Raw genomic sequence first — 288358 nt, 5'->3', positions numbered from 1 at the left:
CTGAAGCGGCAGCATGTGAAAACGTGTTCAGAGCCGCTTGAACGACGGGCCACCGTGAGAGAGAGAGCGCGAGAGAGAGAGAGAGGGAGAGGGGAATCTCTCTCTCTCGGTTTGCGAGAGCGCTCTCCTGCCATTTCCGGCTCTTTCCGTGTGATAGCGGCAATGGCTTCCCTTTGGCGGAGAGGACGGGAGGACGGAAGTGTGAACGGAGAAGAAAGGGGAAATGGGAACATGAAGAGAATGAAAGGGCATCGTCAAAGGGAGGTGGTGGAGCAGATAGAGCAGAGGGAAGAAAGACCGGGGAAGATGGGACGGAGGTCTGTGTGTTTGTGAGTCCCGGCAGCTCAGAAGGTTTTGCGCAGGCAAGACAAACACCGGTCGAGTCTGCATACACAGGAGGATGAAGGAGATGGTGGCAAGGTTCCAGGCACTGAGATGTTATTCTCTCTACATATGCGCTTAAGTCATGTTTATGTCAATTTGAGGATGCTTTAAACAAAACAGCAAGAACATTCTTTAATGTCGCATTGGTACGGAACAAAGTTAGTGTGGCAGCTTCGTTATCATTTCAAGCAGATGCGCGCTCTGTACTACGAGGTGCTAGTTTGTGCTCTGCAGCTGTACGTGAGCTAAGTAGACAACATCAAACCTGCATGCTGTTAACCAGTCATCCTGGGGATGGGACATAAACACGCAGACGAGCAGGCAGAGCAAACATGGCGGCCGGTCACGACACACGGGCACCCCACAGCATGCCTCCATGTTGCCACTCACTTACTCACCTGATAGGGAAAGGGGGGGTTTTACCTTTACCAGTCATGCCTCGCAGCACAGACGCGACTCAATTTGTCTCGTCTGCCTGTGGTGTTTTGTTGTTGTTTTGTTTGGGTTGACAGATGTTCACAAATACTTCCCTGACAGGCCGGTAAAACCACTAGAGTGAGCGACTTCTCCCTTTTCTCCCTTTTCTCCCCGTGAGCGTAAAGCAAGTTTGACATTCTGGTCGCCAGCCCCATCACTTACAGCGGTGATGGCGTTCAGAGCCGTGTCAGCGCCGATGCTGAGGTCTGAGCCCGGCACATTGTTGGAGACGGTGGCCGGGACCATGACCATGGGCACGCAGAACTCGTCATATTTCCCGCGCGCCGTTAACAATTCCAGCAGTGACAGGAAGGCCTGCAGGGCAGAGCCAAGGGCTTTAGTGTTTGCGGAAGGGGGGGGCGTTTGCAGGGTGGTCTGGATGAGAGGTGCTAACTTGCCACAAGGGAGGGGGGGGGGAGACAAAAGTGGGTGGTGCCAAGGGGAGGAGCCAAGTCTATCACAACGGACAGCAGCGAAACAGACAGGTACCACTCTAACATCATCTCTCTCTCTCTCTCTCTCTCTCTCTCTCTCTCACACACACACACACACACACACACACATCCATTCCTACACATGAAACTCATTTACTTGCATATATCACAGGAAAATAAAGCTGGTGAGCATCTAAACGGGAGTGTGTGAAATGGCTGGAGAAAAAAAAAAAGCAGGTGCTCTGTGTTTCCAATTAAAACCAAATCATCATGTTATTTATATACCAGTTACATCAGTGAACCAGCTGTATGCTACAATTCAAAGAAGCAGGATTATGCACACCACTATGCAAGGAGCCAGATGGTGATGCGCCGACATAAAAAGGGAGAAGACTGATGGAGAGGATCAACATCAGTGTTCACTGTCATATATACTGTACACATGGACATCTGACGATATCATCAGCAACGCTTCAGCGGTTACTTTGTCATCTTTAAGTGGGTGAGCATGCTCGTAATGTTGCTGATTATGAAAGATAGCATTAGCGCTGCTAACTTGCATTTTCAAAAAGTTAAGAGGTATAAATGAGAATGTAGCCTCGTTAGCAAACTTCAGGGACAAGGAAAGAAAGTTTTAGACGTACCTCAAATCCACCAACAATTAGCAGAGCGTTAATGTTGTGCTCTCGCATCTGCTCGGCAATTTTATCAACGTGCTTTGCAGGAAGTGTTCTGGAGGGAAGGAAAGAACAAACCTTGTTTCTTTATGAGGTAGGAACAGTTTCTGTGCATGTAAAAAACATTTCAACAGTTCCAGGATATACATAGCTGTGAATGTGGCCCTTTACCTTTTGGTTCCCAACAGAGAGCCACCTTGTCCCGTCCATCCTCCGACATCAGCCCATTTAACCTCCTTAATCTGAGGGGACAAGCCAACAAGGGGAATCTTACGCCATCCCATTTGAAATACTTCCTTCCTTCCTTCAGCATTTCCAATCTATGCCTAAGATTATTTCATATTGTTGTTGGTCCGTTTACCACACACCGTAATACACCTAGAACCTCCTGTATTATCCTGTATCATGTGTCGTTCTGGGGTCTCGGTGCAGAGGCCTGTTAGAAGGAGAGTTCATTCCTCCTGGCTACACTCTCTCATATACAACAGAGGATCTGGAGCGGGGAAAACACAGAGGTGTGTTGCAGAGAGTCCCAGAGCGCTGAGGTATAGAAACCCATTACTCCCGCTGGTCTAATCTTCTTAGGGTCAGTCGGCGCAGCCTGATTTCAGCTGGCCAGGGCACACACAGGATGTTTAACTAAGCGGGATATTGGGGACATTTCAATGAAGATAAATGATCAGGTCGTTTGCTGAACGCTGTTCTTTAAAGGAGGATTCATGTTTTTCTTTTAAGCGGGAAAAGGTCAGCGGAGGATAAGGGAGAGGAGTGGGAAACCAGTTCTACCGGTCACGGAGGATAAAAGCAGCGTCTCAAATTACAGTACAGCCTGGCTCCACTTAAAGACTCATATCTACTGTCTTTACCTCTCATTCAAAAGTTACGACTTCCTCTATAGTTAGATCAGGTGAGAATCATCCCACTGACTAAAAGGTGTTTTACAGTCTGTGTAGTCGGTTGCCCTCTATCGATATATTGTGGTATTGCATTGATTCTGACTGAGCAGGCCAGAGGAGGTGTGGGAAATAGGTTTACAATAATCTGGACAGATTATTCCCCGCTGGCTCTCCCTGATTATTATTCAGTCAGGGAGCGAACAGTGATTGTGTACTTTCTCCGCCAATGCTCTTCGAGTTGTTGATTAAAATATGAGTAGTACACACAATATTTGATCATAACATTAAATCTCCTTCATGTGATGACTTCCCTGCGGGATTTTTAATCAGAAGGAGTGAGACTGCAAAGTGGTGTACGCAGGCAGCAGCACAGCACACGCACCAGTGTGTCAGTGATGTAGTACCCACCTGTCCTTTGGAGAACCCCTCAAACCCATCGCTGACGGCAAACATCTTGTGCCCCTCAGAGATGCCCACCCTGACGGCCGAGCGCACGGCGGCATTCATGCCCGCTGAAGGGGCGCCGACGTTCAGCACCGCCACGTTGAAGTTGCTCTGAGGGAAAGAAAACACACGCGAAAAACAAAGAGAGAGAGTTGTTGTTGTTGGAGGACAGTTGATCAAGCTCTGCAGAGTGAATCAATAAGAGGTTTCCGGCCCTGGTCCCGGCGCCACGCTGTGCCTACAGTGGTCAGGGGGGGGGGGGGGGCCCTGAGGCGAGCTCCACAGCTCCACTTCACTGATCTTCGGTTTGAGCTGTCCTCCCCCCTGGCAGGGCTGAACTAGCCATCCCTTAGCGGGAGAGCCAGGTGTCATTTGATAACAATGCACGACAGACCAGCACTGAGTCACCTGGGCCTCATGTGAAGCATGGTACAGTAACTATCGGCTACACAGCTAGAAGAAGGTTAAAACTGGTTGATATTATTAGCTGGTCGCCTTTATTGCCATATCTGGTGGATAGCAGCATGTCTAGCATTATTAGATGCACCTGTTGTCAGAGAAATGCTCACATTGTTTGGCCAAACAGGAATAATCATTGCATGAGATGGGTTTTTTGCCAAGGACACCTCTAGGAATAGCAGCAGCACAGCGCATCATGACAGCAGTAGCCGAGTCATTATTTGTAGGACAGTTATACAAAATGAAACATCTCAGTGGCTTGGGGAGGCCGATTCAACTCTCTTAAAACAACCTGCACTACAGGCATGGTTTGGGACTGCTACTGTACATGTGAAAAAATGAATTATAAAGCAACTCCTTCTCAGTGTGTGTCAGTGTGTGTGTGTACCGTATATATTGTCTGACTTGTGTTCGGAAAACAGAGCTGACAAGACTGACACCGTCGAGATTTCGGGAGGTGACTTACAACTGGCAGTTCGGATTCTGGTTTACGATGAGCCAGCAGTTTGTACGTCTTCAGGTTGTTTTCAAAACTCCTGCAGTAAAACATGTGCAACAATATTGTTAAAACAGCAGCGTGAGACATTTTCAGCACCACCTACACGAGCATGCACAAAACAGGCTGAAATACTGAGGGTTGAAATTTCTGCATCGCTATTTCTAACGAGGGTTGACTGTATCCCTGTGTATAAACAACAGACTGTAAGTCTGCTAAGTAGCACCATGACCCACTTTATGTTCTCCGTACTACACCTGTCTACAGTAAGCAACATCAAACTAATGTCGTGATCTTGAGTGAAGTGGTGGCTTTGGTGTATCAGAGTGGTGCCAGCGGGCCGTCAGTCATACCTGCCCCGGAGCTTAACGGCCTCCTCAAACCGCTTCCCATCCATGGCCCTCTGGACCTCTTGAGTCTGAGGGAAGAGAGGAGTACTTTCACTGTCTGAAGTCAGTACTATTTCATACAGAGTACTCCGTGTACAAAAGCAGAGGCCCTTTGTGTAATTTAAATCAGCTGAGATTAAATATCTGTAGGCATTCATTTCTATCTTAAAGAGACAGAACACAAGAAAAACTGTCATCATCTGTTCCAGCTCAAAACACATAACATATGTAAACGTATATTGACCCACATTTCTTGAACTACTTCACAAAATCTGAAAACAATAGAAAAGCCTTCCCTTTAGTTCTGTTTGAACCTGAACATGGTGTGCGAGCACAGCATCAAAGCCTCTTTGTGCATTGCTATTACATCACCACCCAGCGGGGCAGTCATCGCCAACGCTGCCAAATGCTTCAGATAATCATGAACCCGACACAACTGCCTCTCAAACAATAAAACTCTCTTGTGAACATTCGTGCCACTTCAGGCCCAATGGGCTGGCATCATTACTTCATGCTCCTCCAACCTGTCCCCCTTGACTCGGCCTCTCTGAGTCCGGGCCGAGTCATTTCCCAGTGTTTGTGTTTGCTTTGCAGCTTCCCCTCTCTCTTCAGCTTCCGTACTTTTGTAAATACGTGCTCGAGTGTGTGAGTGTGTGTGTATTGAACGTGTGATATGTTTCCAGCCCGGTTTCGGTGCCTACCATCTGTACACACTCCATCAGAGGCAGGCGCACCGACTGGTTCCCACACAGAGAGACCACACAGGCTGGCGTGTTAGCTGTGGTCTCCAGAAGTGCAAGGACGGCCTCCACACCCATCCGACTGGCCTGTGGGAGCAAACACACACACACACACACAGGTATCATCACACCTAATCTGTTTTTCCTGTAAACACATCATGGTTTATTTACAGACACCGTCTTCCCTAAATCCAGTGATTTCTTTTTTTTTTTTCACACTGGACACAAAATTCTCCATCATAACTTTTCCTCTGCCTCACTTTTTTACCCGGTTTGTGGTAAACATGACGAGACTGGTCCCTCGCTGTTTGTGATGCAGTGCTACATGTGCTGAGCCATAAATCTGATAATGTGCTTAACCTAAAACCTGGGGCTATGTCTCCTCAGACGCACACAGGATTAAACAGGAACTGCTCTTGGCAGCTGGACTGTTCCTACCAAAACACCGCAACTAGAGCAAACAGCAAACATGTACAATAGGGTAAAAGTGTTGACACATACATAGAGAACTTATATTAGAAAATAGTACAACTTGTAAAAGGGCTACCATGTAAATTGTCATGAAATAAAGGCAGATTAATCCCATCTGACAAATAGTATGGTTCTATAATCTTGGTATAATAAACTAATGATTAGTCGATAAAATATCAGAAGATGACATATTCCTGTTAAAACTTCCCAAAGCATACGGTGATCTATTTAGAAAGCATGTTTTATTCCACCAATAGTCCAAATATTATAAATAATAACAACTTCATAATATTCAGTTTGCAAAGCATCAAGTCCTGATATGTCAGAAGCTACAACCAGCACATGAAAAATGACTAAAATGATGACTGGATGATCATAAAGTGGTAGACCTACCAGGATGCGGTCAAAAGCAGAGGGGGTCCCTCCTCTCTGCACATGCCCCAGGATGGTCACTCGCGTGTCGAAGCCCAAGCATTTGACGACGAGCTAGAGTATACAGTGTGCAGGTTTTAGCAAATACTGTGGCAAAATACTTGAGTATTACTCGAACAAGAAATACTACTGTAAATAGTAACAAGGCTCATGTGAAGTGATACAAATGTATCTCATGCATATTAGTAATACGGCGAAATGTGAAATGCTGTCTAGAATAGGACTACGCTGTGAAACATTCATAATTACAGGAACAGGCACGTCACACACTGAAACACAAACACGGTAGAAAAGCTGAAGAGAAGGGGAAACAGCAAAGCACAAGCAAGCCATTCAAATTTTTCAGTCATGTTTGCGTGGGAGCTCTTAGCTTATACCGAGCACAACAGAAGATCCCAAATGCGGGAGGGTGCTCAATAGAATGGGGACAGTCAGGTGCTGTACAAGAAAACAAAAAATGCTCGAAAATGTTCGCCTTCAAACAAAGAACGGTTAGTGCGAGCTAATCTACAGTACAAAACATATCTAATGAAAAAAGACATATTGACTTCCCAAATGTGTGAGGTTTAGTGAGGCTATCCGCAGCAGTAGTAGTAGTATGGTGACAGCCATCTTACCAAACTAGCAGGTGTGTCTGACAGAGCACTCCAGAAACACAGCGACAGAGTCAAAGCCACACCAGGGCAGCAGTACAGTAGTAGAGGTCACACAGGAGGCAGTCCAAGCGGGCAGTTGCCACACTTTTGTGTTTGTTTTTTTACACACAGCTCTGTACTTACATCCTTGATATTGTCAGTGGTAATGGGCCTGTTGCTACGATCAATTGCCCCTTCGGCTACAATTATGATATTCAGCCTTTTCATCCCTGCTCGGTTCTACAGGGAGGGGGTGGTGGAGAAACAACATGACAGAAAAACTGAGACTGTGGCTGCGACATGGGCTTTCAGAAGCACGGGGGCCGGACGACGGTGACAGCCGGGGGGGGCAAGAGATATTATTCCCAGATGAAAGATTGCCGTGGCAGCTTGCGTTTGCACTTTGTAATCGGCAATATCCTGCCACGGTTGCTGCTGGCCATCACTGCGTTATTGTGGACTTAGCACGCAGCATCATGATTCTCTCATTAGGAGCAAGATGGATGTGTTTTTTCTTCCCCCACTCACACGAGGAGCAGTTAGATATTCTGATGCCAATGATCATGGCAGGCAAACTGCAAGCAAACCATAATAAAGAGCATTTCGGCTATTTGTGGATGTCTATCAGTCGGGTCTCCGTGCTTCTGGTTTCCCCTTTCTTTGCACTCAGGTACTCACATCCTTGACTATACCAGACGTTATTGGCTTCCCATGCCTGTCAATGGCTCCCTCTGCAACTATGATAATGTTCAGCCTTGTGCCCCTGGAGCGGGTCTGAATCATAGAACAATGGTTTCCAAAGCAGAAATAAACACAGTGAGACACCAGACGACTGGCACCAAACACTTTGCTTCACATCAGTCTTCTCTGATAAAAAAAAGACAAATTGTGCAGATTAATATCAGCATCGTCATGGAAAACAAGATAACAAGGGAGCATTATATAGCAATCAACACCGGTAGATAAAGGTTGGGGAACAAATAAGATCGTGTTACCGCGGACAGTTTTTCACACATCGTGTCCTCCCAGCCGTCCTCTGGAGGCATCTCAGGTATCAAAACCCAGTCTGCTCCACAAGCCAGGGCGCTCACCAAGGCCAGGTAGCTAGAGGGAAACACACAGAGACAGACCGCTGTGAATATAAGCAGAGGAGATAACGCCTCCGCCTCAGGTACTATGTTTTTGTTTATCAAACGCTTTCTTACCCACAATGTCTGCCCATGACCTCCAACACAAATGTTCTCTGGTGACTGAAAGATCAGAGCAGAAAAAAAGACTTAGCAGTGCATTTGAATGTATGTCAAGTAGTTCAACATACATATTAAAGCTCGGGCAATAGGATGCTCGCAGTAGTTACAATATTTAGGACTTTAAATCGGCTCAAACTTTTACTTGCCAGATTATTTTGTACCACCAATCACTACATACAACAGATATGAATAAATGAACAGATGTAGTTGCTCTATCTCCCCCTCACCTCTGTGCAGTTGTCATAATTGCGTCCACCACTTCGATGATCCTGTGCAGAGCGGAGTCGGTGCCGATTGTCATGTCGGTCCCACAGAAGTCGTTGTCAATGGAGCCGACCATCCCCACGATGTGCAGGGCCGAATACTTCTGGACGGCATCGGCCTCGATCGAGCCTGAGAGGATCAGAACGTTAGGGTGGAACCGGTGGTGTGTTTCTACCGTCGTTCAGGTTAAGCTCACAGCTTGTTGTCAAAATATAACGGCGCAATGGGAACTGCTGAGCTCAGGGGAAAACCTAGTTATTTAAGTCCACTTTAAGTAAAAGTGAGAGCATCTTAACAAATGTTAATGATGAGCATCTGCTAGCTTGAAGAAAGACCGCACATATTTCGACTTACAGCAGAGACCGACCGTAGGTGTATAAACAGTTGGAACTTCTTAGAAGATGGCATGAGATGGAGCATTGTGTGCAAATCACACAAAATGAAGAGGCGGGGTTTCATATAGAAAGCTTTTTTCACAACAGCCAGAATAATAATGGATAAAAAACCCGGAGTGACGGTATGAGGGCAAAGCAAAGAGGGGGTTGGTCTTTCCTCGGTACCTTGCTCCACCAACTCCGTCAGCAGCCCGTTCCATTCCTCCCGGAAGAGGTTGGCCCCCGTCAGACTGCCATCTCCACCGATCACGCACAGGTTGGTGATGCCTTGCTGCACCAGGTTGTGGGCGGCCTTCAGGCGTCCCTCGTGGCTGCGGAACTCCTTACAGCGGGCGCTGCCGATAACGGTCCCACCCTGATGACGAGAAGTGGGGGCATCTCTTCAGCTCTGATACTCTTTGATCCGTGTACTTGCTGCGTTATGGTGCTCGGTGCAACACACACACACACCGGCTGCTGGGATGTTCGGGGATGACCATAAAACAACCTTATCTTGCAGCTACATGACTTGCAATTTCCTCTTGAATGCCCTGCTCTCTGTGAGCAAATACTTACTTCGCCGTCAAACAGAAGTCCACATATGAGAGAGCTGCTTCTGGAGCCCGTACAGTAATTGTATTCGATGCTGCTTGTGATAATTACTCACCACTTGTAGCATGCTGGAGACACTTTCCCATGAGGCTTCCTCTATGTTCTCCCCACCGTCCACCATACCCTGATAACCCTGATAAGAAAAAAAAAAAAGATGAGGCTTCTTAGGAAATAAACACAAGAGATGGCCAAACAGATAATCCAAACAACTAACAGCTGGAGTGATGTGGACTCATCATTATGTCATCATCACTCAGAATTAAATAAATATTAATAGCTAATGCAGCACCATAGAAAAGTACAAATTTATTAATTGGGAATCTAAAGTGAATATATGTGGTTTAAAGTGTGTCCGTCACCACACACAGAGTACCGTGGTACCTGAGTGGGAGGGGAGTTTCACACATCTGCTAAAGTCTCAAGTCAGTTATGTAACAACACTCCGAGCGAGGGGGTCCATGACATACACGGATGTGCGGGGACCACAGACAGGATGAGCGAGCAGAGCACGGGCCCTAGCCAAAGCTCCTCTGACATTGCTGTGTGAAAACAAACGTCCCTGAGTCCACAGATGGAGACCAGGATGCTAGCATTGTCAATGTGCAACCAAAGCTTATCCTGTCATGAAATGCATTGATCTGAAACACTCGTCACTGCTTCAGATATTGCTTTAAATTAGTTGCTAGAAATATAGATTTTGTCATACCTCTGCTCTGTTTTTAAAAGGTTGAATAATTACACATTGTACTTCATGTGTTGTACATAAACGATATGTAAGAGAACATTTAAAGTGTGTAGGTGAAGTTATATTTCTCTACGTCGGGCCCACTTCTATAGCATACAGTGAACTATGAGCAGTGGCAGAAAGGGCCTTTCACAATGATCATCACAAAGTATGGGCTCACCTCATGAATGAAATAAACTTTTGCTCCCACATATAACCCCATTCGAACCACGGCACGTACAGCAGCATTCATCCCTGGAAAAAAAAGATAGAGTATCAAAAAGGAATCCTAAAAATTAAACAACTTTGTACAACACTGCAGGGATGAGCAGAGTCAAGAGTTAAGCTTAAAGGAGGGAAAAACACACATGTCAACTGTAGCAAATCATTGTAAAATCCTGATTTGCACGGCTGTTTAACAGTTGCTGCATGGATTTATAGTTCATCTCCGTCACAAAGAACTGCAGCAGTACAACTTTAATTCCCCTTCTCAGCATTTATGTCCCTTAAATGTGAAAGACCGTGTGTGTCAGCGTATTTAGGTGCAGCTAAGCTGTTTATACTGTTATCTTGGGTCACACTTCTTTCTCTCTCACTACAGCACAGCACACTGCCATTTTTGGTCAGACTGTTTCCCAGCTCCTCCTACACAGCCTCTCAGTTATTTGTGGTTAGCCCAAGTGAACTCTGCAAACCAATAAGGCGGTGCTCTGTGACTTGAATGTCAATGACAGGTTCGCTTAGACACTGACAGTGGGAATGCTGGGTAATGCTTTACCCACAGCAGGCCACCAGGAACTTGGCTGACTGCGGGAGGTGTAAACAACAGAAGGGCCGAGTTCCCTTTTTCTGCACAAACCAGTGAAAACCGCAGATCTGAACGCCTGCCAAGCAGTGCTGTTACTAAGCAACACAAAGGTTTAAGGCCAGTGGGGCAGCGGAGACGACAGCAATGAAGGTGAAAGGACAGTCAACTGTATATGGTGACTATACTGGGGCGTAACAACTCTTCAAAAATGTATTTTCTCCTACATTCCTACCGTCACAGAACCAACAAAGCACCCGTAACAATTAGAGAGGGACCACACTGTCCAGTGCAACAGCCCATGACCTACTGGCTCATTACATAACTATGTTCAACTGAACCGCCTGGTCTAATCACAGTCAGGAAGCAGACAGGGAAAGAGTGCGAGAGAGATCTGAGATGAAATGTAAAGATTATGCAAGAAAGGTATCTTTTCTGTTTCTGGTCGAGCTCAGAGGTCTTCATCAAAGGGACCTCCCGTTCTGCATAACTGACACTTCTTCTTGCAGTGAGTGAAAGGACCAAGCCAAGTCTACACAATGCCCTCTGACACTGACATTCAGTTCCTGTCATGCACGGCGCTGCCTCATTCGCTTTGCTCTGGGGCCAGCTCCATGCGTTTTTTTGTTACGTGTTCGTGCTAAGGGCGAATTCTAACAATAAAGCCACCCACCCAAGATCGACTCATTTCTCCAGAGCCAGGGAGAGCTAGAATGCACCAAACTTGGCTGGCGATTGTTGTAAAGTGCAGAAAACTGCACTGCTGTTTTTGTCGAAAATGAATAAAGTTAAGGGCGGGCTAAATCAACATCTCCAGGTTGACCTCCCTGCAGGTATTTTTCTTCAAGGACCTTTAGACAGGTCACAGTAGGCAGATCACAGGTGTAAATAACAAATGATTTATGGCTGAATTCCATTTAGCTGCTTTGGTTCGTACTGTGCACGCTTGGCTCGCGGTCATGACTTACCGGGACACTTGAACAGGACAGAGCCATCGTTATTATTATTAGTGACACCTGTGCTTTTCCTACTATGACACATCAAAATGTCTGCTGCGAAAAAGCACTCCAATATCTAGGCAGTCAAAGTAGTTGTAGGTCAACTATCCAACATAACAGGTGGTTTTCCATAGTTTAACAGTCACATCAATACAATAACAACATTTATTCTTTTTTATTTTAGACAACCCACTTTATGATTGATTTATGTCGATGTCTTCGGTGTTTAACTACGTTAGATATCTAAAAGTCTGTGTTCTGAAGGGTTTAATTAAGTTTAATCCATTACATAATCATAAGCATAAGAGGCAGCTCTTATGTAATAACATGTATGCCTTCAAATAAATTCCTATCACGACTTGAACTGAAAAGCTATATTGCTTCTCAAGTTTTAAGAGCAATGTTGTGTTTAATACACTACAGTTTAAGGCCTAAATAATAGCACTGAATCACTATAGAAATGCAGTGCTCTACATCGTGCTGATAGATGTGTGACCACTGTTGCAGACACATGACGAGCGAGCCTGTGAGCACGTGACCAGGGTTTCCTCCAGGGCGCATGCGCCGTTGGGAGAGACGTAGCCGATATTAAGGCTATGCAGCTCATCACATACACAGGATACAGGCATTCCGCCGCTGACCCTCAATGTAGCTGCTAGCTAACCACAGATTCAAGTCTCATCTCACTCATAATCTAACGTTAACGTTACATGTTGAGAATGTTATTTTAAGCTTCGACCCCCCCCCCCCCCCCGTGTCACATCTCAAACCAGCACCACCCGCAATGCAGTGACCGGCACCTTTATGGCGTTCTGATTCATCCAAGTTTATTTGGCTTGAGTAAATAAAATTATGACATTAACTCGTTAGTTATATTGCAATGGTCTGTGAATAGGAAAAGACGGCACGGCTCGACCTTGACGGCTCTCTTAACTGCCCGCCTGCGGTGCTGCGAGCGACAAACATGTCCCCAAATCCACGGCAGAGGGTGATGCCGTTAGCCTCCATGGGGTTAGCAGGATGTGTCGTGTTAGCATGCTAACCGGCGGGCTTTCAGAGTGAATGGACCATCGTTGGTCGTTACTATTTCCTCACTTTGCATTGTACATGAAACAATGCTTTTTACAGAAACGCCTCGCTGACAGTGCAGCATCACACAGTTGAAGGAGTGTATTTTCGCCCTCTACGGGTCCACACTGACACGATGATACATATCTGTGTCATTTGAAACTTGTCACTCAACCGTTTACCTTGAGCATCCCCTCCGCTCGTGAGCACCGCGATGGCTTTCCCCGCTCCCGACAGGTTCTCAAAGAATATCTTCTTGCTTTGTGGCTGCGCCATTTTCACAGCGGTTCCGTGAGTATCCCGGTCCGACCGGCAAAAACAATACAAATGGACCGCAACAGTATACAAATGTGCTAAAATGATGAAGGGTAACACTCGTCCGCCCCCTGCCTCTCTCTACCTATTGATGCCCGCTGTGCTGTCCTTCTCCCTGTTCCGCATCTATTCGTTGATTTGCATAGGCTGACCGGGGGAAGAGTGATTGACATTGCTGTGAGCCAACCAGATCTCGGTTTAAGAAGCCTTCTTTAGATTTAAAACCAATGGGAGGAAACGTAGATGAATGTAGGCGGGGCAGAGAGTAGAAGGATGCCAATCTCAGGGATTTTGTTGAGGAGGTAAACACACCTGAACTAAATTACTCTAGACTTAAGTAGTACACAATAGGTTTACTGGAAGCAGGCCACATCACATTGCAAGAAGTTAAATGGAACAGTTCCACACAGAAACTGTATTACAATGGAGTGTGCACGTTGTTATCAATTATTTACCCATCCCCTTTTACCAGCTGGAGTAGAGTATCACAGCCTGCATAAACCTAAAGGTTTACCATTGATCCATGTAAAAAGTGTGTAATGCAGTGGTGTATAAAGTACCCAAAAGCCATACTTGAGTAAAAGTAAAGATACCTTACTGGAAAATGACTCCAGTAAAAGTAAAAGTCACCTATGAGAATACTACTTGAGTAAAGGTCTTAAAGTATCTGATATTTATTGTACTTAAGTATCAAAAGTGATTTTCTGATATTACATGTACTTAAGTATTGAAAGTAAAAGTACAAGTAAATGCTGTTAATAAAAAAGCAAAGGGTCAGAATTTTGAGAATTATGAAGTGTATTCTTTTAAGTGCTGTGGCACCATGACCAAGGACATGAGCTGTGTTGACAATAATTGGGTTGGCTGTGATCCATCCAGGAGCAACAATGTTCAACATAATATATTGTACATAAGTATACTTTTGCATCTACTATGACCTTATCATCATAATTCTCCGAAAAGCAATATGACACTATGAAGGAGTTGTAACAGTGCGTTTATAAGTATCCTCATTAGACTAGAGGATGTAGAGGGCAAATGCATAATAGTATGTTCAGCAAAACATATCCACTTGATGCATCAGGTCAGTGTTTAGAGAAAGGACACCTGCCTTGTAAACTCCTGTGGGCCTGATTTGAACACAACGGGCAAAGGTTTTGCTCAAGCTGAATCTGCAATTGGGCGACTGCTACCATCATAACTCCATCTGATCATCCACAACATGACTCAAATATCAAAACATGATCAATAATAAAGCAGCACCGAAAGTAACAACTCAGTCATTACTTGAAACTGAAAAATGTCCTGTTCATCTTCAAAAGACAATTCTATTAGAATGTAAAGAAGTTACATTGTATTAGAATGTAAAGAAGTTACATTATATTAGAATGTAAAGAAGTTACATTGTATTAGAATGTAAAGAAGTTACATTATATTAGAATGTAAAGAAGTTACATTGTATTAGAATGTAAAGAAGTTAAATTGTATTAGAATGTAAAGAAGTTACATTGTATTAGAATGTAAATAAGTTACATTGTATTAGAATGTAAATAAGTTACATTGTATTAGAATGTATGCTTTACATTCGAATGGAATGTAAAGAAGTTACATTGTATTGGAATGCAACTTCTTTACATTCTATTAGAATGTAAAGAAGCTACACACACGCTAATCACTTTAAAAGAGTGATTATAGCTGATTTAACTTACAGACATGAGATTGATCTTCTCATGTCGTTCTTTATACAATGATATAAATTCATACCAGTTTTGTTGATATCTTACGAAAGTTACTCCTCATTTTTCGTGCAAAAGTCCAGCAACATGAGTCTGTTTTGGCTTGTTACATGCATACTGTCTTTTCAAAATAAACTTCCATCTTCACAGGAAACAACTAAGGTTTAGGCGATGAAACTACTTAGTTAGGTTGAGGAAAAGATCGTGGTTTGCGTTAAAATATCTACGGAAGTGGCGTTTCTTAAGTACGGAAGTCACGTCACAAATAAATCAACATTGGCTTCTCGTTTCACACACGGCACAAACTGCGGCCTCCTGGAGGAAACACCAGTGTTTGTTTGACCCATCCACCTCTCCTCATCCCACCCGTCCTGTGTGGAATTATACTCATGTTGTCGCCCGCTAGCTTATAGCATGTAGCATCCTGGCCATCACTGGGAATCAAAACACCGCGGCTTTGAGAGCACTTGTTTGCAATTGTGCATTAACGTGATTAACCAATGATTTAACTTGCTGCTAGGACCACTGATCCACCAAACCTGCTTGCTTGCAGTCTGTGTTCCACCACAGTCCCCGACGCTGCTCTCATGATTCATTTTGTTTCTAAAGATAGATTTGATTTTGTAGCGAGTAACGAAGGTTTCAGGGGAAATGTATCGGAGTAAAAGTATCAGTTTTCTTTGCAAAATGTAGTGAAGTAAAAGTAAAAGTCAACAGAAATATAAATAGTAAAGTGAAGTACAGATATCCAAAAAAACGACTTAAATACAGTAACGAAGTATTTCTACTTCGTTACTATACACCACTGGTTACTCAATATAATTTACCTTGAACATGTTGACCAGTAGTATTTTAAAACGTTTGTTTTACATGTCTGTATCTCTGTGTTTCTACTGTGGGATGTTTATTCTTTTCTCTCTTTTTCCTTTTCGTTTGCTGATGCTGTGTCCACGAGTATCAGAGGGTGTATCCTCTTCACATATCTTATTCCAGTCTGTAGCATAGATGTCGTTTGAAAAAAACTGCTGGACTCTTTTCTGATATCAAAATTTAATATTTGTTCTGTTCCTTATCATTTGAGGGTCACAATTCACCAACTTCTGCTGAGAAGTGCGTCACTGAGGGCTTTTCATACATGAGTGATGTGAAGGGGTCTCATTACAATGAGGCTGATAAAGCCTTTGTCTGAATATGAATTCCACTTTCCCAAAAGCTCAGGCAGACAACCATTCATTGTTGTTGGTGCATGAACAGATCTGCTGTGGTCTTAGTTTGGCCGTATGGCCTTAGTGTACAATACATGCTCTCAAGATCCCTGCTGACAAACATGCAATAACTTGAATATCTGTATTCAATTAAGATATTATCTCCCTGTCGCCATCCAGCGGCAGGGAGAACAAACTACAGGCACAAAGTCATTCAACTTGAGCGCCAAAGCTGCGAGCAGCAACACCACAGGTCAAGCATTCAGCCCGTTCTGAACCTGGCATGTTGTAAACAGGGCGCTCCACCAGTCAATTAGATTCATGGTAAAAACATTCAGTGTTTCTTTAGACTCATAATTAGGAAAATCAAGTCATTTCAAAGTCATCCTTTTGAATGCATTGTCATATAAAAAAAATCTGCTGATGAAAACTGTAAAAGATTTGTAAAGTTGCTGTAGCGTTGTTTTCACACTGTACCTGCAGTAAATAGATCGGTGTAGAGCTGTCTCACACGGGAAGCCAAGCCTTAGTCTGTGCCTGTTCCACCGTGTTAACCTCATCCCAGAGGCCTGCCATGGAAATGACACCGAATGTGAAGAGGTTGGTTGAATAAGCCGCATCGAAGGGAGAACAATGTGTTCACGTCTGCGGCTCTGGTGTTGTTGAGATTTAATGGTGCGTTGAGAGACCATCAGCAGCAAAAGGGTGTAAATGTGACATCTGAGTTGAGACGCTGCGGCAGCCTGCAGGTATAGAGCTGTAGACTCTGTGAAAGGATGTGTTTTTAAGAGTGTTGCTGTATCAGTTTATGTAAAATGCACATTGAACATACGCATAATTTGTAAAGGGAGCGCTCCCACGGGAAACTAAACCTCACATTCTTCATGTAAAATGATTACAAAACCATAAAAACATGTACACAAATGTGTGTTGTCAAGCACATGACAGCTGCTAATGACTTTTGAATTTATAAGCCTGAACCAACATGAGATTCTAAATAATGCTTTTAAGCCAATTGCTAATTGACTTTTTTTCATTCAAAGAAGTTATTGTTGAATTCATTTTTTTGACTGAGAATGATGTCCTTAACATGTAGAAGAAGCCATCAATCACCGCACCCATTCAGTGCAGGCGGGGATTAAGCGATATTATTTGCAGCCGACCAAGACCGATGGAAGTATTTGGTCATAAACAACGAAATAAACTTAGATGTTTGACTTGATGATGATGACGCAAGGGGAAGAGTCGGGGATCAACATAGTTATAACAATTCATTCTAAGGGCATCATGAATTTCATGGCAGTCCATCGATCGTTGTCGAGATCTCATTGTGGCACGAGAAAAATCTTTCCTCTTGGGACCATTATGTCTGTTCTGTATTTCATTTTCATGGCAATCCATCCAATAGTTGTTGAGATATTTCAGGCCTGACCACAAATATGTCAACCTCACTGTGGCTCAAGGAAAAAGGTAGGGATCACCGAGGTCAGTAGACTTTACCCTCAGAGGACCATGAATGTATGTACGAAATTCAATTTTCATGGCAATCCATTCAATAGTTATCGAGATATTTCAGGCTTAACCACAAATGTGTCAACCTCATTGAGGCACGAGGAAAAGTCAGGGGATCCTCAAAGTCAGTAGAGTTTATCCTCTGGGGACCAAGGAATGTCTGTACAATATTTCATTTTCATAGCAATTGATCCAACAGTTTATTATTCATTTATTTTATTTATTTAAAAGGGACCATGTACAGTTTAAACATAAATGTCTACATTCGATGCACTGTACCAGATTGTAGCTTGAGCTAATTTGCATCTGCAGTCCCTTGGCAGGTCAAACAAGGACAAGACAACAACACAGTAAAAGGAAAAGACACAATACAGAGATATACCACAAAAAACATACAAGACACCCAATACAACGCTACACACAAATAGCACATCAAAGATGAGTGTTTGGCAATAAAACCAAGTCATAAAAGACCACAAGAATTGAGGTCAGTGTGTGCAGTGTTGTGCAGTTTTTAAAAGACTTTTCAAGTTGGCTTTAAAAGTGCTACTAGTGCTGCAGCTCCTCACAACTTCAGGCAGGCTGTTCCACTGGTGTGTTGCTTTTACAGAGAAGGCTGATTGACCAGAAGTAGTGCGGCGAAATGGTGTTGTACAGTCTCGTGTGGAGGATATTGTTGTTGACGATACTTCAGTCTGGACCAAAGTGAACTGACCAAGATTACCAACCATGGAGCATAGGGAAGAGAATACCCCCATCATTCTGTATGAAACTGAACAATGCTTATCAGCTGATAGGTGATACCCAATACTATATGCCAACAGCAGAAATACCAATACAACATTCAATCCGAATACATTATGAGGCATTAGTGAACCCCACAAGGCTGATTGTACAGTGACCTTTCCCTCCCAGCAGAAGTCACTCATGGCATTATCTCAAATCCCAGCGGTCTTCTGTCCCTTAACGGTGGACCTCATCTCTGTCAAATTACATTTCCTGCTTGCAATTTTACACCAAACAGCTCATCCCTTATTGCATTGCTCAGTTGATAGCAGTGTCCTAGGGGAAATCAGGTCCCAATTTGAGCAGGTTTGCGCAATATAGGCTCACATTGATTGTTTGCTTATTGGCTGGAGGTTGTCACTCCGATTGGCCCTTTCTGTTGGGATACATTTCAGCAGATGTTGTGTCCTGAAGGGAGGGAGCTCAATCCGTCTTCATCCCAGGAGTTGAACTGCTGCCTCATGGCTGAACTGCATAGTTAATGTAAATTAATTGCAAAGTCTAAGCGCTCATCAATTGAAAAACGGAAGCGCGTTAATGATATCAATGATAAACTGTTGTGGTTTATTGAAGAATATTGCTCGTGCACAATAAAGTTAGTTTCTCATTGTGAGTGCATGTTTTTTTTCGGCTCCATTGTCTATGATCTCATAAGGTGGCAGGACAAAAAGCTGCTCAGGGTTCTTCAGCTTTGGGCGTCAGATGGCTCAAAATTCCATAACTGTTCCGCCATATTTAATTATCATTTTAAAAAACAGCCATTTTCGTGCCAGGCTTAGTCTTATGTTTTGTTCCTCAGCAACACATTTCAACACAGAGTTGTTCCCTCACCTCGTCTCTTTGGACAGAATACGTCTCAATACTGGTGGCGTATGTTGTGACGTGTTTCATGACCCGCAAATACAATACAATATTCAAACATGCATTTTCCGATTCCCATCCGCTTTTTGCCTGTAGTCTCACTGCGACCACGGAAGAAAAAGTCTGCCACCAACATGTGGCCGGCTTGGTTTTTGTGTATTCCTATCCTGAACTAACTACAATGTAATGTTTACACACAATTTACATTCATTCTTAAAGTGATATCAGGTTGGTGCAGAGCTGTCTGTCAGGATACCTTTTGGGAAATAGACCTGTCCCACAAATTCTACATGAATGCCTAAAAAAGCTGGATGTCTGGGTGTATTTGTTTGTAAAATCGCTACACACTGAACTCATTCAATGAATCACATGAACACATTTGGTGCTTCTATACCTCACCACTTCTCCCCCTTTACCTTAATGTTTGCACTTTTAATGATATGTAGTAAATAACCAAACCGCAATCTGCAATTTTAAAGCGTTACCCGAAACAATTATACTAACTACAATTATTGCACCCCACACAAAGCACTGTAAGCATTTCTGTAACCCTTTGCACTCATTTGCACAACCCCCGTTTGTGTGTCTCATATTCTCCAGTTTAGATTACAGTTTATTTCTGTCTTGCACATTAAAGTGGGATCGTGTAAAGTACACAGTGGACGGACTCTGCGAGGTAATGGTGTGTAAAAAGTAGGGAGCCGTGAACAATATCCTCCACGAACAGAATATCATTGTGCCTGCCGTGCGTGTCTGCTGACGTGCTGCATCATTCCGGCTGATACATGAGGCTCATTAAAACAGTGTACGTGGAGATGCTCGGTGGCAGACTCTGTTATACAGCTGAAGATAAATGCTGCACATGTGCATTTAACCACTCTGATAAATAAAAAAAAAGCATTAATTATGTTTTATGTTTTCTATCTTTAACTGGCAGATTAAATTGAGAGTATTGTTACCAATTGACAAAACAACACCTTCTCTGAGGGTTAATAGAGGTCACATTTGGTGTCAGGGACATGTATTTTCAACAGCAACTAACAGTGGAGAACAAAAGGAAAAAAAGATGAGAAAAGTAAGAAAGCGAATACAAAGAGATGGTTTACAATGTCAGGTAATGGCATAAAGGTTGCGAACTGATTTATTTTCCTCCCTGATTGCTACGTGGGAACAAATGAGTGAGCTGCCAATCTGCTGAGCTGATTCCGTGGACCCTCAGGTTGCTGATTAATGAAATGTGGGAGGACAAAAAGACGACTGTGAGCCATGCCGTAGCCTACCCACAATCCTTCACTGCGTCTTCTGATTGGGCTAATCACCCCATTGTCCCTCAGCACTTTGAGTCTGGGGGGGTTGTAACGGTATGAGGAGAAGACTGACTGAAGGAAAAACTGCATTTCCTTTATTTTGTTGTATTTTTTCCCTCCGCCATCTCCTCTTTCTCCCATATCAAATCCTGCACCATTACCTCCAGTTTCTCCATAACGCCTCATGTGTCATCCATCCAGCTCACTTTAATGGCAGCCTCATAATTATTTAGATGATTATGTGTTGCAAGCCATTTAGCATGCTCAATGACACATGTTTAATTTATTTGCCGCTGCAGCTTCTCATGGAGGAGCGGAGGAAAGGAGCCGGAGACGGGTGGTGGTGGTGGTTTCTGCTGGTGCTGTGGTGGTTGCTGGCAGTGGAGCAAATCAGAGCTGAAATAGTTTGATAAATTGCAGCTGTTGATATCATATGCAATGCCACATGAAAGAGCTAATGTGATACAAATAAGGTGTGCTTTGTGTGGCACTGCGAGGCAACGTTTGCTCGGGCTAATGGCGTGTGTCTTGGTTGACCAGTGAACCCGCATAACGCACTGCACCATTGAGCAAGCCATTAGGACAAGATAATGGGCCAGGCTGCCGGATGCAGCCTCGTTTCCTTCAAGGAAAGATGCACGGCATGTGCAGATTATTTCTTTTATTTGTACAATATCAGCAGTATTTTCATTCCATGGGTGTAGAGCTCAGGTTCATTTAAAAAGAGAATTATTAGGCAATCAAAACATGAGAATTTGGGGAATACAAGGAGGAAAGTATGTGAAAAGGCATAAAGGCTTTGAGTTCATTTTATACCCAGACTCCTGCATTGCTGTCAGGTGACCACCAGAGAGTAGCATAACCTCATTGATGGCACTGATTCGCTCTAATAAGCGTGTTTTTTTTTCTTAAAAGATGCTAAATGTTTTTGACAGGCGTGAGGCTTTTACATGTTTAATAATCTGTGTATTCTGTGCAAAACCTGAGTAGAAACTTAATTAGAAGAATGAGAATGGGGGAAATGGGGGAAATAAATAATCCAAATATCCCAATGTTGGATGCCAACCAAGTTCCTGAATGCAACTTACACAAGTGTGATGTGGAAACATAACACCTCTGGTCCAAAAACACTGACAATGGAGAAGTAGGGGACATCTTGTGTCCAGCATTTTAACGTCTGAAATGTACCTTTTTTTTACTCTTGAATTTCTTTTAATCATTTTAACAAGGTACCTTATCATTTTGGGGGAAAAAAACATATCAGACATCATTTTTCTACATTTTAAAATATTTAGGGGGGGGGGGGGTCTTTAATTCCAGGAGGGCGTCACTGTCGGTCGGTGCAGATTCAGCACAGCTTGCAGACACGACGTCGGGCGCAGTGCGCTGCAGCTGGGTCTTGACGCGTGCTGAAGTCTGTCACTGCTCACCCAGACCGCTCTGTCATCCTCCAGCATCTGCCGCGACTTCTTGTTTGGAGAAGCTTCTGGAACAATCACAGTTCTCTGCTTGTCAGCACCAGGTGTTCCTGTCTGCTTCCCTACAACGCGTCACTCTGTCCCTCTCTCACACTCACACACACACACACACACACACACACACACACAAACACATTTAACGACGTATATTCCAGATGTGGAAAGTGTTGTTGTTGGGGTTTTTTCCACAGCTGGCATTTATAAAAAAAAAACTAGGTTCAAGTTCCAAAGTTTATATAATTCCAAAAAATGCAATCCAACTCTCGAAATATTCAAACCAGCAGATACAGCCATCTGCTTTTGGGGTTCAACACTGACCCAGAAAACGCTGAGAACATTTATCAATACTGCAGTGAGCCTTTTGTGTTTGTGTGGCTGATTGTATAAAATGTGTGTGTGTGTGTGTGTGTGTGTGTGTGTGTGTGTATATATATATATATATATATATATATATATATATATATATATATATATATATATATATATATATATATATATATATAATATAGAAACTATAAGCTCATTTCATTTTTGCCTACTTTGTGCTGATGCTGCATGAAAGTGAAGAAAAGAGGAAAAAAGTCATACGGACGTTGCTGCATTCGCTTTTTACTGCTTTAAAATGTGGCTTATAATTCACTTTGTTTATTTTTTTTTCTCAAAATATGACAGGAAACAACTCATGACAATAATTCTAATACTGCAACATGAACATTATTATTCCACCCAGCTGTGTGTAAAGGCTGTGTTGTGTTGTGTGAGCAGCAGAGGTTTCCAGCTGGACTTGATGTCACGTGCTCAGCTATAATAGTGATGATTTTATCACGTGTCACTGTTTGTGTATATGCTTTATTTGCGTCATAATCATCCCCATGTTTTTATTAGGTTTGTCCATAAAGCACTTCTGTTCCCAGCAGCTACACTTTTAGACGTGGTAGCACACTTAGCAGCATGTATATGTATTAGATGTAGACCTTTTCCACAGCAAACGTTTTGACTCATAGCACAGTTGGAACTAACACTGTTAAGTGTGATGATGTGAAATTCCTGCTGTGTGCCTGATGCACATTTAGAGTACAGTGCAGAATCTCCCATCAATATGGTTATTATATTACTAATGCAAAATCTCATGTTGGATGCAGTGTATACAGTCATAACTGTGGACCACTCAAACACAGTACATGTCACTACATGTCATTCACCCGCTCACACCCGTTCATACACTGCTGGCTGGCAGGGGTTGCCATGCAAGGGGCCACCTGCCTATTAGGACTATCTAATATTCACACACATTCACACACCGTATGCACAGCTTTGGGAGCAATTTGGGGTTGAATGTCTTCAAGGGACAGTGTGTAAGTTGTCGTAGCATCCAGTGGTTTGTGGCAGATTGCCAACCAACTTAATACCCTTCAGCTCAGCCCCAAAGCGTGTCGAAGAACTGTGACAAAGTCACTTCATGAAGTCATTCATATCTCACTGGAAACAAATGTAAAATGGCAATAAAATAAACAACATTTTTTTCTGAGTGAACTTTATAAAGAACTAGAAAATGCATTTCCTGCTGAAAATGCGTTGGAATGCTGAAAGCTGAAATTAATTGTGAAAAAATTGCTGAAAATTAAGAAATGGGAGACTATCTGTCTGAAAAATGTTGAAGCCCGAAAGCATTTAAACTGCACTGCTGAAAAACCTTGTTGAAATGTCTAACTATGGTGTCTGTAGCTGAAAGTATGAGGAAGAAGAAGGCTTTGAAAGTTGAAGAAGTATAACAGGATTTGAAGATTTTCTCCATAGAGATCCCATTCAAAAGAAAATTGCAAAAAGCTGAATTCAAAAATTTTAAAGATTACAAATATGAAAAGTCAAAGCACCCCTCTCCTGAAAGAGCTGAACATTTTGATATTTGAACAATTTCTGTAGCTTAAACAAATTTCAGAAGTAGTGATATTTGTAGTAATAGTTGTAGAAGTTGTAGTTGAAGTAGAAGTATTATTAGTCGTAGAAGTATTTGTAGCATTAGAATAAGTAGTAGTAGTAGCAGTAGTGATATTTGTAATAGTAGGAGTAGAAGTCATAGTTGTAGTAGAAGTATCATTAGTCGTAGAAGTATTAGTATTTAGAAGAAGTATTAGTATTTAGAAGAAGTAGTAGCCTAGTATCAGTAGTAGTAGTAATAGCTGTAGTAGTGGTCGTAGTATTTAATATAACAGTAGTGGTAGTAAAAGTAATGGCAGTATTTGAAGTAGCAGTAGTAGTCGTACTAGTAGCAGTCGTACTAATAGCTGTAGTATTAGTACTGGTAGTAGCATGAATAGCAGTTGTAGTATAAGTAATAGTATTAGTGGTAGTAATAGCAGTAGTGGTAGTAATAATATTGATGGTAGCAGTAATAGCACTAGTAATAGTAGCAACAGCAAAAGTTGTAGTAGAAGTAGTAGCAGCAGTAGTAGTAGTAATACTAGAAATATTAGCAGTAGTAGTAGTTGTCGCAGTATTTGTAAGAGCATTCATTTTTTCAACAAAAAAGCCTAATTTTGAGTTTAATGTTTACATACAGTTAATCCATGGGGCTTTTATTTTGAAAGGGTGGGGCTGGGTGGGGGAGGGTGGGGGAGGGGAGACATAATCATAATGTTTGACACAGATAAACAGAGGTTATTAAATGACAGGCTTCATCACAAGCAGTTCAGTTAGAATTCACTCTCTGGGGCTTTTATTTTGAAATGGGGTGTGGGGTGTGGGGGAGAAGGGGAGAGGAGACAGAATCATAATGTTCGATAAACACAAACCGGTTATTAAATGACAGGCTCATCACAAGCATTTCAGTTGGGATTCATTCTGTGGGCTTTTATTTTTTAAATGGTGTGTGTGTGGGGGGGGGGGGGTGTGGAGGAGGGGGGAAATACCTCTAAAGATCCCTAAGACCTGAATGACTGTATGAGAGACACAGAGAGAGAGGGAGAGGAGTGTATGTGTGTGTGTGTCTGTGAGTCTGTGTGTTTATCAACATCACTAATTGGCTCAAACACCTGTGTGCCTGAAGCCATTTGAAAATATTCTGAAAAAATAAAAAGCTTAATAATTCAAAAGGTTTAAAGGTTAGAAATATAAAAAGTCATAGCACCCCTCTGGTGAAAGAGCTAAATGCATTCCAACAATAAAGATTCGAAGAACAATAGTTGGAATGCTTAACAGCATTCCAACAATGAAGAACACAGACACCCGTCAGTATCAGTCATTCCTCCTGTCCTCTGTCCTCCTGACTGCTTTGTCTCAGCCAGTAGAGACGTTTACAAAAAACAGCTTTTGGTCGATCGTTCATGTTGTGCTTTGCGGCGGTGGTCACTTTCTTTTACATGTTCACAGATGTATTGATAAAGTATTAGCTTTTTACTCGCAAATATTGCATTGCAACAAGTTGCAGTCAACTCGAGTATCCTTCACTTATCTTGGTTCACTGCACCAGAGAGGCCAATCTGCTCGCGCTTCGTGTTTGTGTGTAGTTGGAGGAACTCAGCCCAACAGAGAGATCAGAACAGATGCGTGCTGCCGCGTGATAATAAATTACATCAAAACATTCAACAGCAACAGTAACGCCGGGGCTTGTCAATACTACGATTTTTTATTATTTAGCACCAGGGCCTGTTTAATACTGGGTTTCTGAACGCATCGCTACCTTTCAGATAACTCTATGCAAGACGACCCGCTCCCTACGTAGATATAAATTACTTTTTCACCGTTGGAAACATAGCTACTTTGCAAGTTCAGGTCATTTCTTTTTTTTTTTACTTAATTTACCCAATGAAACTTCCAACAGCTTAAGGAAGTTCTGTTTTTGAGTGGTATCTAGAGCAAACACGCCCTGGCTACCAAGGGGCGGAGACTAGTCCAAGCTGAAATAGTCTGTAGTTCTTCTTTGCTTCCAACTACGTCACTGTCACGACAAATGACAGCGCTGAGAGCAGGAAGCACAGCAGATCTTGCCGCCGCAAACTCAGCTCTCTGGGTCAATACAGCACGCACTGAGGAATATATTGTTTCAATCGACTACATTGACCATCGACACTGATTGGACACCAACATGAAAGGTGGTGAGTTTTCCCTAAACACTAATGAGATGCAGTTATACATTTACATTTTTAATTTTGGATTATTTTCATTGGACAAGAGGACAATTCCATTTGCTTACCTCACATCCATGAAACCACTCTTTTGTTCAATGATGCTGGTTTGAAACTTTGACACAGGAGAAAAGGCGATGAATAAGAAAAGAGAAGAGCCAAAGAGATCGGCTCAGATTCAAACACAACAATGCATTCTGTGGGGGGCCGCTACAGGCTCCCGTTTCCCTTCAAGGTGAATTTACTGTGTAAAGCAAACAAGTTTCCCCTCCTTTTTGACATTTCAGTGTCAACAACAGGAAAAAGAGAAAGAAAGACCAACAATGTTAGTATTCTTCCGCTCCAGTTTTGGCTTCCAAACCCTCTGTAGATATTTTTAACCTGCTTTTGTAAACAGTAACTATTGTTTTTTTGTTTTTCACCCAGTATCTAAAATGGGATACAGTGGAGTCGCATCTCTTCCTCATATTAATTAATGATTAAATAATGATTTATAAGTTCCCTCACCTGACTGCTTATGGAGTTGCTGATTGAGAGACTTCAATCAGCAGCTAGGTCTGCAATCAACACCTGATTACAACATGCAAACATACAGTCGTCCTTCTGCTCCCTTCCCCATCCTAAAATCATCTCTCCATTTATTTCAATTCATCGGTTAATGGTGTCAAGGTCAGCAAATGTGCTGCCATCGCATCCCCTCTTTATTCAGACTCCAGCATCGCTCCATCACTCCCGTCAGCCAACACATTAAACCAAGTTAGAGACTGATAATCGCAGCTGATAAGCTTGATGTTTTTTCTCAGCAATTGATTGGCCGGTCAGAGAGCAGGGAGGTCTCAGATAAACTGACACCACAGACAAGACCGCCTCCCAGTTTCCCCCTCGCGCCTGACGCGGGTCTGATGTGTGTGTCACTGCGAACAACAAAAAGATGCACGCGGCGGGGCAAGCTACAGAACCACAGAAATATGTGGCACAAAGTCAGATTCTGGGACATGCAAATGAGCGACGTCGGATTTCGTGTCGAATCCCAAAGAAAGACTTGACTGGTTCTGAGGGGAAAAAGGCTCCTAAATTCAGTGGCAAGTTGAGAGCACAAAGCGTGATTGAAAAGTCCTCAAAGAAGCAGGGGAAGCGTGGGCGCGGAAAGGAATGTGACACCTTTTGCAATTGGCTCTGTACCTTTTGACAAAATATTGCTTGTTCACATCGGTTACAAAGAATGTGGTATATCAAATATGAGCAGTCATCCAAGAGAAAGCACTCATGAGCGGGAGTTCTGTCTTGAGCATGAAAGGCCGCGCACACCGTGAAAACCGCCTTAATTACGTCCCATTGAATACAGCGTGAAGGAGTAGTTTGACATAGGCTTATTCATTTTGTTGTGTTGTCTGCATGTTAAGAGTGAAGCCTGAGCCAGGAGAGAAATAGGTTAGCTTAGCATAAAGGCTAAAAGACTGGGGTAACGGCTTGCCTGGCTTTGTTCCAAAGCTCAGTAATTAACACATTACATGTTTTGCTGAAACCTTAATGAGTGTTAATTTGTCAAACTTTGGAGTTGCTGGTAGGCAGTCGGGTTAGCTGTCCCCCCCCCCCCCCGCTTCTATTCTTTATGCTAAGCTAAGCTAATTGCCTGCTCACTCCACACCAGAGAAAACAAATCAGATCCTCCCCCCCCCCATTTTTTTTAACACATTATTATTCCTTAAATACGATATGATTCTAAAAAATTGTATCAGCATTGTTGTGAGTTAATTTAAATGTGTGTGAGACTTGTTGCATCACGATGCAGATGGAAGAGTTAGTACTTTTTTTACAATCATTTTCGCTAAACCAAATTCCCATACCAACCGTTGCCATGAGGAAGCAAAGAGGCACATCGGATGAAAAGGCCAACAAGCCAAAAACACCCGACCGTCAATACCCGTCGATTAATAAAGTTCCTGCCGTTCCGCCGCAAAAATCAGGGCATATATCAGGGACAAAGTTGTATCCAGCAGTAGCCTATATGTACTGCGAGTGTCATTGCAGGACTTTAGGAAAACAGACTTAACAACGTGAACATCTGTGACTTTACCAGAGAATTTGATAAAAAATGCTGCATGTAGCATCCAGCAGAACCGTAATGGTGCTGCGCCATGTATCTTCATGTGTCTGTTCTTTAAATCACAGCAAACTGCTGCCATTTGTTTCATGTGATTGGCTAATATCTGTATATCAGCAACACAGCACATTCTTTTCTGTGTTTTTAGGGGTTTACGCATGACGCTCCCCGTCCTGACTCAGGAACCGGAGACGGGTCATTGTAATTTTACCCCTTAAAAGGATTATAGGGAAATACCGATTACCTGACAGAGGGGAATGAGACCACGGCCAGTGTTAGTGGGTTTTTTCCAAATCTGAATTGACAGGGCGGAGGTGGGTGGTTAAGTTCAATCCACTATTGCTGATGAGCAGACTGATTTCTATTAACCTGCAGCCTGCGGATCAAACTGACTTTTCCATGCTGCTGCTGCTGCTTCTGAGAGAGAGGGAGAGAGAGGGAGAGAGAGGGAGAGAGGGGGGGGGGGGAAGAGACTCTGCCACCAAACTTTTATGACACAGAAAGTCTGCTTAATGGGCTGGAAGATTCTCCCCCATTTAGCCCTGTGCGGAAATAAAAGGAAGCTGGTCGGTGCTCAGGAAAAATGGTTACTTCCAGTTAAGTCCCCCAGTGAATTGGAAATTAGGAAATTATAAGCAGAGCAATCAATCACGGACGAGTATGCGCTCCGGCGCACAACACCCTCGTATTCTCCAAGATGGGTTTGGTGAGGACGTAGAGTGACGTCAAAACTTCAGCGGAGCAATTATCAGAGGTGCATTACTGCCCGTCCCATTAGTTCAACCCCGCCTGGTGGAGCATGTGCCGACTTCCCGTGGGCTCACAGCAGACGGATGAAACAGAGGCCTAAGCGAGCTGCCATTGTGGTTATTTTAAGCACCGAGACAAACCCAATATGTCATAAAAGCAAAGCAATCTCAGTGTCATCCTTCACATTATGTCCCAAATGTCCCCAAAAAGCGACATTTGTGTTGATTCCTGTTGTGTCCAACAAGACATGAAGCCTACCGGCTACAAAAACAAAACAAGACCAACATCCAGTGTTAAGAAAGAGTGGCGTTTTGTCTCCCGGCTGCCCCTCCACCCACCTACGTTTGACAGCCTGAGCCCCAGCACACGAGCAGAACAGAGCCAGCAGCAGCAGCACTGCGGGATCAGGAGAGGCAGCAGAACCGGGGCTGATGGGGGAAATCTGCCAGCCACAGTGCGTAGCTCTGGGAGGGTTGGAGGGTAGATTACTGATGTGAAGCCATCGTGACAAACAAGATGGAAATTGTCATCGTACACAATCAAACGCTTCTCACGGCTGACAGTCAGAGATGTTTGATTGATAGTGAGAGTGAGTCAGAGAGGATCAGAGCGGAATTGTTGAGTTTAAAGCTGCAACATGGAACTTTTCTGTGATTAAAGCAGATCAGAGACAACAACAGTGGAGGGAAGCAGATAAACAAAGAGCATGCAAAGACCACATGAGCATTGTTTTTGGTTTATTTTTCTTTACATCTACTTCTTCCTCTCAGGTGAGATCATATGTAAACTATAGAAAGGCGTTTATTTCTTGTCTGTTGCAACATTCATCACCCTCTAAAAAGGGATGTTTCGTAGCCAGGAGATTCGATTTGAAAATCCAAATTTAGGTGGCAGAGGTTGGGTGGAGCCATTTTTGAACCAAGGTTTGTAAAAACAACAGTCGAGGCTGCCCCCAGTGGGTTAGGGAGGCAAGTGGATACTGCCTTTCAACATGGTGAGCATCATTTTCATCATCACCAAAATAAACAGCCAACACTTAAAAATGCCCTGCAGGGTTTCTCACCACTAGGAGTGCTATGGAGTAACATTTGAACAAGTGGGTCCGTATTGACTTTGAATTGTCCACAAGTATGCAACACGCGGTTCCTGCTATCAGTTCCGCCAACAAAGGCAACGAAGAAGAGGACTGTAAGCTTCACAGCATGGATGTAAACAACATTCAAATGCGAAAAACTGCTTTGAAAATGGTTCATAAGGAAGGAAAGGCATTTCACACCATGTTTCTTTTCAAACTTACTTTGAATGAGTTTAGTGAAGAGTGATATCAGTATTTCTAGTCACACGTGTTTACAAGTTCTGAAATGGGTCTGAAAACGAAAGCAACACATTTTGAATTACCTTAAAATTCACAAATGCAGGTATTTAAATGGAGTAAATGATAAGAGCAATTGATTATCTGAATTCCTGTTGTTTTAATGTTTTAATGTCCTGTTTGCACAGCATATGTTCCACAACATGGATATAGATGATCCTGATAACTTGCTATGACTCGAGTCAGAGCAATAACAGGACTAACATCAGATGATGAGGTGTTGCAGGTCTCCTCCACAGCGATGTGGGAAATGTCTGCTTCGGCTGAGACTCCATGCTCCACTTCTTCTCCACCCATGCGTGCCGCTGCGCTAACGGGGTTGCAAGGCCGAATGTAAGAGCACACGATTCCTCACAGACTATTTCAGCCTTGTGGGCTCTTAGTTCTTCAGTGATTCGATTCCCATCGTTGCCCATCACACTTTTGAGGTCTCTTGGACTAAATTACGGTCAGTGTAAGACACCAGTAAACCATCCAGTCTTTATGTTTGTGCAGCATCCTCTGTCAGGACCTGATGAATCGTTCCCCGGAAGTAGTTTACGAATTCATGGTTTTGGTAAGAAGAAAAAGAGTGTTCATGTTGTGAAATGGGCCCTGTGATGAAGAAAATAGGCCATGTGATGAAAGGTGTGGGCAAAGACGAAATCCTATATAAATTGTCTGAATGGGGAGGAAGATGAGAGGTGAGGAAGACACAGAGGGAGTAATGGCCAGAGAGCTGAGAGATGTCTGGGCCGGCTATAAGATCAGAGAGAGAGAGAAAGCGAGAGTGTGTGTGTGTGTGTGTGTGTGTGTGTGTGTGTGTGTGTGTGTGTGTGTGTGTGTGTGTGTGTGTGTGTGTGTGTGTGTGTGTGTGACAGAGAGCTGCAGCCTGCACAGGGAGCTGCAGCGCTGCGTGCTGATCATTCATGATGGCACCTCAGAGGCCATCCTGTAAGGAAGAAAAATTAAAACTATTAAAGGCTCGCTGGGCTGTGTTGGCTTTGGTGTGTCAGCAATTATTAGCCTGGGACAGCAGTCTTTAGGTCCTCAGATATAGGAGAGTGGGAGACTGTGGCAGAGCAGGAAAGGACACCGTGATCTCCCGTTATAGTCGCTGCCATGATCTGTGCTGTAGAACTTTCTGCACAGTAGCAGAAAGCAGTGGCGCTGAGTGGTTTATCAATTGATTTTTATTTTTTTTGAGTGGTTATGTGGCCTTGAAGTTGTAGTAATCAAAAAAATATTTCGGTGTTTATGTTTCTCTCTTCTTCTGGCTCCATCTTTGGAGTTAAGCAGCCAAGGACGCCGTGGTGTGTCTGCACTGCCGTAGTGATTCGTCTTGTGATCTCCAAGCTCGGGAATTTGACTGTAGTTCATTTTCTTGTCTCGATTTTTTGGGAATTCCTGGAGTTGTTTGACTCTACCCTTCCTACTGAGTTGCTTTTTAGTATGGTAATGCCTCACACAACATTCTACATTCTGAATGTCAGCAGGCAGGTGTGGAGTCCTCCTCGCTCCCCCACCTTCTTCCTCACCTGACCCGCCAGATGGTTTGCTGCCATCTGAGAAGCCGTCATTGGAAACTGTCTGGAAAGGGGCAAGCACTTTCAAAAAAACACTTGGCAGGACATTGGATTGACCATCTGTCAATACAACTCATGGCGAAGCCAGTCAGGAGAAGCACGGAAAACCTATTTTCCAATGAGAAAAGCCTTTCTTCTGATATAACTGATGCTGATGCAGCATTTACGCTAACCTTTTAAGGAGCCGCCATTGTTGTTTAGAACAAACAGTTGCCTCTCTGTGTCGTCTCACATAACACACTTAAACTAAGGCCATAGCTGCCAGTAGCGTCCTCCTGTCTTCCCGGACACAAACCCATTACTTGATCCCACAACTATCCCGTGATCTTGTGACTTCACGACACAACCCTCTTGTCCATCACAATGTCCATGTGCAGGTCATTTTGAGGGAAACAACGTCCATTCTCCAGTTCCTCCTTTCAACGGCGTTGCAGCACTTCTTGTCCGTTTTTCTCCTGACGCCTGTTAATGCGTCACAATGTGCCCTGAGGAACACATGAGAGAGCGAGAGAGACCTGTGAGGCCACCAACAACCACATACTCCTGGTCCTCACCCCCCCCCCCCCCCCCCAACAAAAACAAATCTAAATCTTTTGGAAAAAAGACCTCTAGAAAAACAGAGAACAGACACACATGCGTTTGTACAGAAAAGACCAACATACATTACTCATGCTTATCAACCTTGTTCTTCAACATCCTTTTTTGGAGCGCAGACAAACCACTGTTGGAGCTTTTTCATTCGTTTGATGATTTTTCTGTCATTAATTGTTATTTTTGTATTTCTTTTTGTTGACACTAGGGGCACTGAGCACCAGGCCTGGCACTTGTCCAGGTGAAGGGATGTAGGTATAGGTGTGTCGATGTCATGTGATGCACCAGGAAGGGGCATGTTTTGTTGTCACTTGAGCAAGAGAGAGACTGCACGAGGAAAATCAACCTAAACCGCAAATGTCGACTGCACATTGGACTTCTTGTGTTACAATCTGACTGAAATGATGCATCTGTGGCCCTGTGATGTAAGTTTTGATTTTGAACAAAACAAACAAACTGGTTTAAGACAGTCTTGGTCATCTGAAAGTGTGTCGTGCAACAACAAAATGGCTAAGTTGGCAGGACACACATTGATTTATATGAACATGTTGCAGATGATTACTGATCAGCTTTTCATCGTCAATAACATTTTTTAAAAAGTCTGTGGCGACATGCATTATAAATCATATAAATGAAGGTCACGGTGTCCATTAATGCATAGCCTGCTGGTCATATTCACATTCTGCATTGTCAAGCTACTACCTCCTGGTGGATATGGTGTCCTTGCATTTGCAGCCCCTGCTGGAAGACAGATCCTCGATGGACTAACCCTCATTACTCATTACAGTGCTTGAGGACGCGGGGGACCACCTGCGACACTTATAAATGACTTGCTAGTGTAGTTTTCCGCGGGCAGAGCTGTTGCATTGGCCTGACCAGATGGCCTGTGATCGACTCTCGTGTGGTACGGTGCACATGCAGCGCGTCCAATCGCCCATGGGCCCAGTTTGCTTTTCACACGCGTTCTGAGGTGACTCTTTCTGGAATTAGTATTTATACCAACAGATCAATAAGCGAGAACACATGTCTATCTGTCATAATTTGCATTCGGCCTCATTAAGAGCTCATACTAACTGTGAATTATGAAGTCACATACTGTATCTACAGTTTTACAGTCTCATTTATAACATTAAACTGTTTGTTAAGAAGCAGAAGAAACTTAAGTTTTTGCCCTTAAAACAGTCCCTTGTTCTCATTTTTCACAGATTCTCTCAATCCTCATCTTTTTCGGAAATTTGTATTCTCGGAATGGAAAACAAAGCGCAACACGAATGGCCACGCCAGTGACGGTAATCCATGAGTGGGAAGGTGATGCAAGAGGTCACCGAATGTAAACGCTGCTGTTATTCGGGTAGTGTTAATCCCTCGAGCATGGCGACTGAGCATGCATCAATCACAGCCGTGTGTGTCCAGAGGTGAGCCAACAGGCATTAACCTTGAACCAGAAGTCAAAGTCTGGCTGCTCCACCCCCCCACCCCCCACGGCCTCATCATAGACCACCACCATGTCCACTCGCAGAAATACAAGCTGGAACTTAGCCAAAGCTAACGTGTAGCTCTGTGCTGGTTAATGTGAAGATGAAGATTTTGCCTGTTTTGAAAGTCACTGGAAAATCACAGTGCAGTTGCTAGCATAAGTGGCTGCATGCTTGCTGTATCATCACGACCCACTACTTAAAAGTCTCATCATTTTGACTTTCTCCTTTTTCTAAATGGCCCATTCATTGGTAAGAAACTAACTTTGAGCAATGAAAGGCCAATATTCTCCTGTCAGTGCCACGCACACGATTTAAGAGCCGTGGTGACCGAGCCTTTGAGGCAGTGGCCCCGAGGCTCTGGAATGCTCTGCCTGCAACTCTGCGCCTCGCAGATACTGTGGATACTTTTAAAAGCCAGCTCAAAACCCACCTGTTTAGGCTGGCGTTTGTGTAAAAGTAAACCCATGTCCTAGACCTGCTCTTAAAATATGTTTTACATTTTTATTTAATTTTTATTTTATTTTAATTTTATTCTTTAACATTTTTTATTCACTCTGTGTATATAATTTATTGACCCTAGGGTCACATTGTGTTTTTTATGCTTTTAAATGTCTGCTCTGTTAAGCACTTTGTGATAGTACTGTCTGTGAAAAGCGCTATATAAATAAAATTCATTCATTCAAATTCAATATTCACCTTCCTTTTGGTCTCAACCGACTCCAGAGAAAAAGATATCTGGCTCTTTAGTTGCTAATGTTTAACCTCTATAGCCAGCTAGTGGCTAACTTTGGAAGAGGGGTCGACGAGAGCTGTGTGAATGAACCAAACAGTCAAATCTGTGGTTCTAAAAGCCACAGCAATGAGCCAAAGCAGACTCTTAATCTACCAAGCCCATTTTCAGCATGTTTAATGTCACTCAAGTGGCTGCAATCAGTTGGCATTCAGTGAATTAGTCAATGAGATGCACCTGGCGCATTAACAATAACAACAAGCTAAAAACTAAGAAGAAACGTGAACCAAATTGGCTGACTTGAATACGGATACGTAAGAAGCAAAACATTAAAGTGGTGGCTAAAAGTATGTTTCCCCACAGGCTTGATGCAAATAGGCAGACTAAAAGAAGACGGCGTGTACTGGAGATCTTTCATTTTCGAAACTAGCCATGCTAGTCGGTTAGCTAACTAGTCACGGCTTCATGGGACTAGTGGATTGAATGGAGCCATCAATGTTGTTGATTAAACCTGTTCTTTTCGTGAAGACCAAATGACTGCTGTGAAAAAGCTTTATTTGGTGTATTTCAGTCGGCCGAGCGGTTTTGCGGCGCAAGTCACTTGTTTAGCTAGTCAGTTGACCCTTGGCTAAGTCCCGCCCCGAAACACAGTACGGCCAATCATAGCGTAGTTTCAGACAGCTTTAATCCAGGGTCGGACAACTAACCGCTTCTGCTCCGTAGACTGTCATGCAATCGTTTTCTACATTGGCGGATTGGCAACTGGGGGGGCGGGGCTTAGCGAAGGGTCAATTAAACATCCAGTTCGCCATGTTAAAATTGTTGACTTTGTATGATAAGAACTGTTTCTGTTAATGTATAATGATTGGTCCTTTCCAAGTAGCAATAGCTACATCGCTTTAAAAATATTCCATGTTTCAGAGATCATGGAAGACTCGAGGATTGTTTGACCATTTTGTCTGGTAGATTACATTTTACATGCCTCGTGGCTATTTTAGAAAAGACTAAAGTGACTTTATAGCTTAGATCTAATCATGCTTCCTCAGCAAGCAGCATCAGATAGGCTCCTCCGCCTTATCAGTGTAGGCAGGCAGAGGAATCATTTCAAGCATCTACGGCCAGAAGGGAGGAAAAGGAGTAATTCATGTCTGTAATAGCAGTGGTACAACAATTAGAGAAAAAAGGTCTAAGAAATGGGATGGAGGGAAAAAAACACATAACAAAAGTGTACCTCGGGGCTTTTGAGATTGGAAAAAAAAGAAGGAAGAGGAAATGAAGAAACAATCACAGACTTTTAGAAAATTTCAAGAGCAGATGACGACGATAAGCCTGTTAAGCACAGTTTGATTCCTCGGATTGTCAAACGGCTTTTGATTTCCTGCTAAGTTATATAAATGGCACTCATAGGGAGAACATCAAAATGCAATAACTCCTTTTGAGATGAATGTTATTAGATGTTCATAAGAACGGGAGTTCCTTTCATCCGGCAACAAAAGCAATACAGCTGAAAAAAAAAAAGACGTCTGCGTTTGCATTAATATCCCATCAATTAGCATAAACCTGAACCTCTCTGACATTGTCCAGACTGTTGCTTTAGTGTTCATACCTTTCATTGCCAAGTATTTTAACAGGCAGTGAAGGACAAATTATGTTGTAATGCATTTGATGAAAGGGTCGACCATTGGTGCATCAAATACAAGATTTTTGAGGAATACCTGAAATATAACACGCAGAAATATGATACTAGCCAGATAACGTCTAACCCATCTGTGCATATGGTTTAAGAAAATAGTAAATAATCCACTCGTTCAATGAATTTATTGAGGTTGTAGTCCAATGTATATTTGTTTACATACCCTGATTATGTTACCTTGATGCAGCTAATCCCTTATTTTAACTTCCTTTAAAACTACTTCAGTGTTGACGCGGCTAAGGGTGCAGAGAATACTGCGGCAGGAATCGGAGCTGTCTAATAAGGTGCCGAGAACGATTTGCCACTTTGAAATGCTAAACGGGACGGAGGTGCAAATTTGCCTGGAAATGCCTGGCGCATGTAATTAAAGGCCCCAATGAATTCCAATAATCAAATGGGCCATCTTCTGAGAAAACTATTACAGGAGGATTATTAGTGTAGCAGGTTTCGCTAATCACTCACTGACAGGCCGGCTCGGTGCCAGCAGCCCCGTCTGTCTGGGGTGTTGCTGTCACACCCACACACACATATTATACATACACACACTTGGACGCTCATGTGGAATCACAGTCATGCAACCCTCCCCCCTCCCCTGTATGTATGCATGTTGACAGACTGGTACACACACACAAGCAGAGACAGTCAAGTCAGTCCTATTGATGTCAACCTTTTTGCTCTCAGTTATCATGTGCACACAGGCAGGCTTCATATTGAATCAGTGGGACAGGGTTAAATAAAACTGGAAGGCTTTCACTTTCAATCTCATCCAGCCTCCAACTTACAAGCTTCGACCGGGAGATTCAGGAGATAGAGGGGGCTTTGGATGTCAACACACGGGGGGGGGACGTATATGGGCATTTATTCTGCACTCTGTGGAAACTGAGCTCAGAAAAACCAGTCTGCTTGTTTTGTGCGGCGTCCACACGGCTGGAATTCAAATCATAACGGCGTTCTAGAATGAGGATGCAGAAGGCCGATAATGTGGCGCCCACTCTGATCCATGTTCTGTGCGGCGGTGAAGTATTTACTGCACCAGATTCAACCACAAGCAGGCTTATATGCTCAATTTGTTAGCTGTCAGCCCTCTGCAGCACCGCAAGACCGCGGTGAAATGAATCAGTGACATTAAAAAACAGAGCAAAATGCGACCCAATGTGTTTATTGATTAATAAACGGTCAAAGGATTCCATTTCCCAGATATACTGTCTCTGCCTGCCGCCGCTCCTTTTTTTTTTTGCTGCTGAAGAGGCTTTTTCCCCCAGGACAAATGTGTTTCAGCTGAGCTGATCCAATCCCTTCGCCATTGTTTTTATGTACTTCTGTTTAGCGCTCCCCCGAGCTCCACTGACTACCTGTCTGTTTAGAAGCCTATAAACATAAATCAGACTTGTTAGAGACTTTTTCATAAATTCCTCGCTACGGAGAAAAGCCGCTTCAACAGATGGATGAAACACCACCACGGTTTCTTTTCTTCTTTTTTTTATACTCTTTTCTGAAATGAATTTCTGTCCTCGCAGCGTTCAGAACATTATTGGTATCATTAAAGCCCTGATGAAAGTCTGTGGTAGTAAGCCAAGAGTCATAGCACCAAGCTATTGCATTATGTCCATATCACTAGTTTTAGAGTACTGGATCAGATCAGGACCATAACTTGTATATATTGACATTCTGGGGAGACTGAACAATTTATAATTCATACAACAAAGCCCAGAGGGCCTATTCTCCATCCTATGAGTATCTGCTGATAGAGGGTGGCGAACAGTAAACACAGCCGTTCTGTCATGCATTGACAATCTCCATATGCAATGCTGATTCCCGCTACTTCAACTGTAAAGGCCACTCAAATAGATAACAACGTCGTCTCTGACCTTGATCTTTTTTTTTTTATATCAATATTTCCATCTCGGGGGCAAGTTTCATTTCAACCAAAATTGTATTTGTTGGTCATCGTATCTGTGTATTCTGTCCCTCACCGGTCTTTTTGCTCGGAGGTTTGACCTTTTGTAGTCCACCGGTAGAGAATCTATGTCACCTCTGGCGCTCCCATTTGTCCCCTCACTGCACTTCAGTGGGAACGATAATTACGCTTCAGACGAAGCTCCGTTCATTGTGTCGGCTAATGTTTAAAGCTCTCTCTCTCCCGATCCCCCCCTCCTCTCCCTCTGTCTCTCTCAGAGCACAATGGGAGGGTCAATGGATCCCCGCTCACCTCTTATTTAAAGATTCATGTTTATCTAATGCAAAATCAATAGCTCAGCACCAGGGAGAAGTTAGGGCTCCACTAACAATCATTGAGAGCTACTTAACAGCACATCTGCCTGTGCCGTAGTAGGCCATAAAGGAGAGGGATCGGCCCCTGTACTGGCCCTCAACAGCGCTGGAGTCTTGCGTCCAGAGACAATGGCGGTTCAGCTCAGCTGCATTCATCCCTGTATCTCCCTTTATATCTGACAATACTTTATAATACTTAAACCCAGTGGCGGCTGGTGGAACATTTTCTAGGTAGGGCCATCCTATCAATTTCAGCAAACATCTCAGTGTGATTTAATGCAAACAAATGAAAGTATCAAACACGCATTACTACTTTGCAGTTAAATATTTAACATTTATTCCAACTCGAAAAAAAGCAGTAAATAAAAAATAACAAACGTACTTATTTGAACCCAAACCCTGATATTTTCCTGAACCTAACATTTGGTTTCAGTTTCAATTCACAACGTTGACCATGCGCTAAAGACCTTTCCACAATGTTGGCCTATGCCTAGTCTCCAACGGTCATTTATGTCATTTTGGGTCATTGACAAACGACATGTCGTTAAGGTATGAGGACGCTTTTAATAAAGACTCGCTCACTTGCACGAAAGGAAAGAGACTCAGTTTGGATTGTTGCCACAACTGAAATGTTTACTTTAGATGCTGGTAATGTATATTTCTAAGTCCTTGTTATCCTTATTTTTGTGCCAAATAAATAGAATGTTTTGGTTTTACAAAGTATAAATATGATGAAATGAGGGGTTGTCGGTAGGCTGCTTGATAACACTTGGGTTAGAAGCCAAACAATTTAAGCAATACGACAGATTTCCCGGGAATTTTGTCTTTTTATTAATACAGAATTCAGGCGGCCGATAGAAGCAGAAACCTGGTGTTGGCATTGGTGTTATTTGTTTACACGAATTATAACATTTCTCCAAACTGTGGCAGTTATTTTTATGTCAAGATAAAGCACCGTGAATTCAGAATTGAGAACAGTTTTTGATGATCTGAAGCACTGACAGAAGGGCTGTGTGCTCCATTAAAAGTTTAAAAGTCCATAATTGACAAACTATGATGATACCTCGATCCCGTCTCTTCATCATGCAAAACTCTCCCCTGAGATAGCGATGTAATATCCCCCAGACCTGTAGAGACACCTCTACCTTATTTCCTGGTTCCTTGCACTTTGAATAGATCAGCACTTAGGAATCTGCCTCAGTGGCTCTGCTCGGGGGCGTGTATCATTTGGCCCCAAAATTCACTTTTCCCCACCAGTAAGCACTATCTGCCTCGCACCGCCGCGAACCCCGACAAAGACCTTGCCATCTGTCAGTGTCGTTCGCTGCAAAGTGGCTGCGATTAATTGAAAAACAATGGCGGGGCCAAGTGGGAGGGTCAAAGCAATATGCATTGTGGCCTCGCCGAGTCACCTCCTCATTTCCTCATTGTCGAGAAAACGCCTCCTCCTGACATTAGCCGCAGAGATGTCGGAACGCTCGGTGCCTGTTTGCGTCAACGTCCTCCCCTCTGCTGGCAGCGGGGATTATCAGGCGGACAGATCCAAGAGACTCTATCCGTCTCTGTCCATGTCAGCGTAGCAGCGTGCTAATCGATGCTGAGGGGGATAACATGGAGTTGATCCCGGAGGACGGGAGGCTTCTTCTTCGACAGAACTCTGCCTGAGTTATGACCACCCAGAAGAAGTGGCGAGCGTGATGGACAGCGAAGCGCAGCGGTGAGAATGAAAGATACACAGGAGGTTAACGGTGAATGTGAGTGCCCAGCAGGACACGATACCTCTGTGCCGCAGCAGCCCCACCACGCTATTTCTAATCCTGAACGAGTTTCACGAGAGCACCCCAATCTCCAAGTTTCTTAGTTACCGCCCTGCCCGAACATTTCCTCCATGGGATTTCTTTTTTCTCGCCTTTGCATCCTCAGCAGATCGAATCATCCTGCACACATGCTTTCAGGGTTGACGGAGCAGCTTCTCGCCCTCAGTAACCAGGTGAAGTGGCCCTGTCTATATGCAGACTTGCAGCTCGACACGTCTGCTTACAGTCATCGAGTCCATTTTGCTTACACCGCATGACGCATTAAAGAGACGGAGCGTCTCCATCACTGCCGGGCCTGAGCTGGTCGTCTTCATGTCACCCGCCAGACTTCAGAATCCATCTTTCACTGATAGATAGCTGGTGCACCAAGGTGAAGGAAAACTCTCTATACTTAAACGGGAGGCCCATTATTATTATATTTCTTTCGGGTTTGTATATCATTTTGTATCTTCCCAGTAGTGTAGTAGTACGGAGATAAAACGCTATTTTCCCAAGCCATCTTAAGAACATTGTGTTATCTCATTACAGATGTGACAACTTTTCATCGTTTACCACTTGTACAGTACTTACTACAGCTGCTGCGCTAACCGTATAAGCTGGTAAGCTATCAGGAAATCACTCTGCTGCTTTGGCCCGAATTGGAAGGCGGGCCGCGGATTTGTGTGATTGTATGGAAATGTCATGGTTACTTACATTACATGTAAATAATATGCAATATGAATTGCGATTATTTTAGATTCATAATAGAGATCTCTGATTTGTGAATGATTGTGCCTTAACAAAGCTCATATGCCAGTGCGATCAAAGGCTAACCACTCTTAAATTGTCATGGGAACTTAAATTATTTATTACATTGCCGAATTAACTTTTGTAGGATACGTAACTTACATATGTATTTTAACCTCAAACCACAATGTTTTCCGAAACCTAACAAAGTATTACAGTTTGACTTCTCAACGTTAACCATGTTTAAAACTGTAACCATAGTGGAGCGTCATAGTTTGAGACGTCGGGACGCGTGTGCGTTAAAAAGCAACACATGGGAGTTCTGACTGAACGTCTGACTGAACGTCCGTGAGAACGGGTTGGTTTCCAAATATACTGCCGATGCTTTCATATTCAACGTCAGGCCTTTTTTAGACTAACATCAAATCCACCAGATATTCAACACAATGAGATACATTATGGCACCGATGTCGCTGTGGTCACCTGAAAAATGAAACGAGGCAGAATAAAAAATGTTCCAGTGAGTAGCCCCAGGTTTTCATCATATCCTCCGAATCAATCTTCCATTACATTTTGAGAATTCAGCATGTCGCAGCGTTTGAAAATGAGATCATCAGCAGTTATGTCGACGTACCGAGGAGATCACAGCAGGTAGATTGGCAAATCAATAACTTCTATTCTGGAAATTAAGTGTAAATCATATCCATGAAAAAGCAATAATAGAGCCCCAGCAGCAGCGTTGGCATTCGAAAAGATTTTATTTCTGCACTTCAGGAAACAACGAAAGAATAACGGACAGCCTCTCGTCTATATGTGAGATTTAAAACGTCTTTTCTTCCTCCTGACTTGACCTATGTTCTTCCAGGGTAATAGCAGGTACAGACCTCCAGGCGCTCAGGGTTTAACTGGAAACGAACCAAACTTGGAACTAAACTAATTGAAAAGAAAGTTTAGTTTAACCAAGGCCTGCAACGCGTATAAATATAACACAGCTCTTTGCTCTCTCATGTCCTCTGTTTTTAAAAATATCCCAGGGTAACGCATTGAACGACATCTTTAACTTCAATTCATTGCCCACCATGAAAGGGTTTTTAATATATTTCTGCTGCTGTGTAATTAACATTAAAATGATTCATCTGATACTCGTCAGATTGCCGACAACCAGTGGTTATGTTAGGCACTGTTCTAAAAAAGATGGCAGAGGGGCTCAATTACCTCCGCCTGAACAAAGCCACTGTCTCTAGTGCTTGATGCGTGCCCTAATACCACATGATTTGATTATTCTGCACAAGCAAACACATGCAAATTGCATTTCATTCTGAAGTTGTACATTTCTAAGGGTGTTGATTAAGTGTAGGAATATGTCAGAGATATCCTGTGCCAGGTATGAATGTGGAATTCAAATCAAACACATGGAAAGAAAAGTTCAAAATCATTTCTTATCTACGGTGTCGAAAGAAAAACACTCTGGCAAAGGCTGAAAGTGCGTCCAGCCGAACTGGCTTTCTTTGTAATTTTCCCCTTAAAATAAAACTAAAGAAAGGCAGCGGGGGTTAACCTTGGAGGCCCTTTTACAAAGTGAAGGGAGATAAAACATGGGCCGACCTGGTTGTTCACTCTGCCATCCAAGCCTTTGTTTTTCTCACAGTGTGGATGGCCATCTGTCAACCTTACCTAGAGAGAGGCAATGATTTTTGCTCGCCTGAGTGAACACCCAGCAAAGCAATATTTCACATGTTAGTGCTGAAAAAAGACCCGTCTCAGGGGATTTTTGCTTACTGGAGTGATGTGGCGGTGTACATCAAGAGTGATAGTAATGCCTCTGTGATGGAGCGGGAGCTGCAGCGGGTCTGGATAACTAGGAGCACCAAACTGTCTCTGGAATAAAGGGGAACCCCTCTTTAAATTAAGGATTCTAATACGTTTTTTTTCCATGGCTCAGGGAAGTTCAATCATTATTTGTGTACATGAGCTGCTCTCTTTCAAAGCCAGAAACCAGAGAAGTAAGTCTCGGAACAAGTGATGATTTTGTGGACCTGCAGAATGTATTTTTTATCCCCAAATGAGCTTTAGGCTGTTGCAGAAAATGCACTTGAATATTCAAAACATTCCCCTATAGGTGCTCTCAGTGTCCTCTATAACACTGTTTTCCCAATCTTTTTTTCTGGGGACCCACTTTAAAAAAAATGACAAACCATCACTCCCTAATTTTGTTTTATGTTAAAGGAACAGTGTGTAGCATTTAGGGGGATCGATTGGCAGAAATGGACTGTAATATTAATAAGTATGTTTTCTTTCATGTTTAAAATCACCTGGAAATAAGAATTGTTGTGTTTTTGTTACCTTAGGATGATCCATTCTTATCTAAAACTAAGCAGGTCCATGTTTCTATAGTAACGATTCACATGTTCTCACTGGCCAACGTAGTTCTCCTCAAAGTTTGGCACACAGGAGTTTTCAGTTTGTTGCAATTTGCAACCTAACCGCTAGATGCTACCAAATCTAACACACTGCACCTTTAAATACTTAATAAACGAGAGCAAAGAAATGCATTTAGGCAGAGTTAACAGGCGATCTAATTTCCTCTCATTGGTTAAACAACATAGACTTGATATGGTGGAGTCAAAAGACTCTTGTATTCAGTAAAACAAGCTGAATTTATGCTCGCCTTTCATATTAGATTAAATGTTATCAGTAAAATCTCCCGTGGGTCCCACAACCCGTCTTTCCCAGTTCATTGTCTATGGAGCAGTTTACGTGACGATATCACGAGTTTTAGCATTCTAGTATTTTGGATTTAGAGAGTTGTTCATATTAACTTGTGTTTTTGGACTGCATTAGATCAAAGGAATAACTAAATAAATGAGGCATTTCATATTTGTAAAAGTAATTGATATGCAGTGAATATTAACCAATCAGATTATATTTCTGTAGGGATGTCAGTCCACCACTTTGGTGCAGACTGAAATATCTCGACAACTATGGGATGGATTGGCATGTGGACATCCATGGTGCTCAGATGTTGACGCCTATTCTGACTTTTTTTTACAGTTATGCTCGGCAGTACATTTCCTAAGGCAGTCCTTTAACTTTAACCAAACTTTATTTATTTAGCAAACTGGCACATTTTAAAACATTTTGGAGTTTGGTATCCAAACTTTTTCTTTTATCATTTGTGTCATCAATTCAGTATGTTGGGGAGTGAATTCTCGATAGTACTGTTCAACCTGGAGAGGCTGCAAAAGTGAGAGCAGAGGTTTCTAATATCTCGCCCCACTGTGCATGAAGTCAACATTAGCCCAGTCTCCTCCTGCATCTCTGCCGCTCTCCTTTCATGACTTGAAGTAAACTGCAAGGGGAATGAGATCTATAATGCCATTTAAAAGAACGCAGGTATATTGTTCCACAGTGTTTACATGTGGCGGAAATGGGACTTTTTTTTCAGAGAAAGTGAGAAGTCCTCAAAGTGACCAATGACACCGACCAAAACAACGTGTCAGTCCGTCCCGGCCATTAGCTTTGAAGGGTGTCATTTATCAGATCTCAACTTCTTTTCAAGGTCGCCGTCTACAGCGGGGCTATAATTCAACTATCATCTAATTAAGGAGGCCAATGATCATTTGAACGGAGTAATGAAGTATATAAAATGCCCACGTCAGACCTTATTAGTGCCAAGCAGGACGCTTTTTAGAAGTGATGAGCCATTATCCCAAAGGATACAACGAAATGAACAACAGATTAGCATCTCAAAGGAAACATAATGTGCAAATCGGTTGATAATTATTGTGATATCTCTGAAAAGAAATAACGCCACCGATTCAGTCACGCAAACGAACCAGTTGGTGGAATCGGTAGCCTTTCGGTTCGGCATTTTTCAGTGTTGGATAGTGAATCTCGCTAATGTGCTTAGAGATGAGCTGCAATTAGGATACGTTTTGTAAATACATGCTACTGAACCAAGTTTTTATTTGATCAATATTTTAGCACAGAAATAAAGAAGAAGAAGAGGTCAGTGGTGTGTCGTGGCTTGTGTGTGGAAGGAGGTGTGCTCCTCGAAACCAGCGCGAGCTGATGGAAGCTTGCGGTTGTCGGAGCTTTTCAAATTGTTTCGATTCAGCAGCCGTCGCTTCCACAGGCATGTAATTGTGTTGCCGTCATACATTCCCTCTCCCCTGTATGAAGCCTTGGATTCCAGGCCTTTATCTAATTTATGCATCTTGTGAAAGCACAAGTCTGAATTTGTTGGCGCTGGGCTAATGGCATTCATTAACCTTCGCAACAGTGAAATGTTTGATTGGAATATGGCATTTCGCCCCTCAAAGGGATGTTTCCTAACCTTTGCAATTCAAATTCTTCAAATAAGTCATTAAATGATATTTTACTTCAAATGTCCGGTTTATGTATGGTAATAACTATACCTCATCATGCTTAACGCACACACACACACACACACACACACACACACACACACACACACACACACACACACACACACAGGCAGTGAGACGGACACAGAAAGACAGGGGGGATGTATTTAAAGGGGGGGGGGGGGTCACACACGCAGGAAGTTACTTCATGATGACAGACAGTTTGCAACTTACGCTCACTGGGCTGTGTTTGAATATTAGGGCTTGATTAGAAACAATGCATCTGGAGACATAATTGTGTCTTATCATTAGGCTGATCTCTGACTAATTATAGCCTATAATTAATGAGCTGTGATTATGAGACTAATTATGAAGTCCAAGTTAGTTTGCATGATGTTAAAACATTCAGGAAGTAAATTAAAGAAGTTGACTTTGGTGACTTTTTAAAGCAACGGAACGCATCTGTTTCCTGTCTATCGCTGAGGGATTGATCACCATCCGGGCCGAACCCTTCGTGGAGCTGATGGAGCTTGCTTGCTTTACATGTGATGCGCTTTGCATCCAGGTTTTTGGATCCCCATTAGTTGTCACCTTGGGACCAGCGAGTCTTTCTGGACCCATTAAAAAATAAAAAATAAATAAAAAAAATGTTTGGAATAAACTCAAGAAAGAATGGCTACTTGGCATGAGCTCGGATACAGTTGGAGTGCAGGGATAATTATGTTGAAAACTATGTGAAAACAGTTACTGAACAATGAAAAGCATTGGGGTTCGATTTCTAGACACTGCATTTATCCCCAGTTGGGATTAAATTAAATGAAGACATGCTGGGGGAAACAAAACGTTTCACACGGTTACACATGTAAGAATGCAGTGCAACCAGCAGGTCTGAAAGGTGAAGCCAATGCAGAAGTGCCTGAAACGTGCTTTCTTTCTACTGGCCAACAGGGGGCGACTCCTCCGGTTGCAAAAAGAAGTCCAATTGTATAGAAGTCTATGAGAAAATGACTCTACTTCTCTCTTGATGTATTACCTGAGTAAACATTGTAAACATGAGTTAATGGTCTCAATCTCTAGTTTCAACTCTTCTTTCAATACAGCATGATGTTCATTTGGTAAATTATGGTTTCATTTAGAGTAAAAAATACCATTGAGTAGGTGAATTTTGTGCATTTGTGGAACCGGGCATTAAAACTGATAAAATAGATGCCAATAATAATAGATGGAAACTGGGTCCGTCACAACAATTTACCCCTTTTACGTTACACATTGTTCCATTGTTCATATAGAAATACTGATCAGGGCAGCTTTGAGAACATGGTTTGAATAAATGTACTTGTTCTTTCATACATAGTGAACAAATGCTGCGAAATACCTGGTGAAGGCACTTTCACACCGTAAGGTATCGCTGTAGCTGCTGCAGCTTTAAAGCTATGACTATAGGTGGGTTTTTACTGAGAGTCATAAGCTCGTCTTGGCCCATTCTCCCAAGAAGCAGTCACCTCCTCTATTAGGCTCCTGACCGGTGTGACGAGAAAGTGTTTCATTCAAGGGCGTTTTGGTCACGCAGAGATCCTTGCCAGCATCCCGAGCGGCCGATTACCTCCAAAGTTATCCAAAAATGTCGGACTCCGCAAAATGATTTTTCCAGACAGCCGACTGGCCCCGGTTCGCTGACGTCACTCCACAGATTTCGCGTGATAATACGCTTCGACACAGTGGCCGATCACATTCACCTGACCTCGCTGCACCAGCTAACTCGGGAGAAGAGAGGAGGAGAGCGTTTCCGCTTATCCGTCCCATTTGGTGGTGGAAGAGGAGAGATTCTCCGACCCTCACTCCCAGTGCGGCGGCTCCTGTTGCCTTTGAACCTCTCGTTTTCTTCTCAGGCCACGGATAGAATCTCCAGGAGCTACTGGAATCGTGCACGCAGGCCCTCCGAATACAATTAGCCGTTATGAACTGAAGAAACGTGTGAACTCTCTGGAGGATGCGACAGGATTCATCCTCCCGGTTTGGCACAATGTTGTCACTGTCTTGTTGTTTCCTGGCACTAATTGCATTTGTCATTGACTGCTGACTAAATCCGGCAGTTGCGACACTCTAATGAGATGCTGATTAGGGATTCTGAAATTCACTCACTACTGATTTGGTGTTATTTTAGCAGAAGAAAAACGAGGACAATTTTCTCTAATGCCACTTGTTAAGGTAATTACTCTATAATTGCCTTATCAAGGTGTCATAGAAGAGTTAAGGCAAAAAAAAATATCACTACCCTTCAGGGGCACTTTGTTACTCTCCATTTATCCTATCTGTTAAATGCAGTCCCTTCGCACCAGCAATACTTTCACAGATGGAATCAGTAAAAGTGTTTGTGTGGCATCTGTGAACATTACTTTGCCCGCATCCATGGGCAACACACATGGTGGCACAAAAACAAGGCCCGTATGCTTGTAAATAGAATGACAACCCAACAAGGATCACATTTTAAACCAAATCCACGAGACACATTTCAAATTGGAACCCTGCGTGATTTAATTAATCTCGTTTCATTGAGACTGTTGCAATCGTTCAAAAACTTTATAAAAAGTACAAAAAATGAATAAAAATAGTCTCCTGAGGATGTGCTATTGAAGCGCCCGTGCCTCCTGCGGAGCTCGCTATTGGTTTATCTTGCACTTTGTCATTTTTCAGTGATTGGAAACAAACAGCAGAGATGAACAAATAGTGCGGCCTATCGGAATCCACCCCCGGCATCTTAAAGACTAACAGGTCTCTGTACCAGTGCAGCAAACTACTTTGAATCAAGTTGAATGCCGCCTCATCAGCAATCACTTCAAAACAGGAAACTTTTTTTTCTACCCGAAACATGTTTTAAAGGCGGCAGTGACGCTGGAATATTTTTCCAAATGCAAAAGAAGAAAAAAAGTCGTGATTAGGAAGAAAAGCTCAGACAATAACCTGCTGATTGTGACCATAGCTGCTCACTCCATCGGGTAGGAACGCAACCTTCTGCAGAAAGATCATTCTTCTGGAATGCTACAGTATGTATTATGTATTTTCTTCCATATCACTCCACGCACAGCTCGGCTTTCTGAATTGTTGCAATGATTGATGGCAACGTCGGACTGAGCACAAAAAGAATTCGCAATCACTCACCCTATTTTTGAATTACCGGTACTGTACTGCGAGCTATTATTCAGCGGTATCCGTTCCAAAAGAGGCTTTATTGTTGGTCTTGACACAGGTCACGTGTTTCCTTTTCACTGCCTGATAGTCTTTGCTTTTATGTGGAGAGACGGAAATGAAGAAGTCAAAAATAATAGTCCAGGGAGCAGAACGACATCATTTGTCGGTGTCTCCCAAAACCGTTACAAATTGTGGAAGATGCCGGGATTCTTAAAGGAGGACCTCAACATTTTTGGAAATACACTTATTTGCCCTGTTATGAAGCTAGGTTACATTAAGTTATATCTTGTCTGCTTAATCTGTAATACAAAGACAAAAAAACTGTAACAACAACAACAACCTGTGGTTTTACCATGGGTTATCTTGCTATTTCTTGGCCTGGCGCAGTGACTTCCTCGAGTCTTGTCACCAGGCAACCGGTGGAGACTCCAAACTAAAAAACAAAATGAAACCTGTTGATTAGAGAGCTTTGCCGGTGCTGGTAGGCTTTTTTCCCCCTATTTTGCACTTGGATAGATTCTGGCTTAGTTATTTCACCATGCTTCTCGTCAAGTTTGAGTGCCAACGAACAGCGATGCCCTGTCTGTGTCTTTTCCAACACGCTGCCGTGTCACGGGACTGTTTTGACTGACCCGTCCAACTGGTGCGGACTCTCACAGTAACTACAGCAGAACCGCTTGGCACAGCTCCCGTCAGGGGCCTGATTTTGCCCTCGGACCTGTCTAGCCTACTTTCACAAGAGCAAAGCCCGTCTGTCAGATTGTGTTACCGTTGAATGATGGTTTTTCTGTTTTTATGCCGCAATATTGGAGGAACAATTTTTCTCTCGTACTTAAAGGACCTCTTGATGTGACGGGACCAAACAAGGGGTGCATTTGACTTGCAGCGCCCAGTCCATGCTCATTTATGCAGCCTAACCTCTATTTCTCTCAACTATAAATACACCCCCCCCCCCACCCTCCAAAGAAAAAGAGGCTTCCTAATGGAGTAATTTACACACACACTGCCAAAGCCATTGACAGGACTCTCTCCTGGCAAATGTCAGGCATTTAGCAAATCAATGACATGAGTTATGAAGAAGAGCCAGGGCCTTCGCTGCCTCTCCATTCTTCTCAATAACAAAAGAGGATGTGCATTAAAAACTAGCATTGATGGGTTGTTGGGAGTTGCAGTCAATGAGCTCTTCGGAGTAAAATTAAAAGGCTCTTAGGGTGAAATAGTTTTCTCTGGTCATCCGTCATGTTGCGAAGGGTCTTTTTCATCGTGATTAATTAGGAAGTAAAAGGGTAAAAGGAGGAGAAGGGGGGAGGGGGGGGTAGAAACCCAGTTGTTATAAAATCCTAGTGTACTTATCCTGCCCAGTTGTGAGTTAATGACACCAGCTTTCGCCTTGACTAAGTGTTATTGCTGCAGTCCATAATTCCATCTTCAAAATGGCCAAGGGAGTGGATCTTCCTTATAGTAATTGAGTATTGATTTGAAAATAAACAGCAGCGAGACTCCCACCCAACTGACAGACCCATCTTTCGAAATGGAATCGACAATAAATGGGCCCCTGGTTGGAGGGAAAGTTATGGATCAGGATGATACAGTCAAGCGCGCCTCTCCCCCCTGCGATCTCTCTCCCAATATATATTGGATTTCAGATAACCCATTTACGAGCCCTGTCATCTAAAACCTATAGTTTTGAGCAGGTGGATGATAAGGTAAGGGCCGGGACTTTGGACGGATCTTTGCCGCTTACACTTCCGCGGCCCCCGGATGTATTTATTTAACGCGTGTATCACACGGGGAAAATAGTATGTGCGACAAAACTGAGAGGAAGTGGCAACCTGACTGAAATGAAACGAGATCCCGAGGCAGTGTTTAAGCAAATGTTTGATGTCAAACACAATGTATGCTCTCATAAATGCAAAGTACATCTGTCTAGCCCAGAGGCAAATACCTTTATCTGAGTGTGAGAGAGGGGGGAGAGAGTGGTAACGGTTCATCAGCTCAGTGAATCGACATAATACGAGGAGTCTAACACTTATGTCAGGGCGGCCGTTAACCTCTGCGTAATCACTGTTGAACTGCGTTCGCGTGCCCAACACTTCCCCCTCCGGGAGCCCGCGCTCCGTGCTAACGACATACAAATGTGCTATTCATTTTCATTAGCCTCCACTTCACTTTTGATTCAGGGGGGGAACAGCAGAGCTGTATGGCGGTGGTGGTGGTGGTGGTGATGGGGGGTCAACGCGAAGGAGTAACGCGGTGCTCTGCCAAATGACCTCTAGGTTGCTATCAGATTCACAGAGAGATACGGGGGGGGCAGGTCATTTCACAGGCTGCCCTCGGAGGGCCAGAGGTGACATCACAACTTGCCATTGTATCGTCATCCACACCTGCCTAATGACTCCCGATTATCATCCACATGCCAATGCTTCATTTGTTATCAGTGCCGACCGGCGTCGGGAGCATTGCGGACCGTTATCTATATTTATCTTGTCAATTATTGATTGCCTTTTCCCCGCCGCGCGTCATTATTAATTTGATGTGCTGTGTCAAACTCACTGTTAATCATATTTAAACAGATACGGGGAGATACAAATCAATTTTCCATTATCCTTGAGGGGTATTATGATTATTTTTTTATTCACAGCCATCCGGCACTGCGGAGGGGACTTGAGAGATCGGCTATGCACGACTGAGCACATCCAGAGTAAATAACCATCTAATTTGAGTTTAATGGGAAAGCAGTAAAAAGATGGCAGTGGTGTCTTGAGTTTTTTCTCAAGGCAAGATTATACAATATAATGTGGTTTTTCAGATGTTTCACCGAGGTGGTATTTACCCAGGGCTTATCACATTATGAGTGCTGCTTCTGTATCCCTGTTACAGACAATCATGATGCAGATGTACCTGTTATCTCCAGCATCAACACTCACTCCAACAGGCTTTGTAATGTGGCAATTATAGCTAATATTGCAGCAGCACATACAGAGGAGAGAAAAAGATCCAAAACAAGTTCAGTTTAGCTCTTTTTCTTTTTTTTCTTGGAACAGAAGCAGGACAGAAAGACAAGAAGCCTAAAGAGCTATTACCCAGTGGAAGGTAATGGCGCGAGGCGCAGGAGGATACAAATAGCTGAGGAAGGGCACTTCACCCGGATAATGGGGTTGAAGGATTCTGGCATTGGCGAGATTCATGTACAGACAAGGCTCTTTTGATGCAGTGACATTGGAGAGCCCATAAAAGCCGTAGTATAAAACACAGAGGCGTTACTCCAAGCTAATAGGATCCCCAGCTTTTCAGAGGCAGATTTAGCATAGCCTGACATGGGAGACACAGAAACACTAATTGGATACACCTACCTGGTTTCAATAAATGAGCACAAGGGGATCCATCAGAGGGGATGGAGAGTTCAGACGGGGTGGTGTTGCGACTGTGAAGAAACGGTGGGCGTAGCACCGAGCTGGCTGCGCGCATCGGCAGAAGATTTCAACTTTGAGAAGAAGAAAAAATTCAAAAAAAGGCGTTGAACCAACATTGATGGAACATTTTAAAAAATCATTCGGGTAAAGCTTTAATGGCTGGGTTTCTTCACACTTTTCAGTTTTTGTGTATTGCAGAGTGCATGTAGTAAACAAATTGTACAGTGTAAAGAAGTAGTATAATGTGCAAGTACAACATAAATATTGAAGTAATAAGTATCACTATCTGGCCACTAAGTGGTGAAAGGTGAGCCTCTGAGGCATTGAAACACATACTCTGCAGCGGTATCTAAAATGATATGATACCACAGCTGTTAGATCTCTTGGATTAAATAAGGGGTATTTATAGGATTCAAAGCGGTTCAGGGACTAAAATGTACTCCCAGCAAAGGTCCAAACCTCATAATGTCTGAATTGTGTACTATGGCCTCCCTATAGGGTATATTATATCAAATATAATCAACAACGGGCATTTGCATGTAATTTCATCCGAATGTATTGTCAATTTTCAAAGTAGGACAAAGTAGTTTGACACATTGAACTTGTATAGACTATAAATACCGGTAGCTGTCTTTACCATGAATGAAATGAGTCAATGAACCTAAGACGTACATTTCAAGTTTTATTTTACACTTTTCTACGGCCTTTCCTGCAGAGAGAAATGGGCCTGTGACTGCCCAGCCAGTAGTCTGAATCTTGACTTGAATGGAGTAAGTTGACATTCTCATGCTCATGCATGGGTGTTTCTATGTTAGGCTGGATCGGTACTTGGTTTAAATAATGAGCTGTAAGTCCATCTGAACATGGTCACGGTGTGTGGTGCTACTTTGGTGAGACCAGGGGAAAACAGTCTCAGACTTAGTCTGTAGCCATAAGTAGCAGGTCAGTTGCTTCATGCTCCATGGTGTCATATCTCTTACACTGTTGTTCTCTCGAGCCAACTGTCTACGCGCAGTAAACCATCAACTTTATTGGCACAATTAAGTGACGCTATTGCAATAGAAAGCTGATTAGCTGCGCCCGAGGTATATAAATGTGATGGTCTGGGAAAGAACAGTGCTCGGTGAAGATTTTTATTTATTCTCATTCATTTATCAGCAATTGGTCCCGATAGAATCGTCTCCCTCTCCGTGTTGCTCCGTAATTGCTAACTTTGTCGAGTAGTGTGTTCTTTGAGCTTTCTTATTGAAAACGGCTGCTGCTGCTGGAAATGACACGGAGACACAATGAGAGTGGCAAGAGTGAAACAAAATAGTGTAGTTTCTCCGACCTAGTTCTCCATTGACCACTAAAGGATTATATACCAATACCTCAGATAAAACATGCGATTTTCCAGGTGGTGTGTACGATGAGCATGATTGATATAGGGAACCTACAAATCAGACCAGACCAGATTTTTGACCTGGTTGATTCAAAATCATACAGTACAAGATGCTCAGAGTAATGAACCTCACAGGAAAACATGAGCTCACTCAAAATCCAATACAAATGCAAGAAGACTTGTGATTTAAGTGGCTCTCAGAGTGGATTCCTTGATGTTTAAAGCCCTGTCTCAAAGCTCTCTGTAGTCTTGTACGAATGATACAGATACATTTTACTTGCCACACAGGGGACTGAGGTTTGATTCTCCCCTCCTGCATCCAGCCAGACACTATTTAGCGATGTTGTCAGAAAAGCTCTTTAGACGGACTAATCTTTGGCTCGCTGGCAGCTGTGTCCTCTTCCAAAATTAAAAGAAATTCCCCGAGACCAGCTTCTCCTCAGGCCCAGATCAATATGGCCCTGATAAGCCAGGACACCTTCCAGGAGCTGCAGGGCACAAGGAAGGGCTCTGCAATATCATGATTTGGGCTTTAATTACTTGGCACATGCAGCTAACTCCAACGCTTGCATAGATGTGTGTCTTTGTGTGTCTTTGTGTGTCTTTGTGTGTGTGTGTGTGTGTGTGTGTGTGTGTGTGTGTGTGTGTGTGTGGCAAAACCTTTTAATGCATGTTCATTTCAATATTATTTGAAACATAGCGGAAAAATTCAATTCTTGAACATGGGTCTGTTGTACTGACGACACAAACAGTTGAATTTTTTAACAACCATACCAACCAACCAAAAAAAACACCCACCAAACAACTGAAGAACAACTACACAACCAAACATCCAACCAACCAAACAACCAACCAACCAACCAAATTCCAACCAAGAAACCCCAAAACTCTTCCGGTAATCCATCCATCGGTAGCTACCCCGCTGAGTTGCTACCACATTGAACTGTGATTGGTACTGCTGTTCCAGAGCTATGAGACCAGTGATATGACTGGACTAGAGTATAGAGAGGTGTGGATGATGTCAATAAAGAAGACAAAAGCAGTCTAGCCCGGGCCTGCAACCAACCAACCACAAAAAACAACCAAGAACCAAAGAAATCAACCAAAACACAAACCAAACAAGCAAAGATCAAGCAAAAACCAAACCAACCAGAAACCAAATAAACAACCAGAACAAACCAACAAACCCAAGATCGTGATGGTGTCAAATGGCCACCACATGTGCAAACACACACACACACACACAATGTTATGATGTTGACAGTCTTCAGTACATACTGGAGTGTATGTTTTTCTAAGGGCCTGAGTGAGGACTTTACTTGTCCTCCTGAGCCCCGGCATACATGATCCTTCTCTGTAGACACATATTTAATTTGTTATCTCCCCCGCACGCAGCAGGCCTCTAGGAATGGGAAATAAATGACACAGAGGGGAGTGGGCCCGTCACTCTGCCAGCCCACAGGCCCTCACATAAATAGCTTTTAACATGGGGATCAATAATGTTAAGTTGTGATTAAATCGATTATTACATTTAAAATTAGCCACCCCGGGGGCTAACACATGTTTCTGGAATAACCAGAGGAGAGCTGTTGCGCTTTCTTAGTCTTTAAACGAGAGCGAGCAGATTTGTCTTTTTGTAAATGTTTGGAATATGCCTGTTATTTGTTTCAAAGGTAAATCATACAGCCTAAAGCAAACATTTTGCAATGAAGTGGGAAAAAAGGAGACCCAAGGATTCAATATGTCTCTGCCAGTTCATAACCTGTTTAGGTCTTGATGATCAAACCTTTGTTGTTGACCTTGTAAATACTTGTCAAGTGTCCGTTTCTGCTTTTCTCTGCCCGGAGCCGATCCCAGCTGACATTGGGCGAGAGGCATCAGTAAATCAGAGACGCTTTTAGAGACAGACAACCATTCACACTCACATTCTCTCCTATGGGCAGTTTAGAGTCGCAAATTAAGCCTAACCTGCTCGTCTTTGGACCGAAGCCGGAAGGGCCCCGAGGAAACCAACGCTGACAAGCGTGTGACCTTTGGAAAGCTGACAATAAATATATTCCAGGAGAGATTTAAAACTGTATTAAGATTCCATTGTATTTGATTGTAATCCAATAATATAATAAACATTATTCTGAAATGGATCATTCTGCATCATCAGTATATTTGGTGCTGTAAGTATATTTTGATGCTAATACTTCTTCCACCACTGTAGACCTCCACCCGCTCCCTGGGTGAGGTGTCCACAGCTTGAGTTAAGACTGTCAGTGTTGTCAATGTTCCCTCCAATCCTGGAGTTGCCCATCAACTTCAAGAGGAAGATTTGTCCGACCCATAGACTGTATAGAAGAAATGGACGCAGGCACCATTTGGGTGAGCTTTTTGACTCCGACTGGATTTTCAGTGTGCACCTGAACGTGATTGTAAAATGTGTGGAGTATTTCAAAATGAAGATAGTTCCCTTCTCAAGGGTCCGTAGTTTATTCTCACCTGGATATTTGAAAAGCATTATATGGAATATAATGTCTCAGGATCCAGGAAATCCTTAAAGAATTTGTGTTCATTAAAATATTAGCTCATAAAACCATTGGTGGTATTGCTGCAGCTTATTGACATCTTGACCCCCAACGTATCTGTTTGTAACCTCAGCTAGTGGGAGCTTTATCGCAACATTTGACACATTTGGGTGCGTCTTTGCTACCAGGGCCTCAAGCTTGTCGCAAGATCTCAGGTGAGGTAGCCATGCTTTTATGTTTCCTTTGAAAACCTATGATTTAAAACTTTATTATTATGTGTTCTTAATGTGTGACATTGTTGATGCTTGTTTTCCTCACACTCGCATGCTTTTACATGTTTTGCACAAGCAGACTTGACTTATCACATCACACAGGTTGTTTTCATTGAAGCCCTTTGTGCTTTTGTTTTACCAATAGACCCCGAGTAAAACATGGCTCCATTCTTTAAAACGCAAACCAAATTAGTTTTACAAGGCTAATCCATTTCTGACGGCTCTGCTTATTCTTCCAGCATAATAAGACCGCAAATTGTGTGTGTGTGTATGTGTGTGTGTGTGTGTGTTTGAGAGAGAGTGAGAGAGAGAGCTTCTACTCCACAGCCTTTGCCAAATCCAATTGACTTCACACAGGAGTTCATTTATTAAATCTCTAATAGGCCTTTTTATTATGTATGCTTATAAAGATGCTAATAGAGATGTAAAGAAGTCTAATTCTGCTTTCTTAGAAAGCTCATGAATCTTCATAACTTTGCTATTTCAAAGAAAACCTGTTCCAATGGAGTCGGATGTTTTATCCACAAGAAAATGTTCATTCGGTTTAATTAACTAAATATGATTTATCTTTCGTCCCCGTATTCCAACATACCCATTATAAAGACGCAGTATTGTTTTAGCAGCAGAATTAATAATAAAGGTAATGAAAGAAATGCTGGAGTTGTGGTTTCTCGTGTTTTCACAGGTGTAAAAAAAAGGTAAAAAAAAGAAGTATGGCGGTGCTACACTGAGGCTTACCACAAGTGATACTTTACTAACTGATCAAACTTCCTCTCAAAAGTTCTCAAATGGACCAATACGGCTCAAATATCATGTGTGCTGGAAATGGAGGAGAGGTGGTTTGGCATAATGGGACGTTTTCATAGAGGAGACTTGGTGTGCCGTTAAGTGGCAGATCGAGTTTTTACACTTGGCCGGAGCATATCGGTAACAGCTCCAGGAGCAGCAGTGTATTGACTCCAGTCAAGGAGATGGAGGAGGGAAAGAGGGAACATTCTTGTCTGCAGTTTGAAGAGGGTGATGCCCATCTCTGGAAGAGTGCAGGTCTACAGGGAGGAGTATCTGCCATGGACCAGATGTCCCAGTCACAGAGGCTGAGGGTGCAGTCACACCTCCCATTTTTCTCTCTTTTTCTTCCAGGGGGGGCAGGTGGAGGATGTTGGGTATAGGTGGAGTAATATAATACTCCCGTGCATTCGTAGGTTTATTCAAGTTTACAGGTTAAAACAACAGCATTGCACAGATTTCACACTGAGCGGCAGCTGCAGGATGTGTCAGAATGTTTTAAAATAGATGGTTTATTCGACTCCTTTATTTTCAGTCTACAAACTGCAGCAGAACCACAGATGTTGCCTTTTTTATATATCACACAATGCTTGATCTTTGTCATAATCTTCCGCCTACATAACCCACAATGCAACCTGAGCACTGACCCTTCAGATTCGGGTGTGCTGTGCTAGTAGCGGCTAATGTAGCCTCGAGGCCGCTATAGCCACATCCAGAGAGGAGGGGCGGAGCAACAGTGGTCCTTCCAAGTCCACACAAACCGAGTCTTCAGCCCCAAACCGACTGAACCTCTTGTACACGTGTACAGGTGTGGCATCACCTGAGGACATTGATGTTATATGTTAGGAAGTTGACTTGCAGCCTTATGAACAAGGAGGTAAGTAAGTTGCTGGACACAATCCAGTTTGTGAGTTGTTGTGCCTTGTTGGTGAGAAACCACAACAATGAATCAATGCATGAATATGATCTGGAACGTCTCATGCTGTTAATGTCTTCCTGTGTTTTGCTTTAGCGTGGTTGCTGCCTTTAGTCCGTGTCCATACATTTGCCATGCCGGTTGGGTTTTGGTTCCTTCAGTGCAGCTCTTTAGCTTTGCCATCTCTCTGCATCTATGAACCAACAGGTCTTTTATGTCGCTGTTTAAGTACTTTTGTTTTTCTTCCCTCTTGTGTGGCAAGATCATCTCACTGCAAACTGTGTTTACAGAGCCCGGGGACATTGTACCAACTGTTTCTTGTGTATTTTATTTCAATCAGTTCTTGAGATCAGTCAGAGTAGATAGGGTCAACGCGGACAAAGCTTATTTCTCTGTTTTCCGGTTTCACTCTATTCCCAGTGTGTATGCTAAGCTAAACTAGCCGTCTATGGCTGTAGCTTCATATTTAACACTCGGCTCAGGGAAACCCTTTTCAACTTTTGTATGTTCTCTAAAGGCAGAGCAGAACTGAGTCAATATTAACAACTAACAAAGTTGGGTATTCCCTCCAATCCAGTTGTGCGCTGCGTTGAACAAAAGCTCATTTCCTCTCTCTTGTCTGCAAAGTGCTCAAAGGTCTGAAGACTCCAGTAATCCCTCTTCAAGTTTTTTAGAGGTTTGAAAAGCATAAATTAGTTCATTCAACTTTTTTCACCCCTAACCCCCCCCCCCCCCCCCCCCCAAAAAAACTGCAAACATTACAGTCAGCACTTCATCTCGGGGTCTTACGCACACCGTCCAGAAGTGCAGCCATTTGCACTTTTTATAAGCTTTATCCCCACCTAGTTATTCTAAGATCTGCTGCTAAATTTGTCCCTCATTCCCACTCCCTAAGCTTAAGCCGTCAGCCCAGTAATACAGCTTCAAGAGCACATCTCCTGCCGGCTTATTTATTTATATACGCGTCTGCCTTTGGTTAAGGCCGCCATACTTCCAGGGTGCAGCGCGGTGTGAGACGCGGAAGCAGAAATCTCGGGTTACTCTAATAGTATTCTAATACTAATAGATATTATAATAGTAAAGGATGGGAATACATCTTTTTGATTACAATACATTAATTATCCCAAAGCAAAGACAATCATTTGAAATTCAAATTCTACGGTTTCAATGGTTTCAACACATAATATCATGCTGTCTGACTTCTGACGCTCTTGAATCTCACACAGCTTCGTATTAGTCCCATTTTTGTGTGATGTCCCACTTTTTCTCAGACAAAAACAAATCTCCACCTCGAAGTGGAACAAGGCTTCGCTCGCATCGTTCATGCTGTTCGATATTTTGGATGAGCAAAATATTTATGCAGGAATCCAATGGTTCCTGCGAGAGCTAACACACTTTTTCTTTGCGCACACGTATGAGAGCGTGTAATACTTTCCCTTATCTTCGCACCTCGAACACAGCTTTATCTTCCCCTGACATGCAGAGCTGGAGCGCTTTCTACATGACTCCTGTAGACGGCTGTGTTTTCTGTGTTTCACATCTCATGCTGTTATTCCCGCTGTCAAAAAAAACCCAAAACAGTGAGGTGATATTTGGGAAACTGCAGGCTGCGAGGTGGAGCACCAGACTCCTCCAGAGCGGAGTCAGCAAGAGGGAGGGACGTCATGATGTGTCAGCCAGCATCACATCACGTTTGGCTCCCAGCGAGGAGAAGGTCTCCGGACAAATCAGTTTATATAATAGACAGGATGAAAAACAGTCAGATGCAGTCTGTACACTTGGACACAATGGGGGCCGTGCATGCGTGATGCTTTCACTGGTGATGAAGCCGTTGGAGTATGCAATGAAAAATTGACTTGGAGAGATTTAAAACATGCTACATATATGTGATTAATACTGTTGCAGACAGTATAATTGTACACATTTTGTCAAAATGTTAGAGTTCAAAGGGAAGGGAGGTTTAATTCTGCCCCTTAGGGCGAAGGGTGTAATGAAATGAGATTGAATGGGAAGGGATCAGAGGGAACAGAGGGTCAAATAGGGATCGATGAGGCCTGGAGGTGAGGTAGGAACCTATGGAGTGAGACTCACGGAGGGGTCATGTCTCAATGAAGCTTTATGGCCCCCCCTCGTGAGAAAAGGGGGGTTAGGTATGGTAGGCACAGGAAATTGAGTTAGAGTGAGGCATGGTCTTTGTCCCAGATTTATGTCAATCTATGTCTAGAATAGATAATAAGAACATCCTAGAAAGTGTGCTTCACAAAAAATAGGGACAAAAAATACAGGGAAACATGCAAAGAACTGAAGGTGCTTTACATGAAGAATTAACATTTCTTCCTCTTATTGTTTTACATTTCTGTAAGTCAAGTTAACAATTGTACGATGCTCAAACAAACTGTATTGCTTGGGGGGATGTTTTGACACAGGCAATGTCAGGACCTACTAGGGCACTGACTCCACCCAGCAGGGGGGCGCTGGTTTCTGCCTCACCTGCGAGTGAGAAAAAAGAAAAATCGTCGCTGCTGAACATAATTGAGCTTTTAGCTATTCGACTCAGGAGTCGGCGGCGGAGACAAAGCTGAAAGAAGACTGCGCCTAAACTCACAAACACGCTCTAAAATGAAGGTTTCTCCGTATTAGTTAGTGTAAATTAAGCAAGTGTTTGCTGACAAGTTCGCCATATCAACTATATCTATTGGGTTACTGAATATGGCGCAACACCTGCGCCCCCCCGTGCCTCACGCGCGACAACGTTCCTCTTTCACCGCTGAGGGAAACGCTGTCCCACTTCACCAGGTAGGCTAACTCGTTGCTGCTCACGCTTAAGTGCATGTTTGTGATGGTTCATGTCATGTGGATATTATACGTCAGTAGCTACTACACGTATGTTAGTAGCTACTGACTGCTAACGGTTTGCAAACACATCATTTCAAGTTGGGCTCCTCCTCCATGGTCGCTGGAGCAATCACGTACAGCTGCTGCTTCAGCTACTTTTCATATAGTATTTCATAAGCAGACTTTTCTGACTGGGAAGTGATTATTCTCAACCTCTGTAGTTTCTAGGTTGGTGTGTCTTTGCAGGGAGTGGAGCGATCGGAGCCTAGATGCCATATCACAATATCAACTCCCATGTTTGCATTAGAGCTAGACTAATAAAGGAATATATTGGTTATTGCAGGTATTTTGGTATTGATGTGTATGTTGGGTGGTAAATAATGAGAAATATCAGCAGAGAAGTGCCTAAGATATGTATTTTCTCGATTCATTGTTCATTGTATAAGGTATTCAGTTGATTGTCATAAAGGAGTGAAGAAACTAGAAAATATTCCCATTGAAGAAGCTTTATTTAGAGAATTGTGACTTTTTTTGTAAAATGTACTCAAACTGATTGATCGATTATCAAAATAGTTGGCGATTAATGTCATAGTTGCCAACTAAGTTTGTAAACTTGTCATATTTAGGCCTGAAGCACATTTTTATTGATGATTAATCTGCCAAATATTTTCTCAATGAATCATTTGGTCGGTAAAACTTTAGAAAACAGTGAAACATACTGTTCACGGTTTCCTAAAGCCGAGTGATGTCATGTCATTGGTGTTGTTTTGTCTGAGCAGTGGAACAAAATCCAAAGATATTCTGTTTACCATCACACAAAATGGAGAAAATGAACAAAATCTCGGTCCAATCATACGAAAAGAGTCTACAGATGTTTCACACGTGCTCTCAATGAACGGTTTATCCTCTACACCGCCTTGACTTTTGAAATGCTATTGCTACAAAATAGTTAACGTGTGTTGCACAATCACAATCAATCACAGTTATATTTAAAGGAAATGACAATTGACTAAATGCATATAGTATGTTTACCATTTACAGCACACAATGTGCTGTAACAGACTGCACATGGGGGGGGGCACTACCTGAACACAACAAAAGTGACTTTTCAGACTGATTTTTTCGGAAATGTTACCTTTCATTTTCGATTTAACGGTGTAATTAAAATGTTTTCTCATCGAGCATTTTCTCATTTTTATCTCGCCGCACCGCGCTCGCATTTTTGTTTTCCATTTGTCTTCCGCACAAAAACCGCAAATTAAAGATCTTTGGATACAGCAATCATCGATAGAGAGTGGGCCTATAAACAGGGACTAACACAAATGAATGATGATGGGTCTTTTTGAGTGCGGCGCTCTCGCATGACATGAATCAATCAGCGGACAAAAAAAACTGGCTCGCCAACAATGAGTCCAATTGAGCTGAGCTGTGATTATGATTCAGTGAGCAGCAACGTTGAGCCCCGGAGAACTGATCAGGCTCTCTTCGGGGAGCTTTTTTTTTGCCTCTCGGGTCCCAGAATCAGCCAGTTGTATCGCTGATGATGCTAGAAGTGCCACTCAGTGGGACAACTTTCAAGTGATTGAGGGGTGCAATGAGATTTTTGTTTAATCAGGAGCCAGGTGCAGATAACAGAGGCCATTAATGATTGGAAGTTGATTACAAGTCATTTCTGCGGAGCGCGGCGGGACGCTTCACAGTTCAATCAAGAACAAAAAGTTAATGGGTGCAGCTTCACATTTGTTTCGGCATTAATATCTGGGTTATTGTTTGTTTTGAGCTCGTTTTCAGAAATATCGACACCGCGGCTCATCTCTTCATTCCAGTTTGGAACCTAAGCAAATAATGGCCATAAAGATTTGACTCTGACTAAATTGGGAGAAAAACTAAAAGTACCATTCACATATCGCTGCTGTTCACCCTCGACTGTCTATAGGTGTAAAAGGTCAGTGTGGAGTACTTCCTCAAACCCAGCAGGAATGACCTGCTAGCTCAGGATTTGAGTCATCACTCACGATTCCTTGCGTCGTATTTAGAAGAAATGCATCATTTAATAATAACAATCAGTGGAACATCCCGAGGAAGCGATAGGCGGGACGGCAGCGAACCAAGAAGAGGCAGATTGGTGCGTGTTAAGCAGCCCCTCCCTACTCAGTTATTCAAACATCAGGATGCAATTTGTCTATAATACCCAATCAGGTATGGTTATGCTAGATTGAAATAGAGTCAACAATTTCCATTTTTCTTTTAAAAAAGGCCATAGATTTATTTAAAGTCTCAATTTGAATAATTTGTTAAAAAAAAATACTGGCCACTAAAACTCGGCCTTCCAATGAGAATGTTTTACTGCTGTATATTCAGCGTGGCTTTAGTTTCCCAATCCGATATTCAGCTGTTTTCCATGTTTAGTGTCCTGATTCACGCGATGCATTGTGGCATTATGTTAACGGGTTCACATTATTAGCACTTTCCCCCGTTGCTGAGGCTGCCGAGCCCCCGTGCTCTAAGGGCTGAATGTAATCATTCTCCAACCGATATGAAATAATGAAGTATGAAGGGTAATTGTCAAACAAGTGGCCTCCTGAGAGTTCTTACAAGATTGTACCTGACATGTGCGATGTGTACGAGGCGTCGCGTCGGCGCGCCCAGACGCGTTCGCTCGCAAACACTTGGCGGATTAAACCCTATTAATGCAAACTCAAAGCCCAAGTGACATCTCCAGCAGCGTAATGAGAAATTTAGTAGGAATCTGAGGCTGATTATCAACTGCAAATTTGCTGTAATACCAGTAATCAGAGGCGATGGTACAGTGGAGAGAGAGAGAGAGAGAGAGCCTGAGCACTAATTAAACGGTATACCTGCAACTTGTTTCCTGTCATCCTCTTAACATGACAATGCCGCCAAGGCCCTGCGCATACTTCATTTCTGGTTCTGATTTAATGGATTCCTTTTGCTGTTGAGTTCATCTACTTATGACGTTAAATGACAAATGAACAAACATGAGGCCACAGCATGTTTCTGCTTTTTGTATTTTGTATTTCAGCAGTGTGGAATCTTTGACACCCGCTCACCTTTTTGCAAATAAGTGTTCCAATGTCAGACAAACTAAAATGATAATCATCTCATGATATTCTTGTCTGCCCAGGTGTCGGAGGGTTAATCGCAAAATTAACTTATCATCTTCCTGGATGGAGTGATTAAGCGGCGCGGGACAGACTCCTCGCATAATTGAGGGGTGAGTAATGAGGATGAGGCAGGGAGGGAGGGAGGGAGGGAGACGGCGGTAAAGATCACAGGTTGGTAATTAGCGGACGGGACACTCAATGGAGCCCGGAGGAGAAATGTTGCCGTGCCGCTCGTGGCACAGTTCTATCGCCGTGATGTAGGAGCGCCGCTGCAGTGAGAGGATGGCCTCTCTGCAGGCTAATTCTGTTTCCACGCCCCGCTCCTAACAAACTACCTCCGTGTGGCTAAACCAGGCCAGAGGAGAGTGATTCAATGCACGGAAATAGATCGGATGCAAAACGAGCCACACGCCAGTGGTACTGTGTTTACTTCAAGTTTTTACTCGTTACAGAGAAACTAGTTCTCAAAGTATTTAAAAAAAAAAATTTAATAAGAGAGTGGTCTTCTTTCTGATTGAATAATGATAATAATATCTTTGCTAACAGCTAACAAAGGATGCATTGACTTATTCAAATCATGCAAAAACAAAAGAGTGATCCTTCTCAATCAACTTCAAGATGAATAAATAAAACCAGGGGCGTTTCTAAGATTCAAAGAAAGGGGGGGCTTAGCCCCAAGGGGAGAGGCAATTTTGTTTGGGGCCCATTTGGGGCCGCGGATATCCATTGTTTCAGACAGTTCATAGATTCATTCAGAAAATAGATTCAATCAGAAATAGTGTGATTTTGCTCTGTAGTTTTGCTTGCATTCAGTGTATGATAACACAAGAGACCGAATTTCAGGGTCATAGTGAAATTTAACAACAGAAATATGAACTTTTCTCAAATAAAGAGAGAGAAATAATTTTCCTGCTTGTAAAGGAAAGACGGATAAACTAGCTTTCATATCCGCGTCACTCCCAAATCCTAATTCCTAAAGGGACCGCACACAATGGATGGAGAATGGACCTGACAGTGTCAACTTTATATCGTGTAGTATGATGATAGGCTATTGGATTGTAATTTGAAGGGGGAGAAAACATACAAACTAGAACGCACGCATGTGAGAAACAACAGTTTAATTTAATGACATCATCATCATGACATTTTAATTTTTTAATTTTTTAAAGCCAACAATGCCAAATTATTTGGGGGGGCTGAAGAACATTTTAGGGGGGCTTCAGCTGCATGTTACATGTCGCATCACAATAGGTCGCTGAGAAATCCCATCACGGGCGTTTGATTAAAAACAACACGAAGAAAAGAGGAACATGAAATCTTTTGACACACGACACAAGTTTCTCATTATACTTGTAGACTGCTGTTTAGCTCTTACCCGAGTGTAACGAACCGGCATTTACATAATGCGAAATGATTTGTTAGTCTAAAGTCGAGGCATTTAAATGAAGCAGATAGGGGGGGGGTAGCTGTGTCAGTATCAGACCGTCGGAGCTCGGCGTACATCCATAAATGTCGATGTCCGCCGCAGCCCTCGGTGCTCATATTGGTTTTAATGTGCGGGACTGTATCACCGGAGGTAACTCTTTGGGACCATTATGTCTCCCAAAAGGGACGGCATCCGTCTCCTCTGCATTTTCTGCATGGCGAGCGCATGAATACAGAATCAATACGGAGAATAGCAATCATGAGAAAACCGCTGGAGCGTTTGGCGAAAAGTGCGGCACGCCAAGCGGCACTCGCTGTTTAACGGGAACATACACGGCCTGCTTAGGCCCCTTTTTGCTCAATTTATCGACTGCTGCAGGAAATCAACAGTGGCAAGCAGCTTAGCGGCTCTCTCTTCCCATAATAGACTCCATTCATACACGGCCTTTTATTCTGCCAGGTGACAAATGGACATAATGTCTGCCAGCCTGCCTCTGAATTTATTTGATTCTTTTTTCTTTATTTCATTTAAAAAAAATTGTATCCCTTCCTCCTTGTCCTCCCTTCACTTGTGATGCTCACTGATATATCTTGACGCTCTGACGTATCCAGAGTAAATTCACTCTGCTTCTGCTGCTGTTTGTAACCTTCAGACTGCCACGAACGATCTGTGTATGCACGCCACAAACAGCCGGTGTCATCCTTGGGAACACAGAAAAGAGGCAGGAAAAGGGGTAAAAGGGCTTGAAGGCGATAAAACAATGGAGAAACACACACACACACACACACACACACACACACACAGACAGTATGTTGAGAAAAGTTAAGCGAGAAACTTATTTTCTCTAAAGGTCCTATAAATAATCTGAATTTACTTAATATTAATAGAGTAGAAGTGTGTGTGCTGGTGATGAAGTCCATGCACTGCATCATCATTTCCAAAGCCACAGATGGTAAACTGGAAACTGGAAAATTGTTAATATAAATCAGATGGCAATTTGTCTCGAGCTACAACAGCCAGTAAATGCATCTCCTCAGAGTGACATCATCTTATTACATACAAACAAATATGTTTACTGCTTTTCAAAAGTTTCGCAAAACACCATCAAACACCCAGTTCTTGTTTACTCATTTAAAAAAAAAAAAAAGAGGTGGGGGGGGGGGGTGGGGGTTAGAGTCTGAATGATCATAATTCCACATGAAGATGCAGAGCATTAATAATGAGAACATTTTACTCCGGATGTAAATAAATATTTCAGCCTCAGAAGCTCCGTGTCGGTGATCTATCACACCCCCACTCCCTCCCCCCCCCCCCCCCCCCCCACCCCCCACCCCGAAGATGGGACGCTCCCTGCAGGAAGATAATTCACCGGTTGTGGATCCTGAGCAGCCGATGATCTATACAGTCCTAGAAAAAAAGGTTATTTATTGCTTTCATAATTAAATTTGGTATCTTGGTGGAGAGGGGCTGTCAGGGTATGATTAATCAAGTCCCTGCCCGGGGCTGGACAGGGCCGAGTAGCAGGTGTGTGTTCGCTCACTCCGACACTGAAACGCCGCCGCAAACATGGCGCTCGGCTTCCTGCAGGTTTGTGGAAAAGGAAAAGCCTCGAAAGATGCCACAGCCGGGGTCAGTCGGATCCAGAAGACGCTGTTTGGATTGCACAGGCATTTATTCAGCCGCGTGTAGTCGGACTGAAACAATTAGTCGATTCATCCATTCTCTGACATTTGGTGGGACAAAAAAATAATTGAGAAAATAGTCGGCTAATTGATGATGAACATTATCTTCGGTTGCAGTCCTATTGTGGAAGCATTGTTGTTGTTTTTTTAAAAATATGAATCACAATTAATCACCAACCAGTGCCTTCGTGTACAAGCCTGCTGTCCACCCCCACAGTACTGGAAGGTAGGATACAAAATATCTGTGCGAAACGGACTCTCATTGTATTTTGCAAAAATGTTGGTAAAAATACTGTTCGGGATTCTTATATGCGTGTTTTGTTCTTTTTTTTTGCAGACACCTTGTTTATACGAGAGGTAGGCCGATATAACAACGATAGTTTAGAGCAGGAAAAAGTTGATATCCGATTGATGGTCCGATACCTGAGCCGGTAGCGTTGTGTTCTATATTCAAGAGTGTTGTGGGGAGAAATGGACTGAAAACTGGTCAGATATGACAGCTGTTCTGAGGGCCATCTTTCTCAACCTACTGCCAGAATAGAGTCATGAAGTAGAGAATTACTTCTCATCTAAATGATCAATATACAGTATATATATATATATATATATATATATATATATATATATATATTGCCCTCTCGGATCTCTCCAATACACAAATACCTTTCCAAGTCTGTGTTTTGTCACCCAAGATGGATGGGTTTCAGAATAATAGACATTTCCATGTATTGATTAAATGCTGCCAATTCAACGACACCAGACACAGAGTGATTGATGGCGGCGTTCTTGTTGTCGTCAAGGAGCATTATAACCACAATAACGTGGCAAATGAATATGAATGGGAGCGGCGGGAGGATTAAGTAATTCCACTGTGAGAGGTGGCAGAGGTCCCGCGGTGGCCACCGCTGCATTAGCTGTGATGCTTAAAGACCCGAGTCTCCATTTCAGCAGTGTGGAGAGCGGATGAACTGACTGTAGGACAACAGAAAGTCAATATCCTTGTTGAGCACAAAATGAACACGCTGTTTAATCCTGTGTCCACAACAACAGTCTGCTCCATCACATTGCTTCACCCGAGCCGCCGCTCAGCTTACCTTTCCACTGCTAGCCTTAGGCGGCACAAGCAGAAAGTGTGTGTGTGTGTGTGTGTGTGTGTGTGTGTGTGTGTGTGTGTGTGTGTGTGTGAGAGAGAGATCAGGAGCTGTAGGGATTACGCTGTGCAAAAAGCCGTTCCCAGACTTGTTTTGAAAGGGCTCAAATTGGCAGAAGTAGTGGAAAACGTGAAGGCTCCATTCCCTCCCTAATGAGTCGGTGCGATGATCGTCTTCTCACTTCCCTGACAAATGCGATTTAAAGTAGGGATTAGCGAGGTTTTGACAATCTCTGGTAAAAAGAAAGCGGGACAAACTGAGTCCTATCGAGCTCCGTGCTGAGTGCTTGTTAATTGGCGGTGGTATAGTGTGGGACCTGAGCTAAGCAGGGTGCTTTAAGGTCTTTCATCTTTTTCCTGGATGCTGCAGTCAGCGCCTTGACCGGAGTGTTCAAAGTACAGATTCTTTTCATTCCTCCAGTAATGCCATGCAGGTTCAGTGCATGGTTGATCAGCGTGGAGCGCTGCAGGTTTATATTTACATGCCACCTGGATTGTGAGAAGTCGTTGGCTTGTATACTTTGTGGTAGTAGATGGAATATTAACAGAAACATCCAGCTGAAACATCGCTGTTGTGTAATAAGTTATGTTGTAGACATGAATTTCATATGTACTCCGTTTGTGGCAGGCCAATCGGGGGGTAAGGAATTCCTTCATCAGCACGTATGCTGAGGTTTGTTTCTAGAAAAAAACATACTTACAGGAGGTTAGTGTGCTATGCTGACGGTTAGCATTAGCTGAAGGACATATTTTACCTCAATCTAATGCAGGAGGAGTTCTATTTTCTTAAATTGATATGCAAATAAAAATGTACTGCAAGATGACAGCCTTGTTCATTTATGTTTATTAATCGTTAACCTGGGCAACTTCTGTCTCTATTATTTGAAGTGGTGGAGGAAGCATTCAGATCCTTTACTCGGGCAAAAGTACCCATACCACACTGTGAAAGTACTCCATCACAATCGATTGCTTGAGTTTCCATTGACTATTTGCCAAATTATTTTTGCGCCCCCTCTTGTAGCTCCATATCTCCTATATAGACAATTTCCCAAATAATTTCATGCTGCGACAAAAGTAATCCTCATGGTTTCATCCATACTTTAGCTCTTTGTGCTCCGGTAATGACTCCTCGTGTTCACTTTGATAAATCCCATCTTCCTTTGCTGTATCCTGTTACTACTTGTTGCTACTGTCTATATTTAGTACGCGCGCTTTATTTGCCACCGCAACAGCTCGGTTTCCCCACAGGCCTCATTACGGTTTCATCCCACACTATCCCGTCCGATATACAGTCGGTCTCTATTTCCAGCCTCGCGTCCCGTTAGTACACCGGGGGTTGCTTTCTCTCTCTTTTTTTGTATCCCTCTGACCTCCTCACCTGGCTGCTGGCCTGTGGGCTGCCAGCCTCAGATGGTTAATTATCTCTTGTCTGAGCCGGCGATCGCCTCCCCAGGGGCCCCCGGCAGCACAACGGCCATCAGAGGCAGCCTATTGAACTTCCCCCCCCCCCCCCCCCAAGCCCACCAGGGGTGTCCAACCACCTGGCTAATAACGATTCATGCAGCTGCCAATCCGGCTGAGCCGCGCCATCAATATTCCCGTCTGCAGAATAACATCAATTAAGAGACGGGGATCTGAGCATTGAGACGCAGGACAAATATCATCCGCTGCGTTTGATGTCCAAAATGGCGTGGACGGAGAGCGAGAAGACACTCTACTGTACTGTATGTCTGTGAAATATAAGGCTACAGACACGCATGACACACAGGGAATATTTCCCAAAATATCAAACTAGTCACTAACCAGGGTGACAGCGGGTGCTTCTGTAGTTGCTGGATTATTTGAAAAGAATGAAAGTAGCTCAAACAACACTGCATGCTGGGATTAACGGTGCATGAACAGTTGGTGAGCAGAGAATTCTGGATATAATTGATGGATATATGGTGAAAATATTTAGCTCAAATACATGGCAGCTTTTCGCCTCCTTCCACTCTGAGCGGTAGTAGTGTCTGCAAACATCGCCAAATCGATACAAATATTAACATTGTATGAAATGAACACTTGTAATAATGTCCACTTTTCTATAATTAGTTGGTATTTCTTTGATAACCATTCAGTTATAAATCAGTTTGAAAGAACACATTTGCAACATGACGGGTGGTAAAGATGGAGTACTTCAGGGTTGATGGTGGCACACAAAGTAAAAGGTCAGTAGCCTTTTACGAAACGCCATGCTGGAATATTGTCAAACGTCTTGTTACTATTTTGAAGAAGAAAGAAATGAACTCGATAAGTTGCAAGCGGATGCTGTTTAAAATTCATTGCACATGCTGCCCCTGACTCTCAACACGCCCTCCCTGGGTGGCGTGTTGAGAGTCGGAGGCCGTCTTAATCATGCCGAACAGTGGGGAATGCCTCGGAGCCCCTCTCTCCGTTAATGGCGACATCAGTGAGAACAGGGGCATGTGAGGGGGAGGGGCAGGCTGAAAGACCCCAGACCCTACAGTGTGAGCCGGGGTTATTATCTGCAATTACCCTGATTACTGAGCCCTTCATTTGAATGACTAAGGTGAAATTCATTTATCCCCAGTATTACCGCCAAACTGAGTCAGAGATGTTCATTAAGCAGGCAGTGAACAAGGCCTGAATGTAATCTGCTGGGTAAGAAACACAGGACCGTACGAGTGTGATCGTAGACGCTAAAGTCAATGTTATTGGCAATAAAACTCGTTCATTTCACCGTATTTGATGACCGAGCGTTGCTTCCCCCTCCTTGTGCTCTGTGAAAAACTATTTTACCAAAACACAGCGCAGCCTCATTGCATTTAATATAAGCACTTTCATCGCCCTAGTTATGCCATCTGTGAAAGTCAAATTGCCAAATACATAGTTATTGCTAATTCTCCCAGCGTCCTGAGACAAATATTGCTGCTCGGGAGCTCCGTATCTAGTGATCAATCACGTCACCTCTCTGAACCCGCTCCGCCATTTATTAAGTGCTGAACAAATGGGCCGGAGCAGGCGAGCGGCTGTTCCCAGGGCCAGGGAATGTAAATCTAAGCAGAGTAACAAATTAGTCAAACTTTGCTCTCTTTTTATTTTTTTTCTTGTTCGCATACAAAAATTTGCTGGTGGCAATGCAAAGCAACCAGAGGTAGACATTAAACTTGCAGTGGTTCTAAGATAAATCTGTATTTGTTGGCAGACGGCCAGAAGTCGTTGCCATCGATGTATTATGTGCTGTTAAAAAAAGTGTGCTCGACAGTAATTGTTTTCCTCCAGTTTTAGCTCCAGTTTATTTAATTTTTTTCTCATCTAATTATGACAAAGCTCAATAACTCCAACAGACATTATTTTTGCATTGCATAGCGTAGAAAAACCCACCATTTCCCGACACATTATCATTTGTTTTGAGAAGAGGAAGAACAAGCAGATCCATATTGATCCTCTGGATTAAAATGCACCCACACACTGTGACCCGGTTCCAGCCGGGCTGTGTGTATTCAGATGTTGTGGTCGTGTTTGGATTCCATTCACACCTGCCAACAGCATCCGACGGCAATAACCAGATGAGACTGAACTCTCCACTCTTGCAGTGAGTATACCGTGGATATTTGATAATTCAACCAAACCCAGGGATCACATTCAATGATGGCAATACCCGTTAGTTAATTAGTTGTGTTCTCAATTTGAACGTACTTCCGAGGGATACTGGACTGAAACATATCTCCTAAAAGTTACGTTCCCGTTCAACGAGACAGCATTGTGAATTATGTTTTTGACGTATGACAAATAAGTTTCAAATGAGTCCATGAAAGTCTGCATGTGGAGGTCTGGGTGGTGGATGGGTAGTAACACACAGGGCTTTCACACAGGAGACTGCTGTTTTTGATTCCTGTGTGCACAAAGTACTTCCACTTGTGGCAAATCGTTTTTTTTGCCTCGACGTAACCAAACGGTTGTCTTTAGGGGTTTAACGGTACGCGTATTCGTATTGAACCGTTCGGTACGAGGCTCACGGTTCGGTACGCATGACGAACCGAATACGTTTGATTAAAAAACATTATTTTTTTTCAAAAAAAGTTAAAAAACCTTTATTTAACCAGGTAGTCCCATTGAGATTAAAAATCTCTTTTCCAAGATGTAAGTAACAATACAAGATGTAAGCAAGATGTAAATAACAATACTACATAACATTCAGGAGCAGTTTTTGTTTTTTATGCTTATGTGTTGCTAAGAAGACACCCCAGAAGATGGGTCACTCAGGTATAGTTCCATCATTGTTCAAAGTCAAAGAATAACTTCATGATGTTAGTTGTGATGAATAAATATATTTTAAAATCAAGTACATTTCTCTGGCATTTATAGTTTTCTACTGTACCGAAACATACCGTAAAGTTGTCTTGTTGCCTAAACCAAACTTTTTACTTCATACTTTTGTTGCGTTTTTGTTTTGTTTCATTGTCGTAGTCATTTTAGGCCAAACCATGATGTTTAACACCAAATCTAACAACGTAGTTTTGTAGCATTTTTGTTTTGTTCTTTAATCACACGTTTGTTTCGGGATACTGTCGTTGGGTTCCTCCCAGGAGAGTGAAACACGCTGTAATTCTGTGAAATTAAGTCAATTATGAATAAACTACATTATTTCTGCCACAAATATTCACTCATCATTTCACCATTTTGAGTTGAAGTCGACTTTCTCAGTCCGGACACACTACACCAACAGCAATTGCCGTTATTATTTTCTCAGTTACCAGTCAGACATAGTTCAGGAACAAAGACATCGGTGCAAATTGTGGGCAGACTGAGCCGGCCTCTGTTGCAAATCCCCCCCCCAGGCTACTCGTCATGGATGGAAATGGCAACTCTTTCAACATGAATAGCAGCCTCATACCGGCGCTCCGACCCGGTCGTGACCTTCCCGGTATCTTCTGCAAACAGACGTCCGCCTGAAAATGGCAACATGTTTGAAATCCATCCGCCAGATTTCCTCCGTGCCATATGAGAAGAGACGATTTCTTTTTTTTCTTTCTTTCTTCTTCTCCCCTCAGTGTTAACTCTCCCAAAAACCTCACCTTTTATCTGGTCACTTAAAATTCATAAAGTGTGACTCGATGATTACTTTAACACACACTGCCTTTGACCTCCTGTCGCTTAATTATCATAATGCGGCGCAGAGGAGAAACGAGCCGCCGCCTCCGCTTTTGTGCCGCTGTAATTGCATTCTTAATTTTGGGAGGTGAGGAATACTGATACGGCAGCTCGGGCCTGATATCACAGGAGTTACATTGTTGAGGTGGGAGGGGCTCTGCTGAGAAACAGTGGCAGAGGTGCGGCCCGGCGTCGACGGTCCACCTTAAACGGCAATAACTTGGCACATATACCGGTAACTTAAACAATTTGGCAAAAGGAGGCAAAGGTTTACCATGGAAAAATTAATCTTTGGAGAAACCACATTGATTGAACCTGAAAATCTGCAAATTTCTTAGGACTGAAGCATTCAATTTGCCCGAGTAGCTACATATGTCAGTATGATTTACCCCGAACAGGAACATTCCTGTCTTTTCAGCTTTCTACGTCAGTAACAACTTTACTTTTTTGGATGTCCTCTGGAGACTCCGTTAAAGCAACAGCCATGAAAGGAAGCCAGAAACCAAGACTCTGAGTCAGCCACGATAACGGCGCAGTTAGGCAAACGCCAATGTGTCAAAGTGCAGGTATCCGGCCATAAACCAGTAAAGATATTTCAGTCTGCACCAAAGTGATAGAGTGACTGACGGACAAATATTGCCATCCCTACACCCACGGGGCTAGAGTGGTTAAAAACACATCCAGACATTGTGAAGACTTAGTTGTTGCTTCCTGTGCTGTAACACTAGCAGGTGCAATGCCTTTCCACAGGTCTCTTTTTTAAAGGTGTGTTTTCCCAGCATATCTGAGGCCTCGAACTGGTGCCTGTCGGACAGCACAGCTCCCAGCAAGCATCAGTAAATCCCATACAACCTCGTCAAGGTCGAGCTTTTGAAGATAACAAGATTCTGTTGTGATTGTAACAACATAGATAAGAAATATACATTTTATAATCAAATATTGATTTTTTTTTTTTCTCAATCTTCTTTTCCAGTGTGTGACATCAGATTGACTTTGCAGGATTGGCAAAGACTCATTTTTGTACGACTAGGAAACAGTTGGAGCAATGCTAGAGTCGACTAACATATTTGATTGATAATAATGAATAATAATAGTTTCCACTCATCACTTTTAAACTTTGCCACCCAGCAGGCAGCAAGTGGTTTGTTTTCTCACTGAATCAAGCTGCTTCGCAATCTGTGAAATGCATATTGATCGACCGGGACATTATCTTAATGTCAAAATGTATTTGTTAAAGGTCTTTTGGGAGGTATTTAACAAACGTGTGTGTGTGATGGTGTTCAACTTGGATTGATTCGGTGTGATCACGGCGATACTTCTCTATGCTCACAATTACGGGATGTCTCTTTTGGTCTGCCGGGCCATTTTTAATCACACATATTGACTCTTTTTTTGGCATTTCGGATATTATAATGGCTTTCGGGTGCATCGGTGCATGCGTTAGTTTATTCACTGTTCTGTCAGACACTCCCACCAAGCAACAGCCACCTTTAAATACACCTGCGTCCTTTGAACTAACAAGCACTTCATGCTTTTCATTTGAATGAATTCAAACAGGAGCCGTTTAGCCTCGTAGCAAATGGAGCCCTCATGGAAATTTGCAAAGCTCTTCAAAGAGAGAAGTAGGCTTCAGCTGTCTCCCCAAAACTGTGTGTATCGCTTTAAGTGCTTTGATCAGCTCCTACTGTTATCAGATAGTAACGGTGTCTATAAGTAGATGATGAGTAGGAGGTAGGTGCACACATGTAATATCTTATTGTATATTAAAGTTTTAAAGCTGTCAAAAGTGAGGAGAGAAAAAAAAAACAGGTGCTCCGAGCGCTTCGCTCCCATAACCAGGCGGCACTGGGGGAATGGTAATGCGGCCTCCCCGGGTAGACGTGGTTTATGTAGAAACAAGTCTGTAATCAAGCACCAGGACAGGCTCTAATTACTCATCTCCATACTTTCTCCCAGAGATCACTGCTCATGAATTACAGGCTTCATGGTGACCCGCCCCTTTCAGGGGCAGTCCTCGCTCTGACAGCGCTCACACACACACACACTCACTCTCTCTCTCTCTCTCTCTGTCACTCACTCACTCACTCACTCACTCACTCACTCACTCACTCACTCACTCACACGCTGCATACAATATCACTCTTAAGTTGTATACACTGTATAAATAGAGTAGAAAAACTGGCGGGTGGAGGGTAAACCTGTCAAAGCTCAGTATTTTTCCACAATGTTAATTTACTAATTCAGCCTGAAATGATGCAAAAAGCATTCAAGAGGAAGTCGAATTGTGGGTGTTGAGGTCCATTTGAGGGACAACAGCTGTGAAGAACTCTGTGTTCTGTAAGTTATTTGGTGGAGGAGTGAGGAGGTTCCAGTCTTTCTCCGGATCTAGAGACATTACTTTTTATCAACAAAGGTTTTTCAAAGTTTTCCAGAGTGAAGTGCACTTCTTAAGATCTTCAACACTGATTTCTGTTGTATTTCAACCCTCAATTGAGTTGATATTCATCTAAGTTGCATCAGCAAAGGTTTTCGAGGAATGTTCATGCTGAACGTACTTTATATTTGCAATGTAATTCATTTGTTCTTCTTCTCAATTGATGATAACTACAGAGATAAGAAAAGAGTGGAAATGTCACCCCAAAATAACTGCAACCTGGAAGCTTAAATAGATCCACTTAGCAACTACAACCTTTTCCAATAACGCTTCTACCGGCCCAAAAATATAAAAAAGCTCGAGAGGTTTCCTGCACCAGCACATCCCAAAAACAATCAAATATCCTCTCACATATAAGCAATGTGACATAATCATCTCAGCAATTTTCAATCACATGAACCGGACTCACATAGTTTAGCTATTGGCATGTCCTTTTGCTTTTCTCTGACATGATTAGGGATGTTTTAAAGTTCTTGTTTGTTACATTTGATAGAGTAGTTAATTGCCCTTTTTTCTGACCGAACTGAATTTGCGCAAAAACACTTTGTTGGGTAAAAGGCATTTTGTTTTGTGACGTTATAAGTGCAACAGGGCTTAACAGCCGTGCCGGCTCCGTGGCCCAGAAAAGCGTTGAGGTCCGGGCGCAAAGCTCATGATCGGAGCCTTTGTGGTCCCGGTGAACAGCTGATTTGGCGCCAAGCAGACATATGGCATGATGTCGTTTCTGACCCGTCTTCAGTCAATTTCTCCCATCAGAGGTTATCTCTGAAATGTAACTCAACACTATTAGCTCTTTGTCCGTGATGCAAGACGGGCGGTCGGGCAGGAAAATAAATCATTCCCCTGTTACTTTAACTGACTCACTCACTCACTACGGCAACGACGTAGTGAGCCGGTAGCTCCCGTTAATTCTGCTACAATTTAGTCTTTATTTCTTGTCTTTTTGTCTTTAATACTGAAGCACTCATGAAATGTGCCTCAGTTACCGTTGTGAACTGCCAACGGCTCAGTCACATACGGCTAGCTTTAAATCGAAATGTATTCGTCCTGCAGTCTAACACACGACTGCAGCCGGAAAACATTGTGCCATATGTTCAATTCAATCAGACATGAATACTACTGTGTTGTTTCAGTATCTAGGCAAACATCTTATCACATGTAAATGTTTGTGCAGACATAAATCTGGAAATGTCAGCTGTTGGTAGAAAAACACACACACACACACACACACACACACACACACACACACACACACACACACACAGCGAGCCCTCCCCTCACTCCCCTCGCTGAGATTGATTTACCTTTGTGTCCCAGGCTGGTCGTTATCACGGGCCTCTCAGACAGGCCTGCTATGATAGCTCAGGGAAAGTGGGACAGAGGTGGCAGCAGGCGCATGATGGAGAAGAGCTTCTTATCACCGATGGAGAGATCAATCATTCTTACACGGAGAGAAAGAGAGGGGGAGAGAAAGAGGGAGAAAGCAGTGTTGCTTTCGTCTCTTTCCAAGGTAAACAGCTCCACTCACTGTAAGATGCTTTTATAGCTTCGTGTGTTTTAGCAAAAACTTAGCGCTTATGTTTAAAGTGACTTTTACTGGATCACGGTTAGTCCGTAAGAAGGATCTATGTCGTCTATAAAATGAGTAACTAAATACAGGAAGAGATGCAAGCAGGGTAATCTTTGCATATCGGAGGACTAGAGTTGGGTGGATTTCCGTTTTTTGCCGGTCCAAACTTGCGCCTTTTTGAATTCATGCAAGCCGGCTGAACCGGCATTTTGTCGTTGTGACACGTTCTGGCAAATTAACAACTGGCTTACATCAGCAAAAGTGAAGTGTGCTTTGTTACTTTGTACTAACTCTAGGGGAAATAGAGACGGTGTGCAATCGGTAAATGATTTGATTCACACTGCTTGGTAGTGTATCATAGTCTTTTAGTCAGTGCACGGCAGAACAGACTGTATACAGACAAGCAGGCAATTCAAGTGTATTCATGAGTTTAAAAACAGTAGATCAATGGATCGCTATTGGCTTAAAACAAAACCCATCAACATGCAATCCTTTCTTTACTCTGTAACTCAGCCTGATAGAGATTATGATCAACTTTTCTATCAGATACATATTTAATTACAATTTAAGAAAAGACATGTATTGGATCAGACTCCGCATCGCCAGATACCCAGTACTAAAGGACGAAAGAAAGCTGGATCCCTCGTGAGAAGAAACATGTGTTCACTTGGTTTTAAATGGAGCACTGCTCTCAAGACATTTCACAACTACTTATGAACTGAAACAAGTTCAATTTTAACTGGAATATCTGTACATCATATGAAATAATTAAGAAATAAGAAAAGAAAGAACTGAGTTTAGATTCTGTCCAATTAAGGGCACTAGAAGTTTACGAGAGTCTCCTGCAGTGACGCAATAGACAATGCTGGACAGTGATCAGCACCCTGGACAGCGCTCCTCACTGCATCCATCATTATTCCCAGCAGTGTGTACAGTCTAGATGCTTTAGTTAAACATGTAAAGATGGAAACCGGGTCACATACTGTATATGATTCAATTGCAGCCTTTTGCAGTTATGCACAGGGGAGTGCTGTCTCTGAAGACGAGGAGCTCCCTGTGGGCTAAGATGGAGCAGCAGCAGTAGATCACGAAGCGCTACCCTCCTGTGCAGATGTTGACGATGCGTGTGAGACGTACAGCCTTTCCTCTTCCGTTTATATACCTCACATATTTGAGTAGGTAGTAAAGTTGTGCCTGCACGTCTGCGTTCCTTTTCCCGCGCAACACATCTTCAATTCAATTTTTCGCAAACAATTTCCGAAACGGACCCATCAAGACTCTTAATATGACGAGCATTAACCTCATCTCGTAATTCTTTTTTTTTTTCCCTTTCTGTAGTGTAAATCAGACTGTGATTAAGACAGCGTTTCTCCCCTCTTAACCTGTCACACGCAGTGCTTTGCCTAGCCAGAAAAATAGCTGTCAGATAATCGTATTTAATAGCCCGCCCGGCCCCTCATTCCACAAAGCCTTTCTGTCTGAAATAACTGCAATCTGAGAGCACTTGGGGGGCCTTTAACTGTGGCGCAGCGGAGGCACAAGTATCCTCACTCGGCCTTAATGACCATTAAATCTATATCATGCGTGGACCTGGTAATTTTCCCCGATTTCGCCGTGACGTAGCATATAATGCCACACAAAATCCCAGCTTTGTTGCAGTTATTCATGTCCAAAGTGAAAGTGTTATTGATCCTGTAATAGTGGATGGCCTAACTATAATTACGGCTCTTTGATTGCAGGGGAGAAGGGAAGAGTACATTGACAGAACATCGTATTACTTCCATCATTTCTTCTAGAGCGTATCGGAGCGATATTTAGCAATACAGCCTCTCCCGTGAGTTTGAATTATCGCCTGTAAGTTGCTCTAAAATGTAATTATCAAGCACTTCTCCCCCTTGAATGTTAAAACTCCACAGAGCGCTTTTGTTATTTGTTGCCAGCATGCTTTGTTAGTTTGGTGCAGTTGACTCACTTCCACCTACCTAATGCTGGCAAACTGTGAAGGCCCACTAGTGACACATTTGAAGCTCCATAATGAAGAGGCAGATGGCCTGCGCTGATGACCGTGATGTTTCGTATGATACCTCATCTGCAGCCTCTTCTCGCAGGATTTTCAGAGGAAGACTTTTTAGATTCAGACGCTGTTGGTAAGGAGTTCCCGACAGTGGCGGCTGGTCAATAGAGGGCCATGGGGCATGGCCCCACCATGAGCCACACAAAAAAATATATATATTAAAAAACAAATTATAATAATCATAAATTATACAAATTGTCAATTTTTGTGTTTTTGAACGATGGAATGTACCCAGTAATGTGTGTAAAATATGATATCTGCGCAAAATATATGCTTTTCCTGCTCGTCCTCTCCTCCTGTGTGCTCTCTGCTCGTGCTCTCTGTCTGTGTGCACGCGCAGCTTGGGGGGCCTGATCGTTTTGGCCCAAAAGAGACGGGTCTATGAAGCAGTTTAGCCAATTGCTGATTCAAGATATAAATGAGTGACATACAATTTAGCCAATCAGCGCCCTCAAATAGATTCAGCTGTGGGCCAGAACGATCAGGCCCCCCTCGCTGCGCGTTCTCGTCAGGAGAAGTCTCTACACGCGAGCGCCCGTGCGAGCACTCCTCCTCCAAGACCCGTTTGAGAGGAGAACTTTGGCGGAGATTCTGCAGCCAAAGAGCTGATATCAGATCAGCCTGACCTCACAATCAGACAGCAGACTCGCGGGAAAGGGAAGCAGTACATGCGAAGCTTCTGTACTAGCTGTACACCAGACCGGTTTGGCTAGCTGGATGACGTCATGCTAATCATTTATTTAGCTTTTTAAAACAACGGGGACGGATCCAGCACGGACAGTTACGGGAGTGAGGGATGAGGAGGTAAGGAAACATGAGAACACCAGGGTAGGGAGTGAGGGATGAGGAGGTAAGGAAACATGAGAACACCAGGACACACATGGAGAACTCTGTCAAGCTACATATTTGGCAAAGTGAACATCTTTTCTTCTACATAGTTGTCCTCAGTCTCATCTGCTTAACTTGGTCATGGAGGCATCAACATGTAATAGAGATTTTAATTAACAGTGAAAACTCATCATAGCTTAATTTAACATCAGTATTCATAATTACACTTCATGTTTACTTCTCCTGATCTTTACCTCCTATAACAAGGTCCATAGGGGCATCTCAATAAATGAACATGTTATATTATATTATATAAGTGTTATTTACTGATTGTTTTCGTGTTGGAATAAATGTTAAATATTGAACTGCCAAGTAGTAATGCGTGTTTGATACTTTAATTTGTTTGCATTAAATCAAACTGGGATATTTGCTGAAATTGATAAGATGGCCCTACCTAGAACATTTTCCACCAGCCGCCACTGGTTCCCGAGCAACTTTAATTACCACAAACAGTCAAGATCACATAGAGCAAGTATCCCTCACCAGTCTCGAAGTTTAATTATGGATAATAACAATTTGGCTCTTATTTCCATAGTCTGTCCCGTAATTTCAGTTATGATAACATTATACTTACCAGATTGTTGAAGTCCAACAGGCCGAGAAACAAAGATTGTCAGACAACAATACAGGTCAAGTCAATTGTATGGTCCAGCTAAGCTTGATATGAAACTGAGTGTACTTTGATCTTATGTATAATAATAATAATAATATATATATATATTTTAAATTGCTTTATAAATACATTTCATGATAAAATACATATCTACATATTTTTTACAATAATAACACATGTGACAAAGATATGTAACAGAGGCAGGATATTATACAGTTTAACATCGACTTTAGGGTTTTTTCCCACGACCATTGCCTGAAAGAAAGAAAGCAAAATATTATTTACCTTATTTGTGTGTACTCGTTTTATTTCGGTCTTTTTTTCTGTCGCGCTAGCTTCATCCCTATCTTTCACTGAGGGCGTAGATTAGCTGGTTTACAGGTTAAATGGTGGTTACATTTCTTGTCTCGAGCTGTATTTTCCCAAGGCGACAGCTCATCATCTAGACGTTTTGAACCACTGGATTTTTCTTGCGTACAGCTGTGTTTTACTTCTCATACCAGTCATTCCCTTAATTGTGAGTAGCAGTACAAATGCTGTGATGACACCATATTTGAATTACTGAAGCAACACTTTCTAGAGTGATTCTTCAATCTATGTTTTTATAGCTGTGCAAATTGGACAGCACATGCACCGACATATTAAATCAGCCAACCTCTATTCTGAATCTGTTTTAGCGATGCTGCACTCCCACATCTCAGCAAATAAACCATGTTTGTTTTACCGATAGCAATGAAGGCAAACATTTTAAAAAATATCACCAGAAATGAATTTGACTTTATATTTCATACTAACCTTGCAATGTCCACGTTTGTGACGGCATCTGTGAATAAGAATGAGCACTTGTCAACTGCCCAGTCATTGTTCCTCAAAGAGAAACAACTTCAGCTCGCTCTCTGCTGCCTCTTCAGATCTTCCTCCGGACGAGTGCAACCGGCTTATTGTCCAATATTGTTTCTCACTCTCTGTGCCGCCCAGATGTTTATGCCGTCTACAAACATTACTGCGCTATCTGAGTTGGAGCCAAATGTGGAAGGACACGATGCCCGAGGGTGATTTTGTTTAACTTTGAAAGGTTCTTTGGTTTGTGTTAGATTTGCTGGGAGCCCCGCAGCACCGGATCATCTAGCCCGGTCTCCCGAGTGGGTAGCAGCCAACAGAGCCTGGGCGACGCGCGTGGGTAGAGAGGAAAAAGATAACCCCACCAGGGACTAAACGACAGTCCTCATTTAGACAGCGCGAGACAGGCCAGCCATTTAACAACACAGAAACACAAAACTCCATTAGATAATCTTTTTTTTTCTCTCAAAGTCTCATTGTCTCTCGGGAGGCTAATGTTGTTCTCTAACCAGAAGAGAATGAGTTAGATGTATCTCATGAATCAAATTAGAGCACCTTTAATCCTCTAAAGTGGGGCTCTCGGGAGGGGTGGGGTTGCAGATGAGGAAGCACAAACTAAAGAGGTAGATGACAGACGAGGGGGAAAAAAAGAAAAAGCTCTACACCGAACCAGGTAGAAGACAAGATAAGTCTGCAGCGCTGGGGTGCTGCACTGCGAGCTGTCAATCTGCACAGCTGGATGTTGCCTCTTCCCCACGGTGTTATGGGTAAAGAGAGCGTAGATACGGCTGCTTCTTTCCTTCCCTCATCCATCCCTCCTAATCCAGCCTAAGCACTTAACCAAAGAGGTGCGGTGGAGATCACCTGGGTCTGTGGGGGATCAAAGCCGCTTCAGCGAAAAATAAGAGAAGTCTTGAAGAGGGAAAAGCTGATGTAACAAGAAGAGGTCGATTAACAAGACTTGACAGATGCAAAAAGAGAAAAAAAAAAGTTTCCTGGAATACGGCAGAAATCTTCACACAAGCACACATCAAGAACAAAAGCATTGTTTGTCCAAAACGAAAAGAGCGGATGCACCAGCCCAGAGCCCCCCCCAGTCATATTTCAAACCGCACAGAGTAATGTATTTTGACAAGTAAATTGCTTGCCTCTTTGCTGATGGCAAATCACTTACATAATGAATTCTTAGTAACAGCTGCCGAAATAATGCATACCTCAGAGTGACATGGACGGGGGAGTTATTACCAACAGAGGACACACATTTGTGATCTTTCCTGAAACAGTGGCGGATCTGCCGCCAATGAATCGATGGCCACACCGAAGGCTGTGGGGAAACAAGACTAGTCTGCAGCAACGCTGGATTCTCTAGTTATTCCAGTTTTGACCTGATAATGACACAAGTTGAAAAGTCAGGGGATAACCAAAATGATTAGCTTTCATTCTGAAGGGAATTTGAATTTGTGCACCAAATGATATGGTAGTCTGTCCAATAGTTGTCCAGATATCTTACAAAAACATACAAATGTCAACCTTATGGTGGCCCCAGAGAAACAGCCAGGCCATCACCAAAATCACAATGATTCGTCGTCGAGAAACCATGATTGCCTTGAGAACGTGAAGCGGTAGATGGTGCTCAAGGAAAACTCAAGGGATCGACAAAGTTGGTAGGATTCATCCTCTTGGGACCGTGCATTTCTGGATAAAATTCTCTGGCAATCCTTGCAGTAGTTTGTTAGATATTTCTGTCCAGATCATATTTAACCAACCAACATTGCCACCAATAGAGCCACGCCGCCAGCTTGGCTAAATCTGAATTATATTTAATCACATCTGAAGGTTAATGACTACAGCAGATCTATAACGTCCGTACAAATGAAATGTGCACAAAGAAGAATGACGTGAAGAAGCAAACAAACACAAACCAGACAGGAAAGGACATTTATTCACAAGTGTTTGGCACATCATAGCAAAGGTTGTCTACCATTGAGTTGTGCAGCAGAGCAACGTCTGACTGACAAGCCTCAGGTGTTGGCAGCTCTGATAGGAAAGGTAGTACTGATAATGCAGCTGATTAGACTCTGATCATTATCTACAGTACAGCTTATGATGGTCAAAATCGATGGCAGGAAAAGAGAAGCTAGCCCCGTGAAAGGATTAAATGTCTCACACCGAACGATAAAGTCTCACTTATCAGCCACTGTTTTTTGGTGAACTTTGAGAGTTTGCTGTTTTTGAAGCTGTAATGCATGAGGCGTCTTCCCGGACAAAACTTTTCCCTCTTCATCCCATTCAAATTGAAAATTGAGTCGGGGCATTGTTTTGAGGGCTGACGAAAACACACAACCGCGCATCAGCCTACTCCTCCATCACCGTCCCCTCCATCACCGTCCCCTCCATCCGGCAGGCTCGTAACAGTGTGCGGATGTGTCCAATTTTGAAGAGGAAGACATTCGACACGGCATCAAAGACTCCTCGGAACAGAAGGAGGGGAGTGAGGTGGCAAATTGCGGGATATTAGCCAACATGAAACAAGAGGGAACCCCGGACTCGGAATTGGCTCATTTTGATATTATGTGGATGATGGCGCTGTTTTGTCGCACCATCAACATTCGTTACGGAGTCACCCCGCACCTTTAAGAATGCACTCGACAAAACTTCGGGTTGTTTGCTTTGATCTGCTTTTTGTGCTGGCGTGTTTCAAAGAGAACACAACCCATGGACTGTGTGGCTTTGAAAAGGATTTCTAACTGCTGTTTTGTGTTTGAAGTATGCGCGGTAGAGTTTGGGTCACCATTATCCACTCATGGCCCCCCATTTACATGATTTAATTCTCGATGAATAAAATGAAAGGGAAGAGCAATTAGTGGGTAGAACGGCCATCCTTTGCAAGAGGCATATTTATACAAAACATTACCTCTAATCTTCAGTTAAATAGTAATGATTTACACTGTGGCGCAATTTGCACAATATCACCGAATGGTGTTTTCACTTTTATGTGAACTACTTTATATCCTATAATTCAGTAGATACCAAAAATCAATCCAACGCAGCACGGGGTTAATCTTCAATTTAAGCAAAACGGCTTCCCACTTCCTCCGAGAACCAGCACATTGTGGCCGGTCACTAAAGTTTAAGGCTTAAGGGAATGAAGTTTCTACTCTTCAGTCTTTAATATTGTTGGGTGTCCCAGTCTGCCCCCTTGTTCAATTTCCCTGTGTAAGCATTACAGAAGAGGCTAAAAGGCTCAAAGATTTGGAGCATGCTGACGCCACATATTCTGTCAGTAACATTCTTAGTGGGGGGGCGGAAATGGGAATAAAGCAGGACACCACCGGTTATCTCCTTGAATTGACAACAGAAACCATTTACTGCGAGGAGCTGTTTAGTAAAAAAAAAAGCAAAACCTGAAGGATCCTTGAGCGGTCACATCGAAGTATACAGAGGTTTATATCGAATCGTGAGACTGTGTGGTCATTGAGAGCATCTGTGCCGATTGGATGTTACCATACCAGTGTTCTTCAACCAAAACAGGGCTGAACGTAGCAATTCTTGGGTCCCCTCTCCAATTTAGCTTTGGGCCTGTATGAATGAATTCATACATCCTATAAAGTTGTTGTGGGTTTAGCAGAAGGCCCTTAGAATCTTCACCCAACTGGTGGCGTCATATGTTCCTAAAGCTCAGACAAAGCTTAAGCTAGGAGAAAGCTAGTTAGCCTAGCTTACAGCAAATGTAGTTGGTGTTGTAGTCTTGGCTGAAGCCAAATAGAGAAGAATATTGAGTCATGATGCAAAACCATGTGAGGGAGCGTTTCTGGATTCAACACCATCGATGGGGAACAAGCGTGGACAGAGATAAGTTACAGTATTGTTAGCTTTGGCATCACAAAAGAATGTAATGAGACTGATTTTCTTTAATGTTATTTGACATTAGGCCACATGGGTTGTTGGTTGGTTTGAAAACATTTTGAACTAGATTTCTTTTGAAAACATCACAGCCCTAGTATAAGCTATAGCTTGGCTGCTTACCCTCAAAGGTGATAAATGTCATGGTCCTTGCAATTGAATGATTCATTCTGTAATAGCAAAGTGATTTCTTATTGACGTCTTCTTTTATAATGGTGCATGCTGTAGATCATGTGCAGCTCCCGCTGCACCCGGTTCTGAGAGAAAGTTGTCATAGCCGGTGTGAACCTCGTCTTTCTCCCACCAGCCTGAACATCCGTCTCCATCCCAGTGAACAGGAGGCCATTCCTCAGGTGGAGCCGCCTGGCTAGTGGGAACACAGAGGAGGCTCATTAAAAGTGATCCTCTTGTCCGGTGCAGCCTGATCACTTTCAGCCCCACGATCCGCTAGAGTTCCCTTTGAGGAGGTGGCTCTAATCTCGGGCCTGAAACATGTGTCGCGGTCAACCCGGGTTACCCCGCTAATGAGGAAGAGGCCGGGAGGAAGTTCACCGCCGCTTAAGCCGGGAAGTCAGAGAGCTTTTGGCCGACTGAAGGCAACACGAAAGAGTGTTTGAATGTTGAGTGAGAGGAACTCTGCACTTCTTGAAAAAGTGTTGGAAGTAGAAGTAGTCGTAGCGTTTTGATGGTTTTGATATTGGCGGGGGCATAGAAAGTCAGCAGGCCTGGTATTCAATATCTCAATTCAAATGCAAGAGACAATGTAGGAGAAGTAATGGAGACAGCGGTTTATTTTGGTCTTCTTTTTCCAAATGGAGCAACAGAAGATATGTCCACATGCAACTTATATTTTCAATTGCACTAGAGACCTACGCAGTTCGCTACAATAGCTAATCCAGGTAGCTAATTCCTATGAAATGCAATCTATTGGTTTTGTGTACATGGACACAAATTGTCTGTTTTTATTCATGTCGCTCAGGACGAAAATCATGCAAACAGAAAGTCAGTTAGAATCCTTTTTTGTGGTGGACACATATTAAATGCATCCACATGACGAAGCAACAGTCGGAGCAAGTGACGTCGTATTTATTTTCCAAAAAGACCACTTATGGTTGGCGGGAGGGGTCAGGTGTATAGCTCCAACAAACTTTGAAAAGGACTTTCAACCACAAGACGGGTGCTCAACCCCGCGTCGTGGTTTTATGGTTAACTTTGGTTTTAAAAGTAATGTCGCAATAAGTAGTAATTTCGTGACTGTTTCAGAAACTGCAGTGAGACTGTGTTGTGGCCTACATACGTGATATTGTGCTAAAAGGCTAAAGCCGACTCAACGTTTCAGCATCCTCAGTGATCCATCTACAACACATGGAAGTACAGAACCAGCGTTGTTCTCGTGTTGTAGCGTAAAGCTAGTTGATTCTGTATTGATAGGAATACCTTTATCTCTTCAAATTTAGAAAGTGCACAATATGTCGCCATTTCCTCCGGGACCGAGTTCGTGCAAGGCGTACACTATAAAACGCAGATCGGCAGAGATCTTTTCCAGACGTGGTTTGTGTGTGAGTAATTGCAGAATTGCGGCAGTGTATGGTTGATTGCGTGCAGCGTAATGTCTCAGGGAGACATCAATTATGGTTTCAATGTATGTTTTAAATCTCCTTTACTTTTTACTACTGAATTTTATTTCTTACACGGTTTCTTGAATTGTTTTTAAATCTCCTTTTCTTTTGCCTTATGTTTTGATGCTTTTAATGGTTTTATGTGAAGCACTTTGAATTACCTTGTTGTTGAAATGTGCTATACAAATAAACTTGCCTTGCCTTTAAGATCAAACCGTTTAGTTTGACCAATATGACGTTATCTCAGGCAACATTGACATTGAAAAACACCAGCATTTCCCTTTAAATTTGGATTCAAGTTGATGCCTTTGCGTTCGATGGGACGGCTAAAAAGTGGGCGGGCGTAGAATGTAGCACGATAAGGAGCTCCAGAGGACTGTGGTTCCACACACGCCTCCCTCGGTGCAGATTGATTGTTGGATGGATGTCATGATAGTATTGGTTAAAACTGGTTGGTACTAGATTACATAAGAATGTGTCATATTTAGTTTTACATTGCTTTTTGACATAAAAATACTAAGAAATTGATTATTTTGTAGATTATTTGCATTTATTGTTAAAAAGGGATGTCACATAAAAGGGTAAGAAAATTTCATTTCATTTCAACTTCAAGTAAAAACAGCTGGTTATTGCTTTGATAGAAAATAAAAAAAAATCAACTTTATACTCTATTTTTCAGTTTAAAACTAAACAAATCTGAAAAATGGCGTGTAACTGAGTTTTTCCATAGCCATTAACTTTGTGTGTTACATCTGTATCTGCTGCCTACATGCACTCCTGCCATGATCCATATTTATTTTATTCTGTACCTGCGAGACGGCTTCAGGGCTTCCCTTTGTCTTATCTCCGCTCCCCGAAGAACCAAGACAGACACTGCCTCCTGTCCTCAGCGTTAGCGGTGCTGTGTGTACAAAGAGGCGGTGCAGCACAAGTCACATCCCCCAGAGGAAGGGGGGGGGGGGACTGTGAGTAAAAAGAGGGAAACCAGGGATTAAAGCACAGGGTAATGATGTGGGGGGGGGGGGGGGGCGTAAGGAGTGGAGCATGATAGGAAGTGAAAACACACGGGCTCTCTGTCGCAGCGAGAACAGACATGCATAAATACACCGCCTTTCATCGCTTCCATAGGGAACAAGCCCACTCGCGCGCCCTTCTATATGGGGACCACACACGGGTGCTGCGCTCCGGGAGAACACGGCAAACGTCAAAAACACTTTAAACAACCAACAGCGATCCCGCGCAAAGCATGATCTCTGAAAATCGAGAGCGGGGAGATGATCAGACGAGAGTATTTCTTGCTTACAAAAGATGCACAAAGGAAACAAATGGAGAGGGTGAATCTTTAGAGGTATGTGCAGGAAGAAAAATGACGGGTGAGCTAAAATACATCTAAAGGAGACGTTTCTATCGCTGAAGTAAAAGCAAGTGAAGTGAATGCTCACCAGTCAAATTAGCGAAGTGTCGCAGCGCCGCTTCAAACCGACTCCTTCCTCGCCTAAATGTCTTAACAAGGACAACACCGGCCTGCGCAGCTTTGCACTTTGATTAAAGCTAAGTGAGCGCTCGCTGTAATCCCCCAATCCGTTTTAGTCTCGCTGGGATTTAGGTGAGACTGATTTCCTCTCAGCGGCGAGATTTGCGGCTTGCTCGCTCTTTGTTCGGGATGACATCTCAATGTTTATTCAGTCGTTCGTCGTGCTCCTGGCTTTTTTTTTTAATAATCTGCCTGAATCACCCGAAAGTTAAACGCGGAGCTATAACACCGGTGGAGCTGGATTCTACACGGCATGATACAGTTGTCTTAACACATGAAATGAAAAGAATACATAAACAAAAGCATGCACTGTGTGTTGTTGTTTCTGGCAGTATGTGACCCCTTTTGACTCACTCACCAGACATAAGCGTATACGGCAATGCACTAACAGCACACACACACTTTTTTTTCCCTCCCTGCAGAAACATCTTGTTAATTACTCCGTAGCGCTAACATGACAGGGAGGCTAACAGTGCCTTTGGAAGGTTCAGAGATGGCCAAGCAGAGCTGTTTATTGGCTCAGACGTGTGATTTATGATGCCTCGTTGGGAGGACTAAATCATCTCCGTGTGTGTGTGTCTCCACGGGAGAGCAGCTGAGGGGACAGTTGATTGAAGTCTTAAAGTGTTTGGCGGGAATAACCAAGCTTGACTCCTCGACATCATTCTAAACGGCGACCGTTTTTTTTTTTCTCTTTTGCCGTGCGCCCGCGAGGAACCGTGATTAATTGGGACACGTGCAACTAACAAACGAGGGATTCGTTTTCCCAGCAGGTTCAACAGCGTGAGCGGGTCCCCCCAGAACCCGAACCCTGCAGCGTCTCACTGCCCCCCCCCTCACAGGAACAGGTCAGTGAGGAGAGATTCGCACCAGTGGAAACATCACACGGTGACTCTTGGAATCCCTCACGGTATCTGACTTAAGTCTTGCGTGACGTGGAAAGTAAATAAAGACGGGCCTAATGAACGGGACTGTGGCACACTGGGTAGTCATTTACTCCTCTCTGTGTCAGTCTATGGCAGCCTCTGTGTAGTAGAGTACATTGAGGCCTATGTGGGCCAAAGGGGAATGAAGCTATTAAGAAGAAGTTTGATGAAAAAAGAAAACAACTTTTGTTTTTCTTATTGAACAAATTAAGCACCAAATGAAAGCCACTCAATGATTTCAGTCTGCTGCAGACATTCTCTCTTCTCATCGTATCCGTAGTCGCTCAGATTTTTTGGAAGCACGTCACATCTCTAAGTTGTGAAATCATAAAACATGTAATAACTGATGAACTTAACTTTTTTCAGTTATTAGCAGCATAACTTATACGTTATAATTAGGGTTGGGTACCGAAACTCGGTGCCAATATGGCACCGGTTCCTATACGTCCGGTATCTACCGGACCGAAACGCAACGCAGATTTCGGTGCTTCCTTTCGGTGCCTGAGCCGATTGAAATACTTTTTTTAGACTACTCTGATGACTCCGTCCTGGCAGCAGGACTCGGTCCTCCGCTCCTCACTCATAGTATTATTACAACGGGGTATTTAGCGCTGTCGCTCATGAGCACAACACAGGCACGCGAAAGCTTCTTCTTTGAGGAGTACTGGCAGTTGGAAAACGACGAAATGGCGCATTACCGCCACCAACTGGTAAAATTAAATAAGTCATGAGACGTGTCGTGTTTTGCCAGAGAAGGAAAACATGCTCATATTTCTGCAAAATAATTGCTGAAGTTTGAAGCTGTAGTGTGTGTACAGAGTGTGTGTGTGTTTTGTATTTATTTATATTTATTTAAGTATACTGTAAACTGTTAACAGTTAACATATTGTTCATAGTTAAAAAGTTTGAAGCTGTAGTTTGAAGCCAAGTGTTTTGTATTAATTTATATTTATAGTATACTTTAAACAGTTAATATATTGTTCAATTTGAAGAAAAAAGTATCGGTTCAGGCACCGTTTCGGCACCGGTATCGTTTTAAAAGTGTTGGCTCGCATGTGTGAACCTTGTATTACTTTGTATATTTTGGATAATGGTTTAATATTGCTAATATTGCTGATATTGCCGAAGTGAGCGAGTGGACCGTTGCCACGTTACTCTCGGCAGCGTCATATTGGGCCATTCTTCTTGGCAGAAATTATGAAATTTAACTGAGCTGAGGACAGTTTGTCAAGATTGGGTAAGGGATGAATAATTTAGGGCCTAATGATTAATTCAGTGGCGAAACGCCCCGCTGAAATATAGCGTCCCTGAAGGTAACTTTAGCCCTCAAGAAAGATGGATGTGGGGGTTTGTCACGCGTTTTTCTAAGGGAAATTTCATCTCGTCACAACATAAATCTTTTCTGGCATGGTGGGGGGGGGGTACAATAAGTTCATCATGAATATGTCTACATCGTGCACAATCATAGCTCAATTGTCGACGCTCCCGAGACGCGACATGCAAATGACTTCCCTGAAGTTGGGAATGGTCCCCCGTTTAATCCCGTTGTTGACGCGGACTTTGAAGCCACTTCGAGGATGAGCTTACAGGGTTTGCTGTGCGTTAATAACTCGTGCTGTCAGTTATACGTATAGCTTACTGAGGAACTTCCAAAACATATTGAACAGTTGCAGGATTACAGCATTAAACGGTCTAAACTGTCTGTGTGTGTGTGTGTGGCAGGAATTAGACAGCACGACAGGCAGAGAGTGCAAGCAGCTTTGCTTTCTCTGATAAATATAGATAGCACTGAGGGCAACGCCGTATTGCTTTACACAGTGAAAAACACAACCTGAATCAATTTCACAATTAGCCAGTTCAGTGTTTTAATTCAAAAACAACAGTCGCCTTTGAAGAAATCAATTTCAACTGAAGAGTCAAAAAGAGAGAATTCCCCTGCCAGTGTACCATCCCTCCGCTCTGTCAATTCAAAGACATGCATGGAGATGCTTTTGGGCCTTTCTTTGGTCTTCACACAGTACTCTATTAAACAACATTTAAAAACCGCCTCTGTAGTGTTTTAGGGACTATTTATTTCTTGCCTTTATGTGGGAACCGACGGTGTAGAGAGACCAAAAACATGAGGTCCACGGTAAGTTCTATTGTTGTCTCTCAGCAGTACTAATGTTGTTCTCTGTGAACTGCAAAACATGATGCGGCTCCGATTTATTTTAATCAACATCCTCGCAAAAACTTTTACTGTTGAATGTATGCAAATTTACTGCCAAGATGTTTCTTTAATTCCCTTTTTACATTTTGTTTTGGGCCATTCTAGACCTTTATTTGCATGTTGATGGTAGAACAATGAAAGGAAAGGAGAGTAGAGAGAAATGGCGAATGACCAACACAAACCCGTAGGTCACCTCTGCAAACATTTTCTGAATGTTCATATTAAACGTATGTGTAAAATATTCATTGTCAACTAAAATAAGCTACATTTATATATTTAGTCAATTAAATTACTTGATTAACTTCAGAATTGGGGACCAAGCATTGATATATTATCCCAATATAATGGTGATATTCACGATGATGTTTTTGGTCTCTACCTACACCTGAGGGAAATATCTGGCTCTTCAGTGGCAAAATGCTCGACAGCTAGCTGACTGTGTACTGTGTACTGTGTGCTGCGGTGGGTTTTTTGAGCTTTTTCGCTGAAAACGGCTGCCTGTCGCATCTGGAAAAACACGACGAGGGCGATGAAAGTGAACCAAAACGGTAAAGTTTTGCAGAACAATGAGCTGAAAGAGGCCATAAACCTCCGTAGAGCTGAGGGGAAGTGCAGAGTCTGTGATAATGTCTTTGTGGCTTCATCACTAGTCACAAACTCAAACAATATTGAATATAGCAGCTTTAAATTGTGGTTTTGGCTAAATTCAGAACCATTGTTTTGGCTGTTTTATAAATATTTATTTCACGACTAGAAATAAATTCAACATGTCTGATTTCAGTGTAGTTTATATGGGGAGTCTGGTACCTGCACTGTATTGTCTCTGACAGGGCTTTACCACAGTTATTGATCTGCCAGCTTCAATTACCCCCCCCCCCCGCTCCTGAGAAACCACATCCACTCTCTCCATCGGCGTACGCCTGTGCATTCTGTCAGCCCCCGAGAAAAAACCTCCTCCACCCGTGTTTCACGCACGTCCAACGACAGCCGTGTTGAATCCTCACTCCATTTCTTCAGGCGCCCCACGATCGCCTTTGTCCATTTTTTTTGACTTAGGGGGATCCAGTATCGGCGGCTCACCTCTGTATGTGGTTTAGTGAGGCGGTTGAAGGGGGGCTTGAAACTTCAAAACAGGCGGTATCTGACGCAGCGATAAACCCCGCCTGATGAAAGTCTGGAGCTTGAGAGAAGACGAGGCGATGAGCTTAACTTTGGGGGGGGGGGGGGATTTAGCCGCTCCGTCTCTATTCCCAGTAACTGGGAAGTTAGGACACTTCCTGGAAAACGTTGACACTCGGGTGAATAAAGTGATGTAGAAACTGAAGCAAGACGTGTTCAAACAGAAGCAGCACATGGCTGCTGAGTGATTGTACATTCGTCGGAACCTCATTAGAATGACACGTGGAGACAAACCTCAGCAAAGTGTGCAGCTTGAGAGAGGTATTGAGTCTGCTGTGACTGTCCCAGACACGTGTAAAATGTTTTCTACCAACATCTACCGTTCACTCGGAGGAGCCACAAAAAGCGGTTCATTCCTCCGGCTCCATCAGAAACGAGTGCGGTGGACAAAACAAACCTTCGATGTCTTTTGAGACGTGAACACCGGCCGTTCTCCGTCCCCGTCCGAAGCACTGAAGAGACGCGTCTCCTCCAAGGATGCACGCCACCATTGATTTTCAATGTTTACACCATTAAAAGAAAGAATGAGAAGGGGGTGCTTTAAATCCCTTTTTCATCCAGAGGACAGAGGTCACAATATATTTCCATGCAGAGAATTCCTGGCTTTGTGCTGTGTGCCAGCACCAGCAGCCACGGGCCCATCTGCGAAGAATGAAAGCCATTTAGTTACGAGGGAACTCAAGGTTTGCAGGTGCATTCATTCAGCCGAAGGTCTGCGTGGTTTGAACACAGCGCTGTGAAGTAAGCAAACACTTTTGTGAATTAGACTTTGCAAACAAAATACTTTAAAATAACTTTTTAAGCGACATGAAGACGCACTTCAAAACCTATTGAATCCGACGCATTAATTAAAAGGCGCTATTTGTGGCACTAATGCGGATAAATGGCATTGTGCAGCCTCATTGGTCTCTCTTACTGTATTCTTCGCCATGCCCCTCGCTGCCGCAGTAATGTTGGATTTAGAAAGCGGCATGGGACGCGCTCAAAATGGCAAAGCGCTGTTCTTTAAGTGCAAACAGAAGTAGCAACATCTTCTCAGCAGAAGGTGATGGGATTCGTGGGAAACATCTTCATTTTGAGAAACTCTAGCGAAAATACATCTCACGTATTGTGTCATTTCTTTACGGGCCCTTGTGTGTTTTATTAGGTTTTGAAATTGACACTTTGTGGTGAAAGTGTATGCATTTAGCACCTTTTTAAAAAAGTGTCCCCGACAACTGCCAGTGTCACGCATTAAAACTAAAATGTGACATTCTAAATGGGGCCCTATAGCAGGAGATGGATATTCAGCAGTAAATTCGTTTTACCGGGTCACCGCTGCTCAGATCATCAGTTTGTCACGGCCCACTGGTCCCCTGGGGGCCTTTTGACTCTGGCCTCACAAGAGCCCCACAGAGAACCTCTCTGTCACTCATCAAGGCACAATCCTCTGATTGGATCAAAGATTGATTACACCCTATCACGCGGCGCCATCATTGGAGGACAGGAAGACGTGCACCGCGGGTCAATGGGGCCTTGTAATCAGCGCCAATGCAGCGGTGACTCCGCGGCGATGGGGGAAAAAATCACTGCGCTGCCGAGTATCGGAGTTTCAGCCCCAAATCAGAATCTGCCGTGTCCTCGGCGAATACAAAGTTAATTGCCGAGCGAGGATTCGGTCAGTAAAAGCTTTCAGTGATTCCCAGTGAGCCTTTGATTCATCTCTAAACATCCCGTAACCTTAATCCTTATTAATCTTCAGACATTATGTTTTATGTGCAAAAATCACAAGCTCGATGCTCATTCGGTCGGCAACGCAGTGATATCATTCGACCACTTAGTCTCATCTCCGCGAGGGCAAAGTGGTTAATGTCTCCCGTGACTAGATCGTGTCAACGCGATCACTTTAACATCGTGAAATAGAATCGGCGGAAGGACATTTTTAACAATGAGATCTCCGCAGCCATCTGTTGGCGTGATGAAACGTCCGTCGCCGGCCGAAGATCTGGATGACCCCTTTGCCTTGCATGCGGCATATGCCTGAGTTGAAAGGCGCAACCTTTTCCAGTGCCGCCGACCATCAGCGAGCTCATAATCACCAAAACCTCATCTGTTGCGTTCATAAATCCTGGATTCTCGAGGATTTGCAAAACAGAGCAAGCCATATGCTGCCATTCCGCACGCGGGCGGTCTCATGAACAAAGACAGGGGGAAAATTAACCAATGGTTTCGCCGGTTTGGATTTGTAAGACCTGCAAATATCACAGGGAGAACAACAACACATTTAGCCTTTCATTTAGCCTCTCTGTTTTTTATTCCGCAAGGTATTAGAGGTTGGAGACGGAGCAGCGAGACTCGCCGTGCCCGAGCCACCGACTCTCACCGCATCGTGAGATGAACGCACTCGGCTCCGATAGCCGAGCGACGCGAGCGGAGCCACATTGTTGCTTCCTGTGCGTCCTGCCACGAGCACAACTGTGACTCTGTAATACTTCAAACGCCTACGAGGCTTTAAAGTGCTAATCGCTGGATATTAGGGATGTAGTAAAGTGTGTGTGTGTGTGTGTGTGAGAGGACTGGATGCTGGCTGAGATGCTGTTGCACCAAAGCAGAGGCAGTTTCAAGGATTACTGTCGGGGTGGAAAAGAGGCAATTCATCTCTGTCTTGAAAAAAAAGGGATGCAGCTTCAAGGCCTTTTAGGAATCTTTTTTGAAAACGATAAGCTTCTGTTGACACATTTTTCCGACGTGAATATGTGGCGGATATCCAAACACGCATGTGTGAGTGTGCAATTACGGGGTTTTTTAAATCAGGTTTAGTGCCCATTCTTTTTTTTCTTTTTTCTAAATCAGACGAGTTTGTTTGATTTTTGTCTCGTTCATTTTCAATTACAGCCAGCTCCCGAGCGGCTCACGCGTCCGGGCCGCTATCAGTTGGGACAGGATGTTTGATCAGAACTAAGCTCGGCTGACATTTGAATTTTTTTTTTTCTTTTATTTTTTTCTGTCACTTGCGTCCCACGCTCTGTTGTCAGGTTCAAACCAGAAGAGCTCATAATGACTGCATGAGGTGTACAACGAACGTATTGCCAGGAAATATGGCCGAGGTTTTGACAGTTTGGCCAGTTTTGACTGCCTGACACCAATGAGCAAAACAAAATCCCAATGTAGCTGTACATCAACCCCCCCCCCCCCCCCCCTCCCCCCCACCCCCCACCCCCGCCTGCTATTCAGCCTGATCAGACCTGGCATCTTTACCTTCAGGAGCTCCACGACGGTTTTTCTCCATCTGTCCGTGCAGATATAACTCCATATATCTGCCTGAAAGCATAAACTGCAAGAGGAGCAAACATGAAAATATGAAGTGGGAGCTCAGGTTGATCTTGTGTGATTAAGGATAAAACAAATGAGCAGCAACAACACGTGTTCTTTCAATTGCGCTTCAATTTGAATTCCCCTCTGACTATACACCACTAATTCCCTTTTCGTCAGTGGTGTATAAAGTACCCAAAAGCCATACTTGAGTAAAAGTAAAGATACCTTACTGGAAAATGACTCTGGTAAAAGTCACCTATTAGAATACTACTTGAGTAAAAGTCTGATTCTATCTGATAGCCATATCTGATATGTATTGCACTTAAGTATCAAAAGTAATTTTCTTATATTACATGTACTTAAGTATTGAAAGTAAAAGTACAAGTAAATGCTGTTAATAAAAAAGCAAAGGGTCAGAATTTTGAGAATTATGAAGTTTATTCTTTTAAGTGCTGTGGCACCATGACCAAGGACATGAGCTGTGTTGACAATAATTGGGTTGGCTGTGATCCATCCAGGAGCAACAATGTTCAACATAATATATTGTACATAAGTATACTTTTGCATCTACTATGAACTTATCGTCATAATTCTCCGAAAAGCAATATGACACTATGAAGGAGTTGTAACAGTGCGTTTATAAGTATGCTCATTCCGACTAGAGGATGTAGAGGACAAATGCATAATATTATGTTCAGCAAAAAATATCCACTTGATGCATCAGGTCAGTGTTTTGAGAAAGGACACCTGCCTTGTAAACTCCTATGGGCCTGATTTGAACACAACAGGCAAAGGTTTTGCTCAAGCTGAATCTGCAATTTGGCGACTGCTACCATCATAACTCCATCTGATCATCCACAACATGACTCAAATATCAAAACATGATCAATACTAAAGCAGCACCGAAAGGAACAACCCAGTCATTACTGGGTTGTTCATGTCCTGTTCATCTTCAAAAGAAGTTGGTTTTCAGAATTGTGAGAATTCATTCTCGCTCTTCTTGGGCTGAAGACTAGTCCTGCGATGCTAAATAGCCTTTCACAGACCGCTGAGGCAGGTAGAGGTGTGTTCAGCATCACAGACCGCTTGCGCACTACTGCGAAGGATTTCCCTAATGCTAACGCTAATGCTAACGCTAATGCTAATGCTGCGCTCTCGCGGCTCCTGTCAATCCTATGGTGTGGTGGCTAGCTAACGTTAAGTTAGCTAACGTTCGCCAACTAGTGCTGCAATGATTATAGCTAAGATGACTCAATTCAACAAAATCTCACAACTGTCAACACTTCCTCAGCTCACTAACTTGCTAGCGATCCACGGGTGTTGGTCTTCGTCACCACCGTAGATTGTTGCGGGAGTAGCAGGTGCTTCCATTTCTGCTTCCGTCATGAAATCAGTCATCGTAGAGTGGAATTATACTAATGTAGTATACTAATGTAGCATCCTGGGCATCACTGGGAATCAAAACACCGCGGATTTGAGAGCACTTGTTTGCAATTGTGCATTAACGTGATTAACCAATGATTTAACTTGCTGCTAGGACCACTGATCCACCAAACCTGCTTGCTTGCAGTCTGTGTTCCACCACAGTCCCCGATGTTGGTCTTATGATTCATTTTTTTTCGAAAGATAGATTTGATTTTGTAGCGAGTAACGAAGGTTTCAGGGGAAATGTATCGGAGTAAAAGTATCAGTTTTCTTTGCAAAATGTAGTGAAGTAAAAGTAAAAGTCAACAGAAATATAAATAGTAAAGTACAGATATCCAAAAAAACGACTTAAGTACAGTAACGAAGTATTTACTTCGTTACTATACACCACTGCTTTTCGTGGAAGAAAGTATCGTATATTTATTGTTTATTCTGACCAAAAAAGTACAGTACATATACATCCTTAGTGTTTAAACATATATATATATATATATATATATATATATATATTACGTACTGACTTCTCAACATTTCTTTGTTATTTCAGTGGAACAAGGTGTCTGAATCCTGCATTGTGAAGGAGAACTATTTTGAGAAATCTCTCCTTTGCTAAACATAGTTCTAATTTACTTTTTTTTCCAATTCTATTCTCTCCTTTCTCCTTTCCTGTCTTTCACTGATAAGCCACCCCCCACCACAGAGCACAATGACTCCATTGTGCCAAATCACAGAGCTGATAATGTTACGTGACATTAAGGGCAATGATGTTACTTCCCATTCAGAGAGACGTTTTGATTTGGAATGTAGACTCACAAAGAGCGGCAATATATTCAACGCTCTCAGGAATTAAAAAATCCAATATTTAATACAATCACTATCGATCTGCACAATTCTGGAGTATGTCAGGAGAAGCTTGCTCTCCAGATAGGCAGCGACGAACTAGTCCAGCGGCTTTATTGTGGAGATAGACGTTAATGATGATCTTATTAACCCGCGCGTTTACAGTCGCACATTGCAAGTCGCCACATGGCGCCTTTTTGCCACCAATCTATCCGCAGCAGCGTGAAAAAACCTGACAATTCCCAATGTCATTCAGCTCCTCTGAAGTAAGAAGTCAATTGTTTTTCCGCTCTTTTTATGTATAATAATATTCATATTCCCCTGAACGCTGACCTGCGGGGGGGAGAAATGGGGCCATTTCAGAGCTGTCAGTACAACGTCTTTATCTCCGCTCTCCAAATGTTGGGGTCAGCCGAGACTTGACGCGCGGCAGACAATCCTCCCAAAGACCCTAATGTGATTAATGGGTGTCACTTAAGAGGGGGCGGGGTTGAGGGAGAATGGAAGAAGTCATCCAAATTAGATTGTTGCAGAGGAAAAGGTACATCGGCACCACTTCATCAGCGGGGGAAAGCGAGGATTGAGCCTGGCCGGCTGTGTGCGCGCCGTAAAAAAACCAAACTGTTCAATGTCACTTTCAAAGTTTTTAAACACGGCAATGCGGAACCTTGAAACGCCGATAACGGGGAACGAGTTTTCGACCAGCAATTACAGCGCTCTGTGTTGGTAATGTCTGCCAGGTACATTAAGGAATAGTTTGCTCAAATACCTGACACCCACTCAAAAGAAAAAATGCTTTCTCTGGTGTAATTCCAATTTTGCAATATTGCCTCCATTTGCACTTTGCCACTGGTGGGAAGTGCCACGTGCATATTTAAAAAAAAAAAAAAAATGAAAAAAAGCCACAGTTTGCCGTCACAGATGTCCTTGCTTGTCGTCCTCTTCTATTCCGCCGGCATTAGCAGCCGCTGGAAAGCGAACAGTTTGAAAAGAAATGAGGAAGACGGCCAAAAGCCCACTTCACACCTGCTGTGAAACATTTGGTTATCTCGTTACTAGATGTTCTCAGATCGTGTTCACAGCTGGACCCGGATTCCTCACTCGTTTGCAAGAAAAAAAACACATGTCACTTCCTCTCTCCCCTCGTGTTGACATCACTTGGAACCTATTTAGATTTTTCTTGCTGCAACGACATCCTTTAAAAAATGTTTGAAGTATACTGCTGATTAAACATTCCTGCCACCTGTTTGATGCATCTGTGTGCAAATGCTGATTGTTGCTCATGTAGATCTTAGATGTGGATCGTGGAGATAAAGATGTTGTCGTCGTGATCAAATATACCAGATTCTTGCACCTGAATTATGTTTTTTTTTAATCTTAGGTTGTTAACGTGCGGCGGTCTTGTGTGGAGACTTAACTGGAGACTGACGGTTTGTGACCCTTGTGGTTTCATATGTTCCGTGTTATTTATGTTGCATGAGAGCATCATGACATGATTGTTAACCGTGATGGGGATGCTTTGTGTGCATGTGCGCCCTCAACTCAAGACGCGTGGTAGATTGTAAGTTAAATAAAAGATATAATAATACAAGATGACATCTACGTCCTGAAACTAGAAGGAAAGTGATCTATTCCCTAAACCAGAATCTATAGCGGTCAGTCGTCTCAGTGCTGTTTTCAGTGTGTTGAAAACTTCAGTACTTTGTAAAAGGCCCTGAAAAGCTGTGGACGGAAAGACTGAGTTTCTCTGGAAAAAAAATGAAAAGAACTTCCAAATTTACTAACTCAAAAAAGTATTTTTTGCTTGTTTTGAGGGGCTTTATTTCTGACATTGAAGACTGTCTAAATCCTGCTCCGACCTTCCACTGACTCTCTCGTGGATATTACAGAAAACACAGAGGGACACTGGACAAAATAAGACAGCAAACCAGCTCGGAATATTTTCTTAATACTGAGCTATTCATCTGTAGAACACATCTATCATGCAAATATCCATCTCAATTGTTTTACTAATCTTAATCATGGCCTAAAGTTGTAGAACGTAGGAAGATGATGAATACATGTTGAATAATTCAGGGTTTTTGCAGGGTTGACTCATATTCCAATGCCTTTTTAAACACCACATAGACATAACAAGAGACAGTAAAATATAATGGGATGAAACAATTATAAATACGTCTATTATAGCCCGATTGACGCTGGGTTGTGGAGAGGCAGGACAGCTTTCTGTTCAGTCTGCTCAAAAAGAAGTGTGAATGTTAACCCATGCTCTCTCTCAACCGTGAGGAAAGAAAATACGGTTATTTACAGCATGTTGATGAGAGAGCAACAGGTGCATTACCATGGAGACAGTCGTATATTAAATATTCAAATCATGAAAACAGCAGGAAACCATTCAAATCTGGAAATGAAGAGCGCTGCGAGAGGCATGTAGAACCACGATTTCCTTCTTTGCATTTTCGTCAAATGTAAAGAAGGAAAAAAAGAGTGCCCGAGCAGCGTGCTGATTGGCCTCCTTATCTTAGATTGCAGGTGTCTGATTTGACGATGTGAAGGAAGAGGAGTTGTTGCTATGTGTTTACTGTAATCTCAATTTAAATCGAACTCTTTAATCCATCGATGCCCAGTGTCACATTCCACAACTTCTAGTTGAATCCAGACGTTTTCTCAAATCTACATTTCATTTTGAGGTTATAATAACACACAGGCGGTGTTAGTTCATGACCAGTTCATGGAATTATACGTATATTTAATGGCACAATTATTTTCATATATCTGGTGATTCCTCATCATGCCATGCCCGGAGGATTCATGAATGAAATATGGGACAAAACAAACTACTTGAAGGCATCTTCGACTCTCAGACATTTGACTATTTCCTGACAAATGTAGCGTTCATAACCAAAACATTTAATCGTTTCATCAAAAATAATAAAAACACAAGTAGCAAGTTTCTCGCAGAGCCTAAACTCCACAGCCATGCCATGAATGTGATTACCGCGTGTGACCTTGTAAATCCATTCTGACTGCCATTGACCGTTGTCCTACAGCAACTTAAACACACGCGTGGCCCTAATTTGTTTTGGGAAGCGCCGTTTAAATGAATTGTGTTGACAATTCGGTCTCGTATCTCCCGAACTTGAAATGTGAAATGCACTTTGCTGCTTCTGCCGCAAACTTTTGCAGAATTTGCCGTGCGGTGCGTTTCCACAAACTTTCCTTCAAAGCAATGAGCGCATGCGTTGCGTTTGAAGCATGCAGAGATGTATGAGTGTTGATACTAGAGATGATCACGGTTCGAGTCCAAGCCCTTTGTGCCACTTAGCATCCATCCAACAACCACTGACCTTGCTGTGTGTGTGTGTGTGTGTGCCTCTAACCTGTACCTCTGCCCCACCCAGCCTGTTTGCTGTTATCTTTGTAGCCCCCCCCCCCCCTGCTAGCACACCTTCATTACTGCCCCAGATAGTGGCATTGGCAACTTGTCACTCGTATTGATTTCTCTTAAACTGCAATTTACATGGATATTTGTGGGCGTCCTGAGGGCAGACTGCAGCCTGGCGGACAGCCCCGCCACCTTTTTCTCTCTCTCCCCCCCTCTCTCTCCCTTCTCTACTTCCTCTCCCCCTCGGGCCGGGAGGAAATGTTTCCACCCGACGACAGAGCCTCAAAGTGACTTTTCACTCTGACATCAGCAGATGGGTCATTTAAGTTTTTTCTTTCTTTTCTGCAGATGCATTGTTTTTCTTTTTTGGACATCAACCTAAAAAAAAGGGTGAGTGCTGGCGAGGGCAACGACAGCATTTACATTATTATTATTTTGATCTGTCTTTTATTCAATAACCGCACATGCAGGAAGCACAGAGTTCAATTGTCTGAAACATCGAAGCAGCTTCAGAAAGAAAGTCGAACAAATCCGCTTTTTTTTTGTTTGTTGTTGTTCACTGTTCAGGCCCTGAACGTGTCCGGCCAGGAGAACGAAACAACAACCTCCAGCCTGGAAAGCCACAAATGATTTCTGAAAGCCTCGACTCTGCACTTTCACGCAAAAAAAAACAAATGCCACAAGCATCAAACTTTGTCAGAGTTTCTGCCTCCTGTGCTGAAGGTCACCTGAACACCCCCCCCCCCCCCCTACCCACCACCACACACACACAAACACACACAGGATTTTCAAAATAAAAGGCTAATTTAGTCATATACTTATATGCTATATAGTGTCCTACCAAAGCTTGTAAACTGAACAGAAGTTGTCTCAAACTGTAGATCAAAGATGCATTTGATGAGAGTTTGTGCGAATTGAGCATTATGCATCTGAGAGTAATCTCCCTTTGTGGACTTGTTGGTGACTTTAGAACAGAGAGAGGGGGAATTTATTTTAGATCTGTAATCCTGCAATGAAATTACAAAAATCCCAAATCTCAGTGAACAAACAAGGAGAGGGAAGAGGAGGAGGAGGAGGAAGACTCATCCGTTCTTCACTCCACATCTTGTTTTTTCAAATTTGTGGTGAGTCTGCAGCAGGTTGGCGTGTACGGTTTGTATCCAGCAGGAATAACCATGTTTAAGTCCCTCATGCTGCAAAACCTCCGACCTGCTGAAGTGCCCTTGAGCTGCAGGATCCCCATCAGGCTGACCTCTGACCCCCCCTCCCCTGCGAAGGGCGGGAAGAGAACAGACTTCCCCTGCAGTGAGAAGAATAAAAAAAAAAGTAGGAGGACTTCAGTGAAAATGTAAAGAAAAAAACATTTAAAAAAAGCAGCGGGTGAAGAAGGTGTGCGAGTTGGTGGGTGTCGCCGGTGATGTCACACCTCCCAGACAGCCACGATTGGACCCTAATTAGAAAGCTCGGCAGCAAATAGATGGGCGTCCCGCATGATTGAATCCAAAGTGGCTGATGCCCAAATTCATGTAGAGGCGGCGGCAGTAGACCGGGGCGCCGGTATCCGTGACTGCTGAGAGCTGCGAACAGTCTCTCCGCGAGCGGGGAGGCGAGCAGGAGTTCTTTTTTTCCATAGGTGATACAAGGAACAGCGACACGCTCTCATCTGGTTTTGAGGGATAACAACAACAAAAAAGAGAGACAGAGAGAGAGAGAGAGAGAAACATAAGGAGGGACGAAAATATAGTCCGAGTCTCTACGTCAAAACCACTGGGACGCTGCGTTATCTGAGAGCAACGGGAGGCTGACGCGAGACAAGTACAAAGGAGAGAGTCGAGCCGCGCCGAGTCCCAAGTTACCGCTGCGCTCCGCTCCGGACGCTGCGCCGATGGCATCCGTACTTGGGAACAGCAGCAGCCGCGCGTCGGGGGCTCAGAGCGGACAGGTGAAATGCAAGCTGAAGAGGAGGCGGAGGAGGCGATCCAAGAGAAAAGGTACAACTTCACAGCACTTGTTCGCTTTTTACTGTGTCGGTGTTTTTCTTCTTTTTCTTTTCGATCCCGGTGTGAGAGCAGAGGTCGTGCGCACCTTGGCGGGGCATCGGAGCGCGCGGCAGCCCGCTTCTACTTCAGCCTCCGCGTGCAGCACGCTCCGCGGCGGCTCGAGCCCTCTGGAGAAATGCTGGAAACCACGAACGTGGACTAACGATTTTCTGATTGCCGTCGGCTTTAAATGACGCATTGTTTTATTGCCCGCCTTTCAAAGTTTAGTTGCTGCTGTGTTTATTGTCCTTTAAAAAAACAAAGAAGCTTTTATTGTCTCGAACATCAACGACGAAATTAAACGAGTCATCAGCTTAAATACAAGTTTGCACGCGTGCTAGTGATTGAGATCGGCTTGTTTTTGTTCTGATTTTAAATCCGGATGCATCGTTGTCCCCGAACCCGTTTGACTCATTTCTTTCACAATTTCACGATTTTCAAGATTACTAAGCCATTTTCTATTCGTGACTTCAAATATTCCAAATATTAAATAAAGGATGAGCCATGTGCACTGTAATAAAACTGCATGATTTAAAATTTTTTTTTTAAAAGAAATCACTTCTCATCCTGTCCCTTTTTATACTAACATCCTCAAACTCGTGATACTCCTGATAATATCTCAGCTGCTTTCTTTTACTGTTGTCTCACATCAATGAGACATCATGTTTTCCTCATTAGAGGCTGAAACACTTCGAGCCCTGCTGTGCTTCATCCAACAACACTTAAAAAGTCTGAGAAACAGTTCCGGGGCCTTCAGCAGGGAGAAAGCTCTGTCGTTAGTTATGCAGTACTTAAGAATAATATTTAATTTCCTGTTTCATTTTACGTGTTTTATTTCTGAATCAGAACCCCCCCCCCCCCCCCCCTAACTGCTGCAGAAGCGTTCCTAATGAAGGAGTGTGTGTCGAGTCCGTGTGCTTAAAAACTTGCAGACGAGCCGCACTGCAGAACAATTAATTGTATCTGCAATCAAAATGTAAAAGCATGACTAAAACATAACCAGGGTGCAACATTTGCTCTGCAGCCGCACCGAGACGGATGCCGATCCCCTGTGTGTGTGTGTGTGTGTGTGTGTGTGTGTGTGTGTGTGTGTGTGTGTGTGGGGGTGTGTGTGTGTTTTTTTCTTACCCTGCAACCTGCATGAAGGTGTTCCGTTTCTCTGCCTATAACAGCTACTCATGCTGCCAGGAAACCCAAAAACCAACTAATAATTTACAGCACTTTGACCGCCTCGTTTTGAGATTTCTCCTTTTTTTTTGTCTGTTATAAAATAGTCCCGATCTACTCCTGTTCACTGCTGAAACGCGTACCTGCGATTGCAGTCATTTTACGCCAACGTATTCGATATTGTGCCCCACAGTGAGAAAATGACATTTACAAAATGATTAGCAAGGACGTTATTTGGATATGTCAGTTAAAGCGTTTTTTGGCTACTTTACAGCAAGTCACCAAAAAAGCTGCTTTGCTCTGGCACAGGCCACAAACACTCACAGAAATATCTTTCTTTTCCCCCCCCCCCCCCCTTCCACAAAGAAAGCAGAGAGGAACTAAATAAAGAAAGCAATGATACATTTATTTTTCATCAATTCATATCCATAAAGAGACGAGAGCACCGCTGCACGCGTCGTCCATGCTCGATTGTACTGACGCGCCACATTGCGGAATATGGATGAGCGCTCGGAGCGCGTCGACACTTCCCGACCTGCCCATTGAACGCACAACGAGCCCCCATAAACACTTTGCACTTGTCATCAAACTGCAAACAGACAACCGCACCTCATTTCCATAGCCTCTTGATTTTTAATAGCCCAAGTAATTGAGACAAGGGAGACAATACATAAAATATGGCGCCGAGGCAAATGTATTTACATAATGGAAACGGCAGAATTGGTTCCACAACATTAGGCATTGCATATGAGTAGCACGCGAACGTGCGCGCATTAGCCGGCAGGCCTTTTCGCAGCGTGTTTCCCCCGAACGGCTAATTTATCAGCGCCGCTGATTCGTTCTGATAACATGGGACATTGGGGGGGGGTTCAGGGGCCACCCCTAAATGAACTGTGTCTTTGGGAAGTGCTGAGGGGCCGCTGACTCCTCCGAAAGCTGCAGGAGGTGGACTCACAGGCTGAAACATTCAGACACATCTCCTCTTTCCTGTTTGAATGTGTGTGTGTTTGTGTGTTTATGGAGGAGAAATACAGATTTCACAAATGTTTCATGATTGAAGGATTTTCTTCGAACTTGACCACAAATCAAGCAAAGCTGAGCATTCTTTTTTTATTACATTTTTTTAATCCTCATCTTCCTTCATCTCAAGTGCCTACTGATCATCCTCATCTCGAGATTCCACACAATTCATCGACCTCAACGCAAAATAAAAAGGCACAGAGGGATTATTGCGTGACATTTCCCTCGGAAAAAAGCTGCAGATTATTTGTAGATGGGCTCGCTAAAACCTGTGTGTGTATTCAAAAGGTTGTAAGCAGATTCCTCCCCGAAACTTGTATTCATTTTTTTTCCCCTCCTCCAAACTCCTCCTGGGCAATCGTACGTCTGTAGAGTGCAAAACAAATCAGCACAGAACAAAGATTACGAGGCCCAGAATTCCTCGAATTCACACACTTTACTAAATTCCTCATCTGTTTTTTTTCTTTAAGCTCTTCACTCTTCACCGGCGCTGCCTCGCATTGTTCGGACGGACAGCTCGCTCTGCGTTTGTTTGCTCTCCCGTGTTGGTTTGACCCGTGTCCCCCACCGCTCCTACAAAGGACCCTCCGACATGATGTTGATCTGCCCCTTAATTAATCACAGCCTCGTGATTTATGGTCACGTCCCTTAAGGATGTCGGCGACACAAATGGAATGCCTTTTTTTTTTGTGTGCGACAGTCCAGTGATGTACAGGAACATGTGGGTGAACGTCCACTGTCTGTAAAGTCTATCATCGGTGTATAACGTGACCTTTTTTCTTCTTCTTCTTCTCTGCTACCTTTTTAAACTGTGGCATATGTGAGACTTCTTCCTTGTCTTTTATCCACAATGCATTTGTTTTTTCATTTTTCATGAACAAAAATAAGCAGAGCAGAGATTTATAGAGCAACATTATTTTTTTTACAACCACACTTATCATCCCGTTCCCTCTGCGTTACAGTACGGTATATCAGCCTATCATCGAGAGCGCCGAGGGGGGAAACGTGAAAAACGCAACGAGTGCAACATAATTTATCTAGCAATTACGGGTTCACGCCCTCGTCCCCTGCGAGGGGGCGGCACCGGGGTAGAGTGCGGGCTGTCGGGGGGGGGGGTTGGTGGTGATTGAAGTTGGGGAAGAGGGTCACCGGCATCCCAGGCTCCCGTTTCAGAGAGGGCAGGTTGCGGGGGGGGGGGGGGGGGGTCAGCGTGGCAGACAAGTCGATTCGGCGTCGAGCCCCTCGTTGCTCTGAGAGGGAGAGGGAGCACTGGTTGTCACCGGCATCCCTCCACAGGACGGTCACGCAGGACGCGTCGAGCTGAGGGCAAAGGTCGGGAGGGAGAGGCGAGGCCGAGGTAGGCTGAACCTCAGTCAGGATTTTCACTGTTTTCTACTAACGATTCCAAAATCTGTGTCGGTTTGACCAGCGAGGTATGTGTCTGCATCTGCATCTTTCTTCGTAGTTGCTGCATGTGACACTTTGTAATGGAATGAGGAATGTCGAAAACACCGTGACCGTGTATTTTTTTGTCAGCCTTTTAGAGGAACGTGACATTTAAAGCGGCTGTGTAAGCAGTATTTAAAAACTAATGCTGTGTACAAAATACCTACCTCACTGTCTGTTAGATAACCGGATACATTGTGGTCACATGGTGTCCGTACAGACAGCTGGACAGGACAAATGAGATTGTTTTTGATTGATAATTCGGTCTCTTGCAGTCTGTTTCTGCTCGAACCCTCTTACGGCTCACAAATATTGCTTAAAGTGTCCTCTCGACCTCATGAGATCAATCTTTTGTCGCCGAGTTTGTCATTGTGATGAAGTTGCTTTAAAGTCCCTTTGTTGATACCGTTTTGTCAACCTCCGAAAAGTAATATTGCAGTCGGAAAGTTGTTTGAGCAGCAACAGAATTTCAAAGAGAAGATGGGTCTCTTTCACATACAGTACCATTTCCACGACAGCTGTCTGCCAGAGCCTGAATAACTGCGCCGATAAAAAGCTATATACATGAGTCATAAAAGAAGTGTGCTCAGAGCTGGATAATGCTGCAAGGAGAGCTCATTGAAAACGAGTCGCACTCGAGCTACAATGGTGTAAGCACTCTGTTGTTCATTGTGGAGGAGGCTGATCTGTGTCTGGCTGTTATTTTCATTGAGAATCTCGCTGCAAAGCCAGTGTAGCAGTACCTATAAACCTGCAGGCGTGCACTGTAACAGTACAGTATACTCTCTGCACACAATGTCACCCGGCCTGTGTGTAGTGGGAGGGAGACGGAGATGCATTTCACAAATGTAGAGTCTGGTTTTATCCCCCCCCCCCCGAACTCTTCTGTCACACTAGTTTGTGGTTGTGCTGATAACTGCATTTAGAGCTGCGACAAGAAGAAGAAGAAGAAGAAAAAAAGAACGCCGCTGGCATTTATGAGGTTAATGAAGGTCAGCGCCGACAGGAAGCGGCGTGGCGCTCCTCCGCGTGCGCGCACATGGCTTTGTGCATTTACAGGCGCTCCCTGATTAAGGCTAGCGGTGGAGGAGTTGGCGGTTTAGGACACGCCGTCCTCTAACTGACTGAACGTTTAGCTGAGGGAGAGAAGAAGGAAAAAAGGAAAAAGGTTATTACTACTGACTGTGCTCTCTTGAGGACAGCTGATAAAATGACCATGGAAAAAAAGAAAAGGGAAAAGCACAACTTTAGGACATTAGCATAATTAGTAATTATCTCGTAATAGTCCCTCTTGGCTTTTTTGGAGCTCGGCAGTGAGAAATTGTACTTAAAGTTCAGGCACGGAAAAACAAATCTGGAAGGCCAAAATGTCTCTGACACACCCGTGAGCCGCCTCAGTCAGGTCGTGGAGAAAGTGAATCACAAGGATATAAAAAGAAAAGCACAGATGCAGGTTTTAAAAATTCAGAAGGTGACACTTAAGTGAATTGGCCTTTTGTTTGACGACACCCACAGTTGCAGAGATAAGGGTATTACTCACATCACAAACAACTTGTTGCGCTCGTTGCCGTGACGACCAAACGCGAGACATTTAATTGCGTTTGTCACATGCTGCGGCCCCATCGTCCAACAACAGCTTTCAAAACATCAACTACTTAAGGGGGGACCTTTGAGAACTGCCACACCGCAATGTAGTTCAGCTAACGTATGTGTGAGTGCAGAGGGAATTTAGGTGTGTGTGTGTGTGTGTGCATGTGCGAGCACAGGTTTACCTGGGTGTGTGTTTTGCAACAGCTTTAACTGTTTTGTGAATTCGTCCTCCGGGTTTATCTTCTTTGTTCATTAACAGTCAGCAACTTTTTTTTTTTTTTTGCTGCTGACCTCTTATTTTGAAAGAAGGGCTGCAAGTGCATTCTTGCAGCCCTTTTCATTTATCAAGTCATTTTCATTTATCAATGAATCTGATGATTATTTTTGTGATTATTCCATTCATCATGTGGTCTAGAAATGTCAGAAATAATTAGAAATACCCCCACAATTTTATTTCTGACCAACAGTCTCTAAAACATTCGGTTAACAATAATGTAAGAACCTGCATTCTTCAATTTTGTTTGTATTTTTTGATTGGAAAGTGACTGATTTTTAAACTTTGAATCAATGTCTTCCTCCCATCCCTCAATCACACGGTGCATGTCTTTGAGTTGTCAGCGGTTCAATCAAGCAATGGTTTCCCCTTCCGAACGTGTTGCAGTTTTAGGGGGGAAATTCTTCATTTTTGTCTTTGTTTTTTAATGAAGGTATTCAACAAAAAAGATGCAATAGAAAAGCTATATAAATCTCAATTGTTGATGGACCAAATTTATAGAAATGTATGTGCATCTTCACTGCTGTCTAATCTACGACATTCAATTCCCTGAATTTTGTCGGCAGTCTTCCTCTCAGGCTGCATTAAGGTCCCAACAAAAAGGTAGGGCAGCCCTTATGGAGCATGAGAGTAGAAACCTGCAGCAGACGTTGTACTTCTGGACTAGAAAGAGGACTTCGTTTGTATGAATCAACGCAGAATGTCAAATCTAAAAGTATTATTTCAAAAGGAGGACATGTCGTCCTGTCCCCATGTGAAATTACGCCCCTGGTTACTTCCAGGTGTAAAAGGAAATCTGCTTATCATGGCTGGCTTTGCATCATGGCAGCCAGCTCCAAACAGAAACACAGTATCTGCACATTGCTGTTGATTCAAGGGAGCCGAATATATACATCTTTTTTGTAACTATTTAAGCATGCTGTCCGGACATCTAATCTGAAGTGTTGCAAACAGTGTGGAAGTCGTCACCCCCCTCCTCCTCCTCCTCCTCCTCCTCCTCCTCCTCCTCCTCCTCCTCCTCCTCCTCCTCCTCCTCCTCCTCCTCCTCCTCCTCCTCCTCCTCCTCCTCCTCCTCCTCCTCCTCCTCCACCACCACACACATCATGGTGGAAAAACATTTCTCCAGTTTATGATCCTAATTAGCTCTAACGGTGCCATCATCCCTGAGTCATCATGCCTGGAGAGAGGCCAGATCATTTGACGGTCCGCAGTTTCACACTTTCTTCATCTCTCTCCTCTCTCTCTTTCTCTTCCTCTCGGTTCCTCTCTCTCTCTCCGCTTTCATTCTCTCCCCGTCTCTGGTTTTCTGCAGCGTGCACACACACACAAACACACACACACAGACACACTGTTGTTGTCCTCCGGCTCACTCGCTCGCTCGTGCGTATTCACGGAACGGTGGTAGCTGCTACTGTGAAAAGGGACATATTTCATGAGTGGAAAACAGCTGAAGAAGGTGTAAGAATTTCAGCACAAAAAAAAAAAGCTTATTTTTTCTTTTGCTGTTTCCCAAACTCCGTCCCCAAAACATAGCGAGTCGGTCGTGAAATGTGTTCGGCTGCCATTTGCGTGCATTTGGAAACTTCCAAGTCACAAAGATATTAGAAGCCCCGTCACAGCGTCTGATCAGTTGGCGGACTCCGCCCCGCTGACTCCGGGTGACTTAAAGCTTCGCGCCGTGCCTCGGGGCACATGACGGCACAAGTGGCCCGTCTGCCGTGCTGACACAGCAAAGTTAACACCGATACCCCGCCTCATATGAAATAATGAAATTGGATGAAGCAGCTTAACCGCGCACCGTCCCTTCTCTCACCATCAGACTGGCTGCCTATTTGAGATAACGTTAATGAAGGGGACCGTAGCCAAGAATAGACACGTCTTATTGCTGGAGGAGGTGTGGGGGGGCGGGGGCGCTAACAGCATTTATTTCCATTAATAAGATGGAGTGCTTCGCGAGAGGGCCTCTCCTGAGGGCTCTCCCCGGAGGTCTGAGAGTCCTACACCTTGACGACCTCAGGAGTTCATTTCAGCGAGCGGGCGCATGGAGACACACTGCGGCGCGTCGTCTCTCGAAGAAGCTCGTCTTAACCTTGACGTGGCTCCACACTACTTGGGCCGAGGTGGACATTCAATCACCGTAATCACTGCTGTCCATCCTTAATACATCTTTTTTTAGGTCATTAATATGAATCTGAAGCTGGTACCTTTGCTCTGGCAGCACTGTAGTATGTTTTTTTTCTCGGAGTACAAGCCCCCGTTTTGGTACCTTACTTTTGTTGGCCGGAAGGTTCTTAAGTGTCATTACTACTGTACTGCTGTAGGTGGTAAGCTATTTAGCCTGCCATGCTACTGCTAGCAGCTTATGTTAGAGACATAGACTGTATGTGAAGTGGATGTAGTCACCGACTACGCTTCCTATTTCGGAACCAGAAGTGAAACAAGAGGGTGGAGTTAAGTGCACTTGAATGTTTTTAGACGACCAAATCTGTTACAATTAACTTGCTTGAACTGAAAACACACTGGTTGATCTTGTAAGTATGGCACAAGGTAGCCTATTTTACATTAAAATGGACGATCATTTACTAAATGAACATCATGCTGTATTGAAGAAGACTTGAAACTAGAGATTGAGACCATAAACTCATGTTTACAATGTTTACTGAGGTAAATAAAGTTATAAGTAGGGTCATTTTCTCACAGACTTCAATACAATCAAACTTCTTTTTGCAACCAGAGGAGTCGCCCCCTACTGGCCATTAGAAGGAATGCCTGTTTAAGGAACTTCAGCATTGCGTTCACGTTTGAATCCTTTTTAAAAATTATTTATAAAATTGTGCTCTTGTGTTATTTGGTTTTAAACCAGCTAGAAATACAGACACAATCCCCAGACCTTTATATACTGTATACGGAGAATTGCTCTTACTGCAGCTCTTTGCACATCGGTCCGGCATGTGGAACAAATGCCAAACTGTGATTGGCCAATCACTGTTCGGAGAAGGGGTTTAGAAAACATTCACTTGTGTCTTTGTCTACTTGGCAATAACCTCCGTGACGATGACAAGTGGTAAGCATGGATGATAAGTGGTAAGCATTATGGGTAGCAATGCATTATCTCTGTGCAGTAAAGAGGGCAGCGTCGTGAACTCCATCACGATACCTGTGTACAGAATGCTTTCTGTGCACTGGTATTTTCACCTCTCTTTGTTTGTGGGGTCAACACAGATCTTAAGTATGTAAATAGATCTGTGACGCCGGTTGATTCTCGGTGAAAGGTAAATACATCCAGCGCATATGAGATGTGTGTGGCTGATGGAATTGCCTAATGGCAGATTAGTGCATTGATAATGATGAGCATCCTGGCTGCTTCATTACTCTGCTCACATGCGAGCGTTAAATAACAGACCCCCCCCCCCTCCCCTCCCTCCTCTTCCCCCTACAGTAAATCCTCTCTCATCCACCGATTCCAGCATCCTTTAGGGGCTCCTTCTAGGAGAGACCGACGGGCTTATCTGGCAAATCCTTTAAAGGGTATTTGTAAAAAAATTCCTTGCCTGCATTAACTCCGTCTGATGTTCTGCGTATCACCACGGAGTCTGCCGGCAACGGGCGAGTCTGAGTCTTCTATACCTCTGGGCCGATCCGCGTGATATGTGGAGTACTGTTTTCCAAGTTTCTTAACAGTCACACAGCGTGGTGTTTATCTCTCCCTTCCCCACTCCCCCCTTCCCCCCTTTCGCCTATCCTGATTTTGATTTGTACAGCTTGAAGTGGTGGAGCGTAATAGATGTGTTTGCATTCGGCGAAAAACCCGAGAGTTCCAGTCACTCATCCGTCGCCTTTGATAGGCCAGAGCCTATTTGGCCTCGCCCAGATAAGGCCTGGGTACACACAGAGTCGGATACAGTTGAATTGTTTGTACAGACATGGTGCTTTGACACTGGTCTGCTTGGACTGGCTTTGGCACGGTGGAGAGTTTCATCCCCGACACCCCCCTCCTCTCTACCTCACCGACAATCCCACAGTGGCACTTTGGGGCTGGAGCGGTCGGTGAAGGGTGAAGGGTGCGCGGGACCCGGGGCTACGAATGTTGCCTTGCGTAGAGGACAAAGACAGAGGATGCCTCTGGGTCCAAAGAGTCCCCGGCACGCTGGCACAGAAACTACATGACCACCGTTCCAGATTTAGACTCGAGGTATGCTGTGTAGGTCCCCATACGAGGCATTTCTCCGGTAAAAAACATCCTCGATTTCAGTGTCGGGGGGGCGGGGGGGGGGGAAGAAAAAAAGAAAAAGAAACCTGCCACACATATGAAGGGAAGCAGACTTATCAGCTGCTCAAACAGATTCGCCTCAGTTCATCTCGCATCTGTCAACTTTCATTTCTCTGAGTAATGATGGGAAATAGTTCAACACAAACCACTTCAAATGTCAGACCTGCGAGGGATGTAAACAAATATGATGACATTATTTGGAATGCGCACAGAAAACGTGTGCTAAACTGTTAGAGCAGTTAGAGCCACTTTGTATAGTTGTGGTCCTCTAAACACGGGGAGGTTTCGTATTGAGACATTAAACAAGGCTCATCCTCAATAACTTCCAATTAGTTATTGTCTAATTCTCCAGCACGTTTGTTGGGCTCAATGATGATGGAGTTGTTACTTTGACCTCATGATCTATTTTATTGAAGCCAAATTTTGACAATTTCACACAAATGTCTTCACATTAAAATGTGCTCAGAGGAAATGTTCACTACCTGCTGAGCACCGAAGCTCAAAGTCAGATCAGGTTTTGCTATTTAACTTAATAAGGTACATGGTTGAGTATTTATATACTGTATGTATGAGTAGTATACATGACGGTAGAGAACACGTTAGCACGGAAAATGACGCAATGTACTCGACACTTAACAAGTCTGAGTGTAAGATCTGCCCTTATCTGGTGAGAGTCCAAAATTCAGGTATAGAGCCATATATATATATATATATATATATATATATATTTTTGAAGGCTATAAAGGGAAACAAACGGCTGGAGAGCCAGGTACAGTATTTCATAAAAACTATGACATTACACTAAAAGACTAAAGTTGAACTGGTCACCATTACAGACGATACTGAAGTAGAATGTAACGGGAGGAGTAGCCGCAGGGTTTTGTACTGCTGCACGTACACTGTGTGTGTGTGTGTGTGTAACACTGAGTTAAACGTATCATTAACTTCAAATTAGGGTTAGTGCTTTCCAAAATCCACATAATTTCCTAAATGTCCAGAAACAATAACGTAAAATCAGACTAATCATCTGTTGCACCGTTCGCAGCAATGCCAGGTCTTCCGTCGGGGAGACGGCAGCCCGGCGCTGAGCTGGAATCTGCACCGCGGTAAAACCCAGCGAGGCCCGTTGAACTGACGACGGAGAGAGCAGCAACCGGCTTTATTGATAACAGCCCCCGACGACAGCGATGCTAATCCCCCTGCTATTCCTGCTGACTGCTGACTATTCTCCGCTCCGCTCCCCCCCCCCCCCCTATTAGCGTGATGGAGCTTCATTTTCATTTGAATGGATCATCAGGTGGAAGAAAAGCACATTGAGCTTTCAAAAATTGCAGCGGATTAGATCAATTGTGGAATTCAGATGTCTGCTGTAAGTTCCATATTTACAGGAGGAAGTTCACTTCTTTGAGCCAAAATAGAGTTTTGGCAAGCGGCTGTCACCCTAGAGCCCCCTCACAAAGAAAGAATAGCGGCCAAGGTGACAAGCGGTTCAGGAGGGAAGAAGACCCCGCTCATTCATCAAAAATACTTTTGAATCGTTGCAAAATCATTTCTACAGATATCTGTACAAAACTCTTTCTTTTTACAAGCGTGCTTTTCTTCTTGATTGACACTCTTTAAGCCAATCAGACATGTTGTTTTCTTTCCTGTCAAAGCATCAGTACTTCAGAAGTGAAATTACAACCTTATAGATGGATGGAAATGTGCGGATGAGCTGCCAATGCGACACTGAAAGCAAGACTCCATCTTGAGTTTGCTGAACTTTGCCGTGTCTCCAGCCTAGTTGCCTTTTTTAATGACGTAATCTGCCATTTTCTTAATGAATTCCCCCATTTTTCGATGACCGGAGAGTCTTCTATGGAAGATCCGACATCTTTACAAAGTAGTTGTCAAATGGTTCCTATCGTAACCTCATCACTGTACAGAACTGTAAACGTCCACAGCAGCAACACGTAGTGCGCTGAATGTACTGTGATCAGTGTGTGCTGTAAGACAGATATGTGCTGTCAGTTGACCCTGAGTTTGTACTGGCTCCCTCTGGCACAGTTTGAGTTTGTACAGTCGTGGCCTGCTGTTGAACAGGCAGAGAGTGTAAACAAGGCTCAGCCCCGGCTCTCACTCGCTCTCTCTCTCGCTCTCTCTTGCTCTCGCTCTCTCTCGCTCTCGCTCTCTCTCGCTCTCGCTCTCCCTCTGTGTGTGTGTAGTTTGTCATAGCGGTGACTTCAGGGCTATCTAAATAGCAGCAAGCGGGTGTGTTCATTATCACATTCATCCTTACCAGGGTGAGAGATGGATGGCCGACCGGTCCGCCGGGTCATGAGTTATCACCCACCAGGGGCTGCCGGTTCATATAAAGGTCAAAGGGCTATTTGTCTTCGGGCAAGTATGCCTGTCTTTTTAGGCCTTCTGCCGCACACACACACACACACACGCACACACACACACACGCTCCCACTCATAGCCTCTTAACTGAGGACTCCAATTCCTGCATGCATTTATTCGTTTGCTTTATTTTTAATGTGGCCATGTTTGAGCTATTTCACTCATCCTGTAGCTGTTTGATAATTTTTCAGTTGTTGTGTACTTAATGCACTCAGCGTTTTGTGGCATTTAAGGTGTTCCTAATCCAGCATTAAAAATAATAATGTTTTGCTTGACGATACTCGATCAAGTGTTTTCAAGGACATTTTTCATGTTTTTTGAAATTTGCCGTCTTGCCGAGAGTACAGTGTGAAGATCATCACCACCAATGTTTGTACGCTAAATGCACACATGCTGTATGCACATGTGGGCTATTAGCTTAGCTTAGCATGAAGACTGGAAGCATAGGAAAACAGTTAGCCTTGCTCCGCCTAAAGTAAGTATAAAAACCTACCAGCTCTGTTTAATTTGACAAATTTGACCAACAAAATACATTATATTTTGTTTGATAAAGTCACTGGACCAGAAAAAGGGTATTACCGGTACAACTCATAACATGTAAAGAATATAACATGTCATTTTGAGTTTGAGAAATACGCTCATATTCACTAACGTGACAGGATTGATACCAGTCTCACACCTGTTCAGTCAATATACAGCATCCAGTTAGCTTAGCTTAGCATAAATACCAGAAACAGAAGTTTGTTTTTTAAGCAGACGAGATATGAACGTGTCAATTAGTGATCATTGGAGGTGTTGGTAGGCGGATTGTGTTGCTTTGTGTTCCCCCAGTTTAAAGCCTCCTTGATAGGCTAAGCTAAGTGAAATCGGTAATCTTTTTGTTTCACTCTTGGCAAGAAAGAGCAATTCCAACATGGTTGTGTTGAGCTTCCTTAATCCTCCTTATTGTGCTTTATCAGTCATTTATGCAGATGATGTCACTGTTGTCATATTAACAATCCTGTGCCATTTCCACCATATGAGCTTATACTATAATATTCAAGGTTTTGATTTAAAAAAAAAAAACTTCACTTCTCGGGCAAAGCTAAAGTAAAAGACCCCAATACTAAAGGGAAGGAGGCTGCCACTTCCTCCATCAACAGGCTCTTCTGTCGTCACTGCGACAGCTCTGTTGTACATGATAGTTGTCCGGGCGATGACACGGTGTCAATACAGAGAGCGGGAAGAGGAGGAGCACTGGCAGATGTAAATAAACTGGTCAACTATATTAATACAAGCTAAACGTCATCACACTGTCAAACCCCACTCGTTCACAGCGAGCACCATTGGTTCTTTTATGGTTTCTGCACCACCCTTCAACCGTTAATAGCAAACGCATTAGTATCTCAATGTGGAAACCTCAGAGCGCAGAGCTGTAATGTGTAATAAGGAAAACAATGATGTTTTTTGTTTTTTTTCAAACACCGTTATGAAGTGCTTTACCACAACTTAAATGCACTGATGAAAATGTGAAGGAGCACAACGTCGACACATAAACAGATTAGCTTTCAGCATCAGCCACAGACATCCTGAGTCGGAGCAGTGTTACGTAATGAGTCAGAGGGCATATGGATCGGCCCTTTGTAAGAACTGGAGAATGCATTATCATTAGTCTGGCTACAGTAAAGGGCCAGCCAGCCCTGAATGGTGAACAGATTCATTGTCTTTCATTTCCACTCATTAGACTCCTTTAATGAAGACCGGTTTGCTCCGAGCAAGAATGTACCTTTTGTAACGGGAGACACTTAACTCAGCCACCAACATCACCTGCTCCGATAAGATAAAGTAACATGAAACTTTAATGATCGCTGAGGGGAAATCGCCAGTGTTGCGGCTTGTAACGAAGGCTATGTTTTAAAGAAAAGTAGGATTATCATGTGAATAGAGCCGAGTGGGGAGTAATAAATGAGCCCACACCAGCAGACTGAACATTAAACATGATGAGATAAATCCAATCACTAAACATGGTTAATTATTACATTGACATGGTGGGTAAGCACAACACCATAAAACACCAAATTAAGAAATATGCTTTGTCTGCTCTGAAAACTTTAGATCTTTAAGAAGGAGTCATAATCGGACTTTTCTCCCGGCCTTGGTCAAAAAGGAGCTGCACCTCCCAGACTCGAGTCGTCCACACACCTGCTTGTCGCCGTCCGGCTTTCATTGCCAACGCGGTTATCCGATCCTCATTGGCTGCGCGCGCTCGGCCAAACTGCAGCCGTGCCCGTGATCGCGCTCTAAGCAGGTGCCGAGACGCGCCGCTCCTCCATCACAATGCGGATCTGCGCCGAGAGATCCATTTTTTTATTTTGTCTCCTGCCTGAGATAAATGAACAGATGTCGATTGACTTCCCCTTCCTGTGCAACCGTGAGCCGTGTTTCCACCTGACAGCCAGGGCGTCATACCTGAGAGGCTGTTTGAGACGAACGCGTGTTATAATCAGCACCTTTTTCTTTTAATTGGACTGACGATTGGAAGGAGACTCCGTCGGCGGTTGCTATGACATGTTTTACTTTTCTTGCCTCTTTGCTAAGCTAATCGACAGATTGCTTTTGCGATAGATGAGGTGAGATGGGAGGCCTGTGTCATAATCGCACTCGCACACGTGCGGACATACACACACACACATCTAAACAATATCTCACCCCCCCGCCCTCCAGCGCTTTCACAGCCATCTATGTTCACCAGCTGGTTATTGTTGCTAAAAATACGCTTATAAAACTGTAGCCTGGCACCATCACACCCTAATGACGGGAGTCAAGTGGCGCGCGGCTGATATGCCCTCACAAGCCATTTAATTAAACTTGAGAAAATGGGAGCCGGCATTGTTGTGCTCTAAGCCCTCCCTCCACCTCGCCCCACACACACACACACCCCTTCTCTCCCATTGCAAGTCGTTATGAACTAATATGCCGTCTTTATTGCCATCATCTCAGTGATCATGATAGTTCTCACGTAGTGATGATGTGATATTATCTGCCCCGTTCAGTCCGTATTCACTGTTATGTGGGGAAGGAAAACACCAGCGTACTATTCAAACAGAAGGTTAACGACTGTTCTGATGTAATCAGCTGTCAACCAAGCTCCTCCTATAAAGCACCTCTGTTGGATTCATGCCACGGCACAAAGAAGTGATTTACTGTGATATAGAACACAGGTGTTTTGGGCTTTAGGGTCATTTTTTATTTCTTCTGTTTTAGCTGTCTTTGCATAATGGTATTCTTCATTGCTGTCTAATACTTTGGCCTGTGATAACCAGTTGTATTTTAAGTATTCGTGAGCAATTAGTAATGGTCAGGGATGCCCCTCAAAACCAGGTTCTGAGCGGGAACCGGTTCTAAATTAGTGAAACCCGGAGTATTGATGATGTTCCGGAGTTAACAGGTCTGCTATCGGCACTTTAGAAGTGACTCCGGCTCAGTACAGCGTGAGACACACATCATGGCAGGGAAAACAAAACCATCGAAAGTGTGTTTACTCCAGTCGATGCTGAGAACTCTGCTTGTCACAAATGCAATAAACCAAAGTAAGGGAGGTAACACCAGTGGTTTCTATCGGCTTATTAGCCTAGAATAGGCTAATAAATGAAAGCTAATCGCTTAGCTAATTGTTCAGATGCTAATGCAAGAGATTCTCAGAAAACTAATAATGTAAATTGTACAAAGAACCCTCTAACCTGGTGCACTATTCAGAATATTTAGCTTACATTAAGAATTATGCTCAAAGCAGTTACACACCACTGTTTGTATGTGTATATACATATTTCATATTAGCGTGCAAACATCAGCATCTACCTCAACACACTCCTGTGCCCAAGTATAGCCTCACAGAGCTGCTAGCATCGCTGTAGATGTTAAATGAGTTGGAATAAATGATCTCTGGTGTCTGATCAGCACTTAATATTGGGTTTTGGGGAATTGTTTGGCCACATGTTGCTGTTGTTTTACACTGCATTTCCCATAAACCCCCTCACTTTCTATCTCATACAGAAGTGCCCCCCCCCCCCCCCCCCCCCCCCTCCTCTCTGTACTTCGGTGCGGTTGTCAAACATTTCAGATTCCTCTGAACTTGAAGGACAGCACCTTCTTTCTGTAGTGCTGGCTTGTTTGCAGTAGTTATTAAAATACATTCTAGTAATTGTGCTATAATGTGCCTGGGGTGCTCAGTATAGCACCTTTTTAAGTAGGTTCCATGGCGGGAAAACACGCTTGTTTTGTCAAAGCTGGCCTACACTGCATCCTGGTTTAAGTTCTAATAGCACTGCATACCCATAAGGGATCTCTGCTGTCCCACCTCCTTCAGAGGGAGGTCACAGGTCAGCGCCTGCTCCAGAACAACAGCTCCAGACCTGGTAGTGATTCAGTGTCCTGTTCAAGGACGCTTGCCAACACACAGTGGAGCTCTGATTTCTCTCCTCTCCACCAGAAATGCCAGAAAGCCCACAAATGTCCCATAAAGCCAAGCCATTGTCTTTACAGTCCCACCTGCCTTTCAAGTGGTTACCCATCCATGTCTGTGAGCGTGTACTCTGCACCACGGCTGGGTTCCCCGGCCTGCGCTGCCTCCGTGTCGGGGGCTCCTGCGAAGAAAGCACAAAAAGGGTCCAGAGAGGGTCCGGGAGGAAAGTAGAGCAGTGTCGGACGGGATGATGGATGGTAAACGAAGGTGATTCACAGAGAACTGTGTGTGTGTTCAAGTGTGTAGAAGACCGTGAGACAGAGGAGAGGAAATGAGCTCATGGCAGTTTGTGTGTGTGTGTCTACCGCTGACACTCGGGACCGCTGCCAGGCCCAGTGTTCCCCAACGCAGAGGTCAGCGGCAGGCATCGCACCCCAGCAAACCCGCGGGTCAACGTGGCAAGCGCATGCAAGCGATCCAGCACAGGTGTGAGGGAAAGAAATGGAGGGGGGGGGGGGGGTAAAAGATGGGATGGAGGGCGGATGATTGAGCAGAGGATGAGAACAGGGGTTAAGCACCGAGATGATGAGCTCTCCAGGTTCGGAGAGGGAACAGTTTGATGGATGAAGAGGAGGACTGGAGGACAGGAAGTGAGTTGGACTGCACAGCAAAAGGGGTGTTTTTTGTGTTTTTGTAAGGCGGCTCGGACGGGGCTCGCCTTCGGTGTGCTCAACTTTTCAGTGTTCACGAAGACTGCAGTCACAACAGAGAGGGTGAGCGGCCGCAGCCTGTGTGCTTCTCAAGGTCCATTGAGTGCAATTACACAGAACAATAGAGACAGCGCAGCGCTAGTTGACGGTGCTAAACACCGCTCCTCTCTTGACACAAGAGACCTCAACTGACTCCTTTTGTTCTTGCCCTGTTGTCGGCGCCGCGGGGCCAAGAAAGGAGGAGGATGGCGGGATAATGTTTGGCTTATTTGAGGCCAATTGCTGGTTTCGCCAGAGCGTCGGATGAGAGAGGAGGAGGGGATGTCAAAGAGATGTGAGTGTCTAGTGATTATTAGCAGGTTGGGAGGGGGCGATGGAGGGAGAAGAAGAAAGCTTCTCCTCGCTGGGTCTCAGTTTGGACATAAACAAGGCACAATCGCCACCACATGCGCTCTGCCCGGCTGGCGGTTGGGTCTTTGGCGATGCCTGTGGTCCCCTCGCGAAAAGTCCGCTGCCGCTGTGACCGCGTGAAACACTGAGCTCAGTAGGTTTAAAAAAGAACAAAATCAAGGGATGACAGACACATATGCCTGTCACGATAACTTTTGTTGGACAATATGTCCCCAAAATTTTTTTGTTTAAGACATTTAAAGATAATTTTATGCCACTGAAATAATGATAATATGATGGCATACTACAGCCTTTAAAAGAACAATGAACATAATTCCTAAAACGTTAAAATATCCAAATTAAATAAAACCACCAAAACAAAATGGACAAAATGTTTGGTCCCCTCCAGAGCTTGATTGACAGCCTTCCCACCAGCCTAACTAAACCAATTCACCAGTTTAGTGTCCTCATGATCAATAAGGAGTCACCGCCTTCATTATAATTCAAAGCAAAATATAGTCCTACACCGCACTGTGTACAGAACTGACACCGCCTTGCCCCTTCACAACGATCTAAGTAAGCTGTTATATCGGTAAACACCTTGCCGCTCGTGTCAGGCGTGTGCTCCACTTCCGAAAGAGAGAGGGTATGTCTGCTCTTTGTAACAACACAAAGTGCTGTCTGCAGCATATGCCATATTTTTAATTCAACAAGGGCGTTTTGGAAGCCTTGTAGCGTGCCACACGATAGCAGCTCGACGTGGCGTTCCCCCGACGCTGACAGAGAAATCAAACGTAAAAATGGAGCACCGGAGCGAGCGCGCAGCGATACAGAACAGATGTTCGCAGAAATGTTGACTTTTTGTTTGGCCCTTATCTTTGACGCTGCCATCCTCCGGTAAAGTGAGTGACGGAAGAGGGGAGGGTGAAGAGAGAGGGGGAGGGAGGGGGGAGGAGATGAGTGAAGGGAAACAACAAGGAGTAAGCGGGAAAAGCGGGATTGTTGGTGGAACTAAGTGGAGGGAGTGTTGGCAGGTGGGGTGTTCGACGGCTGGAAAGTGGGACAGCCGCACAGCTGTGTTTTGGCGTCAAGGGACCCCCCTAGATTGGTGTCACTTTATTTCATTGTCAGGGAGAAGAAAGGGAGGGAAACACTAGAGACGATGCAGTGCACAGAGAGAGAGTAGAAGGATTGGGGTGAGGAAGGAAATGAAAGTCAAAAAAAAAGAGACAGGCCCTGGAGCAGCTGCTCCTGTATTACCTGATGGTGTAGAAGGAAGGGGGGGGGGGGGTCAGGTAAACAGAGGCACCTCCCTCTTCACACTGAGACCTGGTTCAATTGCAGGGTGACCTGGCGAGTGCGACCCGTCATTTAGAACCGGGAGAGAGGCAAACAACATTTCCCATGATTCAGCTGCTGCTGTGTGTAAGGCACCGCTGACATCTTTAAGATCAGCTCAACGCTTTTTCTGGGCACCTCACAATAAATAGCCCTTTTGAGTTATATTGCATTTGCCGGGATCTGGAAGAATTTACGATCGGACCGGTATTTCACCCGTGCCGGGCGATAAAATTCCTGTGGCTGAAGTCACCATTGGGGGGGGGGGGGGGGGTCAGGCTCTTTTTGTGTTCGCTACTTCATGTTTATTTTGCTATCTGTCCAGATGAAGTGTCTGAGTAATGCCCCCCGAAGTCAGATGGTAAGGATAGCAGGGGTCATCGCTCCTGCAGCCTTTGCAGGACAATCTCACCTTCGCAGTCTTCGTCGAATCATGTTCTTCAGTCGGAGAGAAAACAGGCGTTGCGGGTCGACGTCTTATCACTCCAACGGCCACTAAAAGTCGCAGATAGAGGGAGTAAATGCGGTGTCATTGTGGCCGTGATTGCGTGCCGCAGCACTTGGGGGGGGGGGGGGGGGGGACAGTCGCACCGGCTCCAAGAGACTTGGACAAAGTGTGATGGCGAGCCTGATTCACCCCACCAGCCTCTCTGTGCGCAGATATATGGGACAGCTGAGGTGAAGACGGATAAACTAGACCCGAGGCAGAGGGAGAAAACCCCCTCAGAGGGATGTCATCCCCGGATCTTTCATCTTAAATCACCACCCTCGTTTAGCACAGTCAGATCGCCTGCAAGACGCCTTTACAGCCCATTCCAGATGTGCTGCTTAAGTTCATCAAAGACATAAAAGAAAGTCCTTCTGTCATCAAATAAAAAGAGAAGTAGGCAGAAAAAGCAAAAACAACGACAGATGAATGTGGAAAAACAGCCAACCCTGTCATTTTTCCCTTTGGTTTCTTGCACACTGCTGGTAAACGGCGCGTGAACAAGCGGGCTGCAATTTTGAACGCAGCTTTATTTTCCGCCATTTATTTCAGCCCAAAATGGGTCCTGATGGAGTCATCAGCCCCCACTCACCGGCTAATGGTTTAATTATGTCCATCTGGAGGAGGCTGGGAATGGGAAGCTCGCCGTACTCTCCAGTCACTCCTTAGGTAATTTGTCTTCCCCGGCGCCCACTGACTGGTGCACCGATGCCGCCGAGAAGCGGCGAAGCATTCCGGTGGGGGATCAGCCTCCTGCCTCCCCGAAAAACGCCCACCCTTCCTCACTTCCTCTACCTCCGTGGCATACAGTGAGAAGCCACACGCTGCGTTGTGCAGCGTGATCCCTGACCTGACCGAGACCTAAAAGCAAGTTAGCGCTCCAATTATGTGTCTGGAGATAAAGTCCTCTTTGCCTTAGCCGTGGATATTTTTAATTTTAGGCTTAAATGGGATTATTGGTATCTATTGCAGAATGAAGTGATAATCGCCAACATTTCCATATAAATGAATGAACCTTTTTGCTACTCTCAATAGCCAGCTAATGCTACACAGCAGTGATCCAACTTGTTGCTGTTAGAGAACAATACACAATTTGCTGTTATTGACAACACTATCAGATGGGACGTTACCAGTAAAATAAATCCCATAGTAGCAGCAGTGGTTGATTGTGAACATGGCTCTAGTGGTATAAGCGGGTGGGTAGACGCCACCTTATCTCAGCTACGCTGTTGTGGTCCCTCAAGCTAACGCCAATCAAATACAATCTGTAATATGTTGTTTTAAAGGATTTTTACACTGTAATATAACCAAATAACAAAAGTGACCGATGTGGAAATGGTTTGTTATGGGTTGCGGCATGATGGTCACTTCCTGGTCACAATGTTTCAACAGAATTTAAAACAAATGCTCTTAGAATTTGCAGTAAATAAAAGAGAGCCTATGTTTTACCCACTAATAATTGTAAAGCATATGTAAACACTATTTTAGTAAGTAAATGGCAAGTAAATGATACAAATGTACATGCTTTTACGCTTGAGAACAGCCCTGATCATGGAACGGTAGTGAAAGAACTGTGTAGTTAGTATTGGCACCAGTGGCCACCAAAACTGAACTGGCAAAGAAAGTATAAAAACAAAGAAATAGAGTCAATACGTTTTCCTCATTAATTTGCACCTCAAAGACTGAAAAACCACAGTGTGTGACGCAAAAAGTGACCCCAAAATCACAAATGGAAATACAGTTCACCCCCTTGTAAACCACAGTGAGCATACCAACAACCTCTGCTACTACCACTTTAAAATACTTCCTCTGCCTGGGAACGTGACCCTCATGTCTCTGTCATGCAGCCGTCTGGATCAAGTGCTGTTGGATCACATTTCATGGCTGATTTGTACATAACGATGCTGTCTGGTCTAAGAAGTTCGTTGAGCTGGATGGCTTTGTTGGTTTGCGGGGCGAACATCATTACTTAGTCTGGGTATTGTTACGAGCAGACTAAGCTGTATTCCCCTGCCAGGAAGATGACATTGAATTACTTGTAGAGGAATTGGGTCAACAATGAGCGTCAGCGGCAACAGTGCGCTTGTGTGCGCTGAGAGTCGGCCTGTCTGGATGCGCCTCGGTTCAATTTATTACATGTACTTTCATAAAAAAGAGGAAAGTCACTGTTGCTGTTGTATAAGGTCGTGATGGCTGTCTTTCTTTCCCTGATTTTGTGATGCCTCATCTCGGCTGCAGATTCTGGGTCAGAGCGTCTTGTTTGGATGGTTCATTTTAACCGCCAGGTGTTATTGCTGCCATCATTCCAGCAATACGTGCAGAAAACGGCTCATTCCTTTTGCAAGGTGATTTAACATTTGGATAGAGGCCCGTTCTGCACAGATGACCTAGTTACCTTTTTACTCCTGAGAGCGCACACACTTCGATCTGAAGGTCGCAATGATGCATGGACATAATATGCTGTTAGGGCATAAAAGTAAAATGCTATGGTTATAGGCCCCTGTGAATGAAAGGGGAAGTGAATGCTTTTACTTTACCATCCTTATATCTTGTTCTCAGTAAAAAGCCTTTTTTTTTCTGTGTGTTGACTCTGCGGAGGTCGCCTCTGACAGAGCACTTGCTGGCTCGCATAAATGCGGAGGGTTTATCGTTAGCAGATAGCTTTTTCCGCTAATAGACAAGAGCAAGGGCGCCGTTCCAGCTCGTCAGCTGTTCTCACCTACGCCGGTGCCTCAAAGAGAGAGAGTCCTCCGTCTGACATCGCCGCCGATCAAAGGAGGGAAAAAAACCCGCTGTCTACCTGCAGTCTGAGCAGTCGTTTATTCTGTCCCTTCTTTCAGCCACATTTCCATGTCTCGATCAGGCCCGTTCAGCCAGTCCTAGTCACCTGACTGCCACTTCCAGCCTCTCCTTCCTGCCCTGTAGGAACCCCTTTTCCGCCATTTGTACTTTCACATTCCCAGATTGTCTAGTTTGCATCCGCCCTAGCTTACCAGCCTTCGTTCTGCCTGCCTGAACTACCGCCCGATACACGGTTTGATGGTTCTCTGGGTGCCTCTTTTTGGAAGAGTTTGCCTGTTCTGACTTGCCCTGTTTCAAAGCCAAAATATTAGCGATCAGTGACTTCAGTCAAACAATAATATAAGTCTTCCAAGCCTTCAGTGTTCCAAAAAAGAAAAAGAAACTAGAAACCACCAAGCTCAGGTCTAGTGCTCCCTCCCAGCCTGTCCCGGGGTGAAGGTTTTTGGGGAGATAAGGTACACGGAGGAAGACAGAGGTGAGGAGGGAAAGGTTGGGGGCGGGAGTAGAAGCACTGCAAGATGGCAGCCACGGGGGAACGATATCGGCCTCAATTATGATGGGCAGTGGAGCGCTGCTCAGGAGCAGATGAGTTGAGAGTCGGGCCCGGCGGAACAGTCAGCGGCTGATAGCTGATAATCCCCCGGATGAACCGGGACGAACCGGTCACAGATGGAGCCGTCCCACGGTCAGGTGTGACGCCAACTGCTGGTGGTGCCGCATCGGGATGCGCAGCATGTGATGAGAGTTTGGAGAAGATTCTTTGTGGGATGAAGTAGAACAGGTGTATTCAATTAAAATTCAATTCATGCAAAGGTCCGGAACGTCTCAATAATGTCTAACTTGCGCTATGATTTAGTGCCATATGTATTGCAGTTCAATATATAGTTCCTAGCAGTAGTATCAACCTATGTATGTAGTCAATAACTGACTGTTCAATAAAAATACTGAAAGTTTCATTGAATGATATCCCTGCAATATTTATTGTCAGTTTTCAAATTCAACTGGATAAATTATAATAGCAATACATACTCGAATGATAAATAAATTATTTTTCTCGTAGTGACGCTTCACATTACCACTTTTAATAATCGTCACGTTCTCTGAACATATGAGACTTACTGGTTTTGACCTGACGTGGGAAGAATTAATATATAAGAGTCGGTCTGTTCTTTCCACTGTTCTCTTTTTGGAGAATGTCATGTGAAACAACTTCTGACTCACGTACTTCACTAACGGTTGGTGCTCTCGCCCGTCTCTCCCGTGTGTATACTCACTCAAGTCGGGAAACTTATCTGAATACACCTATTTGATTGGCTGAGCAGCATCAGGTGATGTGATTTACAACTCATGTAATTGGTCGGTGTGTTTCCTGAACCGCAAAGGCTGGAAAAGCTGCGCCGGTTAAAATAGAAGCGCTCCGTCAAAATGTAATAATTCTCAGTTATCTATCGGTTGTAGGTCCAGGGTCCGGATACAACGGCGGCTGGGTCCGCCTGTTAGTGACCCCTGAGGTAGAAGGTGACGTGAAGTGGGTAATGTTGTGATATGGCTGTTGTAGCTGAGTAGTGAGTAGGAAAAAGTTTGATCGGTGCATCCCTAGTTGTAAAAAAAACAAAAGTTATGTTAACATTCAGAGCTTTTCATCAATTGAGCATCATGTGTATCCTTCAGGTGGATTACCTTCCTCATAAAATAATGGTTAAGCCGATTATTTCAAATGATGCATTGTTTACATCTGTGTTTTTTTGCAAGCAGTTGTCTTCTTCACTGCCTTCGTTGGCGCATTGCTACGTTTGTTGATGAGTCACCGCCACCAACTGTCGACCAGTGGAATAGCGTGAAACCGACGACAGGATGTGTATTGCGTTGCCCCTCGTTCTGGCCTTCTGTTGTAGAATACTGCCACACAGAGAGTGATCACTCAACGACCGGCCGTCTGTCCTCATTTGCATCATATGCCTCAATTCAGGCTGTTTGCCAGGCTCCAATCTATTGACCTCACAGGATAGTTTCCATGAAATGGACCGTTTGTCATTGGAGCTTCTCATTTTGTGCCCGTTACCAACAGAATTTAAACTCAATACATTTTTGAAGGAAGCCATCGCAGAGCCGAGCAAACAAAAACAACCAACTTTTGACACCAGTTATTTCTGCCTCTGTTGACGTCACTGCCATCGTACCGCGTTGCCACCTTCTGTCGGTTGAACTGAAGGAGACCCAGGTGATAGCTAGTAGTCTGCCACCAGGAAAGAAAGGAGGCTGCGGCAGAAACTGGCCCTGTTGATGCGTGTTTGCATCCATGGGCGGGAGACACTCTGGGATGGACTGACACAGGACTCCATGTTTCCATTCGTAGGAAACTGATTCCTCTTTTTGGCCCTTCTATTGCCTTTGAACAGAACTTGGGTCTCATTATTACAGATAGACTAAATCACAGATGAGGTGTACGACAGAAGCAACAAGCTTTTATTTGTCACACCGCCAATACTAACAACAATAAGAGGTGTCCATTGATGTGTTTTGTTTTGCGGGACATGAATCACAAAGCTGTACTTCAGAGAAAAGTCAAGTACCACACATCGACAGAAAAATGTCATTTGTGAGAGGTACTTGTGATAAAAAAACGTTTCAACGCCTCTTCGAACTGTTGTACCCCTGATGAAGCGAAAAAGAGTTGTTTTGAATTTAGTACAAGGTGAATCTTGGAGGCGATAAAGGTCTGAATAATCATAAGTCTGCGTATCATCAATGTATCCTCTCTCACAGGTGCTTATTTTCTGCTCGCTAGTAGGATCAACGTATCAGTTTTGTCTCTTTTTTTTCTGGGCCTTGCACATAATCAGGTACAGTGGTGAAAAACTTAATTTGTTTTTACAAAAATTAGACAGCAGCTGTTTAGTCACAATAATGTCTAATTTGTGATTTGGAAGTGTGAAAATCATTGTTCCATTGACGTTTTAAATCAGGGTTTAGTTGAGTAAATATGAAAAACCTCGGGGAGGGTCTTTCTTTTTTAGAAGTCAAGCACTTTCATCCACTCCCTTTCATTAACAGTGAAGGCCGATGTAAATGCAAGTCAATGGAAATATTTGTCAGCTGGAAAAAATGTATTTATCTGCAAATAGTCTGTCATTTATACGGACATTAAACATATTTATTCCAACCTGGTTGTCATTTTAACTGCCAAGAGTTTTTTTTTTCTTCAAAATAACATGCTTCAATATATTCCACTCCCTCTGCCCCTCTAAGCATTAGCAGCAACATCGACCTGTGCAACAAAATGACAGTGGTGTCTGAACTCCGGTAAACAGACAGTACACAGATCCAGCTGTGAGTCTCCATTAAGGGACGCGGAGAACCAAGAAACCTGCGTGACAACGCGGAGTCCAATGCAAACATTCGGTTTCCGGGGACTTCCTCCCTGCGTGTGTGTGTTTGTGTGTGTGTGTGTATCATCATCATCATCATCACAGAGAGCCGCGGCGCCTCATCGGAACACAGATGCGCCCTGATTAAGGGCGAGCACCGCAATGACAGAACTGCATTAGTGTGATGTATGTGTTGTTAGCCAGCGAGCAGCTAATTCCAAATTTAACACCTGATTCGCACAATGCAGTCACACCTGAGTGTGAGCCAAGATTTACTACCCTTGTCAGACCACTGATGGCTTTTATAAGTAATTTTTCAGAGTCCCGGATTCATTCTCTCTCGGCGTCGCTGATAATGAATTATGATTCTGGGTCAGGATTCAGCTTAAAAGCAAAATTATAGTCATTTGGAAACTGGGTTGCTGTCAGATAGTCACTTCGCTGGAGGGGAAGCCGCCCCCCCCACCCCCACCGCCACTACCCGTGAGGTTTCTTGAAAGGCGGAAACCACTGTTTGAAAAGACAAATTCATCTTCATTTCGGCAGATGCAGAATGAAGTGGGCCTGATTTTTGCAACTACTTTTGTGCATGGATAAGTGTGGGCCAAACCTGGAATGCAGAAGCGATATTGGGCTTTCCTGTACCTTTTGTTTCGAACAGTTTCCTCACATAATCAGCGTGGATAGAACATCTAATGCTGCGCTAACGGGCATCGCTGAGCCTTCCCTGTTTAATGCTTATTTCCAGTGACTCATAACGACAGCGCGTGCGGTCCTGATGATGGAAAAACAAGGGTGCTGCTCATGTCGGGCACCGCAGGCTTTTGTCTACGACAGGTTGTGTGATTTTGAACAGGTGTATGTGCTGCATGGTCCCATCTGGCCTTGTTATATTTCCCAACCTGCTATTTGTCCCGTTTTATACCTCTCGCAGGGAAAGAGCCATGTGCTGGTGTGTGTGTGTGTGTGTGTGTTAGTGGTGTTGTTCCAGGTCAAGCTGGTCCTGTATAATCATGGTTGTGTCAGCAGCCAGCCCACTCATCACTGCACAAGGATACCAGCCTCTGACATTGACCCCCCCACCCCCTCCCTGCTTCTCAACACACACACACACACACACACACACACACATAGACAAACACAAACACACTTCCAGGGTTATTATACTGTGTGTGGGTGTGTAGGTGTGTTATTTAATGGACCACAGTGCGTTGGAGCAAGGGTGACTTTGTTCAAGAATTGTGGACACACAAAGAAGCGGCGTATGAGCTTAGATGCTGAACTCGACACATTCGCGGTTGGGGTCTTCCACCAGTTGGTGTCAGTACCGCAGCCACATTGGTTCATTTACTTTCTTGTGGGCCGGAGATTCAGCGTGGTGCCCAGCGGGGGATTCCTAACTAGGGGTACTCACACCCCATGGGGTATGATGTGAACAGAATGTGGGGTAGCTCTAGATAGAAGTTATCTATCTCAACTGAGCACCTTTGAATATGTCCACACATTTGTGTTAAGAAGAAAAATCGACATCCATATCGGATTACACATTGATACAAACTATTCTGATCTCTAGAATTGTCACAGTAATCAGTAGGCTTGAGGTTGTACTGTGTAGTCAGAGTGGCAGGACATTTAAAATGCATGGTGGCCACCTGAGAAGTCAAAAGGATTAGCTCAATGTAACGGACAAACATTTCAAATAGTTGGTTAAAAGTAGTTGATAAATGGTTGAAGTAATAGCTAATTGGAAATGTTTGTTTGCTGCTGTGGATGTGTGCTTGTTGGTGTGTGTGTGTGTGTTGGGTTCCAATCGAGTCCCCTAAAAGTCATCATATTCGTCTGCCTGTTTTTGTCAGTGAAGCTGTTTCCCTGCGAGAGAGAGAGAGAGAGAGAGAGAGAGAGAGAGAGAGAGAGAGAGAGAGAGAGAGAGAGAGAGAGAGAGAGAGAGAGAGAGAGAGAGAGAGAGAGAGAGAGAGAGAGAGAGAGAGAGAGAGAGAGAGAGAGAGAGAGAGAGAGAGAGAGAAAAAATAAATTTGCCTGAGGACAGCAGTCATGCTCCATTAATTAGCGCAGCAACCTGCTGACTTTCAAAGTGGCGGTGGCAAAATAGTCTGTAAGACCCCAGAACCGGCTGTCGGTCCTCGGTCTTCGTTACCACTCGTATTGCTGTTGTTGCGTTGACGTGGGTGCATTTTCTACATACGTGTATCATGCGTGTGAACATCTGTGTGTACTCTGTGCTCAACATACATGATCTCTCAGCTGAGCACCTGGAAACAACTGGCTTTCCTTTTCCTAGAGAATCCCATCAGGTTGGAAAATGCAATCATAACAACGTGGCAGCTAAATTGTGTAATGTTTTTTTTTTTCTCTTGAGAGGGGGGGGGGGTGAAATAAACAGATCTCTGGTGCATGCAGACGCAGGAGACTGTTAAATACTTGCCACATTTACATTTCAAATTCGGCGAAGGATGCCAGCGATGGGAGAGGCTCCTAAAGTGAAATGCTAGTTTTCTCCGGTATCTTTCTAAACTGATGACTGAGGCCCAAACATGAGGGTCAGCTCTCGACTCAATGGTGTTGTGAAGTGCTGCAGCACCCCCACCCCAGGGGGCTGAAGCCTTCTATATTCTCTCATATTACACAGCACCCCTTCTGGTCCCTACCACCAGTGATGAATATATGTTTACCCTTTTTAAAGAATTTATATATATATATATATATGTGTGTGTGTGTATATATATATATATGTATATATATATATATATTTTAAGCAGTGCTAGTTTACTGTTTCGCCGTTTAAATGGCAGACGGTGACGTTCTACTGGGCGGGAAGTCAAGTCTGTCCCAATTAAAACTTCGCTTTTGCAAAAAATCCAAATTCCAAAATACTTGCCTCTTCTTCGAGTGGGCAAATTTCTAAAGAAGAAGTTTGTTCATGTCACACCAGAGCACAAAAGAATGGAGTTTTTGGTAAACTCAGAATACTGTGATCTGTGATTCTAAAGTAGGCCTAGAAATATGGAAATGAGGCAAACGTTTGAATACTCAGATGTGTTTACTTCATTAGTGCAGAAACAGTGATGTACAATCATACTTGAGTTATTTATATGTGTGTGTGTATATATATATATATATATATATATATATATATATATATATATATATATATATATATATATATATATATGTATATATATATGTATATCTATATATCTATCTATATATATATATATATATGTGTATGTATGTATATGTATATCTATATATCTATCTATATCTCTATATCTCTATATCTATATATAGATATAGATATAGATATAGATATATAATGACACTCGTGCTCACAGTGGACACTGCTCAGCCAATGCCGCGAAGTCTTACTTTTAGGTTGAGGCTCTGTAATGATTATTTTGATTTATCAGTTATTGTTTGTTGAATGTATCAATTGCTCAGCCTATAAATTGTCTTTTATGTCCAAAAGATCCAAAAACCAAACATAGCCTATTTCATTTCCACCAGCATAAAACAAGGGAAAAACCCTCACATTTTAGAGGTTGAAAGCAGCTCATTGTTGGTGTTGTGGCTTTAAAAACGGCCTCAACAATCGGTCATTTCATTTCTTTAATCAATTCATTGACTAATTGTTTCCGCACTTCAAATTTGTTTTCACCGTTTGCAGCGCTGCGTCCTCTCTCTCTCTGTCGACGTCAAAGAGTCTCTGTTGATTTCTCTGTCTGCTCAGCCACGGTCGGCCATCACTTTCTAACGCTATCTGCCCTGTCATCCCTTTTGTCTGATGCTAAACAACGCAACGTTACTGCTGCTGGGTCTGTTGAACGCATCCCCTTCCTGTCTGTGAGGAGACGTTTTCTCCACCTGAGCGACAGCATGTCGGGGAAAAAAGCTTTAAAGCCGGCTATGGTTTGAAGAAGCGACAGGCGGTAACGAAAAGGGATATTTTCTCTTCATAGATTTTTAGATGATCGCTTTAAGTGTTCTCAGGCTGTAAATATAAAAAATATAAGCATTGTGTGTAGTGGCTCCATGAGAGCTGGTGTTTGGCCGCTGTCTGCTGTCATCAGTGTCATCTCTTCGGTGAGTGGCGCTGACAGTTGAGCTGGCCTGGATGCTGTCACATGTCCTTGTCAGTCCACTCAGAGTTAGGGGAAGCACCTCGCTATTGTCAGCTTCTATTACCTCTGCACACACACACACACACACACACACACACACACACTGTGCCCCCCGTCCGTGCCATGCACAATACAGTAAATGCTTCAAATACACACACATATAAATCTCAGACTCTCCTCTGGCTGCGTGCCAATGGTGCTATAGCTCCTTCGAGTTTTGCTTCCCACACAACACATGCACACATATACTGTGTGTGTGTGTGTGTGGGGATGACAGGGCAGATAGCGTTAGAAAGTGTGTATATATACACACACACACACACACACACTTCCAGGGGGACCTTGTGACCTCCCCTGTCTGCCCCCGTCCATGTTAGGTGTCAGCCCTCCCATGCCATCGCGCCTTGAGCTGTGGCTCCCTCAGGGCCGCGATCAGAACCGTCGTACCGGCCCAGCAGGAAAAGTCTCTGCTGCCGCTCATTTACCACCTGCCTCGAAAAAACAGCAGCACCAGTAGCCTCCACGTAAAATCGTCTTTATTTTATTTATTTATTTTTGAACACGGAGCAATGAGAGGCCCTGGGAGGGAGAGAGAGAGAGGATGCTGTGCCTGGAAGTGCGATTGAAGCAACCAGGGGGTGTGCCCGCTTGTCGCCTGTGCTCATTTCAAGACGTTTTGGCATCCAGCGTTACGGCAGCAGAGATCGGGCATCTCCTCTGGTGGAGTATAGAATGTTGCCTTGTGTCACGCTGACAGCGGCGTTGTCACATGCAGACTCAGGAGAAGTCTCTCAGGCTGTCCAGTGTTACACGTGTCCCGCCAGTCATCAGATTGGAGCGTTGAGGGTTATCTTTTTATTTTTGCAGCTTTAAATCCAAATGGTTTTCAGTTGTTGTTGTTTTTTGGGGGGGGGAGGGGTCTGGTTTATGTTACAGTTCAGTGTTTTCTCATTTTGAACAGTCACAACTTGTGCGCATTGTGTTTACGACGTGTGGATGGAGTGTGCGTTATCACGGTGTGGGGATCTACAAAGCCTGGCATCCAATTTCTACACGCTTATACCTAACACACACACACACACACACACTTTTGTATTTCTATTCACGTTTTCTCTTTTTCCAATCCAATAACTTTTCTGGTATGCCTGTGTATTTGAGCACTGGTCCATAACTTTTGTATTCTCAGTGCTCAATGGGAAATGTTTTGAGTTATAGCGCTGTAGATTTTGATGATCCAGATTTAATGACTTGGTGAAGGTATCTTTTTATACCACATGCTTTAATACAAAGACATTAATTATACTGTTATGGTTTGAGTGAAGCCTCTTTCTCGCTGAAGTGTGCACGGGGCTGTAGTGGCAACAATTCTCCGTTTATGGAGAGATTATTTTTCTTTTTCTTTTTGTGAGTCGAACCAAAAATACAAAAGTGTTGGTGATGTCGCTTTACACTGTCACACATGACATTTTATGTGGGTCATCAACAGGTGAGAGTGCTAACTTTTTAGCTTTAGCCTCATTCCTTTAGCACAGGGGTTCTTAACCTTTTTGACCTCGGGGCCCGACTTTTCAAGTACAAAGTGTCCCGGGGCCCACTCTGACTATATGCATCAAAAGTGTCAGACAACCTGTAGGTCATACAGAAACAGAGCAGTGGGCCTTTGGAGTCAGTAAAAATTTAAGATTTTTGTCCGCATAAAATTAAAAAGTATCTTTCAGTATAAATAACTGCCGGTGGCTGTATCTGTACAGGTAAAGGACAGTATAGGGCTGTAACTACACTATCAGTGAACAACTGGCTCACATTTGAAGAATTGGACAAAGTATGACCATTCTACAGTGTTTCTTCCATGAAGAGATCCAGGCGGAGCTCTAAAAGGACATTTGGAGACCCAAATGGACACATGGTAACCACATGATATTCTGACACACTAAAGGTGTTTCTCCATTTATATTTTGATATTATATTATTTTCCTTTTATTTTTAGCCTTTGCAAATTGCAAAAACTATGTATATATGGTCGAAGACGTGGTGTGTGAGTAGCGGACTTGCTGTGCTTAATGCCTGCGACCGAGCGCACGAACGAGAATGAGAATAGCTCAGTTACGCAAACGTTGGTTGACGGCTTATGGAAGAGGATAAGGTTTGTACTATAAGTACTAGCGTTTTCTGAAGGCAGTAGCTCCATGGTAACATCTGCTAGCACATTGTTGGGTCTGTAATGTGTCTTTTTCCGTCGAAATGCTGCAAGATACGACTTGCAGCGGTTATGGCGACTTTGGACAGTGTGTGTGTGGGCTCCTTTTGTGGAGAAACCATAAGAAATGAAAGAAAATCGATGATTTCTTTGCAAAGATGAGTATTTTGGGCATGCTGGGATACCAAACACGGACATGTTTCGTGACGTATTTGCGCAAACAAGCCGTAGGAACGGAAGGGGAGGGGATCGAGGACGCCGGTGTTGAACAGGCAAAACCCTTGTTAAATAAATGAGATGATAGAATGTGATGATCACAAAGACATTTATTATCATGTGTATGTAAACCTGCATACACAACAAGAAGCCCAACAGACTTTCCCACGAGCGTTGGATGTTTCGTCGCTTGGTGTCGCTTTATTGTTGAAGGCTTCAGTGCTTCGTTTGATAGCATTAGCCCACATTCCACACACTGAGCCCTCGGCTCTGCCTCGTTGCCTCCGTTCACAAAGCCGTAATTAAGAAAGTCAGGGTTGTACTTGAGCACACATTTAGACTTTTGGGGGGTATGGCACCACTGTCTTCTTCATTTTTTCTTTTTAATAACTTATCCATAACTTTCGCTACAGGCTAGCGGCTAGCTGAGTGTCTTCTTCTGCTTATTGCAGCTTGTTAAACAACTGACTGACGCATTACCGCCACCAGGTGGTGGGAAGCTATATTGTAACTGAGCGTCTCATGGATAACAGTAATATCTCTGGTGTCTTCAATTGATAACCTATGCGGTCCCGCGGCCCACAGGTGCAAAACTGAAAGTTTTTCGCGGCCCTCTAGGTGGCGCTCGCGGCCCAATTGTGGGCCGCGGCCCTATGGTTAAGAATCACTGCTTTAGCACACAGCATGTATGTAGCCATCAAATGTGTATTTTACACCCTTAAGACATTTAAGCTGAATACGCGAGCAAGCTACACCTGAAAAAACACAAATTACCAGTGGTGTGTTCACAGTGCTGCGTGATTTCATGCAAATACACAATATGATGCAAATATGTGTCCGATCTGCTTCCTGTTGTCATCAGAAATGGAGTAATACATATATTGTAGCCGTCTGTGGGCCCCCAGAGCACTACGATAGTACGTCATATTTATACAGAGACCGGATGTATAAACTATAGGCCGTTTATGTAATAAACAATAGCGTTGCTGCCGTATCTATACTTTTTGATGTTATTTTGAGTGTTGATGGAGCAGCTATAATGTTAGCATAGCTTAGCACCGATCAATCCAAACTCCATTCAGAAAACAAGCATTTTAAAAGTTGTTTGCTTGTCATTCTGCGGACACAAAGCGTGAATTCAGACTTTTTACAAATCTGCATCATCATGTCGTTATTTCGTCAAACTTTTGGTCCATTTCCTGAAATTCAATCTGTTATATTGGGTTCAGGCCGCTGTACTTAACCCGATTAATGCAGCCAAACAGGACAGCGTTTTGGTTACTTCAATATATTTGGGTCTTCCACAGCATGTGCAAAGCAGCAGCGGTGGTTATTTATTCCATGGTTGATGAGACGTTGTCGGTATCTACACGGAGGTAGCGAATGGACTCATTTCCACTCAATCTCTCAATATTGCAAACACATTGTTGCTTGAGATGGATGGATGGAAGCGTCTGGAAATTAGGACGGAAATCTATTTGCTGTGCATAAACAACTGCTGGAGCGATGTTTGTCCCTATCTGTCCATTACAACCTTCACAGGGACGTCCTTCATGCCGTTGCTGCAGGTATAATTGACCTGTCACGGCTCTGTTTGCCATTAGTTGTGGCGACGGAATATGTCCAGACACATTTCCGTGCATCACTCCGGCAGACGACATGAAATATGGAGAACATTAGCAGCAACGAACGAATGATAACTTGTCTAATCTGCTACTAGACTCTGAAGTATATTGTTGAATCAAAATCTCTCTCTCCGACTCCTGTACTTCCAGATCTGACGCCTGTTTGTTTAGCTCTCAGTTGGCCGTTCAACACATGCAAGTCAAAGCCAAATCCAATTAATCGTAACATTTATCCATCTGATGAAAACATCAAGCAAACATCACCAGAGATCTTGTTTGCGAGGAAACATCTAAACAAAGAATCCACGATTCTGGCTAATAATATCTTCATCTGGTAGTATCTCATCAGCCATCCCTTCACTTAATCATCGTTGATGTAGCCGATAAAATACAGTTTTGATGATTTGATAACAAGTGATATCAGATCCCGGGAGAGAGAAACTCCTGTCGAGGAGAGATGTTCGGGGGAGGGGAAAAAAGAAAAAGAAGAAATACCCCTCAGAGCGACACCACAATAATTAGCATAGCGGGAGAGATAATCATAGCGCCTTAATGTCTGCTGAATGCTATTTATCAGCAGCATTACCCATCGTGCCCTGGCTTTTTCTTCAGTTATCTCCCCGACGCGGGATGATGATGAGCCTCCCCTCTTGATCCCGAGCCATGTGTGCTTCTTATACGACATTAGATTTAACGAATTTAAGTTTTATCCTGTGTTTTTCTGCGCCACCTGTGTGTTCTCCCACACACATAAACACACTCAGAGGTCCATAGTATCTCGCAGTAGCAGGCAGGCATCGCTTCCTAATCTGGATAAGTGGCCCGGCGCTGCTGCACGTGTTGATCTGTTCTCCCACAATGCATGTCTCTGGATGGGTTTAATGGGCCGCTGGTTGCCTGGAGGTTGGAGTAACATGGGAGATTTGTGACCTGAAGGGGATCTAAACTGAAACAATGAGAGAGGGGATTTTTTGTTTTTGTGGAACTACCCTCCCTCAATGTTTGCTTGTTTGCTTAATTTAGTGTTTTCCGACAGTGCAACCTCAGAGGACCCATGTGGACAGGTTCTATTCCATTTAAATGTCAGTTTTCCAAAGTATAAGGAAAAATATGATGCGGTGCGATTTATTTCTTTTTGACAAAAAAAAAGCCCTCGTACTGAAAACGTGAGCTGTCTTCTAGTTTTGCTGATTTCTGGTCTAACGAGGCCACTGTCACTGGAAAACTTGACATCCTTTTCCATAATAGATTTCTCCCCCGCCCGTCATTGCCTGTCAGTAAGTAGAAAGAAGTCCTTGTTCTTTGATTTCCAGTGACTGACACCAAAACCTGGCATTCAGTGAAATATTGTGTGATATCAGACTCCATTGCGGCGATGTTTGAAGTATCTCAACATGATGTCATGTTCTCTGTTTGACCCAATATCCACACAGGAATACGCAACACAAAATAAAAGAGAGAAAAGAGAACTGCCACCGTTGAATGTCGGGCTTTGGTGTGGAATGAACAGGTTGAAAGACATCAGGCTCGACGTATGAAGATGTGAGAGATGGATGGATGGATGGATTGATGAATCAATGCAGATGTGATGAATATGTGCAGGATTTGGATACTCAGGGGAATTGATTCCCTGCACCTCAAAGGAGAGACCGAGCGAGTGGTGTGCGTTTTGTTTACTACTCATAGAGGCTGACGGAGACTGATGTTTTTCATGCTCACTGGGGATGCTTCATGGTCCTAAGAGGCTGAATCTAAAATATTTTGGTGATTCCCCTGACTTTTCATCTAGCACCAACAAGCTTTCTGTTTCTGGGTTTGATTGTTGTGAAATTGGAAAGTTATTCAAGATCCGTGTTGTAGCGTTGTAGCGTTGCTTTCGTGCTAACACTGACCGTTATACGTTTCCAGTGGGGTGTGTTCAAATGCAGAAGACCCAAAAAAATACCCAAATGCTATCTTAATGTTGGAAGCAGCAATTATATTCCACGAGCGATCAGTTAGTGGTGGTCTATTAACTCTGTTACATTATCTCATTACTCTTGTGAATACATGCACACAAATGTCGTAGCTGGAAACACTCACTGATTCATATTTATTTTTAGCTTCAAAGGTCACATGGCACCGTTCAGTTGAGTCTTCTTCATGACCTGTTTTACCTCTCGCTCTGCTTTCATTAGCCCCCCCCCCCCCCCCCCCCCATCTCGCTCTCCTGCAGTGCATCTGGGACCGATCCACCTCTGCACATCATTTATCACGATGAACATTGCTCATTGCTCCCGGCGCAAATATGTTTATTGTTGTCATTCACTCATAGGCCATTTATTTAATGTGTTTTCTCTCCCCTCCCCCCCTCTCCCCCCCTCCCTTCGCCCTCTCCACGGCTCTGTTCATTGTGAGGGAGCGAGTGCATTGTGGGGAAATCAAACACGTATTTAATGATAATGGCCTGATGTGTGAGCGAATGGGGGGGGGGGGGGGGGGAGATTGGAATAGAACAGCGTGCTGGAAAATCAGATCCCAACATCTCCAAGGTGCACACATAATAGGAAGTAAAAAAGAATGCCTTCGCGCCTCAGCTGTTGTGAATTCTCCCTTTTGTCAGCCGGGGCCCGGCCATCTCTGCCATTGTTCCGCTTTTTAGAGTACGAATTAGATTTTTCTTTTCTTTCTTCTCCTTCTTCTTCTGTGGGTTTTCTCCCCGTGTCGGCGGCTGACTTCCCCTCGCTCACCAACGGGCAGACTTAATTAGGATGTTTCTGAGTGATTTATTCACAAAAGGACACTGGCTGTACCTCTGACCAATTCATTTAGAATCGAAGAGGACAATGCCTTCCACAAATTGCCAATGGCATGTAGGGGGGGGGGGGGGGGAATAGAGAGCGATCAAGCCGCTGGGCATTGAATTCGAATTCAGTCTTCAGATGAACTGTAGCCCTGTTGGTTTGCATCCTATTGGTTTTTGCAATGTGTTGTGATCACTCCAATGACGTCTGAGGGTTGTGGGTAAAACTACAAATGACTGGACCGGCAACAGGGACAAAGGCAAGGCCGCTGACATTTCAGACCTGTCATTTCCCTCTACACGCTTCATATAATACACACCGTAAAAGGATTGAGACGCTGCATGCATTTGTGTGTGTGTGTGAGTGCATACTCATTCCCTAAGATGACATATTGCCCTTTACCTCAACACACTGCAAATACTCAATCATGCTAACCAAGTTAATGCAAGTTATTACGGCGTTTTGCAGCTATCCTCAAAGGGAAAAGGTCAGCGTTTTAATGGCTTTGCTCTCCTCAGTAATCGCCTTTTTAAGTTATAGCCGCACAAAAAAAAACAACTAAATGAAAAGACGCCGGCCCGCGCGTGGGGTCAAATCTACGGCGCTCCATTTCAATAAGCGACGTGCCATTAGCCTCGCCCTCCGCTGTGAGCCCCGTGGAACCGGGTAATCCACTGACTCACTCTGCTGCCCATCAGCGAGCGCTAGGGGGGGGGATTTTCCCCGTTAAACTCTAATTTTCATCACCATTATCTCGCCGTGACTCTTTTCCACCATATGGCTGATGAGCTAGGATAATTGTGAGTGGGGGGAGGGGGTTCAAGTTCATATGGATATTATAGTTTGCTTTCATCATTACGGTACAAATGCTCCAATTTAAATCACTGTGAAACGGGTAACGGCTCCTTCGGGAAACAAAAGCACTTCATGTTCAGTCTTCAGCTGCTGAGTGACAGTAAGATGGTCCACAACTAATATATCCAGAAAAGCTTGACATTTTGGGGAATGCACTTATTCGCTTTCTTGAACAAAAAGCTTGAATGAAATGTAACCCTGGGAGTTTATTTTAACGGCATGCCTCTACTTGCGAGATTGAAAAGTGAACATGTGGAGTGCGGATGCAGTTTGCCTTCCTTCATTCCCTCACCGAAGAGTCTGGGTAAGACTAATTGCCCCAAATCTGCATTCGAGGCTCAGAAAAAAAGCCGAACTAATAGGAGTAAATAGACTCAGACGAGTCCTCTGAATGTAGGAAAAGTGCTCCGCTGCTCCCCTCCTGCCTCCGTAAAAACCCTCCCTGATTGGTTTACGGATGCACGCTCGCACCGATAATCAGCACAAATCCATGCGGAGAATTTCACAAAGTCCACAAGTGTGCCCTTCAGGGAGAGGAGAGGGGAGCGATGGAGGGGCCAAGTCGATGTTGTTTCCACACCAGCCGGCGCGCGTCACGTCCTAATCCTTCCCCCTGGAACCCAGGCAGCGTTAAACTAGCTGGAATGAGTGCCATGCAGGGAGTAAATGGAGGGAGACGACCATCCACAATGGCCCCGGAAAGTGGCTTCTCTTGTAAACGGGAGGATTAGAGGGAAAGAAATCCTCCTCTCCTTGCGTAGGCGTGCCCACAGAGACAAAGCCCAGTGTTTACACTCTTTCTCTGTACCTGTAGTCCGAGCGCACTGCGTGATCACCCGAGCGCCAAAGGAGTTAGAACCTATTCACTCCTTCCTTTCCTATAGACGGAACTCCTGTCAGCAACAAGGAAGTGCTCCATGCTCGCCGAAGTAGTCTGAGTGCAGGCGCTCCAACAGTTGGTTTGATATTGGTCATGAGTATTGGTTAAAGAGTCTTTGTTTTCCTTCCTCCTGCACCTTGTGCTGACTCGTAATCCCAGCACATGATGGTGTCTTATTAACTCTTTATAGTGTGCTCATTAAGTAGAGTAGACACCCTCGAGGTCTCTTTAGCTCAGTTTATACTCGTCCTGGTGAAGCCTGCTTTGCTGCCCCCATTTGTCCAACTCCCATCCCCCCCTCCTGTCACTTTCCCACTCCTGTCAGTTTGACTGTTTACAGTATTTGTACTTTTATACTCCCTGTCCTCTTCTGTCTTTTTTTAAATGAGTGGCATACAAGTGAGGTATGGCTGGAGTCCACCTGAGCTGGGGGGGGGAGTCATTGTTGTGTGTCTGTTCCTATATTGTGATCCATTTCGAGATCCATACAGCTAATTAACTCTTTGTTTTGAGGCCCTGCATTTAATTATGCTAATGTATTGCTGGAAAAGGTGTGGGCCGAGAGCCATGGGTGGGATTGTGGCTCTTGTTATTTGTCTGCGACTGGACGCCGGGCATCCGCTTTTCTCGCCCCTTTCACATTTCCCGCCCGACAAACGGCCACGAGGCCCCATTCTCAAATTGAAAATGTCAGACACGCAGCAAACCGCTTCCCAATCAAAACAACGCCTTGGTATTTTGAACGCGGGCGTCTAATCAGTGATGCTCGTCAGCAATTGTCTAAAAGATTGTTCGTAGAGTTCGTAGAGTTACAAAAGTATCGCGAAGCGTCGGAAACATATGTTCATTAATAACAAGTCTTTGGTGTAAATATAGAAGCTAATCAGACAAACCTCGCCTTATGAGGTAATCAGGAGAGATGTCGTGCGTGTGTGTGTGTGTGTGCGCGCGCGATCGGGCTCCCAGGTAATTATAGCAGACAGCTGCCATGGCATCCTGGATCAGTCCCACCTCAACAAGCCGCAGACACACACCTTAACGCACACACACACAAAATAGGTCCCACATCAACATGGCGTCATTATTAGCGGGCCGATGCCCAGATTTGTATCGTTTTACGCAGCGCCTCAGACAAGCTGTGTCTGCGCCGCATCCAGGGTCGATGAGACGCACCTGCCCACGGAGCCGAGCAGAAGGAGCCGTCGAGATAGCGCGGAGACGATGATTTTTCCGATCTCGGGTGCGGACGCCGTTATTGCTAAACAATCGCCCTGCCTCGTGTACAGTGCAGGAGATGGGGACGGAGGCTGGAAGCCCCTCATCTTCCCACACCTGATCTTTCTCTCGATGCACCCTGATCTGTCAAAACACACCCCTCCACCCGTCTTTACTCCCTGCTGTCTGGCTCCCCTCTTCTTCTTTTTTTTTCCAGTCGGTGCTGTGTTCGCCAGGCTCGGTGCGGTTTCATGCCTGCATGCATCATGGACCCGCTAACAAATTACATAGAGTAGCCACTCTGCTTCCCCTCTCACTCAGCTGTCAAGTGGAGCCACTGAAGCATTTTCCCTCTTCTCCTTCTCCCATCCCTCCCTCCCTCCCTCCCTCCCACTATCCAGTCTTCTCCTTCCCGCCAAGCTTCTTCGCCTGCTCACCCTCATGCCCCCCCTCCCCCCACACCCCGCCCATTTGCTATATCTGTACACCCATCAGGGACGCAGAAGAGATCTCCCTCCCCTTCATCATTCCCCTTCATTCATCCATCCGTCTCTCCATCCGTCTCCCATCACTTCATCTCTCCCTCTTCTCAGCTCCCCCCCCCCCCCCTGCCCCACACACAAACACACACACACACTGAAGATAGCAAGCATCTCTACGTTTTTAAGAGCCATCGATAGATGTTGTCCAGTCGACTTTGAAGTAATTCCAGATTTAAAAGAATACACCATACAACTTAAATTCAAAGTCCCTTTTACTTGCCGGGGGGCGGCTACACATTTTGATGAATAAATAATATTATTAAAAAAAAGAAGAAAAAGTCAATTAGACACAATATGGACATGCTACACATGGTTAGATTCTGTAAGATTCAATTGTTTTATTTACAATTTACTTCCATTATCTTTTATGAATTAGATATTCGTAACAAATAGAAGAGATGTGTCAAATGGAGGGTTACATTTCCCAGCATTGCAAAACACCAACAAGAAAAGAAATAGAATTGGGCCTGTAGCAGCATACTCGTGGTAAAAACACTGAATTCAGCATGTTCTGAGTCATTAGGCACAACAAGCTGCCCTGACTCACAAATAAATAATATAGACTCTCCAGCCAAATCCTCCTTTAATAGGCAATGAGAATTCAGCTCTCGTACAACACTTTCTGGAACATGTGGTAAAACTACACATACAGTGATAAAGTGCACGGTTACGTCGACACAAGATTCTGTGGCACATAGCATTTCACTTCTAACCTCCCCGCTTTCCTCAGTGACTCCATGACTTTAGCTTTGGTTTGGTTGTAGAGTATCGTGTCTGTTAAAAATGTCGAGATGAATGTTGTATCTCGCTTCCAAAATGTGCATCATAACGCAAAAGCTCTGATTCTCAATGAAAGAGTAAGTGCGCAAGTCCTTGGGGAAAAAAGTTGCACTCTACTTCGTGCTTCGCGTCGCCTTTTCCCGACTTGTTGGCTATGCTCGTTTTTCTCACCTCGCTTGCTACAAAGTGTCTCAGAGCTAGATCAAATAAATGATTCGTAAGCAATTAAAGGCCTCTCCCAAATATAGGCATGTTGAGTACAGCGATTGAAGCAAATACCTCGGCTGCTAATTGCGATTTTTCGGTAGTTCACTCAATTTTGAACTGCTTGCTCCCAAAGGCGACACGATGACGAAAATACATAACAACGCTGCGCCTCATAAAAGAGTAGAAGCAGCTTGATACGGTGGAAAGAAGACCTACTCTTACTCTGCCGTCGTAATAACCTTTTTCCTGCCTCGCTGGCGGCGCGGGGCGAGTAAGCACCTTCGTTATCGAGCACTCACTCAGATGTAATAACAGAACTTGTGATGAGACCAGAAATGTCTTGAGGTTCCGTACAAATCCGGTGTGTTGAAAAGGTCCTGCACGCTTGGTGCACCCTTTTGCATGATTTGGCCGGAAACATGGGTTTGTTTTTCCTCTCTTCAGTCAGATCAGTGACACATCCCACATCAATCCTTCATTTACAATTTAATCATCAGTGTTTAATTCAGTAACATTTCAGTGTAATACATCTTTAAATAACACAGATTAGGGTTATTTATCAAGTGCTATGATACCAGATACAGTAAGACATTCACAAGCATTGATGCTGCTTTGGGATTTTACTACTTTTTACTGCTACTCTACTCGTAGCCACACATATATGTCACCATAAGTCAGCCAGCTCACAAATTGGATCATATCTGTCTTGCTTTGCCCGCACTGGATGCAAAGCTGGTTCGGTCTGAAGGCTTTTACACACCGGGGCATGTTTTTTGTGCGATACATTTGTACGTCAATGTATTTTTTCCAACTGTTGTTTTTGTCATGAGCACTTTCATACGGAATATGAATATTATGCAGAGGAAAAAAAGCAAATTGTTTTTTGTGCACTATATTGTGTAACAACTGGGAGGCTGAGTGGTTGGAAGTCAGCACATTTTATTACTCCTTTCAACCTTGACACGGCAGCACACTTCTTCCGTTGTTACCTTTCACAATAAAAGCCAGACAGACCAAAAGTGGTCTGAAACCACTTTACTCCTGTTGCTTTAATATAAAAGGGAAAACAGAGGCCAGAGAACAGTCCAATTACAATTGTATACATCTTTTTGTCACTTCAGCTTACAGGGACAACACCTCGTAAATGAATACTTCCAAAAATGGCTTACAGACATGGTTACATACTCAAACCAATTCCAGCAGCAGTTTGAGCAGCTCACTGGGCTTATTTCAAATAGCAACCTGGCTCTCCTAAGATGCATTCATCAAGTGTAAATGGAGTATAGGACAAAAACAGCTAATCAACAATGAAAAAAGTGTTTTTTTTCCACTTGCCTCTTTAAGTATGTCCATTGATTGTTCCTAATTATGGGCCAATAATGGGCTACTTAGCAGCTGATGTTCCATTTGATGAGCTGTTCGGGGAGTTGTCCTGCGACGGCGCCGACATGTGGGCAGTGAGCCCGACAGCTGGATGTCTAACCTGCCACTCAGACATCGGCGCTAAACACAGTGAGCTCTGCCAGTCTACTTCCTCTGCAGCAGGGGAGCGTGACACGGCTGTGATTAATAGGCGGACGGTGGAGCCCTGACCTCTGAAGGTCGCCAGGTTGTTTCCTGTCTGACTAGCCACACAAGCACACACACACACACACACACTTATTCATAACCATATACAAGAGCACACACGCTGTCCAACGCACCGCTGCCTCCGCACCAATTCCAGCGAGACAATATTCTGTGTATTTACTGGCCACTGAAGAGCTTTGAATATTTGTGAGTGTCGGGTTTACTGGAGTGATAAGAAGCCTTGGCTTTCATTAGCATGTCACGGCGTCGTAACCCCCCGCAAAACGACTTGTGACCAAGTCGAGATCATGAATAACTCCCGTGAGGGTACTTGGAACCAAAGCTGCTAGTTGTTTTTACAGATGGTCGATAATTGGTGCATACCCACATCCTCTTCTGTTGAGAGAAGATGAGGAAGACGAAGGCCGCACTTCTTTTTTCTCCCGTAAGTCAAAGCCTAATGGTGCAGCCATCTGGTCTGAGTCATCATACCTAATGTTCGGTGTGCTCGAGTACAAGTTCACACAAACCGAAAAAATAGCTTTTGTAGTTGTAATTTCGCCCCAGAGTCCAATTGTTTTTGCAAGATTCAGTTACATTTTGTTGCTGTGCTTTTCGTTTAAATTTAAGTACATTTTGTCATCTATTCATGTGGCAACACTTCAATAAGAAAATATTCAAAGTTGAATGAATATTGATGAATTTGATATAACACAACATTGCACTAGTTTGTTATCAAATAAAGTGCTTCAATACAGTTGTAAAACAAAGGTTTTCATCCTTTTGTAAAATAAAGTACTGTTAAATGTAGCTGTTAGAGATTTATTCAGCTTTTCCACCCCATCCCCTGGTCTTCCCTCACCAGTGTGCCACCAGTTGGGCTCTCTTTGGCGGTAGCTCCTCGACAGGTCCAGATATTTAGTCTGCTAGATATCTGTTGTGTCTGTGAATAGTCCAGGTGTGAGGAATGCAGTGTGTTAGGCAGCGAGTTATCAGGCCGAGGGATACAGTCACGAAGATGGCAGCTAAATACAGCCTGAGGGGCCCCGCCAACGCGGTGGCCCTGAGGGATCGTGCACTGCAGTTCACGTTTGCGCACCAGTACCTCTCAGTGCCACAAGCACAGTGAGAGCATGGCATTTGTTTTACAGCTTTACATCATAATATCTACTGCTGAGCAACCGGTGTGGACTGTGACGAGTGCATTGTATTTGAAACTTAACCTCTCAACCCTAATCTTCTGTTATAAAGCAATCCACCAGGTCACCCCGTAATTTAAAGGTTGCCACTGTCCTTCAGCTTGGTGTTCTTTTCTGCGCTCTTCTTGCCTTCTCTCTTATTTATTTTGTACCTTGTCAAGCTGGAGACACCACTGTCGGGGTCTGATGTATATGGTCACTGTTATCGTAGCGTGTCTGCTGATGTACAGACTAAAACCCACTAGACTCGCTGCACGGCGCTCGGTAGCTTTAGCATCCGATCACTAGAATGCTCAGCAACTAGCTAGCTAGTAACGATAAACAATACAATCATGTCCATGCGTAATTGCTGGTGCCTCTCAGGCAGTCAGTAACTTTGACGCAACTCATGTTGTCATTGTTTAGCATTATTACTAACTCAAATCCAATTAGCAAGCTCGCTATTTAGCATGGTAGCTAATCAAAGCTAATGATATGGCCATTTCTGCATAGAAGCAACCCTACCCTACATGTAAAAGACTTGTCAAAGGATCGGTTCATGTGAATAACCCTGCCTATTCTGATGCACACTGTAGAACCCAGTACGGAACCATGACGAGATGAGTTCATTCTTTACAGTTTTCGACTTCACTGCTAAATGAAGAGCAGGAGTGATTCAAATGTTCCATATCGCACCGTTAAAGCAAGCTCAGAGGTGTTAAGTGGGAACTGTTGACTGTTAAGTGACTGACGTGCAACTCCGTGAGTTCCCAGAAGACCCGGCTTCTCCAGCAACACACTCCATACAAACAAAATATGTGCGGCGCTGACGGGCCCAGAATCTCTCCCAAAAATTGCCCGGTGTTCCCTTTTGTCCCAAGATGGCCGAGCCTGTTCTGTACGGAGCCGCAGCTGCAGGTAGTAATTACTGATAAGGCCGTGGAAAGTGGGGACGAATGCACTGTATAATCAGAGAGCCCGTCGACAGTGGGAGCCCTTCACAATGGCTTGTAATTAACAAGATAATTGGTGAGAGATGGCAAAGATTTCTTCAGTTCCTCCTTATGCGCATGTCATTTTGCCACGGAGTTCTTTATGACTTCTGTTTTTTTCCTCCGTGACGGTTGAGCCACTAATGATACCGTGTCCGACGGTGCGACTTGCCTGTGTTGTGGATACAAAACTGAGCATGTGCGGCCATGAGAGAGGGAGGGAGGCCGCAAGTGTGGCGTGCACCTGTGCACCTTCGTGAGATCCAAATATTTGTACTGTGGAGTAATCTGGAGCCATCTTCTAGTACAAGTGGTATTTTCGACATTAACTCATCACATTTGTGTGCAACAAGTCTTTTTAAGCATTACTTTATCCTGTAAGAAAGCCCTAGAAGGCTGTTGCTACATCAGAGTTCCTTCTTTTAGCCTCCGAGGACATCTCCCCGCATGTATGAATTCGTGTTATTCTTACAATAACTCCAGTAATGGGTGCTCAGGCGGCTTCCTTTCAAATACCGTTCAGTACATCACACACTCGGAGAGCAAGATGTTTATCACTCATTTTCCAATTATATTTCTCCAGATTAAGGTGTCGCGGTGGCACTTGTTTCCTTGACAACGTCGTCGTTATTTCGCCTTTCTTCCAAGTGCCCTTAACCTGAGCGGACATGAAAACTCTTCATGTGTATTTTTTTCCCTCCCCAGTTAGCCACGCCGGCGCCTTCCGTGCAACCTCTTAAGCCCGTATCATGGGGTTTCTTTTCTGAGTGACTCAAACGTGGAGTGTGGTTTGACGCTCGACTTTTCCTCCTGCTTCCTGTTGTTCTGATTCTCTCCTCCCACCCATTGTGAGTTTGAAGGAGACTCCCTGGTGAATTCCATTCATGGCATCAGCTCTTACTACGTGGGATTTAAAAAGATGCACGGATGAACCATGAACAAACACCGTGTTTGTTTGATTTTGTCTCATCAAAATAGAAAGGGAAGGGAGAGTGGAGAAAAAGGACCCACCTTGATAATATGATGAAGCATAAAGGGTGTTAATTATGTGTAAGATTTTCAAAATTCAATTTCGAAAGTGTGCGGTGCTGGAATCTAAAAAAAAAAAGAAAACGGCGACATAGAACAGAGTATATATTTGACAGGTGACATGGTTTATTTTTGTGTCATTGATTTGCTTTGCCATTTGTTTTCCCTCCTTTTTCCCATCTTTTGCGGAGCATAGTAGGCAGCTGGTGTGATAGATGAACCTGGTGGAGTTAATCTTTCCCTCTCCACACTGCCGGGTAGCCTCCAATGCAGCGAACACTGGTGCTCTCATGTGCAGTTTATGTCAGAACAGTAATGTTCCTTACTTACTAAACATGTTTTGTTTCCAGTTACCTTTTAGTTGATTTAAATTGTGATGTTTTTTAATGATCTAATCATATTTCAAATGTTGTATTAATGCTAATTATGTCAAAAATACTAAAACCGTTCTGTTTTTTTTCATGCCTTCCTCGATGTTATCTTGAGCAGGTAAGAACTCTCCGCGTGTGTGTGTGTGTGTGTGTGTGTGTGTGTACTGTACACATTTCATTACATGCGTTTCATCATGTCTGACACTTGAGTCAGTCGCTGACCTCTCACTAACAGGCCAAGGGACCTGTGTGCACAATCTCCCTGCCATAAACCTCGCTGCAGTCTGAAGAGCGGGTCAGCAGCACGTCGTCATACATCATATGCATCCCGATGTGTTTGTCAGCTGCTGAGAATCATGCACCCGTAAAGTACACAGCATATGGGGGATGAATCACCGTCCACAAGAAAGTGTATATCGCACAGTTAGCTCGTGTTTTCGGACTCGAGCGTTATCCCCAAGGTTGGTTCTCATTTGACGTTGAATCATCCTCTCAGTCACTGGTGCTTGTTATTACACGCCTCCTCTCTCACCTCACTTTCTGAAGTTTGTGCCGTCTGTGGCAGCCACAGCTGCAGCGCTCGCTCGGAGCTTTGAGCAGTTTGAGCATTTTGACAATTAAGGCTGAAATAGCACAATGGCAATTGCTCACGGCCATTGTAATTCCATTTAGTCAAACCGCACGCCTGTAGGTGATAGCCTTGCTGTCTTTGATTTCTCCCTTTCTGTCAATGTTTTTTTTTCTTTCCTCTCTTCCTTTCGTCTGGAATACTCATTCAATTTTTACTGCTGTATGAGACTGTGAACAGCTTGCGGGGCGGGAGCGTATTAATTACCACGGTTATGTCAGGCGGAGCTGAGGAACGTAGCCTGGGGAGGAGAAAGGCCACTGTGTGGTGATGGCCTCCCGAAATTAATGGAGAATTGGAAATGAATCAATAGCTAATGAAAATGTGTGTTCACTCTATTACTGCTTTTATGACGGCTGTAGCCTTGGGCGGGGCGCTTTGTCACCCCACTATACAGAGAGTGGTGGCGCCCATCTATGTCTCTCTCATCATATTCATCCTTTTTCCTCTGTGATTCTATTATTCTGAGCCTTTTCCTGCCTCCTCCTGCTCTCAGGCTGCCTCTCTTTGGTAACACATTAATTGAGGTATGAAAAAGGCTAGATTTCATATTAAGAGAGAACAAATTAAAGATGTCTGGCTTGTATTGAGAAAAGCCATGTCTGCAGAAGTATTATTGTGCAGTAAGGGTAATTGGCGGTTTGCAGCCATGTCTGGAAGGTAACCTCCAAGTAGTGGAACTTTGGAAAGATGGTAAAGATTAGTCATTGATCTTAAATGGTTGAGGTTATGCTTTGACCTCGATTGGTTGAGGTTATGCTTTGACCTCGATTGGTTGAGGTTAGGCTTTGACCTCGATTGGTTGAGGTTAGGCTTTGACTTCGATTGGTTGAGGTTAGGCTTTGACCTCGATTGGTTGAGGTTAGGCTTTGACTTCGATTGGTTGAGGTTAGGCTTTGACCTCGATTGGTTGAGGTTAGGCTTTGACTTCGATTGGTTGAGGTTAGGCTTTGACCTCGATTGGTTGAGGTTAGGCTTTGACCTCGATTGGTTGAGGTTAGGCTTTGACCTCGATTGGTTGAGGTTAGGCTTTGACCTCGATTGGTTGAGGTTAGGCTTTGACTTCGATTGGTTGAGGTTAGGCTTTGACCTCGATTGGTTGAGGTTAGGCTTTGACTTCGATTGGTTGAGGTTAGGCTTCGACCTCGATTGGTTGAGGTTAGGCTTTGACCTCGATTGGTTGAGGTTACACTTTGACCTCGATTGGTTGGCACACCCACCAGTTGAAAAATATAAAGGACATGGAACTAAAGGAGCAGCATTGTGTTTGTACTGCCGTGTGGGGCCTATTAACCCTAGTCTTACATAGAGCATGGTATGATAAGGAAAATTATTGGTTTATTGACATAACCCTGTTTGCATGCCTAGCTTATAGAAAAACATACTTAGAAAGCAAATCACTAAGGTTATGTTATGGGTTTAATGCTGAATTTTTCTTTTTTTCAAACAGCATGTCAGACATTTAACATTGCATGAGAACAGGTTTTTGGGATAAGGAGTAACCAACGTGGTTGGCAAACGCTATGATTGGACAATCACTGTTTGGGGGAGGGGGTTTAGCGGTGAATTACCAGAGTGACTTTCAGACAAAACTAGGTTTTAAAGTCCCATCATGATGAATTCAGGATACAAACGGCGCTCTCGTCTTTAAACGTCTTCTGCCCCCAAAAAAAAAATATCATGACATCTCTGACTTCATTAGACAATGACACGGTCTAAGAAGAAAAAAGAGGTTTGTGAATAGAGGAGGGGCTCTTTAATGTCACTTATCCAGGTTGCACAGGGCCACAGAGCTCTGTGCACATTAGTTGACTGCTCCCTAAGGATTCACAGACATTTATCTTCCCTGACTCAGTACATGCAGCACTGCCCTGGGGTGCCTGGTGGCGCGTGACATCGCCCCTGTGTGTGCGTGCGCGTATGGGTGTGTTGCAAAGGGGCCAGAACATCAACCCATCAGCACCTCCTGCAGACTGCAAACCCTCAGGGCCCCCCTGCCGCCATTCAAGTGAGCTGCCTCACTTTGTCAACATGTTGTATGTTAGTGTAGGTAAACACTCACTACATTTTCACATGGTTGTAATGGACGCCATCGAATATGACTTTACTGTAAACTCTGCCTCAAGACTTCCCTGCCGTGGTGTAGATTTTAAGTCAATGTAACACAACTTTGACTCGTTATTTACAGCTCTGCCAGACAATTACCGTAAATGTGTTTTATTGTTGCTGAGAGGTGTAAGCTCTTTGAATCGCAGGTAATTCATCACGGCTGAAGTCGGCTCGCTTACAGAACACTGTGTGGGATTCATTTAAATTAATTTAAAAACAGTCACGCTATCGACATATTGCTTGAAATCAATTTAGTGTTTTCCCTACCGTTCCATTCAGCTCACTTTTGCTGCCGTCTGCTGAAAAGCTCATTCTTCGAAAATAGTCAAACTGGCAGCCACGGCCTCCGTCAAATTTCAAGCCGCCTCCAGCTCCCGACAAAACTCGGACGTGCGTCTTCATGGAAAACAGTATTTTCTAACAGTTCCGTCATTTGTAGCGGCAGCGGCATAATGCCGATGAGGTGCCGCTGTATCGTAGTCAGCATGGCGAACCGGGAAAAGCGTTGCCAAAACGGAAGAAAAGAGCAGTCTGTTATTTGCTGGATCGCAGCAAAGCAGGATTCAGCCCTATAAATGCAAAACTATCACTGACACTGATTGAGTGAGCGATTATAATTACACCATCGGTCATTGCGCTTTGAAAATAGATAGTGTAATAAACTGTGTCTTCGTTGGTAACTTCTTTGCCTCTGCAAGAATTTCACCAAAGGAAAACATAGAATTTCCACAATCAATTATATGGAACATGGAAAGCAGTTTAGGTCATTAATAGTCACTACATGTGAATTGGGTTTGGCAGTTTAATTCATTTCTCATTGAATTGGAAATAATCCGCACTAAAGTACAATGTTGTTATTAACTAATTATGTGTGTCTTGTAGAGAAACCCTTTATCACAGTTATAGCTATAGCACCTGGAGGTGTACAGGTCCTCTAGGGGCAGCCATCCGCAGAGCCATCTTGACCAGAGGAGTCAAGGCATCAGAGGGGTCAAGAGTCCCTCAGGTGATGGAGTTAACCATTCACTGAGGGGGGGGGGGGGGGGGGGGTTAGCGTCCTTATCATGCCACAGAAACCGCCAATCATCCTTGGAGGCAGATTAGTGAGTGGACCGGTGAGCCTGTGAACACCCTTCACTGCCTGAGCAGGTGGCCTCCCATACCAAGTACAGCACATTAATCCAGTCTGTTAACAAATAAGCAGCCAGGCTAATAGAGCACTGCCAGAGGCTTATGTTTCCAACATAACGGTCGGGGGGGGAGACTCGTTAAATTTGTCTCAGCTTTGGACAGAGCGAGAGGATGGATGGAGGAGGGAGAGAAAGTGGGATTAAATGAGGTAGGACGACAAGCATTGAGGGAGAAAGAGAAGAGGAGAGAAGGAGAGCCGAAAGGACAAAAGGAGCTGAGAAAGTGCCCAGCTTGGCGAGCGAGAGCAGGACTTAAACGGGGGGTTTGTGTAGTCAGCAGTATCACCCTCAGCCTGCTGTTCTCTATGAACGTTTGCCTTAACGTTGTCAATCAAAAATGGGGTTAAGTTAACTGCACATAATGCGTTTGGAATGAATCCAGAAGACTTTTACTCCAAATATTACAAATGGTCCCATGGTGTTTTTGTCATTATGAGGACAACGCTGTGGTAGCGACCTGTAAAACACTTGGTAGCCACGCTGCAAACGATACCCCGCGGTATGCTGTATTTTACTCTAGATGGACCATAATGAACAAATGAACATCATGCTGTATTGAGGAAGACTTGAAACTATAGATTGAGACCATGAACCCATGTTTACAATGTTTACTGAGGGAATAAATCAAGTGAGAAGTAGGTTGTTTTCTCATAGACAATCGGACCCTGAGGAGTCGCCCACTGATGGCCATTAGAAAGAATGCAAGTTTAAGGCACTTTCGCATTGATAAGATCAGGGGCTGAACAAACTGGTTGCCTACCTTGTTGCCAGACTGGTTGCCTACCTTGTTGCCAGACTGTGGTTGCTTACCTTGTTGCCAGATTCTGGTTGCCTTCCTTGTCTAACAGGAAAGTCCGTTTTGTGTCGTGAATCAGACTGTAGGCCTGTCCCACTTGTGTTTCTCACCGTGAGTAGACGCGACTTGGGTGTGTGACGCAACTACATCATGGCAGGTGTATCGCTCAGAACAGAAGGCAGGGCAACGTTGATCGTGAAACTGTTTGTATTCACGGTTCTTGAGAGGCCAAGCTGTCGGCCAATTCAGAACAAACTGGTTTTCTACTTGCACTGCATTAGTGTTTATAAGTAAATCAAATAAATATAAATATATATATATGTATATTAGGGGTATAACGGTTCACAAAATTCACGGTTGGGTTCGGTACGATACAGTGGAGCCACGGTTCGGTACGTTTCGGTACAGTAGAAAACTATAAATGCCAGAGAAACGTACTTGATTTTAAAATATATTTATTCATTGCAACTAACATCATGAAGTTATTCTTTGACTTTGAACAATGATGGAACTATACCTGAGTGACCCGTCTTCTGGGGTGTCTTCTTAGCAACACATAAGCATAAAAAACAAAAACTGCTCCTTCATGTTATGTAGTATTGTTACTTACATCTTGCAAAAGAGATTTTTAATCTCAATGGGACTACCTGGTTAAATAAAGGTTTAAAAAAAAAAAAAGTTGTTTAATTTTTTTTTCAAACTTATTCGGTTCGAATACGCGTATTGTTACACCCCTAATATATATTAGGGGTGTAACGGTACGCGTATTCGTATTGAACCGTTCGGTACGAGGCTCACGGTTCGGTACGCATGACGAACCGAATACGTTTGAATAAAAAAAAATAAAGATTTTTTAATTTTCTTTTAAACCTTTATTTAACCATAAATAATAATTTAACCCTCCCTCTCCCTTTTCTTACCCTCCTCCTCGTTATGATTTTTATACTGTCCATGAGTGCACTGTATCTGATCTGTAAAGTTGCCCGGCTAATGTGAGCGGTCAGTGATTTATTTGTGGATGTCTCCTGTGCTGCATTGTTTCCATCAGGATCAGTTGGAACAGCGTTTTACTTGTCTGCTTCCCTTCAGTCCAGGGGCAGACACGCTCCATAATGGGCCCGCTGACATGCGTTCAGCACTAATGATCACCTCCGCGAGGACAAATCAATAACCAGCCCACCGTCGCCACCCAGGTGACCGTTCTCATCTCGAATTTTCTCTTTGATTTGGATGAACGCTTCCAAACCGTCAATCAGGGCCACTTTGCCCTCTCATTTGGTCTCCCTCTCCTGCTCCGGCCTTTAGTAGCAGTTTCCTCGAAAGTTTTATTTGAAGTACGTAAAAAAAAAGCCAGCGACTGTCTAAACAAGCAGCTAAATGTCAGAATGAACAGAACCAAACGCACTGCAGCAAACGCTCATATTACCATTCATGCCTGGGGGTTGTTTCTCCTCTCTTCTAATCGCTTTTTCTCAATAGTAATATTGTTTTAGTTCATTCTACTGTTTTTAAAGGCAGTTGAAACTAATTTGCTGAAACTACTGTTGTATTCCATTACAGTAAACCTCTTTAGCAAAGTCTGCAATTGTTGACAACAAGAATAGCTCAGCCTGAACACTGCATTACTACAATGTGTGTATATAAATATATATATATTCCCTTATATATATATATTCCATTCTAGCATGGGAATGTCTGTGCAAGCTATTTCAGCAATTAGTTGTGGGCTGGTCATTGATTAGTAGTTCATTCAGGGCTCAAGCAGGGCGTTTAGCAGGCCTCTCAAAAAATCCCCTTGTCTTCATCAAGCCTTATTTCCAACTAATGACGTTTATTAGATTACAACTCTACCTCACACGTTTAACAAAAGATGAAATTGGCAGAACTCTGCCGGGAATATGTTTTTATAATTCACCCGTAATGAGTGAAAGTTAAGGAAATGTGAAGCGCTAAGCGGGAATAAGTCATTGGACATGCTGAACCAGGCCGGGAGGGCCAGACCGCTCAAAGAGGCACGTAATGCTGTCGGATAGCCCCTAAATGAAAGTGACGTGACAGCGCTAATGAGACGGCTTCACATTATGTGTGACTCCTGCCTGAGGGACGCATTATAGCCGACTTAATGAGAGGAGATATTGTACACAGGCACTTTTGTAGACCGCTGGCCTCGCCGCCAAGCGACAAGCCACCACAGCAGGCAAGTGGTTGATTAAAGTGGCTGACAGGTTGAGCAACAGGGAGTGCGCTGGCTAAATGCTCATTGCTGTGGTCGGGGTGAGAGCGGGTCAGGTTCTGGTTCATATATCCAGAAAACACTGGGCTTAAAAATAGAAACTCTGTGCGTCAGTCTGGAGAGAATTATTTTTTAATTTTGCATCGAAGCTATTGATACTGGCAGCGACAGTGTCAGTAAAAGGGTTGAATAGGTTTGCGCAGACAGAGGACCAACGACCAGGATTCTATAGAGCGATGCAGGAAGGAGACCCGGAAATGAGTCATTTTTGTGGTTGGATGCCTGAAATAAGGTCTGTGGTTAACACAAGTTTAAGATGTTTAATTGTTTTTGTTCTGTGGTATAAAAAGTGTCATTAGATCGATTTTTAAGTTTTTATGTGTCTTTAAAAAGGGGGATAGCTGACAAGTGGCTTAAATGAGACTGCAAAATGTCATCACGACGAAAGTCTGCCTTCACAGCCTCGTGTGTACTCGCGGTCATGCAGTCGTAGTGTAGTTCGTTTATAGCCTGATGTTAGCGCTTTACTTGTGGCGATTGCATTTACGCTTAAAAACGTTCCAGAAACATATATCTCCTTCCAACCACTCCGGACAATGAGTATCACTGTTACATAACACTTGACCATGACTTGTTAAAAATCCTCAAAACCAGCCTGAAAATGAAGGAAATCCAAAACGGTTGCACGAGAGTCTATGAAGCACAGCTGGATAGTTGTCGGACCCAAGTCAGAGCTAGCCGATGCTACGCTAGGATTAACCAAACAAAACTTAAAGCCATAAAATAACATTTGAACTTTTATCTTACTCTGTGATTAACAGTTCAACTGACAATTCAACTGCTGACACGTTAACTGCACCTCCACTGCTTTCAGACAACTCGACTTCCTACAGGACAAACGTGAAATTTGGTTGCTTTCATTACATTATCCGGTACTTTGATCTGCTCACTGGCCATTTACCTGCTTTGAGCCCTTCTCCATCAATTGTTCATCCAACTGCCTTCAGAACTTACATAACGGACAACTTCCTTCTGGGCTAAAAGATGCAATTCCACATTCTCTTAGCAATTACACTTCAACTGCTTTCAGTTCGAATACAATCTGACAACTCTGCACCTTTCGATGCTTAGAATTCAACTGACGGGCCAAGCTATTCAGTGTTGTGTTCAGTGCTGCCCGAGAATATTTCACAAGACAATACTAACATTTGAACCTGTTTTTTAAGTGTTTGCACATGCGTTTTCTTCAGAAAATGTATCCTTTCCTAGTTTATTTGTGTTCTGTACATTTGGCATTGTGAAGACACTTTTCCCAATGAACCCAGCATTTATCAGAAAGTATTGATACATTTCTGAACGACACTGGGGAGAGAGTGTCGGCTATGGCAGACCTAGCCATGTGCAATGTGTTGACACCGTGCTCGCCGTGCTCTGGTCAGGCCTCAATCTATTGACTGGAAAGGGGAGAGGAGAGAGGGTCACTGGGAGGTGTGAGTGGGGTGAAGGAGGGTATGATGTCTGTCCAAATCTCCACAAGTCACACCTCATTAGTAGGTAGTGGAGAGGAGAACGGCAGTTATGTCTGCCATGAAAGCACCATCTCACACACAACCACACACACACATTGACACATACTTCTACCCCAATTACCCCTGTCCTGTCCCTTGAGCTGACGGGTTGAGTTATGCTGTCAGGCACCCCTCTTGAAAGTGGGAGGGGGGAGGGGAATGAAAAGACGAAGGGAAAGAAGGAAAGGAGAGGAAGAAAAGTGATGGAAGGGTGAAAGCTGGGGGAGTTCAGAGGGGAACAGAGGAGGGGAGAATAGACAGAGAGGGGAAAGGAGGGAAAATGACGAGGCAAAATGAAACATGTCTCCCTGTCACCTGCCGCACTCTGTAAATGGATGGCCCCTGCAATCTTGCCATCAGCGACTTATCTCCGCGGCCCAAAAGTGGAAAAAAATCGAGCAAGCTCAAAGAAGAGAAACAAGCAAGGAAAATGGCAGAGAAGAGTTTCCTCCGCCGTAAACTCACAGTAATTTGTTACAGTTTCTAAAGACAAATATGACAGGATGGAATTACTCTGGGTAGTCATTTGCAAATGCCACAAAGTGCAGGTATAAATCTCCAACCCGAATCCACTTAATCTGAGGGTTCTGAGGTCTTCAGCAGCAGCCGTCTTGTCAAGCATGTGTTTATAGTGAAAGGTCTCTCTGGTTCTTTTAAAAGAGAAAGATAAAGAAGGGTTGGGATGGAGGTGGCTGGTACACAGCGGTGAATGATGCTTTCTTTTGAAAACAGGTCGAATGCTTCCGATGCTGCAAGTTGATTTTGACAGATGTCCTCGAATCATGGCGGGGGCTTTTCACAGGATGCATGCAACAACTCCAACTATTACAAGGGGAAAAGATTCTCAACATGCATTCATTTCCTGATTTTTTTTGGACAATATTTAGGAGAAGGTTGCGTAACAAAAAGTTATGTAAATGGCAGATGTGTAGACTTGGACTTAAGCCAGACTTACTGTAAGTTACAACAAATGAGCACTTGAGATTTGAAACATCCGAGACTTGACTTTGAAACTTGGAAAGCAAACGTTGAACATAAAAATATCAAGTTTTGACCTGGTGAACTCCTGGAACTGTAATAGATACATTTTGATGTTCATTCTTGATGGTGGAAACAGCTGTTGACAAAGCTGCACCCCACCTTAAGGTTCATTGAAGTGAAGTTGTTCTGGGGCTTTCAGTCCTACTATATGGTCTTCATCAGCAGATCATTTGCTCAGTAGTTCAAATGGAATTGTCATCCATGTCAAAAAAGTTTTATTCCTATTCTTTTCAACAATCTCACCTCAAGTTTGTATCTCCTCTGGAGCTTTTAATCATGTCAATGATCTTCATCAGTTTCAATTTTCTTTTGTCTTAATTTGTCAGTTGTCTTAATTTGTCAGTTACTGCTTCGAAGGCATAGCTTCTTAAACTCTTGTTTTAGGCCAACATGGACTAGAAGGTGTTAAAGGCATCAGGAGAAAGTGTGAATTTGAACATCTAATAAATGTTACAGACTTGTAATTTCGTTTATTTTCAGATTTTCCGTCAAAGGACATTGTCTTGTCCGAAACGACTTGAGATTGAATTTGAGACCTAAAAACAACGAACACTGACTGCTACTCTAGTGTTCATGCTCGTATTTATGCACGACACCTGCACACAGTTCCTATTTGTCAACGAGTTTTTTTTTCTCCTCTCGGCTGCAGTCGAGCAATCAGAAGCACTCGTATGAAATCGCAAGCCGCCGTCGTGGCAAACATTTCACATGCACGGCTGCTAGACAAAGCAAAACAGTGCAGGTGCTCGCCTTTTGAGGAATTAACAACAGCGATGAAAGATGATCACGCGGCACGCAGTATTATCAGCCCATCAGACAGTGAGTGATGAGTACAGTCACTGCCTTAATTTATGCATTGCTACTCCGTCTTGTCTCTGCGGTTCAGCTCGAAGGATTTTACTTCCACCATGAGGAAGGCAGGCTGGAGAGAGCGAGGGTGGGAGAGGGGAAAAATAAAATAACAGTGGCAAAGCGTGGATTTTCTACTTCCTCCTCTGACCAAATCCCACCATTTCAGGAGATTAACCTCGGCATGCGATAAATGTTCGACTTCTTCTTCCCTTCCAATTTCCTTGGAGCTAGAAACTCCAGAAGCCAGCGCGGCATGTCAGATAAAAAATGATCACCTAATTCACTCAAGCACAAAATACATTTCTGGAGAGAGGAGGAAAAGCGGCCAGAAGAGCGAGTGAAAGGGCCATGTGCACTCCCTCACAGCCACTGTTCAGAATTTTCCTCAATCAAATATTATTAAATGAAGCACTTATTCAAACGGACCTGTGTGTGGCAAATAGGTCGTGGCACTGTGATTGTCTGTAGAATTTCTTCTTTTTCTCTTATCCAGAGGGATTAATCGCATTGTTCAGCACTCCCCGCTACCCATAGTGCACCTCATATGGCAGCTGTGCTCAAACGCTGTTGATTGCTGAAGGTGCCCTCTGCAGATTGCTGCTGCCACTAAGCCATTTAAATGGAGTTGTTAATAAAATGTAGCCATGATTGCCTTCCACTTCCCCTCATCTCTGGATCGGCAGATGGTTCTCGCAAGACTAATGTAGTATTTGGGTTAACCATCAGACTGAGTTAAATGTTAACTGAAATGTTTGTAATCAACATTTTGCTAAGAAATTGGTATATACAAGTTTGAATATTTTTAAAAACTTTTCCACTTATTATTTTCAGATTTTAGGGTTTTGAAAAAATATATATGTGCCCTCAGATGGCACCTTCATATCTTACTGTTTTCCAGCGGCCAAGAATTTCGGTTCTGTCTGACAGTGTTGGTACTGAAAACAATAGACAAAAAGACCACTAAGAGATAGAAAACGACTACAAAGAGACAAAAAACGATTTCAAAGAAATACTAAACCACTGCAAAGTGATGCAAAACAATTATAAAGAGATGGAAAATGACTACAAAGACACAAAACCACCCAAATGAATACAAAGAGACACAAAAAGTTACAATAGATTGTACAACTACATAAATGCATGACGACTACACAGAGATGCAAAATGACTACAACGAGATAGACAACAACTACTTGGATGCAAAACGACTACAAAGAGACACAAAACAACTAAAAGGAGATGCAAAGACAACTACAAAGACACACAAGATAACTACAAAGAGATGTACATCAGCTACGTAGATGCATAATGACTACAAAGAGATGCAAAATGACTACACAGTCACAAATGTTGTGCCCAGATCCTTTGTAGGTGTTTTGTTTTCAGTCTGGGTGTCTTACTCTTATTTAGGAGGGTTAGGGGACCTCAGTCTGTCCATGTGGGTGACCAGGAACTAAAAGTGGTTCGTAATATCACTCTAGGTGCAACTGACATACAGAAAGTTCACCAGCCCGGGGGCTGACATCATAAACAGATGATTATCTCTGATTTGAGCACATTGTACTTTGTGATACAAAAAAGAAAGTCCATCAGTATTTACATTTTAAGCTGACAATTGCATTTGTTTCGACTGTCAGCATCCCAGCCTAAGTCAGTGACTTGTTGATTTGAATCACTGCCTCATGCCTATTCATGTCTTTGAATTGGTCGTTTAAATATTCTTGTTTAGCCTGAATGTGCCAGTGCTCTATCGTTGCTGGCAGTCGGCCACAGAGCTTCATCTAAAGCCTTGATTGGGCAGTTTATTACATCGAGATGTCATCCAAGACATTTTTATCTGCCAAAATTTGCCTCTAATGGTCCCTCAATGCTCGGGTATGTTTCTACGCCAACTCTCGCCTTTCCTTTAGCGTTGATCGATGTCTGACAGGTTTTATTGATCTGATCGACAAAGCAATACAAAGAAACCAAACTGTTGTCTATGCGGTGGCTGTAGTCAAAGAAGTTGGAGCTTTTCACACAATGGAAAGCAGCTTTCAGATGTGAATATGTAAATGGTATGATTAGCTGCAAATCACTTCATATGGAGGCGAGGACTGAAGCAATCACACTTGTCTTTCAGGTTTGCCTCGGCCAAAATACCTCCTACGCAATTGAATAATGCATATGGCCAAGTGTTGGACTAATTAATGTCCACCGACCTACCTCCACCAAAAAACAGGCTTCCCTTGACACGGCGAGTTAATGAGCCTGTCGGTGACGCAGCCACCAAGCAGACTTTTATGGAGGAGGCGAGCCATCGTGAGTGGGTGGCTTGTGACGGTGATTAGCACCAGTGGGTCAGGAGGACCCATTGAATTGTCATCAATACCGACGAGATAGGATATCATGCTAAAGCAGCGCCGCATGTGCCACGGGGGCACACACACACACACACACACAGTGCCAGTGGGCAGAGGTATCTGAATATTAACAGAGAGGCGGGAAATACATAAACACTCCATCTTGTTGGCAGAGTCCTGTTTGTCTGTCCCCGCAGAGTGTTGAACGTATGCCATGGCTGTGTCGGCCTGCATCCTTGTGATAAAAGGAAGGAAAAATTACGGGCTCTTCTTTGGCCAGACACTAACATATTCATTAGTGAGGAATGACTGACTGGGCTGCTTGAAATGTCACCGGGCCAAAGCGTCTCCCCCCCCCTTGTGTTAGATGGAGTCGTAATACTCTCGAGACGTCGGCTCTTTTTGACCACATGACCGGCAGGTACAGTATGAGGCGCCGGGAACTGATTGATCCAGTACTCGCTCAGACGTTTCACTCGAAGCCACAAATGTCAACATCACGGTGGCGCTGGAGGAAAAAGTCAGTGGGCTCAAGTCAAGAGGATTCACTGTCGAGGAATCGCCCACGTGTGTGCAAAATGTTGCTGCGTGTGGATGTGGCGGTTTCTCCACGTGAAAACGTTGACCTGCTGATGGCGCTACATGAAAAGTCAGGTCGATCACTCATTAACTTATTAATATTCTGAGCTCCATCGGGATTTCATGACAGAATCCAATAGTTGTCCAGACATTACATGTCACTAAAATTCATCTTTCAAATTTCATGGTAATCCATCCAATAGTTGTTGGATCAACCGTCCATGAGCCATAAATAACAATGCCAAACCATAAGTTGTTCTAGTTATTATTATTATGAGTGTTTAAAGTAAATAACAGCCACCTAGGGCTATGGATTACAAGTGTGAATTTATCAAGTCAAAGCTGGAGATCTGCTGCCTCAGGTCGCTCTCCAGGAGCCCGCTTGTGTGCCATGGAAACAGCTTTGAAGCATCGGGAGCCGTGATGTACCTCTAATGATCCAGTGTGTTCTGGGTCACGGCAGTTCAAATTGTACACTGTAGAACAGAACGCACCACGGCAACCACTTGTCCTTGCCGACGGCACCGCAGCGAGGTGAAAGCCACGCGGGCCGCACGTGTTAATACAGCCGACGGGAGCTTTTCCCTCTCGTGCGGGTGGCTGCCACATCGCGCCGTTCCCTCAGACGCTGGAACCCGGGCGAGGGAAGACACCGCTCTCCTCCCCTGTTGTTTTATTCATAGGGCTCGGGTTCATTTGCCAAGTCTTCTGTTGTAGATTTAGGAAGACAAACAGCGCCGCAAATCCACCAGAACGGTGTTCGACGAAATTACATTTTGCACTGCCGCCTGGCTAATCGTAAAGAAAACAGTGGCGGATCAGCGCTTAAACATCGTGTCTTCAGGCGGATATCATACTCAGTATCGTGGATGGATCCTTTGAAGTGTTTGTTGTCTTCCAGAGGGCCCCCGGAGGAAACACTTCTCTCTTTCGCTCACACATACACACACACACACACACCCTGAGAGCTAATGGTAGGGAAGGCATAAACAACACGCTCCTGTGTGTATTGCTGGTCCCATATTGGTGGCGCTGATGGTGTGGATCCCTCCACTGCTATGCTCTCGTCTCAGCAGCAGGATAACATGAGAGCCAATGAAGGCGTATTAAGCACATGCACGCACAGCGGGAAGAGCAGCAGTAAAAGTATATGTGACAGGTTAATGCACACACAGATAAACACGTGATGTGTGTGGACCAGCGGACAAACGCGCACAGATACGCGTATATGTTGTGTAGCTCGAGGCGAGAGGCTATTAAAATACATTAGAAAATGGAAGACGCTTGCCAGGATGAACGACGAACAATGAGGGGAAGAGAGAGCTGTGGGATGGCCCGCTTATCTTGGGTGAGACTCAACTCTGCAGATTTAGAACGAGGTATTGCTCCAAGAAGTGATATTCTTTAAAAAAAATTGTTTTTAGTCACAGTCGGCCAATTAGTTATTTCTTGAGTCACATCGGAATGACTGCCACGCGCCTACTCTTGGTTGCAAATTTAGCCTTAAGACAAATGTGCAAAAAAAGTGTGTGAAAGCCTTCCTGTGCCAACATTGTACGAGTGCTGGGAGGCACTGGCAGCTGCGCGTTATGCTTTCATACGCTTAAAAGAATGATAAGCTCAAAGTATGCGCTCGGCTATATGGTTTTATTACTTTCTCTACAATGCGTTGCATTATAAGTGATTTGTAGAACTATCAGTGGTGTATAAAGTACCCAAAAGCCATACTTGAGTAAAAGTAAAGGTACCTTACTGGACAAATGACTCTAGTAAAAGTCACCTATTAGAATCCTACTTGAGTAAAAGTCTTAAAGTATCTGATATTTATTGTACTTAAGTATCAAAAGTAATTTTCTGATATTAAATGTACTTAAGTATTGAAAGTAAAAGTACAAGTAAATGCTGTTAATAAAAAAGCAAAGGGTCAGAATTTTGAGAATTATGAAGTTTACTCTTTTAAGTGCTGTGGCACCATGACCAAGGACATGAGCTGTGTTGACAATAATTGGGTTGGCTGTGATCCATCCAGGAGCAACAATGTTCAACATAATATATTGTACATCAGTATACTTTTGCATCTACTATGAACTTATCATCATAATTCTCCGAAAAGCAATATGACACTATGAAGGAGTTGTAACAGTGCGTTTATAAGTATGCTCATTAGACTAGAGGATGTAGAGGACCAATGCATAATATTATGTTCAGCAAAACATATCCACTTGATGCATCAGGTCAGTGTTTAGAGAAAGGACACCTGCCTTGTAAACTCCTGTGGGCCTGATTTGAACACAATGGGCAAAGGTTTTGCTCAAGCTGAATCTGCAATTGGGCGACTGCTACCATCATAACTCCATCTGATCATCCACAACATGAAACAAATATCAAAACATGATCAATACTAAAGCAGCACCGAAAGGAACAGTCATTACTTCAAACTGAAAAATGTCCTGTTAATTTTCAAAAGACAATTCTATTAGAATGTAAAGAAGTTACATTGTATTAGAATGTAAAGAAGTTACATTGTGTTAGAATGTAAAGAAGTTACATTGTATTAGAATGTAAAGAAGTTACATTATATTAGAATGTAAAGAAGTTACATTGTGTTAGAATGTAAAGAAGTTACATTGTATTAGAATGTAAAGAAGTTACATTGTATTAGAATGTAAAGAAGTTACATTGTATTAGAATGTAAAGAAGTTACATTATATTAGAATGTAAAGAAGTTATATTGTGTTAGAATGTAAAGAAGTTACATTGTATTAGAATGTAAAGATGTTACATTGTATTAGAATGTAAAGAAGTTACATTGTATTAGAATGTAAAGAAGTTACATTGTATTAGAATGTATGCTTTACATTCGAATGGAATGTAAAGAAGTTACATTGTATTAGAATGTAAAGAAGTTACATTGTGTTAGAATGTAAAGAAGTTACATTGTATTAGAATGTAAAGAAGTTACATTGTATTAGAATGTAAAGAAGTTACATTGTATTAGAATGTATGCTTTACATTCGAATGGAATGTAAAGAAGTTACATTGTATTAGAATGTAAAGAAGTTACATTGTGTTAGAATGTAAAGAAGTTACATTGTATTAGAATGTAAAGAAGTTACATTGTATTAGAATGTAAAGAAGTTACATTGTATTAGAATGTAAAGAAGTTACATTGTATTAGAATGTATGCTTTACATTCGAATGGAATGTAAAGAAGTTACATTGTGTTAGAATGTAAAGAAGTTACATTGTATTAGAATGTAAAGACGTTACATTGTATTAGAATGTAAAGAAGTTACATTGTATTAGAATGTAAAGAAGTTACATTGTATTAGAATGTATGCTTTACATTCGAATGGAATGTAAAGAAGTTACATTGTATTAGAATGTAAAGAAGTTACATTGTGTTAGAATGTAAAGAAGTTACATTATATTAGAATGTAAAGAAGTTATATTGTGTTAGAATGTAAAGAAGTTACATTGTATTAGAATGTAAAGACGTTACATTGTATTAGAATGTAAAGAAGTTACATTGTATTAGAATGTAAAGAAGTTACATTGTATTAGAATGTATGCTTTACATTCGAATGGAATGTAAAGAAGTTACATTGTATTAGAATGTAAAGAAGTTACATTGTATTAGAATGTAAAGAAGTTATATTGTATTAGAATGTAAAGAAGTTACATTGTATTAGAATGTAAAGAAGTTACATTGTATTACAATGTAACTTCTTTACGGAAGTCACGTCACAAATAAATCAACATTGGCTTCTCGTTTCACACACGGCACAAACTGCGGCCTCCTGGAGGAAACACCAGTGTTTGTTTGACCCATCCACCTCTCCTCATCCCACCCGTCCTGTGTGGAATTCTACTCATGTTGTCGCCCGCTAGCTATAGCATATAGCATCCTGGGCATCACTGGGAATTAAAACACAGCGGCTTTGAGAGCACTTGTTTGCAATTGTGCATTAACGTGATGAACCAATGATTTAACTTGCTGCTAGGACCACTGATCCACCAAACCTGCTTGCTTGCAGTCTGTGTTCCACCGCAGTCCCCGACGCTGCTCTCGTGATTCATTTTGTTTCTAAAGATAGATTTGATTTTGTAGCGAGTAACGAAGGTTTCAGGGGAAATGTATCGGAGTAAAAGTATCAGTTTTCTTTGCAAAATGTAGTGAAGTAAGAGTAAAAGTCAACAGAAATATAAATAGTAAAGTAAAGTACAGATATCCAAAAAAACAACTTAAGTACAGGAACAAAGTATTTCTACTTCGTTACTATACACCACTGAGAACTATTAACAGGTGCGCGAAGACGTGACACAACAGTCACACTAATGACTGTGAGTGTGGGTTTGGTTGTGTTTTCCCCGACCAAACTGGCAACCATCTCCCGGTAACACAGCAGCGGCCGCCTCGGCCCTGTCTCACTCTGTCAGCCTCTGACGCGCTTGACAGCAACAACTCTCCTTCCCCTGTTGTTTTGTCTGTGGGCCGCTCCAAACTTAGCGGCATAGCGACGGTCACGCACCAAGTTTCCAATGAAGAGACGGTCAGGTTGACACTTCCTGTCAGGAGCCAGCTGTTTGCTGGACTGTGTCTGTGTGGCTGTATATTTTTTTATTCGCGCTCGTCTCCCAGTTTGTTTTGACAGCGACATCGAGGCGCTTGCGTGTCTTCTGACTCTTTGTGTCTCCGTCCGTCATCTATGTATCCATCCATCTATTCATCACTGTTATTTAATGAGATCGGCATCACTCATCAAGGTCCATTGGCCGTGTGCAGATGAACCCAGATTTAATTAGGCCCCCTCAGTGAAATGCCTTGCCCTCGCTAGGCGAATCCACCGGCTTCACAAAATAATGACGCATTTACATTTAACCATGTAACCTATGTCTAATTAGTCAGTTGGGTTTTGTGTTTTTTTTCGTTTTCATGACGGTAGAAATTTCAGCAAAAATGACAAACGGATGTATTGCCATTTATCGCGCATTCTGAACAGCTCATTATTCCTCTATTTGTTTTCACCGTCATCCATCCACTTTTTGGCCCTCCAATTTGTACAAGTGAGCTTGTGTAAGCGAGCCAAGCGTCGGAGCTGGCACCATCTGAATGCCCCTCCTTGTGTCTCCACTGGCTCGGCAGTTGCACCTCCAGCCAGTTGAAATCAATGGGGCAGCGGGCAACTGTGGCTCTGTGCGGAGCAGATGGCAGAAGAATGGCCCTTCCTCCGACTGTGGCACGCTCGGCAACATACAAATGGGTCAGTTCTCATCGCCGGGAAATGCGCTCTCTTTGCACGTATTTTCCTCAGATCTCGAGGATGATTACTCATCGGGTGATAAATACTCGAAACCGAAACCGTGGCAGCTAGTGTCCAATCCACTTACTGTATGAAGGGCAGTGTTGTAGCCAAGATACAACCCACAAGAGGAGTCAGCGCAGGAATCACTGTTGCACACTAACTGTGGGACAGGCAGCCGGTAAAGTTTGTGGAGATGTTTGCTTTCTTGAGGAAAGTTAGATGAGAATATACTGTATCACTCTCATGTCGATCTGTGTGTAAAAAGCTAGAGCTAGGAGGCAATTAGCTTAGCTTAGCATAAAGACTGCAAAAAGGAGGGGAAAACAGTCACACTTTAAATAAACCGGCACCTCTAAAGCTCAGTAGTAAACACGCTGTATCCTGTTTACCAACCCAGTTGTTTCCCCTTTCTTCCAGTTTGTATGCTAAGCTAAGCTAATCCCCTTCTAGCTCTAGCTACACACAAGGGGAAACAGCTTGTCTTAGCAAACAAAATGCAATGTGTTATTTAGTGAGCTTACAATTCTTGACGAAGCCGAACTAGCTGTTCCCAGACTCCATAGTAAGCTAAACTGATGCCTGCTAGCCTGAGCTACGTAGCACAGACACGAGAGAGTGGCATCGATCTTCTCATCTAACTCTTGGCAAGAAAGGCAAAGGATATTTTGCAAACATTTGAAACAGGTGTTTGAAGAAGACGTAAAAATGATTTCTGAACTTTCCTATCGGTTAGCCTCAGTGTCGATGTTGAGGGAGTTGTTGAATGTGACCTGTTGTTCCCTTGTCTGCCTTATTCAGGTGGATTTCTTGCGCCTGCATACATTCAGACACGTTTAACGCAAAAAAAAATGTCCACCCTTGACCGTTCTGTGGGCAGCACTGCAAATGCACATCAATATTTACGTGTGCATAATGAAGTCGAAGAGTGTTTCCTCCGTCCGCTGTTGATTTATGGCTTTGCCACCGCGGCTGCGTCTGTATTGCTTGACACACGTGTTAGTGTCAGCCTCGCTGTGGTGGATGGATGGCTGCCAGCGTGAGTCCGTCACACATTCACTCTCATGTGTTTTCCTCTGTTTGGATGTATATTACTTATTCCTTCACTCCTCCTCCTCCTCCTCAACTCTGACTCCCAGTTTCTTTGCCTTCAATCATCTCACTGTCCCTGTATTTCTCCTTCTCTGTTGTTATTTCTTTTCTTTTTTTCTGGGTTTCTCCCAGTTCCTTGCCTTTTGCATCGCATCTCTGCTCCCTTGCATCGCTTTCTTCCCCTCTCTGCCTGTGCAGTCGATTGTCTGCCAGAGCAACATGTGGTAGGTGGTGAGAGGAAAAAAAAAAGCATAGAGTGAGGAGGGAAAAAAGCACACTGACAAAAGCTCCTTCCCCCGAGCTTGCTTGTAGCTGCAAAAACACACACAAAAAAAATTACCTCAATTACCTCCGTGATTGAACGATGTTAGCACAACTCTGAGGATGTCGCCTCTGTTGAGATGAATGGCGCAGCTCGGCTCGACGTCGATTTCTGTGTCGACTCGTGTTTGTTTTTCGCTCTCGCAGTCTCACCATCAGTAATTACAGCACCCTGTCGCCGTCTGGCTCGGGCCTGCCAATCAAATCATGAGAGAGTTGTGCACTACAACGCTGCAACTGCAACATCTGTGCCGCGATGGTCTGATCCCGAGTACAGACTGAGGGAGCTCTAGTTTGAGATGAGCTGGCAACCGTGCGAGCGGAATGAGGACAATAGCATCAGAATACTGTTCTTGGCAACGTGAAGTCAAGGGGACAACATAAATGGGTTACCAAAGGTCAGAAGAGATATTTTTGGATCATTGTTGACACCAAAAAAAAAACGCTGTGCTTTATATTTGATATTTCTTCACTCTTTAAAACCCAGGACACTGCTGCTACGATGACTGATGCACGTGAAGACGAAAACTTACAGCGATAACAACAATCTGATTTGCATCAATGTCGGAGGTTGAAGAAATAATCATTTGGAGTCATCTGGAGATATGACAGAGTTCAGCGTGGGTTAGCGGTGTGGAATGCAGGTTTTTTTTCTTTTTTGGTAAGACCGCTGTCTGCTTAAAAGTGACAGTCGGCGAGATTTGCCGCCATTTATCAACATATGTCCTTTTGCCTTCAGATGCTGCGGGGATTTAATGAACAGAAGGAGACGCTTTTTATTCAGTACTCAGCAGCTGTGGATAACTGATACTGTAGCAATCACTCACATGCAATTATTGATAATTGATGACTGATTTACAGACGCTCCTGCAGTTTGGACATTTTGTAGAACTTTTTAAAAGCATAACCACTGTTAATGACTTAAATGCCTCAAGCTTCTGTGCTATTTTTCAATGAATCTGCTCCGACGGACCCAAATGAACGAACAACAAAGGCTATCGGGCAATTTACAAAAACAAATAAGAAATGTGGAATTCTATCACATACAATTCTTGTGCTTGATCTCAATGCTTCTGCCAAATATTGTTGCACTAAGCACTTTACGCTCTATATAGATATACAACATTTGACAGGTAGGAATGTTTACAAGAGACAAATCTGGGAAATTACCTCAATCTTTACCCAAGCTGGTGTTCAAAATATGCCCCCCCCCCCTCCCTCCCTCCCTCCCTCCCGCAAGATAAAGCCTGATCATTTCAAAGACGGCTGCATTGTTTGCCAGAGACGTACGGGCCTACCTTTACCCACAGAATGACATTTCTGCCGTTCTCTGGCGTTATCAATGTGCTAAACGACGATAAGGAAAACATGCATTAGAATGCCGACACACAAGGTAATGATAACCTATGCCAATCCTAATAGACTGTCAGAAATCTTGATTGAAATCTCCCGGTTTTCGCTCGCTCCAAAAAAGCCAATCAGAATTTGCCTGCATTTTCCTCTTTCCCCCCCCCCACACCATTCCTTAATGCTTGCTTTTCAAGGTGTGGATGTTTGTTTTGGAATATGTGCATGGCAGGTTTGCAACAATGTCTTGTTTACCAGAGAGGCTGAGGGGAGGGGGATTTTGTCTGGGTGACAGCTTCCTGACATATTCTACCTTTCTATCGTAGTATAGTGGAGCATTATCATCAGTACTTACTGTACGCACGGATCTGTGGGGCTAAATGTTGTGGTGAGCCAAGTAAATATAAAAACGATAAATACAAATGCATGTGACACAAATACGAAGTGACATTAAAGCCTTTATTGATACATTTATTTTGAGTCATTTATTTTAAAGGAACAGCTGGGAAACAAGCTGATTGAATAACCCCACCCTCATGTCCATACAGTCAATGTGAAGCTACAGCCAGCATGTGGTTAGCTTAGCATACAGAGTTAGGCTCTGTCCAAAGGTAACGGAATCCCCCAACCAGCCCCTCTCAAGCTCATTTAATTACATTTCCCCCTGCTTCCAGTCTTTTATGCTCAGCTAAGCTAATCTTCTCCTAGCTCCAGCTTTATACTTAACAGACGGACATGGGAGCGGTCTTCTCATCTAACTTTTGGCAAGAAAGCAAAATGTCAAGCAAAGACAGATCTAACGCTGACAGGATAAGCAACTTCTACCTGGAAGTGTTTAGCATCGTTAGCTGGTGGTCCGATTTTGGGCAAGAAATTGGAAGAAAATGAAAAAAGAAATGTTTTTAATCGAGTGTGTTAGTTGTGTTTACTGACGCCAAAGCAAGAACCTCCTGCAACAGGGATTGTTGTAAATGTGCTCCAAATATGGATACAGCAGTGCTAACAATACCACTGGCATAAGATAAAGGCCACATTCAGCTCAACCACGGATTCATTTGTTTACACTAATTAAACCGTGTTAATTGAGCAGTGATGAACTTGACATGAATGTAACACTGTTTTAAAGGGGCTACATGAAGTGTAATTTCCTGATGGTTCGTTTATCTCCTCTTCTCACAAGCTTATAACCCGTCATATAATCTATCACAATACTGTCTCATAAAGCATGGTTTTCTTCTTCTCATGCTGCCATTCACATCAACTCCTTTTGTTTCCCCCCTCTGTCTCGCTCCCTCTTGCTGCTGCTGACTCGGTGAAGCAGGTAAGACAGTTATTAGCTCTCCTTTCAGCTTGTGTGCTTTTTCACAGTACACGTAGGTGTGCACGTGCATTTGCCTGTGTGTGTGTGTGCGTGCGTGCGTGCGTCAGAGATGGGTTTAGCTGAGATGAGTAAAGCTGGGTCACATGCTGTCTCTGGTGCTGCTGATATTGCTCCGGCTGTATGGGGCTTACAGGGGGCACTGCTGAAAGTGAAAGAATTATGACAAACCACACACACACACACATCCAATAACAGACAGTGGCCAGCAGAAAGCACCCACTATTGACGGGTTACAATTGGATTAATATTGTGTAACATACTGTAGATCATTGGACCTATAGTTAGACTGCTTACTGTACATTACATATTATATTTATTCATATATATATATATATATGACACAACAACTGTAATTTCTCCATTAAAAACATTCATTATCAAATTGACGCATGTTCTATTCGGGTTTCAGAAACGTCCGCTGCGCAGTGATAACACACACGATGAGTGGAAATGTTGCTAAGCTAGCTAGCAACACTGCCAGTAACATGTGAACTAGTGGTGTAGCGGACCATCGTCCCCCTCGGGGTTCGGCACCCATGTGAACCGGGGATTGATTACACAGTTCAAAGTTAACCATCACAGTGTGAAGTAAAGTTTTAGGAACGATCGTTATCCAACAATATTCAGTAAAATATGCGATCAGGACATCGACATCTTTGCTTCTCTAGTCGCTGATCTGTGATAATGATACAATGTAAACAACCAATCTGTGTTTACATTGACAGGAGAGCTGGTAACGATGGTAACAAGGTTCTTACATTATGTGTTCAGGCTCTGTTCTGTGACAATGAGTATTGGTTGAAGGTACATTATAACCTCATCATGATGTGTTCACATGTGATCTTGTAAGATGTAGTTTTGGTGAGAAACTTGAATAAATCCAGTTGTTTGAAGGAGATGTTTTCACAACAACATAAATAGATATGGAGATGAATTATGAGCTGTTTACACTAAGCTCTAAGCAGATTATAATACATCATTAAAACTACTACTGACAAGATTTTCCCCGCGAGCTGAGGAGGAAGAAACGGGGATGCCGTGCGGGAGCGGAACGTCGCGCCAGGAGAAGACGCTACACACCCGTCCTCCCCTCCATCATCATGGGAAACGTGAGGTCTCTGCCCAACAAGATGGACGAGCTAGCGCCGCTAACTCGCCATCAGAGGGAATACCGGGAGTCTAGCCTCATGGTGTTTACGGAGACGTGGCTAACCGAGCTAACTCCGGACACGCACGCTACTCTGGACGGGTTCCGCATCATACGGGCGGACAGGACAACGGAGAGCGGTAAGAGGAAGGGAGGAGGCCTGGCAGTGTTTGTTAATGATAGATGGTGTAACTCTGGGCACATCACTGTTAAGGAGCAGACCTGCACAGCGGACATTGAACTGTTAGCGGTTAGCATGAGGCCACACTGTCTGCCTAGGGAATTTTCGCACGTTATTGTGGTGGCTGCGTATATCCCCCCCCTCTGCTGACGCGGAAGCGGCCTGTGACGTCATCCACTCGGCGACAAGCAGGCTGTTGACACAACACCCCAATGCCCTCCTCCTTCTCTCTGGGGACTTTAATCATGCCCCTCCGTCCTCCACTCTGCCCACATTCACCCAGTATGTCAAATGCCACACCAGAGACAATAAAACACTGGACCTTCTTTATGCCAACACCAAGGAGGCATACATATCATCACCTCTCCCTCCCCTGGGCAGATCTGACCACAACCTGGTGCACCTCCTGCCTGTGTACACAACTCTTGCACAGAAGCAGCCAGCTGTGACCCGCACAGTTAGACGATGGACCGATTGAGCCGAGGAGGCTCTGAAGGACTGTTTTGAGACAACTGTGTGGGAGGTATTCAGTGATGCCCATGGGGAAGACATCGACGGTCTCACCGACTGCATCACGGACTATATTAACTTCTGTGTTGAGAACACCGTACCCACCAGGACTGTACGGTGTTTCTCAAATGGCAAACCCTGGATCTCTCCGGAGATAAAGGCCCTCCTCAAGGAGAAGAAGAGGGTTTTTAGATCTGGCAACAAAGAGGAGCTGAGGACTGTGCAGAGGGAGCTGAGGATGAAGATCAGGGAGGGGAAAGATGTCTACAGGATGAAGATGGAGGACCAGCTGCAGCAGAATAACACCGTCGGGGTCTGGAAGGGCCTCAAGGCGATTTCTGGGTTCAAGGGGCCCAACCAACAGCCTGAGGGGGACCAAAAGTGGGTGAATGAGCTGAACTTATTTTTTAACAGATTTGACCAGCCATCCACCCCTCCCCCCACCCAGACCTCCCTGACGCTGCAACCCCCATCATCTGCATCCCCTGTGGATTATCACCCCCCCCCCTCCACCTCCCCCCTTCCCACAGCACTCGGCTCCCCTCCACACCTCTCATACTCAGCACGCTACGACCAGCAACCCACCCCCACTCCAACACACAGCACCCCACCCCCCAGCGTGTCCCTCAACCAAGTGAGGAAGGAACTGAGGAGGATCAAGGCGAGGAAGGCCACGGGTCCAAACGGCATCAGCTCAAGGCTCCTCAAATCCTGCGCAGACCAGCTGTGCGGGATAGCGGAGCACGTATTCAACTTGAGCTTGAGGCTGGGGAAAGTACCACAGCTATGGAAGACATCCTGCGTGGTACCGGTACCAAAGAACCCGCGGCCCAAGGACCTCAACAGCTACAGGCCGGTGGCGTTGACATCCCACCTGATGAAGACCCTGGAGAGGCTGGTCCTTGCCCATCTCCGCCCTCTGGTGAGTTCATCCCTGGACCCACTTCAGTTCGCCTACCAGTCCGGCATCGGGGTGGATGACGCCGTCATCTTCCTGCTGCAGAGATGCCTCTCTCACCTGGAAAAGGCTGGAAGCACTGTGAGAGTCATGTTCTACGACTTCTCCAGTGCCTTCAACACCATCCAGCCTTTGCTTCTGAGGGACAAGCTGGAGCAGACCGGGGTGGACCACCACCTCACTGCATGGATCCTGGACTACCTCACCAACCGTCCACAGTATGTGCGGATACGGGAGTGTGAGTCAGATCGGGTGTCCTGCAGCACAGGGGCCCCACAAGGAACCGTTCTGGCTCCATTCCTCTTCTCCATTTACACCTCGGACTTCAAACTCAACTCTGCAAACTGCCACTTGCAAAAGTTCTCTGACGACTGTCGAATCGTCGGCCTCATCTCCGCCGATGATGACAGAGAATACAGGGAACTAAACCAAGACTTTTTAGGATGGTGCCAGCGGAACCGCCTCCACATCAACTCCAGCAAGACCAAGGAGCTGGTGGTGGACTTCCGCCGGGGCAAACGATCTCCTCCGACACCAGTGAGTATCCAGGGACTGGACATTGAGGTCGTGAAGTCGTATAAGTACCTGGGTGTTCACTTGAACAATAAACTGGACTGGACTGACCACACTCACGCTCTCTATAAAAAAGGACAGGGCAGATTCTTTCTGCTGAGGAGACTGAGGTCTTTTGGGGTGCAGGGAGCACTCCTGAAGACCTTCTTCGACTCCGTGGTGGCATCAGCCATCTTCTATGGAGTGGTCTTCTGGAGCAGCAGCATCGCGGCAGCTGACAGGAGGAGACTGGACAAACTGGTGAGGAAGGCCAGCAGCGTGCTGGGGTGTCCACTGGATACTGTGGAGGTGGTGGGAGACAGGAGGATGATGGTGAAGCTCTCATCCCTGATGAGCCACGCCTCCCACCCCATGCAGGACACTGTGCAGCTCTGCACAGCTCCTTCAGTCACCGGCTGATTCACCCCCGGTGTCTGAGGGAGAGGTACCGCAAGTCCTTTCTCCCCGCTGCTGTCAGGCTGCACAACAAACTGCTCTCGGTGGACCACCAACACACTGAACACTTGAACACTTTAATCACTTTAATCACTTAGTCACTTTAATTCATTCACCTGGTGCAATATCCAATACGTTTAAGTATTCTCTTATATTTTTTATTCCGTCTGTATATTCTGTATATGCTGGTATATTTTATTTTTTTATATTGAATACTCTTCTTTACTGTCCTATTTTATTACTGTTTTACTGTTTACTGTTTAGTTTAGTTATATTACTTGATTTTTATCTTTTATTTTTATTTGCTGTGAGCAATGCTGCTGTAATCCTGCAATTTCCCCACTGAGGGACTAATAAAGGATTATCTTATCTTATCTTATTTGTTTCATCAATAAAATACAATCTTTTATTTCCTAATCATTTGAATTGTGTGTTTTTATGAAATAAAAAAACACAATAAATGATGATAAAGTAAAAGGATAACATTTAGAATGTTTGATGGTTAACTGACTTCAGAGCAGTTGAAATGATTTTTGGGATCAGGGGCAAAAAAAAGAAATCGTCTGGATCCTTGTAGACCAGCTGCTATAATCAAACAAGAAAGGGATCTGTGTCTGCCAATATGGATCATCAATGATCCTGATCAGGGATCTGTAAAAGTTACATTTGCTCCCTTTTTATCTTTATCAAACATAAGGTTTAGTAGCACACGCTGCCAGTCCCAGCTGTGGAGACATTGGTACAGCTGTCTCTGTGTAAGGCTTTGCTAGGCCGATGTACTTTTATTGTTCTTTTGTATGTCATGTTGTTCTATTCGTCTTATCTGGACCCTGAGTCTGAAATATAGTTTGATTGATTGATCTTTGTGCTGATCCGTGATCCGATCTGAACCGTGAGTTGTATGATCCGTTGCACCACGAGTGTGAACCACAGACGGTTAATATCTTTACATGCAGTGCGTGGTTGAAACATGATCACGGTTATTGAAAGATAACGTTACATCTCCTCTCGACATTCACACTCGTGTGTATATATATATATATATATATATATATATATATATATATACATATATACACACACACTGATGTACATACGTATATAGTGTTCGAGCCAGGAAGATAAACAGGGCCCAGTCTCAACACCTACTCTTATGATACTGTACATATTGGCTGGTGTAATGTTTGACATGAGATAAATCAGGTGAAGAAAGACTGCTTTCCACTGAAGGGAACTGGCAACAATAGTTATTTTCACATAAAAGGAGAGAACGGAAGCTGCTTCCCCCCCTCCACACACACACACACACATCTCTGCTTGGTGGACCTGTCAAATTTCAATTTAAAACGGGTGCCGTACGTTGTAACATTATTTCCCACCATAATAGAAACGGCAACCTCAGGTTACAATCACATTGCAAACGCAGGCGAAGGTTTGAAGAGTTTTCAACGAGCCGCTGTTATTTCCTAAATGGTAAAGACTTTCTTTTCTATTATTTCTCCCCCCACCTTTTGTTTCAGCGGCGTCGTCGGAAGGTTGCGCATTGGGAAGGACCTTAATTAAGATTTTTGCACCTGGGGCTCTGTTTGCAAGCTGTAGTCCATCAGGAACGAGCCAGAGCCAGATACAGATCGTTGGCCACCCTGGGTCAAGTCACGTGATTCGGAAAAAATATTAACAATTTCACCACGGCGAGGTAAACACTATGGCACAGCCACTTTTAGTGCTTTAGGCGAAAGTGACCTTTAATTTGAAAAAAACAAAACGTGAAGAGGTCGCACTGTAGCTTTTCAGTGACGTGCGTTGTTTTTTTGTATAAAAGGCACATGAATACCACCGCTCTTAGGTTTATTGATCGAGACGACTTCTTGGGGAAACGTTTGTCTCTCGCCGTGATCGGAACTGGACCGCGGCCTAACAACGCGTTCCGCTTCCCTCATTTCCACGCTGTCAGACGGACGTCACGGCTGCCGGCGGGCGGCAATGTGTCGGCGACGGATAAACAGATAAAACATTCACACCCTCCAACTGCAGGTTAATATAGCCGCTGATTGACAGCTGGATCTCAGTATTGATTGAATCCGGAGTCTCTTTGTTTTGCGCTACCTGTCTCTCTCTCTCTCTCTCTCTCCTTCTCTCTCTCCTCCCTCCTCCCTCCTCGCTGTTTGTTTGCTTTAGTTTTGAAATTCAGCCTGGTTATTACACGGAGAGGAGAGAAGGTTATTGCCTGGTGCGAGGGGGCATTGACTTATAGTGGCCACCTTCGGAGCAGCTCATCCGTCTCTGGGTGCTTCTCAAGTCTCTTAATTGTCATTTCCTCGCTCCTCGATCCTCGCTTGAACCGGAAGTTGTTTCTGCGCCGCCATATTGACGGCCGTCCCAAAGCTCTAACGGATCAGAAACGGAAACAGACGTTGCTTCACATGACGCAACTGAGGAAAGTACGTCTCGTGTCTCTTAAAACATATTTCCTCGTTCCTCTCTCCTTGCATGGTTTCCTCCATGCATCCCTGGTGGGAGGGACTAAGACGCAAGGAAAGGACGCAAGTGAGGGAAACCGGGATGCAATTAAGAGACTTGAGAAGCACCCTATGTCGTCTGTCAGCAGGCTGGCCCCTCCCCCGCGCATTCAGCTGGGCTTGTTTTGAACGCGGATCCCCGCTGTGGGGAAACGTCAGCTGATCGGAACGAGCACAATATCGATGCACATTCACGGGTTTGGCAGCTGAAGCGCAGCTCGGGAACCTTGGAATCAAGAATGAGCAGTTTTCTTTTCATTTGTTTGTCAACTTTCTTTGACGAACAGTCAATGCTGTGAGAAATATCCACTGTCGATGTTAACATTGCTGTATTAGATTCAACAAGCGAGGGGCCAAGTGAGGGAATTAGCCTATAATTCATCACCAGACTGCCTTCTTGGAGAGTGTAATTGACTTCAACATGTTTTTTGTTGTCGTTTTGTTGTTGCTATATTGTCTGAAGCTTCTATATATATATACAGGCATAATGGGATGAGAGGTTGGAGAAAAACCAGAAAGTGAGTAGATGGAAGGGAGGGGGCTGGCAGGAGCCGAGAAGAGACTATTAGCTGTTAATTCTGAAACAAATTATGCAATTAGCTCTGGCATCAGGATGTAGGCCATGAGAGAGGACAGTGTAACCTTCATTTGATCTGTTCTGCGGCGAGCCGGGCGAGACACACACACACACACACACACAGAGAGAGACCCATTTAATAGGAGACTTTCTTTTGCCCAAGCAAAATGCTAACAGTATCCATAAGTGCCACTTTAGCTTCCCTTTGAGTGCTTTCTCTTTTCCTGTTCATGGAGTGATTTTCATACTGTGCAAGTGTTTTTTTCTTTTTGAGAAATACTCATGTCCTTAAAACAAAGAGGTAATTTGTCTGTCCCTATGAGATAATATTGTCTAGGGAGCGGTGCGATTTGCTGCCCCTGCTTGACTGTGAAACAGAGGGAAGGTGTTGATTTCAAGGTGTGTGCGTGTGTATGTTCACCCCTCAGTGAGTGTGTGTGGCACCATCAATAAAGGTCTCAAACAGCGGCAGAACCAATCGTAGCTCTACTTAAACGGCGGGCCCGGTTCTGGCTGCGGATTGGTCGTTAGCCGAACACAATCAAATTTGTCCACAGTGAGGAAGTCATTAATTCTAAGTGGACCATTCATTTAATGTTGTTAGGAAGCAGAGAGGCAAGAGTCCCTCGCCATTAGCGACGTGTGTTGCTCCAATTGGAGCTTCACCACAACAAACAGCAGCTACATCACGATTCCCTTCACAAGGTTACATAGTAAATGCAAAAAGTGTGGGAAACCAGGTATTCATTGGGGGGGAAATACTCCAGAGAATGATACTTTATGCAATGAACTTCATGCAACACTTTATTCAGTTTTTATGACCCGCAGCTCGAGCTGAAAGAATTCTGTTCTCTGTAATGTTTCAGTGGGTTCTTCTGGTTCTTACTGTTGGTTGCCATGTTTCCCTTCATCTTTAATGAGATGCTGCCAACATACAGGAAGTACTACACGAGCGCAACACACCTTTTAAATTCCTTTTCTACTTTTTAAGTCAGCAGGTGGATGTATTAGTAGTTTGGCCTTTTGTAGTATTGCTCTCATCACATATCTGCTTTCAGAAAAGATTGTGGTTGGCCTATTTTGTCGGGGTTTGCCCGGAGGCGGACCGAGACGCTCGGCCGTTTAGTCCGCACCGGACTTTGATTGACGACGTTCACACCAACCAGAAGGAGCAAACGCACCCAACAGTCGTTGGACCCGAAACCGTTGAGCCGTGAAAGAACCCGCTGTGTCTCGTGGCGACCAGTGAAACATTTCAACATTGAAGCGGCATTGAATCATTGCGAGATGTTTTACAGTTCCAATACTTCCACGCCGGCGACCACCATGAGCGAAGTCGTTATGTTTTTCCGGATCTTCCGTCCGGTCCCGTACATTCTCGTGAACGCGATATCTCAGGTACCCTTAAAGGGAATTTCTTCAGATTTGGCACAAACGATCACTTGCGCTCAAAGGAACTGATTAGAATTAGTTTTTTGGCAATAACTCAAGAATGCATACGCTGACGATGACAGTTTAACACAAATGTCTCGTTGGATAAAACGATGTGTGTGATGACATTTGTGACAGACGTGGATGTAAACTGCAACATGACTAGGGTTGGATCCCGAAACCCAGTGATACAACCGGTATCTACCGGACCCAAACGCAACAGAGATTTCGGTGCTTCCTTTCGGTGCCTGAGCCGATTGAAATACTTTTTTTACACTACTCTGATGGCTCCGTCCTGGCAGCAGCTAACGATGGCCTCGGTCCGCCGCTCCTCACTCATGGTATTATTACAACCGGGCGAGCCGTGCGCGCTTAGAAACAAACCCCTCCATCATTCTGGCGAAGCTTCGGCCATGATTTATCAAAAAAATAAATAAAATCGATCTGTCAAACGGCTGGCATGCTACTAACTCCATCGACATCCGGGTACTTAGCACTGCCGCTCATAACAAGCACAACATCCGGCACGCGACACCTTCTTCTTCGTTGAGGTGTAGTGGCGGTTGGCAAACGATGAATTGGCGCATTACCGCCACCAACTGGTAAAATAAATAGGTCTCGTATTTTGCCAGAGAAGACAAATATGCTCATATTTCTGCAAAACAATTGCTGAAGTTTGAAGCTGTAGTGTGTGTACAGTGTGTGTGTGTGTGTGTGTGTGTTTTGTATTTATTTATATTTATTTAAGTATACTGTAAACTGTTATCAGTTAATATATTGTTCATAGTTTGAAGTTATAAAGTTTGAAGCTGTAGTTTGAAGCCAAGTGTTTTGTATTTATTTATATTTATAGTATACTTTAACAGTTAATATATTGTTCAATTTGAAGAAAAAAGTATCTGTTCAGGCACCGTTTAGGCACCGGTATCGTTTTAAAAGTATCGTTTTAGCACCGGTATCGGAAAAAAACCCAAACGATGCCAACATGACTGGTTGGCAGACGCTTACAAACACTAGTCTAGTTAATATGGAAACTGCTCCGTTCAAATATACGCTACACAGGCGTACAATTTGGCGCTTGGAGAACCTTAATTTTACCCGATGACCCAAACCAAACCTGCTTTTTTCTGATTGTTTTTAACCAGATGGAAGAAAACTGTCGCCACCTTTTTGTTTCCCTCTCTTGAACACGAGCGTGGCACCAATTCAGTGCGCCCCGGCCCGTTTCTGAAAAGCTTTGTGCGACACAGGTTTTTGGGGAATGATTTGGGATGTTATCAGTGCAGAGCAGGAAAGTAAACAGCGGGCGCTATCTCCAAAAGGTTAGCCATATGTTAAATCAGTGGCAGGGGGACGGGAGGGGAGAACAGCTGCTTCCCCCACTGCTATCTGACACACACACACACACAAACACACTCGGTGCTCACTGATGCTGGAATCATATTGATTATTCCGCGTGCATACATGTAAAAGAAAATGAAATGTCCCCGAGGAAAAAAAACAAACAGCTTTCCAGACAGACAGACACTTCATCTGGATCGCGAAGTGTAGCGCTGGGTTGTTTGGTGACTGTGGTCTGTGCATTGCAAAAGATGGCAGACACACATGTGGGCAAGACATCTGGAAAGCTGAGCAGACCAGTGATCAAAATCAAGCCAACGTGTAAACAAAACAAGGCGGCTATGCAGTATTAGCCAGCCAGCTGTCCAGATGAAACTTATTAGACTCCTTCTCGCAGCTTCCAACGCTTTAATTATTGATTTAGGGAGACAGGGAGAGACATATTAACAATACAGAAAAGCTAATTTGATAGCCTTTTTTTTTGACTTTGTGGAAAACAAATGCGCGGGCGTGGGGGAGCATTTTGTGCGACGATAAAACAATAATCACACAGACTTCCCACAAAATGAATGACATGCGTAATTACTGTGATGCTTTTGTGTATTACCATACCGTTATCATGGAGTTGTCTTTCATGTCGGACGTTTCCGCAGATGATTATCTAATTGGCATACAATTTCATACAGTAGAAAGCTCAAAGACTCTTGTTATGCACCACTGCTTAATTAAAGTCGCTTTTTCGCACTCATGAAAATCCTGTCACCAAAAAAAAAAAACTTTTTCACAAGTCCTACACGCAGCCCTCTCACGCATAATTGTATTACGGACTGCATTACATTGTCCCGCTTTAATTTACAGCCCGCGGCTTACAAATTGCGAAACAAAAGACTCGAGCGTATGTGGGATTCGCTGGTTTCCCAGACTCGCTTTGGGACGACGTAGTTCTCTGATCATTCCCTCGATAGGCTGAAAGCCATCCGATCGCCACGGGTGTCAAAAGTCAAACTGTGCACCTAGAGGTCTTGTCTTGAGTATTTAGCATCTTCACAGGACAAATGTGTACCTTAGTTTTGTACCGATGCACATTTTCTAGTGCAATCACACTAAATGCAATGCATGCCCAGTAAAGCCAAAATGTAAGTGCGCTTCAGATATAAATAGATAGTTCCCTGTGAATCCCTAGTGCATAGGTAGGCTATTCGAAACCAGTGTGGGAATGGCGGACCCCGCCACTATTACTAAATGTAAATACATTTATTGGTTATTTCAAAAACAAATGTCGACCATAAATAGTCTCAAAAATGTTCATGTTCATTTTGAAGCTGGTATTTTTCAGGGGTTGGTTGTAGACTCATAAAACATACTCATTATGGGAGGATCAGACGGAGCTCTTGGATTACTGTACTGGTAATCTAACATCTCATGGAACTAGAGCATACCATTGCTTTTACATCATTCTGTATGGGGTTTTTTATATAAAAAAAGAGTAATCATTTATTCCCAAGTTACCTTCAGGCAGTGTATATTGACAGAAAAAGAATAGGTCCCTTCTGGAAACAGACTCCACCTCTTCGCCAATTATCGGTGTGTCTGCAGCAGTCCAGCGAGCAGCAGCAGAGAATGTAACTGTGTGCCCGCTCCGCCACCGCTGCCTGTGCACCAATCCGCCGCACCATCCACACATCTGGCAGCCTCCGCATTCACCACTTAGCTAAATTACATTGCTTCTAGCCTGGCGCCTCTAACAAGGTGCTCCGTGTCTTTCGCTAGCTGGGGAAATAGGACGGGAAGGCGGCAAGAGACAAAGAAAGTGGAGTAGCTAACACGGTGTTAACAATTTGCTCAGTGAGTTCCTCTGCTTCCCATTACACACACTTTGCACCTTTTTAACCTTGTTAGCGGGGCACGGCAGCCCGCTGCCCCAGAATGCTTGTTCCGTAATTAGGGGTGGCTCAGGTGCTAGATTTATGGAGATTTGCGGGCCTGTGATTAAAATTGAAATTTAATTCTGGTAATCTGGCCGAGGTGAGGGAAGAGGAATATTGAATGTGAGCGGGGGGGGAGAAGAGGACGGTTTGGGTGGTTGGAGAGCCACGTATCAGTGGGAGATACTTCACACAGGCTGTTCAAACATGGACTTAAAACAGGCTTATCTCCCCAAAGGTTAATGAGGAGCGGCTGGCTGCGCCTGTTACAAATGCACAACAGAGGTCTCATCTTCTACTGCACGGCGGCGTGTCAGTCACAGAAACACACACACACACACACAGGGGCTGGATAAGCTGCAGGCATCACAAGCCCTCAGCCCTGCTGATAGAATTCTCGTTTCCAATAACATCCTCAGACGACTTAATTACTTTTTTCCTTTTGATGCGACTCACAAGAATAAGCGGACTCCAGATGGAATCTCTCCTTTTTCTCCAGTCTGCGCGTCTCTCGCCGCGTTTCTCCATCCTCTGCGATGGCTGATAATTTAGCTGTGGCATTTCAGACGGCTGAGCATGACTCTGAAGTCATTTTTCTTTTTTTTCCCAAAGTTGTCACACAGCTTATGGAGCAGGCAGTTCACAGGCGCCGGGCACGCCGGTGGCGACGTGCGTGCAGGTTTGGTCGAGCGGCGCTGAGCTCCGCTTTGTTGGCCGACGTGTGGCCTGTGGTAAAAAGTGGAGCTAAATGAAGTCGGAGGAAACACTTTTTGTGCTTTTGGACCTCCATGGAGACGGTGTCAAAGACGAAATAAAAGGAACACAACAAGATTTGTTTTGGGTTGTTTTTTTGTGCATGGAGGCACAAACACACACTGGCATGGCTCAAAGAATATGTGCCCTTTCGCTTTTTTTGTTTTCTCTGACCACCGCAAGACAGAGGAATGTTCTATTTTACCTCGGGGTGCCCCATTTACCATTTTGAAGTAACCCTTTTATTGCCCCTGTGCATGTTCTATTGTTGCCTCTTAAAATGAATAGAGGCTCTGATATTCATCGCAGGGCATTAAATCATGCGGATCCTGGACGAGTGCATGCTGCAGATTTATGTTGATGCCACAGAGAGGTGTGTTGTAATGGCAGCACACTGTGTGAGGATGTCTACCTTGTTTTACACCTGCGGGGAAGCAAGTGGTTTCTCTGTCTTATCGGCACACGGAGGTGTTTAGGCCTGGCAGGGGGGTGTTTGTGTGAGTGTGTGCGTGTGTGTGTGGAGTGGCGGTTACCTGTGTAGTTTCATACAGAGCTGGAAACTGCTCAGACACATAAGCTCACAGAACCACCGGTAAAATGTTGAATTGTAGTTTTTGCTTTGGTTTTTGTGCAGAACAAAAGAACAGAAAGCAATGTCTTCATTAGTGAACCTTAGAAGTGTTGATGTTTTTGTCTTTTTTCTAAATGGGACCATTTGAAGCAATGCAACCTTTTGACACCAGAGAGCAACCCATGTTCTTTCTGGTAATTTGAACACTCTGTTGATTTTATATGTTTCTGCTCCTGAGTGACGAACCACATTTCCTAGATCTGTGACGGAGAGTACCTGTGTTTTCCTCCCGGGACTTGGCTTTCGCGCTGGCGCTGGCAGCAGTGGCGTCTCTCTGGCCGGGGTTGTGGCAGCTACGGAGATGAATAGCCCTTTGCTCTCGGCCCACTAAGTAATCCAGCCAATGATGAATTGCTGCTCTCACTGACACCCAAATTGGAATCATTGGGTCCAACCGCCAAAACTGGGGGGAAAAAGAAAACACACACAAAAAAAAAGAGGGGGCCTCTGGCGGTGGCGTCTAGTCATCCGTTACTGTGAAGCTTTCCGAGGCCGCACAAGGTATCCGCCCCCCCCCTCCTCCTTCCACCCCCACTCTGTGTTCAAGGCCTCTGATGAATAGAAAAACAAAGGGCCTCTCAGTAATGTGTCACAATGATATCCTTCCCCATCAAAGTGCTGCTAATATGATATTAGACTGACAGCTGCAGCAAAGGCCCCTCATTTGTTAAGGTTTCCCCAAACATTTGAGATGCTTTTTAATCATTTCAAAGTTGCTCATGCTTTTTTTTTCTTCCCACGGCGTGTACTTCATTCAGAGACTTGCAGCCTCAGTTAGCCCACATTCTGCCAGCGGTGGCCCACAGTCTGCTGGCGACGCATGTAAAACAAATCCCCCAACACAAGGAATGACTTAATGAACTTAATGAGGTTTTCTAATTGCAGAGGGAAGTTAGCCCATGTCAAATGGGCCTTTTCTGCTTCTTTGACACGGATTAACCAGCCGGACTATTAAATCCAGCCCTGCATTACAACAGAGGAGAGAGACTGAAACACAGTCAGTCATATCTGCTGTAATTCTGGCCTACATTTAGGGGCACGTTGCGTCATTTGAAGTGAATGAAGCTTGTATTTTCTTTTTTTTTACGGCAGCCTGAGCGAGCCTTAGGCACCACGTGAACCTCCACTTGAACCCTTCTCAGAGATGGTGAATGGGGAATAAAAACAGGAATGCTTTAGTGTCTGAACCATGAAGGCCATAACCTTCATATTACCGGGTTTGATATAGAATAGACATTATTTTCATGAGTTTGAACTGTTACTCTGAGATTTATTCCCTTCTCTCTTTTCTCCCCGTCCTCTTTTTACTCATTCGTGCTCTTTGCTCTATTCTCATTCTATTTCTGTCTCTTCTTCCTCTCTTTCTCACTCCTCCATGGCGTGGAGGAGGATTTACTTTGTCATCATTAATACATCAAAAGAGCCGAGTGTGTATTTCAAAGTCATCCGATAACTGATACTCTTTAATGGCGCACTGGAACAGTAATTAATTTCAAAAACATCCCATTTATTTGTTCTGGAAGTGAATGCTCCCGCCAAAGCGGCATAAATGCTGTCTGTTGCCGCAGCTCAAATTAATTTACGTGTTGCGTCTCCTCGCATTCTTTGAGAATTGAATTATCTCGGCAAACAGGCTCTGGGTGTGTTGAATATACATTCTATCAACAGAGTCGCACTGACGCCGAAACAGTACGGAGACACGTTGTTTCATTCCAACTCTTCTGTCCTTCCAGTCGCTTTGCCTTCCAAACATGATGACTAAATGGATGAAGTAGGGATGATATCGTGCAAAGGCGGCCTCTGAATGCCACCCATCCGTTGCTGAACTACAGTCCCCTCTTCACCTGCCCGTCAGCACACTTCATCCGAGTCGATCTGGAAGCCTCACTGCTCTGGGTTTCTGAGAGTAGCTTTTGGCGAATGGGGGCCAGACCCACTCAGATAACAGTCACCCTGTGATAAGTGACGGATGGATTCGGAACTGAGGTCACATCAGGTCGACCGAGGTGGGCTGGACGCTCGCCATCACCCATAAATGGTCGGTCATCGTCGTTGCCATCTGTGCTGATGCGAACCGATCAGGTTCAGACCAGATGAGTTGCAATTCGTTGGAAAGTCTGGACCTCAACAACAATTGAGAGCCTTGTTTGAGCTGACAGGCGATTTCTTCAACACAAGAGGGATGTCCCTATCTGATCTCAAACGGCCGGGAAACGGGACCAATAAGCACGTTTATATCTGATTGGTATTGGCTATATCGAGCCCGATCTCATCCTTTGTTTTTCGTCAGCTGTCACACTGGTGTTCTTACTTTTGGAGATTTTCACGCAAAGCAACGCAACGAGTGCAGCCGTCGTCAACTCCCCCGAACCTTCTGCTGTCCGTCTCTCCTCCACCGGCTGAGCCCCGACACCACACAACAGGAAAAACGCAGTCTGAGACAGTTCACTGAGCTAATCTATGTGCATTCGGTTCATTTCAGCTCAGATCGTTCATTCCGATTCATCGGAACATTATCAATGTTGGATGACTCGGATCGGGGGCAAAACAAAACTTAAATGGGACTTCCCTAAAACAAACTGGTTAGGTCGAAACCAACTCGACAAGAGGGGAGTAAACGACCGTACCACCCTCCCTCGGGGAGTAAGGTCCAAGTCGAGTCAATTTAATTTTGATATCCCGAAATCACAATTTTTCCTCAAGAGTTTTGAGTTCAACCTCAACCAAACGTCAAAAAAACTGCATGTGAAATTTGTATTCTTTTGAGGTTTGCAAACTCTGATTTCATTTCGGTTATTTTTAGGCTTGTTTGTGTTTTTAAAGTTGGGGGTTAATAGTGAGAGTTTTCTAGATATGCATCAGATGAGCAAAGCTTAGCGAGAATCATTTAAATTAATTGAATAACATAAAATATGAAAGACACACACTGAGAAACGGATTCCAGGCTGTTTCTCACATGGATTTCATCAACCTATAAGTTGAGTTAGCAATACATTGCGCTTTTACTCTTTTATTGCATATTGATTTCTTCTCTCAACGAATACCTTCCCTTTATATTGTTTCTGAAAGTGCAATTCAAATATTAAATCAGGTGTGAGTCATGTACAGGATGTCGAAATATGGCAATAAAAGAGTTACAGCTCCCTGTCATCTTTGTTTTGACAGACGATCCTGGCACAGCGCACACGCACGCATGCACATGCAAACAGCCAGACAAACACAAACACACCCACACACACACACACACACACAAAGTCAGCATGATTCGTTGGGGATTTTCTCACAAATCGGCCCCCCTAAAGGGAAAGAGGCCGGCATAAATCAGCTGGTGTCAGGGCTACAGACACCCACGGCTCCTTATCACCACACGCAGGCGGACACACTCACAGATTGACAGGTAGATAGTCATTCTGACAGGCAGGGGCGACAGGCAGCCAGGTGGAGAGGCTTACAGCAGCATGCACACGGGCGGAGGGAGGAGGTAGACGGAGGGAGGCAAAAAACACGGAGCAAAGGGGGTGATTACAAGGACACGTTGACTAAACGGTCCTCGTTAAGAAAATATGAAATCATCCATTATCTTCATTGTTACCTTTTCCATTTATTCCTCCGAACACAACAGGAAGTACAGCCTGCAGCCAGTTCGTGAAATCGTTTACATGTGCTCGACGATCCCCCCCCGCTTGCTGTCGAGATTTCCGTTTGTTCTCGCACGACACATGCAGCTTACAACGACAACGGCTGCAGATTTACCGATCAGAATTCTTAGTGATTTTACAGACATTGGGTCTTTGATTTCAGACAGACAAAAGCAGTCTTCAAAGTACTAGCCTAGAAAATGACAGCTGTAGCTCTTACTTGAAAGCTTAACTTGCTCGCACTGCGGCAGTGTGAACTTCCCCCAAATCCAATAAGGATAACAAGAGAGACCACCCTCCTATCCCTTTAAATACACAGTACTGCTCTTACTACAGTGTAAAAGAAGTGGACGTTATAGTCGTGACGTCACCCATCGGTTTGTGGACTGCCGCTTTGAAGCCTCTATTTCGTAATTTTGGCCGTGGCCATCTTGTTTTTTTGCAACCAGTGAACAGAAGAACCCATATGTGGACTGGTGAGAAGTAACGTAGTATGTGGCGTGGTAGCAGCAGAGACCTGTCAATCACAAGGTAGCCCCACCCTAAAGCATACCCTGCTCTAAATAGACCATTATTTAATAAATGAACATCATGCTGTATTGACGAACACTTGAACTAGAGATTGAGACCATAAACTCATGTTTACTGAGGGAATAAATCAAGAGACAAGTGGAGTTATTTTCTCATAGACTTCTATACAATCAGACTTCTTTCAACCTCAGGGGTCCCGCCCTGCTGGCCAGTAGAGAGAATGCAAGTTTAAGGCGCTTGCGCATTGGCTTCACTTTTCAGAACCGGAGGTTTGCGCCTGCAACACCCGCTTCACAGAGGAGAAAAACGAAACAATTATTTTCCAACTGCTGGAGAGGAAGGGGCTGTGCTAACGGTCACCTGCAATGCAGCACAGGGAGTTGTATTTTCTTGGATGCAGACAGCAGAACTTAAACAAAACCAAAGGCCTCACAACACTAACAGTGTGGGCAATGTGGCGCTCTCCTCCGATCCGTATCGCTGCACGGATCCAAACAGACAAAGGCTTGTATTACTGTCAGAGATCATTTAGGACACACTGCATCATACGCAGCGATGTTGGGTAGCAGTGCCAAACTCCATTTCTTTCCACGCATCTGAGTCTACTCGAGCAATACTAAGCTGGTGTTCCATTTCATGGGCCTGTCTGTTTTGGGTCATGCACCAGAAGATACACAGACAGCGGATAACATCTCTGATTCCATTATTTACTCTGCAGAAGACTTAAACATTCCCTCTGAGGGGACGCGTGTGTTTTGTTGTTTATTTAGAATCGCTTTTCACCTGATTATACTAGGGATGGTATCACGACACACTCGCTTTCTTGTCGTTCACGAACAAGTGCAACCTTAGAAAATTACTGAATGTGTGGTGTTATCCTACAAATAGCAGCTATCCACTTGAGAGCAGAGGAAATTAAACCACAGAGTGATTCAGAGCAGACATGTGAGCGGGGAAGCAGGAAGGAGTTAGATGACTTCTAACTTATAAAACACCGCTGTCGGAAATGACAAGTTACATCACAGGTCGCCTGGCAACCACGCCTAGGGTCATGGAGGTCCCTTGGTGATTCAGTTGTGCGCAAATAATGAGTAAGAACCGGAGAAGTGAAAGATGTTGATTCAGTGTGGGTGTGCAGCTGAAGACAATTGAAAGTACATGTAAAAGACTGATGGTGTAGAATTGTTCCTAATACACTACAAAATGCCTTAAAGGGACAGTTCACCCAAAAATACATATCTTTCCTCTTACCTGTAGTGCTATTGATCTGCTATGACCTTGCTGTGAGCAGTTTAATGCAGGGCCTATTTTCTCTCTACCGAACGACCGTATCACTGCACCGAAGTAAGCGTGCGCCTACTCATGGAGAGGCTTATGCTCGTGACAGAGCAAGGTACCTACGTCCTTAGCTGAGCTGCAACGCTAGCTCGGCAGTGCTAGGTGAGCTAGCAGTCTGGAGTACAGATGCACGCGTCCGTCTGCGTGGGGAAGAGGTTCGCAGGTGGAAGGTATGTAGAAAGAAAATAGTCGCTACTGAGTTTTTGAAATGTTTTTTTTGTGCAGTTTGAGCACCACAAGCAGAGTGCAATATAGTCCCATCACATTGGAGAGAAAGCAGACAGCTCTATGGGCCATATCTCCAAAACTAGGCAAGTCACACCAAAGCAATCTAGATTGATGAACAGCACTAAAGGGAAAATGTGTAAATTAGATTTTGGGATGAGCTGTCCCTTTTAGATGTTGATCTACTGAAAAAGAAAATACTTGCAAGCTTGTGGTGTTTGAATTACCTCTAGCTTCTATTTGATTGACACAAGCCAACGGCTATGGTTAGCTAGCTAAGACGCTTCTTTGAAACACTAAATCATCAGTGGCAAAATACATAACAGTACGTCTATTTACATCTTTTGTGCATTCAGAGTGCTGACGTCCAAAATGGCCGCCATTCAAAACAAGACAGACCCCATTTATTAAGATTATGTATATTTACATTTGTCGTGGAGCCTACAGTACTTACTATGTAGGGGGGTAATAGTGGTTATCATTAGATTCAAATACCATCTTGACAAATCTTGAGATATTCAAAGATACACTCACAAACACACATTTCCGTCTGGCCCCTTCTCTCCCTCGCCCGCAATGACGAACGCTGCGGGCAAGACATCGCTACACAAAAGCACAAACGTCCCATTTTACCTCCCACACTGCTTCCATCCAGCATTTGTAGGGAAGCATTGTGGAGGCCCCCTCTCAAAATAGATCAGCCTGCTTTTGGCTTCGAAAAGACGAAAGCGGAAACACCAGTCTCCCCACTAAGAGTCAGGTGTTCCGCACACTTCAAAGTCAAAGGGAAGTCGTGAATGCAGCACAAATGAAGCCTCCGCCGCGCCGATTGAAACTTCCACGCCTCGATAATGACCTCACTCTCCTGCACGATTACTCATCATTCATTCAGCCTCGGTTGCCGTGGTGGGAAGGCAGTGCCGGCTTGTGGATCCGAGGCTCGCAGAAGGTGACGGGTTGGGGGGGCTCACGCGAATGAAAAGCGATTTTGGAGTAGCTGGAAAAAGACTTTGTGATGCCCCCCTCAGAATAATAGTCACTTTTACCTCCATGTGACGTTGGCCTTGCTATGTTTGGCTTCATTAGATCCTTTTTATATTCAGTTTAAATGCGGTGTGATTGCTGCTTAAGACTGCTAATTCAGTTTCATGCCACCTTCAGTAACACTGTGAATTCAACTTGTAATACTTTATGTTGGCCTGAAAGAGTGATAGACTATTTATGCGGCTGAATTTGGGTGTGATTACCCACCACTCCATCCCTGCATGGTACTGATTCATAAGGTTTTCATATCTGTGCTTTAAAGATCCCCTCAGCTTTCACAACACAGGCAAACCAAAATAGTTAAAAACCTAGTTTAAAAAAAATCATATTTATACTACGCTCTATCTCCCTCGTGGAAAAAACCCCAAAAAGACATGGATATGCAAATGTTCTTAATTTCAAAAGTTTAACTGTGTGACACAAGATGCCTTTCCTCCTTCATCCCCCTAGTGTCAAACTTTGCACATCCAAAATGCTGCAAAGTGAAGCTCAAACATCCAAATTCAGTGACAACAAGCCAATACGTGAATTGACCAAAAGCTCTCAACGGCACATCGCATGGCGGTGGCACGTAATGTGTTCAGACTATAGTTGTCGGAAACAATTACAATGGGATGTCAATTTGCATGGCGGGCGGGAGGCGAGGTGGATGGGTCAAACAAACTCCCAAAGTGTTTTTCTCAGTTGTTGTGAAGTAACGCCGTAGTGTACTTAGTTTACATACTTATTTTAAGCACAGCCGTGATGTTTTAGCTGAACTTTACTCAGTGGAGGGAGGGAAATAAGGAATGTAGTCATTCCAATGTTTGTGAGATACTGTTGGAAACAGTAAAAGGCATCTCTCACTTAATCGAGGAAATAAAAGTAGTTGCAGGCCCAATATATATATATATATATATTTTTTTTATTATTTATTTATTTTATTTATTTATTTTTTTTTAATTTTTTTTTAATTAATTTGTTGATATTGACAAACTGCTGTAATAAAATGTGATGCCATTATACAGCACAATTTAGAATAAGGGAACAGGGAGCCGTGAATTCTTGCAATGCTATATTTTTTTTTTGGTTGCTCGTCTGCCAGAGAGGCTTAAAGCTTCAAAACGTGGCGATGGAGAGGACGTGGGCTTCAGCACACGGGGGGACAGAAAACATTAAAGATTGCGATTCGCGACGACACAACACACCGTCATCTCAGTGGCACCGAATCAAAGCGATACAGCGAAAGCCTTTTAATGTGTGTGCGTGCCCACAGCCTACTGCTCCGGTGACAGTTTGAGGACTGAATACATCATCTCTGTTTTTCTCTCTTTCTCTTCACTTCTGCTTCACTGTACATTTGTTTCATGCGAAGGATCTGAATTGTTTTTTATTCAATTTTTTACGCGTTTTGTATTAAACCAGCTGCGCAGTGATGTGCTCCTGAATGCAACACGCAAGCGGAGGCCGCAGGTTTCTCTGTGGAGGCCTTTGAATGCACAACAATTCAATGAGTCAAAACTGTAGCAAATGTGTGTTTATATATATACATATATATTTTTTATTTATTTTTTTCACACTACTTGAAGAATCTTTCAGAGAACATACGGTCTCTCCTGGATGTGCCAATTCTTCCCCCCCAAAAAACCCCATTTCAGACCTTAAATTCGCTCCGTTGAAGTACAGGAAATCATATTTTCCTGCTCTACCCTCTTATGAAGTTTCCAGCTTTCTCTACATGAATTTGGGCAAATTGGAAAATGTTTTTAAGTTACTTAGGACCAGATTGGGCAAACACACCGAGGGAAAATGCAGAAGCCTTTTTCCTTTTCAATTCACGCAAAGGTAAAACTGATATTTCTAAGATACTGAGTGCCCTGGAACTTTCCAAGTCCCTTTGCAGCCAGTATTATCACAGAATCATCCTCCCCTGCAATATTAATGTCATTCTTAAGTCGCGAAGGAAAGTGCTTGTCGACAGATAAGTGTGTTTTGTTTTTTTTTCTCCCTGAAAAATACATTTCTGTGCGAGCGCCGCGGCATTTACATTTCACTCCAAAGCCCCACTTTTCCTGTCCCTCTTCCAGTCTTCTTTCATTTTAAAGTATCTTGGACAAAAATATATCCTCTAAAGCAGTGATTCTCAACTGGTGGGTCGCGACCCAAAAGTGGGTCGCGGGCCTTTGCCTGACAAAAAAAATAAAAAATAATATTTTGAAGGGCATTTTGTTTTATGCAGCGGAATTATTCCAGCATTTACGGCACTTGTTCAGTGGTGCAGGAAAAACACCGACCAATGCGGTGTGAATCACATCACATGATGCAGCTCAGCCAATCAAATATGAGTATTCTGACAAGTTTCCTGACTTGAGTGAGATGTACACACACCGTGACACACGGGGAGAGACGAGGATACAGAGAGCAGAGCAGGACTGTTGAGCTGTGAGTTGTGAAAGTCAAATCATAGGACGATCTCCAAAAGAGAGAAATGTCCAGAGAGACCAGAGTCATTAGACTCTGACTGGACAGACTCATATAGGTGAATTCTTCCAACACTACTTTCTCTTTTTGGAAGATGAGAAAAATATAATTTTGTGGATTTTTCACTTCACCCTGAATGGACTGAGTTTAAAGCTGCAGCGTAATTCAGTGAAAACATTTTTTCTAAATTGAATTTCATTGCGTAATTTATTTTTTAATCCAGCTGTTATTTTACTTGAAATGAGAAGAACATGTATTCATGTATTTGTAATCCATCCAGTTGAATTTGAAAAATGAGAATAATATTTGTTAAAATATAATTGATGTGTACTTTCTTTATTTGATTTGACAGTTGTTCACTACACAGAGACGTTACTACTGCTAGACGTCTTGAAGATAGATATATCCAAATTATTCATATATATATATATATATATATTTATTTATATATATATATATATATATATATATATATATATATAATTTGGGTGGTGGGTCCCGGCTTGTCATTAAGGGGTTATGGTGGGTCCCGCAGCCAGACCAGTTGAGAACCACTGCTCTAAAGTGTCTGTTTATCCTAAACTGAGTTTACAATACTCCTATCTTACTATATACTTCCTACGTGCAAATAACAAAAGGCAATCTTTGCAGCGAAGCTATGTGGCCTGTAGGAGACTGTTGGTGTAAAGGTGCACATGACGATCAACACTGTCAACGAACAAAGCAGACGGGTGCTTAATTCCCAACATCAAACAGTTCTTTAATTGACTTAGAATCACACTAAATGTAGAGCATAGAATGGGAAAGCAGATATTATGAGCTGTCAGATTGCATTCATCGCTTTCTTTTAAAAAGAAATTCCCAAACTTATATCGAAAGGCAGGCTGAGAAACCTGGGGTGGGGACCCAGATATTCCCACAACCATTCGTGTCAGGGTGTGAAATGCTGTGGCACGTGACAAAAACCAGCAATTCTACATCCAAGGCTGAGCAGCTGTAACAAGGCATGGCACACTTGGAAGGTGGTCTGTAAAAATGCAAGGAATGGATTAAACTGTTCATCCACTCGAACGTAAGCAGCAATTGTTAGCATGTCCAGCTAAATAGCTTACTACCTAGTTTTTTTTTTTCAAGGCCATGGAGCACATCATTGACTTTGTAGTGTTTCAGGTTACGTTACGTTTACAAAGAAAACCCTAAACATTCTCTAAATAACCTATTTCTCACTGTTTAAAAGCTGGTCCTGGATGCTAACAGAGTTTGCGCGAACGTTAGCAGCTCAAAACAGTGAAAGAAATCTGCCATAGCAGCGTTTTCATGTTTGCTATGGCCGATTGCAGCGACAACTTTCATTGGCTGAAATGTCGGACTGAAAGCCCTAAAATTGAGTCCGTCTCTGATTGAAGTTGAGGACACGTTGTTTCAGGACTGACGACAGTGTGAGCAGTAAATCTACCGCCGTTTCCATTGTGAACCGCAAATGTGCCAAGAACTGAAATCTTGATACTCGTAGCAACAGAAACTGTTACTCCCACTCTTTTTTTATTTTCCCTTCCCTCATCTGCATCCCCCCCCCCCCCCTTCTCGCCTTCAGTCAGATGGCTCCCGTGAGCGAGTCCCAAGTGGCCGGCCAGCCAGCCGGGCCACCTGAAACTTATGACTAGCCATGTTCTTCAAACATCATGCCGCAAACCAAAGCGTGGCAGGATGACAGATAGTCCCTTCAATGTATAGTGACAAACAAATTAGTGCAAAGATGCTTCTCGCCGCATACCAGATGTGTTGGGCTCCGTGGTACGGAACAGCCGATGAAAAACTGTCCACGTCCCATCTGTGCTTTCGGCGTGACCATCGGTGCAGCAATTTGTGCTGAACAAAGTAGTGCAAACAGCCAGCCTGATTATATGTGTCATAATGTGAGGCGTGGAGCACTGCTGGGGGAAGATGACACAGAAGCTGGCAGGTTTATTTGATGAGAGGAGAGGGAGGCTGTTAAGCAGGGGGGGAAAGGACAGGATGCAGGTGAAGTAATGGAGAAAGAAAGAGAGAGATGTTGAATAGATGGGGTGCAGGGGAGCTGGCTTATAAGTGAAATAATGAAAAACTGAGGGAAATAAAAGTGTGAAATACTAATTTCTTTCAGCCCTTCAAACTAAATTGTAGTTCTTAGAAAAACCAAGAAACCAAGAAAAAAAATCACTCCTCAGCTATTTTTCTCCCTCACACCTTTGCAAGTGTTGCTCTCTGTTCCGGCCGCCGTCCAGGCCACGAGAACGGGCCAATTTGTGTCCAGCCCCACACCTGCCGATTGACTCCCGCACACTTCCAGATTGGAGACCACACGCGTCGGCACCACGTACTGCCGAGGAGGGCGAAAGCGCCACAATGCACCCTCGACAGGGTCCTCAGCTCTAAGCACAAGAACACGGCGGAAGTTGAGAGAGCGGCAAAAAGGCTTTCGAGCACGGTGGTGGCGCTTGGCGTTCCCGCTTTGCGTCGAGGCCGTAGGCGTCGGGCCGCACGAGAAGCACATGCCTTGTGACGGAGGGAGGGATAACAGCGAGAAAGAGATGAGCAACAACACGCCGGGAGGCAGAGACATCCTGACCTGCTTAGTGTCATTACACCGGCAGACTTATCTCTCTCGCTCTGCCTTGTAAATACACTCGAGTGCTTGTTATCAAACGGGCGAGGCGACAAACCCCATCCAGGTTTGAGTCCCCGGCTTCCTCTCCATGCTTGTAAATGAGTCATTCTCATGGATGGCAGCCCGCATTAATATTCTGTTAAGAAGGGAAGCGAGTGCGCATTAAATCCGCCACTTATCAGGTAGCGATCGTGATCTGTGTGGAAAAAAATAAAATAAAATGAAAGAAGAAAGTCATGCCTGTTTGCTTTTAATTGCCAAAAGGTATTCGGGGGGGAAGGATGGTGACAGCATATGGATCGCACATCTATTCCTACTCCATCTCCAGGCCTCGCATTTCAACAAGTTCCTTTTTTTAGGATGACATGCTGCTTGTGTGTTTCTTACTACCCGCACTCTTTTCATAAAGGCCTCCACAGCACTTTCGGGTGCCATTGTTCAGAGGCCGCCATATTAGCGCGAAAAGCTTTCGCAGTCGAACGCAAAAGTGGCCCGAAGGCAGCACGCTATCCATTCGAGGTGGAAAGGAAAATGCGGCTCAAAAATGTATTTATTCTTAATATATTTTATGTTACTTGAAAACGCAACTTTTTGCTCACGTCAGGCACGAGGGATGACATTAAAAAGCTTTCATCCCTAACTGTGTTCTCAAGTCTCCTCCCCGCATTGAAAGTGAGGCTCTCAGAGGTGTGAGTGCTCCCGTTAGAGGGCTTCGGCGAGGCAGAGCCCCCCCCCGCGCCCCCCTCCGCTGAACCTGTGGCGCCGTACGCAGGGCCTCTGTGACAATCCACAGCCGTCACAGAACTCTGAGCAGGTTCCTCAATGACACTCAACCATGGCGGGTCGCCTCTCCGGAGCACGGGAGTGTACTCTGTGTCTCGCTGTCGAAAATGGAATAGCAGAGTGAAAGCGGCATTGAATTTTCCCCTGCGCCACAATATGATTAAGCGATTCAATGTCCACTGGAGCTCTTCTGCTTATACACTCCACAGCGGGATACGGTGTTCTGCTGCCACCTCGGCGTAAAGTAGCCTTCGCTGCCCATGAATACAAAAAGGCTCTGAATCGTATCTTTTATTGTATCACATGTAATATTACACTATGTAATGTAGCAAAAAGTTATATAATACAGCAAAAGGGAAAAAAAAACGTGGAGTAGAAAGAAAGATTTGACCTCGGGAAAAAAAGCAGGATAGTATATTGACAATAATCAAATCAAACTACTGCACAGATACTGTACAATATCAATATGTTCAACTGTAATGTATGATTTCAACAGTACAGTAGCCTTCAGTTTGAGGGAGTATTTCCCTTTATGTTCTCAGGTCATTTAGAGACAATGCTGCTTGATTACCAATTTACGAAAACATAAAAAAACGTTTTGGGCTTCTTTAACTGGCGCAAAAAACCAGCCTCCATTGTCTGTCTACATTTCTTAATGATAGCATTCTCCAAAGAACAGGCTTATAACTGTCTGCATGACAACGAGCCATAAAAGGCATCAACACGAATACCGCTTGTCTCCACGTACATCTATGTGACAAAGCTCGTGTTACTCACAACATGGACATCTGCGCAAAGAGACAGCATTCACAAAACTGTCTGTCCTTGGCACCCATGTCCACGGGAGCACATGTAAAGCAGATGGCCTGGCTAGTCCGTCCTCACTGCCGCTAATCAGGTGCTAAATATCCATCAGTCTGTGCTAATGCATCACCCTATACCTCTTTCCATCCAGCCCCCCCTCCACTCACTGATCAAGTGTAAGTTCATTCACATGAAGTGCTTTTCTAGTTTCCCAGTTCATTGGGACTTTCATGTGCTTAACGGCAACAACCCAAACTGCAAACTAAATGACAGCACGTCCGTCACGCACAGGAACGCTCACACGTCCGCGTTGACAGGCGGGAGATACCGGAGCCTGGAGAAAAAAAAACGAACGCATCATGCCAGTAATTATCACTGTGCGGGTGACGTGAAGTTTCCCCAGCGGTAATGTGAGACCGTGCAGAGAATGCAATGCTAATTGGTCTCACATTTAGTGGTTATTTGTGGATTTGTCGTCGGACTAACTAACTTTTGAGCTTTGGAGCTAAAAGTGAAAACGATTGACCTGATTGAACTGAGGGCGTTGACGTTCCTTTCTTTCATTAGGTAGATAAGTCCCATGCGTTTCATCCCATAACGTTTACAGTGCTCAGTCCCCGTCCTGCACCACAGAATCCAGGTGCATCTCAACCCCCTTTACCGGCACCTTGCGTCCTCCCCTCACATCTCAGTCCCTCCCACTGAAGACTCGAGGAAAGAGGAATAAAGGAGACTCAACTTCAGAGACATAAGATCCTCTTCTCTCTGTGAAGAGTTTCTGCAGGTGTTAACAGCTCTGTGGTGTCTTTTGATGCTCTGGAGTTTGTATTTGCACATATATGTGCTGTCCATATAAGAACCAGGGAGCACAGTTGTCCTGCCAGAGGTGAATCAGTCTCTGCAGGTTTTTCCTTAAAATGAAGTGATGGCTAAATAGCATATTTAGATACATAGTTGTTGTTTTAATGTAGGCCTCGGATGTACGAGTTCAGAAGTGAGAGAGCGAGAGTCGATGATTTCTCCTCGTGCCTGTTTTAGTCGTGTCTCCCGTCGCTCATCTGACCCATTGGTTATGCTGAGCCATGGGGAAATGTGATTGGGCTCATTACCCTTCTCCTCAGAACTGATACAGGAAGTGCAAGGAGAGAGAGATTCTCTTCTCCAGCTGATTTTGAATGGACACCGTCACCAGCGTTGTCACTATCAGGAGTGCCTGGCCATCTGCCAAGGTTCTCCCTATCTAACCTGGCTCTCCTCTGCCTTCCCCCGCCTTTTGTGCGCTGGAAACAAATGAGTCCGAGCATCCTCTCCTCTCGCCGTGTCCTGGTGCAGTGGGGGATGGAGCCTATTGGCATGCATTGTCTCGTCCGTTCGGCTGGCTGGAGAATAGGGAGGGATGGATGACAGATACCGTGAAGGGCGCGTAAGGTAACGGTGTCCACACCAGCGGCAGTGATCGGTGGGTTTGATGAACTTTGGCACCAGGCTGTGTTTCTTTCCTCCCAGCTTTGACAGAGGCCATTGTAAATTCAACTTACTTGCCCCAAATAAAACTCTGAGGTCACTGGGTTGGGGTTATTCCATTTTTCCACTTTTAAAATGAATAAGTCGCCTAAAAAAGACGAAGAAGAATTAAAGATAAAATCGATGGATATCTTTTTATCGAAGGACATCGTTATTTTCATACTATCCTGGTACTAAATATAGGAAATCGGTAAATTTACACTTAATTACTTCTAATTAATTGCTAATAACCTACAGAGACGATGCAGTGCACGGTAGGTCAGTTCGACACACCAAAAATGTGAATGTCCTCTTAAGTCAGTATTCAGTAAAACCAAAATGATGAATATTTACTTGGGTTTAAATTAGTGCTGGGCAACGATTACAATTTTGAATTGCGATTAATCACATGATAAATCACAAAACAAAATCATTAATTGCAATTAAAAATTTTAATCGTAGAGGGTGATAAGAAGCTGTACATGGAGGGACTTAGGACCCAGGGGAATGTAGGTGAAGGAAACAGGAAGAGACGCCACACCAACAGCTGTTCACCACTCAGTGGTGAAAAATGTCCACTTAATAATAAACAAACTGCGTTAACACGCGATAAAATAATTGTCGGCGTTAATTAATTAATGCGGTAAACGTGTTAACTTGCCCAGCACTAGTTTAAATGAAATCTGTGTTTAACCTTTAATTAGTATCAAATTGCATAACTATTCTCTGCAAATGGACTACTTGTGTGTTTTCATTCATAAAAGGCTGAAAATACGCCGCGTCTCTCTTTGGAAGAAACCAGCCGCGCTACACAAACTAAACTCCGAACACAAACTGCCTCTGACGTTATACACAGCTCACCCATAAATCAGAGTGAAGTGTGTTTGTGCCGGCGCTTCATAAAGCTATCAAAAAAACGATCAGAGGTGGCATTTGGAGGATGACCTCTAAACTGCACCGCTTACCACTGCACAGTTGATTCAGCATCCGAGTCATTGAAAGCGTGATGATATTCTCTACTCAATAGCCACTTCCTGAGACGTTTGAAATGAACTGCGGATTGTTTTTTGTTTTTTTGTCGCTTTGAAATTATGCAGACCTGAAGAGCTCTATACAGAAACGCTCTGTTCTGACTGTGAACTTATAAGAAGCGCTCTGAATACAGAATGAAAGGAGTCTATTGAGGCTTTTATGCAGCCCAGCGATGTGTCTAACACTGGAGCAAGTGCATAGAATTAGTTTCCTCTCTAGATCATTGGCCTTTTAAGGGAGGGGGGGGGGTAATAACTATTGAATTAATTATGCGCAGACATTCATGTTTCCCAGACGGATGTAAACTGTAATAACCTTGGTTATCCCTTAACTTTTCACCTGGCCGCCACCATCAGGTCAACACTTTGTTTGATGGCCGAGTACCTGCAAAGATGTTCAGCCTCAGCCTCAGCGAGGGGTGTCACGGTTTCGATTCTACATTTAAAAGAAATCGGTCTAAATAAGCTTTCAAGTCAAAAGCAGGATCGGTGATTCTACCCGTATCATTTATTTTCTCCACCTACGCTTATTTGCATGTTTCCAAAGGGGAAAAAAAATAACACTTGACACAGCATGGCTTACCTGTAGCCTGCTGCTACACTGTTTTTGTTTTTTTCAAGACACCAAGGCCACTCCCGGAGTTCGGAGATGACGGAGAAGCAACGAAACTGAAAAAAATCCTCCTTCCTCTCGTCTAGTAATAGGTTGTAGGCTGCAGAAAACTTCGAGACAGCAAAGAATAGACGCTGAGCAAATCGCATTCACGCCTGGTCAAGACCCGATTTCAATGCTGGCCAGATCACGTCTAGGTTTTGGTCGTCGATCTAACTCTGCGATCACATTGCGTCCTGCATGCGTTTGCACCTTGCATTCGTTTTTAGTGTATCCTGATACAGATACAGGTCCCATGTTAATGTTAATGGGGCCTGTCTACCTCGGTGACCAGATGTTAAAAAACCTGCCACTTATTGAATTTAGTGTGAAAGATATTTTGCTTTGTGAAGGTCTTACTGGGGATGAGCAAGATTTCTGTTGTATCTCTTCTCAGATCTTTATTCTCACGAGACAGAAGTAAAGGAGATCGATACAATGTCCGACTGCTCGCGTCTGCTTGTGTGCTCTACACACCTGTAGCTTTGCGTGTTGACGGCCTCAGTTTGTTCTCTCAGGAGAATTTTCTCATGCTCATAATATTGTGCATCCAGTCACACCAACTCATGCCTTATTGCCCAGTGGGCCCTTTGACTTGGCAGAAGCTGTTGAGCGGCTGGTTTTCCGACCCCCCCAAAATATACATTGCAGACATTTGAGCCTGCCGTGTGAACCTCCCAGTTTGTTAATTGCCTGCAATTTCATGCTTGATGTGAACATTTGTCTTTCACGCTACACAGGAACTGGATACATTTTGCGTGACAAATGCAAGAACCGGTTAAGATGCGCTGTACAGAACCAACAACCTCTAATTTTGCCGCCCTTGTAAACACACCAGACAGCCGTGTTTCGTACCGTAAAAAGGGCCTTCAGCGGCTTTAAAAACGATACAGACTGATTTGGAAAATGGTCCGGGTAATGACCTTGTTGGCCGAGGGAGTCGTTTAGCGCCAAATTGCTGCTTGTGGTGGGCTTTAGTCCGTAATTAGGTCAGAATGCAAATGATTGTATTGTGATGTTGGACCGCGAGGACCAGCTCCAGCCTCGGTGTTGAGAGTGTATCCATGTGTGTCAGAGTGACTCATTGAGCCCCTCTAGTGCTGTTGAGCTGCGAGGAGAGAGAGGGAGACAGAGAGCGCAAGGGGGGTCCAGCTCATTCACAACCTCGTGCTCTTATCAAAACATGTTTATTGCACTGTAATGTGCCCCTCGGTTTATGCAGCATTTAGCATATAGCATTAAGGACTGTGGTGGAGAGAGGCGGGGAGCTTGGAAGGCGTCTTGACCTTGGGCTCGACCTCTACCCTCCCGCACACCTACACAAACTCACCCCAGATCATTCTCTTCCTCTCGCTTTTTTTCCCCTCCTCCATCACCTCCCCCAACGTCTGTCCACCTCCAGCTCCTCTCTCTCGCTCTCTTTCTCTCTCGTTGCCTCTCCCGTTCCTCTCTCTTTTATTGATCATTAGCTGGTGTTGGGGGGGGGGGTGTAATTAAGGAGCCAGACTGGTCTGTCAATTCTGATCAGCGCTGCATGGAGTGCACCAGACCAAGCGATGGCCCTAATAGGGCTTCATACTGTAAACAACACGCACACCTGGACAGCAGCAGGCCCCGGGGAGGAACGGGAGAAAGCCACTGTCGACAAGTTAGGCCTGATAAAGAAAGGAAGTTGAGTACTGAAGATATACTGTGTGTGTGTGTTGGTGTTTCAGTGCGGTCCGTCAGAGAGCCGCATTTTAGTTTTAATGAACAGCGAGAAGGAGAACAAAAAAACACAAATTTGACCTGAAATCATAATACACTATATTCTCTCTTGTAATATCTGTGTCACATGACTGCTTTAAGACGATATAGCACTGCCCTGACAAAAGCATTGAACAGCTGTTCGGGTCTTCTAATACCTCATGAAACGTAACTGAAAGTAACTATTTTAGGGGCGTCAGTCATGCTCATGATCAAATGTCAAAAGCTTGATTTACAACAACTTTGTCCAGTTAAGAGAGTTTGGTGAATCCGACATCTGAAGGAGCACAAACGTCACCGAGAGAGAACTTTCAGGATTAGGATAAGAATGTTCTTGCAAGAGGGCCAGTGTGTATTGTACTTCACTTCGTGTCTTTTGTTTGATTTCTGTTCATGAGTTCTTTTAAATCTTCCATGTGTGTGCATGTGCGTGCGTAGGTCTGCGTTTTCTTCCTCTTGTGGGCGTGCATCTTGAGGGCGAACCATTGTCAGCCCGTGCACGGACGACAACTGGCCTCGTGGCGCTCTGTTGGCCGTGCACGGGCCGACACTGGTTCGCGCCTTTGATCGATAAAACTATCAAAACATCTCCGCCGCTGCCCTCTTGTTGACTCTGCTTGTCTCTTGTCTCTCTCCTCTAGAGAAAGTCGGTATGCTGTCAGCATTGATCGCCCCCTTCAAGTACATAAGCCCTGGGACCAGCAGCACAGAGGACGAGGACAGTTTAAGTAAGCTGCCGCCGCTTTTTCTTTCTCTCTGTCGGCGCGCTGCGCGTATTCCCTCGCTGGCGGGCCTAATATGGAAATGATCTGTCTGTCACCCACGTAATTAATTATTTGGGAAACGGCGTCTTTGATTACGCACAGATGTCAGCGTGTGTGTTAAAATCTGTATTATCTTTAGCTGTTGAATATTAGATTTGAGTGTGATAAATAAGTCATGAGACAGGTGCTTGCGCGCCTGCATGCGCGATCATCTACAAATCTGCCTCAGCCCGGCCCTGAATGTCAGCACATGATCCCAGCCTCCCATCCCACCATTAACATTCCCTGTGGCAAGATCTGAACACCCCATTTCTGTTCATTTCCCATCAGAAATGCAATACGCCACCACTTCCCCGTAACTAGGTTTGAAGAGCGTATCACAGCTGTTCAGGCTTTGCTCTCACAGAGGACAGAAGTGTGAAATAAAAGCGAGCTACAGACATTTTATCCTTTCATGGAATGTCTGCCACTCGACGTGATCCCCACCCCCGTTACAAATAGGATTGATGCTCTGCATTGGCCACGGGGGCCAATGGTTCCCACTTACGACACAGATTCAGAACCAATTTGGAGGCAGATTACGAGAATGATTTGGCAGATAACATCGCCATTTTTAGGGGATTTGTGTTTGGATTTTAAAACACTTAAATATGATAGAGCCTCGTGGTATGAAGTGAGCTCGGCTCAGGGAGATGATTGCAGATTTGTTCATTACCATTTCATTGTGTATAAAGTGGCAAGATTTTTCCTGGTAGAGTTTCCCTTGATTCATTTTGTTCAGCCAGGATACATGCAAGTGTCACGCAGTAATAGTTGCTTTTTTTCACTTTTGACATTTCACGTTGTTGTTTTGTTTTATTTCAGGCACCAGCAGTGCAGAGGTAAAGGAAAACCGAAACATTGGTAACTTAGAGGATCGCTCCATTGGATCTGCGGAGTGCCAGTCGCTCTTCTGCTCTGACTCTGCAAGAAGTGGCGGCTCCGGCCTGAAGAGGAAGCGGCCACTGGAGGAGGACAACAACGGGCACTTGTGTGAACTCCGCCTGATCTATAAGAAACTATCCTGGTCCGAAGCTCCAAAGAACGCCTTGGTGCAGCTCAACGAGCTGCGGCCGGGCCTGCAGTACCGCGTGGTGTCTCAGACGGGCCCGGTCCACGCGCCCGTCTTCTCCATCGCCGTGGAGGTGAACGGGCTGACTTTCGAGGGCACGGGCCCCACAAAGAAGAAAGCTAAGATGAAGGCCGCCGAGCTGGCCCTCAAGTCCTTCGTCCAGTTCGCCAACGCTCCTCAGGCCCACCTGGCCATGGGAAACATCTCAAACCCTGCGGCCGACTTCACCTCAGATCAGACGGACTTCCCTGACACGCTCTTCAAGGAGTTTGAATCTTCGCCGTGCTCCGATGGCCTCTCGCTCTGCGACTCAGCAGCGGAGAGCGAGCTGCTGTCAAGCGAGCTGCTGAGACATGGACGGTTGCTCCGCCATACCTTGGACCTGATGGTGCAGGCCCAACAAAGGCTAGGTGGGATTGTCCCAGATCCGGAGGCCCCCAAGAGTCCCGTGGCGTTACTCAATGAGCTCCGGCCGGGCCTGCGCTACGCCTGCCTTTCGGAGCGAGCTGAGGGCCGGAGGCTGCGCAGCTTCGTGATGGCGGTGCGCGTTGACGGGCGGATATTTGAGGGATGCGCTCGCAGCAAGAAGCTGGCCAAGACCCAGGCGGCCCAGTGCGCTCTCCAGGCCCTCTTCAACATCAGGACGGCCCCCGAGGGGAGGACAGGCCTCAAAGCCAGCAGGAAGAGCTGCCCTCATTTACCCCAGGTGAGTACAGACACATCCCCAGCGCCTGTCTTCTGCTAAGCTTTGGCAGCTCCCTCCACTTCCTACAGAGGCCTGTAATGACCAAAACAGCAGGCGCGCAGCGAAAAGCCAAACACTCTCCAACAAGTAATTAAGGAGGAAAGGCGATAGGAGCTCTAAAAAAAAGAGCAGAAAGAGTGGCAGCACTGATAAAGCAAGCTGTCATTTACGTTCTGTCAAAATATAGTGAAAATACAGATCACAAATATGTGTGGGTGTGTTCTGCAAAGCCTGTATCTTGAGTAAACAATATCTATTTAAATAAAAAAAAGCTTGTAAATGTAGGTAATTATTTTCCTTGTGCCTCTGACACGAGCAAGCTGCATCGCCACCCAAATTATTTTTTTTTGTTCCTCCTCGTATGTGTTTGTAGAGCTGTAATTGGGCGAGTTTTGCAATTTTGCAAGATCTCCTGTTTCCTCATGTGTGGCACAGTGTCTACAAACATTAATTCAATCTGTTGCCCAAAGGAGATAGAAAAGCAAAGAGCAAATCGACAAACAAACCACCGATCCCAATCCCATGCTCATTTACCCAAATATGTAAATAGCAATCAGAGCCAGGAAACTAGTTTTTGAGAGACTTGAGGAAATTGGAGAGCCTAAAGACATAGTGGCTGGATTGGCTGGCGCTTGTTGACAGCCATTTAAAACTTCATTCCAAAAAGAAGAATTTCATCGAAACGTGAAACTGCCCTGACGAGATAGTCACACTGAGTTTGGTTGTTTACTATTGTCTGCACAGAGAAAATATCCAACCTGACCAGGTCACTGGCATGATGGCAGCTGGAATCTAATTTGTAAAGCCTCCACTGTCCTAATACGACACAAAAGAATGTGCACCACACTCTTGAAGTCTTGAATGGAAAATAATTAAGCCCATCCGTACAGTGCACATCCAAGTCCTTTCCCCAAAGTCTTTCCTCGAAGCCTTCTGTCGACACACGAGCCGCCATATTGTGCTCCCGCGCATCCTGCAGGGTAACGTGTCGTATCAACGCTCTTCCAGCCTTGAGGAAATGGACTGGCGAGGGTGTCCTTCCCCAGAGCACGACATCAACCCAACAAACCTGCACATTTGCGTGAGAGAAACTTTCTTTATTTTTTTTCTCTCCCTTTTTCTCCCTGCTGCCACGGTGTCGAAAAGGATTTTAAGAGGATTTGCCGCACCCGTTTAGTTCCAGAAAGCACTCGCTTGTGGAAATGTCTTGAAAGTCAGCCGTGCCGTCTGCTTTATTTTTACTGGCAAAGGACAAAAGAGCACAAACAACATGTATGCGTGCGTGCGTACAGACGTGTGCGAATAAACATGTGTTGGTGGATATGATGGGTTACATGTCTGAACTGTTGCGTAATGTCAGTGCGAAACCCCTCCAGCTCACACACGCACACACACACACACACACACGCTGTGTTCACACGCGAACCAACCTCTCCTGCCAACCACTGATTGCATGGGCAGTGGTTGACTACACTGCAGATGTGAAGCGTAGTGCGGGGGTGGTTGCCAGCTGTAGCCTGAGAGTAATGCAAATGTTATGGTGGTTTGCCAAATTATGTGTGCCACATTGCTCCGTTCTCTTTTCCCAGAATTCCCTCTGGCTGTACCTGTTGCAGGATAAAGCTTTGTTGAGAAGAAGTTAATGGGCCGATACAGTATAGAGCATCGCCCTGACCTTAGAAGTGTATGGTTTTATCAACAATTTCCATGACACTATTAAGTTATACATATGTTGTATGAGTATGTTTTTTTGTGTCATGGCCTTATAATTAATATATATATATATATATATATATGTTTCATCCCCAAAATCATCTCTAACCTTATTTTAAGGTTTTACCTGTGAGGCCAAACCTTTACCGTGTTGCTCTAAGCTTAAAAGAGTGTTCAATCTATGGTATTAAAAATGTTCCAAATTAATCATTTGACCAGAAACCTTATTATGACATTGTAACAAATGCCAACTAAGCTGAGCAATTTTTACCTTGTTTGAACGTGATGAAAAGCTGAGTGACGCCACGGTTTTGAAACCCTCGAGTTCGGCATTTTGGCCGTCGAAATCTTGGATTTCGTCTCTGTCGCCATCTTGTTTTTTTGCAACCAGTGAACGGAAGTGAACATATTTGAACTGTGGAGGAGTGATGGTGCAGTTGTGACCTTTTGATCACAAGGGAGCCAGACTAGAAAGTGGCTTTGAGACCATAAACTCATGTTTGCAATGTTTACTGAGGTAGTAATTCAAGTGAGAAGCAGGGCCATTTTCTCATAGACTTTTATACAATCTGACTTCTTTTTGCAACCAGATGTGCCGCACCCTGATGGCCATTAGAAAGAATGCTAATTTAATGCACTTCCGCATTGGCTTCACTTTTGAGAAGCAGCGGTTGCCATCTGATTTTACTGTTAGCCTCTGCGCTAGACAGCTAGCTTGCTAATATTATTTACATAGCTTGTGTTACCGTTTGTTAGCAAAGATTAATGTTATTATAAGTAACTCAAAGTTGCAGTGATTAGTTCAAAGACGATATCCAATAAGACCAAATTGTGGTAATACACAGGGTCAGAGCAACACTGCTACGTCCTCCTTGTAAGAATATGTGGGGACGCAGAGAAGAAGAAGGGTTCAACACTTGAACACTGTATATCGATGGAGGACAATGGAAGTAATAGGGGAAGACAGGGCAGTAATATGAGGATATTGCATAAACTCAACAGATTGGAACATAAGGATGAGGAGTCCTTCAAAGTTAGCTGAACAGGGTGACTGGTAGCTTGAAAATGCAACCCCCCAATGAAATATTTAAACTCTCGGGAACTGCATGGTGGTGTATTCTGCTTCACATACATACTAAAGAATAATACAGCGAGAGTGACAAGACAAGCATACTAGTGCACATCCACACAATGCAATAGACTTTTTTTCCCTGCAGTAATGCAGCCTATACTTTCCTCTATGCCTCCTACGCTCATGTCTATGGGAATTGACTTTTAACAGTCGTTTCAGAAATGAGGCATCGGGCAGCAGTGTGCTTGACATTAAAGGGCTATTTATCTTCCAGCAAGGGCTTTAATTTTTGGTTTCCTTCATTTAACCTTTATTTATCCAGGGAAATCAAATGAGAATGCATTCTGCAGAGATATCTTGCCCTACACTGACTTCACCTTACTTATTCATAGCTGAGTGATAGGCCCAGTACGACCACAGTCAGCTACATTAAGCAGCTCTCCTAGGGGCTGTGTCCAACAAGACGTTTTATGGCCATGTGTATTATTTTGTGTTAATTCTTTGCGATGAGCATCCCTGAGCGTCTATTTTGCGCTTTAACGCTGCACGTTTTGCGTTGAAAAATGTTCAACCGTGCGTTAAATGCTGCGCTCGTCCTTGTCACTTTTTTTTTAGCCGGGACAGACAGGCTAAATGGTGAATGAACTGAACTTGTATAGCGCTTTTCTAGTCTTCTGACCACTCAAAGTCCTAAAACACTACATGTCATCATTCACCCATTCACACCCATTCATACACTGATGGCAGGAGGGTTTCCATGGAAGGTGCCACCTGCCCATCAGGACTATAACTAACATTCATACCCATTCATACACCTGCATGCACAGCTAATTTGGGGTTTAGTGTCTTGCCCATGAAGGACATGGTCAAGTGGAGCCAGGGATCGAACCGCCGATCCTCTGATTGAAGGACAACCCTGCTCTATCACTGAGCCTTATGCACCACAAAGACTTGATCAAACGTGTTCTACTCTGCGTATGTAAGCTTCTTATTGTGTATGTAATGCTGTTGTTTTTATTGTCTTTATGGTTTCTGGACCGCTGGGCCGATCAAATATCCCCCTGTGGGATGATGAAGTTAATCTGAATCTGAACCGATGAAAACGATGGCCCACAAAAACTCATGAACCCTGTCAGACCGGCATGTCCGTCCTCTCTCTCTCTTCGTGCGTCAGCCTTCCTTTCAACCAGAGCAACAGCTAGAGCCGTGAAAAATAACGCTGTGCCTCCAAAGTGCTCTCAAGCTCTGGGCGTTATCAGAAGAGCGACAGGTGTTTTCAGCTGGGAACGAAAGGCTTTACGGGGACCTTAGTGCCATAGGGAGTTTACTGCCTTGCTCAACAGCACATGTTCAGTAGCATTTCAGGGAAGCATGATATTCCTAGCTGATCAAGGGATTCAGTGTGGGAGCCAATTGTCTAAGGGACTGTACCAAAAGGATTGGGGTGAGGCTGAACATAATATAACATAACAATGTCTTTGATTGGTTAAAACATTTGACAACCTGTTTAAACAAACTTTGGTCCGTTTGCTTGGGTAGTCCGGTTCGTTAAGGCTGGCGTGAAAGCTGCCAATCGAACCCCGGTGCGGTCCAACAACCCAATCGGTCTCGGCCGAGGCGGCTTGAAAAGGTGGTCTCGACCCGCTTCCAAGCGGACTCTGGAGCGGTTCCTTTGTGGTAGGAAAGCAAACAAACCACACGATTTTATGATGGCAGATATGTGATTTTAGCACGTTTTCAAAAGCTCAACGACTAATAAATCGATCTGCTCATCGTGAAGTCTGTTCATGACACAACCTTAAAATTGATCTGTATGTCTCCCACTTCTAATCTGTCTCAATATAAACAGCTGTGACAGGCTGATCATTAATTAATATTGCCACAACAAATTAGCGACAGCGATCGTCCAGCCAACCCTGTCTAAGATAGAAATCCACCAAGTTGGAGAGGGAGAAGGTGTGAACAACACATTAGAGAGGAGTTGATTAACAGCTTCGGAGACCTTGCAGACAGTGTTACAGCCTCAGCATGTAGACAGTGACAGCGACGGATACACACAAAGTGACAGCTAGCGCAGCACACTGTACCCACAGGTTCAGCTGTGATCGTCGCCATAAGTGATGCAGTGCAAATTGACTGATGAAACATCTGCATTCATCGTGCTTCATGTATATAACCTTTTTGTGCAAGTCAACAAAAATGCGCGTTATTTCTTTGATTAGTAGATCAGAAGCTGTAAAACTGCTGTGCTTGTATCCAAATGTGTGCACTTTGTCAGTTCATGAAGTCCTTTATTAAAAGGTGTGTGACAGCAATGCTACAGTAATAGGCCCTTGAGTCACAACACGCTGCATGCGCCTCATGCAAAGGGGAATGTGCACAGGCCTGTCTCTTCCTGTTTAGTCATTATTCAGAACATGCGGTCGATTTGCATTCTAATAATACTAAGAATGCTTCAAATCAGTTATTTCTGATGATGCAGGACGACAATCGCCAAAACTGTCTCGTCAACACATTACATGTCAGTTTGTATGAGTGTTTACTCTCCTTGGTTGGTTTGTAATAAGGCAGTGTGAAGAGGATCCCGGACCAGAACTAAAATGCAACAATGTATCATTTTCTTTCCTCCCTTGGTTCGGACCAAATGAACCAAACCACAGGTGTGAAAGCACCCTCCGTCTTCATTATTAGTCGGTGAGTAGGAAGCTGTTCGTGAATCGTGCCCGTGGCACTCTAGTTAGCGGGAAATGTCTTCGCCCTATTAAAGCCTGCACAGCGAAGTGAGAAAGTGCAGCAGTAATCCCGACACCCATTTCACCAAGTGGAATCATTACCCCACTGCTCGAGCCTTGATTGACCACTTAATCTCCCCTCGCCGTCGCAATGCACTGCGTTGTTGCCAAGTTAACTGAGACTTGTGTGCGGCGGTGGGCTGGCACAGAGTCAGCAAGTCCACGTGGAAGGACGGCACGGGGGGTCCAGCGGTCAGGACGCCGCACTTCGCCAGCGTGTTCGTGTTGTGGTTAGTACAAACATATGAAACACACCAGAGCATTTTAATTTCTCATCATATCAGCAGGGATCAAATGCGACAGTAAATTGTCTTTTAGTTTATTGCGGTGCAAAATGAATTGATTTAGTTATCTCCAAACGTGAACCAACACAGATAGAGAAGGATGCAAGGCTGGTCAAGTGGAGTAATTTTCCCCGCCTCCGCCTCGGCAAATTGAATATGATTTCAGACACGTGAAGGTGACCCCTGTCAGCCGCTGAGCCGCTCGCAGATTGTTTTCTTTGTCTAATCTCTCCCACTTCTAATCTGTCTCAATATAAACAGCTGTGACAGGCTGATCATTAATTAATATTGCCACAACAAATTAGCGACAGCGATCGCCCAGCCAACCCTGTCTAAGATAGAAATCCACCAAGTCGGAGAGGGAGAAGGTGTGAACAACACATTAGAGAGGAGTTGATTAACAGCTTCGGAGACCTTGCAGACAGTGTTACAGCCTCAGCATGTAGACAGTGACAGCGACGGATACACACAAAGTGACAGCTAGCGCAGCACACTGTACCCACAGGTTCAGCTGTGATCGTCGCCATAAGTGATGCAGCGCAAATTGACTGATGAAACATCTGCATTCATCGTGCTTCAGTCAAATACGATTCCTCTTGCAGTTTGAATATTTTATAGATTGGTATTTTAGATGGTTAAAGGATGCTCCTGGGTTCTTCTTTGTGGGTTTTAGTCTTTGAGTTCATCAATAATAATTACATTATTGCTGAGATTGGAGAACATGAACCTGTACATTTTTGCATTGGCATTTTAACTTTTAAAGCAAGACTATATATGATCGTCGATGTTGTTGTTTAAGTCATTTTTCAAGAAAAACTGCCAATTGTTCCCTTGTTCCAGATGATCTAATGAAAGGATTTGCTTCGTTATGAAAGAAACACATTTGCACTCTTGAATCCTGGCTGTTTATGAAGAGTAGAAGAAGAATCGGTGTGTTCCATGTGCAAAAGCTGACAAAATGTGGAATAATAAAACAATAATGTGACAAAAAATGTGAACCTTCAGGTCAAAGGACCAATAGACAAACACAGAGGCAGTGTTTTGTATGAACTCATGAGCTACCTGGAAGGATACCAGAATGAACACGAAGACAAAACATTTGTGTGCTCCCACCATCCATGAATGAGTGTTTCATAGGTGGGAAAATGCACACGCGTACTTGCTCAACAAAAACAGAAAGGAACAGATGGGCTGGCTTGAATTTAGCAACAGATGTGATACAGTACGTCATTCCGAAGAAAAACAACAAGAAGAAGAAAACCCCTCGTTAAGAGCCTCAGGATGTACAGTAGTGTTCTCATGTAGAAAAGAAATGCATTTTCTGATCGACTTCACCACCTCTGAATGCACAGAATGTCTCCGCTTTATCTGATTGCACATTGAATACCTTTGGGTTCAGGACTGTTCATCAGACATCACGAGCAAGATGTCACATGTGGGCTGAAGGCCTGGTGATGAACCTATTTGACTAATTCTGATGTTTTATAGCACAGCGATGAATCTATTAAATGATAAAATAATCACCAGATTAATGGATCATGAAAATAATCATCAGGTGCAGCCCTAGCAATGACACCATGTTTCCAAATGTCAGCACTTGACCCTACGCTTTTTTTCCTGTCTGCTGCTCTCTGAAATCACTTTTTTGTTTTTTCCAAAAATGATTTAATATTTCTTCAGTGAGTTGGTGACAGTGTGGGCTCTACGGTAGCTCTGACAGCTTGATGGAGAAGGGGAGGGGGGAGGGGGGGAGCGAAGGCTCAATTACTTTGGTGGGTACGATATCATCATACCTGAACAAGTGGCAAACAAAAGCCCATTTGTAATAAACTGGAATAATCTTTTAACGATCACCAGTAGCTGTTGCTTTATTTTTTAAACAAATCCGGATCTTTGACCTTTTGTAAATGAGAGCGATAAGGGAATTCCTTCTGTGCATCCACAACGTATCTCATTACAATTTGTCACTTAGCGTACAATAATAATTGGAGCAAAAAAGCCACTGTTTGCTCCTGGACTGTCAGTCTGCCCTTTCAGCAGCCACTTACCTCATCATGTGGTATTTAAAGAGGAAGCAGCATGGGAGAGTGGAGATTTGGGTGTGAAATTACTGAACAATAATGTCTACCCGTCTGAACGGGAGCACCCTGTACATGGAAAGGTTAGAATCCTCCTCAACTGTCTAATGTGTATGCAAAATATGACCTATGAGGCGGCAGGCTGTTGAATGTAATGTACCATGTCAGCATGCAGCTTTGAGGGAAAATCCCTTTGCAGGGAGCAACAGAAATGGGGTCGGTCGGGTCAAGTCACCTCGGATACACAGTCAAACGCCCCTGTAACCTGTTCCAAAGGAGCGAGGCGCTCCTGTCGGCTCCTCTGCTCGCCATACAGTATCCTACACCGTCTCCATCGTTCGTAACAGTCCTCCATTCCTTCCTTCCTTCTCTCTATCGCCTCCTCCCCCCCCCCCCCCCCCCTCCACAGCCTTCTAGCCGTGAGCCGGAGCATGGCTATAATCGTTTCTGAAGAGCCTCTCACACTTCATTAAAAGCATAATCAAGTTCATTACAATTTCATAGGCGTTCAGGTACCAAATGGCTTCCGATAAATCACGACTATTGGTCCTGTGTGGCTGGCATGTGTAGGTTTATCTCCGGCTCTCAGGCAGGAGAGCGGCAAGGAGGAGGAGGAGGAGGACAGGTCTGGATGTCTGGCCTTTAAATGACCTTCCAGCCTGGAGCAATGGACCGCTCTGTCATACACGCTGGACGCCCAAATCAGCACGCATCACAGCTGGGAGATCAGATCGTTCACGAAGTCGCTGACGTACAGTTGGCAGATCAACAGATGTGGCTCCATAGTACTGTTTTACTTAACACGCACGCTGCAACCATGTTATCTTCAATATACTCTGTTATCCATCTGCTCTGCTCTTATTAGGGAGAAGACCAATATTCATACCAGGAACATTAGAATTGATATTGTAGACTTAAAGGAGGAAAGGAAGGTCAGGTTCCCAATAACCGTGTCGTATTGATAGATTAAGCAGACATCAAACCGTGTGATATTGATCATATTAGCATTAGCTGACACTTGGCAGTGGCTGATATCACATATTTGCGCCTCTCTCTTGGCATTCTGGCTCAGGGGACTGAAAGTCTTTTTCGGGATCGTTCCCAGGGGACCAAGAATCATTTGAAAAAAATGCTTCTGCATTACAACCGGAGGTGCCCGCGACTAAATTCAGTTCCTGTATGATCGTTTCTGGGTGACGAAAAAGTGCCTCGTATTCCCTCATCAGACAGGAAATATCAGAGCGGAGCCTGTCAGGGCTCATTTTCACACCTCTGCATGTATTATTTGAAGTACTTTCTCAAACACATTAGAGAAAAAAAACAACAGCTGCTTTTGAAATGTTATATTCAAAAGCAGCTGTTGTTTTTTTAATTTATTTTTTATGTGTTATCGCTCTAAAGTGTCTAAACTTCATGGTTCTGCGGTTGCGGGCGGAAAGACAAATATGAATGCGGAAAACAGACTTTTAATTTGGTTCCATAGATGCTGGATCTGTTTGGTTGAAAGAAGCTGTTCATTGCTTTCTCGATGTTAGATGAACATCAGTCGTGCAGCAGACTCCATGAGAGAAGGTGGCCGGAGAACGAAGCAGATTTTGTCGATATTACCTTGTTCCACAGTTAGTTTGTTTCTTTTTACTCTAGTAAGTGGATTGTTAATGATTGTACATCAGTCTGGTAACACCTGCATTGATACAAAGAAGTTTCTTTTTCCATCACATCTGGAAAACACATCCTCTGCCAGTGCATCAGCCGGAGTGAAATAACTTATCGACGATACAGAAAGGTGCTCACCTGGCATGCTTAGAAACACAATGCACTTTAAGGAGGACCTGGTTACCTGGCAACTGCTCCAGCTAAAATAAATAGTCTGTCCCAGGAGCCCCCTTTTACACTTTGTGTGTTTTTTGTACACATTTTTGATTTTGTAGTTTGTTCAGAGACAGGCTAGCTGTTTGCTCTTGTTTCCGGTCTTAACAGCAAGCTAAGCTAACTATCCGCTGGCTGTACAGTAGGGGTGTAACGGTACGTGTATTCGTATTGAACCGCTCAGTACAAGGCTCACGGTTCGGTACGCATGACGAACCGAATAGGTTTGAAAAAAAAAAAGTTTTTTATTTTTTTTAAACCTTTATTTAACCAGGTAGTCCCATTGAATAAAAAATCTCTTTTGCAAGATGTAAGTAACAATACTACATAACATTAAGGAGCAGTTTTTGTGTTGCTAAGAAGACACCCCAGTCACTCAGATATAGTTCCATCATTGTTCAAAGTCAAAGAATAACTTTATGATGTTAGATGCAATGAATAAATATATTTTAAAATCAAGTACATTTCTCTGGCATTTATAGTTTTCTACTGTACCGAAACATACCGAACCGTGGCTCCACTGTATCGTACCGAACCCAACCGTGAATTTTGTGAACCGTTACACCCCTAGTGTACAGACATGAGAGTGGTATCGGCCTCTCATCCAACCCAAAATGCCAGTTAAGGGCTGCTTATTGTGTCCACTGGGTCCACGCTTTTGCGAAGTGAAAACCATGAAAAAGTCTCATGTGACCATAATTAGTCGAACACTGGGAATAAACATCATAGCAGTCGTACATTCTTGTCTGGATTAAATTACCCCCAAAGATTGAAAAATAAAAAAAAGAAGCAAAACATCTGTTACCTTCGTTCTGCTCTCTGGGACTGTGCCGTGCCTCCCTTGGGAGGGGGGGGGGGAATGAAATGGGAGAGGCTGGAATAAGGTATATGTATGAGAGAGAGAGAGAGAGAGAGAGAGAGAGAGAGAAAGAAGGTGTGTGGCGAAAAACGAGAAAAAAAAGAAAAGCTGGCAGCGGGAGGGATGAGAGGCAGGCAGTGGGGGTGAGGGGAGGTGAGGATGGATGGAGTGCAGTGGCAGGAAAGAGAGGAAAAACCTCAGCGGAACAAAAGACCTTCAGGATTAATTAGGCGTCAGATTGGTTGCGGGGCACAGCGGGAGGGGGGGGAGAGAGATATAGAGGTGGGGAGAGAGAGAGAGAGAGAGAGAGTTTAGCATTCTGGGAAGACCTTGTGTACCCAGCCCTCATATTTCAACCTGCCTGCCCATAAGAGTATACAACAGCCAGCTAGTTAAGGCCCGCGCTGTGCCTGGAACCACTGTCCGTTGGGTTATGGATGGAGCCCCTTCTACATCTCCATGTATTGTTATGTTTTCCCACCGGGCAATGAGAGGAAACACAGAGGTCATATATGGAACGCATAATGTTTACATGATGGTTTTCACCCCCCCGTGTTAGGGTTCTCCCCGCATATTCAGTAAATGCATTAAGGCGTGTGTGTGTGTGTGTGCGTGTGTAAACTTGCAGGGAAATATGCGCAATATTTCATAGTATTCATTCCGTGCAGCAGCATTTCCCCTTGCCCGAGTTCCCTTTCGTGATAGCTGAGCCCTGCCAAATTAGACAAGTGTGAATGCACAAAATAGATGCAGCTGAACTCTTACTGAACTTCTTACTTTCTCTTCTCTTATCAGCTTTATTTTTATTTTTTTGTCACAATTGTTCCCAGAATTACTGATTCGGGTCACAGGCGTCACCTCTAGATCTGAGAGGCGGACCCGGAGCTGCCTGTTAATACCGTCTCTGTTGTCATTGTCACAGAGGGGATGTTTCCGGGGCGACCTCTTCCCCCCCCCCTTTCCGATGCAGGAAGTGCTGAACCCTGCATGCAGACCGATGACAGGCAGGGAGTCTAATATCTTCTCCCGACGCCGTCTCCTCGCAAAGCACTTAGCGGATCAAATGGGAGCCGTTCTGGAGGCGAGAGCGAATCATGCCCTGAGAGCATTTGTACCAATCATTCACACGATCATGGAGGTGCGCTCCTGCGTACGTCTGCGAGATATCGCAGCAGCGTGAACTTTAGAAGAAAGTCACCTGGGTAGATGGGCTGATTAGCCGTTTGATTGTCTTCACAGAGCGAGTGATGAAGCTTTGACAGATTTAGTTATATGGAGGAACAAAAAGAAAGAATATGCGGCTCACAGCATGAATAGTTATGATATGCTTTAGTCTGAGCCTGAAAGGAAAAGTTTTCGTTCCCGGTGACTTTTAAGCTTTTAGACTAAGAAATGTTTGACCCCGGCTCGATGTACTTATCCGTCACATTCGGTAAAAAGATGATGAATTACTAATAGCGTCGGCAGAGTCCTCACGGTTGTGTCAAACTTTAACTGCCGGTGCAGGACGCGCGCCTTTGAATGCATCTCTGCCGGCGCTTTAGCACGTCAGCAGGTACATGACAAATCCATTCCCGCTGCCCTGTTTCCTGTCCCGGCGTCCCGGCTGAATTTTCAGGGCCCGTTTTGAACTCTCCTGTGCAGGATGATGAACTAGCACTGCTCCTGCTGATGGAGAAATGAAACACCGGTTGACGAGGAGATTTTTACGCACCGAAGGCATTAACGGAAGTAGATTCATCTTAAAACACGTTAGTGGTGTGTGACGTAACATGCTTTTGTGTGAGGATGCTTTTAGTGTCACTTTTCACCCTCCAGAGCAGGTTCATATGTAGTTATGAGGTTACGCAACATCAGATATTGAAGAGAAGGTGAAAGCTATTAGCAAAATAAACTGACTTTAAAAAATAATAAGTCAGGTGTTAGCATAGTGATTCTTTCCTGTGAAAACCATGTGGTGATTTTCAATTTTTCCATAGAACTGGAGCACAAATTGTTCTGATATCGATAAAATAAAATTACAAACAACGCTGGGTTATACATAAGCATTGTTTCCTGTGATTGAAAAACAAAAAGATCATTCAAAAATGTCAATATGTTGAACGGCTGTTGCAGAAAATAGCTGACTGTAAATAGTAGCACAGCTGGGTTTGATTTCATGAATATAATAAAGTATTTTAAATGCAACTTTAAACTAGATAAAACATGAGGAATGCATTGTCACGAACAGAAAACTAAGAAGTTAACATTTTGAAGAAACGTGGTTGTGACAGGACGAGACCAGAGGAACGCGGATCATGTTGGTGTCAGTGTTCTCATGCTTCTTCAGGTGGATTGTTTCTAAGTGCTTGGTCTCTTGCATCGTTTTACCTGCGTTTTAGTTTTTTTCCAACTGCTGCGAGAAAATGTCTGTGTTCAGCATTGTGACATGCTGCACTGCCTCATGTCAGTCTTCTCAATCGCCCACAAGCGATGAAAAACAATCTATTCTCATAGCGGCATGAGCACACATGCCTTAGACATATATATACATATATATATATATATATATATACAGTATATACTGTATATATATATATATATATACAGTGTGTATATATATATATATATATATATACTGTATATATATATATATACAGTGTGTATATATATATATATATATGTATGTATATATATATATATGTATATATATATATATACATATATATATATATGTATATATATATATGTATATATATATATGTATATATATATATATGTATATATATATATACAGTATATACTGTATATATATATATATATATATATATACACACTGTATATATATATATATACAGTGTATATATATATATATACTGTGGTATATATATATACATATATATATACCACAGTATATATATATGTATATATATATATACTGTGTGTATATATACATATATATACACACTGTATATATATATATATATACAGTGTGTATATACATATATACACACTGTATATATGTATATACAGTGTGTATATATATATATATATATACAGTGTATATGCACAGTGCACTACCCTTTCTCCCTTTTCTCCTTTTGTCAATTCCTCCCACTTCCTCTTCTTTTCTCTTCTCTACAACAACCCTAAAGTCGAGCATCTTCCTCTCGAAACCACTTCCCAGAAAGACTTTTACAGCTTCGGCTTGTTTCGATGTGGCGGCTACTTCACACAAACAGAGCTGACATTCAGTGCTCTCACTCGCTGCTGCTATCAAAGCGGTGAAAGAAGATGCGTCCACAGACTGAGTGTGGAGAGCCGACGATCTCCCCTTTCTTCAGGTGAACCTTCTCATTTGTCTGTTTCTGCTTCTGTTGTCACCTTTCCCCTCGCTCTCACACATAGCGACGCCATGCACCAGTGAAGGCGAACGGCGTGGTACATTTCCTGTGCAAATGCCTCGTAGCTTGACGAGCATTCAAGTAAAAGTACAACATGCACGCACGTACGCACACCATAGACCTTGTGTGTTCTTCGCCTTTCTTTTGCTACTCAGTTTGATATTGACTCTCATTTCAGTCTATTGTCACGCCGCTCCTGCTCGCTCCGCTAGCCTTCTGCAGGGGCTTACGAAGTGAGTGAGTGAGTGAGTGTGTGTGTGTGTGTGTGTGTGTGTGTGTGTGTGTGTGAGTGTGTGTGTGCACTCGAAAGGTTTGGCGGAAAGGAAAGAAAAGGTGACAAAAGGGAGCATGTGCATTTGTTACAGTCTCTGTGGTTCTGCCTACTCTGCAAACGCCACGTGATGGATTTTTAGCAAATGTTATAAGAGCAGGGGCCACAGACTGATTTCTCCGGCACGCTCAAAAGCCTCTCGCACGCCGTTATTTGCATTCATTTCATCCTCGGGCTGTGAAGTGCATATTATATTGTGTCGAGAAGGCTGTGTGTGTGTGTGTGTGTGTGTGTGTGTGTGTGTGTGTGTGTGTGTGTGTGTGTACATGGCGGTGAGGGGGATCATGCTCTGTTTAAGCCTCTTCTGTCAGGGGATGTTTGTTAGAAGCCACATTTGTCAGTGCAGAAATAAAAGCAGCTATATTCTCCAAAGGGCAGGTGTAAACTTATAGCGACTGTCTGCAGTATAAACGTATCTCTGTTGTGGGGAGAAAACCTCACATCTCCAAAATGTCAGCTGACCGGCTGTGTGGAGTCTGACATCCATGCATTCAGTTTGTCGAGGGGGGATTTGAAAGGTTGCCAGTTGACCCCAAAGGTGAACTTTCTCACCCCACAAAGGAGCATGGAATATGGCAATCAGTGAATTTAATGTCCCACCCAGCAGTGATCGTTAAACATCTCACTTGTTCACAACAAGGCCCGAGTATCCAACGAATATGGATACTGGATACTATGTGGATACTTTTAGGGATATGGATGGATACAAAAGCCAACAGCATCCAAACGATACAACATTCATCATCAATAGTTTTCACCACATTTCAGTGCAGGATAACACTCAACTAATGTTTGACACCTTGCATGAGTTTACAATAAACAGGAAACTCACAAGCTGAAGTTAGGGGCCGTCTCAAAAGTGCATGCACAATGGCCAAATTAGCAACAAAAAAAAGTTATGAACAGAATTTAAATCTGAACAAGAATGGATAGAATCTTGAACTGTATCACATCCTGCCTCCATAAACACAAACACGATCACACACCAAAGGGCCATTAGCTCGAGACGAAGTTCACTACCTCTCTGAACAGCGGCCATTATTTTTACCACTTTCCCTCGTGTCATTGAGGCGCCCCAAACCAACACAACATTGACATTTCCCTGTGATCCCTTGTTGACTGTTAGGAATTCAAAAAGAGCACCCAGAGCTATGAATCAAATGTCAGCCGTGGCGCTGTGGTGGAACCGTATCAGTACCTGATGATGTATGGCTGGCTGTAGGGCCTTTTGGCCGCAGCAGCACCCGACAGACATGACACAGAGTCCGGTCCACACTTAGTCACCAGCAGAGGGAAGGCCGCAGGATAAATGACTCCTTCAAAAGCAAATAGACTCGCCACACGGCAAAACATCCAGCTGAAAAAGTCAAACAGCCTTGTACTCAGTCATCAAAACTATTATTTTTCTTGAAACACAGAACAATAATAAGTCAGCATTGTCGCAAAGTTTCCCCTCCACGGCTCAGAGCAGTGCTGGAGCGAGCTGGAGTGTGAATAAAGAAAGGGAGCGGCGTTGTGAATCAGAAGAATGAAGCACGGCGGTTACGTTCTAAAGCACAAATAAATGCGTCTACTCCTTTGCACAACTCTGCAGGAAGGTGCCGCATTTTGAATGAATGGAGCCAAAAGCGTACGATTCGTTCTGCCGCTAGGACCTGTCTACGACTGACACCGATAGCAGCACACTCTGCCAAAAGGGTTCCTCGGTGTCAGACTCCGACGGACGTGACCGAGGGGCCTTATTTGACGACCTGGGAATGAGAAGGGGCCGCACACCCAGCTCGAGGTTGTTGGCTGAGGGGTTACACCCCCACGTGGTGCCAAAAGACTCCTCGCTGATTCCCAGGAACAGGGCGTAATCACGTGAAACAGGAATGTATGTTCATGTTGGCATCATGTGAGCCGTGATGTTGCATTTGTGTACAGTAGTGAGTGTGTTGCTTGACAAGGAGACAGAAAAGCATCTGAAAGCACCAGTGTTTCCCCTCGTCTGCGTCTCTAATCTCCGCGCCGAGAGGAAAGCGGTGCTTGGCAACAGACGTTCCCGGCCGCCGTTCAAAGGGCGACGGCGGGGGGGTTTGAAGCCTCGCTGATTGCCAGGGTTGAGTCCGCCAAAAGAGCCACGGCGGTATCTTCAAGAGCAGCAGAGATGGAGGCGCGGCCGCCGCATCTGTGCGGAGGCCGACACAATCGGCACACCCTTTGGAGGGAGCCATCGCGAGCGCTTCAGAGGAGCCGTTTGAACGGCTCGGCTCTTTCAAGACATGAAAAGCGATGCTAGATCCTTCCGTCCTCCCAAATGTTTTAAAGCCGCAGCAGCAGCCTCTGCTTGTGTCGAAAACGGCAAACACCGGTTTGTTGTTGTTATTATTTCTGTGGCTCTGCTCTGGCCGGCGTAAACATTTTACAGATTCCAGACAAGAATTCACTGCTGGGTGACGCATCATGCGTCATCTCTTATGATATGTCTCTTATGATATGTCTCTGACCACATCTAATGCTTATTAGTTCCTACAATTTATGTTTAATTTGACATATATGACTTCAAGAACCCTATTAGTTCGGAGTAGGGTGCTGCATTTACTGAATATAAACTGGAGTTAAACCTGCATCACTCTGCCTCATTATTCCAGTGCTAATAAACAGGTATGGGTGCTATATATTTGCACGCTTTCAGCAATAAAACACGTAAAAGTATTCAACCCAGAAATCAGTGACACAGGAAATTCCCCGGTATTCATAACTGTTGACTGTTTAAGCAACAATTAGTTGCAGTTGATAAGCAGTTATTGGAGAGCTTGTCTCTTCAAAGTGGCTAGTAAATCTCTTGGGCGGCTGTTCAAGTCTTAAATTATTACCGATGTGCAGGACTTGCATACTTCACTGTGTGATATCTGTACACAGTATATACAACTTCTCCCCTGACTGATACAGCAGATCACAACGGTGGGAATCTCTTCACATTCTCTCTCTATGCTAAATCATGTGCAGATGAATGGGAGTTATGTGGACTGCCCTCAGGTGCCTCATCCTCCATCCTCCCTTGGTCAACTACGTACTGTCGATGATAGACTTGTTAAATCCTCATCGCTGACCCTCTCATTTCCACCTCTATCTCCATCCAGCCTGTTTTCCTCTCTAAGTACCTGCCTGTTGTGTCTCTCTCTCTCTCTCTCTCTCTCCTCCCTTCCCTCTGTCTCTCTCGGGGGTAGGTCATGTTATCTTTTCGCAGGAGTCCCTCTGCTGGCCTTTGGTGCATAATGTATAAAGCCGCCAGTGTGTGTTTTACACTGTGCCTGACATTATTAAGTCGTTTCAGGCATATCACTGCTTTTATCTCCACCATGGAGGTTAATCAGAGGGGATTTATACCAGAACAACTTAGACGTGCTCCAACCGTCGTCACCCTGAACCTTTTTTTCTTTTTCTTCTTCTTCCCCGTCTCTCGCTCTCTGTCATTTCCTCTGCCCTGTGAATATTTTAAAGACAGATTCAGGAATAGGATGTTTGTCTATCAGTCACTTTAAACTTTGAAATGTCAAGTAAAGCAGAAATTACCGTACACAACATGAAGGCCAATTCCTCAGTAATGCTTGATGCGTTTAGCCTCGAAATAACACACGTTTACTTCTAAAACCAAACAAGTGAAACTGCCTGCAGTGGCATTTACCTACAGGAAAACACAATGCAACATTTCTAATTTCCCAGTGATTTAAATACACGGGGGGGCTGATATTGTGAAGGTTGTTTGGGGACCTGGCAAGCACAGGTTACAACCACACCAGATATGTCCACACACACGGGCCAGGCCCTGATAGCGTCTATGTTGTCATAACTGGTGGGGCTTGTTTGATCAGATGAAGAGAATTTAGGCAGATAATGAGTTTTAGAGTCAGTCGCGCTCAACATCTGCGATCGGTGGTTACGACTCAGTGGCTTCAGTTCGTTTTGGCTCGATTCGTTCGTTTGGATTTAGGCTTAAGAGCATTAGTGGCTTTCAGCAGTTGTAACCAATCAGGGGACATATGAGGTTAGCTGTGACCAAAGTTTGGGTTTTTATTTTAGTTTTATGTTTTCTATGAATTACTGGAGATTGGCAAAAACACGTTTTCTCATTTTCTTTTTTCAATGTTGTGGCATTGTCATAAAATGTCTGGTTGTTTTCTGAGATACTACTGTATATAGATACTGAGTAATGAGTTATTTCAACATGATTTGACATAAGACTCTAAAGTGTGGACATTTATTATCTCACGTGACGTTAAATAGTCTCTCCTGCAACTGCGTTCACAGTATTCTATCATCACTCTTGTGTTTTTAGAGTCTCTAATATATTAATACCAACAATAACAGTCTAACATCAGCATGCTAGCATGCTCACAATATCAACGCTAACATGCTAACGAGTAGCTGGTGTAATATTGACCATGATCTCCATTGTTGAATAGTGCGACATGTCATTTTCTTTTTTTTTGTTGTTGTCATAAAACAATTTTTGACCTGATGGAGCCGCTATAGTGAAAGGTCACTGGATCACCAAAGTTATGACAATTCATCCTGAGGGGACATGGATTTCTGTGCCATATTTTGTTGCAATCCGTTAAGTAGATGTTGAAATAAGTGAAAATCACCAACGTCAGCAAGATGCATCCTCTGGGAACTATGAATGTCATGGCTATCTAGGGCTGGGCGATATGGCCAAAAAAAAAAATCTCCGATTTTTTTACAAAAAATCCGATTCACGATTTAAATCGATTTCTTTCCCCCACAAATTTTTGCAGATGACAGAAGCTGTTGAAAACAATTTTTTATTTTGTGATGATTTTCCCTCGTAGGTTGATAAAAATAAAGTGCAAACAAAACCTGAACATTGTAGAAAGGTGCCTGTAGTATACAAAAAGTATTTGGTCACTCTTTTGTTTCCCTGAATCATTTAAATATAAAATTAAATTAAACATAACATTAAATGGCATTAAATAGTAGCCTTCCATTGTAAACAACTGTGCAAATGTAACTTTTTACAGTAAGCTTTTCTAACTGAATACACTGATACAAACACAGCATGAAATAAAATGTATGTGACCCTTTAACATTCACATTTTCAAAAGTGCAACATCTGATCTAACATCAACATAACATATTTTGCACAGTAAATAAGTGCATGTAAACAAAATCAAGTGCATTCACAACATAACCAACAGTATTAAACAGTAGTGCATGTTTTTTCTAAATATTTTTTGCCAGGAAGACAGCGTCGCTTGTGCTCCCGCGGTCCTGCTCCCTCCTCAGGGTGCAACGCTTCTCCCACTCGGCGGCATGCCTCTGTTTGAGGCTGTTTGTTCTGTGTCAGATGACACGAACCCGAACCATTTCCAGACCACCGAAGACACATTCTTCCCTCTCTTAAGAACGAGAGCTTCACTGCTGGCCGCCATTGTTTTCGTTTGTAAACAATGCGCGCGCACTCAACTACGGGAACCCAACGGGGGGGGAGGGTGGGGGCGATTTTCTCGATTTTCAATAAAACACATCGCCTTAAAGCACACATTCGAATTAATCGATTAAATCGATTTATCGCCCAGCCCTATGGCTATCCATCCAATAGTTGTTGAGATCTTTCAGTTTGGGCCAAAGTGGTGGACCAACTGATGCCATTTCTATAGAGCCACTCTGCTAGCATGGCTAAAAATCTCTTTGTGTATTCCAAGCTGTCTGTGGTCTTTGTCAGTATTTAGATTTTACAGTTATGATTGTTCCTTCCAGAAGAACTGGGCCATAGGGATTTATTCTGGCCCCAAGTCGAGAATAGGAGAGAAATAATGATCCACTTCTATATTTAGCATCACCACTAGGAAGTATCGTCCTTGATTTTTGGATGAGGCCATCATTCTTGTGGTCGCTCATCCTACACTATGATCCTTCCCACATGTACCAGGCTTGTCGTCTTGGTCTCCACCTTTTCAAGTCTAATGAGGAATCCCTGCTTGATCTCTGCTTTGCTGTCGGAAACCTGTGGTGCAGCATCCCGTCTCCCCCGCCTCCCCCGCCTCACCCCGCAACGGGGAAAGGAGCTTGGACGAGCTGTGGCAAAGACAGATCAATGGCACAATCGCTGTCCCTTGCTCCGTCTCTTGCTCTCGCGCTCCTTCATCTGCCTTTGTTTCTGGCTCTCTAACATCAAGCGTGTGGTCTTAAAGGGAAAGACCTCTTATGGTGACGACGGCTGCGTGGTGCAGCCCGGCGGCCTGATCTGACTGACAATACCCCGCCGTTCAAGCTCAATTTTGGACACACACACACACACGCAGAAATCTGCTCCACGTGCTGCAGGGCCATCTGGCCATCACACGGGAAAAGGTTGGATGTAGTACGAGGCGAAGAGCTGGAGTGTTTCACAGCACTCCCCAAATTTGTACACAGTTCAATTTCTATGTGTCGCACTTTGTTGTCATCTCGTGACAAAACGGCATCTTTTACTGTCAATAAAAACGCAAGACAACAGAACAACCACTGACAGATGATCTGTCGGTACAAGCACCGACATATCTGTTGTTGTTTTTCTGGGGTTTTTTTCCTCCTCCGATACAGATCTGGAGGACAGACAGAAGGAGCAAAAGATTTAGGAGTGAGAGTGATTTGTGTGTCATATGGAGAACAAACAAGAGAAATCTGTCTCGCGGCAAGGAGTCTGGCTTTTTTGAGAATCTAAAAAGCCCCCAGAGGCAACGCTTCCACCAAATGAATACATATCCATTTTCAAAAGGCTCATGCTTGGCGGCAGACGAGGGACTGGGAGAGGGAAGGGAGGGGTGGTGGTGGGGGGGGGGGGGGGGGGGGGTTGGAGATATCTAGGCAGAGGGCAGACACTATTAAAACTCGGAAGAATGAATTGTTAAATACCTCTATAAAGAAATATAAGACATGGCCCCGTTTTTATGCTGCCTGGGCCGGTCTGCAGGCGGGTGATAAGGTGGTGAGGGTGGTGGGTTGAAGCGTGCGTGTGTGTGTGTGTGGTTTTTGCTGAGGGCGGGGTAAAAGCAAGCCCACATCCACCCCCCCCCCCCCCCCTGCCACTCTGCACACGAGCAGTGATGTTCATGAAGGAATGACACACATGGACACACACAATCAACATGGCTGCCTCAGTTTAACACTCCACGTTTCACCGAATTAACTGAGGCACAATGTGTGGAGCATATGGAGAAGGTTATGGAAGGCCTTAAAATGCAATCACTAATGAATCTTCAGTCATCATTTCCCTTTAGAGCCTTCATGCTAAATAATAAGTAATACAATTCAGCGTTTCCTTCCAACACGCACACACTCACATTCACGCTCACACCCCATCACCCCTACCAGCACGCACAGACTTCTAGGTCCGGCCACAGCTGAGAGAATTTCCCCGTTGACATTTTCTGGCACAATGTTGACTTCAGAGGGAAGGCAGCAGGAGGATTGTTGGTGACGTTCCACATTACCTTTGAGATGATGCTGAACTGTTTACGTGCACAAACAGTTTGAGGGGGGGGGGGGCGGGGGATGCGGAGGCAGGTAGGGAGGGATGGCTGGACAGATAAAAGTTATGGAAAAATTTGAAATAATGGCCAGCAAGGTAATCAAGATCCTTATCATTTAAAAAAAGAATTGTTCTATCGATTGCTGAAAAATATTCATTACCAGAACCTTACAGCACAGCAAAAGCTTTTTTACTCCAGTCATGTGGTGGTTGAACTGATCAGGGTTCAGATAACATCAACTCAGAGCGTCTTCTGTATGACGATGCATGTTTAAATCACTGCAGCCAATTTTTCCTGTAACTTTAATGAGAAGAAGGATGACATCTATTTTCAATCCATTATATTTAACTCCTAGCTATCCGATCTGCCTGAGATGCATGAAATGACTTAGTGTAACTGGGGGCAAAGGTCAGTGGATCCGTTTTAAGGTTGCTCCGTACTTCAACACCTCATCTTCATTCAGGCTGATCGGGGTATTTCTGCGATATATATTTCATCCCTTGCAGCTACAGCAGTTTCCGAAAAAAGAAGAAAAAAGAAGCTTGTTTTGTCCACCGTGAGGAGGCCCAGAGGAACTGAGAGCTAAATTGGTCAGAACTAATGCAGGAAAGATACCAGGTGGGGTGAGTAACACAACAGCCACTACAGCAGTTTCTGCTCTGCGACGTTTCTACCGTCGACGTATTCCGTGTGGAGCTTACATCAGTTACCTGAGACAGATTTTGAAATTCCCAAATGTAGCCGTATGGAGCAACGTCAACCTTGACGCTCATCCAAGAGGAAGCCAGCCAGCCACATGCAGTCCCCCCCCCCCCCCCACGTGGCAGGTCGCACTGATGTTCGGTCTGACTGAGGAACGAGATCCTTGGCCCCGTTTTTCTGCCACATTAGGCCCACACTGAAGGTGGCACTCAACTCCCCCACTGAGGAAAGAGTGTGTGTGTGCGATGTTAAGGAAAACCGATGTGGAAAACTATGTGAGGAATGAAGGTACAGGCAGGTGTGTGTATTTAGATATTAGCTGATGTGAACAGAGAAAGACAGAGAAAGTGGAAGGAGTGTATTTGTTGCTCAGGGAACCACAGCTGTAAATTGCAGCCTATTTTCCTTTTGTGTCAGGTGATGTAGATTATGTTGTTTCTCCACTCAGGCTCACAGGATGAGGAAATTATAGGCTCTGACTCACTGTTGGCTTCTTAGTCCTGCCACATCACCCTCTTATGACGAACCACAACGAGCGAGGGAGAGAAACCTGACAACGCGGGAGGAGGAGGGTGAGGGGGCAGGGTGGTTAAAGGGAGGAGAGACAGAGTCTGAAGAGTCAGACATAAAAAAAGATGGGAAGAGAACGGGAGGAAACGTGAGTTAATAGAATGGGGATGGGAGGAGAGAGAACAAAAGGGGAGGCGATGGGGGAGGAAGCCGGAGGGAGGGAGAAAAAGCCGGGCCGTGTGCCAGGGTCGATTCCACCTTTGCTCTCCAGGCCTTTCTGAGCTGCCACCTTCTCTCACCTCTGTAATGTCATCAATGAAAAGGCCTTTAGGAGGGACGGAGGACTTGACACGGGGTTCAGACTGTGACCGACACCAGCTGACGCCGCCAAGCCAAGCAGGATTCTGTAAGAATTAATTGGATGTCACTTTCAGGTACAGCGTACAAGGCAGGTTTTTTTTTTACATTTGTGTGACTCATGCTCAGTGGCGGCTGGTGGAACATGTTCTAGGTAGGGCCATCCTATCAATTTCAACAAATATCCCAGTATGATTTAATGCAAACAAATTAAAGTATCAAACACGTATCACTACTTTGCAGTTAAACATTTAACATTTACTCCAACACGAAAACAATCAGTAAATAGCACTTATATAATATAATATAACATGTTTATTTATTGAGATGCCCCTATGGACCTTGTTATAGGAGGTAAAGATCAGGAGAAGTAAACATGAAGTGTAATTATGAATACTGATGTTAAATTAAGCTATGATGAGTTGTCACTGTTAATTTAACATCTCTATTACATGCTGATGCCTCCATGACCAAGTTAAGCAGATGAGACTGAGGACAGCTATGTAGAAGAAAAGATGTTCACTTTGTCTAATATGTTGACAGAGTTCTCATGTGTGTCCTGGTGTTCTCATGTTTCCTTACCTCCTCATCCCTCACTCCCGTAACTGTCCGTGCTGGATCCGTCCCCGTTGTTTTAAAAAGCTAAATAAATTATTAGCATGATGTCATCCAGCTAGCCAAACCTGTCTGGTGTACAGCTAGTACAGAAGCTTCGCATGTACTGCTTCCCTTTCCCGCGAGTCTGCTGTCTGATTGTGAGGTCAGGCTGATCTGATATCAGCTCTTTGGATCGTTCAGATCGTTCTGGCCCCTCGCTGAATCTATTTGAGGGCGCTGATTGGCTAAATTGTATGTCACTCATTTATATCTTGAATCAGCAATTGGCTAAACTGCTTCATAGACCCGTCTCTTTTGGGCCAAAACGATCAGGCCCCCCGAGCTGCGCGTTCTCAGAGTGTCGTGCACACAGACAGAGAGCAGACTGGCGGAGAGGACGAGCAGGAAAAGCATATATTTTGCGCAGATATCATATTTTACACATATTACTGGGTACATTCCACAGTTCAAAAACACAAATATTGACAATTTGTATAATTTATGATTATTATAATTACTATTATTTATTTTTTTGTGGCTCAAGGTGGGCCATGCCCCATGACCCTATATTGACCAGCCACCACTGCTCATGAACAGAACTACAGAACTAGAAAAATTCAACATTTGGACTGATGAATAATCTGAAAACAAGGCTGTTTTTCTCTCTACCTGAAAAGTTGACTACCAGGAGGTCCATGATTTGTTTGTCAGTGTGATTAAAGAGAGATAATCCATTGCTTTTGAAAGACTTTGGTGATTGTTCTATACTGCCCCAGCATGCACTGCATTAAGACTCTGCTGCTGTTCTTCAGATTTACCAATTAATAATTTATTCTGTAAATAAGTTAGAAGAAACAAATAAAGCAAAACAAATGCTGGTCTCCATTGATGTCTTGTTTTGTTCCATCAACAGTCCACAGCCCAAAGCTACAGTAACACTTTATAATAACTACACACTATGAAGCATTCGTTAAGTATGAGTAAACACTTAATTCATAATTTATAAAGCATTGTTCCTACATTAACACTCATTAGTTTACAATTTATAACAGTTATAAATGCTTTATTCTTGATTTATAAGTCTATTATCTGTTTCCTGATTGTGTTTTCATGCTTTATAAATGATGGATTCCCCATTTGTAAATGAAGTATTAAAGATATTACAAACCAATTATTGAGGATAGGTGATTAAATACATCATTTATAAAGTGTAAGTAAATGATTAAGAACGTATTTAGATGTACATTATTCATGCATTTATATACATATAATGATTTATACATGCACTGATGGTTAGGGACTATGTTAATATATGCTTTATAAACGCATATTAACACTGCAATTCATGATAAATTCAGGTAGTTAGTAAAGTTTTTTGTGTGACCTCATCTAAAGTGAGGACTCTATGCCTTACAAAGCATTGATAAATGACATTGAAAGGCCATCAGTGCCTCAAAAGTAACTACCAGTAGTCTGATGTCTACCTAATGTAGGAACAATGCTTTATAAATGATGAATTAAGTGTTTACTCAACTAATACTTCATAGTGTGTCGTTATTATAAAGTGTTACCCAAACTTGCAAATGTTGGTTATTTTAGTTTGATAAACGACTGAAACAATAAATTGATGATCAAAACCATTGCAGATTTTTGAAATACGTAATAAGTAGCAAGGGAGACTCTCCTTAAATTTTGGATTCCTTAAAAATTCTCCCTCAGTGAAAGACTGCTATGACGAAGTTTGTGGAGAAATTGTCACACACACCCTACATCTATCAAAATATAGCAACCAGTTAGAGCCGCAGTGGACCCCTCTGAGGACTAACAGCTTACACGTTCATAAGATAACTCACTTTTACGCTTGTGATCATTTTGTTCCTTTTCTTCTTCTTCTTTTTCTTACTAAGGGTGAATATCTTTGTACACTGAGTCTTCTGAAGGTGTGGAGAATCCACCCACTCTGTTCACTCTGTCCCCGTCACTGCAACGTGAGCGGCACTGAGTCGGGGCTCGACTAACGTGCTCTTGGACGGGATTGATCGCTCAAGCATAAAGTAAACAACATGAGGCTAAAAAGTTCAGACGACTCCTCTTCCCCTTGTCCGTCTCGCCAGTTGTTACAGAGAAGTACATTCACCTCGGAGGTGACCCGTCGTGTAACCCTGAGAGCTTGATTATGCGTCGCTGCAACTCCTTCAAACAAAAGTGCTGAAAGTTAGTCACTGCTGACTTTTCGCCTCGTAATCCTTCTTTCTGTTCCATTCCCCAAAAAAAGCTTCCGGCTGGCACATTCGGAGCAACAATATGTGCGTTCATACACATGGACACACACACCAGAAGCTGTGAGCACATCGACTGCCTTTTCCAACTGTGAGAGTTTTTCACAGCCCCGACGAGGGCTGTAATGTGCAATATGCTCACTTGTTCAGTCACCCTCTCGCTGTCTTTTTTTCAGCCCTTAATATCTCTCCTTTCCCTCTCACTCTATGCATCCTTCACCCTGGCATCTGTTGATGTCCTTCTAGCTACCGGGGCCTCAATCTGTCAAAAAGGCCCACTCTGCTGCCACTCTGTTGCCACCTCCTGGTGATTCATTTATGCTCTACAGGTGGCATGAAGCTCAGGGACTAAGTCCTCAATTGCCACGAGAGTAAAGAGCATTAAAGGTTGGCAGAGTGGTGGAAAAGATCCACCACTCTGTAACACTGTGTATTAAATGTAAATGTGGTGAGAAATGTGGGTTTGGCCGGAGAGATCGGTAGCAAATCAGTTGATAAATCCTTAACAGTCTGCGTTTTATATTGTGAAAGACTTGTGAAGTTAGTGGTGAATCCAATTGGTTGCTTCATGGCACAAACACAGGTTCTTTCCAGCATTAAACTGTGACGCTGTGCTGTTCTTGCTGTGCAAAGGGAGCGACTGGTTGAAAACTGATGTAAAATGACTGTCCAGCATGGTCATCCACTTCATTAGAGCCAGGGGGAGAACAATCAGAGAGATTGAGCTGTGTCAACATTCTCTTGGATTATGTATGCATCAATGAAGAACATGAGGCTACCAATTAAACCAAAGAGTAAGCACATCAATGGTTATGTCAATGTCAAAATATTGTCACGTATTACATTTGTGTGGGTTTAGTAATTTACTTTAAAATTATCGAACCCACGTAAACATAGTTACACAACGCGGTCAGATAATGTGAGTGACAGCAATATGTAAGTATGCAGGAAACAGTTTCTACGTAGGGCTTCTTTTTTGCTGATGTTTTTATTTATTTATTTTTTGGCAAAGAGTAACTTGACGACAGAAAAGGTAATGTTTTACTCTCCTCTCAGATTGAAAGTTTCAAGGCTGTTCCGCCTCTGACCACAGCCCGCCCCACTGATGGGTCAAGGGTTTATCGATGGATGGTGTCATATTCAGTGTATATACCGGTACTGTGCAGCGCCTTTGATGTAAAATAGTGATTTTGGGGCCCATACAAATAAATCCGCCTTGACTTGAACAGGTGAAGGGGAAAAAAAGGATGAGACCAGACAGACACAATGTTAAACACTTCTAGTCTGTCGTGTGGCTCAAGCTCCATAAAATGCTAGCTTGTACATTTCCCAATCGTGCAACTCCATAGCAGCTTTCATTTTATACTTCTGTCTCTGAGATTTTCCTTTTGCAAAGCTCTCTCCATAGTAACAGAAGACGTTATACAACTGTTTCCCCAGGCTGTTCTAATCTCAAGGTAACCCATTGATAATGTCAATGGACTGAAGTACAGATAATTAGCACAAAAGCAACATTCCTCCATAAAGACATACATAATATATATAGATGGATAAAATATACAGATAATAAAGTGTATGCCCCTTTTGGTCATCTTAACCTTTAAGTGATGAGAATGTGAAATACTAGATCCACTGTATGTGTCCCCTACAGATACACTATGTTGAGTGATAGGAGGAAACTGTCAGTTTTGTGCTGGGTGAATACCAGGGGTGTACTTTCCCTGTAAGTAAAGTAAAGTAAAGAAAAAAAGTGTTCCCCAAAGGCATGCTGTGTGCAGACTGAAATCACAATACACGAGAGGAAAGCATAAATTTCTCACCTCAAATAGTTCCTTCAGTGATCTTTGCTCCATAAAGTTATCCATACTTCTTTATTTTGTGGAGTAGCAGTATGTGCAGGTTGTTTTTGTTACAACACGGCATGTGGCAAACTGGTGTTTTCTACTGAACGTGTTGTGCTGGATGGTGGCGTTGGAAAGGTCTCTATAATGATGTACAGAGAATGACTGAATTTCTTCATGCGCTCATAGTTTAACAGGTAAATTGACCTTCAGGTCAACCATTACCTTACCTGAGCAGATTAGGGAAGTAGAATATTACACAGCAAAATAACAATCCAAAAAAACCTGTGAAGTCGAAGTTGAAATTAAGGGAACGATTGTGTTTTTCAGGTCTTTGCCGATTCGATATTCCACTTGGTGAGGGAGAAGTACCGGTCGCTGGTGGGCGGCTGCAGTCCTGCGCACGCTCGACACAAATCCCTGGCAGGCATCGTAATGACCCGAGGTATGGCAAATTTCATTGACTTTTTATATATCACTTTGAATTATTGAAGTGGTGCAATATAGAGAGAGTGAGGGAGGTAAAAAAAAAAAAGAAAGAAAAGTGCAATAGGGGAGGAGAAATAGGAAGGGGGATGGAATTCTAGAGAGAGAGAGCGAGACTCGAATCCTTGCTGTACATTGCACTCCTTGCATACCTTCCTGATGAATTATTGACGATTCAGAGTCTCTGAGGGGAATGCGACACGGTAGTGAGTGTCAGTCATCCCCACTGCATGCCGGCCTTGCTGTGCTCAGGCAGCTCTGACAGGAGTTCCAGATGCCACAGTGGAAGTCTTAACTAGATCAGCTCAAAACTTAATCTGAAACCCGACTGAGTGACACACTTAAGGAACAGTGAGGAGGAGGAAGCGTCCCACTGCTGTTCTCCTGCAGCGTGAAACAATGACTTATTGCCACACGTTCATCTTTCATGTGTGGTGTTTGTTGCGCGTGATATCAGGGCCTCCCACGCACGTACACACACACACACACACAGTACAGAGAAACCTTCACTCACTCCACATGTCTTGTCACAATATGTGCACTGATGCTCACATACAGTAAAGCCCAGAATTGTCTCACGTGAGATTTGTACAAAACAAGCTGTCATGTTTCTTTTTATCTGTTTGAGGCATCGGTGAACATTTGAAGTTGACTTTTTAGCTTTGTGATCGTTCAACCCGTGTACAATGTAGCATAGTGGAGCCATCTATCACTAAAATAAAAAACTTCTGCCGGCGCTTACGCTGCAAAGAAATTATAGTAGGCCTATGTCAAATGTATTCTACAACTTGTACAACGCACTCATTGATGTCAAACTGAATTAAATAACTATAGAATTAAGAATAAGTAAGAAGTATTTTTTGTAAGCAAAAAATGGAAACATGCTATTGGGCTTAACCTATTTTTAGCTGTTAGTTATTTTAACCTAGTTGTTGGTTTTAGAACATGTTATTAGCTAGCTTAGCTGTTCGCTGTTGCTGTTAGCGGACGTTGGTGAAAGCTGGCTCATCCGGATATCAGCTGTTTTTGATAGTCGTTTGCTTTTAGCGGGATGTTTTAGACAGAAGTGCATGTTTTGTTGCTGGAGGATTGTTTGTGTGACAAAGACCCTCTCCATTGCACACATTTGTGGACTGTTCAAGACAATAAGAGACTCACACACTGAGTTGAATGTTTATTGTAAGGTTCTGATATGGTCTCAGGAGTAATTATTAAAGGTCGGGCCTGTAGACACAAACATATTATTAGTTTGCTTATCTGTAACTTAAATGATTGAATATATGAATAGTGCTGTCAAATAACATGCATGTTCTTACTTACCTCTGCTGTGTTTCCTCTCCCCGGTGTTCATCCTAAAAGAGTCCCCAGGGTACAAGATCACCATTTTATAGTTCCGGGAATGTACCATGTGGGAATTACTAGAGGGGTGGTAGGAAAATTGAATCCTCTGTTCGGGCTAGAGATGATCTCTATGGTGAAGTTTTACCACAATAGAGATCAGATAGAGAATTGACCTTTGGAATGTTAGGCATCTATTTCAATGTATTGTTGTAGATTAGGGGATTGTGTGGTAGAGTGAGGGGCGGAGTCGCCTATCTTGCAGTGCTGTGGAGGTCCTCGTTAGTGGCAGGCTATATAAGGCTGCCATGATTACATCTAGTCTGTTGCTGCCAGGACCACATGCTGCCCGTGGGCCCTGGAGAAGTTATGCCATGTATTTGGCTGTTGTTTTTGTTGGTGAAATAAACACCTGGTTGGGTACACGTACTCTCTGTGTCCGTCCTCCTGCTTCAAAGTCCGGCCGCTGCGGGCCAGCCTCACAGTTTAGCGTGTTTGGTGGGCTAGGCTATCGTTGATAGCAACATTCCTGGTAGCTTAACGTGTTAGCTAACATGTTATTAGGCGAGGATGTTCGCTGGTAATGTTCTAAACAGATTTTAGTGAATACATTAATCAACAGACGAAGCAGCTTTGCTAGCTAGAAAGACATACAGTCGAAGTAATGCTACAAAACATGGAGTCTTCATTCCTTGTGGGATATAATACAACAAAAGGACCATTCACACACAAATGCTCACAGGTCTGCACATGTGGAGTCCTGACACACACACACACACACTCACAGATGAGTGTTATCTCCTTGTGTGGCTGCAGCCTGTGTGAGTGCAGGGGGTCAGTGAGGAGGGATTGGTATCTCTGCTGTCTTTGGAGGGCTGCAGCTCATCAGTTTATACTTCAGTGAGACCGGCACTCATCCTGACCTAATCCAATCCCTCTCCTCTGCCTCCCAGTAATTGCTTCTGTTTGTTTATTAATAGCGCGCGTTATCTTCAGAGATCCAGACGTAGGGTTGCCAAGTATTTGCAGTGGCGCGGCAGCAGCAGTAGTGCTGTGGTGGCCTGCGTCCTTGCAGTCAGACACCAAAGTTGACAGGAACACTGGGGAGTCCTGTTCTGTTTCTCTCTCTCTCCCCCACCCTCTCTCTCTTTCTGTGTCTCATGCCTCTGCTTTTGCCTCAAGAATATTAAGTCCGTCTTTGAACCACAGACAGACAGCGAACACCCCCCCCCCCTCCCCTCCCCTCCACCCTTGCTGAAGCCCAGCCGAGACAGTTGAGCCCCAACCTGAGTGAGACTAGCCTCGCCACCAGGCAGAGAGTTGCGAGACGACCGGCAAAATAAACCGCCAGCACACATTGTCAAATAGTGTGAAAATCTCATTTGAATCGATCTGAGATAGCATTGGGGTGTTTGGAGATGGTAAACACTGTTCAGATGTACTCAGAGATATCCCCCTCTTCCTTCTCCTTTTTTCCACTTGTTTGTTGGATGGGATGAGAGAAGCTTCTTCTGAGGCTTTTATTTTATTCAGCAGGGTGAGACTCAGAGTGGAGAAAAATACCACAGGGACTCAAAGAAAGAGATGAGAGCAAAGGGTTTCAAACAAGTTGATTACAAATGACGACGAAGCTGTGGTTCTTAGTCTGCATATCCACTTTCAAACAGGGATTTTTTTCTCCACTCTTTATCTGGTTTTCCGGCTGCCGCAAATTTTAATGTTCAATAATCACATCCGGCAACGAAACAGCTTGCTAAGAGGCAAATAAATGAACAGAGATGTGCCCAGGATGTGTTGAAGCAGAGAGAGAGAGAGAGAGAGAGATTTGAGAGCTTCAGCAGCATTTCACAAAGACATCCTTATATGTTCAGAGCAGTTGCCTGTTAAAGCTAATACAGATTCAACAGGGTGCAGTCTCTGCTCTTGCCAAGTTCTTTTTTTTTTTTTTCTCAGCAACTGTAGAGCATTTCAGAGATTTTCTGTTATTCAAACGACACGCATTGGATGACATTCAGTGTAATCATGCAACATCTTGTGGTGAAAGAACACATGAAAGAAAGGATTTGTGGAGCTCAACTTAAATGCCTTGAAATAAAGTTCATGAAAACATGACCTTCAGAGCTCATTCTGCTTCAGAAGAATGTTTTGATATTTGCTTTATGGCGCTCAGAGATAATGGGGGGGGGGCTTATAAGATACTATTTCACCCTGTATTATAATCATAGAGAATAAATGGATTCAGATAATAGCTTTGCTGTGTCTGTCGATTGCAGTTCCCTTGTGTAATAATAATAATAGATCACTGTAAATACAATTCATGGTCAAGCATACATCTGGATTTCTCTTTTTGACTCCTCAAGTGGTTCTTCGTTATGATTGCCATGAAGGGCTTCTTAGTAATTTGTCCTCACCTGTTTGCTTAGGCTGTATTCATAATATCTTGTCGATTTATGCATCAGTTTATCATGAGGATCAGAATCAGAAACTGTTTATTGCCAAGTACGTTACACATACAAGGACTTTGGCTCGGTGATTTGGTGCGTAACAGTAGAAACGCAGTAGAAACGCAGTAGAAACACAGTGCAATAGTACTGCATAATTTAATATTTCTGGAGTAGTTCACAGCGGCTCACTGATTAGAATTGACCAAGCCTGGCAGGATCAGCTGGAGCCTTTGTGTGGAGGTGTTATTTGCACAGGTATTTCCAGTTTCTTGCAGTGTTGGAAATCATATTCAGATCCTTTATTAAAGTAAAGGTAAATATATAACATTATAAAAAAAACACTCTGTTACAAGTAGGAGTCCTGCATTCCAAATGTTGTTCAGCAAATTAATAAAAGAAAGCGTTCTGTATTGATGGAAAAATGGCGGCAGGGTGCAGGATGTCCCGTGTCGTGCTAGTGACTGTTCTCTCTGACCAGTCAGCGGTCTGCATGTTATTCCTCCACCATCTTCTCAGCTCGCTTGTAACCTCGTCCGATGTGGTACCAAAAAAAGTACCGGGTACTATCAACAAGCAAATGGTCAACCAAAAAAAAAAGCGAGCTTAGTAGAGCGGTGCTGCACAATTGAGAGGAAAGGCATCATTACACTGACCCAAGGAAGTGGCCTCAGAAGTGGCCTTGGTCCCTGTGTGCTGCACTGTGGCTGCCCACTGCTACTAAATTGGTAGGATGACTCCATTGCAAAGGACACATTTTCACAAGAAGAAAAAAAGATCTACAACTTGACCATAGAAGACTGTAGACATTACTTTAGAGAGAGGGTTGTGTGATAGACGAGGACGGTATGGACCCCCCGAGGTGACTTCGAGCCGTCACTGCTTCACCGCCCTTTTTCCGGTGAGAGCAACAGCCCCTTGAAATGTCTACGTACGTCCCTGTTGGGTTGGGATTCCTGTCTATTTTTAGTGGATCTCCACAAGTGTGGATAATGAATGTCCTTATTAGCATTCCTTTGGTACACTACTTGTTACAGTGTGTTTCATACATTAATACACCCTAAAATTGTAATCATCATGATCGAAATCAAACTGAGTTTTTTCTCCTCTAAAAGATAAGGGAACCGTTTGGTCCAGCATTGCTTTAGTATGTGACGAATTAAAGGGGCACTCCTCCATTTTTACACACTATGAGAAATGAATGTGTTCTGTTGCTGTCCCCGGGGGCTTTCCGATGTTTGAAAAAAATACTCCTGATGACGTCATCAATTCCATCAAAATGCACACTACCAAATTCGTTAAACTTGTGCTTACGTCACAGGCTCTGTCATAATAATTTTGAGCGTCACATCCTCCGCAAAATGACAAGTTCTACCAGCAGGAGGCCAGACTTCATAGCTGGAGGGGAGAAGGAGGACAGTTGCTTTGAGAGGGAACTGTCTGAAGAAGACTGAAAATATGAAGTCAATATTACTATCACTATAAGTTATTCCAGTTTCTTATTTCTGCTTGGCATTGTTGGTTCCTCCATCATTGCTATATTCTCAAACTCCTTAAGAAATGATCCGTCTTGCACTTAAAGGCGTATCCCACAGAATGTATCAATTCTAATGTGTCACACTTTAGTGGTGAAACAGTTAAATCAATATTTCCGCACACAGCCAGTGTTCCACCCACCATGGCCGGTCGTGGGATGCAGCCTGGCGGCGAGAGGCCATCTTGCCAAAATACAGACAGAGCAAGTGGAGAACCAGTGTGGCGTGGTGGAAGTAATGAAACATGCAGAAACACTGAAGGAACACATTTTGTGTTGCTGTCTGATAAATATGATGACACTGGTGAAAAAAAGAAACTGGTTCAGCAAAAATATTTACATTTTTACACTTGGTCTTTACTTCTCAGAGCAGAAACCAACGTATGGTTGTGAAGCCCGGCTTTGTTAAAGGAGACACTGGGTCCTATATATGTGACTCAGTGGCACGCGGCACAAAAAGGCAATCAGTGGCACACAGTGCAGGTGTGCAGGGCATGGTTATGTGACACAGTTGGAAGCAGGGGAAGATTACATTTGGTCAGAAGTGTTGACATCAGTCATGACCGACGAAATGACCCTCCCTTCCTTTCTTTAAAAAGCAGCATGTCTTTGCCACAGCACTTAAGCATGGATGGAGCGGTGTGGACTGGATCTGCCACAAAAGCCTCTCAAGAGGAAACCAGAATCTCCACGGCTGAATTGAATGTAGACGCAAATAAGTTAAACTCGCCAACTTGGCCTCAAATAAGGCTGGTAATATCTAGAATATGATTTATTTTGTGTGTGTCAATCACTTGAATTTGAGAGCAATTTGTTCACACTTTTGACTTTGGTCGGCCGGCAATGCCTGAACAAATTCCCTTTGATGATTGACAGGGAAATTGCACTCCTTTGCTTGATTGTTACCACACCCCCTAACTTACTTCCTCCCTCCACTTAGGTGCAGACGAGTTCAGGGTCAGCCATCAGACTTCTGTGTTAAATAAATGCCCATGAGCACCTCCGCTCCATCAGCTGCTTAGTTGCCAAAGTGAGGCGGCGTGTCTGCTTCGTCTCGCTGCTAAAGGCCGCTGAACAGTATAGTGCAGTTGCCATAGTGAGCAGTTCCAGGTCTGCGTCTGTGATGCACATGCTTTTTGACAGTGCCGTTATCGCGGGGTGTGACATCTTTGAATCACCAGTAACAGATGTATTTGTGTGTGAAGAGTGCCTCAGGCCTTTGACTCCACTCTACCTTGTTCCGTTTGACCCTCTCTTTTTGTGTTTCTGTGATGCAGCTGATTATTCCTGGTTTAAAAACAGCACACTGCCTGTGGGGCTCTCTATCTCCTCTATGTGTGTCTCTCTTTCTACCTCTCTCTCGCTCTCGCTCTCTTCCATTCATCTCTTCTCCCCCCCCCCCCCCCCCTCTCTCCTGCAAACTGAAGGCAACCTCGGCGCCAATTTCATGGCAGGGTGGTGAGTGGCGCAGCAGAAATGATCCACTGCAAAATTGATCTAAACAATCGCAAAGTGGAACGGCACGGGAAAGCAGGAGAATGAAATTGGTTGAGTCTGTTACCTTTTAGGACTTGCTTTATCACCGAGAAGGAATTGGGGTGCATTGCTTACAGGGAATGCCAATAGTTGAACTCATGATATCGAGATTTCTTTGGCGCCGCGCCGTCATGAATATTGTATGCTTTCTATGCAGCAGCACAGTAGCTTTAACTTTAAGAATGTACTACTCCTCCGTGAGTGATATTTACAAGAAAAGCTACTGAAAGATGTTTCACGTTGAGTCTTAAGTGTTGATAGAAATCATCATCTCACTGTCGACACATTTGATTTAATCACTGCACACATCGGCATGAGCACAGGATGATGTGTTTCTGAAGCTGTGTACAGAGAATGTACATAATTCTGTAATCACACCAGCATCACACCAACAAAGGTGTGATGCTATGAAGTGTATGTGAATAAATGTATGATTAATGACTCACTACAGGGAGCAGTGAACACCAAGCATTGTTATTTACAACAGCAGCGTTTACTTCTTATGAACTCGGTGCCCTAAATTGTTGCTTTGAAGCCTGTTTAAACATTTGATTTATAAAGGGATAGATCCAAGTCCTGAAAACAAATCTGGCACGAGGACTCTTATCATTTCTATCACTGGCAGTCTCTGTTGTTGGTACACTTTTACTCAGAATGAAGGATACCGGTCCAACATAGTGACAAAATCATTTTTAAAGCCGCTAAAAGCTATATTTTTATATTAATAATGGATCCCATGACTACTTGTATATGAAAGATGTCACTGGTACTGATGCACCCATGGATAATAATCACCTGCCTCTGCATTCTCCTCAACTCTATGGAGCACTGTAGCCTCTTTCAGCTTATTGTTTTGGTTTTTCAGGCTCGCAACTCTGCTGCTTTGGTTCACTCTCAGCGCTCTCAACAGAAGCTTAGTTTCAATAGCAGCTAGCTGATGAACATAGTGGAGCATTCAGCAGCTGGAGAGCCGGATATTTCCCTCAGGAGTTGGTGGAAACCAAAAGCAGAGCTAAAGGTAGAGTGAATATTGGACTTACATTCACCAAGTGTCCAAAACACGACTCCATATGAAGGATGATGTGTCTCTGTATCTACCTCATGGGTCTGTTTGCTAACAACAACAAATATATATATATATTTCAGGTTTATGAATTACTCACATAATAACTTATTAAAGTGAAGAAAAGTTTGATTAGTTTTGTGTGTCAATGACTTGAAACATGGAGAAGTTGGGCAAATCTGTCCACTCTTCTTTAAAGAAAATGTATTTAAGTCTATACAAAACTATAAATGAACTACACAATAATGTTTGCTTTGATTCTGTTACACACGCTCCAAATGGTACAGTACATTCATTTTAGAAGTCCATACAACATAGTATCAAAGATAAATCATTTAAAGTTCTCCGCTGTAGTTGGCAGAGTAAAAGTTGAACTTATTCCGCCTTACCTTAGACTTTCCATTCTTCTTCTCTATGCTCTAGGCTGATAAAAGCGCATGTGCCGGGCCGGCGGTGCCTGCAGGTCTGCCAGAAGCCAGCGAAGCCTGACTTTGAGAAGGTGATGGGAGAGATTTGTGGCAGCCAAAGAAGGAATGGCATGTCTTTAACGTGCTGATCCAGCCTCTACCCCCTCTGCACCACCTCTGTGTGTCAGTCAGTGGGGCTCTCACATGGCCCTGCACTGGCCTGAATCCTCACTGAGAAAAGTGTATTTTTCTCGAAGGAAAAACCAACACATCACAGGACGACATTGTGATCTGTGATCTCTCTCATAGCTTGTACTTCATGTCTCACGTTGAGAATGTCGCTTCAGTGACCTCTTTAGAAGCTTCTATCACGCTGCCTGGACACAACGGGATGGAACCAAGCGTCAGGCACAACACCAATGCTCATTCAAAAACCTCTAGCTAGGAAGATTATATTGTACTACTTTCAGGTAAGGTAGAATAAACCTACTTAAAATGGACGTTTCCATAAAAGCAAAAGAGAAAACACTCCCTCTTTCCCAAGAATTAGAAATACCTCAGGTCAGTCGGTCCTTCTGGAACATTTCATGGCCTCAATCTTTGGTGCAGCTGTCACATACTGTAGATGCAGAACAGTAGAAAAAAGCGTATGTATAATTCTGTGACACGGTGCATGTCATTCACTCTTGTGGGTCAATGCTAGACATGTGACAAACACTCACTTATGTCGTTTTAGGGCACCGTTTCCCACGGGTCCATGGTATATATAGAAAATATATTGTTTTTTTTCCAGCAGGCAGGCCGATGGAGTGACCAACCTGCCTCCAGTTCCACTCCTGTAATGTGGAGAGCAAGCCTGGCTCTCTGCTGGGTTTTCTATGCCTTTTGATTGGCTCACTTCAATGAATGTTATGGATGCCTCTATCTGTATCCCAGTGTACCATCCACAGAGGACTCACCAGGCTTGCCTCCCAGAGGATGAATCGGCATCTAGTCCTCCAAAGCGGTTTGTGAAATACACTGAGGCAGTAGAATAACCGCTCATTTGGCTTCTGCTCTTCCCTTCTCTCTGTTCAATCCATATTTGTTGGTGTTCAGCCTTTGTAAAAAACTATTTATCTGCGGCCAACAAACTCGAGGAGTGACGATGGGTCGATCTGACTATGGAGTCGATGGGCCAGCTGTAGTGCCAGCCCAGTTTATAGGTGGAGGGTCTCTCCCCTGCTTCACTCCTTGGATCTCCAGTATAATCCTGGCTGCTGTGGTGTGATAGGAGCTTCTGAAGAGACACTTATGCTACTCAGAGAACTGTGGTTATGGAAATAACCCAAAACTGTCTGTCAGAATGACCTTTTTACCGCGTTCTCTTCTCATGTTTTTTTGTTTTGTTTTCGTTTCACTGTCTGATCAAGTTGGAGACTGACTTCAGTCTGAGCTCTATCATTGCTGTTAATGCATTGTATTCTCTTTACTCCATTTTAGTTTGACTTATATTTTCTCATCAATTCCTGTCTTTTATTCTATGCTACTTTACTCTAAAGATACTTGCCATGACATGAAAATGTTTTATGCAAAGTAGTGTTATGCAGTGTGCAAAATACCCGGTGGCAACCCACCCACCTAGTGCTCCAGTATTATTCTGAAATCCTACACTGACTCAATGTACAAGATTCTGTGGATGCAAGCCAAGGCAACTAGGCTGTAAACACTGCAACAATATCACTGCGGCTAATGTCGTTGATAATAAGGCCTCTCACTAAGAGGAGGAGAGTGGATTTCCTGCTTTAATCCAGCTTCTTACGAAAGGCACTGGATCCAGTTTGTCCAAAGGGGACGAATGAAGTCCTCAAACAGACGTGAAGACAGCCTGGCTTCATGCAAGCTGTTGCAGCTCTGACTGGCTGTGTCATTTATTAAACAAGCAAACTAAATTGTGTTTTGCGCTCACTGTTGTAATGCTGAGCATTAGTAAGCCATAGGGTTAAAAGACATGTTAGCGACAGTTGCAAGTGACAAATATTTGCCTCTTGATTTTAGAGACCCCCCAAAATATTGCTATTGAGGATTTCAGGGGGTCTAAAGTGTCAATCAAGGGGTCTGGAACACTCCGAGACCCCCCCCCCCCCACACACACACACTGTCTAAAAAGTGTTAAAATGTGCTCAGGGGCAGAGTGTGGAGGCCCTCCGAGTATCACCTTAGTGATGGAAAAAGCATCCCTCCTCCCATATTTCATTCTTTATTCTGGAAAACTCCTTGTGGTACCTGTAGCTATACTTTATAGAATACTTAAGTTAGGATGCCTCCGTCCCATACAAAAATACGAGATGGATGAAAAATGTCTCAGGCTTTTACTGGTTACTCCTGTATGATTTCTGAAGCCAACAAGTGTGGGAAGTTCCACGTGTGGTTTATTTATGTGCTCTTAGCCGTGTAAGTCTGTTTTCATCCTTTGTGAGTGTGTGTTCTTGGACTCCTTTCTTAACGATGAACAAAATGCCTCTCTCAGACAGGAAGGGCACGCGTTAGGTGGGGTTACTGTTAAACTCTTGGATTAAGGACTCGATGCAGTCAACGGAACATCTGACGAGCAAAATAAGGTGAACATTTGTCTGTCTAATCGTTCAACAGGTCTGGACCTGAGGCACGCCCAGGTGGTGGCGTTATCCACGGGTACCAAGTGTATCAACGGGGAGTACCTGAGTGACCAGGGACAAGTGGTCAATGACTGTCACGCCGAAGTCACGGCCCGCAGAGCGCTTCTACGCTTCCTCTACTCTCAACTTGAACTCTTCTTAAGGTAATCGATCTATCACTCTCACTAGCTGATTGTTAGTCTTGAAGGCTTGCTCATTATTAATATCCCCTTCATCTTATGCTTCTCTGCTAACCATTTACATGTGACCTGACTCGATATCACACAAAAGTACAACACAAAGGGAACATTTTAACTCTGGAGTTTGGCACATTGCTTATCTTACCAAATGTAAGAAGACGATTGGTCTAAACTCATCAAATGTGTTTTAATAATAAACCAAAGTGAGGCTCCTTCTCACAATAACTTTCACTATGAATCATTATCAACCCAAAGTAGTTCAGTTTACAATCACAGGCGTTACTTGAATGATTTAAACAAGTAATTGATGATAAAAATAGTTTCCCATTTACTTTGTACCGATTTATTTATTCACTTCCTCATCTCAGCTTTAAAACAAAGTTCATATTGATCAGCATTGTATGTAACTGTGCAGCTGCTACAGTTACATACAATGATTATGTAGGTTATGATCACTTCAACCAGCGGTGGTAAAAGTATTCAGATCATTTGCTTAAGTGAAGGTAGCAATACGACGGTGTAAAAATACTCCCAATACACAAAGAAATGTTGTATTATCAGCAAAATGTACTGAAAGCAAAACGATGCCGCTTCAGAAAGAAGAATTAACAGATTATTCCTTTTATGCATGAAGAGTTGGAATCATTTGTAATAATAAAACGGCCCCCATGCTCAGTTCAATACACTCGGGGGTTTTGCTGTTTGCTGCAAAGACCAACTGAAATGAAATGGCTTTTTTTTTTGGTCTGCTACAGCTTACTGCTCTGTGAACTGCTTACTGTCCTGTGGTCACCTTTGAGAAGCCTTCTGTCTTCCTTTTAGTTTAACAAAATATATATTTAATGATGAATTTAAAAACACGTCTTCGTCTACAAGAAGTGATGGCTAAATGTGATCTTAGTTGGACTTGAAAGAGGATACATGTAGGCTAATTTTAGCAAACTGTAGATCGATATTGCAGATTCACAGACATTACTGGGTCAGTTAAATTACCGTTAGACTCCTCTCTGTGACAATGTAATGCAATATTTTAGCATTCACCCTTCAGGAATTACCATTCAAGTGTAAACCTCTTTAATGCTGGTCAAAACCATAAACAGGAATTAAAAATCCAGTATATGATATACACAGTATATAAGCATAGAATTGATTTGATCGGCTCCAACCCGATATCAGCTGTCAGCATCGGTGCACCCGGCTTCATACACTTTGGTTTCCAAGGTGCCTCCAAGTATTTTAACAAGCAGTTCATTACATCATGCATTACAGTGTGCTGAACAGCATTACATATCTCATTTTGTTGGAACCTTCTGCTTCAGTGCGGCGCCAAAGAAAGCTCTCTCCTCCATAATAAGCTCCATGGAAACAGCACTGCTTTGTCTCACCAGAGATTTTTCAACAACCAACGAGCTATATGGTGGCTGCTCTCCACGTAACCAAGCGTACTATCACACACTCAACTGGTTCAGCTCAGGGTCTCAACAGCCTATTTGTTTTGAGCACTTCTTTTTTTTTTTTTTACATGCAGCTACATTGTGTGCTCTGGTGCACACAAAGCGCACCAAGATCTGAACCAGCATCAAGAGACGGCCTTCATGAGTTTAGACTCCTGAATTCCTCCAGGACATAAGCATATATTATGCTTTTGAGCTCCCGAAGGAACTCGATGGCGAGGCTGATTCATCAGATTAGTGGCTCCAAGTCTAGATCGTTGAATGTCATATTTGCATACACAGCACTGACTTTTTTTTGTCGGAGCACAATGCTGGGTGGCAGGTACAGAGACTTTGCAGCTGAGTCAAATGGCTAATGGGGAAGATAACTCATAATGAAATGACCAAACAAAATGCCACAACTGCCAGATTTACGCTCGGCGAAAGGACATCGGAGACGGAGGAGAGGTTATATAAAGAGTGCAGCCGTGCTTTGCATTGTGATGCATAGTTTAGGTGTGTGTGTGTGTGTGTGTGTGTGTGTGTGTGTGTGTGTGTGTGTGTGTGTGTGTGTGTGTGTGTGTGTGTGTGTGTGTGTGTGTGTGTGTGTGTGTGTGTGAGAGTGATGAAATCCTTATTCCTGCGCACAGCAGAAACAATGACCCAGATTTTAAAGTTCGATTATGTGTGTCCTTGTCGGCCATAATGCAGGTATTCAGCTTATTGTTAATGGATGGAAAATAACTTTTCTAAACTTCTGGATAAGCTGTATTTAAAAAAATCCCTAATATTTATATAGTTTTCAGACGTCAGTTGTAACGTTTTCTTGAATGTTAGTTTGATATTCAGCCATTATTTTAACCCAGCCAGTTATTTTTTTGACCGCCATGGTGTCCCTTTCACGTCTCCAATACAAAGCATGCGTAGACGGGCAGGTTAACCTCTTTCCCCTGAGACATGTGGACAGCCTGAGTAATATCCAGGAGTCTGGTGTGACAGCAGGAGAATGGACTGTGGTCAGAGAAGCGGGCCAGTGTCCGTCTCTCTCTTCATCCCCGCCACACTTCATCATTGGAAAACAAAAAGTGGAAATCTATTTCCGATGCTGTGATGAATGGTGCTACCTTTTCTCATCAGTCTCTGTGTTGTTGTGTTTTTTTTTCTTTTTGGTTCCTTTTCTCTTTCAGTAAAAGGCCGGAGGACTGGGAGGAGTCGATATTTGCGCGGCACAAGGAGTGCGGCTACAGGTTGAGAGACAACGTCCATTTCCACATGTACATCAGCACCTCGCCGTGTGGGGACGGGAGGCTCAACTCGCCCTATGAAATCTCCACTGACTGTAAGACACCAGCTTCTTTTTTCAAAACATAGGTTGACAATGCCCAAAAGAGATCCAAATAACACTTCTCTGTAGTGTAATCACTGCCACTCATCAGTCAGTCCCTCAGCTTCACAAAGAGATCATTTTCTCTGGTAGATTGTTATGAAAGCCACTGGCCTGCTTTCTTCCTCCAGACGCTCTCAAGAAGCTGGCATCCTTTTCATGTCACATCCCGTCTTTGGCCCCTTTCAGCCACGCTGTGCTGACTACATGACATTTTATTGCTTACCCACTGAAAATAAATTGCATGTTCATTAAGATGGTTTGCCCAGCGTTTTTTTCTGGGGGCCTACGAGTTCAGAAATGTAATGTGGACTGCCGTTTCCATCAGTGGAATATATTTCTCTCCCCCCCCCCCCCCACACACACCCTTTCATCACAGACTGAAGCTGCTATTCAGCTCTATGAATATACACTACAGTTGGGTGCATGGTGAGATGTTCATGACACCAGTGAGGAGGGAAATGCTGATGCTGTCACCGGAGAAGCCTTTGAACTTGACGTTTGTGGTCATTAAACCTCTTAAATGTTCTGCAGTGCGCTCTCAGAGATTAGAAAATGACTCAGTACCTTTTCCTGACTGTTCTTCAACATTTCTGAGCTGGAAGTCGGGGCTTAGTTTTTAGCTGCTGTCACATCAGCCGAAGCAACAGCCGTGCAGGAAGAGAGAAGGAAGGAGAGATTAAGCCTCGAGAAGTAAGAGGTTATTAAAACAAAAAAACCTGATTATTTATGTACACTTTGTCACCTTATGGGAGATATCCACATTGTAATTTGTTCTGAAAGCCAGAAATACAATATCTATAAGATATATGTAAATGTTTCCTTCTTCCTGAACGTGTGGAGTTTCTTCTTCTGATACTATGCAGACTATTTACGAACATCGTACACTTTAATGAACAATGTTCCTGCTCGTAGAGGTCATGGTTCCTTGCACACACCACATGAAAGTGGTTTACACATTAAGGGACTGTGCTCTGACTAGCGTGGTTGGTTATTCATACAATACTCCATCATAATATATATATATATATATATCCTAATATAAAGTGTCCCAAGTTCATCAAGGCTGCATCAAAGCTGCTTTATCCAGTAAAACGGTTCCTTCTCCTTCCTTCCAAACCGCAGGCTGCTCCGTACATCCAGCAACAATCCAGTCAAACGCTCGCTTCATTAACAATTAGTCAGTCAACGGTCCCAAGATAACACGTTTAATTCCCCAAATGAAGCCGTTAACCTCATTTCAACTTTTGCTTTGAAAGGAATTGCAATGTTTGTCCTTTCTCTGGAAAACTGTACCCGTCATCTTATTCAAATACATAACAGTAGTGTCTTATTGTTTATCAGCTCAGCATAATATTTGATGCACGTTTATTTCTTTTTCTAATTACATGGAGCTAGTTACACATCGACACCAATAATTAGTCCCGGAGAACATCCCTAATTATACGGAGAATGTAACACTTAAGAGCTAATGTGTGCTATACAATGGATTCTTTTCTAAAACATATAAAAAGCAATGCTGGACAAATGTTGACTGTTTCCACTTGAGTTCACCTGGTGTCTTTGTGGCCCGGTGCATTTTTGGTGAATTTGATTAGAAGTCTACAAAATGAATCTTTGCCGCGTATTGATGTGATTAGATCTGGAACTGCTTTGTGTTATTTAGAAATAACAGACTTCATTAACAGCTAATTAGATTGGGTTTCCAGCGTAGCCGTGTAATAAGAAATGACATAATGTAGACTGATGAAGCTCAGGCTGTGGCTGTATGTGTTGTGTTGTGCAGTACACAGCAGCAGACACCTCATGAGAAAGCACCGCGGCCACCTGCGGACCAAAATCGAGTCAGGCGAGGGGACGGTGCCGGTGCGAGGTCGGGGGCCCGTCCAGACGTGGGACGGCGTCTTACAGGGCGAGCAGCTCATCACCATGTCCTGCACCGACAAGATCACCAGGTCAGTGCTCTCAGATGTTACCTCCGGGTTTAAAACGTGTCAGGTTGCCTTTTTTTGTCATCTTTTTGTCATTCTTTATGATCTCAATCAAAACTCTCCCTTTATATTCTGCCTCATTTCACGTGTTGGATTTGTTTGTCTGTCAAGTGGGTCAAAACTAAATTGGACAGAAGCACCTGTCTGTGCTGCTGTCACACTGAACATCCTACAAACTGATTTCGACCTGAAAGAGCCTGGCCTCTCTTGGCAAGTTTAAACTGGAAATCTGGAAATTAGTTTTTTTTGTCAGATAAAATGCTGTCCTTACCGTCTTTTGTTGTGATCACGCAGGTTTAATATTGGACGACATAAAAGATGCTACGTTGCGCTGTATTTGCAATTTTGACTCAATTTGTCTTAATGCGCAGAAAACCGTCAGAGGAGCTCAACAGCACTGGAGCCAAATTCATTCAATGTGTTTTTCTCATTTGAGCATTGCAGTTATCAGTGCAGAGATTGTGTTGATTTCATTGTAAAAGTCACAAACCATGTGATCAACACATCCTCTCGCCCAGGAGGGTCTCCGGCCTATGTGAGAAAAGAAAGGTAGGAGGATTGATCGAGGGGTTAGCTTTATGAGGAGATTAGCTTCCTTACGAGAATCCCTGATCCCTGTTTCAATAACGCACTTCATACCTGCTTCAGGAGCCAGGTAGAGGTTTGTCTGTGATATTTACCGCAGCGCGTATGTAGGTGCATGTTTGTGTATGAAATCCTTTGTCGTCCGGGTGGTGAATATTGATTTCCCATAAGTAACTTGAACAGGTAATCCCGTTCTAATGAATTAGTGTATTACGTACCGCGTCATTGTTTTAATCTCCACACATTGTTTTGATATCCGCATCTTTCGGGCTGACTCTCCTCTCGCGAAGATATTAGTCACACTGTGGGCTATTTATTTATTAATTCAGGCTTTACCAGGTACACGACAGGCACAATATGAAGATGTAGTTATTAGGTTATTATGGCCTGTAAGTTCTAACGCATATTCTTTTATCTTTTTATCTAAAGCTATCTTCTAGCGAGTACAGGTAGGCTGTGTGCAGTAAGGATATGGAGTAGCCTGCTTGGGTCTGTTGGTATGACCCACCTACCCACTGGAAAAAAATGTGGCCGTTAAAGTCCAAATTTGCCATCTGGCACATTGTACACTGATCTGTATTATTGCATATTTTAATGAGTTTGCCCACCTGATCGTTAACATGTGGTGAAATACTGAAACTAGAATTAGGCTTCTTATGGCTGTTGGCTCACGCAGTCTGTCGATTTTGGGTGGTATCTTTTCTCGCCCTTTTGTCTTATCTGTTGATATACTCCTCACCTAAATACTCACATCACTGGTCCTATTGCTCTGAAACAGCAGTGCCAATCACAGTTCAACAGGATAACGCCAACTTAGCGAGGAAGGCTTTACCCCGCCCCTAAAACATGAGACGCTACTTTTGCTAAAAAAGAAAGTTGGAAAAGAGGCTATGATGAGCCCTGGTAACTCCTTCATAAAAAAGCATCATATCTAGTTATTACCGACCAGTCTGATGTGTGGAGAGGTCTGCATGGAAATACTGGAGCAGCTGGTGTTTTTTAGGAGATTTAATGAAGGAAAACACGGTGCACGGCCATGTGTAACGGCACAGCGCTCTGACGCAGCACTTCTCAGGCTGGGGATTTATCAACATATCAGTCCCAAAGTTCGTCTCACGTTTGATAGGGTGATCAGTTATAGTTGACTAATGTTGCCACCGATCAAAGGTTCCGTAACCCCTGGTAGCCAGCTGTTTGGCCGGCAGCCGGAAATGAAATACTTAATATTTTTGACCCAGCTGTGCACATGGGGCATGCCTGGAACCGGCCTTGGTACATGTCTAATTGTAAGGACACGGTTTCTATACGGGACTTTCACAATAATATGCTTTAGCTTTGCTAGCAGGTTGGTTTAGAAATATTTTCACTTTTCCAGTGCAGTGTAAGAGAGAGAGAGAGAGAGAGAGAGAGAAAGAGAGAGAAAGCAAAACCGCAATGGAGCCTGTTTATGTTCTTAGATTGTTATTGTGTCGTCCGCATGTTGGCAAGCCTGCACAGGACAGACGGCAACGCTAAATCAGGACAGCTCTGCCGCCTCCGTTTTCACACTGTCCTCGTGTGAGGAGTAAAGGCATCAATGTGTACACACCGGAGCATCTTTACAGGGAGACATCTACACACACACACACACACACACACAGTTTGCAGACCACGTTTGGATTTAACAACTGCGACACCTCGCTCTAAAAGCCACGGGCCCCTTCGATCTCTACCACGGTCACGTCTTAGTTTCGTGTGTTAGCATGCTAACGTTTGCCAATTCACATTACACGCAAAATAAAGCTGAGGCTGCTGGGAATGTCATTATTTTTTTTATTTTACTTTTTTTTAATAAACCTAAGTACTGGACAATTTTGACCTGATGATAGTGCGTCCATGGAACCATGAATTATTAAAATATTTCAATCTGGACCAAAGTGGTGGACTGCCAACCAACCGACAGACCAACATTGCATCCTTAGAGCCAGCATAGCTAAAGAAATGAAAATGACTCAGCACACAATGAAGGTACTCAACAACAGTAAGTCTTTACTCTCACCCTTGATGTTGCATTTTGTAACATAACTGAAATCGATTTTTAATATAGTCTCAGTTTCTCTGCCAGGACTGGGCCTCGACAGGAACTGAACCCATGAATTTAGCTAAGCAAGCACCGCACTGTGCCAACTGAGGCATGCAGGACTGCAGCTGAGCCAATGTTGTGTGTGTGAAAGGCCCGGCACCAACACACACACACGGAGGGAGAGGGAGAGGTGAACCCTTCTCCTGTGGAGCCGCTGTTAATTCGACCAATTTGATTCAGTTGGCCAGGGCTGAAGATGGTGTGATTAAATCTACCCAGGTCACCAACAGGGGTGAAAGCAATTACTTTACAAAAAATAGAGTGACGGGGGGGGGGGGGGAAGGGACACCCTGCTCTTCTTCCCTTACACCACCACCCCCACACACCCCTCCATCGAGCCAGGCCGGACGGCAGACGCGCTCTCTTTGCTCCGCAGCCTCCTCTCTCCGCTTTTTGGGGGGGGGGGGGGGGGTTATATCGCTGTAAATGATGGGTGGCCGTCGTTAAAGTGAGTGGGTCACCAAGGGCCAGTTTATCAAGGTCAGGGTGGAGGGTGGAACTGAGAGGAGCTTAGGACGGGAGACTCAACACACACACACACACACACACACTGCTGCAGTCTTACAGTGATCCCCTGGATACTCTTCTTCTCCTCTGTCACACTCATTTTGCAGCCTCCCATTACTTTTTTATTTCCACTCTTCCTTCAGTTCCTGCACATAATTATAGTTAGTTCAGCCTTGACCATAAGGGATTTTAGGATCTTTGCTCTTATCGTAAACATGTTTTGATAATGGGCAATGTCTCACCCCATCATTGATTCACCGTTGCGTTTTCTTAAGCCAGGGCCTACGAAGGCGCCTTTGCTAATATTTGATTTGAAGTCCACAGCTGGATTTAATTGAGGGGCCTAAATGGCTTTCATATAACGATGATGTTCTCCATTCCACTGCAGTTTTATGCAGATGAACATTACTTTAATGGTCTGCGTTTACCGGGGGAGGGAAGAAAGGATAGATGTGGAGAGATGGAGAGAGAAGAGGTCTCTCCCTACTCCTCTCTTTAAATGCACACACCCAAGCCAGATGGCTGTCTTCTCTTGCATGAGATTAGAAGATGTTTCTGATTCACGGTGGCGCTTTCTGGGTAAATTAATATTTCAGGCTAAACTATTTCTATTTCGGTGGCGCACTGGGTTTGCGTGTGAGCGCGTGTGCTTTTTTGAAACAAAGCTCCTCCTCTCTGTTTGAGAGGGAAGGACAGATCCTGCCGACAGATTGCAGGTAAAGCGGAGGCAGCAGGTTCGCTGATTCCCAGAGAGCCGTTGATGTTGATTGACTGCTCGGGAAGCCGCAATGAGTGATTATTAAGTCGCCGAGAAAACAAGGAGCCGCTGTAATTGCATCCGTGATAAAGAGACATTGATTAAAAAAAAGAACAATGATCTTAAAATGAGTGGCATAATGTGGAGCCTTTGATTGTGGCTCACATAAATTCATTAGTCCAGTGAACAGCTCAGGCACACAGCAGGCTTTCTCTCTCTCTCTCTCTCTCCATGAAGGGCAGGAATGATAATAAACAAGGTAATTATCATTTTCCATCCATAAATTAGCATCTGCTGGTTAAATACTGTAGAGTGGGCTTCAGCAGTAGGTGGCACATGACCAGCTGGCTACAGCATCGTGCGTCGGTGCGCCTGGCAGGACTAGCCCTGCAGTGATTTTGTGTCACACGTGGATCCCCCTAAACAAATCCGGAGGTGATTGCCCCTCGCGTTGAGCAATCGACGGAAGCTTGCCTGCAGCCCCGTGCAGTGCATTAACCTCGATGGCACTGATGAATGCACACATGGTAATGTGTGGTTCCATGTGGTGAATGCTGATGGACTGACCTTTGGCTGTGTTGTTGTAGGTGGCGGTGATGGTTTGTGTCGCTGAACCAGGGAAAGTGGGAGAGGAGGACGAGTGGGGGTGTGTGTGTGTGTGTGTGTGTGTGTGTGTGTGTGTGTGTGTGTGTGTGTGTGTCTATTGTCGGTCCAGCAGCTGTTATTCATCACGTCCCACATCAAGATAATGATCAAATTGTCTCTACCTGTCATTTAAGCTCTCACATGTCTCTCTATCTCTCTCTTTTTACCCTTCCTCTCTCTACCCATCTCTCCTCCTTTCCTGCCCTGATTCTATCTCTCTTCCCACGTATTCTCTCCCCCCCCCCCAACTGTTGACTTCCCTCCTTCTTTCCTTTATTATTTCCTCGACACCCTCCTCTCTCACCCTTCCTTTCTCATCTACTTTTCAAACCATCACACCGCTCTCTCTCTCCCTGACTCCCCCCCCCCCCCCTCAGATGGAACATCCTGGGCCTACAGGGGGCGTTGCTGAGCCACTTTGTGGAGCCGGTGTACCTGCATAGCGTGACCGTCGGCAGCTTGCGCCACACGGGCTATCTGGGCAGAGTCCTGAACCAGCGGCAGGAGCGCCTCGGCCCGCTGCCCGCCACGCACAAACGCAACCAGCCCCTGCTCAGCGGTACGACCACAACACACACACACTCGCCTCAGTGTGATTTAGACAGATTCCATTTAGAAATACATCTTTTCAATGGAGAAAAGATGTAGCTTTTTGGTCTCTGTTTCGGAGTGGTTTGTGAGCCGTCAAGATGGTGAAACTGTGCAAATTTGCATGTCAAAATTCACATTAAAAACTTGTTAAACTTTGTAAAAGACCTGAAAAAATTGACTTGACTTCTTTGAGCATATCTACTGATCACCGCAATTCCTCTGAAATGACGTTATTTCTGCATGGTTGGTCTCAAAAGTGATACAGCATTTGATTTGAGTGGTGATGTTATACCACCCGTTTTGATATTTTAAAAAGGCAGTGCAGTAGATCTGAATATGAGATGCAATTTCATATCTGAAGTCAAATTATATGCTGTGTTGAACCAAAAAAGCAACAATTTTCCCCTCATTTGGTCAATTACATTTTTTTTCTTTTTGAATATGTTTGGATACTTGGGGGCAGCAGAAACAACTGTGAACAAGCATTGATATACGATCACTTTTTAAACGCTCGCCGATTTACATATCCAGCCGATACGGAGCAACATTATCGTTCATGAGGACTCGTGTCTGTGTCCACCTGATGACTGTAAGTCCAATATTCACTTCACTGTTATCCCTGTGTTGCCCTCTACCAAGTTCGATGAAAAACAGTATTTAAACACACTTCACCAGGAATTCACAGGTTAAATGATGACTTTTTTTCTGCTCTCAAGTGGTCGAGTAAAAGTTTTTTATTTTCCTAGTTCTGCATATACTCCTACTAAATTACAGACTGTGCTTTATATCGTCTACCCTGCATTTAAACAGAAAAACAACAGCATTTTTGTATTTTCAGATGGGGACATAATAATTTATATAATCAATCACAACAGATCGACCCCCCCCCCCACACACACACACACACACACACACACACACACACACGTACGCGCTTGACAGACTCGTGTACCCCTGCTTCTCTACATTGTGCCAGCCAGACAAGCAACAGCTATGAAGTTGTCTGGCACGTCTGCCTCCAGGGCTCCACTGAGACCCGAGGCGTTCGTTTGTAGCGAAGATGAATGCTGGATGAGGATCTGAATGACACCCAACTTGTAGAAACTGCATCAGCCATCACTTCAGATCTAGGCCAGCCGGAGTGGCTGAGCGACAGAGACGTACAAAGATGTGGGGCACATTTTGTTTCTAGGGATCTCTAATGAGAACATATTTCTGTGTGTATATATTTATATATATACATATATATATTCTGGTTTTGCTCTCTTAGGGTGGAGCCTCTCCTATCAATTTGATGTAATTTGTTTTATAAATGAATATCTTTGATGGGCCACAAACACGTAAATCAACAAGCTGGCAGCAAATCCATCTAGCATATTAGAAAATTAGCACATTTGATTCAGGCCCATTTCATTTATCTATCATGCAGTGTCGTGCCAACGCAATGGACCCGTGCAGCAGCCTTCACGAGGCTATATGACATACACAAGAAGAGCATGAGAGCACATATATTAAGCAGCACTGAGCTCATGAGTTAAATGGAGGTGCAAAATAAGAGAAAGAACTAAATGAGATAACATGATGCCTTGTGTTGCCTTCCCTCCCGTCCTCTCCATTTATTTTGAGTCCCCAGCGTCCGATACATTCTCCATACCGACCATACTTTCATCAGCTTTCAAGTATGCTTCTTGAAGGGCATAGGAGCTCTTTGCATTGCGGGGCTGCGCTCCGGGTAATAGGGTGCCATGAGGATGAATATTTTGTGAGGCCTATCCTCATCAAGATTGATAAATGTACTGAATTGTCCTCTGGTGATGATAGGACACATTCATCATTGAATCTTCCGACCACGGCCTCGGCGAGCATTTCTCATGATTTGTTCAATAGCTTTTTGAATGGAGTCATCTGAGTTGCCTGGAATGGAGTTTCTGGTTTTGGATATTATGAGCTGCAGTTAATATTTTGGAGAATTGTGCTCAGGTAAAGATCCATTTGTTCATCAATCATACTTACAATATTACGTTATTCCTTCTAACTATAATAAGCCATGCAGTAAGTCCTGCACATCATTTTTGTAATGATTATACAGCTTATTTTCATTCAAGAATGATGCTGCAGAATGTCCTTAACATTTTTCTTGACTCAAAACAGAGGTGGCCTCCTCCTGAAAATGCCCTGCCCTCCCCTCTAACACGCCTCACAATGAGGGTTTCTGTCTGTACGCACATCGCAAACGGCACCCGCAGTACCTCGAGTTGCTACGGCCTATTGAAGGGTAGAAGGGCGAAGGAAAGGGGGGAGAGGAGGAACGACGGACCCTACACCAAATCAATGTAATCACAGCCCTTATCAGACAGCCCTTCAATCTGAAGGGAGCTCGGACAGAGCGAGAGAGACATGCTGAGGGGAAGAGAGGGAGACAGCAAGGCAGGATGGGAATAAAGAAAAAGAGGACTTCGGTTGCATTCAGATGTCTGTGTGCATACCTTACCCCCCCCCCCCCCCCCCCCACCACCACCACCTCTCATCTCCTCCTCCGTCCTTTCATTGGCTCTGATCAGCTCCCCGGCTATTGTGTGTCCAGGGTTGTTTAAAAGAAACATCCCCGGAGGAAATTCCCAGGGATCGCAGGGCCCGGTCTTATCACATTCAGACAAAGCAGCTACACCTGAACCCCGCGGGCCGAACACGTCGACGGGCTGACTTGTCCTTCACTCTCGTCCTGCTGTTCACTTCCACCGCAGCGTGAACGGAATCTGTGGCAGGGCTTTGGCGTTTCGGGATAAGAAGAACCCAGACAACAGCAGACACGGGAAACGTGAATACAGGTCGTCCACCAGCGGGTGTGCCGTTTATTGAGGATGCATGCTTGTTTCCTAGCTACACCCTGCTTCCTTCACATTTCACAATTTCTAATTGTAATACCTTATACGACTCGTTCCTGAAAAAACTCAAAATGTGTGGCGTATTACAAAGTAATGCATTACCGCCCAAATACTTGCATCAGACCCATGCTCCAGTCTTGCTGCTGTTGAGCTAAGAATAGAGGTAGGCCTGTTGGTTTTATATGATGGAAGGTTTATGAACCTTTATAGGATGTAACAGATAGACTTGGGTTGATTGTTGAATGATCCATTGGCCTTGTATGACTATGTTGAGGGCAGAAAGTAAATATCATGTCGTATGCATATGTGATTGATTGTAGCAGTTATGGGTAGGTAAGTGATAATGAAGGCGAATCACTCTCAACAAAGTGTTTCAGAGATTTGAACTGGCAACCTCTCAGGCTACATCCACACTACTACTGTACATTTTGAAACGCATATCTTTTGCTACGTTTGCACTGAGCGTCCACACGAATCCAGACCTTTAAAAATGCACCCGAGGCCGGATAAGTTTGGGAACTCCGAGCTCACCTCAAAGTGTGGACAGGCCGAACGTCGATGATGGAAGCGATGATGAGGACACCGGCATTCGCTACTGGATTGGGTCTTCGCAGTCACGACGTTTCCTTCCCTGATTCCTTATCACATGAGCCTTTTCTGGAAGAAAACAAACAGCCAGGTCTACCAGTGATTCGGTTCAACATGGATAACATGGATAGGTTACTGGCCTTGTTGTCTATGCCAGACGCTGTTGTGCAATAAATTCTGTGTTTTATAATTCTACTAATGATGACATGTGTAGGAAGCAGCTGTTATTGGAGCGATCAGCAAGCGGCGTGTCCAGCGGTGTCATCAGCCCTACGGAGCGGACGTCTGAAGTCACGGTTTGTGGCTTTAAGGAGGACGATGGACACAAAGGACTTTCCTTTTCTTGTTCATGCTTATTTTGTTCTGCACAACTATTGTGAAGTTAACAAAGAAACTGTAAAGGAACAAAAGCTTAAATGCTCTCCAGTAAGACAGGGACTTCAGCCACCAGCAGAGCTACAAGTGTGAGAACAGAAAACTAAACCAAGAAAACGAGTGAGAGATATTCGATATTCGGGCGAGTGTGGACGGAAATCATTTAGAAAACGGTGCTGAAACGCCCGTGTGGACGTAGATTGCTTTCATTTAAAAACCACGTTTCAAAACAGAAACATATTCGTGTGTATGTAGCCTCAGTCACATCTGCCTCTCATGAATGAATTGCTGCCCCTTACACGAACATTGAAGAAGGCCATCCTTTCACACACGACTCCTCTGCTGCTCCAACCCCACGAGGAACCCTTTAGAAACCCCTGCAGTACTAAAGTGAGGCAGGATAGATGCAATGTGTACACATAAACACACAGGCAGTGCTGTATTGTGCTCTGCAGAAGCCTCACATATACGTGTACTGTGCAGTCATGAATCCCAGAACCAAAGGCTCTAATTCTGCCTCTTTCATGTCTGTCAAACACTTCTCAGAAGAGAAATTGATCAAGTCTTCAGTGAGGGAAAAAATCTAATTGGCTATTACAGAAACAGAGGAGTCAAGTCCATTGAAGGGATGAAATGAGCCATGAATGGAGGGGGAGAAAGGGAAAAGGCCGGATGGATAGGGGGGTCTTTTGTTCAAAGAGGTGCGTCTCCACAAGAGAGACGAGATGGGTAAGAAGAGACTTGTTACTGTGGCAGGCAATTCATTCCAACTCCAAGGAGCTGCAGAAAAGAGGAGCTGAGATTGGTGAATGGAAGAGTGAAGACAGGAAAATGAGCGTGGGGAGGAGGGAGATGATCTGCAGGCATGTATTGTGGTATTGTACATCAGGTATTGTACTATAACAAGCTGTCTGTCAGGCGGTGAGATCAGAGGCAACTGTTGTTCACCCGTCGCACAGAATCTGTCTGCCGATTTTCTGCGAGGGTACCGTTCACATATAATGACATAATAAATATCTGGGTTGGAAGTCGAGATAAAATTCAAGACAGCGATTCCTTTCTGAAGACAGCTTCACAGATTTAGAGTGGATACGGTGTTCAAGCAGACGTTCACTCAACTACTGAACCTAGCCTGGCAAACAGATGAGCAATTTGCACTCGTCATTTCTTTTCATTGATATGATTAAATAGTACGACATTTTGGGAAAAACGCTTATTTGCTGGCCAAGAGTTAGATGAAAAGACCCCCCCCCCCCCCCCGCACATATACATGGTGATCTATTTTGCATGGTCCCTGTAAAAATGCTTGAAAATGTGCCTCTTTATTACTGCTGGTAACGTCTGGCAGGCTTGTTTTCTCACTCCGTCTCCAAGTAGCATGCCTTTCAGCATCCTCTACTGCCTCAGGGCATATACAGTCGAGTGTTTTTTAAAACTTCAAACACTGAACTTCTTCATTTTCCTTATTCAGAATATAACTACAAATGTAAAATAAACTGGCTTATATGAAGCATCCACGGTGGCCCCAAAAGGACTTTTTTTTCCCGTTTCTCACCCTGTTGTCAGCTCTGTTTCCACCACAGACACCGCACCTCTGCCAACACCTGTGCTTTCCATGCAGACAGCTAATTCTACACGTGGAGCCCAATGTGACAGTCACCTCCACTTTCCCTCTACCTCTGTCTCGCGTTCTCCTTCCTCGCCTGAGCGCTTTGTGTGCTTTGCTAGCGGGGCTAATTATTTCACAGAGAAAGAGAGAGAGAGGGCGGGACAGAGAGACAGACAGTGTATGGGAGTCTTTTTGACTGGAGATAATGTTTATGGCGTACATAGCTGGTAACACTCAAACGCTGTTAACTGCTGGGACTCAAGCGCCGACAAGCATTCACACAAAGGCAGGAACATGTTTCTTATATGCTCAAGAGCCCGTCCCGCTCCCACCTCTCTCCCACCTCTCCCCCCCCCCCCCCTCTCTCTGAGGGTGAATGAAAGCTTCGTATAAACAGCCATGATGTTTCAGGCCCAGGTCGGCCTGGCCTTTTGCAGTGCAGCAAAACTTGATGTCTGCCCTCAGCCTCAGGGAGAGACTGAGGGAAGGGTGATGGAAGGTTAAACAAAACAACAAAGTGGAGGTTTGACAGAAAAGAAGTTGCTAATTTCCACACTTGTTTTACTCATGTGTGCATTACATTTTGAAACACTCTTAAGAAGTGTTTTGTTTTACAGATGTAATGTAATTTGGAACAGCTATTGGGGAATACCTTGAACGTTACGGAGACTAAACCAGTCGGCAGTCTTAAGTCAGTCTCCCTCCCCCTGTGCTGTCGTCTCTGTAGGGCTGAGCACTGATCAGCAGCCGGGGAAGGCCTCGTGTGTGAGTGTCAACTGGACGCTGGGTGATGCACAGTTGGAGGTGGTCAACACAGCAACGGGACGGAGACGGGACTCGGGGACACCCTCTCGTCTCTGCAAACACGCCCTCTTCACCCGCTGGAACAGACTTTACCGCAAGGTGAGGGCATCCACCGGCAAGGTAACGTCGGGGCAGCATGGGTTGAGCTAAATGCATCAATGGGGGGAGAGAGAATATGTGAGAGGCATGCTTCCTTTTCCATCAGGGGCTTACTTATATTCCAGGCTCTTGTGAAATACATGGACAATGTGATGGGTCATGGGTATCGTAGTATTTAAAGCCATCTGCTAGACCACACTTACAAGATTTCACACAGACAAAGTTGTTTGATTTGTTTTTTGGGGGGGAGGAGGGTTGTTTTTGTCTTCACTAGTAGAAAGTGGAAAGTTTAGAGATGAGATGAGACAAAGGTTGCAGGCAGGGCACGAACCAGAGATGTTGGTTACCCCCTAAACGACGGATATGTCTCAAAAACAAAGCTGCGATAATAAAGAACGATGGCCATAACACAGTGAGATGAAATGATCCACGTTATTCCTGTTCTTTCAAAATTGTATGTACATTGAGTACATCATTACAAGAAATGAGGATTTCCAGTGGCCAAAATATTGCCAAAACCAGTGGCTCCTCTCCCGCGATGGGCTTTTTTTTCTCAGCAGACATTTTGCGTTCTGGTCGATGAAGCACAGGTGTGACATTAATGAGAGCTCTTTTCCATTGAAGGATACCGGCATGCACAATACAAAGAGCACTGGCACAACCCAACGGAATACAGCCATTATTAAACATTATTGATTACACCGTGCTTTGCTTGTTATGACTTGTTGAAATATCTGCTGTGAAAATGTCCTACTAATTTAAATGTTCATTAAAAACCGCCTTCCACAGTGTATCTTTTACTCGCTGGGAGAGAAAAAATATTATGATGTACTATTGAATTAATCTGAGTCGGAACAACAGTCACATTTTCACATGAATAAATGTCTGTGTCACCACTCTGCTCCACTTGCTCTTTCACGTAAATGCTCCTCTGCTGGAGAGCAAGAGGAGCATTACTCAGTTTTGTTGTCGAAAAACAAAGTGCCATCAGGAATCACAGGCAAGCACATACACACAGTAATGAAGAGACGGTAACTGCAGGTATGCATGCCAACAAAAGAGCACAGACGCATGTATTAACAGACGCATGTATTAACAGACGCATGTATTAACAGACGCATGTATTAACAGACACATGTATTAACAGACACATGTATTAACAGACACATGTATCAACAGACGCATGTATCAACAGACGCATGTATTAACAGACACATGTATTAACAGACACATGTATCAACAGACGCATGTATTAACAGACACATGTATTAACAGACACATGTATTAACAGACGCATGTATCAACAGACGCATGTATTAACAGACGCATGTATTAACAGACGCATGTATTAACAGACGCATGTATTAACAGACGCATGTATTAACAGACACATGTATCAACAGACGCATGTATCAACAGACACATGTATTAACAGACACATGTATTAACAGACGCATGTATTAACAGGCACATGTATTAACAGACGCATGTATCAACAGACGCATGTATTAACAGACACGTGTATTAACAGACACATGTATCAACAGACACATGTATCAACAGACATGTATTAACAGACACATGTATTAACAGACACATGTATTAACAGACACATGTATCAACAGACGCATGTATTAACAGACACATGTATTAACAGACATGTATTAACAGACGCATGTATTAACAGACACATGTATTAACAGACGCATGTATTAACAGACATGTATTAACAGACACATGTATTAACAGACACATGTATTAACAGACATGTATTAACAGACGCATGTATTAACAGACACATGTATTAACAGACACATGTATTAACAGACATGTATTAACAGACGCATGTATTAACAGACGCATGTATTAACAGACACATGTATTAACAGACACATGTATTAACAGACATGTATTAACAGACACATGTATTAACAGACACATGTATTAACAGACGCATGTATTAACAGACGCATGTATTAACAGACGCATGTATTAACAGACACATGTATTAACAGACACATGTATTAACAGACACATGTATTAACAGACACATGTATTAACAGACATGTATTAACAGACACATGTATTAACAGACACATGTATTAACAGACGCATGTATTAACAGACGCATGTATTAACAGACGCATGTATTAACAGACACATGTATTAACAGACGCATGTATTAACAGACATGTATTAACAGACGCATGTATTAACAGACGCATGTATTAACAGACGCATGTATTAACAGACGCATGTATTAACAGACGCATGTATTAACAGACATGTATTAACAGACGCATGTATTAACAGACGCATGTATTAACAGACGCATGTATTAACAGACGCATGTATTAACAGACGCATGTATTAACAGACACATGTATTAACAGACACATGTATTAACAGACATGTATTAACAGGCATGTATTAACAGACACATGTATTAACAGACACATGTATTAACAGACGCATGTATTAACAGACACATGTATTAACAGACGCATGTATTAACAGACACATGTATTAACAGACACATGTATTAACAGACACATGTATTAACAGACGCATGTATTAACAGACACATGTATTAACAGACACATGTATTAACAGACACATGTATTAACAGACACATGTATTAACAGACGCATGTATTAACAGACGCACGTATTAACAGACACATGTATTAACAGACGCATGTATTAACAGACACATGTATTAACAGACACATGTATTAACAGACGCATGTATCAGCATCAGAGCCACAGCGCTGCTGTGGCTGCAGGTGAGCGCTCTGGGGAGAACGCTGTGTCGGCCCCGGCAACATCTGCTCTCTATGCGGCTTATCAGAAGCTGGCAGCTCGGATCTTTAGCGTCAGCACACGGACCCGCTGCACTTTCATTTCCATCCCGAAACTTTATGCAACAGACAGTGCCTGCATCGGCAAATGGCGGCCATTAAAGCATAATGACTATGAAACCATAATTATTTGGAGAAGCACTCGAGGAGGCCCCCACCCTAAGTGCTCCCTGCACGCAGTATATAAGGGCCACGGAAGAGCAGTCGCACTAATCTCCAAAAGAAACTTTTGCTCTCTTTCTCTCTTTCTTTCTCTCTCTTTCTCTCTCTCTCGCTCTCTCTTTCTCTCTCTCTCTCTTTCTTTCTCTTTCTCTCTCTCTCTTTCTCTCTCTCTCGCTCTCTCTTTCTCTCTCTCTCTCTTTCTCTCTCTCTCTCTCTCTCTCTCTCTCTCTCCCCCCCACTTGTCTCTCCGCGGATCTTCATTGTTTCCCCTCGCGACAATAGGAATGCACAAAAAGCACAGAGAATGTTCAATTGCTTGTGAAATTTAAATGGGGAGATTACACAGCTGTTGAAGCCCCCCCACCACCCCACCACCTCCCAACCCCACCCAAATGCATTTGTGCCGGCTCATTCGTTTTGTTTTGCTCGCTCTTCTTCTTCTCTCTCCCCTCTGTGAAACCTTTAGCCTCTCTGCCCCGACTTTATACCCCTCTATTTGTTTTCCCTTTCTATCTATCTTGATGTCTGTCTCTGTGTGCTTTTTATCTGACTCCCAATTGCTCTCTTTCTCTCTCCCTCTCTGTCTGTCTCTCCTCTTCTCTTTCTCCCTTTGCTCGCTTGCCCTCTTCAGTCGGGGATCCACGTCTTCAGCTCGGCGGACTGCCAGCTCATGTACTGCGACGCCAAGATGGCGGCACGTCCTTACCAGACAGTGAAGCAGCAGTGGTTCAGATCTCTGCAGGAAACGGGCCTCGGGACCTGGGTCAAGAAACCGCCAGAGCAGGAACAGTTCCTGCTGTCGGCCTGAGGAAGAGAGAGCAAGTGTGTGTGTGAGTGTGTGAGTGTGTTTAACCTTTATTAGGAAAGATGACTCCATGCTCTTTACCAACGTCCTGCTTCACACCTTCATACCTGGAAGTTTACCAGTGTAACTTCTAAAGTCAAGGCTATCATCACCACTGTGTGTGTGTGTGTGTGTGTGTGTGTGTGTGTGTGTGTGTGTGTGTGTGTGTGTGTGTGTGTGTGTGTGTGCGTGCGTGCGATGTGCCGCCCATCCCCCCGACAGAAACACAACAAGAGGAAGGTCAGCAGGACGGGCTGAAAGGAAAACGGACACAAAAAGATGAACCCTTTCTTTTTCTTGCCCTTCTTCAAACACACAAACACACACGTTTAAGCAAACGCACACCTAAATACCCCCTCTACGGCTGCCAGGGAAGGGTGGGGTAACCTTGAGCAGAATGAAAGGCAGCCGCTATCTTGTCATCAGCTATTTCCGGGCCCCAAGGCTCCCGCTGAGGAGCCGAGCCATGGGGGAGAGAGAGAGAGACAGAGAAAGGGAAAAAAGTGTGTGCGAGAGAGAGAGAGAGGTCCACGTCCAATTACCGGCCCTGTCAGGGTGACGGGTGATAGAGGAAGAGGAAGGGAAGAGTGAGAAAAAGAGAGGGACACCATTGCATTCAGCCTGCCTCACCTTCCCTCTCTCATCTCTATCTTTGTCCTCCATCTCTGACTCACCCTTTGACTCCTGACTTCCTCCTCCGTTTGTCTCCATCTCTCCCTCCTTGCCCCCTTTACATTTTCTTCAGTCCTCCACCTATTTCCCCTCACGTCCTCTTTGTCACTCTCTCTTCTTCGCTTGCGTCCCCCCCCCCCCCTGCCTTTCAAGCGCATGGGAGGTTAACATGACACGACTACAGGTTAATACACCCTCTTTTCCCCCCCCAACCTCGACCCAATGCGGGGAGAGAAGGAGAAGAACTGAGGTGCATAAACGCAGCCATTACTGCTTGCCTAAGTCCAGGTGGAGGTGATGATGGAGGAAGGGGAGTGTTTTTCTCTATTCCCCCCCCCCCCTCCCTTTCATACTAATTAGATTTCCTTTCTCTTTCTGTCTTGTGACCTGGCTGACCTCAGGTTTCAGCCCTCTGGAGCCGGTTTTCCGTACATCTGAAGCTTGTTGTCACCAATAATCGTGACTTTAAGTCGTGACTCATCAGCAGGGCCTTGTTGACCTGATCGACTTCTCTCTGTGGTTATGACCGCCCTGAACAAGATAGTCATGGCGGCGAAACGTTTTGTAAACCCGCGCCCCCCTGACTGTGAGCGCTGCGGTCCACTTTATTTTGAAACACAGTTGTGTATGAATTAAAGATTAAAAATCAGCAAGGTAAATACAGACATCCCTGATCTCTACCATGTACATTTGTACCTCATACATTTTTCTATGTCTCTACATATTTCATGATGTAAACATCAAACTTTTTTTAATGCAGCCAAGTGTTGATATTCATTGTGATCATGATGTGTTTTTCTGTCATTGCTGTGTTATCTTTAATTTTAGAGGAGGGATCCACACCAGCCACCAGCTCAGTCAGCAGTAAAGATCCAAGTAATGAGAGTGACATCTAGTGGTGGTTTTCAGTTGTTGTTTCCCTGTCCTGCTCTTACTGAGCCCCCCCCCCCCCCCCCCTTAATCAAAAGTTAAAGTCCGGAGAAATAAAAACTCTTTCTGATTATTTATTGAGTTTAACGGTCACAAACTCAGACCAAACACAAACCTGCTTCATCACGGCTGTGTGGCTGATGTGGTTGCGTTGACAAAGACCAAGCAACCCACCAACTGTGATCAGATTCTGATTCAAATGTTGCCAAATATGACGTGACCTTTTTCTCAATGAAGTCCCACCCACTTTAAACCAGTGAAATGAAATACAGACATTTCACAAAGATAGAAAACTCTCGCGTGAAATAAACAATTGAGAAAACGGGGCGTTTGGATGTCACAATGTTATTGGTTTAAATGAATTGGTTGTAGCTTATGTAGGCACACGCCATACTTTGTTTGACAGGATGAAAAGGTTAATGGGTTTTCATACGTCCATTTTGTTAAATAGGTGCACAATTTGACAGGGGATGTGATGGAAAAGGGTTTTTAAAAAAGGCATTATTCATTTCACCTCAAGGCTTTATCATGACGAGGTTAACACTGGCCTGTCTGTGTGTTAGAGGCGTAGCCAGATGAACCTTTTTCAGGCGCCCTGTTGATCTCCGGCCCCGATTTCAGGAACTCATGTTATCTGATACGTTGTTTACACTTTAAGATCAGACTTAGTGAAAATCTTGACTGTGTGTATCCGAACAGAGATTTTGTGTGTGTTTTTCACCAACATGTGTTGCAGATTTTCATTGTTTGAGTGGCCGTCGTCAGCCCACACTCCATAACTTCAGAGTTGACATGGTTTGTCGACAGAGGTAACAGCATTCCTCATTGCTTCACACCACGTTTCATAACGGCTGTTCGCCCTAAAATCGTTTATTTTGAGAGACAATAAATATAAGGCATGTCTGAATGGCAATACTGTATCTAATAGTGTACATATGTATAAAAGATGTGGACAAAGATGTGAACGAGATCCTAAAATGTCTAATTATCATGTAAATTAAAGTATGTGAAGAATTGCTGCTACGGTCTGTAAATTGCACTTCAGTAACAAAAAGTGAATGTTTGTACTGTATATGTGAATAAAACCACAAAATCTTGTAATTTTACCTTTTTTTTTGATAGTTTTTTTAGTTTAGTCCGATTTTGATGTCAGAACATTAAATGTATAATGTTAAATCTGTCATTACAAATACACAGAATTCAAATAGCGAGCACTGATATTGGGCCATTTCCACATAGCCACATAATCCATAGCCAGCACTGGCCCTCAGGAGCATCCATAAAAAATATGAAAGAGGCCTCCCTCCCTCCCTCCCTCCCTCCCTCCTCCTGTCTCTCCCAGGGGAAATCCGTGGGGAAATGGTTATCTCTATTTGGCTCGGTGGCAGGTGTCACACAGACCGGCCACCAAATTAGCCTGGAGGAAGAATGAAGCGAGGAAGAAGGCGAGAGGAGGGGAGGGGATCGAGGTATGCCTCCTCAGCAGCATCCACCCTTCCCCCTGAGGCCATGGAGTCGACTGTGTGCTCGACAATAAACATCATAATTGACAATTTGCTCCAGTGGCTGGTCACGGCCAGCCAGCTATAATCTGATGGACGAGGACAGAGAGGTAAAACTCCACAGAATATTCTCTCTCCCAGTGTCATGCTGTGTCTCTATGAGACCTAAGAGCCATAACACACTGAGGATGACACCATTTCAACATGTCGTGCTCCAGACGACTCGGAGGTCCGACTTTTCCCCGGTTTGCTTTGTGCAGAGAAGATAACTTTCAGAGATTGTTTCCCGTAACCAGCTTCCGAATAACGTTGGCAACATATTTTGACATCAATTTACAAGCAGAACAAGTTTACCAAATGATAGTATGTATTATCTTTGATTAAATGCAGACAAATATACTTTATGTTGCATTTAAGTTCACCATTCACAACGTGTGCTTCCGTTGTGTGACGTCAGACAGCCGCTTCTTCTTGACGTCAGGGTAGATGAAGTTTACAAGTAAGAACTTTGGCCCAAACCTCAATGTCCCGAAGGCCATAAACCCTAAACCCTCGGGGACTGACTGACTTTCTTTGACACACTGTACTATTACGTTTTATTACTTCTTTTTTTTACTGTATAAAACAGTTCTGACATTTTCATTTGACATTCTATACTTTTACTTTTTATGATGTTATTTCAGTATACTACACTATTACTTCTTTTACACACTATATTATGAATTTGTATGAGTTATTTTCAACTTGCTATACTGTCAATATTTTAACATACTCCTTTATAACTTTTTATGACTATTCTATTCTATCCTATACATTTTGATGACCTTATATTTGCCGACAGTATTATTACCTTTTTTGACATACCATACTTGATATGACACCAGACTTTTCAATATAGGGTTAGGGTTAGTGAGATACATACAGTACATACAGTTAGTGAGATACATACAGTTTCTACATACAGTACCAGGACCAATCCCAGTGTCGTAAAAGTGTCGTAAATGTAATGTCTCTGGAGAGACATTTGTCCAACTATGGCCCAAAGACAGACAGGATGTGGACCAGTAAACAAACCTCAGAAAATATGTTTGCATTGTATTTCAAACTGATGTTTGTGTCACTTATTCTGAAAATCTCTCTCCATGTCTCTAAAATTATATCACAACAATGTAGGAAACCTGTCAAACAGCAGGTCCACGTGATATCAATCTGTGGACACTGGAGGACCACATAGGACCAAGGACAGGGTCCAGCCTGACGCCCTCAAAGCGCCATGCAAACATGCATCTCTATATTATTGGACCGTGTTTTTGAATCGGCCTATATATAGCTTAGTATATATACTGTACGATGACTTTTCTTCAAATTCTTTCGACATATAATACTATTGTTTTATGTCAATGTTTTCGTCATACAATACGATGACTTTTTTGACATACAATACTATAACTTTTTCCGACATGCTATACTATGACTTTAAAAACAATTGCTACAATACCATTACTTTTTTCAACATACAATAGTATGACTTCTTTTGACATACTATGACATTTAAAAAAATTCATTGGACATAATATGGCTTTTTCCAATTATTTCAACATAGTATACTGACTTTTTACAACAATAGTATGACTACAATGACTTTTTTCGACATACACTAGGACTTTTTATTACTTGTTTTGACATATATTACAATAACCTTTAAGATATTAGAGAGAAATATCCATTGTTAGTTATGCCTGGGATTTGAACCCATGCAGGTTAAGAACCAAACATGGTTCTTAACGCTCTACCAGTTGAGCTCGTCAAACCCTTTCATGTAATAATTTTTCCGACATACAATACTATGACTTATTTCGGCATACATTTTTTCAACCTTTAAAAAATCAAATAGATCAAAGCCATCATGAAAGTTTTTAGTAATGCCTGTGATTTTCCTAACACAAGTCCAAATGTCTGCTGTGAAAAGGCAAAAGGCCCATAGAAACCAAGTTGTGCTTGACACTATATCTTAAAACACGTACGGTAAAACCTATCATGCATTTTTCACTCACATCAAAGTGAGTAGAAAGCAGATGTGTGACAAATACGTCTCACATGCTTACTGTATGCAACGGTGTAGCTGCCATGACTTCCCTTAAGCCTGAAGACTATTTAGCTACAAATCTTCATACAAATTAAACATGAAATGTCACATCAGCCATGGGTAATGGCTACTGTTTGCACCAAGTACAACTAGTCATACACCTTATGGTTCCCCTTTCATTCACACTAGACTTCATTATTCCAACCTACCAGATTTACATCCAGATTAATGTAATTTCAAAATGATATAGATCTTATTGAACTGAATAAAAGGCTGAGAGGGGGTTTTGTTAAAGAAGAGGAAAAAAGAGACGAGAGACTGGGAAAGGAAATCACACATTTTAATGGAAAGTGTCAGAGAGCAACGTAGCTATCACAATAAAGTATGCAAAGTAGACCACATAACGAACTTTGAGGAATATATACGCGATAATTTAATGCATCAGTCCAAAATAATTTTCTTTCAATTTGGAATTCATATGTGGGGCGAAAATAGGACTTGCCTTTCTACCTGCAGATTAAAATGACATCGATATCAGTGGCCGCAAGATTGAGTTCCCTAAATGAAACAGGAATAAAAATGCTATCTGCCCAGTGCAGTGGGACACAATTAGTTATTCAACAAGCATTTGGAAAAGTGCATTGATGCTGAGGTGGATAAGGCTAATGCACCATTTTCAAAAGGCATTTCAATATACGTCATTACATTTTCACCTTCATGCTGCCTCAAATCTAAAACTATTGTTGGTAGAAACTGCAGTAAAATGTGACGTCTGAAGCTAACTCTGGGGTAAGTTATGCAGAACTACGTACACTGAGCTCCATCTACACCAGTCGCACAAGCACATCAAATCATGTCATGGGGTTTACAGCACTGGACTAAGTTAAACGTCTGAAGACCAAAAACTGCAGCACGACTTCATGTTTAGTGATATTGCACGAGTGTAACAGTAAAGGATTTCGGTCAAGCCCAATTCCAGTTTAAACTGAGATTCAGTTTGGATTTCAAGCCATATTCACTGATTTCCAAGACAGAAATGGGCTTCACTCTGAGCACCAGACACACAGAGGAGCTGGGTTATTGCTTCTGAATTTGGATAAAGAGTGTATTTCACAGACTTCAAAGCGCCATCAACAACAAAAAGTCAGAGGTCACACATGACTACGTGTTCAATGCAAATACACGATAAATTCATCTTGACAGGCTGTTACTGAAGCACAGACATGACCAGTAAACCTATAAATTCACATGAGGGGGACACATTACAGAAAAACAGGGCTGAAGAGGATGAGTCTGTAGTTTACCGACACTGAAGGAATACGAATGCTTAATATGGCAAAAAGTAGTGAGTCCTAAACCTGCAACATAAAAGGAATACTCAATTATGATAATGTTATGACACACTTCCCATTCACAGACCTCAGAAGTGCAGTCGCTTTTATTGCTATGCTCTTGACACTTTGCAGTCTGACAGAGAGACAGAGTAGAGCAACACTTTACACAATAAGTCCTACTGTGAACATGGAACAAGGCACAGTTACAGAAACATTTGAAAGATTGAAGACAAAATGTGGAAATATGGCGGCTGGCTGTGAATTGAAAGCAACACAGGTAAAGGCAAGGACTCAAATCTGAACTCGGTGACACGACAGCAGTTACGGAAACATTTGAATACAAACTGCAGGTGATCTGGCAGGCCTGAACATTATGTTTTGTTCCATGATATGAATCAAGTCGGACTAAAAGGATAAAAACATTTCACAGAACCTCACTATCTCTGCCAAACCGCACCTTTAAAAAGGTAGATCACCGTAAGATACTTGATCCATGAAGTGGCAACAAACCTGCAACACGGGTCACTTAATCCGGCCACAACATAATATATACACACACCTTCTTCATATCATGTTCCGCTAACTCTCCTGGCCTTATCACGGTTCTCTCACATCTAGTCAAGTAACATTTGCAAACTCGAGATTATCTACATGCAAGAGCAACCACTCAGCAGCAACTAAGCAACAGTGATGTGAACAGCAGCCTGTGGCTGTGGAGTCAAGTATATACTTTTACACTTTAAAAACAGAAAGAGACTGAGTCAGCGTTTCACGATTCACAACGCATGCTAAATAGGTGAGAGGGTCAAATACAGGAGAGCAGCTCTTTGGCCTCACACACACTTGGACTTTAAAATGCTGGAACCATGTCAGTCATTTAACAAATGAGTTATTCATCAGCGGCATATCAATTTTGAGTTGTCAATAGCTGCATCCTCAAAAGTCACACTCCCCCCCCCCCCGATAACAACTAAAGTGCTTCTCTGTGTAAACACTTTAAACATGCAAGCATGTGCGAGGCCAAAGATGTACAGTGTCTGTGTGTACCGTCTCCTGCTCTTCTGTGTGTTTTTGTTGTGAGCGCGTGTGTGTGTGTGTGTGTGTGTGTGGGTCAGTGGCATCACTTCTCCTGCAGCAGGGCGGGGATGTTGATGTTCCAGCCGATGGCCTGTCGGTCGAAGCCACAGCTGAACAGGTTGCACGACTGGTTCTCTTCATTCCACGCCGTACAACACACCATCCGCCTGTGACCCTGCAGACACACACACACACACACACAGATGTCTAAAATGTAGGTTTTACCGACGCTGATTGATCGAACACACATCTTTGTTCCCTTCCTTACCATTCTGTTGCTGCGCGGGAGTCTGGCCAGCCTCACTCCGCTCATGTCAAACAGTCGGACTTGTCGATTGTCGTGTGGCAGAGCAATGATCCTCTGGTTGGCAGAGACGCTTATCCTGAAAGGTCAGATTAAGTCCACTTTGAATCTAGGTCACATTTGTCTTCATACGTCCAGATAAACTCTTCACCTGAACAACCTCAGTCTTGACTTTTATTCTCCACTATGTCAGCGTTTGAGTTATCGGGTATTTTAATAGATTTAAGACATATTAAGCACAAATTCACTTTCTAGTTACCACTGACATCAGCTGCCTCTGGAACCTGAGTTCAAGATATTTACTGACTTGTAGATTGTGACATTTTCAACACAGCAATTGAGGAGACGAAAATGTATCCGCTGTTTTGGGCTTGAGTATGCAGAACAGCTGATACTGGTGTCGAACTGATCATGAACCCTAAAGGTGAGGAGCAGCCTGGCCATATTCAAAACATATTTATAAGGATTTTATTCTTTAGAAGTTTAAAGCAGCATTTAGTTTTTACTATCAAGGAACACGTTCAATCAGAAGTAGGTCCTGATCCCATTCTATTCTCCTGATCCCAATTCAGCATCTACCACTATTTCTGCGACAGTAAGTGGACGTCACAATAACTAAAACAATTTAGATATTGAGCTCCGAAGTTAGTTTTCTAACCCTAAAGTCCATGAAGTAGTTGTTCTGGAGCTTTTGATCACGTCACATGATCATACGTCAAAGGAAGTGTGGACTCATCTCGTTGCTTCTTCTTTCACCAACCTGTTCACAGCCGAGTCAGTGCGGATGGTCGCTATAGGCGACCTCATGTTCTTCAGATCCCACACCTTAACGGTGCGGTCGTCGCTCCCTGACACCACATTGTCACCCACCGTGAACACTGCCGACGTCACCGTGCTGCGAAGGATGGACACACAAAAGAAATCTGTTGTTACACAAAGCACGCAATACTCTCTCTGATAGGAAAGCTCCACTTCTTCCAACTCAGGAAAGCTCAGGAGTGAATATTATTCAGTGTGGTCCCCCTCTCCCACAGATAGGAGCGATCCACACCTGCGTCACAGTGTGTGTGAAGATACGTTATGAGCGTTGACGCTACTAGAACCTTCGGGGATGAATCAGGTACGACATGCTCGTTGATTTAAAATGTCAGGTATCACCTTCCACTGGAAAGGAAATGAACGTTGGCAGGATCACACTCGTGCTGCCTGCTGTCGCAAAGGTGAAGCTGTTGGAAACACCTGATGGGTTAAATAACGACCTGAACGTGTTCAAACCATCGAACGCGTTCGAGCTGTTTAGATGGCGTGAAAGATGGTTTCCGCTTTGCACTCTCATCTTCACTGTAATGCAGCTTTAAAACCAGGAGAACACTTGTGCCATATTACTATATTTTAAATCTAAGAAGATGTTTAGTCTCGTATCATGATATTGATGTAATATCGATATGAAGCCCGGCCCCTACTTCTGGCAACTACGTACGTACACCTGGCTTGAAAATAACTGGAGGAGACTATTGTGGTTATTGCTGTAAATCAATCAGCAGGACTGATTTATGGCAATAGTGGATTTACATATTTGGATTTTTGCAGATGAGCTACTGTGATGTGACAGCACTTCATTCTGCCAAAAACAAACATTTCCACTTGTTTTATCTATTTGTCTTGCTCATTCTCAACTGAACTTCCAGTTGTTGTTTTTTTGCAATTATATATTAAATGTACCATTTAAATGATCCATATCATCCACTCCTTCCAGCACCAAACCCCAATTTCCGTGAGAGGAGTTTACCAACTTAAAGCTAAGAGCAAACCATGAGCCATGGTATCCCGTTGACGTATTTCAGGATAATTACTAAAGGTCTGACAGCAGCAGGTTGATTGTGCTCACCTCCAGTAGTTGATGCTGGGTGCGGTAAGAGGTGCGAAAGACTTGAAACTTTATACGATAAGGAGTCAGTTTAAAAGAAAAGAAAACTTGTGTACTCTTTAAGTCTAATGCAGCCCAACTCAAGCCTATCAGGAGAGACGTGATCAAATTGATTGATGATGCCAAATAAACGACATCATACCACCGGCTACATTGGGCACGATGGAGGCAGAACCGTTCTCTGTATGCATATAGCGGCACCCTCCTCCAACGCCCTTTACCCAGCCAGCCGTGGTGCACTGCTCCACATGGTAGCACTAGCTCAGGCCGAGCCATTCGTTGAATAGACCTTTAATATTTCCAATCAATTACTGTACGTCAGTCGCTCCTGGGAGGATTTTTTTCTTCTTTCTTCTCCCATTCATGATTAAGATTAGCGTTGAGCAGTGTCCCTTCACACACACACACACACACACACACACACACACACACACACACACACACACACACACACACACACACACACACACACACACACACACACACACACACACACACACACACACACACACACACACACACACACACACACTTTCGTTCTAAAACTGGCTCACCTCTTAATTTAAATTGACACGGCGTTAAGGGCTAATTAGGGGACTAAACTCTGTCCTATTAGAGGGTCGGGGCTCAAGGAAACTGCTGTATCGTTACCGGCACCTTCTGACATTGCAGAGTACAGCCCACCTGGGAATACAAGCGCTGGAGTGAGAGACGGAGGGAGAGGGAGAGGCAGGAGGTGCGCTAGGTGGGAGTGTAATCAGACAAGGTAATTGATTAAAAGCTTGATTAAGGTTAAAGGGTTTTTAGAATGGGTGGTGAGGGAGGGAGGGCATTATTCAGTGTCGCTTAATGGCATCTCTGCAGTGTGTCTGACAGCCAAGGTCAAGACTGCCTGCGATCCGAGACTTAGGGAGTTATGGAAGGAAGAGAGAGAGAGAGACATTCAGAGGGGATCATGGGATCTCTCTACAGTTGAATGAATCCCTAACCATGAAGAGCAGAGCTCCCTGAGCCCCATCAAGGTGGCGCACATGAGGTCAGATTTGTATTTTCTGCCTCACAACACACATTTGTATGCATTGCACACTGCTTCTACGCCCACATTAACACAGGTGAGTTAATGAATGCAACTATCTTCAATTGAAATATCAGCAATTGGCAAATATCAGGTGTGAGGTGAATGAAATGCTGTGGTCAGACAGGAGATTTATATTTGGACAATTTGAGACATTTGTCCAAATACATTTTTTTTGTTTTTATTCACCTTATTAAGCCCTTTAAATGTCTATGACACCCTTCCTTTTACTTCTTGAAAGCACAAGGGCTGTCACCTCAAAGGTGCCAATCTTAGTCTTGAGAGTCTGCTGAGGACACTGCTGTCAGAACATTATTGGAACTAAGTTTCTTACTGTGGAAATGTGCACCCTGGCAGTGAGGAACCTTTAAATGTAAAACCTGATGAATCTGGTGATTTAATGCCAGGAGTTTTAATACTATTCATTTGCCTCTAAGGGACTTTACATTGTGGGTTAATGTATGCATGAGACAATAAACAATGAACTGTCGAAACATCATTTCTCTCTCATAAAGGCCTCTTGTAGAATAAATACAGCGCTATTCCGCACAGTGTGATGTGATTATTGCAGTGCTCTGAATTCTACGGGTTTCAGAAAGTGAACTTATAAATTGAGAGAAATTACTGACTTTGACGAATATCCAACAAGGGACAAATAGTGCATCTCATAAACACGGGTAAACAATCACCAGTGAAGAAAACAAAACGAGATTGCAGGCATTAGCTCTGTAGTTCTTTGGCAGGTCTCTATGCCACACTCCCTGCCTGCTTGTTATTTCTTCACCTATCAGACGTAAATCTGAGAGGCTTTGATCCTCATCCTCCTTCCCAGTGCGAGTGCTTTTAATGACTGATGTTTGAATTCATGAAAATCTAAAGGAATATTACAATATAGGTATGTGTGAGAAGATGAGTGTGTCAGCCAAGTGACTAAAAAGGTAAAATGTAAACGAAACAATTCAGGTACAGACGACTAAGAGGTTTTAGAGCACCCTGTTATTTCGCTGAGAACCTGTTAAGTGCTGGTGTATTCCTCCAGAGACGGGATGTCAGATCTGCGCGCGCACACACACACACACACACACACTATCAACTGCAATCAAGTGCCCCCAAAAGCCGTCGATGTCACACCCGTTGAAAGCCACAGACAAGCCTGACAGTCATCATTTTGAAATGAGCATCTGCAATTGAGTGTTAACAGCGAGTGAAGTGCCAAGTTACACAGAGTGGTGGATTAATGCAGAAGCGGACAGATAAATGAACAGGAGAGCGAGGGAGAGAGAGAGAGGTAGGAAGAGAAAGAGAAGCAAACCGCCGAAGTGGGGAGAAGTGATCGGTAATGAATGAGAGGCAAGTGGAGGATCTGGCTTAGAGCAAACGGGTTTTGTAAATTAATGTGGCACTGAAAAAAGGAGAAAAGGCTGAAAGTTGTGGAGGGATTCACAGACCAGAGAGATGTTACAGCACCACCCTGTGGGCAACAGAAAGACCGCAGCAACTCAAACGGTTGAAACGTTTGAGTTGCGATTAATTAAAGAGCGCGTTCATAAGAGAGGCAGACTCACTCAGTGTGGCCCTGAAAGACGTTGACAGAGTGTATGGACGGGTCTCTGAAGTCCCACAGTCTGAAGGTGGTGTCTCTGGATGAAGTGACCACCAGCCGCTGGGTGGGATGGGTACAGCAGTGGGTCAGCTCCTGGTCATGTCCTGCAGACACATACGAGTAAGCAAACTCAACTCTGTGGGTTCGTACATCTTTAAATGAGACACACGGTTGCTACAGTAAGACGGCAACAAGAGCACGAGAGTCAGAGGTCCACCTCATGACGCATTTCCTTTTAAAGTGTTGAAAATAATGATGTTGAGAGTAGCAGAAGAGATCTGCTTATTAAAATGCTCTAACCAAGTCCTGCAGCACAGTCTGCTTGGACGTGATTCAATTGTGTAGTCACATGAAGTAAGAGGAAGCAGCGGCTTCTTCCTGTTTAGTCTGGGAACCAAGAAAACAACCGCTCCACAAAATGAACAGAAAGCCCATTAAACTCAGCTACTCGTTACCGCTTCATGACAAATATATTAAAAACACACAAGTTACAAAATGTATGTCTGCTGTGCAATGAACAATATATAAATCCTCAAATATTTAAAATATGAAAAACCTAAAAATAAATGTACCACAAGATGAAGATAAAAGAAACCATATCGTGCTTAATATATATAACTGTGATATAATTTGTCAGTTTACATACCAGTGAGTGCATGAACCAGTTCAGACGTCTCCACCTCGTACAGGTTGGCAGCGCGATCCCAGGAAGCAGTCACCACCTGTCGGCCTCCCACCAGCCAATCAGCTGCAATCACTACACCCTGGTGGCTCTTCAGGGTTGCCGTAGCGAGCCGGACGGTGGGGACCTCGCAAGGGCCCTCGCCATCCACCTCACCTTCTTCCCTGTCTGACGAGTCCTGGTCGTCGTCACATGGAGCCTATGGGTGTACAAAAAACACAGTAGTTCAGTCAATACAACTGTGACAGCTAGGAGTTAGTTTTGGTGTTCATGGGACATTAAGTGACCAATTTGTGAATTCATTTAATATTCGTTCAGAATATACGACTCTCAAAACTCCATGAAATTCCAGGAGGTTTCAGTCGAAGCTCAGAGAAGAGAACAACACAAAGCTACTCACACTGACATCTGGTGGTGGCTGGGGGGCAGGAAGCTGCACCATGTAGCGCCAGATGTGAGCCGTCTGGTCCCCAGAAGCTGTGGAAACATCAGTACACATCAGCAAAATACACAACACATTCAGATCTACAGGAACAGCCGGAGACGACAGCGGCAGGGAGAAGACGGTCAAATAGTCACGAAGAGAGTTAAGATGTTGAGACGAGAAATCGAGCTAATTTAACACAAAACAAAAAATATCACATGTATTGAAATACATACCTGTGAGGGCCATCTGCTCTGTGGGGTGGAACTTAATGGAGTTGACTGTGGGCAAGAGAACAATGCTGAGACATGTACATCTGTTCCATCACTTATTACAATCAGAGAAAAAGGCAAGAGCGCAAATGTTGACACACTGTTTTATTTAACAGTTACATGCAGCAGACGTTTTAGATCATCCCATCATGCACTGTGAAATGTCTGCATGGTTGAGGACATTTTGACTAATTATTACCTGATCCTGCATGGCCGGCATACCTCAGCAGACATTTCCCCGTCTCTATACTCCAAAGTAAAGCCGAGTGATCTGTGAAGGAAGAGCAGTGAAGGACAACATGAAACCATCGGCTATTTAGCAGTCGGGTAATGATTTCACATAGGAATGTAATGCATTTACATGGCAGGCTCCTTAATTAGATTCAGTTCAAGGCCACTTTATGGTGAAATTGTGTCCGATACAAGTTAACATTTTGCTAACTGCACCAAGGATTCCCAGTAAATGCAACAAACAAGAATGATGATGACTATTTTGTAGGCTGTGTATAGAACAACCATGCAATGATTGACGTATTCAAATAGTCGGTGAAGTGACTTGGTATACCTGCGGAGGCGGTGCCCAGGACCACTGGCTGAGTTCGGGTGATGCTGAGATCCCAGATCCCGTCCCGGTGGCCCACGTACTCCTTGAGCAGCTGACACAACGCTCGAGAGCCTGCGGTGGCTTTAAAACTGGACACAATCTGAACGGGGAGGGAGGAGACAAATACGAGATGGATGAGCATTCCTCCTGGTGCTGAACCAATTCAGAGCAGGTGGACGTCAGAGGATCAGATCACAAACTGTCATAATGACGCAAGTTTACAATTAAGTGAGAAGTAATAAAAAAGCAAGAGAGACGTCCGTTATAAATCGGTGGAATCATCTTTGCTTTCCATGGTAATTGTGTCAGAGATAGAAAAAACATTTTTCTGCATAATGATGCGTCCGCTCTAGATTTAAAACAAACAGAGATGGTTTACCACAGACTAATGAATGGCAATTATAGCTGCATATTAATTGTGCAGTTATATGGCTCATCATTATTAATCGTCAGCCTGCAAGCACTGGTCTCATATTAGAGGATGTTTCTGGAACTGCCGAGAGGTTTATAGTTTCAAATTTCACCAAACTGTGTCATCTGAGTATTAATATTAAGACTGCTCTGTGTCAGTGTAAGGAAGATAGATCATCGCTCTGCACCGCTACTGCGCCTCCAAAACACATTGAGTGGTCTGGTTACACATGGCCTTTAATAAAACAACATAAAAGGTCAATAGTAGTTTAAATTGTCACAGAGCGGTCACAATCTGTACGGTGCATGCAGCTGCAAGCAGACAGCTGACCACAGCAACGAGCTGACATCACTGGTCGTCATTAGATGCAGCAGCGAAGCATCTGGTCCCCTTTGTGCGAGACTGTGTTAATGTATCGTCTCATCGTGCATTCACAGTACAATACAATCGGATTTGTTTCCTGTCATTGAAACACAACAAACAATGATAAAAAGGTCCAGCCGGTAGTTAACGACGGATACAGTTAGTGCAGATCATTAGTTTCAAGTACGGTCAGTCTGAAGAAAGTTAGTTTCCGGTCATGTTTCTTAGCCGGCTGATGGGTTAGCTGTATATTATAGAGCAGCTAGTTCTGTTAGTCCCAGTCCTCCCTTGAGCCTGTGTATCCCCTTTTTGACAAAGTTACCTACATGACACTTCCCAAAATACAGTGTTCTCTTGTGAGAAACTGTAAAAAACATGTTTTTTTTTTTACAAATGCAGCCGTTCACCCAAATGCCTTCTGACAGGGAGCAGAGAAGAGATGAGGAGTCAAGGTCGGACTGTAGTTAAAAACAGACAGCAGCCGTCCCCCACAATGCCGAGTGACAAAACAAGAGCATTCAGGAAGTTACCCATGAATCTCCTCCCCACAACTCCCATGTGGCCACACTGAAGTTGCGGGGTCCACCTATTTTACCATGGAAAGTGCACAAGCGCTGCATCAGCAAGAGATTAAAAAGGAAGAAGTCAAGGGAGACGTCACATTGTGATAAATAATTGAAATCAAGTTAACTTCAGTTGGAAAATCTTTAAATAAACGCATCAGCACTTCAAAAACAGCAACTTATCATGACCTCAGAGGAAGAGCAAAAGACTTCCTTCTCCTCTCTCTCGGCAACAAAGGGGCTTTTGGTTCTGTTACCATTTACCCGCACAGCTCAAACAATTACACAGATGACAGACCTTATGGGCTCTATAGAATAATAGCTGGAACCAGGTACCTTGCTGGTAGAGGCTTTGTAGGTCGTCTTCAGCTTCTGTGACAGTTGACTGGTGCTGTGGCTGGCTGTGTGACGGAAAGACAAAGAACAACGACTGAAAGTCTCCACTGAGTGACAAACTCACCGGCTCACAGGCTAATAAAGTGTCAAAGCTGTTAATCACGCACGCCGTACCGGAGGGTTGTTTCATAAAAACAAGATCACCTGTTTAACCAGACTTACATCTGCAAACCAGGCTTATTTTCAGGAAATGATGTTCAATAAAGGAGGTTTAATATGACTGACTCGTTTTTCTTTTGTGCACAGTATTCCAGTCAACTAAATGCACTGCAATTCAAAATAAGCTAGTTGTTGGTGCTTAAAATCGGTTGAAAACTGTTTATCCTTATATTTTTAATACAAGAAGGATCATCAGTCAGTCTGAAGCTTATTAAATTGTGTCAAACTCTGTATGGAGGTTTCTCTATATTGCAACTTGAGCCACCATGGAATGAGATATCTGCTTTGACTTTAAACCCACACAATCAATTTCAGCAATGTTTTTCCATTTCAATTTCCAAAGACGCAGAAGCATCTGTTACCTCTATTTAGGCCTGCAACACATTGTGAAGGGAATACAGTACCTTTTGTTTTCAAAGCTCCCTTGGTGGGGTCTCCTCCCTCAATAGTCTGTCCATCTCCGGTCAGACGCTCGTTCAGAGAGTCAATTTCCCGGCGTACTGTAATGTTAGCACATGGTTAGTCAATCAGCAGCTGAGGGTCAATACCGTAAGGCAGGGATTCCCAAAGTGGGGTGCGCGCACCCCTGGGGGTGCGCGAGCTGCCTCTAGGGGGTGCGCGAGAGGAAAAGTGTAATGGCGGTCTGATGGTGTAATAATATTAAATATAAAAAGAAAATGTAATTTAAATTTAAAAACTGTCAGGTGGGACATCTGAAGCTATCAGTCGTAAAAGAGGAGAGGGACAGAGAGAGAGAGAGAGGAATCGGAGGAGAGGGGAACGGAGAGGTGCGTTATTGGGGAGAGACCGGGAGAAGAAATCGAGCCAGAGTCAGAGGAAGATGAGACGGAGGAGACTGGGAAAAAAAGAGGAAATATGATGAAAAGTATGTGTGTCTGGGCTTCACTTGGATTGGCAACGCAGATTGCCCAAAGCCACAGTGCGTGGTGTGCAGTGAGGTTCTGGCTAACAGTCTGAAGCTCTTATTTACGTCGCCACCTGAACACCAAGCATGCCAGTGCAAGTCAAAAGCCCCTTACATATTTTAATATCGAAATTGGAGGAGTTACAAAACAGCCAAAAACAACTGCAGTCTCATTCATGTGTTGGTCTATAAATGACGCACTACGGGCTTCATATCTGGTTACAGAATAGCGAGAAAGGGGCTACCGCACACAATCACTGAAGACGTGTGCTTGCCAGCTGCCAGAGAGATGGTGGAATGTATGATTGGGGAGAAAGAAGCAAAAAAGTTGTGCATGATCCCGGTGTCCAACAACACTGTGTCGCACCGCATCGATGCTTTGTCCGAAGACATCCTGGCTTCATTAGTCGGTCATTAATTGTAAATGAAATGTGATAATCTGCCTCTGAGCCTGTGAGTGTGTGCTCGCGATCCGTATTGCTCTTTAAAAGTGACGCCTTGTGTCACTGAAAGTTATTGAAACTTTGTTGCAGTGTTTCAGGGCGTTTTCACACCTTCAATTCGTTTGCTTTGTTGCAGTTGCTCCTTTGTTCGGTTTGTGTTCACACTGCAACATTTAACAGCGGACTAAATCTTGTAAACAAATGCCACGCGCGAGCAAACTGTTCTCTCATTGGTCCGATTCTTATGCGGCTATGAAGGCTTAAAAGGCTCTGTTGCTTCTTCTTTTTTTTTTTTTTTTATTAAGGGGGGGGGGGGGGGGGTGCGCGAACCCGGTCGGGATGTAGAAGGGGGTGCGCGGCCTAAAAAGTTTGGGAACCGCTGCCGTAAGGTATATGTGCTCAACAAATCTCAATGCATTTGCTCCACTCTTTCGATCCGTTACTCACGTTCAACATTTTCAATGTAGAGATTTTCAAACTCGCGCTCAATCTGCCCAAAAAGGTCCAGAAGGTTGTTCCGTAAGGAGGGGGGCAGCTTGGAGTCCTGGACAGACCACAAAGAAACGACAACGCTCTAATGAACCTGATGGTAAGATGACAAAGGCCTACAAATCAGGGATCACATTGGCGTAGGGAGCAGGAGTCACACCTTGAACTCCCTCCAGACCCGACTCCAGTGTGGTCTTCTCTTTTACATGTAATGTCACGTATACAGGATGTTGTGCTTAAAAATCAGAACTAGGCCATTTCAATGTATGTTCACAAATGAATATATTTAAACCAAACCAAGAAATGCTGCAGACCGGCACAAACACATTTTTACAATAACAAACAAGTATGGCATATATTATCACTATTCTAAGAGGAGTTTGAGTGACTCAAAAAATACACACCACTTAAACAAATCAAAAGCAACCCAAATAAATCTCAAATGTCAAACACAGCCTGCATGTTTACCTGATCTACCGTAATCAAACACGAATTCAGTTTGTGTAAACGCTCAGTTACATAACCACAACAACTCTGTACTAACTACACAACAGCCAAGGTCCGAGCACTCAGACTCATTTCAACCGACTTACCTCCATGGTGAGCTCCTAGAAGTACCCAGAAACCAGCAGTCTATAGCAGACTAGCATGCAAAGAGACGTAAGAAGCTGCCATGAAAACAAAGGACTCAAAAGGCTGCGTTTAACAGTCTGCTGCTTTCTCTAGCCGTCTGAAAGACGAGGAAACCAAACACTCGAGTGTCACTCTTTCTTCTGGCATGCGTTCAAAACCAACAGTTTGTCACAGTGGCGTTAACCGCCAGACCAGTCTGTCTGCGCCACATGACAACACAAGAAAGGAAAAAAAAGGGTCAATTAGCAAACAACAAGCAGTCTTTATGAATTCAAAGCTGCTTAGTTGTGGCCCTAAAACCGGCACCATACCATGGCAAATAATGACAGCATTGAAAGTTGGAGTAAATTGCATTCTTTGTGTTATATATGGGTTTACAAAGCTGTGTGTGTGTGTGTGGAACTTGTGCAGTGGGGGGTAGACTAGGTACATAAACAGAGCCAGCATGTCTTGGCAATAGACAAAAAGGCCTGGTGAAAAGACTAATCAGGCCTGGACAAGCGGCCCATATTAAAACTTGATGAGATGACAGGACAGTGCAAGCTGAGCTCTAGTTTTAGTGGCTGATAATTCAAGGACATTGTCAAGCAGAGAAAGTAAACACTGAAGGACTTCTACGGCCAAAACTAGGGCTGGGCAATCCTGAAAATAAATGAAAAATAAAGCATTGCATTATTTCAGACTGAATACTTTGATCCAAAATGTGGATCATGAAAAAGGCAAAGACAATAATTTGTCTTTCATTTAACCAGTTTGGTCTCCACGACAGGAATACATGATACAAGACTTGGCAGTCACTTAGCAGAGATGCCTCTAAAGAGGGTCATTCAACAGCCAACTCCCAAAAGTTAACAACCAGGAGGTTCTCTTCTTGATCAAACAAGCAGATTTTATTTTCTCAGTAGTGAAGTAGCTTGACGGTTTGGCACAACTAGATGGCATGAGGAAATGACTGCTCATGTACAGTCCTCCCTTTCTGGGGGAAATAAATCAATTGTAGCTCTAATTTAAAGACCCTGTTGGTTGGGAGATAGTTAATCACTAACGTGATGGGCTTAAGTCACAGTAGATCCCTTTGTTTCAACAAGAAGCAATCAGTAACCCACATGCACATCCACAGCAGGCAATTCAGAAAGGTTTAGAGAATGTAAAATCTAGGCGGCATTAACACAAGTTTATGCTAAAGTAAAATCATGTAGCTCCATAAAACTTCTCCCCCAGGGGTAGAGACTACATCTCACAATTACATAAAAGCAATGCTGCTCAACTGGCTGGTTCTGTAGTCTCAAGACTGACAAAAATACCCACCCTCAACCCCCAACAAAATAACATAAAAAAATCAAACTGATAAAAAATGACTTCCTGGTATTTTTGAGCAGATCCACAAGAATTTTGAAGGCTATGTCTACAGATCATGTTATTACATGTCGTATACGCTTGTATGTTTGCCAAAGTGCTGGTCTGCAGCTGTCAGCTGTGCATGTGAGAACGAGAGGGGGGAAAAAAAGCACAGATGTCTGTACATATCCCTCACCTGTCCCTCCAGCATGTCTCCTCTTTGGAAGCCTGGAGGCCTGTCCTCTGTGCTGTTGGTGCGCCGGATAGACAAACTGTGAGCCTTGCGCTTCTGCTTGGGGTGACGGGCAGCCGAAGCCGAGCCGCTGCTGCTGCCACCCTCCACAGGCATCCCTCCTACCGCGCGGGTGGCCCTGCCCCCTGCTCACCTCTTAACCTGAGAAGCAGGTAAACAAAGGGCCAGGCTCGCTAGTTGGCTGGTGGGTGGAATAGGTCGGTCTGTTATCACCACCTTTTCTATGGGTAAAAAGGAAGAGAAGTTCAGGTTCACAGCCATTGCAGGAACTGCTCAAAGGGAAGGGTATCCTTCCCCACATTGATCCAAACTACTACAAATAGATATTCAGAGTTATAGTGCTTGTTGGT

General features: G+C 43.8%; 3 protein-coding genes across 11 annotated transcripts in view; 1 reads left to right on the top strand and 2 right to left on the bottom strand.

The window, feature by feature from the left end:
- pfkpa (phosphofructokinase, platelet a) overlaps positions 1–13439 on the bottom strand; it is a 17874-nt gene extending 4435 nt beyond the window's left edge. For 2 of the 7 annotated variants that reach the window (XM_079291946.1, XM_079291950.1), the window contains exons 1-16: positions 13212–13439; positions 10340–10413; positions 9490–9567; positions 9009–9198; positions 8412–8577; positions 8140–8184; positions 7930–8038; positions 7079–7174; positions 6261–6353; positions 5358–5483; positions 4621–4685; positions 4238–4307; positions 3277–3423; positions 2144–2214; positions 1940–2027; positions 1024–1176 (exon numbers count right to left, since the gene is read on the bottom strand). In XM_079291946.1, coding sequence (XP_079148072.1) covers positions 1024–1176; positions 1940–2027; positions 2144–2214; positions 3277–3423; positions 4238–4307; positions 4621–4685; positions 5358–5483; positions 6261–6353; positions 7079–7174; positions 7930–8038; positions 8140–8184; positions 8412–8577; positions 9009–9198; positions 9490–9567; positions 10340–10413; positions 13212–13305 — 1665 coding nt within the window. In that variant the 5' untranslated portion in view covers positions 13306–13439. Of the gene's footprint in view, positions 1–1023; positions 1177–1939; positions 2028–2143; positions 2215–3276; positions 3424–4237; positions 4308–4620; positions 4686–5357; positions 5484–6260; positions 6354–7078; positions 7175–7612; positions 7709–7929; positions 8039–8139; positions 8185–8411; positions 8578–9008; positions 9199–9489; positions 9568–10339; positions 10414–13211 lie in introns of all 7 variants that reach the window. The other 5 variants (XM_079291947.1, XM_079291949.1, XM_079291948.1 and 2 more) reach the window with 3 other exon arrangements.
- Positions 13440–104277: 90838 nt separating this feature from the next.
- Positions 104278–267506, top strand: adarb2 (adenosine deaminase RNA specific B2 (inactive); the record flags this gene model as incomplete). The annotated part of the gene is made up of 10 exons (XM_079292597.1): positions 104278–104383; positions 205498–205584; positions 206485–207437; positions 235991–236105; positions 247097–247265; positions 249922–250073; positions 251905–252073; positions 257103–257284; positions 263501–263676; positions 267330–267506. The coding sequence occupies 10 exons, from the start codon at positions 104278–104280 to the stop codon at positions 267504–267506; spliced, it is 2286 nt and encodes a 761-aa protein (XP_079148723.1).
- A 5549-nt stretch (positions 267507–273055) lies between these two features.
- Positions 273056–288358, bottom strand: part of LOC306794120 (WD repeat-containing protein 37-like) — a 19048-nt gene continuing 3745 nt past the window's right edge. For 2 of the 3 annotated variants that reach the window (XM_079292042.1, XM_079292041.1), the window contains exons 2-15: positions 287952–288229; positions 285743–285839; positions 284332–284427; positions 283709–283773; positions 283340–283423; positions 281996–282134; positions 281630–281701; positions 281395–281439; positions 281135–281211; positions 280699–280933; positions 280015–280156; positions 276208–276342; positions 275412–275526; positions 273056–275318 (exon numbers count right to left, since the gene is read on the bottom strand). In XM_079292042.1, coding sequence (XP_079148168.1) covers positions 275187–275318; positions 275412–275526; positions 276208–276342; positions 280015–280156; positions 280699–280933; positions 281135–281211; positions 281395–281439; positions 281630–281701; positions 281996–282134; positions 283340–283423; positions 283709–283773; positions 284332–284427; positions 285743–285839; positions 287952–288104 — 1587 coding nt within the window. In that variant the 5' untranslated portion in view covers positions 288105–288229 and the 3' untranslated portion in view covers positions 273056–275186. The remainder of the gene's footprint in view (positions 275319–275411; positions 275527–276207; positions 276343–280014; positions 280157–280698; positions 280934–281134; positions 281212–281394; positions 281440–281629; positions 281702–281995; positions 282135–283339; positions 283424–283708; positions 283774–284331; positions 284428–285742; positions 285840–287951; positions 288230–288358) is intronic. The other variant, XM_079292043.1, reaches the window with a different exon arrangement.

Source organism: Melanostigma gelatinosum, assembly GCF_949748355.1.
Source record: "Melanostigma gelatinosum genome assembly, chromosome: 20".
In the NCBI taxonomy this organism is placed as follows: domain Eukaryota; kingdom Metazoa; phylum Chordata; class Actinopteri; order Perciformes; family Zoarcidae; genus Melanostigma; species Melanostigma gelatinosum.
This window is presented reverse-complemented; position numbering and strand designations above follow the sequence as displayed.